The 288,358-nt window shown below is 44.2% G+C and overlaps 2 protein-coding genes across 3 annotated transcripts; one reads left to right on the top strand and one right to left on the bottom strand.

Moving 5' to 3' along the window:
- Window positions 1-60,821: 60,821 nt before the first annotated feature.
- Window positions 60,822-66,402, bottom strand: tpbg (trophoblast glycoprotein). Its single transcript, XM_078212467.1, has one exon. The coding sequence runs from the start codon at window positions 65,785-65,787 to the stop codon at window positions 64,663-64,665; it is 1,125 nt and encodes a 374-aa protein (XP_078068593.1). The 5' UTR covers window positions 65,788-66,402; the 3' UTR covers window positions 60,822-64,662.
- A 31,853-nt stretch (window positions 66,403-98,255) lies between these two features.
- On the top strand, window positions 98,256-224,536 carry ibtk (inhibitor of Bruton agammaglobulinemia tyrosine kinase). Of its 2 annotated transcripts, XM_078212465.1 has the most exons (28): window positions 98,256-98,416; window positions 131,200-131,957; window positions 134,457-134,553; window positions 135,358-135,482; window positions 140,986-141,096; window positions 144,937-145,107; window positions 146,155-146,272; window positions 152,954-153,134; window positions 153,994-154,117; window positions 159,818-159,995; window positions 164,015-164,195; window positions 169,774-170,379; window positions 171,190-171,276; window positions 172,898-172,980; window positions 173,077-173,114; window positions 173,785-173,881; window positions 175,790-175,891; window positions 180,913-181,030; window positions 184,284-184,344; window positions 186,415-186,542; window positions 190,851-190,963; window positions 196,492-196,643; window positions 198,221-198,375; window positions 205,863-205,955; window positions 211,056-211,217; window positions 215,653-215,814; window positions 220,279-220,411; window positions 222,387-224,536. In XM_078212465.1, the coding sequence occupies exons 2-28, from the start codon at window positions 131,634-131,636 to the stop codon at window positions 222,510-222,512; spliced, it is 4,026 nt and encodes a 1,341-aa protein (XP_078068591.1). In that variant the 5' UTR covers window positions 98,256-98,416; window positions 131,200-131,633; the 3' UTR covers window positions 222,513-224,536. The 2 variants fall into 2 exon arrangements, with proteins under 2 accessions (XP_078068591.1, XP_078068592.1); XM_078212466.1 differs by lacking the exons at window positions 98,256-98,416; window positions 131,200-131,957; window positions 134,457-134,553; window positions 135,358-135,482 and adding an exon at window positions 138,195-138,279.
- The last annotated feature ends 63,822 nt before the right edge of the window (window positions 224,537-288,358 follow it).

Below are 288,358 nucleotides of genomic sequence, written 5' to 3'. Positions count from 1 at the left end.
ACAGATGTAAAAGACACACACAATCCACAAGGGGCTACCTCCTTTACAGACACCTGGACACATTGGCATTACCCCCCATGGTCTTCCTCTCCCCCTCAGCCCCCCCCCCCCCACCCCCCCACTCAGGGGAGGCAATGGTGTAATGGTATTGTCACTGGATTAGTACTCACTGGATTAGTAATCCAGAGACCCCGGGCAAGATCTGGGGACCCAGGTTTGAATCCCACCATGGAAGATGGTGATATTTACATTCGATTTAAAAAACTGGAATTAAAAGTCTAATGATGACAATGAAACAACTGTCAATTGTTGTAAAAATCCATCAGGTTCACTAATGCCCTTTAGGGAAGGAAATCTGCCGTCTTTACCCAGTCTGGTTTACATGTGACTCCAGACCCATAGAAATGTGGTTGAGACTCAAATGCCCTCTGATATGGAGGGCAGTTAGGGATGGGCAATAAATGCTGGCCCTAGCCAGCGACGCCCACATCCCTAAATGAATAAAAAGGTGTCCACTCTACCCTATCTGTCCCAGCACCTCAGCTCCCATCCCCATCACCGGGACGTGTGAGAATGGCCTGCCCATCACTGCCACCCAGCCCCACTCACCTCCTCATTTGGTGGCAATGAAAGTCTCCATTAAGGGCTAGCTGCAGTCCCAGCAGTGGCCATGACACCACGGTGGCGTTGCTGGGAGAAGAATGCTGCCAGCAATTTGATTGCCCGGCAGCTTTTGGAGCTGGGACCTCCTTCATAGATGGGGAGCTCATCAGACCAATGTGGGCTCATCCCCAAAATGTGTACTGGGAGGTTTGGGGGGGAGGGGCAGGGAGCCTGGCTCACTGTAAAAGTCTGCCCTCTGTCACTGAGCAATGCACTAGCTCAATGAATGTTGTAGCCATGGCTGTTGTGAGAGTGGTGGGGAAGTTGTTGGAGAAGATTCTTAGAGATAGGATGTATGCGCATTTAGAAAGGAATAAACTCATTAACGATAGTCAACATGGTTTTGTGAGAAGGAGGTCATGCCTCACTAACCTGGTGGTGTTTTTTGAAGAAGTGACCAAAATGGTTGACGAAGGAAGGGCCGTGGATGTTGTCTATATGGACTTTAGTAAAGCGTTTGACAAAGTCCCTCATGGGAGGCGCGGGCTAATTGTTCCTTGTTTCTCGTTTCAAGACTTCATTCTATGATCATCTTGCTGGTGCCAGTACAGAGCGAGACTGCGGATAGTTGGGAACCTGTCTCGGGGGCAGGGAATTCATATGGTGTCGTGGAAGTGGAAATGACTAGGGTTGGGAAGCATTTTCCGATCGGGGCCATTGTGATCTCCTGGACTCGTTTCGATCGCCTCAGGGGGTCGGAGAGGAATTTCCCAGATTTTTTTTCCCCATATTGGCCCTGGGGTTTTTCACTCTGGGTTTTCGCCTCTCCCTGGAGATCACATGGTCTGGAATGGGGGGGTGGGGGTGAGTTAATAGGTTGTAATGAACAAAGCATCGTAGCTGTGAGGGACAGCTCGGTGGATAGGATATTGATATGTAGATAGGCTGGAAAATTGGGCGGGGATCCTGGATTCAGGATTCAATCCTGGACCAGGGAGCGGCGCGGGCTTGGAGGGCCGAAGGGCCTGTTCCTGTGCTGTATTGTTCTTTGTTCTTGTTCTAGTAGTGACAGAACAGCAATCCTGCAAAGACAACTTTTAATTAAGCTGAAACACCTTCTCGCTTTGGATTCACATCTCATGGGCTTCAGCCCCAGCTATTCCAAAGATTGTGTCTCGTCTGTTACAGCAGTGCTGATAGCAACAAGGCTGAGAAAAATAGTACAATTTGTAATGACTTTTTAAATTAGCATCGATAGCTTTGTTGCGATACCAATCATTTCAGGCTGGTGGTGAATGTGTTTGTATTCAGTTCAAGCTTCTTTTTCATATTCCAGGAAGCCTCATGTTTATCAACACTGGCACTAAACTAAACTGGATGCTCACACAGTATACCATATATAGAGGGGGATCGAATGATTCAGGTATTGTGCTAGCACATTGCTTTCATATACTCAACTCCAGCCTGAAGCCTCAGGTTTTAGTCATATATATATATATGATAGAAATCATAGAACCCCTACAGTACAGAAAGAGGCCATTCGGCCCATCGAGTCTGCACCGACCACAATCCCACCCAGGCCCTACCCCCCATATCCCTAAAAAATATTTACCCACTAATTCCTCTAACCTCCGCATCTCAGGACACTAAGGGCAATTTTTAGCATGGCCAATCAACCTAACCCGCACATCTTTGGACTATATAATATATATACAGGCTTCCCCATGTAACAGTCAATGAGGTGCAGCAAAAATGAACACTTGCCAGAGTCTTAAAGGTATCTCTGTTCATTTCCTCAAATTGGGTGATATCTGAAAATCATCATCTGCCTGAAAAATAATCTGGTAGCACAGTGAGTGAAAGAAAGTTTCTTCAAAGAGAAAATGGAGGGGAAATTGGCAGAGATCCTATCATAGGCTGCAGCTTCCTTCCTCTCTTCCAGTTAGCTACAGAGCATCATTGGCTGAAGTCTGAGAGGAGATCGATGGTTGGATAGGAGCAGGAGAAGGCTCACTCCATCATTGCACAAAATCTGATCTGATCATGGTCTCTCAACTCCACTTTCCTGTCTGCCCCCTGTAACCCTTGACTTCCTTGTCGATCAAAAATCTACCCTCATTCAGCCTTGAATAAACTCGGTGACCCAGTTTTTCAGTACTTTCTGGGGAAGAGAATTCCATGGGCTAATGACACCGTGGGAGAAAGAAATTCTACTCATCTCCCTAAAAACGGGACAACTCTTCTTTTTGAACTGAATCCTCTCATTTTAGTCTCCCCCACAAGTGGAAACACCCTCCTGGTATCCAACCGACCCAGCTCCCTCAAAATCATACATGCTTCAATAAAATCACCTCTCAATCTTCTAATGGTCAATCAGTATAAGTGCCGCTGTTCAACTTTTCTTTATAGGGTAAGAACTTATTCCAGGAATGAATCAGGTGAAAATCCTCTGAATTGCTTTGAATGCATTGATATCCTTATAAGACCATAAGACCATAAGACATAGGAGCAGAATTAGGCCACTCGACCCATCGAGTCTGCTCAGCCATTCAATCATGACTGATTTTTTTCTCATCCCCATTCTCCTGCCTTTTCCCCATAACCCCTGATCCCCTTATTAATCAAGAACCTATCTATCTCTGTCTTAAAGACACTCAATGACCTGGCCTCCACAGTCTTCTGTGGCAAAGAGTTCCACAGATTCACCACTCTCTGGCTGAAGAAATTCCTCCTCATCTCTGTTTTAAAGAATCGTCCCTTCAGCCTGAGGTTGTGCCCTCTGGTTCTAGTTTTTCCTACTAGTGGAAACATCCTCTCCACATCCATTCTATCCAGACCTCATAGTATCCTGTAAGTTTTAATAAGATCCCCCTTCATTCTTTTAAACTCCAATGAGTACAGACCCAGATTCTTCAACCGTTCCTCGTATGATAAGCTCTTCATTCCAGGGATCATTCTTGTGAACCTTCTCTGGACCTTTTCCAAGGCCAGCACATCCTTCCTTAGATACGGGGCCCAAAACTGCTCACAGTACTCCAGATGGGGTCTGACCAGAGCCTTATACAGCTTCAGAAGTACATCCCTCCTGTAGTTTTCTATGTTTCTATGTTTCTATCCCTGCTCTTGTATTCTAGCCCTCTCGACATGAATGCCAACATTGCATTTGCCTTCCTAACCGCTGACTGAATCTGCACTTTAACCTTAAGAGAATCTTGAACAATGACTCCCAAGTCCCTTTGTCTTTCTGATTTCCTTAGCATTTTCTCATTTAGAAAATAGTCTATGCCTCCATTCCCCCTTGCAAAGTGCGCAAACCTCACACTTTTCCACATTGTATTCCATCTGCCACTTCTTTGCCCACTCTCCTAACCTGTCCAAGTCCTTCTGCAGCCCCCCTGCTTCCTCAATACTACCTGTCCCTCTACATATCTTTGTATCAGCTGCAAACTTAGCAACAGTGCCTTCAGTTCCTTCCTCCAAATCGTTAATGTATATTGTGAAAAGTTGTGGTCCCAGCACTGACCCCTGAGGCACACCACTAGTCACCGGCTGCCATCGTGAAAAAGACCCCTTTATCCCCACTCTCTGCCTTCTGCCAGTCAGCCAATCCTCTATCCATGCCAGGATCTTACCCTTAACACCATGGACACTTAACTTATTTATCAGTCTCCTATGCGGCACCTTGTCAAAGGCCTTTTGGAAATCTAAATAAATCACATCCACTGGTTCTCCTTTATCTAACTTCCTTGTTATCTCCTCAAAGAACTCTACAGATTTGTCAGACATGACCTCCCCTTGATGAAGCCGCGCTGACTCAGTCCTACTTTATCATGCACTTCCAAGTACTCTGCGATCTTATCCAAATAAGGAGACCAAAACTGTGCACTGATGTGGTCACACCAAAGCTGAGTACAGCTGCAATAAAAATTCACGACTTTTATATTTCGTTCTTCTTGCAATAAACATTGACATTCCATTTGCCTTCCGAATCACTTGCTGTACTTGCATTCTAACTCTTTATGCTTCTTGTAGCAGGCCATCAACATTCCCTGTAGCTCTGTGTTCTGTAATCTCTTTATTGCTCTACATATTACGCTGCTTTTCTATTATTCCTGTCAAAGTGGACATGTTCACATTTTCCCACATTTTGCCCACTCACTCAATATATCTACATCCCTTTGCAGATTCCCTATCTCCACTTGACATCTTACTTTCCAATCCAGTTTACGAATGTGCAGATTAGGAGCAGGATTCAGCCCCTTAAGCCTGCTCAGCCATCTAATAAGATCATTTTAACCTCAACTGCACAGTCCCCCCTCCCACCAATAACCTTTCACCCCCTTGCTTATCAAGAATCCATCTCGCTCTGCCTTAAAAGTATTCAATAACTGCTTCTTCCGCCTTTTGAGGAAAAGATTCACAGCCTTCTGACAGAATAAATTTCTCCTCACCCCTGTCTTAAATGGGTGGGCCCTTATTTTTAAACAGTGACCCCTATTCTAAATTCTCCCACGAGAGAACACAACAGGGGTGACTTTGAGCCCGCACGCTCTGTCTGTGAGAATGGCGGCGCATGCTCAAAATCTGGAGAGCACAATTCACACCAGCGAGTTCCGATTTTACTGGGCCCCTCGCCAGTGGAGTGGTGTGAAATATGTCATGGGGTGCCAGGAAGCTCATGTGAATACATTAGGAAGTCAATAGTGAGCACGCTCTCTGGGACTTTCCCCCCCCCCCCCTCACTGGATATTCAGTGGGCACCAGTGTGCCAACATGCTGGCGCCGTTTACAATGGGTTCACCGAGATGAAGAATGATAGGTCTGGCCCAAAAGTTAAAATTCTGAATTGGGGCAAGGCCAATTTTGATGGTATCAGGCAGGAACTTTCAAAAGTTAATTGGGGGAGTCTATGGGAAGGCAAAGGGACGTCTGGTAAGTGGCAGGCTTTCAAAAGTGTGTTAACCAGGGTTCAGGGTAAGCACATTCCTGTTAGAGTGAAGGGCAAGGCTGGTGGAAGTAGGGAACCCCTGGATGACTCGGGATATTGAGGTCCTGGTCAAGAAGAAGAAAGAGGCACATGACATGCATAGGCAGCTGGGATCAAGTGAATCTCTTGAAGAGTATAAGAGGTGTTGGAGTAGAGTTAAGAGAGAAATCAGGAGGGTAAAAAGGGGACACGAGATTGTTTTGGCAGATAAGGCAAAGGAGAATCCAAAGAGCTTCTACAAATACATAAAGGGCAAAAGAGTAACAAGGGAGAGAGTAGGGCCTCTTAAGGATCAACAAAGTCATCTATGTGCAGATCCTCAAGGGATGGGTGAGATCCTAAATGAATATTTCTCATCAGTATTTACTGTTGAAAAAAGCATGAATGTTAGGGAACTTGGGGAAATAAATAGTGATGTCTTGAGGAGTGTACATATTACAGAGAAAGAGATGCTGGAAGTCTTAAAGTGCATCAAGGTAGATAAATCCCTGGGACCTGATGAAATATATCCCAGGACATTGTGGGAGGCTAGGGAGGAAATTGCGGGTCCCCTAGCCGAGATATTTGAATCATCGATACTCATGAGTGAGGTGCCTGAAGATTGGAGGATGGCAAATGTTGCGCCTTTGTTTAAAAAGGGCTGCAGGGAAAAGCCTGGGAACTACAGGCCAGTGAGCCTCACATCCGTAGTGGGTAAGTTGTTGGAAGGTATTTTGAGAGACAGGATCTACAGGCATTTAGAGACACAAGGACTGATTAGAGACAGTCAGCATGTCTTTGTGAATGGAAAATCATGTCTCACAAATTTGATTGAGTTTTTTGAAGGGGTAATCAAGAGGGCAGTGCAGTTGATGTTGTCTACATGGACTTTAGCAAGGCCTTTGACAAGGTACCGCATGGTAGGTTGTTGCATAAGGTTAAATCTCAAGGGATCCAGGGTGAGATATCTAAATGGATACAAAATTGGCTTCTACAGAAGCCAGAGGGTGGTTGCAGAGGGTTGTTTTTCAAACTGGAGGCCTGTGACCAGCGGTGTGCCTCAGGGATCAGCGCTGGGTCCACTGTTATTTGTCATTTATATTAATGATTTGGATGAGAATATAGGAGGCATGGTTAGTAAGTTTGAAGATGACACCAAGATTGGTGGCATACTGGACAGTGAAGAAAGTTACCTCCGATTGCAACGTGATCTTGATCAATTGGGCGAGTGGGCTGAAGAATGGCAGATGGAGTTTAATTTAGATAAATGCGAGGTGATACATTTTGGTAGATTGAACCAGGGCAGGACTTACTCAGTTAATGGTAGGGCATTGGGGAGAGTTACAGATCTAGGGGAACATGTTCATAGCTCCTTGAAAGTGGAGTCACAGGTGGACAGAGTGGTGAAGAAGGCATTCAGTATGCTTGGTTTCATCGGTCAGAACATTGAATACAGGAGTCGGGACGTCTTGTTGAAGTTGTACAAGACATTGGTAAGGCCACACTTGGAATACTGTTCTGGTCACCCTATTATAGAAAGGATATTATTAAACTAGAAAGAGTGCAGATAAGATTTACTAGGATGCTACCGGGACTTGATAGTTTTAGTTATAAGGAGAGGCTTGATAGACTGGGACTTTTTTCTCTGGAGCATAGGAGGCTGAGGGGTGACCTTATAGAGGTCTATAAAATAATGAGGGGCACAGATCAGCTAGATAGTCAATATCTTTTCCCAAAGATAGGGGAGTCTAAAACTAGAGGACAAAGGTTTAAGGTGAGGGGAGAGATACAGAATTGTCCAGAGGGGCAATTTTTTCACACACAGGATGGTGAGTGCCTGGAACAAGCTGCCAGAGGAAGTAGTAGAGGTGGGTACAATTTTGTCTTTTAAAAAGCATTTAGACAGTTACATGGGCAAGATGGGTATAGAGGAATTTGGGCCAAATGCGGGCAATTAGGATTAACTTTGGGGTTTAAAAAAAAAGGCATCATGGACAAGTTGGGCCAAAGGGCCTGTTTCCATGCTGTAAATCTCTATGACTCTATGACTCTACGTGAACCTGTTGTAGTGGTCTCCCTGGGTGGCAAAGGTAAGTATAATCCCTCGGAGTGAGGGATATGGCCAGGCTGTGGATTAGCAATGTCCCCTGGCACTGCCCTTTGGCACAAGTTGGCACCATGCCATGCCGGTCTTCTTGCCAGAAACAACACTTTTTTGGTAAGATTTCACCCAATCTTTCCACATCCATCCTGTCAATATGCCTCAGGATCTTATGGATGAAATCTTACCAAAAATTGGCAAAATGTTGTTTCCGGCGACGCTATTATGATTTCTGTCTGATTCCATTCTGATTTTCTAGGTGTCCAGCTACGACTTCCTGAATAATGGATTCTAGCAATTTCCCTGTGACAGATGTAGGGCTAATTGGCCTGTAGTTTCCTGCTTTCTGTCTCCCTCTTTTCTTGAATTGAAGTGTTACATTTGCGGTTTTTCAATCTGCTGGGGCCTGTCCAGGATCTAGGGAATTTTGGAAGATTATAACCAATGCATCCACTATCTCTGCAGCCACTTCTTTAAGCCCATAGGACATAGGCTGTCAGCCCCTGGAGACTTGTCAACTGTTAGGTCTAATCGTGTTCTCAAAACCTTTCCCAGATGATGATGATTGTTTTAAGTTCCTCACTCCCTTTCCCCTCTTGATTTTCAAATATCTTTGGGAAGTTATCTCAGTCTTATACAATGAATACAGACATTAAATACCTGTTCAATACTTATGCTATTTCTTTGTTTTGCATTATTAATCCCCCAGAATCACTCTCTAGAGGACCAACAATCACTTCAATTCCTTTTTTAAAAAATATCTGTTTTGTATTTCCAGCCTACCTTCTCTCATACTCTAATTTCTCCCTTAATTGTTTAATCCTCCTTTGCTGATTCTTAAAATCTGTCCAATCTTCTGACTTACAGAATTGTGCAGTTATTTTCAACGTATTTTCAATATAGGGGGCATGGTTAGTAAGTTTGCAGATGACACCAAGATTGGTGGCATGGTGAACAGTGAGGAAGGTTATCTCCAATTGCAGCGGGATCTTGATCAATTGGGCCAGTGGGCTGAAGAATGGCAGATGGAGTTTAATTTAGACAAATGCGAGGTGATGCATTTTGGTAGATTGAACCAGAGCAGGACTTACTCAGTTAATGGTAGGGCGTTGGGGAGAGTTACAGAACAAAGAGATCTTGGGGTATATGTTCATAGCTCCTTGAAAGTGGAGTCACAGGTGGACAGAGTGGTGAAGAAGGCATTCGGCAAGCTTGGTTTCATCGGTCAGAACATTGAATACAGGAGTTGGGACGTCTTGTTGAAGTTGTACAAGACATTGGTAAGGCCACACATGGAATACTGTGTGCAATTTTGGTCACCCTATTATAGAAAGGATATTATTAAACTAGAAAGAATGCAGAAAAGATTTACTGGGATGCTACCGGGACTTGATGGATTGAGTTATCAGGAGAGGCTGAATAGACTGGGACTTTTTTCTCTGGAGCATAGGAGGCTGAGGGATGATCTTTTAGAGGTCTATAAAATAATGAGGGGCATAGACAAGGTAGATCGTCAATATCTTTTCCCAAAGGTAGGGGAGTCTAAAACAAGAGGGCATAGGTTTAAGGTGAGAAGGGAGAGATACAAAAGTGTCCAGAGGGGCAATTTTTTCACACAGAGGGTGGTGAGTGTCTGCAACAAGCTGCCAGAGGTTGTAGTAGAGGCGGGTACAATTTTATCTTTTAAAAAGCATTTAGATAGTTACATGGGTACGATGGGTATAGAGGGATATGGGCCAAATGTGGGCAATTGGGATTAGTTTAGGGGTTTTAAAAAAAAGGGCAGCATGGATAAGTTGGGCCGAAGGGCCTGTTTCCATGCTGTAAACCTCTATGACTCTATGACTCTATGGGAGTTTTTATTTACTGTTTTTAAGAGCCCTTCTTTCTCACTGGGATAAATCTATGCCAAGAGTTAAGTTACCTCCTTAACAGTCTCCCACTACATCTTTGCTGTCCTACTTTTTAATCTAGTTTCCCTGTTCAGTTCAGTCAACTTTACCTTCATTTACTTATAATTACCTGATATTTAAGTTTAAGACACTATACTTTGAATCGCACTTCTCATCTTCAAACTGAACATTAGATTCTATCATATCATGATCGCGGTTGCCAAAAGGCTCTTTTGCTATGAGGCTATTGATTAATCCTGTCTCATTACCAAGTCTAGAATAGCCTGCTCCCTGGATGGTCCTAGAACAGGCTTGTCCAACTGACACCCGTGGACAGGCTTATGGCTAATGAGCCTTCTGAGCCTTCCGGCCCATAAAACATCTTGGACATGTAACTGACTTACATTTGAAAAACATTAACTCCGTTTCTCTCTCCATAAATGCCATCAGACCTGTTTTCTCCAGTTTGATGAAAATATTTAATGTCCACATGCCAGCATTGTCACAAATAATTTCTAATCTGTGTTAAAAAATAAAGGAGAGCCATAGTCCCTCGCGGCCAATATTTTAACCTGAGTTGGTGTTATGGGCTTCTTCATGGAACTATCTTCCACCATAGATAAAAAGAAATTCTACTTTAAAAAAAATTATGCCTGCTTTGCGAATGAAAAAAGATGTTTCAGTCGCATGGCTAAAATGGAAGAACTAAATCTCTGTGAGTTTAGGAAACATTAACCCTGCTGAGTGCTCTGGGCTGATCCCATTTACTGTTCAAAGTGAACTCCTTCCATGGAGTGGAAGTGTTTTTTTGAAGCCCTCCCAGTTGGGGGAAGGGAGAAATATGCTGCATGATTAACCTTTAATGAATTGCAGGCCACATTTCAAGGGATGTGGTCATTTAAAAGACAGTCACCAAATGCAGCCTTTAAAAGATAAGTGACTCCACATGGGAATAACAATCGTTGCTAAGCTAAGACTATCTGCGGCAAAAGAAAATTGCAAGCAGAAAGACAAAGATGGAAAAAAATAACGTGGAAGTGGGAGAAAAGAGGGCAGCTTTTTTATGCTCCCTCACCAGTGGCTTTGAAGGTGGGGTGGGTGTAAATCTAGCGGGTGTCTTACCTGCTGCTTACACGCCTGCTCCTAAACTATCTGAAATCTTCCTGGAGGGAGGGGAGTAGAAGGTGGGTCACCTTGGGCATAGTGGCCATTAATGGCCAGTTAACAGGAATGGGAAGGGGTGGGGGCAGCCTTTAACTGTGCGGGCTGGTGTTGTGCCCAAAGGAAGACCTCCTTTGGGAGCCCCCTCTGCCTACCGGAGGCACCCCCCATAGGTTATTTCCCTCATTTAGCCCTCCCTCCGCCTCCCCAGCCTCTTGAACCCGACACTCCCCCTTCCACTCAGATCATTCGTTGAGACCCCTGAACCCAGACTTATCTGTGAGTCTGTCCTCCTCAGTATTGGGAACTGCTTATAATCCCAGCTGTGAGTTCCTAATGGCACCACTGGGACTACCAAGCTCTCTAAGGCGAGACTTCCTCCAAAGAAAGGGGTGGAGGTCGAACCTCAGTGTGATAAATAGCTCATAAATAGGGGTAGAAGAGTGACACAGTGGTTAGCGCCACTTAACAGCGCCTCACAACGCCAGGGACCCGGATTCAATTCCCAGCTTGGGGTTCTGTCTGTGTGGAGTCTGCACGTTCTCCCCGTGTCTGCGTGGGTTTCCACCGGAGGCTCCAGTTTTCTCCCACAGTCTGAAAGAAGTGCTGGTTAGGTGCATTGGCCATGCTAAATTCTCCCTAAGTGCTCCCGGACAAGTACCGGAATGTAGCGTCTCGGGGATTTTCATAGTAACTATATTGCAATGTTAATGTAAACCTACTTGTGACACTAATAAATAAACCTAAACTCTAAGGCTGTCACTGTGACTATGGGAGGGCTCTTACCAACATTTTGCTCGCAGGTCTGGGGACCACAGTGCCTCTAAGTTGAATTTTTGCATTGAGGCAGGTAAATTGAGTTCGGGAATTTGCCGATTCAGCAAACCCATCTGGCAAATTTGTATTGATTTGCTCTCCTCAGCAAAATAGGCCAAAAGACATTAGAAATACACTTTCCTGGAACTTGGTGTACTGTCAATCAAAACTGTGGCCTTGTAGCTCCTTATGTTATCTCACATCTTTCCTTGTCAATTCAGCAGAATGCATGGTCCATCATTCCTTTTCCATAAACAGTGATCAAGTAAATCTATGGCCAGCCCGTCTGCTTTCATACAGTCTGACCCTAATCCACCTTTCTCCTCACCCAATTCATTCATGTAACTTGGAGGCAGGACTGGATCAGAGGGTGTGAAGCGAATTGGAGGCCTTCGCTGCCGAAGGGAGCACCGTAAAGCCACCAGCACTGGTTCCTTCTGAGGTTTTGCTTCAGCGAGGACATCGGTCTCTTCCGCTTCCATCTCGGAAGCTGCTATCAGCTACAATTATTTCTTTTTTGGGGAGGGGAGGGAGGTGGGGGCGTTAGCCAATTAGACAAACTTGGCATATCTCTAAATATGTCCTGGTTCAGCATTATTAGCTTTATGCTGTGACTGAAGTGAATACATAAGAAAATATAAACCTTGGATCAAGCTATCAAGGGTATTTTATGTGCATTGATTTTCTTATCGATTTTGTACTCAGCAGACTTATAAATTGTTGTAAATGTTAATTTAATATTTCAATGTCCCAAATCATCAGCAATTAAAATAACCTGACTTTAAATAAAAAGCAGCCTTTGGCAATGTGTTTGAAGTTAGATGTCTCTGTCATATTCTATTCATTATGTTATCAAAAGCGAAACATTATGAGCAAAATGAATGATGCAGATTGTAAATAGATTTAAATGCATGACGCTTTATTTGTTTTCAGAGCAGCAAACAGGAACAGTTCATGGTGTTTAACCAAATCCCAGAATCCCAGCAGGTAAATAAGATGGCAAAGAGGCCGGAGGTCAGTTCAAAGCTTCACTTAATAACTCTCGGGTGAGGCGGTGTGCCTTGACAGAACGGCAAGAGTAATGGGCCATTGCATCTTGTTATGAGGAAAGGGTGTCCCGGTGTCAGGATTCTGGGAATATGTCAGAGAACCAGCTGGCTATTGGCACTTGGGTGGATTGAAGTAGGAGTGAGAGGGGCTGGGTGAGATTGTAGGGGTGAATGTCTGGGAGAGAGCTCCCTGAGACTGGGACTGAGAGCCTCCTGAGATTAGAACACTGTCCTAAAGAGCAGATGAGGATCTGTTCACCCTCCACCATCTGCAGGCCAGACCCAAGGTTGTCCCATCCTCTGTCAGTGAACCAGAGTGTGCAGACAATGTTTGTGTCTGTGCACACTCGGAGACTGAGATCCAAGCCATCATCAACACCTTCACTGAGGCAGATGGAAGTATAGGCTTTAGACTGAATATCTGTAAGGCAAAGCTCCTCTGCCAACCTGCATCCCCCCACCACACCCTCCCCCCACTCCGCTCCTCCCCCCACCCCCCCACCCCCCCTCAAAAACACACACATTGCCACCAGTGCTGCCTCCACAAGATCCTGCAAATCTAGTATCAAAGCATTGAGCACGCTCGATCAGCTGCGCTGGACGCCATATTGTCTGCATTCCCAATGTAAAACAAATGCTCCACTTAGGGCTTCGACACAGCAAACGCGGGAAGAGGAAATGCTTCAAGGACACCCTCAAAGCTTCCTTGAAAAAGTACAACGTCCCCACCGACACCTGGGAATCCCTGGACCCAAAACAGCCTGAAGTGTCAGAAAAGCATCTGGAAAGGCACAAAGCACCTCGGGTTTCATCGCCAAGTGCAAACTGAAGCCAAGCTTTGATAGAGAAAGGAGCGTGTGGCAACTTGGGCACCCCACCCACCCGCTCCTCCAGTCACTGTCTGTCCCTCCTGTGACAAGAAACACTTTAGGTCATACATTGAAGTCCTCCGTCACCCGAGAACTCATTCTTAGTGTGGATGCAAGTCATCCTCAACTCCGAGGGACTGCCTGAGAAGAAGAAGCACTCAGGAGGCGGGTTTTCTAGTCAGCAGGAGGACATGACAGTGGCGGAAGTGTTAGTCACGGGTCACTGGACGGCAGCAGCCTCATGGTCACATAAAGGTGATGGCAGCCTCGGGATGGGGAAACAGGAGAAGATGGCAGAGCAGGTTGCAGCTCAATGAAGAAAGTCCCTGTGTCTACAGGCAGAGAAACTATCAACTATCTCCAAATATCAGAGTGGCAGGGTCGCCAAAGACTGAGGGGGCGATCTTACCAAAAAAGGTCTAAGCACCAAATGAGCGTGACTTAAAAGGGACGGCATGGTGGTACATTGGTTTGCACTGCTGCCTCACAGCAACAGGGACCTGAGTTCAATTCCCAGCTTGGGTCGCTGTCTGTGTGGAGTTTGCACGTTCTCCCTGTGTCTGCGTGGGTTTTCTGCGGGTGCTCCGGTTTCCTCCCACAGTCTGAAAGATGTGGTGGTTAGGTGCATTGGCCATGCTAAATTCTCCCTCAGTGTACCTGAGTGTGGCGACTTGGGGATTTTCACAGTAACTTCATTGCATTGTGAATGTAAGCCTACTTGTGACTAATAAATAAACTTTACTTTACTTTACTTTGAATCTTACCACACTCTGGCAAAAAGTCTTGACAAACTTGAAATTCAGTTTGATGCGCTACTCAAACACGAGGCCTGAAGCTCAGTAAATGAAAGGCTTTTATTTACTGTAACGAAGCTACCAGAACTTATATACACTATCCCAGACTGAAGGGGTCCCGGCCAGAGCAGGGACTCTTTTACCTCTCCCAGGAGGCGAAGCCCGACTGGGATGTGCCACAACACTACAGTACAAAGGTGTAACAACCCCACCCTAACCCCAACAGCAACAATAGCACAACCCAACAGTAACATATGTACATCCTTGTAGTACTGGCCAGCCCCTGGCTCAGTACTATCCAGTGGGAACCAACGATGGTTCACCACATTCACCCCTCCTTTGAGAACAAAGGCCGGCGGGGTACAAAAAACAGAATAAAGTGTCAGCAGTCTATAAGTTCAGACGGTCAGGGGGACCGCACCGTCGTTGTGACCTCCTCAATACCGGCGGTGACACCGGAGTAGGCACTTGCGGTGGCGTTCTCCCCAAGGCGGCGTCCAGCTGTTCTTCCACGGACTCACAGGCCGGTTGACCCTGAGGTGACGGTAGTCCATGGGATCCTGACACGCCCTGCGGTGGCGACCATCTTCTGGGCTCAGGCAAGCTGTACATGGGAGTAAAATGGTTAAGCAATGGTCCCGATACTGCCCGCGCCGTGTCCGGGGAAGAAACAAGAGATAAAGGGTTTGTTACAGGGGGTATGGGAGCGACAGGGGTTGCTACGTCCCCTGCTGGCGCCAGGTCTCGGATCGAGACCGTGTCCTCTCGCCCGTCAGGGTATGCCACATAGGCATACTGAGGGTTGGCGTGGAGGAGATGGACCTGTTCGACCAACGGGTCGGACTTGCGGGCCCTTACATGTCGCCGCAGGAGGACGGGTCCTGAGTACGTCAACCAAGACGGTAATGAGGTCCCCGAGGAAGACTTCCGAGGGAATGAGAACATCCTCTCGTAGGGAGTAGCATTGGTTGCCGTACACAGGAGGGAGCGAATAGAATGGAGCGCATCAGGGAGCACCTCTTGCCAACGGGAGACTGGAAGACCTTTTGACTTCAACGCCAGTAAGACAGCCTTCCAGACTGTAGCATTCTCGCGTTCCACCTGTCCATTACCCCTAGGGTTGTAGCTCGTGGTCCTACTAGAGGCAATCCCGTAGGAGAGCAGGAATTGCCTCAAGTCATCGCTCATGAACGACGAGCCCCTGTCGCGCTGGATGTAGCCGGGGTACCCGAACAGGGTAAAGAGATCACGGAATGCCTTGATAACCGTGGCAGCGGATGTAACAGAGCAGGGAACAACAAAAGGGAACCGAGAGTACTCGTCAATGATATTGAGGAAGTACACATTCCGATCTGTTGAGGGAAGGGGGCCCTTAAAATCGGCACTCAGTCTCTCGAAGGGACGAGTGGCCTTGACTAAATGTGCCCGGTCAGGTCGGTAAAAGTGCGGTTTGCATTCCGCGCAAACCCGACAGCTCCTTGTTACTGACCTGATGTCCTCCACCGAGTAAGGCAGGTTGCGGGCTTTTATAAAGTGGTAGAGCCGAGTGAACCCAGGATGGCACAGGTCATTATGGAGGGCGTGCAAACGGTCCTCCTGTATACTGGCGCATGTTCCACGTGAGAGGGCATCCGAGGGCTCATTGAGTTTCCCTGGACGGTACATGATATCGTAGTTATAGGTGGAGAGTTCAATTCTCCACCGCAAGATCTTGTCATTCTTGATCTTGCCCCTCTGCGTGTTGTTAAACATGAACGCCATGGACCGCTGGTCCGTGATCAGGGTGAACCGTTTTCCCGCCAAGTAATGGCGCCAGTGCCTGACGGCCTCCACAATGGCCTGGGCCTCCTTTTCCACCACTGAATGCCGAATTTCGGGGCCTTGGAGGGTGCGGGAAAAAAATGCGACGGGCCTGCCCGCCTGGTTAAGTGTGGCGGCCAGGGCGAAATCAGATGCATCGCTCTCCACCTGAAAGGGGATGGACTCGTCTACAGCGTGCATCGTAGCTTTCGCGATGTCGGCTTTCAATTTATCGAAGGCCAATCGGGCCTCTGGCGTTAAGGGAAAAGTCGTGGACTTAATGAGCGGACGGGCTTTATCCGTGTAGTTGGGAACCCACTGCGCATAATAAGAGAAGAAGCCTAAGCATCTTCTCAGTGCTTTTGCACTAGCAGGTAAGGGAAGTTCAGAAAGGGGGCGCATACGGTCTGGATCAGGGCCAATGACCCCGTTTTCCACCACGTATCCTAGGATGGCTAAACGGCGTGTACGAAACACACACTTCTCCCTGTTGTAGGTCAAGTTCAGGCGAGATGCAGTGCGTAGGAAGTTCAGGAGATTCGTGTCGTGGTCCTGCTGGTCATGGCCGCAGATGGTGACATTATCCAGGTACGGGAAGGTAGCCCGCAGCCCGTTCTGGTCCACCATTCGGTCCATAGCACGCTGGAAGACCGAGACCCCATTGGTGACACCAAAGGGAACCCTGAGAAAGTGATACAAGCGACCATCCACCTCAAAAGCCGTGTATTGTCGCTCCTCTGGGCGAATGGGGAGTTGGTGGTAGGCAGACTTGAGGTCTATGGTGGAGAACACCCGGTACTGCGCAATCTGATTGACCATATCAGATATGCGCGGGAGGGGATACACATCCAGCTGCGTATATCAGTTAATGGTCTGACTGTAGTCAATGACCATCCGGGGTTTGTTCCCACTCTTGACCACCACGACCTGCGCTCTCCACGGACTAGCACTGGGTTGTATGATCCTTTCTCTCAGGAGCCGCTGAACCTCAGATCGAATGAAGATCCGATCCTCAGCGCTGTAACGCCTACTTTTAGTCGCGATGGGCTTGCAGCCTGGCACAAGATTCTGGAACAAGGAGGGTGTGGTGATCTTCAGCGTTGGGAGGCTGCAGGCGGGGCGCGTTGGGCAATTTGGAGGCTGCTGCTGTTTTCCCACTGCCAGTGAAGGGAGTGGCCCACCGTACTGTAGGATTACACTCCTCAAGTGGACCATGAAGTTTAGTCCGAGAAGTATTGGCGCGCAAAGATACGGCAACACAAGGAGCTTGAAACGCTCGTAAACTGTGCCTTGCACCTTCAAGGTTACCACGCAACTCCCTAGCACGGCAACAGACCGGGACCTTGATGCCATAGAGATTGTCTGTTTGGCAGGTTGAATCTGGAGTCCACACCGCTTCACAGTGTCTGGGTGGATAAAGCTCTCAGTGCTCCCGCTGTCAAACAGACAATAAATCACGTGGTCATTTACCTGGATATTCATCATAGATTTGTCAAGTCTATGAGGCTTGGCCTGGTCCAAGATGATCGATGCCACCGTTGGTTCATGAGCGCCACTGCAGGCAGCTGAAATCGATGAGGAGGACCCCTGCTGGTCGTTCGTGGTCAGTGTCGACCAACATGGCCGCCCCCATGAGTCGCACGTGGGTGAGGGCGCCAAACTCAGCGACCCCTGGTGGTCATACTCCTCCGACTCCGTCGACCGTAATGGCGCGTCCTGGTCTCGCACGTGGACGAACCCCGCGATGACTTCGACGACGAAGACCCGAGCTCTGAAGAATCGCAGGCCGCACTGCCGTTCCTGGGTTTAGATCGGCACACTTTTGAATAATGCCCTTTTTTACCGCATGCGGTGCACAACACAGCTTTAACGGGACACTTTTGCCGAGTATGCTTCGTTCCTCCACAGAAATAGCACCGCGGGCCGCCCGGGGCTGCTGCCGTCGTCTGGCCTGAGTGGAAGCACGCCATTACGCAGCATTTCGAACCCGAGGGACGAGGAGGGATTAGCGACTGCTCCTGCCACGTTGTCTCCACATGGTCCTCCGGATATAATACTAAGCTTTTGGAGGCCGTCTCGAGCATCTCTGCTAACTCGATGGCCTGGGTGAGATTAAGGTTACCCTTCTCCAACAGTTTAAGTCGAATGTACGACGATCCGACCCCGGCCACAAACGCATCTCGGGCGAGGTCGTACATGCTCTGCTCAGCCGACACAGCTTTGCAGTCACAGCCCCTGGCTAGCTGTAGGAGCTCGTTCGCATATTCCTCCATCGTTTCGCCAGACTACCGTCGTCGAGTGGCTAGGAGGTAACAAGCGTGTATCTCATTAGGTGGTTTGGTATAGCGCTTCTTCAGAAGCTCGAGGGCCTTAGTATAATCGGTGGCCGCACGGATCGCGAGGTAGACAGTGTCGCTTACCCTCGCATGGAGGACCCGGAGTCTGTCATCATCTGTGGTGACCGCTGCGGAGGCTGCCAGGTAGTCTTCGAAACACTTCAGCCAGTGGTCGAAGGTGTTAGAAGCGCCCACCACACGTGGATCTAGCGTAAGGCATTCCGGCTTCAGAATTTGCTCCATACTCTCTCTCTTTTTTTTTCGACGAGAGTTTAACGACAGTAAATAAAATTGATGCGCTACTCAAACACGAGGCTTGAAGCTCAGTGAATGAAATGCTTTTATTTACTGTAACGAAGCTACCAGAACTTATATACACTATCCCAGACTGAAGGGGTCCCGGCCAGAGCAGGGACTCTTATACCTCTCCCAGGAGGCGGAGCCCGACTGGGATATGCCACAACACTACAGTACAAAGGTGTAACAACCCCACCCTAACCCCAACAGCAACAATAGCACAACCCAACAGTAACATATGTACATCCTTGTAGTACTGGCCAGCCCCTGGCTCAGTACTATCCAGTGGGAACCAACGATAGTTCACTACACAGTTGTAGGGGGAGTAAATTGTCGAAAAGATGGCTGATAGCAGCAGAGGGTGCCATTGCGCGTGTGCAGGTTTCTGTACTCTGAGGGTGTGGAGATCTGTCGCTGCCTCTGCTGTTATAGCTGGTCTCCATGGCACAGTACCCCTACCTCCACCACTACCGCAGGGCCCCAAAGTTGATTACAACCGCACTCTCACCCAGAACGATTGTTACTCCCCTTCCCAAATAGATCGCCATTGCAGAACAACAGTGGTTCCCCCCCCCCCCCCCCATCGATCACTGTGGCAGAGTGCGCAGCAGTTCCCCCCAAACCAATGGCTGTGGCAGAGTGCGCAGTGGTCCCCTCCCACTCCTCACCGACCGTTGTGGCAGAATGCGCAGCAGTCCCCCACACCAAATGGCCTGCTCCCACCTGGCCTCACCCCCTTAAGCTTCATCCCCTTGGCACTGCCCAGTGGGCAGTGCCATGGTTCCAGGCTGGTACCACCAGGGTTCAAAATGGGCAGTGCCAGGGTGCCAGGCTAGCAGTGTGAGGGTGCCAGATGGCACTGCCAGTGTGCCAGGTTGGCAGTGCCAGGCTCGCACAGCCCAGGGGGCAACACCTGCCCCCAGCCTCCTGGGGTCCTCAATGGCCTCCAGTTCTACCAGTGAGGCCATCATGTCTGGTCTCCATTGATGGGGGACCATATGTGATCCTTGCCGGAGAGAACCTTCCCCATGGGGCTACAGATGAAAGTGAGCTTGGACGATTCCATCCAAGGCTCGCTAATTACATTAAAATTAGAATTTAAATTCCTTTAAAGACATTCAGCCTTGTGCTCTTTTCAGAGGTGAGACTGAATGCGCAGATATCCAGTGCTGGTAAGGGTCGCGAGAGGCGAGAAATTAGGCAGAAACCTGACTTCTCGGCTCTCTCACAATCTTATTAGCTCACCCCACCCATTGGCCAGCAGAGCGCAAAGATAAGACCGTCCCCTGCGTCTCTCCAGAGAGGCTGTCACTGATTTCTGTGTCATGGTGACAGACAAACTGAACCCATTGGTATTAGTGGTCACCCAGTGCAAGTGGCAGTGAAGATCACATTGTCCTAGCAATGTTCACATGTTTCTAGTTCATCCCAGGGGACATGTGTGGCATTCCCAGTCAGGGCACATATTGCATCAAGGTGATGACCAATTCCCTTTTCAGGAGGTGCAGCAAGATACCCATTATCATACTGATTTGGATAGTCAGTCTCAGGGAACCCTGGTGCTGCAGAGGAAGGAGGCCTTGGCTAAGGACGATACGAATAGTGGAGGGTGAGGCATCCTCAGATGAAGAGGATGATGAGGAAACCCAAGAGGAGCCTCAGCACCCTGAATGACACCAGGAACCACATGGTGGAAGTAATGAAATATTCAGTAAGGAGGCTTGGAAGACATTTACACATTCTCGTTTCATATGATCCTTCAAATCAAAAAAAGATGAATTGTCACCCCTAACTGTTGCTGCTTACCTCAAAACCCCAGATTCCTACACCCAGTGACACTTTGCCCATCTACACGGGCCACAAATGGCATAGTCCTTCCAGACAGCTGACCTCTGAGAGAGAACAGAAAGATCACAGGATATCACCCTTCCAAGCACAGGCTTCTAGAATCATCTGGCGTTCAGATGGACATATGTACAGTGGAGGACACAGGAACACCATCCTCCTGTTCACCCAAGGCTCCCTTGTGCCCAGTCATGAGACTACTCATCCTGCACCCACATTCCTACCTCACCGTCCACAACGGAGCAGCTCTGCCAATTCCAGAGTTTCCTCTTCCATGATTGTGAGGACAGTGGAACTGAGGTCCCAGCATCAGTCTGAGTCCATTCTTTGGGATTGTGGGCTTCACTCTTCTGCCGGAACAAAGAAGAGAAATGTTAGTCACCCAATAAAGACGGGCACATTGCCGAAGCAGGTAGCAACCTAGCTTGTTCATCTTGGTTTCAACTGAATGTGTCCCACAATCGGCCATTCTGGAGTAACATTTCAAGGATCATCACTGTGTTACAGTCCCCATAGAGATTGGCATGCTTGAATTTGATTTTCTAGTGACTGACCGAATTTTCCATTCTGAATCATTTTCAGTGCTCTCTTGTGTTTAACCATAATAACTTATTGTGTGCAGTTGTGGAATCCACATTAAGGGAGGGATGTGACAGCATTGGAAAGGGTGCAGAAGAGATTTACCAAGATGTTCCCTGGGGCTGGAGAGTTTTAGTTATGAAGGGAGATTGGATAGACTGGGATTGTTTTCCTTGGAGCAGAGGAGACTGAGGGGGACATGATGGAGATGCACAAAACTATGAGGGGCATAGATAGAGTAGACAGATCCCTTGGTGGAGGGATCTATGATTTATGGTAAGGGGTTAAAGAAGTATTTAGATATGCATATGCGATGCAAAGGCATATAAGGCAATGGGCCAACTGCTGGATAATGAGATTAGAATAGTGAGGTAGTTGTTTTTGACTGATGCAGACCCATGGGCTGAAGGGCCTTTTCTGTGCTGTAGACCTCTATGACTCTATAACCCAAATTGAGCGTCAGTGACCAAATTATCTTTGAGTAACTGCCATCAAGTGTAGATGTCATCATTCATCAGTGTGTTTAGAAGTGAGAGTAGACTGATGGGGCAGTAATTGGCAGGATTAGATTTGTTTTGTGTTTTGTTGATAGGACAGTCCTGAAAATTCTACCACTTGGTTGATCCATCCAGACTTTTAAAATTATTCTATCCTCTTCTTAACATCACCCCCATCATTCCCTGCACATCTCTGTATAAAATAAACACTCGACCATCATTTTTCCCATAGCATCTCCTACATTACAACAGTGACAACACTTAACAAAGTACTTTATTGACTGTAAAGCACTTTGAGACAATTAGTGGTCATGAAAAGCCCATATAAATATTAGTCTTTCTTTTTCTATTTTTCCAAGTCTGCAATAAAATACTTGTCAGGGTATTCCCTGGGAGCTGATGTGGGGACAGTCGTACGGGCAGAAGCTTTTACTAACAACCCAGAGACGTAAGCTCCAGTCCTAACAGGACAGCTGGAGAATTCAGTGAATTAAATAAACCTGGAATACAAAGTTAGAATCAGTAATGGTCACCGTGTATAAAACTGGATTATTATAAAGCACCATATAGTTCACTCATGTCCTTACCACGTCTGCCCCTTTTGCAACTGAAGACCCACAATGCAGTCTTAACTTATCATCCAAAATGGCCTTGCAAGCCAGTCAATTGTATGCAACTGTGATGCCAAGGTATAACAAAAATGTAACAGGATGGACCATTGCATCAGTCTTGGCGTTGGATATGGACAGAACAAGCCCAGCAAACCTTCCTCACTAACATTTTGGATTTCTGCCAACATTGGGAGAGCTGTCTCACAGACTAGTCAGCAGAGTGCACTGTACATTGCAAAGACTATCGGCCCTGACAACATTCTGACTGCAATGCTGATGATTTGTGCTCCAGAACCAGCGATGATGCCTCCAGCCTAACACTTCCAGTGCAGCTACAATGCTGGCAACTACCTGACAAAGTGCCCAACTGCCCAAGTCTGTCCTGTCCACAAAGAGCAGAACAAATCTAATCCTGCCAATTACTGCCCCATCAGTCTACTCTCATCTCTAAACACAGTGATGAATGATGACGTCTACACTGCTATCAAGTGCACTTACTCAAAGATAATTTGGTCACTGATGCTAAATTTGGGTTATAGAGTCATAGAGATCTACAGCACAGAAAAGGCCCTTCAGCCCATGGGGTCTGCATCAGTCAAAAACAACCACCTCACTATTCTAATCTCATTATCCAGCACTTAGCCCATAGCCTTGTATGCATTAACATCGCAGCTACACGTCTAAATACTTTTTAAATGCTATGAGTGTCTCTGCCTCCACCACCGTTTCAGGCAGTGAGTTCCAGACTCCCACTGTCCTCTGGTTGAAAAAGATTTCCTCATATCCCCCCTTAACCTCCTGCCCCTTACCTTAAATCTACCCCTTGGTCATAGATCTCTCCAATAAGAGGAAAAGTTTCTTCCTGTCTACTCTATCTATGCCCCTCACAATTTTATACATCTCAATCATGTCGTCCCTCTGTCGCCTCTACTCCAAGGAGAACAATCCCACTCTATTCAATCTCTCTTCATAACTAAAACTCTCCAGCCCAGGCACCATCCGGATAAATCTCCTCTGCATCCTTTCCAGTGCTGTCAGATCCCTCCTATAATGTGGACTCTAGAACTGGCGTAAACAACGTTTTATATAGTTCCAGCATACCTTCCCTACTCTTAAACTCTATGCCTCAGCTAATAAAGGCAAGTATACCATCTGCCTTCTTAACCACTTCATCCAACCTTAAGAATTCCACCAGGAACCTCATTACAGACTTGGTATAAATATGGGCAAAAGAGTTTAATTTCTTGGAGAGGGATGGTCATGGATGAAAATTAAGAGCACAATGTACCATCTACAAGACACATTGCAGCAGCTCACCAAGCCTCTTTTGACAGTACTTCTAACCTGTGACCTCTACCAGCTAGAAGATCAAGAACAGCAGGCACACATGAACACAACCACTTGCAAGTTACCCTCCAAACCATACATCATCTTGGCTTGGAAGTATATTCCTTCACTGTAGTTGAGTCTATTGTGCATCCATTGTGGATGTACCTACACCAAATGGGCCACAGGAAACTCATCACTGCTTTCTCCAGAGCAATTAGGGATGGGGTATAAATGCTGGCCTAGTCAGTGACTATACATCTTGTAAATAAATAAAACAAGATTGGCAGCAGGTGAAGTATCTCATTGCTGGAATGGATTTGGAAGGCTTAAATTCCTTCCTTTACCTTTCTGTAAGAAAATCAAGAAATTTCAGTCTTCAAAAATTTTGACAACAGATATCAACCTAGCTCCCTTTTTAAATGCTAATTGAGACCAAATCAACCACTACATCAGGGATAAAACCAAAATATTGTGGATGTAGGAAATTTGAACCTCACCTGGGAATTCATATTTCACCACATTGGAGGTAAGATTTTCTGGTCTCTAACTTTCTCTAATTCTGTGAATTATCTATTTCATTTGTTGTTTTGCAGTAAAGATCTTGAGTCATAGAGTCATAGAGGTTTACAGCATGGAAACAGGCCCTTCAGCCCAACTTGTCCATGCCGCCCTTTTTTTTAAACCCCTAAGCTAATCCTAATTGCCTGCATTTGGCCCATATCCCACCGTACCCATCTTATCCATGTAACTATCTAAATGCTTTTTAGAAGACAAAATTGTACCCACCTCTACTACTACCTCTGGCAGCTTGTTCCAGACACTCGCCACCCTCTGTGTGAAAAGATTGCCCCTCTGGACACTTTTGTATCTCTCCCCTCTCACCTTAAACCTATGCCCTCCAGTTTTAGACTCCCCTACTTTTAGGAAAATATATTGACTATCTAGTTGGTCTGTGCCCCTCATTATTGCTGAAAAAAGAGACATGCTGCCAAAACTTTTCATCTCGCACTCATCACGACAGAATTCTCAAGAATACTAATTGTAAAGAGAACAACAATTTATACTGCATGAGAAGAGAGTGCTGATTGGTTGACAAATGGACTCTGATTGGGAGAAGCATTGCCAGGGAAAGTGCAACAGAGAGAAATTAATTTTGCATTTGCCTCCTTTTGTCAGTGTTCAAGTTAAACAACTTACCAACTTCAACCATATCTAAAAATTTCATGATGTCAAAGATTGTGGGTGAGGTTCTCTGGCCTCCACTCAGTGTGTTTTTGGCGGTGGGAGACGGCGCACCATTTACCGGTGGTGGGATTTTCTGGTCCCACAATTGTCGATGGGAATTTCCATTGAAGCCACCCCACGCTGCCGGGAAACCAGCGGCAAGGGGTGTGCCATTGGCAGGACCAGAGAATCCTGCCACTGTGAATGGCCGGAGAATTCTGACCCATGTTTCCCCTTAGCTTTTTATCCAATAAAGATAAACATCTTTCTTCAAAACTTGGTTTCTCAATCATCCTGGTCTTTATCCTCTGAAACCTTTCTAACTATAACCAAAACTGCACATCATGCTTCAGGAATGGCATCACCATTCATTTGTGTGATGTCAGCCTTATGTACAAGGACTTCTAATGCACTGTTCCCCAGATATAACCAATGTCTAATTTTCCTTATTGAAACTTTGACCACTGGCTTTCAGAACACAAACAATCCCTCACAAATCCCTGTACTTTTCAAATTCTGACAATGTTGCCAAGTCTATCATCCAAGCTCCTGGATGTTCAAGAAAATCAGACAGGATTCCAGCAACTGCCCACATTTCAAGCTATTGTTTGTGGTCAGCTGATCCTTGAACACCAACATGTGTAAACTACTGCCCTTTGGCGTCACTTTGTTATTCTAGTTACTGATATTTCATAGAATCATAGAATCACTACAGTACAGAAGGATGCCATTCAGCCGATTGAGCCTGTACTGACAACAATCCCACCTAGGCCCTACCCCTGTAACCCTATGTATTTATCCAGCTAATCCCCCTGACACAAAGGGGCAATTTTTTAGCATGACCAATCCACCTTTAGACTGTGGTAGGAAACTGGAGCACCTGGAGGAAACCCGTGTGGAGACTGTGCCACACAGACAGTGACCCAAGGCCAGAATTCAACCTGGGTCCCTGACTCTGTGACGCAGCAGTGTTAACCACTGTGACACCGTGCCGCCCCTGCTTACTTAATAATCCTTTTGAATGTGTCAACCAGTTGCTGAAATTTTAAGTGCTGCCCTTTAAAAAGAAACACTTGATTGCATATTCCAGGATTTTTGAGCATCCTAAATTCTACAATTACACTGGTCCACTTAAAATAGGGCCCTTTGATTTTATTCGTTTGAGTGAACTAAACCTTTCTGGAATTTTAAATGTGTTGTCCTTTTAAAAGGAAGCGATTGTTTAAGTCCAGGGAGATTGAGTTTAGTCAATTACAGAATTCCCACTGGACTACTTAAAGCAGAATCTTTGCATGTTATACATATGTTCATTATTAGCTGTTCCTATCAGCATTGCCCTATATTTATCCACATTGTAATCCATTTTCTATTTCCAAGCTCAGACACATAATTGGCCAGAACCTCTAAAGATAATCAATCTTCTTTCTAATCATTAGCCTGTCTACATTGCTTCACATCATTACAGAGCTTAATAAAACTAGTACAAACACCTTGTTCCATATCATTTCCAAAATAAGATGAGTAATAGATATCTTATTACAGATTGTTGAAGACCAATGCTAATTACTTTTTCCAGGAAGACCACCTTGCCTGGGTCAACACTTGTCTGACTTTTATTCCCAAACTAACACTTAATCATTTGGACAATTTGTTATCTAGCAAACAAAACTGCCAGAGAGTTGAGGTTTGGGATCAATTAGGACCATTTTAGAAGTAGCCCGATCAATATCTGCTGAGAAGCAGGACTGGAGGTTAAAGAAACATTTCACAGTGTTTGGTTTTCTTTACTGGTCAGCTCAGCAAACAGAATCAGTGTTCCCTAAAATAGGGATCAACAGGCAACGTGGAAGTGATGTCCATTGTCCAATGATAATAAATCTCTGGCTGGCTGGTTTGATGGGCTGGAGAGACTGTTCTTTGCTTCAGATTTTCTTACATTTCTATCTGTTCCCTAAACCTTAGTCTCACAGGAAGAGCTTGAATGTCTTTTGAAAACCCAAATAAAGAGTAACTATTGAATTAATTTCATCCACCACTTCGTTTATTTCCTCAAAATTTCCAGTAGGTTGCGAGAGATGATCCGTTGTATCTAAAACCATATTGAATCTGCCCTAAGTCACCTGTTAGGATTCAAACCTTTTCAATACTTTTGTGTGAATTACAAAAAGACAGTTTCCGTACAGAGACCAACTTACTTCCTTCAGTCCCATCTGGGACAATGGACAGCAAGACACTGGCCCTGGTCCATCACAATCTCTTTCACCTCAGTCCATGTGGTGACCTGCTCTTGGAGGTCCTTTATGGAGGTACACAACCAATCCAAGTTTCTTGTGGACCAAAGCCATTGTCCTAGTTTTGTGCAGCAGGCTATATAATTATAATGTCCTCCGAGTTATAGTGTATTATGCACCAAAGATCACAGGTGGGATTTTCTGGCCAGAAATTCCCGCCCAAGGTCCACGGACCTTTAGGTGGTCTGCTGAATTTTCTGTCCTGCCCGTTACAGTTCCTGTAGATGGTGGGACCAGAAAGTCTCCCCCTACATGTATTATCCATCATATTTTCTTGTTGTCTGTGAAAGGCAATAAATGAGATTAGAATTAATAGGTGCTTGATGGCCAGCACAGACACAAAAAACAAAGAACAAAGAACAATACAGCGCAGGAACAGGCCCTTCGGCCCTCCAAGCCCGTGCCGCTCCCTGGTCCAAACTAGACCATTCTTTTGTATCCCTCCATTCCCACTCCGTTCATGTGGCTATCTAGATGAGTCTTAAATGTTCCCAGTGTGTCCGCCTCCACCACCTTGCCTGGCAGCGCATTCCAGGCCCCCACCACCCTCTGTGTAAAATATGTCCTTCTGATATCCGTGTTAAACTTCCCCCCCCCTTCACCTTGAACCTATGACCCCTCGTGAACGTCACCACCGGCCTGGGGAAAAGCTTCCCACCGTTCACCCTATCTATGCCTTTCATAATTTTATACACGATGGGCCGAAGGGCCTGTTTCCATGCTTTAAACCTCTGACAATGACTGTAAATCCATAAGAGTTATAAATTTGTCTGAAATTATAAGACGTAATGGGTAAGAGTGAATCCAGTGTCCCTTGGGGCAGCACGGTGGCATAGTCAGCACTACTGCCTCATAAAGCCAGGGACCCGGGTTCGATTCCTGGCTTTGGTCACTGTCTGTGTGGAGTTTGCATGTTCTCCCTGTGCCTGTGTGCGTTTCCTCCGGGTGCTCTGGTTTCCTCCCACATTCCGAAAGACATGCTGGTTAGGTGCATTGGCCATGCTAAATTCTTCCTCAGTGTACCCAAACAGGTGCCGGAGTGTGGCGACTAGGGGATTTTCACAGTAACTTCATTGCAGTGTCAATATAAGCCCACTTGTGACACAAATAAATAAACTTGTGCACTCATCCTGATTTTCTTTCCCAATGATTTGAATGAGAATGTATTTTGGACTGTGTAAAAGGGAATTCCAAATCATAGTTTGTGATTTTGTGCTATTTTCCAGGATGGACGTATATTCAACATAATCAAATTAAAATAGCCCAGCAAAAAGCTGATTGGCGGAGTTATTTAGAAGTTGACTTATTTACTCTGCAATGAACGTAATAGAAATTTATTGAAAGTACGATACTTAAAATATAGATAAGATCAGCTCATTGGGTTAAAATACTGTCCTCACATCTTAATTCTTACATCTCAGCAGCATATTGAGTAGCATGGCATGGTGACGCAATGATTAGCTCTGCTGCCTCACAGCGGCAAGGACCCGGGTTCAATTCCCGGCTTGGGTCACTGTCTGTGTGGAGTTTGCATGTTCTCCCCGTGTCTGCGTGGGTTTCCTCCGGGTGCACCGGTTTCCTCCCACAGTCCAAAGATGTACAGGTTAGGTTGATTGGCTATGCTAAATTGACCCTAGTTTCAGGGGGATTAGCAGGGTAAATATTTGGGGTGACAGGGATAGGGTGGGATTGTTGTCGGTGCAGACTCGATGGGCTGAATGGTCTCCTTCTGCACTGTAGGGATTTAGCATCTTGATTGAAACAGTCAAAGTTTTCTATAGATGATCTGAGTTTTTGAAGCATGGAATTCAGGTTTCAGACAGGACTAAAGCAATGCTTTATGTTGTGAGAATCCTTTTCAGTGAAACTGATGTTGGCTTAGAAGTTCACTTTCGCACCTTGTGAATGTGGTGTTCATATTTCAGTATTGCTATATTTCTGCAAACGTTTTGCTTTATAACTGAGTTTGTCCATTGCATGGTTTGTTAATCTGCATATATTAACATTTAAGTAACCTGTCCTAGCTATCAAACAACTTTTTACTTAATTACTTTCTAACATAGACAAAAGGACAGACATATTCCATTGCCATGATCTAAATTTGCAGTCAGCAACAAAAATGGACATCGTCGCCATGGAAACAAAAGGCTATTAAAAAAGCTTTTACCCAATTCATCGAAAATCACATGGAATATGATACGGTAATCTCCCATCTTGTTGTATCCTTTGCTTTGTAGCTAATCATTTACAGCATCTTGTGAAATACTCCTGTTTTCCCACTATGGTTGTTGAGTTAACCAGCTTTTTTCAATTCATTCGTGGGTCATGGGCATCGCTGGCTGGTCAGCGTTTATTGCCCATCCCTAGTTGCCCTGAACTGAGTGGCTTGCCAGGCCATTTCAGAGGGCAGTTGAGAGCCAACCACATTGCTGTGGCTCTGGAGTCACATGTAGGCCAGACCAGGTAAGGACGGCAGATTTCCTTCCCTAAAGGACATTCGTGTACCAGATGGGTTTTTCCGACAAACGACAATGTTTCATGGTGATCAGTAGATTCTTAATTCCAGATATTTTTAATTGAATTAAAGTTCCACCATAAACCGTGGTGGGATTTGAACCCAGGCCCCAGAGGATTAGCTGAATTTCTGGATTATTTGTCTTGCGATAGATAATACCACTAGACCATCACCCCCGCCAAATATAAGGCTCATACCTAACTCATTTTTCCTCTTGGAAATATATTTGCCATTCTTTAGTTCATATGTGCTATTCTGTAATATTTATTTTTAATCATTTATTTGCTGATCCAAAGTAATTCCATCTCGCAAGTGAAAAAAAATCAATTTAAAGCAGAATGGGAAAGAATTTAGAGCAGGAGACATCACAAAGAAATGAGGTGGAAAGCAATTTACTGGAATGCTGAATAAACAAAGTGCATGTTATTCAATGGATCTAAAGCAAATTCATTTTAAAATTCTGTAAAAACTGTAGAACTTTAAAGGTGCAGGAGTTTAATTACTGCTGAAGTTTGGAGAAAAGTTTTAAAATACTTAGTTTGTCTAAATTTATTTTTAAAAATTATTTGTTCATGGGATTGCTGGCCAGACTAGCCTTTCTTGAACCGCTGCCGTCTCTGTGCTGTACACACACCCACAGTGCTGTTAGGGAGGGAGTTCCTGAATTTTGACCCAGTGACAGTGAAGAAACAGCGATATATTTCCAAATCAAGATGCTTGGATGCTTGGAGTGGAACTTCCAGGTGGTGGTGTTCCTATTTGCTTGCGGTCCTTTTCCTTCTGGGTGGTAGAGGTCACAGGTTTTGAAGAGCCATGGTGAGTTGCTGCAGTGCGTCTTGTAGGTGGTACACACAGCTGCTACTGTGTGTTGGTGGTGCAGGGAGTCAGTGTTTAAGGTGGTGGATGAGGGGTTGCTTTGTCCTGGATGGTGTCAAGTTTCTTGTGTGTTGTTGGAGATGCACTCATCCAAGAAAGAGGAGGGTATTCCAGTGCATTCCTGACTTCAATTTTGCGAGGGATCCTTATGCTGCACTCAGTCATATGCTGCCTTGATATTCAAGTCAGTCACTCTCATCTCATCTCTTGAGTTCAGTTCTTTTGTCCATGTTTGGACTAAGACTGTAATAAGGTCAGGAGCTGAGTGGCCCTGGTGGAACACAAAATGAGTGCAAGTGAGCAGGTTATTGCTAAATAAGTACCAGTTGACAGCAGTGTCAATGACAACTCTGTTGATAATTGCGAGTAGACTGGTGGTGTGGTAATTGGCAGAATTGGATTTGTCCTGCTCTCTGTGGACAAGATGTACCTGGCGATTTCCACATTGTCAAGTGTTGCATCTATACTGGAGCATCTTGACTGGGGCAGTTTATCAGAGGGCAAATCTTCAGTACTATTGCCAAAACCTTGTCAGGGTCCACAGCCTTTGCAGTATCCAATGCCTTCAGTCATTTCTTGATATTACATGGAGAGACTCGGATTGGCTGAAAACTGGCATTTGTAATGGTGGGGAATTCAGGTAGAGGCCAAGGTGGATGACACACTCAGCGCTTCTGGTTGAAGATGGTTGAAAATGCTTCAATCATGTCTGATGTTCTGAGCTGCCCAATCACTGGGAATGGGAATATTTGTAGATACCCCTCCTCCAATTTGTTGTTTAATTGTCCACCACCATCCACAACTGGATGTGGCAGGACTGCAGAACTTAGATCTGGTATATTGGTTGTAGAATTGTTTAGCTCATCTATCTGGTGCTATTTCTGCTGTTCGGCATGCTAGTAGTCCTGTGTTGTAGCTTCACCGGGTTGACATTTCCTGGTGCTGCTCCTGGCAGGCCCTCCTGTACTCTTCAGTGAACTGTGGAACAGCACAGCATTAAGTTTATTACAATCCAATTATAAACATACAATGTGGCTTACTGATGCCAATTTTCTATCTTGCTACCATCTCACTTACATCTAAGAATTTGGGTGGTAAGATAAAAATCACATGGCGTTTTAACCGACAAATTTACCTGTACAGATTAATCGGAGGATCTTGATTTGGGCACTTTCCAGCTGTATTTAAAGAGCAATAAGGTAAAGCTGGAAGAAGTTCTGTCCCTCATTTTTTTTTACTGCAGCTTGCTTGTGTTTTTTGAACCCTAAAAGCTTCCAGTATTTGATCTCCTTGTCACTGTAAATAGTGGAAAAAGTTTCCTTGCCGCTATAAACCATTACTCCCTTTCATTCCTGCTTTATAAGCTATTACTGCAGGCCTTTCAATCTCACCCACCCTGCTAGATTTCTCTGTTTCCACTGACGGAGCTGCCTATTAAGCTGTGTGATTAGCATTGTCCCTCACTGATTCACCAGGTCAATATTGTGGCAGAAGCTCCCCACACTGACTCTGCCAACCATGCACATGATCTCAGCTTTGTTCTTAATTGCACACAGCCCTTGCCTTGAAAACTTTGTGTGTTCTTGTACATAGTAACACTCCTTGGTCGAGGCTTGTAAAGTCTACCCCTTATTAGACAGAAGCTGAGCTGTACATTGCATAACAACCAGCGCAACTTCAATGTTGCTTCAGCTAACAGAACAAATTAAATTGCATAGATGCAGCAGATGGATGGGTTTAATGGTTCCTAAGCATTCGTAGTATTTTCTTTCAGAGGTCAGACCTCAGTGGGGGTAGAGATCAGTCTTTGGAGGGGGTCAGACCTCAGTGCAGAGGCTGGTGGTGGGGATCAGGCTCATGGGGGTAAGGGGCGTTTCTACTTCAGGGGTGGGGGGTTAGACCTCGGTGGAAGGGTGGGGGGAAGAGGGGGATGTCAGAACTCGGGAAGGGTAAGGGAGTTGGATGATCTCAAACCTTGGGGCAGTGTGGGTCCTTGGGGGGAGAGAGTCGGATCTCGGTAGTGGGGAGGGTGGGGGGTTTAGATCAGATATTGGTTGGTGGATAGGGTCAGGAGTGGTTTTATGGTTATTTTGGGGTGGGGTTGAGTCTGGGGGTGAATGAGAGTTGGGCCCACGGTGGGGAGGCTGATAAGTTCTGTGTGGATGAGGGGAAATCACATTGGGAGGGTTGGGGGTTTGGGAATACCGTGTGGGATAGTAAGTAAGGTGGAACTGTTCGAGGGGAAGTCCTATGCTGGGGGGTAGGTGTGAGACTTGTGGAGGGGGGATGGTTGGCCTGGCTCTTTACAACAGTTATCCTGAAGTTAAAAGAAATTTTAATTCTTTCAATTTTTTTTGATGAACTATTCGGAGTTCAAGAACTACTTGCTCGCTACACATATGGAAGATACGGACGAAGCAGCAACTCAGAAGGAGGAGATACTCATCCATTGCCTCAGAGTTGAAGGCTATCGAATATGCGAGCAGCTTGCGGAAGAAAAGTTTGATATTTGGTAAGTACTCTTGGAAAATATTTCTGGCTGAAGAAAAGTGTGATGATCAAACAATATACATTCCGCCTGAGGTGTCAGGGAAATGGTGAGCTCATAAAACAATACATGGCAGCATTGCAGCAGGAGGCTTCCATAGAAACATAGAAGCAGGAGTCGGCCATTCTGCACTTTCAATCTGCTCCTTTTGATCATGGCTGGTCATCAAATTCAATATCCTAATCCCGCCTTCCGCCATATCCCTTGATCCCTTTAGCCCCAAGAGCTACATCTAATTCCTTCTTGAAATCACACAATGTCTTGGCCTCAGCTACATTCTGTGGTAGTGAATTCCACAGATTCACCACTCTCTGGGTGAAGAAATTTCCCCTCACCTCAGTCCTAAAAGGTTTACCCCTTATCCTCAAACAATGGCCCTTAGTTCTGGACTCCACCACCATTGGGAACATTCTTTCTGAATCTACCCTGCCTAATCCTGTCAGAGTTTTATAAGTTTCCATGACAACCCTTCATATGTAAATTTGGTACACTGACTATTGAAATAATCCGTCACCAACCTATATAAAAACCTTAAGTTCCATGAATTAGGGAATGCTTACTCATGAAGAATGATGAATTCACCTTGGTAAAAGCCACAACCTCGGCAGTCTAAATTGAATCTACCATTTTTGATTCGAAGAGTTTACATAAAGATGCACCCTTAGATTCAGGATTTCAGACACTGCGACTGGAATTCTACCGTCCCACCCGCCTTGGGAATCGGAGCAGGTGAGGGGCGGACAATGGACAGATCCGTTAACCTCGGGTGGGATTTTATGGTTTCGGGACAAGCAAAGTTGTAAAATCCCACCCTGCTTGTTCAATCTGCTCATTTGCAAGGGTTACAGACAAAGGGACCTCAACAGGCTCATCGACATTTGCCCCATTCACCCCCCTTACAAAATGTTCCCAAGTTGTGGGGGCACCAATCTATTCACAATACCACGTACAGCTCGAGGGAAGAACTGCAGCACATACCCAAAAATGAATGTAGAAGAATATATTCTTGAGAGTGAAATATAGCATGTATATTCCATCAGAAATGGTGAAGGTCATTTTAAGGGATGCTCAGTGGAGATTGCAAGTTTCTCTGTGTTGCTCCTTGTTGATGTTGGTGTGGAAGTATCTATGTTGAGCAACAAACTCCGCAAAAGCAACTTTCACACCTGCGACAGACAATTTTCAAGCTTCTGATGACACATTTATTCTAATTTTGGGAATGGTCATAATTCCACTTCACCACAAAAGTGTCAAACTGGACAAATTACATTCTACATAGCCAAAGAAAGAAGCCTTTTGGAGTTGAACCCATTTGGTAAGCTTGGGCTCCAAACCTGAGGACTCCACTAGAGCACACATTAACATCAGCGATGACACAGACTATGTACAATGGTGTTATTCCTTATCTACCGAGTTTAGGAAGACTAAAGTACACTGTCATGCTTGTCACGTTGACGCACCAATTTTGCCAGTTTCACAAACCTCAAGATGTTTGCCGTGTGTGATCCATGTCAAAGTGCCACAGGAACCTAAACAACTGGGAACAAATGGTATCATTGAGCAAATCAAGTTGTCACCGTGGACATGCACAACATGAACAATGATGAATTTAGACTATACATTGACCTTAAGGCAGTGCCCAAAGCTATCATTACAGTCAAGTATCCACTTCCTATGTTCTAAGGATGACTGGCATTATTTCATGACTCAGTTGTCTTCACAAAGCTCAACATGTGACAGGACTATCTTCAGATATCATTAGCGGAGCTGATATCTTCTAGCTTTGTCACTCACGAAGGTTGTTTCAGCACTGCAGAATGCCCAATAGACTATTTTCAGCACCAACCACTTTCCAGAAGATCATTTCTTTGGCCTTGTCAAACATTGAGGGGATGCTCAATCGACTTGACGCCATCGTTGTCCATAAAAGGGACAAAGCAGAACATGGTCAGCAGTTAGCAATGGTGTTCACTTGACTCGTACTACACTATTTTGATGCTCACAAAGGATAAATGCACATTTGCGGCATCCGAGATTGATGTTCTAGGGTTAGAACAGGGTTAGAGCAGCTGGAGTGAAGCCTACACAAGACAATATCAAAAGTCTTTCCTGCGCTTCCGACCCTGTGAAAAAGTTGCCATCGTTCCTCAGTACGACCAAATCTTTGCATAAATTTACTCCTAAGTATTCAGAGAATCAGTATGGACAATCTCACAGCAAACAGCTTTAGACACGTTAAAGACAAAGATACCAGTCTCCACCAGTTTACAGAAATGTGTGTCACAACAGATGTGTCAAGAAATACAATTTCAGCTACATCCTCAGCATTTTGAAAGAAACGAATGGCCAATTGTGTATGCATCATGCTTATTGTCAGAAACTGAACACAAATACTCCTCCTGAGAGCAGGAAGCACTGTGAACATTAACACATGTATTTCCATGTCAGAAAGTTAATTCTCTGCACCAATCACCAAGCGCTAACCACCTTGTTATCCACGTTAGGATCTAGTCATCAACCTCTATGCATCTACACACGGTCAGATCATCTTCATCAGCACAACTCTGAGGTCAATTATCTTGCGGGTTCACACAACTGAATATCTGACATGCATCACCATACTACTATCACAGACAGTGTTGGCAATAGCTAAGTGACCTGCAACATTGAAGACTACATAATTGCAGTGATTTTGCATACAACCACAAATCTTCTTTGGTGAAAGGAATTAGATACAGAATCAGCAACAGAAAGCAGGAAGGTGCTGACGAAGGAACTTTAGTGAGTTGTTGCAGTGCATCTAGTAGATTGGGCCTACCGATGTCACTGTGTTGGGGGGTGAGGGCATGAATGTTTAAGGTGGTGAATAGGGTGCGAATCAAGTATGCTGCTTTATACTGGATGGTGTTGAGCTTCTTGAATGTTGTTAGAGCAGCACTCATCCAGGCAAGTGGAAAGTATTCCATTACACTCCTGACTTGTACGTTATAGACGATGGACAGGCTTTGGGGAATCAGGAGGTTACTCTCCACAGGATTCCCAGCCTCTGACATGCTCTTGCAGCCACAGTGTTTGTATGGCTAGTCCAGTTCAATTTCTAGTCAACAGTAACCCTCAAGTTGTTGGCAGTGAGGGATTTAGAGGTGGTGGTATCATTAAATATCAAGGGGAGAAGGTTAGATTCTCTCTTGATAATGATGGTCATTTCCTGGGACTTGCGTGGCATGAGCATGTCGAAGAGAGAAAATTCATTCATATCCAACCTCACAGATCAATTCATCCCACACTCTCTGACCAAATAGACACCAGTCGAGCTTATGACTGGTCATAACATTCACGTGCCGCTGACCATTATTTATCTGTCAGCAATATTCAACAAGAATAACAGAGGAAAGCAGAAGAAATCGCAAAATGTCAAGGTAAAGCAAAAACATACTTCAACAAGTGAACACAATGGAACCATGATTTGAAGTTGGAGATTGGGTCAAATGGCCAAAAACTTACATCATCTCTATCAGGACTAAAACAGATCAAATGGGTGCTTGGTACCAGCACCTACCTGTTGGATGACAACACTAAGTGGGTCATGAGATGCTTGATAGTGAGCAGACCAGGATATTTCAAAGACAGTGATTATGAGGATACATTTCCTTTTCTGATGAGCGATGGCAATGTTGATTATCAACCTCATCAAGATCACCACGTAGAACCACAGCCTCAAATTCCATGAACTCACCATCATCATCAGAGACCTTCATATCTCAAGGACTAATTCTGTACTGAGACATAATGGACACTTTGGTCTAAGTAATTACTCAATTTACAGTTATTAGTATTACAATTTAATAGTGTGAGGTATCAACAAGGAGGCTGCTTGAATCACAAGGTTGATTTACTTAACAGATACAAGGAAAGCTATATCCAGGCACAGTAACTATAACAATTGGAGGCGGCATGGTGGCACAGTGGTTAGCACTGCTGCTTCACAACACCAGGGACCCGGGTTCGATTCCTGGCTTGGGTCACTGTCTGTGTGGAGTTTGCACATTCTCCCCGTGTCTGTGTGGGTTTCCTCCAGGTGCCCCGGTTTCCTCCCACAGTCCAAAGATGTGCAGGTTAGGTTGATTGGCCATGATAAATTGACCCTAGTGTTAAGGGATTAGCAGGGTAAATATGTGGGGTTATGGGAATAGGGCCTGGGTGGGATTGTGATTGGTGCAGACTTGGTGAGCCGAATGGTCTCCCTCTGCACTGCAGGGATTCGATGATTCTATGAACACAGATCTTCATTCCTTGACTCCTGAACTCACACTGAGGGTCCCTCACTTCCCCGGCCCTGCACACTCTCTCCCTATTGGCCATGGTGCCATGCAATAGGCCCCAGACAGGCCACCTGATCCACAAACAATTGCCCCTTAAAGGGGCCACGCTACCTCACATGTGTTTATTGTTTAGGACGGCTAAATTTAAAATAAGGTTCTTTAGTTTAACAAAGGACTTAAGATATATTACAATCCCCATGGCTGAAGGATAAACCAAAATTTACGAAACAACCTTCAACGTGATTTCACTTTCAGTAACTTTAACTTTAATATGAATCAGAACCAATGATGAACAGGCAAATAAAAGAGTAAATTTCATTTTCAATTGTCGATACAATGATGATAAGTCTTACACAATCCCCTGCATTGCTCCCAGCACAGATGTGATGCACACGCAAACTCAGTTCTCCCAACTCAATCAATTTGTCTCTTGAGTTGCGTTTACTGGCAACGTATTCCATTTGAGGTCCCAGATATGGTTAATACCGACAAGGTGCACATCCATGAACCCTCTCTCACTCAAGTCATGTCATTCTTGGTGACATAGCTTTCCAGAATTCCTTTTCAACCGACCAACCAACAATACCTGGTTGAAGATCTGGTCCTCTGATATAAACTCTCAATTCTTTTGCATACCTGATCCATTTACACTGCCTTTTAGCATTCACTTCCTTTAAGTGTGCTCATACATCACTTCCCCAGATGCTTCTGGAATTCTATTTTTCTTCTCACTGCCAAATGGAAAACTGATCTTTTCATAGTGAGCTTTGTTGACTCCTCCTTACATGAATTGTGTGTTCCCTTTTCTGTCTCTGTCTGCCTTTTCTTTGTGTCTGACCCGTGTGCTAGTTGCCCTCTGACTCCACTTCTCATTTGTGCCTGGCCACATGTCTTAACAACCTTTTTGGTGATACTGCTTCCAGGTCAAGGGTCAGTAGGTCACATTGAGTGGTTAGCACTGCTGCCTCACAGCACCAGGGACTCAGGTTCAATTCCGGTCTTGGGTGACTGTCTGTGTGGGGTTTGCACGTTCTCCCCATGTCTGCGTGGGTTTTCTCTGGGTGCTCCGGTTTCCTCCCACAGTCCAAAGATATGCAGGCTAGGTGGATTGAACTTGCTAAATTGCCCTTTAGTGTCTCAGGATGTGTAGGTTGGATGGATTAGCCATGGTAAGTGTGTGTGGTTACGGGGCTAGGGCAGGGGAGAGGGCCTGGGTAAAATACTCAAGTAAACTATAATTGATCCCTTGATAATTGATGAAAACTCAGAAAGCTGCTAACTTTCGGAACATATGTCAGGTTTGTCTGCATGGTTTTGAATTTATTTTCTTGGGGGACTATTGAGATAGACTTTGAAGATAAGGTAATAGCAAATTACTGCGGATGCTGGAATCTGAAACCAAAAGAGAAAACTGGAAAATCTCAGCCGGTCTGGCAGCATCCGTAAGGAGAGAAAAGAGCTGACGTTTCGAGTCCAGCTGACCCTGAGTCGTAAGGCCAACCAGTATCTACATATCCTCTTAGCAAATGTTACAGCCGATAATATTTAGGCCCAGGAAATTCTTCCCTGGCTGTCTAATGCTTAGGATTCCGCGCTCTCACCGCCACGGCCCAGGATCAATTCCAGTCATGGAATAAACATTTGAGGGCAGCACGGTGGCAGAGTGGTTAGTGCTGCTGCCTCACAGCACCAGGGACTCAGGTTCAATTCCGGTCTTGGGTGACTGTCTGTCTGGAATCTGCACGTTCTCCCCGTGTCTGCGTGGGTTTTCTCCGGGTGCTCCGGTTTCCTCCCACAGTCCAAAGATGTGCAGGTTAGGCGGATTGAACTTGCCAAATTGCTCCTTAGTGTCTCAGGATGTGTAGGTTGGATGGATTAGCCATGGTAAATGTGTGTGGTTACGGGGCTAGGGCAGGGGAGAGGGCCTGGGTAAAATACCCTGTCAGAGAATTGGTGCAGACTCTATGGGCTGAATGGCCTCCTTCTGCACTGGAGGAATTCTACAGTTTTATTCTATGGTTCCAAGTGACACAGTGGGCCCGATTTTACCATTTTGATTCTAAGTGCCGAGTCTGGGCATAGTACAGATCCGACCTCGAAATCCGCTTTCCAGCGCGCCCATACGCTTTCAGCTGGCTCCAGTCCAATCCGCGCTGTGGGCGGGGCTTAGCGCTGCTGGAACAATCGGAGCTCTGAACTGCGCATGCGCAGTTCGAAAAAAAATTGAAAAAGCGCGCCCGGGGGCTGGGCTGGAGCGCGCGGCTGTGGCGGTTTGTGCCTTCTTTACAGCTAAATGTTTCTGAAAGATTGCTTCCTGCTGTGTATCCTGTGTCCAGCGTACCCAGGAGGAACAATTCAAATAGAACATCAGTAGCTCGCTTTGGAAGGCAGGCCTATGCCAGGCTGTATCCTGTTTTGCTGGTTCGACCTGATGGGTCCACTATCAATATCCGATACAAGGACCCTAAAAAAATTATTATGATGCCAGTTGATGTTTCCCTTCTGCCAGAAGCTGAAAGGAAAGCAAGAATGCGCAAACGTGTTCCCAAAAGAGCTAGAATGAAAGAGGAGCAATTTGAAGATGAATTTAAAGTTGACAATTATAGCAAATTCTGGAAGAAAAAGTAGTCTTCAAAATGTTGGATTTTAGAAACAACCATCACTGGACTGCTTGACTGGCGTTGGCATCAGTGGAACTTTGACAAATGCACATATTATTGTGATGTCATTAATAAGTTGTGTTTTTTTATTTATGATCTAATCCATTTATTTTATTAAAATGTGTTTCTACAGGAAGGATACAGGGAATGAAAAAACAGATTCCTGTTTTTATTTCTACTATTACGTGGCTTAAATGCAAGGAGAAAATGCTTTGAATGTTAATTAGACAATACACATTCACATTAATTCTGTGCCTCCTGTTCCTGACTACATTTGTGTGGATTTGACTTGCATATATTTAGTTGTTTGTGCGATGTATCATTAAAACCAGTTGCAGGGAAAAAAAAGCAGAAAGCGGAGAGAGCGACTCTCTGACACAGATCATCCTCTGGGGGTGGGGGGGGGGGCGGGGGCGGTGGGGGGAGAGGAGGAGGAGGAGGGGGGCGGCTCAGATGTACCTCTGGTTGGGGTGTGAGGAGGAGAGGGGCGGGTCGGATCATCCTCTGGGGGGGAGGAGGGAGGCGGGTTGGATGGATCTCTGCGGGGGGGAGGAAGGAGGTGGGTCAGATGGATCTCTGGTGGGGGGCAGGGGGGTCCGCTGCCACTCTGCAGGTGATCAGTGGGGAGGGGGGGGCAGGGATGTCCACTGCCATTCTGCGGGCGATCCCTCCTCCCCACCGGAGGAACAAATCCCTCCTCCCGGAGTGGCCGCACGTCCCCCAGAAGATGATCTGAGCCGCCCCCCTCCTCCTCCCCCCTCCAGAGGATGCTCTGACCCGCCTCCCTCCTCCACACCCCCCTCCCAGAGGATGATCTGGGTCAGAGAGCCGTTGCAGGCTCTGAACCCGCTTCGGAGGTTCCCCTGCAAAATAAAAATCAGCTTCAGATTTTTATTTTGCAGGTCACTAAAAGCGTGGATCCGGAACGGAACAGAAGAAGGTAAAATGGGATTTGATGGTAGAGTTAGGCGGGCAGTTCATTAAATCGATTTAAATGCATGCTAATGCATTTAAATCATTGGGCCGCCTGATTCAGGCGCGGATCCGTTCCGCGCCCAAATCGGGTGTCGGTAAAGTCGCGATTTGCTCGGACGCGGGTGCAGATCGCGATAAAGGCCTCACACCTGATTTTACCGCGATTCCGCGCCCGAAAACAGGCGCAAATTGTTGGTAAAATCGGACCCAGTGTGTCTTTGTAGTATTAGAAGCTCAAGATGACCTGTGCCAACTTTGATACCCAGATCTGCTATGCCAGATCACATGTCTAGACAGCCCTGTAAGCAGCTGTCACAATGAGTTCAGATCTCTATTTTTATGTCTCTGGCTCATTTCAGGCTGCCATGGGTATTTTTGTAACATCACCAAGGGGACCATTCAGGCCTGCATTCACTAGACAACCGATGCCATCTTTAGGAGAGCCGGGGTATTCATCCATTTTAGCTTGATTCCAAACATGTCAATGATTTGTTATTTTAAGCTGGAAGTCCGATTTTCAAACCACATATCAATCTGTTGGCATTTCACAGGAAAAATCAACTTCTCCCACTGGATTTGGAGGTTACCAGTAAGAGCCAACCAGATCAATTGAAGGCAAACGTGGTGGTTACCAATATGAATCAATCAGATCAGTTTGAAGGCAAATTGATAGTGTATGTTAACCAAACCTAGACCAGAGAACTTTAAGGTGAGTTAATGGTTTCTCAGCTTGCAGTTCCAGCTCTCTTTATTCACTGACTTCCCCTATGGTGGCTCCTAAGTGTGAACTTGAAAAATGTTTAATTTTTCTCATGTCTGGATTTAGTCTAATCCAAAGGTTTACTTTCTTCAAGGTTAACTGCAACTGCCTTTTAGAGCATGGAGTGTGCTCCCTTGTATAAATACATTAGGCATTAGGGAATCTGTGATTGCTTTAAACCTGTTTGAAAGAAATTATAAAGAGTTTGTATCAACCATAAAAGGGATCTATTGTAATTTTCTTGGAAAATAAAAAATACCTGTCGATGTGACCTAGTGAGCCTTTACCTGAGAAGCACCAATGAGAAAGGTGCCAAGATGTGGAAGCCATGTGGCCAGACACAAGGGAGAACTGTGAGACAGGAGAGCTGGAGGCAGAAGGCAATCAGCATACAGATGAGACACAAAGTGGAAGTAGGCAGAAGCAGTAGAACACAAGAGAAAGGAGCTGGAGTAGATCATACGTCTTCTCTCAAGCCTGCTCCACCATTCAATACAGTCATGGCTGATCTTGGACTTCAACTCCATTTTCCCGTCCATTCCCCATATCCCTTAATTCCCTGAGAGAGCAAAAATTGATCTATTTCAGCCTTAAATATATTCAACGATGAGACATATACAATCTTCTGGGGTAGAGAATTCCAAAGATTCACAACATTTTGAGTGAAAATATTTCAGTCCTAAATGATCATCCACTTATACTGGGACTGTGCCCCTGAGAATTTGTGTGAGAAGAAGCCAGCTAAGCTCTTTCTAAAATGTTCAGTTTTCTGTTTGGCAGTAAGAGGAAAAAATGAATTCCAGAAGCTCTGGGGGGATGATGTACAAGCGAGCTAAAGGGAACTGAATCCTAAAAGTGGTGTGAATAGTTCAGGCATGTAAAATAATTGAGAGTTTGTGTCAAGGGGCCCAGATGGTGAACCCGGTATTGTTGGCTGATGGGTTCAAAAAGGACTCTGGAAAGCTGTGCCATCAGGACTGACATGACCCAAGTGAGAGAGGATTTGTAGACCAGCACCTTGTTGGTGTCAACCATAGCCAGGGACCTTGGATGGCTGCCGGTGAAAGCAACTCAAGTGCTGAGTGGAAAAGCGACAGATCCTATGTTTTGGAGGCCAAGTTAGAGAGCTTTGGAGTGCACATGGAGCCACATGTTTGAGGAATTGTGCAGGTGCTTGTGGTTTTAGAAGGTGTGTCACAGCTGTATTGACTATGCAAAGTGAAATTTATCTTATTTAATTGCCTGATGATTCACATTTAATTTATGTTGATTCTGATTTGTGTTACAAAAAGTGAAATGCTGTTGGTAATTTCTTCACTGGAGTGGAGGTGGGGAGGGTCATTCGGTAAATTTGGTTATTTTGATGTATGGTTTCACCATGAGGATTACAGCAGTATAATAGGTTTTTATTCCAAAAGTATACTTTATTCATAAATCTGTACAAGTACATTAAATAACAATTTAAATTTTACATTACATAAGATGCGCTTTCTTCCAACACAACTCCAAAGTGCCTCACGACATTTCAAATTACGTATTGGGTGGGATTTTCCATCCACGCTCGCCCAAAGGCTGGAAATTCCCGCCCGAGGTCAACAGACCTTTACATGGTTTGTCCCCGCCCGCTATGATTCCCGTGGCGGGTGGGACAGGAAAATTCCATCCATTATATTCACAATCTACATTTCCTGTCAAACATACAATGCTGAAAAAGAGTCATTTGGACTGGAAGTGTTATCTGTGTTTCTCTCTTCACGCCAGACCTGCTGAGTTTTTCCAGAATTTTCCGTTTTTATACAACCTGAGGGCTTTTACACAGTTTCCAGTCCATTGGTATATTTTGGTGGGAGCAGTATAGATATTGTGGGCGGAATTTTATCGCCTTACTCGAGCGAAACCAGAAAATCCCAAATGATGACAATGGACATTTCTGTTGTCCGTCCCTTGTTCGCTCTGATTCCGTAGCAGGCGGGCAGTAGAATTCCGGCTATTGGGTTTTCCTCATTGAGCAATTCTGGGCCCACTGCTCCAAGCTTTAGTGCATTCCACGGCATATAGCCCTGGACTTGGATTCTGCCAGTCTGTAAGACTTGGCCATTGACAGCTCTTTGCACTCACTGAATTAATGGTCCTCCAACTGCAGGCGACATACAGCCTGTAAAGCACAAAGTCTGAAGTTATGGGGTTTCTCAGGATGAAGCTCAACAAAAAGCATTGCAGCTTTTCCAGACCTGCTTTGTAAAGGCACATTCCTGCAGGAAGTGCGTGATGGTGTCTTTCCCACTGCAGCAGCCTCAAGGGCAGTGTATGGAGGCAGTGAGGTTCTGGGTGTACAGGAAGCCCTGACATATCGGGCCTTTTTCACCACCTGCCAAGTTACGCCTTGCTGCTTGTTTGAAATTAATGATAATGAGGCATTGTACCAAATGACTTTGACAGTCTGCTCAGGGAACCACCCCACAAGGATCTACCATCTCCTTTTCCTGCAAGGCCTTGAGGACATTACATGCGGATCACTACCTGATGGACTTGTGGTCAAAGGTGTCTTTCTGCACAAACATTTCCATGAGGAACAGTATGGCACTGTCCAGCTGACTGGAATATTCATGATAACATGGCCAGATCCATCCTTTACAACACTAGGGCCAGGTAGAACTGTTGCTCATTGTGACACTTGGTGCATGCATACAAAGGGTCTACAAATATCCTGTGCAACCTCATAAAAATGTGGCCTTCAGGATGAAGGTGATGTTGGGTATGTTTTCTTTCCCTTTGTCTGGAGAATTGTATATTGTGTCCCTGCAGACATGGACCACTTTCAGCCTATAGACAAGATGGAAAATGGCTCAGGTGACTGCCACAGCACAGGAGTAGGCTATGCAGACCTGCATCAGTTACATGGGTAAGATTGGTATAGAGGGATATGAGCCAAACGTGGGCAATTGGGGCTGGTTTAATGGTGGCGACTGGGCAGCGTGGACGGGTTGTGCCGGGGAGTCTGTTTCCATGCTGAGGACCTCTATAACTCTACGTAGAGCAAGAGAACCTCAAATATGATGACCAGGTTCTTACCTGCAATGGAGAAGGAAAGAGCATTTCTTCCACATGCCGAGTTTCTTTATCACCATGGCTATATGTTCCTTCCAATTTTTGTCACACATCCCAGCCCCTCTGAACCATATCCCTAGCACCTTCAGATAGTCTGGCATGATGGTGAAGGGGACATAGGATCATTGGTTTAGTTCCTGAACATAGCCTTGCTGTTATCACAATTTACTTAGGTTCTTGAAGCCAGGTCAAATTCATTGCTGATTCAGTGTATACGATTTGAATCATAGAATCCCTACAGTGCCGAAGGAGGCCATTTGGCCCATCAAGTCTGCACTGACATACTCCCACCCAGAACCTATTCGCATAACGCTATGCATTTACCCTGCTGGTTCCCCTAGCACTAGGAGCAATTTAGCGAGGCCAGTCAACCTAACCCGCACAACTTTGGACTGTGGGAGGAAACCAGAAACCTAAAGATTATAAGTTTATAATTTTATTTATTTATTAGACACAAGTAAGGCTTACATTAACGCTGCAATGAAGGTGCTGTGAAATTCCCCTAGTCGCCACACTCCGGCGCCTGTTCGGGTCAATGTACCTAACCAGCACATCTTTCAGACTCAGGGAGGAAACCGGAGCACCCGGAGGAAACCCTCCCAGACAGATGAATGGCAACCAATCAAACCCACCCAAGGCAGGATGTCAGCTGCCCTTTCCCATCCCACAAGGCCACATTTTTATTCACTTTACTTTTAGTGTGTAATTTTTCTTTTCAGTAGGAAGAAAATAAATCATTTTATATGTGAACCAAAAGAACAACATAACTAGAAATCATGAATGAAAAAATGCTCAAAGTTAAACCGGCGTTCCTTGATTTTATTGCATTGTATCCAGACATTCTGTGGCCAGCCTGAAAGCCCCATTGGGAGGACGTTTTCCATCGGTTGTTCTTTCTCACAACTGAACGTAGTGTGGACGAGAATTGTAGCTGCTCTGATAGAAGTGGAATTTAGTGGTGACTATTACAGCGTGAGTGGTCACACTCCCACTTGTAGAGGGGCACTGTTTTGGCAACCGTGAAATCTTGCTGCAGTTTCATGCTCCCAAATTTGATTTGTGGACGGCAAGGAGTCTCTTCTCCAGTGTGCAACAAATCCAGAAAAAGTGTAGCGAAGAAGACAAGAATTTCTGAGGTTTCATTTGACCTGACAAAGGCATTTGTTGCTGTGAATTGTGATGTGCTGTGGGAGATTCTTCTGGCAGATTTGTGAATATTACACAATGGTACGTTGACCTGAGTAATAGACCAAGGTCATCTGTCACTGCTATTTGTAGTCACTGACAGAGTTAGACAAGGTTGTGTTCTTGCTCTAATCCTATTCAAGGTGCTTTTTGTTGTGGCACTGCTCAAGGAATTAAAGGACTCTATCAGATGAAGGAATATTCAATTTTGTACAGGTGGCCGTACCTTCAAACTTTATTGTCAATGAATAAAACAGTAGTAGCAAAAGGAAGCCATTCGGCCCATCGAGTCTGCACCAACTCTCCGACAGAGCATCTTTACCCAGGTCCACCTCCCCTACCCCGTAACCCCACACAGTTACCCCACTAATCCTCCTAGCCTACACATCTTGGGACATTAAGGGACAATTTAACATGGTCAATCCACCTAACCTGCACATCTTTTGACTGTGGGAGGAAACCAGTGCACCCAGAGAAAACCCACGCAGACATGGGGAAAACATGCAAACTCCGTACATTCACCCAAGGCCAGAATCAAATCTGGGTCCCTGTCACTGTGAGGCATCAGTGTTAACCACTGAGCAACCGTGCCGCCCACCGTAATGCAGATAATTGTGACTTGCTTCTTGTGAATTCATGTGGGTTCTCATCCACAATGTATTCAATTGCTTTCTGACTGTATTGGTCAGGCAGCACAATGTTTTGCCCTTACCACCAACTTAAAAATGACAGGAGTCATGAATTGCCCCAGCCTGGTCATGCAGTCACACTCCTTGTGGTTATATTAATAATTTACCATTTAAGGTCATAAATTCTGTCACTCCGCTCACGTTCTCATGCAGGATATCACAACTGACATTGTCAGTCATTGAACCAGACTCCAAATCTCACTATAAATTAGCCCCTTCAATGCTCATAACCCCCTGAATACTGTCTAATTCAGCACTGCTTCACTGTGTTTTTAATGTATTTTAGGATTGTTATCCTACAATAAAAATACTGACATAATGGGTACCTGCAGCTTCAGTTATCACTTGCCCAGGTAACAATGTATCCACACATTCTCACATCTTCCAAGGCTGTCAGTTTTACTGAGACTGTCAGTTTTTTTTTAAACAACTGTCAGTCAAAATTTACTAGTTTTCCAGCTTAGTACGTATGTGACTCGAAGTCAGCGAGACAAAAGGGCCATTCAGCTCCGTAATGATTCTCCACTCCAGAAAGTTCAAGGAACATAAATGGGACTGCAGGCTCCTCTTTGGAACACGTTGATGTCAATAGTAGAACTCTTGTCTGAGTCAGAAAGTTGTGGCTTCAAGTTCCACCAGAGGACACAACACAGAATCTAGGCTGACACTCTGGTGAGATGTTAGGCTGAGATCCTGTTTGTCCTTTCATGTGGATATAGAACTTCCCATGGCACTGTTTAAAGAGCAGCAGAGCACTCTAGGAGCTCTGGACACCATTTGTTCCTTAACCAATATCTATTAAGTAGCTTATTGGGTAAAATATCTTGTTGCTTGTCTGACCTTGCTCTGTGCAGGTTGCTGCATGTTTCCCTACATTACAGCACTGACTTCAAAATGTACTTAGAGTCATACAGTCATAGAGCACTACAGCACGGGAACAGGCCCCTCAGCTCAACCAGTCCATGCTGACCATGGTGCCCTCCCAGTTAGTCCCAATTGCCCACGTTTGGCCCATATCCCTTTAATCCTTTCCCATCCATGTACTTATCCAAATGTTTCATTGGTTGTGATGTTCTTTGGGATGTCCTGAAGCCATGAAAGGATATCATAAAATATTTTACAAATATATAAAGCGTAGGTGGCTTGTTAGAGAAAACGTTAAGCCTATTAAGGATCCAAAGGCGGAGGATACAACTAAAGTATTAAATAAGTATTTTGCATCTGCTTTCAAAAAGGAAGGAGATGATTTTAACGGGACGCTACAAGAAGAATTGGGACAGGTTAATAACAGATAGAGAAGATGTGCTAAAAAGATTAGCATTACTGAAAGTTGGTAAGTACCCTGTTCCAGATGGAATGAATGCTAAATTCCTTACTGCAGAAGGAAGTAGAGGCAGAAAGAACAGAGGCATTGGTCACAATCTTTCAACTTGTATTGGATACTGGAGTGGTTTTAGAGGATTTGTAGGTTGTAATGTTATACCATAGGCCAATGTGCCCAATGTGCAGCCCAAGGGCTGGGTATGGCCAGTTTTCAAAATGCTGGTCAAACGGGTAAGTTTAAATGGAGGAATCTACATGGAGCTGATCCTTCAATCACAGGCCATTTATTTCACTAGTGAGGCTATCAGCAGCAAATGTGGGAGAGAAACAACCTGTGATTGGAGGAGCAGCGAACACCAGTGGTGTTCAGAGTTGGGAAGCCAAGAGCCAAAGTGATGGGGAGTGAGGCCTGTGAATCCCAGGGCTGAGGAGATGGGGAGTGGGGCCTGTAAAGCCCAGGGCTGAGGAGATGAGGAGTGGGGCCTGTGAAGCCCAGGGCTGAGGAGATGGGGAGTGGGGCCTGGGTAGCCGAGGGCTGAGGAGATGAGGAGTGGGGCCTGGGTAGCCGAGGGCTGAGGAGATGAGGAGTGGGGCCTGTGAAGCCCAGGGCTGAGGAGATGGGGAGTGGGGCCTGGGTAGCCGAGGGCTGAGGAGATGAGGAGTGGGGCCTGGGTAGCCGAGGGCTGAGGAGATGGGGAGTGGGGCCTGTGAAGCCCAGGGCTGAGGAGATGAGGAGTGGGGCCTGTGAAACCAAGAGCCAAAGTGATGAGGAGTAGGGCTTGTGAAGCCCAGGGCTGAGGAGATGGGGAGTGGGGCTTGTGAAGCCCAGGGCTGAGGAGATGGGGAGTGGGGCCTGTGAAGCCCAGGGCTGAGGAGATGGGGAGTGGGGCCTGGGTAGCCGAGGGCTGAGGAGATGAAGAGTGGGGCCTGTGAAGCCCAGGGCTGAGGAGGTGAGGAGTGGGGCCTGTGAAGCCCAGGGCTGAGGAGGTGAGGAGTGGGGCCTGTGAAGCCCAGGGCTGAGGAGGTGAGGAGTGGGGCCTGTGAAGCCCAGGGCTGAGGAGATAGGGAGTGGGCCCTGTGAAGCCAAGAGCCAAAGTGATGAGGAGAGGGGCCTGGGTAGCTGTGGGCTGAGGAGATGAGGAGTGGGGCCTGGATAGCCAAGAGCCAAAGTGATGAGGAGTGGGGCCTGGTAGCCGAGAGCTGAGGAGATGAGGAATGGGGCCTGGGTACCTGAGGGCTGAGGAGATGAGGAGTGGGGCCTGTGTAACCGAGGGCTGAGCAGCAGGGTCAAAGGAGTAGAAGGCTGGGAGCTGAAGGCTGGAGAGCAAGGCCCAGGGAGTGGAGATGGTGAGGCGAGTAGGTGGATGTGCCAGCGAGCGGATTCCAGGGAATGGTGGTGCGTGGAGCGCAGGTGCCCAGACTTGGGCCCAGCATCTGGATTGGGGCCCAGACGAGCCTGTGTGGGAGATGAGGGAGCTGGAGCAGGGCTCAGGAACACCAGAGCAAAACATGAGGCAGTAGGAATGGGGCCTATCAGTATCTAAGTAAGTAATTAACTGGAGACTGTGTGAACGAGAGTGTGTGAGGGGGGAGAAAGAGGGGGGAGGGGGGGTAGTGTGTGGAGGGAGAGAGATTGAGGGGAGGCAGGAGTGTGAGTGGGAGAATTGAGCATGAGGAGGCATGATGGAGCTGGAGGGGCATGAGGGAGTGTGATGGAGTGTGAGGCGGTGTGATGTATTATGAGTGGGCGTGAGAGAGTGTGAGTGGACATGAGTGTGAGGTGAGGATTAAGAAAGGGTTGAGGATTAAACCAGAAAACTGAAGGCCAATCAGTGGTGGTGAAGTTCTTGGAAACCATTATCAGGGGAAAAATAAACTCCTATGTGGAAAGACTCAGGTAAATCAAAGAGAACCAGCATGGATTTATTAAAGACAAACCATGTCTAACGAAATTGACGGGATTCTTTGATGAGGTAACAGAAAAGATCATCAAGTGCGGTAGAAGTTGTATGTCTGGATTTTTGGAAGGCAAAGTGCCCCACAAGAAACTGTTAATGAAAATAGAAGTTACTGGAATTAAGAGGAAAGTGGTGTAATGGTCACAAAACTGGCTCAGTGACAGGAAGCAAAGGTGACGGTGAATGAATGTTTTTGGACCTGGAGATATTTAGCACTGGACTTCCCCAAGAGTCAGTTTAGTTTCCATTATTTTGCAATCTTCATTTAAAAAGAAGCTTAGATTCAGGTGTTTGGAAGAGCACCATAAAGTTTAGGGATGATATGAAAGTTAGAAAGGTGGTGGGTCATGATGAGGGATTTTATAGGTTTCAAATTGACAGACAGACAGGATGGTGAAATGAATGTGGCAGATTGGGTTCAAAGTGGAGAACTGTGGGATGATACACTTCTGGAGAGTACTGATATCGAAAGACAGTATACAACAACTGGCACAAATTCGAAAAATGCAGATGAGTGGAGAGACCTAGGTGGCTCAGCACACAAATCAGAGGTGTTTGGGCAAGTTGATAAGGTGGTTAAAATGCATGTGGGTTGCTTGGATTGATAAATAGAAAAAGGTCATACCCGAACTTTATAAATCACTGGTTAGACGTCATCTGGGCAATTACCGGACACTACAATTCAAGGAAGATGTAAAGGCATTAGAAAGGATACAAGGTTTTCAAGATAATGAGATATATAGGGAAAAATATTCCCTCTGGTGAGTGGGTCCATGACTAGAGGTCATAGATACAAAGTTGTTGGAAAAGATCTCGAGGGAGATGTGGAGTATTTTTTCACTGAGAGTTGTCAGGATCATAGAATCCCTGCAGTGCAGAAGGAGGCCATTCGGCTCATCGAGTCTGCACTGACAACAATCCCACCCAGGCCCTATCCCCGTAACCCCACATATTGACCCTGCTAATCCCCGTATGCTAAGGGGCAATTTAGCATGGCCAATCAACCTAGCCCGCACATCTTGGGACTGTGGGGGGAAACCAGAGCACCCGGAGTAAACCCAGGCAGACCCAGGGAGAACGTGCAAACTCCGCACGGACCCAAGGCTGGAATCGAACCCGGGTACCTGGTATTGTGAGGCAGCAATGCTAACCACTGTGCCACCGTTCAACCTGAAAAGGTGTTGGAGCTGATTTTATAAATAATTTTACAAAGGTGATTGACAAGTATTTGAGGAAGAGGAACTTACAGAGTTATGGACAAAAAGTGGGTGTATGGAACTAAGTGCTGTGAATCTTTCAAAGAGCCAGCACAAATCCCATATGATAAATAGCCTCCTTCTGTGTCCCAATTGCTATTATTCTATGAAAGGTATTAAAAAAGACAAGTTCATTGTTTCTTTCTTTAGATTAACATTCCGGAATGAAAAGAAAATCCACTCCGTGGATGTTTAAATTATTTGTTGCTGGGAGCAAGTTCTCCATTCCAATGTCAGATTTGCAATGAATTGCCATTACACTATTCCCATGAGGCAGTCCAGCGTTCGAATTTTATTTTGGGGAGAAAGTCAAATGCCAGGATGGATGGATTAAGCACACTCGATGCCTCTTGGCTACACTTGGAGGGTCATCCTCACGGATGGGCACAATGAGATATGTTGGTGAACTGGGGTAGTCATTAAATAAACTATTGTGGCTCTGAGAGGAAGGTTTCAGGGGCTGGATAGCTCAAGAGCCATGCTGCAGGTTTCTCTAAAGTTGGGTATCTAGCTGTGCCCTACGTTACTTTGTCATTCAGAAAGAAATGGAAATTGAATATCATAGAATCATAGAAACCCTACAGTGCAGAAGGAGGCCATTCAGCCCATCGAATCTGCACCAACAACAATCCCACCTGGGCCCTATCCCCGTAACCCCATATATTTACCCTGCTGATCCCTCTAACCTACACATCCCGGGACACTAAGGGGCAATTGAGCATAGCCAGTGCACCTAACGGGTATGTCTTTGGACTGTATCTGTGGGAGGAAGGCCTGTGTCTGGCAGTGGCTACCAGACATCCTGGAAGATGTGTGTTTCCCTCACAATGCCCTTCTCCATCATGTTACCAGCCGTCCTGCCTCCCAGCCTGTCTCCAGAGAGCTGGTGAAATCCTGGCCTACATAGAAAGTCAAGTATATAATAGTTCACAGATGTGGACTATTAGGGAAGGAAACATGCTGTCCTTACCTGGTGCAGTTCCTAATGTGAGTCCAGACTCAGACCAATGTGGATAACTCTTACCTGCCTGCTACAGTACCTTAAAAAGCCACTTTGTTCAGGGAAACTAGGGCTGGACAATAAATACTAGTCCTGCCAGTAATTTGAGAATGAATTAAAACAATCTACAATCTCCCAATTACATTATGAATCACAATTTACCGGGAAAGGACTTCACTGTAAAAGGCCTGGGACAAGATGAAACAAGTAGGACAGATTTGCATCTGTAATTTCTTTCCATTACAATTAATTGCCTGATGTTAACTAGGCCTTTGGAGGCAAGGTAATCAGGAAGATTACTGGAAAACAGAAGGTAAAGCAGAATGTGAATGTTTTCTAGACAACACTACTGTGAGAAGTTGTTTATAAAACTAAAGGTGCCAGAAGCCTGCTAACATATTTCAGGAATGGTAAAGTTGCCATTGTCCCAGATGGCCATAGGCTGCTCTCCACTTTGAGGGGAAGAGGTGACTGGTGGTGATTTAACCTGAGGATCATGAACAACCACTGGCGAGGGGCAAGGTTGAGAAGGTGGGGCCTTCATGAATAACCTCAGCCAGTACCGGAATTGAAACTGCGCTGTTGGCATCGCTCCGCATCAGGAACCAGTCATCCAGCCAACTGAGCTACCCAACTCCCCATTAGAAATGGCATGTCCTCTAGGAAATCTAAAAGTAATGGAGGCAGAGGAGAAAATGCTGGCTCCCAACTTAGCAAACAAACAAAGGAACATTCATTTTAAAATTGTCAACTGTCTGTAGGTCAACAGAAAATCAATAGTCTGACTTTTAAAGATTCATTTTTCCACTTCTGTTTCTTGTGGTTTGGAAGGATCAGTTACTGATGTTGGCATTGTCGATGATTTTTTAAATCTGCAGCAGAAAACAATCAGCACCTTAGCCTGCCGCTTCCTGCACAACCATCCCCCCACCCCTCCCCGCCCCCCCCCCGCCCCCCCGCCCCACCCCCTCACCCCACCCTAAACACTTCATTCTTGACTTGGCTACTTCCAGTTTTGTCATTTAAAATGTCACCATGCTCGAAGGCATATTACGTTTTACTTTACTGAAGCACCCCTAGTTTCACTGTGGTGTGGTTCTGTGTGTCACAGCTAGAGGAAACTGTTAGAGGTATTCTAGGATCCTTACATAGCTCTATATTGGAAAGGAAGAAAATTACAGTGGAGAGGAGAACTGCACCTCACCACAGGCACAGCAGAATAATGAGTTGATTGAAGTTGCAGAATCACATCTAATTGCTCTTACGTTTTGTCAAATAATAAGTCTGACAGCTTATCCCTAGGAAATAGCACACCTGTTCTACTTGATAAAAGTGGTGACTGCTTAATTCACGCAAAAAGCAGATAACAGTAAATAACGCTGGCAAGTAATTGGAAGGAAGTGGAGTTGAGAGAAAATTGTATATAGCAGCAGAGGTTTGCACTTGGTTGTAGACACATCATAACACAAAAGTGCGTCAATATCTTGGAAATTATAGTGGCTGTTGTTATCACACAAGCTTAATGCACTTGTATCAAATTCCTCTCTGCTGTTTAATGGAAGTATTATCCAATTTGTTTTATACAGGCTGCATTCTCCATTAAAATGATCCAGAGAGAAATTTGCTACAAGTATTAGGGGTAATTTTGACTTGGTGATACAATACTATAAAATTGGCTATATCGATGAGGCAGCTCTTTATACATCTCTCCCAGCTCTGAATGTTTGTCGGATAACATCACTTGCAGTCATTTCCAGGCTTATACGTATTGTTGAATGCAATAGCTAACTGACAATAACAGCCATAACCAAATCAAGTTAAAATAGCAGGCCAGCATTTGATGATTTCCTCAAACACAATACGATGTTCAGTTAGTAATGGAAAGATAATTTAATTATTGACATTTTTTGATTTGTTTTGATTGTAATAGAGTTAAACCCAACGGCAGCACGGTGGCACAGTGGTTAACACTGCTGCCTCACAGCGCCAGGGACCCAGGTTTGATTCCTGGCTTGGATCACTCTCTGTGCGGAGTCTGCACGTTCTCCCTGTGTCTGCGTTGGTTTTCTCCGGGTGCTCCGGTTTCCTCCCACAGTCCGAAAGATGTGCTAGGTAGGTGTATTGGTCATGCGAAATTCTCCCTCAGTGTACCCGAACAGGAGTGTGGCGACTAGGGGATTTTCACAGTAACTTCATTGCAGTGTTAATGTAAATCTACTTGTGACACTAATACCTTAACTTTAATCCCACCAGGGAGCTACGAGTGTAAGCAGCAACTTGCAGAGCTGTTCAATTCCTTGCTTCCCCTTCCTCCAATTCTCATTTTAAGGGAAACTTTCTAAGGTGCCACAAATGTTCAACAATGGAAAAGGTGGAAGTGCATACTTACGTTTGAAAGTATCACAGTGACTCTGGAACACCAATCAGCAAACCCTGAATTCACTGTAATACTCAGTCCACTAATGAGAATGACTTAAGGAGCAATTTATGATAGTTTCCAATTTGAGGCTGTTGAAAGTAAATACAAATTGCAAGTAGATGAAAATTGTAAAGCTAAGGCTATTTGAAGTTTATATTGGAATCTACTTCGATTCCTGCAGAAATTAAAACAGCAATTGAAAGCAGGCCAATTGGCATCTGAAAGAGAAAGGCAGCCAGGTCTGACACATTCAGCAACTGTTCTTATTTTAATTTTCCAACATTTGTTTTTTATGTTCTGTTGATGCCCCTGCTTTGCACTGTATTTAGATTTGTACAGCTGTCTTCAGCTTTAAGATAGATGTCGGCATCTTTAAAAAAACATCTGTTTTAAACATGGAAATCTGCAGATTTTTGTGGTGTAACCAACAAAGCAAATGAAGCATAATACATGACATGGAAGAGAAGGGCTGAGGAATTGGCAAATTGCAAGAAAAATCGAATAGTTTAAGTTTATTTATTAGTGTCACAAATAGACTTAGTGCAATGAAGTTATTGTGAAAATCCCCTAGTCGCCGCACTCTGACATGTGTTCGGGTACACTGAGGGAGAATTCAGCATGGCCAATGCACCTAACTAGCACGTCTTTTGGACTGTGGGAGGAAATCAGGACACCTGGAGGAAACCCACGCAGACACGGGGAGAACGTGCAAACTCCACACAGACAGTGACCACGGCTGGAATTGAATCTGGGTCCCTGAAGCTGTGAGGCAGCAGTGCTAACCACTGTGCCACCGTGCCACGGTGGAGGATCTGATTTTAGAGGATCTGATTTATAGAGGATAGAAGATCTGATATATTTTCCATGGATTATACCAGCGTCTGAATCGTTCAACAATCTGGTGTAAGTTTACTCCCCTACTCATTCACATGGTGAAAATACCGCAAGGACAATTAGATTCGGACAATTTAAAATTAATTAGAACTGTCCAAATAGTCACATAGGAAATAACACTCAATACAAATTATATAAGCATATTTACACAATTATTCATAGCAACATGCACAATTCATAGAACCATTGGTGGTGGGGTAGCAGGATTTAAAGGGACGGAGATGGGATTTTCTGATCCCGCAACGAAATTCCCATCCCATTTGGCTCGTCCGTCAAATTTTCCATCTTGCCTGCAGCGACTCCCGCTGGAACCGGAAAATCATTCATAATATGGAGGCAAACAAAACTTGCCACTGGCAGGTTTTTCCAGTCCTGCCAAAGTCAATGGAGTGCTGCACAGCTCGCCACATTTTCCAGCCCCATCCCTGCCATGACGAGGCTGTAAAATTCTACTCAGGAAGTCTTTGGAGAACCTCAAAAGGTATCTCAACCCAATTAGCAGTTTTTGCCTTGACTGAAGTGGTAGACCAGCTCAATATATTCAGGTTCACCATTGCTCAGTTGACATGGTTTAAAGAAAAGGCTAAAGAGCTTTTGGAATCCTCTAAACAGTAATTACGTTCAGTCCAAAACACTTTTATTCTACATTTTTATACAAAATCAAAGAAAATGAACAATATATGAGGAAATTAATTCTACTATGTTACACATATTCAGAATTTAATAACACTAATGAACAAATGAAGTGCAGTTGTTCAACATGTCTCATGGTTATGCTTTTAATATTTAGCCTCACGATGGCAGAATGGTCTCAGGAGAGTTAAAAACTCATTTTAAACATCTGGGATCAAATTTCCCTTTGTTTACACAAAATATAAGCATAATCCGGGCAGAATCAGCTAAGCCAACACAAATGGTCGGAGAATTTAAATTTGGATGAGTTGCTACCCCAAATTACTCACGCTTGATTTTACAAGATCTTTTACGCTGCTGCAAGATTCGATTCACCGAAAACATGCCCCGCCACAAAACCCACGAAGCTCCCAGCTCGTAATTGTGGGATTTCGCTGATTCTGCTGGTTCTGAAAAGCTTTTCAAATTGTGCTCCTTTTCTTAGGTGCACAGGAACTAGTAGGAACTTATTTAGTGTTTTGTATAAAAAATAAATGTAATTTACTAAGAAACTGCCTAGTGTATACAAATAAAACTAATAAATGGCTTAGTACGTTTCTTTAAGTAATTTTCATTGATATAAAATCAGGTAAGATATTCATAGGACTGGACACCCTTACTAAAAATGCCCATCTCTGCTGATAAAGCCATATTAATGAAACTGCACCAGGTTACCACTCTTGAATACATCAAGGAATATGTTTAAATGGAAGGGGAATAAGGAAACATTCCAACACTGTTCAATTGCACTGGCTTATGGAAAAATTTTTGTTTGCGATTAGGCAAATGAATTTTAGTGGGAAATTTAGCCCAACCTAGCCAGTGCAATTTCAAGTGCATAAAAACAAATTATTGCTGGAATCTGAAACAAAACCAGAAAATCCTGGAAAATCTCAGCAGGTCAGATAACATCCGTCGAGAGAGAACAGAGGCAATGTTTCGAGTCTAGAAGACTCTTCACCCACCCCATGTTTCCTTGTTCACTATTTCCTCATTTTAATTAGAATCCAGAATACATAGCTACAAATACTGAAAGTCTTTAATGTAAAATGAACAAGGAGAACATTTTTTTCTAATGTCCGGTTTGCAAACAAATTTTACTTTAAGCATCAAGCAACTATATATCATTTTTATTGCAATTTTCTCCCCTTTTTCCTTTTGCTGATGACTACAGTACGGCTCCCTGGATATGGAATGTCTGTCTAGTACCTTGTCAGCTTTCCTTCCTACATGTGTGCAACTGTGTGGTGATGCTATTTGGCTATCTGTTTACGGAGACCATAACACCAGCGAGGAAGCTTGGTCCTATTGTAGCCCATGGTTGCACATTAATTTTTAAGATGAGATCGATGAAAAGCAATCTAAAATGAGAAACCAGATTATTTTTTTCTTTGTATCTATCCTTGCGACAACCAATATTAATGCTCCTATCCTTGCCCATGATGGGATTAGGTAACTGTATAAATCATGATTATGGGCTGCTTTGACAGACTCAGTATCATTCCATACTTAGTATAGACTCAAGCTCTTGTGGGCTACACAAGTAAAATGTATACATTTCTACTGGTCACAATGTAGCCAGAACATCTCCAGCAATGATTCACACTCCTCAAATCTATACTGTTCTCTTCATTTCTCTTTTTACATGAAATTCCTTCGTGACATTATCTGTGGCCTTGTTAAAAAATATGTGCCAGTAAGATCCGTTTTGTTCCACGAGCATCTCAGTATTGTAATGCTGCTTATCTAACACAAAGTAATGTATGAATCAATTGCTTGTCTCCCACTGAAAGTCTTCTGTTGCTGATGCTATTCTCTTACCTAGGTATTCACTGTCTAAACCAAATGGTGTGAAACTTCAGCTTTCTGTTTGATCATCAGCATTTTGTAAATCCCCATATCCTAACCATCATCAATATTGCTTACTTGTGCAACAACAACTTGCATTTATGTCGCATTTTTCATGTAACGAAACATTCCAAGGTGCTTCACAGAAGCATTATGAAGCAAAATTTTGACGCTAAGCCAAATAAGAAGATATTAGGGCAGATGGCTTGGTCAAAAGAGGTAGGTTTTAAGGAGCCTTTTCAGCTGAAGACAATCAATAGTGGAATGATTAAAATCAGCACTACTCAAGAGGCCAAAATTAGAAGAGTGCAGATATCTTGTAGAATTGTGGGGCTTGAAGGAAATTACAGGAGTACTCAGGGGTTGGTGGGACAGGGGGTGGGATGGGGAGGTGGTAAGGGGGTGGCGGCAGTTAAGGTGGGGAGGCAAAACCATGGAGGGATTTGAAAAAGAGGATCAAAATTTTAAAATTGAGGTACTGCTTAACTGAGAGCCTACAAAATTAAGTGAGCACAGGTATAATAGCTGAACGGGACATGGTGCAAGTTAAGATATAAGCAACAGAGTTTTGGATTAGCTCTTGCTTATGGAGGGTAGAACTTGGGAGACTGGCCAGAAGTGTACTGGATTTGACAGAGTCTAGAAATAGCAAAGACATGGATGAGGATTTAGGCAGCAGATGAGCTGAGGTGACCTCAGTGATGGTCCAAATGCATAGTCAAAAGGTCACCTTGCAGTTAAGTATGACCACCAAGGATGTGGGAACAGTCTGGTTTAATCACAGACAGTTTTCAGATGGAGTCAGTGGTCAGGGAGTAGAGGAATTTATAATTTGGCTGAAGTCAATGGCTTTAGTCTTAGTTGGAGCAACCTTCTGCTCATCCAGCACTCAATGTCCACAAGCAATCAGGCCTTTTAGAGGCTGTAGAGGGGTCAATGAGGTCGAGCTGGGTGACATTAGCGGACGTGTGAAAGTAATGCTGCTGTTTCTGGATGATGTTGTGGAGGCACAGCATGTAGAGGAGAAGAATAAGGCCAAGGATAAACACTTAGGGATACTAGTGGCAATAGTGCAGGAGCAAAAAGCCATCACAGGCAATTCCCTGGCTAGATAGTTAAGAATGCAACCGAGTGAGTGCAGTCCCACCCAGCTAGATGATGATGAAGAGGCATTGGAGAAGGTTGGTATGGTCAACGTGTAAAATGCTGAAAAAAGATTGAAAAGGACAAGGACAAGTTTACCATGGTCACCCAGCAGTCACATTTGTGAGTTATATAAGAACTGTTTTGGTACAATGGCCAGGGCAAAAACTGGACTGGAGGGGTTCAAACATGGAGATCTGGGGAAGGTGAGTGCAGCTTTGGGATACAGTGCATTCAAGGAAGGTTGGAAATGAGACAGTAATTTGCAAGGACAGAGGGATAAAGTGTTTTTTTTGAGGATAGGGGTAATGAAGGCAGAATGAAAGAGACGGGGACAGTATTGGAAATAACAATAGCAGTTAACTTGGGAACTCGGAAAAGGAAGTTGGTTGTCAGCAGTTTAATGAGAATTGGGTAGTTGAATCAAATGGTGAGATAAGCTTAGAGAGGGCATGAGGGGAGAAAGGAAAGAAACTAGAGAGGCCGCTACAGCTCTGAGTCAGCCCCATTGTCACTGAAACCATTGTCCAGACTTCTATCAACTTCAGAATCAACTTTTACCATGCCCTGTAGATCAGCCTCCTAAGCTTCAACATATAAAAACTCCAACTAGTTCAAAACCCCACCGATACGCTCTGTCCTGAATTATGTCCTGTTCACCCATCATCTCTGTCACCAGACTTGCATTGGCTTGTGTCCCCAACACACAATTCAAAGTCTTTGCCTTCACTTACAAATTCTTCTACCATGGCTTCATCCCATCAAACTGAGCAGCCTCCTTCAGACATTTATTCCAGCTCATGTTCTACAATTCTGACTTCCTGCACATACTCTGCCACCTTCCAGCTCCCACTCCCCCACTCCAAAACTAGAATAAATCCTCCAGCTACTGGTTTAATCTAATTGTTTCTGCCTTTAAAAACCTTCTAATCCTATCTTTTTTGTTCACGCTTTCAGTTATCTCTTCTACTTGGCACTTAAGTAAAGTTTATTTATTAGTCACAAGTAGGCTTACATTAACACTGCAGTGAAGTTAATGTGAAAATCCCCTCGTCGCCACACTTTGGCTCTTGTTCGGGTACACTGAGGGAGAATTTAGCATGGCCAATGCACCTAACCAGCACATCTTTTGGACTGTGGGAGGAAACCAGAGCACCCGGAGGAAACCCACGCAGACATGGAGAGAATGTGCAAACTCCACACAGACAGTGACCCAAGCCAGGAATCAAACCCTCAAGTACCTGGAGATATTTTGTGTTAAAGGCACTATGTAGATGGGTGTTGTTGTTGCTGTTGAGTTACCAATATGCTTTCAGTCTTGGCTTTGTCACCCTTGCAGTCAAGCTAGCTTTGATTTTGGTAACTTTGCCACCAGAAGGTTACATCTGCCTGTGACAGATACAGTGAACACTGCTGAGTGCAGTTTTTGATTTGATCTGATTTATTGCTGTCACGTGTATTAGTATACAGTGAGAAGCTGAGGACCGCTGCTGTAACCCAACATAACTCGAGAGTGACAGAGAAGTCAAATGAAATCTGATCACCCAGCATGGCTGGGCATTATTGTTTGGACGATGAATGACTTTTTCTCTAATGAATCAAAACAAATCCTATCTGTTCTTCACTGATGTGGTTTTCTTTTGTTTATGAAAATGAATAGCTTGCAATGAATGTCTTCACTGTGAGGAAGATGCAATTGACGTTCACAGAACATGGAGGTATCAATAACTATAATCCAGCACCATGTCTGCCACACATACATGCACACACACACACAGACACAAACATTATGAAAGTAATTAATGTTAGTAATCAAGGCCACATTCAATTAACACCAAAAAGTAGCTACAATATTATTTATTTTCTTAATAAAAGTTAACAAAGCCACTGTTAAGCAGAAAACATACAGCTTGAATATGCTTACATTCTTCAGGACTCTAAGAATACTACTTCCTCTTTATTTCCAGCTTCCATTATACTACTTTCTTTTGCATGCAATGATTCTTTAACTGACACCGTTATTCTTTGATGATTTAATGATCAACACCATGAGGCCTTCTGATAAATAGGTGCACTGGCCTCCATCCCTCAACCTACCCCTCGTGGCCTTATTTATGCCTCCAGTATTCATTAGACCGATGACATTAGTCGAGTGTGTGACATGGCAAAAAAAGCTCTATTCAGCACATTTCACGCCATCACTTCACTGGTGCAAACCTATATATAGATCAGAACAAAATGCACTCCAGATGGCATTAACCTAGATTTCTATCTGTGCTTTTTATTTTGTTCAGTCAATAAAATATCACACCTGTGTATCATTCCTTGGAGAAAATTATGAGAGTGCAATTTAGAGAAATTTTTGAAAATGACAATCAAAGCAAATATTAGCACCTGACACCGAGTAAAATAACATTGAAAAATAGAAACTCCTTAAGAAGGCTAGCTTAGGACGGGACCATATTGCCTTCTTTATACCGTTGCAAGTGATGGGGCAAAACGTCTCATTTTGGTGTGAAGTTCAAGAAACAGGCTGCCACTTTGCACTGTAAAATATCCATACATACCTACTCCATGCCTGAGTTTGGTTTCATAACTAATTTTATATAAATGTATATTTTTCGAAGAAAGTATTCGGACAAAATTAGTTCATTGAGAGATGTGGAAATTTATGTTTCCCACTGTGCTTTAGAAATTCAAATGGTCAACATTGTTGAGAAGATATTTTTCAAGTAGATTATGGATCTACGAAAAGGACGAATGCCTGTGAACATAAAGGAGATGAGCTGATTTCTAGCAGTCACAGTTTCAGGTTGTTACAAAAAGAAGCAACCGGTCAGGACTTAAGGAGGTTTCCATCAACTTATTGGCCAAGATCTTGTCAGTGAACGCTTGCTATATTTAACTTGTTAGATCCATAGAACCATAGAATCCCTCCAGTGCAGAAGGAGGCCAGTTGGCCCATCAAGTTTGCACCAACTCTCTGAAAGAGCATCTTATCCAACTCACCACCGCCACCTCCCCCCCCTCCTCAATTTCCGTAACGCCACACATTTACCATGGCTAATCTACCTGTGGGAGGAAACCGGAGCATCCGGAGGAAACCCATGCAGACACGGGGAGAACATGCAAATTCCATGGAGTCACTCAAGGTCAGAATCAAACCCGGCTCTCTGGTGCTGCGAGGCAGCAGTGCTACCCACTGTGCCACCGTGCCGCCCCTTGTCTAAGTCAACTTGTCTGATTTCTTCTCCCTCCAAGATGACAAATGCAAGGCTAGGTTTTTGTAACTGCCTGCAATCCGGTCTCTCTGAAACATCAGGCTGTACATATTCTACGGTCTGGAATGCTATTGCGATCACAGCATTTAAAGGACTTCCTGCTGTTTGAGGCTAAAGTTAGCCTTCAGCAATACTAGGAAACAAATGGCATGTGTCTAGATGCCGATATGTACAGGCCTGTTACCAAGTCATCTGCCAAATTATTGCTAAAATATTCAATTAATTTAAACTAATGTGTAATAATAAATTTGGAGGAGGTTATAAACATTTGCCCTGCACTATTTCATTTTTCTATTTTGTCCCATCAAGATCACTCCATCAAACCTTCCACAGTACGTGGGGTAAAGTTAATCCTCTTATTCATACCATACATTAGAGAAAGAAGAATTATCAAACTTTTCCACAGCACAAGCACCAAGATGCTCTCAAGTGCGAATGCCTCACATATTACACACATCTGCACTGTGAGGGGAAAGGACGACAGAGGGTGAAATGATCCTGACTGTCACCTATTCTGTTCAGATGGAAATCACTGCACATGAAAGGCAAACAAGTGGTTTGGATTCTGTGATGCTGCAAGGCTCATTCATGCTGAGAAGCTGAACAAATGTCAAATGAGCTCTAGATTCATTCTCTGGCTAGCAATTTTCTAGAATAACCCCAGTGCAACCCCTCCCGAGAAATACCATGCACTATATCAAGTGATGCTAAGCATTCAATTTTTAAGAAAATTAAATTTCACTATAGGATTGGGGGAATCTGACTAATTTGCTAAATAATGCAGGGTTGCCAGTACAATTAGTGATATTTACAGTTCCACTTTGCACGGTTATTTTCCAGCAGTGTTGTCTGTGTGTGCATGAAGCTCGCTGCAGTTACAGTTCTTCAATGCAAATTCCCAAATTTGATGGATTAATATTATTCATTATAGCCCTAGTAACTATAGTTAAGTTCATACCAGCTAGGAGTTTTGAAATGTTACCAAGCGGTGGACTCGCAAAGGCGGCGGAAAGCACCGCCTTAAAAAAAAAGAATGGACAGAAACTGTGAGACACAGTATTAATGTGATGTTGCTCTTCCCACCCTGCATGTCCACCCGGGAAACACTCAGTTGTCAGGCGGCCACTTCACAGTCCTTGTATGTTGTGACACTCGGAGGGAGGCCTGCGGGCAACATCAATAGAAGCACTCTCCGTGCAGTCTGCCAATTCTTTTAAGATTAAAAAAAGAGGGGGGGTGGGGAGAGAGAATCCTTGATCTTTGTCGATCCAGATGTTTCCAAACCCCGGGGTTTCACAAAGGCAGACAGGCTGACGACCAACTCCTCTGTACCCAATATAACTCGGGAGTCCAACAAACAAGGAAAAAAAATAAACCGCTGATTTCACTTGTCACTTTACCTTGCCTTGTTCGTGGAAGAAAGGTAGACTTATTTACAACCCCCCTCCCTCCCATTAAGATAGCATTAAAATAACATTACGGTTAGAAGCGCATTTTTCATTCAGTGACTGGAATCTGATTGAAGTCACTGGGACTTCAGAGGAATGCATGATGAAACCAATGGGTTGCTTTGTGTTAATGCACCGCCTGGGGACCGATGATAAAACTTCGAGTCGGTGAAGAAAGCCCGACCAGCATTGCTTGGATCGTTATTTAGTGTTGGTTCAGCTTATGGAATGGCAAAAACGGTTACTGTAGCAATTAATCCCCCCTCTTCCACCCCCCAACTATAGTACACTGGAGGACTTAAATCCTCGGTGAGTTTTAAGAAGTACTCCTATTATTACAGCCAGGCTTGCAGAGGGACCTTCAATCTCTTTCCAAAACGCGCTCTCTATTTTGGCACTGCCACACAGCGGGTCATGGACACAGGGGAGGGGGCAGAAAGATCACACACTCTCTCTCTCTCTCACACACACACACACCACTGCACATGGAGCACTTCCCACTGAGAATCAAACCTTTTTTTTTGTCACTGTTGGGTTCCACTGTTGGGGAGAGTGAGACAGGCAGCTTTAATTGCCCATTGCTCCGAGTGGATGGGTCATCATGCATAGCTATTACAAAGAATGAATAGTAAAATAAAATCCAACCAGACCGTCTCTGTCTCTGTCTCTCTCTCTCTCTTTTATATATAAGTCTCAAGCAAGTCGAACTTTTCCCCTTTTTTTTACGCATCCGAATTGGAGCTAAGGTTTGTCAATCTGGGGTCCGAGTTAATCTCGTATCTGTAGTGATAACCTTCCATGTGGTCTCGGCAAGCATCCCTGACATTGTAAAGCCACTTTTTGATGCCTTTTCTGTTCAGGTACAGGACAAACATGAAGATGACCCCGATCAGGGCCAGGACGATGCCCAGGAAGACATAAGAAGTCTGCAGCACTCTCTCCATGTCTCCCGGGACGGCGCACTTCAGGTCGGAGTGTTGGAGCTGGAGGATGGGGGTATTCCTGAGGCTCTCGGGCGAGGCACACAGCAGACTCTCTCTGTCCACCACCCTGGGGCTGCCCTGCAGCCAGCTCAGCAGCGGCTCGATGCCGCAGTCGCAGGCGAAGGGGTTGTCCCGGAGTCTGATGCTGATGTTGGGCTGGGAGCTGAGCTCGGCCAGGGTGCTGTTGGCCAGCCTCTTGAGCGAGTTGGAGCTGAGGTCGAGCGTCCGCAGGCTCAGGTTGCGGAAAGCGCCCTTGAGCTCCAGCAGCGAGTTGTTGGCGAGCTCCAGGTCCCGCAGGCTGGCCAGGCGGGAGAAGGTGCGGGCCGGCAGGTACACCAGCTGGTTCTCGGCCAGCCGCAGCCGCTGCAGGTTGGCCAGGCCGCCGCTCTGCAGGCACTCGGACAGCTGCTCGGCCACCGAGCCGTTCAGCAGAGCCCGGCTCAGGTTGAGCTCCCGCAGGCGGAGCGGCGCCGAGCCGAAAGCCGCCGCCTGCAGCCGGGAGATGCGGTTGTTGCTGAGGTCCAGCTGCTGCAGGCTGGGCATGGAGGCGAACACCAGCGAGCCCACCGCCCGGATCCGGTTGCCGCTCAGGCTGAGGGTTAGCAGCTGCTGGAGGGACGGGCCGAACGCCCCGCTCTGCAGGCTGGAAATGTTGTTGCCGGTGATGAACAGCGTCTTCACGCTGGCCGGGATGCCGCTCGGGATGTCGCTCAGCTCCTTGTTCACACACTTCACCGTCTTGACCGGCTCCGAGCACTCGCAGGAGCTGGGGCAGGAGCTGAGTGCCCGGGCCCAGGGCAGCAGCAGTGCCAGGGACACGGTGCCCAGCAGTGCCCAGCTCCCCCAGCCAGGCATGTTGTGCATTCGGTCTGGAGCAGCGAGTTTGCAGCTTTGCCTCCTCCACCCTCACTGGGAAGGGGGCTGCGAGGGGGGGAGAGGGAGTAACTGGAAGTAAAAGGGGACTGGGAGGCAGTGAATCCGGATCCTTCAACTCTCACTTCAATCCATCAATCCCCCCTCCTCTCCCTGCCAAAACCAGAGCAACTTGGAGCTTTCACTTTTCTCTGTGTGTGTGTCTGAGAGTCAGCGCCTTGCTTTGCAAGTTTCTCTCTCCTTCTCGTTGTTTCCAGCTCTTCCGGGTGATGAGGAGGAGGAGGGTGAGAATGGAAGGGTCTCGGGTTACACACTTTTCCTCTCTCTCTCTCCCTCTGTCTCAGATCTCGCAGAGGAATATATCAAAACACAGGAACCAAACTCCAATCGGCGTCCCGGAGCAGCCCGCCCACAAGCCTGCTCCTCTCCTCCTCCTCCTCCTTGCCCCAGCTCCTTGCTCTAACTTTCCACACTTTCAAAGTGTTCTCCCCACAGGCGCTGTGAGTGAGAGAGAGAGAGGAAGTGAGTGGCTGTGCTCTGGCCGCCAGCTCCACACACACACACAGAGTGATGGGCAGGACTACTCCGAGCAGGGGCTGCTGCTCGCTAACACCACCTCCTTTCCCCATGGGCTTTGAGGCCGGAAGCAAAGGGCACATTTCTCCTGGATCAGAAAAAAAAGGTTTCATCAGTTGGGTAAATACTTCATTTAGTAAGTGGAAGGGAGACATCTGTAGGGTCATCATATACTCCAATCCTTCCCCCCCGCCTCCCATCTCCCGCCTTTTAAACAGCTGAAAAAAATGTTTATTAAAGAGCATAATGTAGAAAATCTGGCAAAAAAACCCAGCCTAAATTCGGGAAATACCCACCCTTGAAATCAATATTAGTGAGGTTAACAGAGGTGAATAATCATCTCACAACCCTCAGCTTTATATTCTTACAAAAATATTCAACTTGATTTTATATTTGTGCACTGTCACATTTTCACCACATTATTCGCTAACTGGAATAGGTGCGGGCTTTGTTAGTAGAAGCGATGATAAAACAGGCACTTCTCCATAGAGATATACTACCGGACATGTGGTGGCTGCATTTACAAAGCACTAACCCAATGGTTTTAAGTGGCTCAGATTGTTGTGCTGGGCACTGGAGCTATCTGATCCCAACACCAAGTCATTCATCAACCATTCACCATCCACCGCACGGGTTTAGTTTCAAGATTTGTCTAGACACACCCTCTCCACCCCGCTCTCTGCCTCCTCCCCAGTTTTTCCAAATTGCACCATTTTTAAATAAGTTTTTTTAAAAACTTGTTTTGTTACCGTTTTCTGAGCCCCACAATGGATCACTGCCATTGACCAAAACATCTGAAAGTGTTGAGTTCACAATATTTTTCTCGCAGTCCTATAATACTTACTGATGGATTCTCATGTAGAGAAACTTTGGAACATCTAATGCAGAGTGTAGCAGCCGAAGGGACCATCAGAGCTGTGGACAGATCGGGCGCAGTTATCAGGTTGGAGTTTGCAAAGGCACCGCTGGAAGCATTAGGAATGTGTGTGTTTGAATGGGAGCGATTGGAAAGAATAATTTCGCGGTTAAAACACCGAACTAACTAGATTTTGAAAATTCATTTATTACCCCCCAATGCTCCACAAAGTTCCTTTACCTCCCACAAGATGATATCAAGCTAGATTAATATTTGCTCTTTGGGGTGTGTGGTTTCCGTCCTCTCATCAAATAATTTCCTTTTTAAATGCAGATCCCTGGTTAATGTGAAAGGGTGGGCTGCAAACGATACTGAATGGGCAGTTGGGGATCCTCGGCAGCAACGCGATTCACTTTTTGAACATATCCTTGGCCTCTGCCCACTTATTATAGAACACTAATAAAAAAATGGCTTTGACAGTTTAACTAAAAAGCTCTATTTTACAGAACTCCCAATAAAGTGAAAGGCGACAACCAGGTGAAAAACGCCGTGCCTTCAATTCAGTTAACAATAACCAGAGGGTTTTCTCCCTCTGGTTATCGTTAACTGAGTAAGAAGTTTAACAACACCAGGTTAAAGTCCAACAGATTTATTTGGTAGCAAAAGCCACACAAGCTTTCGGAGCTCTAAGCCCAGTTTACCCCTGTCCAACGCCGGCATCTCCACATTATCGTTAACTGCCCAGAGCTCCCAGTGTTGCCAGCTGGGCCAGGTGTAATTCTCAGACTGGGTTTCATTAAAATATTGTGACTGCACTCCAGATATTACACATTCCTCTGAGTATGAGCTCGCCAGTTGGTGATGGCGGGGAGCACATTCCTGCAAATGTTTAGACACTGTTCCAGTTTCATTTTCGCACTGCCCAAGGTCTGAGCAAATTCTATTTGAAAAGACAGGGATGGGGGCGGGGAGTGGGGGGGTAGAGATTCTCTGCTGGGCAGGAAGTTTTCCGCTTCTCTGGGAACGCGGAACAGACTTGTTAACAAAATGGAAACGCATGGGAGCCTAGCAGCGGGGATACCAAACTGGCTAAAGGACAGAAAGCAGGATGATATAGTGAATGTTTGCTGTTCAGACTGGAGGAGAGTGTACAGTGATTGTTCCGGGGGAGGGGGGGGGGGGTGTCAGTGTGAGCATCACCCGCTCTTCTGTTATATGTTAATGACCCGATTTGAGTGCGAAGGGCACAATTTCAAACTTTGCAGATGACATAAAACTCAGAAATGTGGTTAACGAGGAGGAGGATAGGCATAGACAGAGTGGTAAAACTGACCCACACATGGCAGCTGAAACTTCACACAAAGCAGTGCGATGTAATACATTTTGATAGCGGGAATAAGGAAAGGCAATATAAAATAAAATGGTGCAGTTTGAAAAAAAAGCGCAAAAGCACAGAGATATGGAAAGGATGTGTGCACACAGACTCCTGAACGTGGGAAGAAGACACGTTGAGGATTCTTTTAAAATGCATACGGGATTTTTGGCTTTATAAACAGAGGTAAAGAGTTCAACAAAAACAAGGAGAGTATGCTCAGCCTTTATAAAATGCAGGTTAGGCCTTGCTTGGAGTATTGTATTCAACTGTGGGCAGCACACACTTCAGTATAAATGCCATGGCTTTAGAGAAAGTGCAGAAGGCACTTGCTAGGACTGGACCAGGGATAAGGGACTTCACTCATGTGTGGAGACTGGAAAATCATGGGTTGGTCTTCCCGAAGTAGCAAAGGTTAAGAGGAGATTTGATAGGGGTGCTCAATAAAAGGGAACAGGTGGTCAGTAACCAGAGGATTTAAGGTGACACGCACACACAAAAAAGAAGCAACATAAGACATAACACAGTGTTGTGATCTAGAACGCACTGCCTGAACACTGGAAGCAGATTTAATATATCTTATAAAAGAGAATTGGATAAATTCTTAAAGTGGAAAGTTACATGGCTATGGGGACAAAACAGGCCCAAGGGACTTTCAAAGAGCTGGCACAGATGTAATGGGCTGAATGGTTTTGTTCTCTGCAATGTCATTCTTTGCTTGTATGACTCTCAGATGAAATTATGGAAGCGTTGCTTTAAAAGGTCACATTGAGAAGGGACGTCCTTTTTGGAATAGAAAACAGGTCTCCAAGAAGAGATGCTCCAGGGTAATGAACTGAAATGAAGAAAGCAACGTATCTTAATCTCAATATCTCACACAGCCATTCAACACCTGAAAATGTTTAATTCCCAACCAGGCAAGATAAAAGACTACTTTCAATAATGCCTGCTATCAAATCACTCACAATGAACTTTTTCACACATTATTTGATTTGATTTGATTTACTAGTGTCACATGTATTAACATACAGTGAAAAGTATTGTTTCTTGCGCGATATACAGACAAAACATACCGTTCATAGAGAAGGAAACAAGAGAGTGCCGAATGTAGTATTACAGTCATAGCTAGGGTGTAGAGAAAGGTCAACTTAGTGCAGGGTAAGTCCATTCAAAAGTCTGACAGCAGCAGAGAAGAAGCTGTTCTTGAGTCGGTTGGTACGTGACCTCAGATTTTTGTATCTTTTTCCCGCAGAAAGAAGGTGGAAGAGAGAATGTCCGGGGTGCGTGGGGTCCTTAATTATGTTGGCTGCTTTGCCGAGGCAGCGGGAAGTGTAGACAGAGTCAATGGATGAGAGGCTGGTTCGCGTGATGGATTGGACTACATTCACGACCTTTTGTAGTGCCTTGTGGTCTTGGGCAAAGCAGGAGCCATACCAATCTGTGATACAACCAGAAAGAATGCTTTCTATGGCGCATCTGTAAACATTGCTGAGAGTCGTAGCTGACATGCCAAATTTCCTTAGTCTTCTGAGAAAGTAGAGGCGTTGGTGGGCTTTCTTAACTATAGTGTCAGCATGGGGGGGACCAGGACAAGTTGTTGGTGATCTGGACACCTAAAAACTTGAAGCTCTCGACCTTTTCTACTTCGTCCCTATTGATGTAGACAGGGGCATGTTCTCCTTTATGCTTCCTGAAGTCGATGACAATCTCCTTCATTTTGTTGACATTGAGGGAGAGATTATTGTTGCCGCACCAGTTCACCAGATTCTCTATCTCATTCCTGTACTCTGTCTCGTCACTGTTTGAGATCCGACCCACTATGGTGGTGTCGTCAGCAAACTTGAAAATCGAGTTGGAGGGGAATTTGGCCGCACAGTCATAGGTGTATAAGGAGTATAGTAGGGGTCTGAGAACACGGCCTTGTGGGGCACCAGTGTTGAGGATGATCGTGGAGGAGATGTTGTTGCCTATCCTTACTGATTGTGGTTCATTATATTAAACTGCTTAACACTGAGAACCATGGGGTGGCATAGTGTCCTTTCCACTACCAATTTTCAGCTGCAAATATTTTTCACTCCTATATAACCATATAAATTTATAGTGTTTAAGAAGGTCCATACAAAACTAATCCCACCATCTCTCTTTCTGTGGTGCTGAGTCTTCCTCTGCTTCAGATTTTAATTTAATTTTCCCCTAAATGGTGCAATACTTTTTACTTCAATCACTGTCTATGGCAAAAACGTTCCATGTTTCAACACTAACATCCGAAAATCCACACTATGGGCCTGATTTTACCATTTTCATTCTAAGGCGCAAATCTAGGCGCAACTCAGATCCGACTTGGAAACCTGCTCTCAGGCGCCGCAATACGCACTTAGCCTGAAAAAAAATCGCGAGTCTGAATCGCGCTGTGGGCGGGGCTTAGCACACCCGAAATGATCGGAGCTCTGAACTGCGCATGCGCAGTTAGAAAAAAAATTGAAAATTGTGCCGCTGTCACATCGCTCCCGGGCCGCAAAAAGCGGATAGAGTGGCCCGGGAGCGATGGCCCCCACAGACATCACCCCCACCCGTACAACATAACTTATCCCCCTATCCACCCACCCAACCCCGCCCACCCAGACCGATCGCGACCTCCCTGCCCCTTTTCCCCCACACCGATCGCCCACAAAGTGGCAGTGGACCCCCCCACCACACCCCCCATCCCCACCAGAGATCCATCTGGCCCTCCCCTCCCCCCAGAGATCTATCTGGCCCTCCCCTCCCCCCAGAGATCCATCTGGCCCTCCCCACCACCAAGAGATCTATCTGGCCCTCCCCCCCACCAGAGATCCATCTGCCCCTCCCCCCCCACCAGAGATCCATCTGGCCCTCCTCCCCCCTCCCCACTAGAGATCCATCTGGCCCTCCCCCTGCCCCTCCCATAGATGCATTTGCTCCCCCCCCACCAGAGATCCCTCTGTCCCCCCCTCACCCCACCAGAGATCCATCTGGCCCTCCCCCACCCCGAGAATGATAGTGCCTCCCTCATCCCCCCCAGAGAAAGTTCGGGCCTACCTCCTCCCTCCCATCAGACAACGATCGGGCCTCCCTCCTCCCTCACCCCCATCCACCAGAAATCCATCTGACGCGCCTCCCCCCCCCCACCAGAAAATGATTGGGCCTCCCTTCTCCAGCCCCCCCACCCCCTCACCAAAGAATGATCTGACCCACCTCCCCCCCACCAGAGAACGATCTGTCCTCCCTCCCCCTCCCCCCCACCAGAGATACATCTGACCTGCTTCCCTCCCCTCCCTCCCTCCCTCCACCACCGATCTGAAAGAGCCGTAGGAAGCACTGGACTCACCTCTTCAGCAGCTGGAGCGCCCGAATCAGACTTTTATTTAACATGTCCATTTCGGGCCGATTCCAGATTGGTGAATGCGATGGTAAAGGAAGAAATGCTGATAAAGTTGGGCGGGCAGTTCATTAATTCAATTGAAATACATGCAAATGCATTTAAATCGCCATTGCGCCCATTTCAGGCGCGAATCGGATCGCGGCCATTCCCGGGCCTCGGTAAAGTGGCAATCTGCACGGACGCAGGCCTGGATCACAGTAATGGCCTCACGCCCGACTTTACCAAGTTTTCGCACCAAACATCGGGCCCTATGTCTACTCTCTCTATACCTATCTGGCCAGTCACTTCTTCAATTGACTTAAAATTAAATTTGTCAAACACAACATGTTCTTAACAAATCTCTTCCAGCTGTCTTCGAACCAAATCTGCCTTATCTGATAAATCCATGCAGTTCTAAATACTAATTAATTCAATCAAAATTTAAGGATTCTGGCCCAAAAGAAATTGTGGAGGGACCCACAAGACCACTAATTAGTTTTAACAATAAGAAAAAACATTTATTAAACATACAAAGTTGGATTATAATACAATACTCCTTTATTCCCCCCAGCTTTGCAATACACACAGTTTTAAGGTTAACAAGGATTGCAAAATATATCTAAAGCTACAATGGTCTCAGTGACACAAAGTCCATTTAAACGCATAGATTGGCTATGGTCAAATACACTCTTCACTCTGAGCCCAAGTGAATGTCTGTGGATTTCTCCTCAAAATTCCCCCAAATGATTGGGACATGAGAGTTTCCAAACTCCACTGCCAAAAACACAATTTAAAACCTTCTTTCACATCAATGCTTTCCATCAGCAGGTTGCATTCTAAACTCCAGTTCAGTTTTTCCAAAATACACATTTGAACCAAGCTTCTAATCCAATTGAAAGAAGAAATTCAGTATCCAGGATTTTGCATTTCCCCCTCCAGAAGTTATTTGTCCTAATTGCTGTACAACTGTTAACAATTGCTTTAATTCTTGACTCCCAGTCTCGATTAAAGTGGCATCAAACTTTTGATTTACCACTCAAGTCTGATTTCCTAAGGCATTCTCTCTGTCCCAATACCCTGGTTATCTGCACTACGTCTGTTTCTTTGGGAAGTCTGCCCCTTTGCAACTCCCTTGTCCTGTCCAGCTTCTTCTGGCAGAGTTGAGAGATGTTCTCTCCCGAGTGCCCTACTTCAATTGCCAACAAATTCCGCTAAAATTAAAACTTAAAAGCCTTCCTACCTTAGAAGGGTCTCTAGTTGCTAAGCAATGTTTGCAACTTCAACCAGTCTTTATTTAATCTTCACACTGTAACAGTTTCTAAGTATAATGGAAGCTCCCATACAAATACCTATCTCTAGCATGAATTCTACCCTTCCTTCCACATAAACATCAAATTAAACCTACTTAAAACTATACCTTGTTTCTAATGTTTACCAATATAAATATAAATCCCTTACAACTACCTTTGTTTTCCTAAAAATTCACAATTTTGTCTACCTGTATTCTAATTTCCACTACCATTTGTAATAAACAATGCAACGTGGATTGTTTGAGAGAAGGCTAAAAGGAGATTTGAAAGAGCTGTTCAAAGTCATGAGGGGCTGGACAGAGCAGTGAGAGAGAAACTGGCCCCTCTTATAAAAACATGGAGAATGAGAGGGCACGGATTTAAAGTGGTTTGCAAAAGAAGTAAATGGATTGTCAGAAAAAACATTTTCACACAGTGAATGGTTCAGATCCGGAACGTCCTGCCTGGAAGTGTGGTGGAGGCTGGTTCGATTGAGGCATTCAAAAGCACATTAGATGATTATTTAAATAGGAACAATGTCTCAGATTATGGGGATGATTAAGGGAATGGCACTGTCATAATGCTCACTTGGAGAGCCAGTGCAGACATAATGGATCAAATGGTCTTCTTTTGCACCATAACGGTTCTGCGATTCTGTGACCATACTCGCCCAAAATCTCCACCATATCTTCATCCTTCATGGTTAGACTCCCTTGCTGAGGTACTGCCCTCAAAACTATTTTACATGGTTATAAAAACTTTTGAAATTTGCTTCAATATGATCTGATGGCACTTCTAGGTAATCAACCTTTCTAATTGATCTTTGTATTTCCCTCTTTACTTTCTATACTCCTCAAAGTTATCCTTAGTGCTGTTCACTCTCACTTTTCTACAATTATTAATGGGCAATGGAATTGATTTCTTTGAAATAAAACTCAGGAGAGCTATAAATTGGACTGCTGTTTTAAACTATTGAAAGAAGTCAAGTCTACCCTGTGCCATTTAAGGAGATGTAATGACCATGTTAGAACAACTACAAATGGAATCCAGAAATCAGTATCATGAACGTAGACTGTAAAGGTAACAGAAAAGAATGAAGCTATTGACAATGTTGAAGGTAGCATAGAGATCAAGGGGGTTGAGAAGGGAGATTTGTGATAGTCACACAAGATGTCAATGGTGATTTTTACCAGGGCAGTTTTAATGTTGGCAGTTTTGAAATCATGGGGACGATTCTCCCATCGTGACCCGCAGCTTTTCTGGCAGGTTGGGCTGGGAGATACGCGTGTTGGCCATTTCGGGGGTTCCCTGCCAGCTTTTACGATCTGCTCGCATCTCCCAACCAGAGAAAAATGGCGCCGCCGGGAACCGCAGAAAACCAGTGGGCCGCTGATTTGCATGACTTTACATAGCTCAACATGCCATTATCGGGATCCACACGGCAATCTCCGCCCACGTTTGCGTCTCCCACCTCTTTGACGTGATGTAACTTTGGCGCGAATCAGAGTAGGTATTTAAAAGTCTCAAACTGGCGTGGCAGCCTTGAACAGGCGTGAAGAGGTAAGTGCTGCCAGCGGAATAGGGAGGATATTGCAGGCAGGCCTTGGAGATGCCTGGTGGCCTTCCTCCTGCTGCCTTCAGGTGTTGACCTATGGACCAGTGATATCTGGGGTGGAGGGGGCCTTCTATTTCCTCACAGCTCTCTGGTTGAGGTTCCGTCAGGGAGTCCCGCTCACCCCTCCCCCCCCTGCCCCCTCCCCTCCCCCCCCTGCCCCCTCCCCACCCCTGGGCAGCACTCTAGCGCAGTGTGGGAGGCAGCCTCGAGGGCTCCCGCTTCCCCTTCCCAACCGGGCAGCACTGTAACGCAGTGTGAGAGCCAACCTTGAGGGCTCCCACCCACCCTCCCCCTCCACGGCACTTTGCATTGGCATTGTCTTGCCGCGGGGTGTGGTCAGGGACTCACTGGGCAGGCACACATGTGGTGCTGCTTTGCAGTCTGTCCCTGCCCTGTGTCACGGACCAGCAACACATGCCTGTAACAAATGCTGCAGTTGCACACATAGCGATGGCTCAAGGGTGCACATTGCCCATGGCTGCACACCGACCTACATAATCTGTGCCAGCATTTATCATGATGGGAATCTCACACAACCCTAATCAGGCTACGCATGGCATCATGCATTGTGTGGTGTTGCCAGCTCCCACAATAGAGTCATTGAGTCATAGAGGTTTACAGCATGGAAACAGGCCCTTCGGCCCAACTTGTCCATGCCGCCCTTTTTTTAAAATCCCCTAAGCTAATCCCAATTGCCCGCATTTGGCCCATATCCCTCTCTACCCATCGTACCCATGTAACTATCTAAATGCTTTTTAAAAGACAAAATTGTACCCGCCTCTACTACTACCTCTGGCAGCTTGTTCCAGACACTCACAACCCTCTGTGTGAAAAAATTGCCCTTGTGGACATTTTTGTATCTCTCCCCTCTCACCTTAAACCTATGCCCTCGAGTTTTAGACTCCCCTACCTTTGGGGAAATGTATTGACGATCTAGCTGATCTGTGCCCCTCATTATTTTATAGGCCTCTATAAGATCACCCCTCAGCCTCCTACGCTCCAGAGAAAAAAGTCCCAGTCTATCCAGCCTGTCCTTAGAACTCAAACCATCAAGTCCCGATAGCATCCTAGTAAATCTTTTCTGCACTCTTTCTAGTTTAATAATATCCTTTCTATAATAGGGTGACCCGAACTGCACACAGTATTCCAAGTGTGGCCTTACCAATGTCTTGTACAATTTTAACAAGATGTCCCAACTCCTGTATTCAATGTTCTGACCGATGAAACCAAGCATGCCGAATGCCTTCTTCACCACTCTGTCCACCTGTGACTCCACTTTCAAGGAGCTATGAACCTGTAACCCTCGATCTTTTTGTTCTGTAACTCTCCCCAATGCCCTACCATTAACTGAGTAAGGTCTGCCCTAGTTCAACCTACCAAAATGCATCACCTCACATTTGTCTAAATTAAACTCCATCTGCCATTCGTCAGCCCACTGGCCCAATTGATCAAGATCCCATTGCAATTGGAGATAACTTTCTCCACTGTCCACTATGCCACCAATCTTGGTGTCATCTGCAAACTTACTAACCATGCCTCCTATATTCTCATCCAAATCATTAATATAAATGACAAATAACAGTAGACCCAAGTGAGGGTTCTGGCCCAAGTGAGGGATTGGGGTGGTGCTGGGTCTATGCAGCCAATGATAATAATCCATCATTCTATGCTCTTTCCAAACCCCACTGTGCAAATGGATCTCGGTTTGCTCGATCTGGAGCTGACTATGTTGGTGGCAGCAGGGGCGGAGGAGGAGGTGGCTCAGGAGGTGGCAGGCATGGAAAGACTACCGCAAGAGCAGCCATCACTGGACCCTCAGGAAGGAGGGCAGGGGGCTGCCCCTGAGGACCAGGAGATGGGTGGGCAGCCTCCCCAGAGGGTGCACAGAAAGCGGAGAGTGCTGAGGGCAAGGAGGTACAGGCCCTACAAATCCTTCAAGGCCCTCTCAGAAGAGGTGTGCCGTCGCCGGCTGCGCCTGTCCACGACCACAGAGCGTCACATTTGTGAGGTGCTCTAACACCTGGCACCTCAGGGGAGGGGCGGCCACCCGCTCCCTGTGGACGTGAAGGTGACAGCTGCCCTGAATTTCTATGCCTCCGGATCATTCCAGGCTCCCAGTGGCGACCTAGCTGGGATCTCCCAGGCCTCCATGCACAGATGTGTGCGGCAGGTCATAGATGCCCTGTATGCCCGGGCTGGGCAATGAATTAATTTCTCAGCACAGCAGGAGACCCGGGCTCTAGGCTTCGCATCCATTGCCGGGATCCTGGATGTGCAGGGTGCAGTGGATGGCATGCACATCGCCTTGCGGGCCCCCCATGCAGAGCCGCAGCAATTTGTGAACAGGAAAGGGTTCCACTCCCTGAACATCCAAATTGTCTGCGACCATCAGCTCAAGATCATACAGGTCGATGCATGCCACCCAGGGAGTGTCCATGACAGATTTGTGCTCAGGCACTCGGACATACCTGGGTTCTTTGAAGACCAGCCCAGACTCCCGGGATGATCGCTGATGACGCTTGTGCGGAGGCCCGAGACCGAGACGGAGACCTGCTACAACGAAGCACATGCAGCCACCCGGTCCATCATAGAGTGGTGTGTCGGCCTGCTGAAGATGTGGTTCCGCTGCTTGGACCGCTCTGGGGGGGCTCTCCAGTATGACCCTGTGTGTGCTTCACGCATCATTATCGTTTGCTGCGCTCTTCACAACATCGCCCAGCAGCGGGGAGACCAGCTAGAGAGGAGGAGGAAGAGGAGGAGGAGGGACGAGGGGGCGAGGTGGACGTCCCACTACATGAAGAGCCGGAGGAAAGAGGGCGGGCGGCGATGGCAGGTGTCCGGCAGGGAAGGGCAATGAGGGATGCCTTGATTGCAGCCCGCTTCACCCAGCTGGTGCTGTGCAGTGAGGGGGGTGCAAACAACACACGTCCACCACACCCCTGGAGCAAGTGCAGCCGCTATTCCCCCTCCAAACCAACCTGGGCCCTGAAACCACCAATTCACCCTTCCCCTGTTTTTGTCATCCCACCACCCTATCCCCCAGAAACATCCAAACTGTTAATGTGCCTGGGCTGGCAATGGTTGCGAATCTTGGTTGAAGGCTGGAGGATGATGACGACTCGCTGTTGTGCTCACTGGGATCCTGCCCCTGGTGCAACTCAAGTCTGACTCCTACCTGTACTCCGAATGCACGCTGCCACTCTGGCCCACGTAGCTGTAAGAGTTGGGGACACATGTTTTTTAGCCAAGGGGGGTAGGGGGCACTTGCACCAAGGGCCTGGTGGATGTTGGGGAAGGTCGGGCAGGCATTCTGAAACATGTGGCTGACTCTGCAAAGCTAAGCAGACAGCACCTCTATGTTTGGGAGTCATGAACACTGAGCTGTGGTGGGTGGAGGAAAAGAATCAGAGACACATTAGTCACAGCGTGATGTGCAATTAACAGTTTACTGTGTTCTTAACATAAATGATACCAAACCCTGACTAATGCTGACCTTCACCCGTGCCCTCTAGTGAACTACAAATTTCTTTGTGCTGACTACTGCTTCTTTTCAGTGCTACCTCAGGATGTGCATCAGAGGTGGAGGTGTCCAGCTGCGATGCACTGTGTTGCCCTTGGCGAACGTCCCCTTGGTGCCACCCTGTTCAACTCACTGGCCCTGAGATGCCCTGGTGTGAGGAAGGCGGGAATCAGATGGTCTTGGGACGTCCGGGATCACCTGGGTGAAAGGCCCCGGCATGGGCTCAAGCCCTTCCTCCTCCCTTGGGGTGCCCAGAGGGTCCAGGGATGCCCGGATAGCTGGACTGAACTCCAGAAGCTCTGGCGTCACCTGGCTCTGCCATTCCTGGAGGTCTAGATGCATCTGCCCCATGATGTGTGATCCCTCAGCCCTGGCCCTCTGAGACTCGGCCAAGCTCTGGAGCCCCTCCGCTACAGCATTCTGTGAGCGAGCCAGGCTCTGGAGCCTCTCAGCTGTAGCCCTCTGAGACTGGGCTAAGTTGCCGAGGCTCACAGCCACGGCCTGCTGTGTCTCCAGAATGCCAGTGAGAGTCCCAACCATGGCCAGCAGTGTCTCCCACATGCCCCCAACACCCATGGCCATCGAACGCTGTGCCTCCTGGATGCTGGAAACACACTTGCTGTGGCCCGCTGTGTCTCCAGGATGGCCTGGACCCTGTCACCCATAAGGACAGACCCGAGACAGACTTTCCAGTGCGGTCGCCACTCTTGCAGTGTTGGCCTGGGTCTCACGCTGTGTTGGCACCACCTCCTGCAACAGCACTCTGTTTGACTTCCCTAAACAGCCTTACAGTCGCAGCATGGTTGCTGACAACCCTTCCACAACTCCCCAGATTTCCTGATGCATCTCCACCAGCCTTGGAAGAAGCAAACCCAGAGGCCCAGCAGCTGGCTTGGGGACAGCTGAACCCCGGACTCAGGCAGACCTCGGTGTGCCCCAGCCCTCGGATGTGCCTGCCTCCGCCCGGTGTGCATCAGTGTCTGTGATGTGCTCACCAGTTCGTGACCCAGAAGCCTCAACACTAAAGGTACCCACCATGGTGATCGTCTCTGTGTTGGTGGGTTGTGTGGTACATGCCGGTGACGCTTCAATGATGCCGTCCTCGGAGGATTCCTCAGTGCCTCTCTCCGAGGTGTCATCCAGGGGGTCATGGGCAGTTTGCTCCAGAGCAGTGGGGGCGGCGGCAACACCCGAAGGGCCGGGTTCCTCTGGGTTCAGAGGTGTAATAAAGAACACACATTAGGGAGGGAGGCAAAACATTCCATGCAGCATCGCACTTAGAGGAGGACCTAGGCTGAAGGTGCGCTTCTGCTCATTTGCATGGTGGATGCCGACCTGGCTAGCGGTGACCATTCGGGATGGCCATCATAATTTTTGTCCACCACCAAAATAGACCCCATCAAAGAACAAAGAACAAAGAACAATACATCACAGGAACAGGCCCTTCGGCCCTCCAAGCCCGCGCCGCTCCCCGGTCCAGGATTGAATCCTGAATCCAGGATCCCCGCCCAATTTTCCAGCCTATCTACATACCAATATCCTATCCACCGAGCTGTCCCTCACAGCTACGATGCTTTGTTCATTACAACCTATTAACTCACCCCCACCCCCCCATTCCAGACCATGTGATCTCCAGGGAGAGGCGAAAACCCAGAGTGAAAAACCCCAGGGCCAATATGGGGAAAAAAAATCTGGGAAATTCCTCTCCGACCCCCTGAGGCGATCGAAACGAGTCCAGGAGATCACAATGGCCCCGATCGGAAAATGCTTCCCAACCCTAGTCATTTCCACTTCCACGAACACCATATGAATTCCCTGCCCCCGAGACAGGTTCCCAACTATCCGCAGTCTCACTCTGTACTGGCACCAGCAAGATGATCATAGAATGAAGCCTTGAAACGAGAAACCAGGAACAATTAGCCCGCGCCGCTCCCTGGTCCAAACTAGACCACTCTTTTGTATCCCTCCATTCCCACTCCGTTCATATAGCTGTCTAGATAAGTCTTAAACGTTCCCAGTGTGTCCGCCTCCACCACCTTGCCCGGCAACACATTCCAGGCCCCCACGACCCTCTGTGTGAAATATGTCCTTCTGATATCTGTGTTAAACCTCCCCCCCTTCACCTTGAACCTATGACCCCTCGTGAACGTCACCACCGACCCGGGGAAAAGCTTCCCACCGTTCACCCTATCTATGCCTTTCATAATTTTATACACCTCTATTAAGTCTCCCCTCATCCTCCGTCTTTCCAAGGAGAACAACCCCAGTTTCCCCAATCTCTCCTCATAACCAAGCCCCTCCATACCAGGCAACATCCTGGTAAACCTCCTCTGTACTCTCTCCAAAGCCTCCACGTCCTTCTGGTAGTGTGGCGACCAGAACTGGACGCAGTATTCCAAATGCGGCCGAACCAACGTTCTATACATCTGCAACATCAGACCCCAACCTTTATACTCTATGCCCCGTCTTATAAAGGCAAGCATGCCATATGCCTTCTTCACCACCTTCTCCACCTGTGACGTCACCTTCAAAGATCTGTGGACTTGCACACCCAGGTCCCTCTGCGTCTCTACACCCTTTATGGTTCTTCCATTTATCGTGTAGCTCCTCCCTACATTATTCCCACCAAAATGCATCACTTCGCATTTATCAGGATTGAACTCCATCTGCCATTTCCTTGCCCAAATTTCCAGCCTATCTATATCCTTCTGTAGCCTCTGACAATGTTCCTCACTATCTGCAAGTCCTGCCAGTTTTGTGTCGTTCGCAAACTTACTGATCACCCCAGTTACTCCTTCTTCCAGATCATTTATATAAATCACAAACAGCAGAGGTCCCAATACAGAGCCCTGCGGTACACCACTAGTCACAGGCCTCCAGCCGGAAAAAGACCCTTCCACTACCACCCTCTGTCTTCTATGACCAAGCCAGTTCTCCACCCATCTAGCCACCTCCCCCTTTATCCCATGGGATCCAACCTTTTTCACTAGCCTACCATGAGGGACTTTGTCAAATGCTTTACTAAAGTCCATATAGACAACATCCACGGCCCTTCCTTCGTCAACCATTTTGGTCACTTCTTCAAAAAACACCACCAGGTTAGTGAGGCATGACCTCCCTCTCACAAAACCATGTTGACTATCGTTAATGAGTTTATTCCTTTCTAAATGCGCATACATCCTATCTTTAAGAATCTTCTCCAACAACTTCCCCACCACGGACGTCAAGCTCACCGGCCTATAATTACCCGGGTTATCCTTCCTACCCTTCTTAAATAACGGGACCACATTGGCTATCCTCCAATCCTCTGGGACCTCACCTGTGTCCAGTGACGAGACAAAGATTTGCGTCAGAGGCCCAACGATTTCACCTCTCGTCTCCCTGAGCAGCCTTGGATAGATTCCATCAGGCCCTGGGGATTTGTCAGTCTTTATATTCTCTAACAAACCTAACACTTCCTCCTTTGTAATGGAGATTTTCTCCAACGGTTCAACACTCCCCTCCGAGACACTCCCAGTCAACACATCCCTCTCCTTAGTGAATACCGACGCAAAGTATTCATTTAGGATCTCCCCTACCTCTTTGGGCTCCAAGCATAAGTCCCCACTTTTGTCCCTGAGAGGTCCGATTTTTTCCCTAACAACCCTTTTGTTCCTATCAGTCTCGCAGCAGACACGGAGGAATTCATCAGGCGAATGAGGCTGCGGGAGTTCTTCCACAAACCTCCAGAGGCCAACAACGAACACAATGAGACAGCCAATGAACCGGAACAGCCGACAGAGAGATCCGCAGTGCATCCGAAGAGGAAAGAGTCGAATTGGACTCCTCCGGAAGGCCGCTGCCCTCGACTTGACATGTATGCCCAAGCCGCCAGGAGGTGCGTCAACACCAAATTCATCAGCCGCACTCACAAGACAGCCTCGAACATCACCCAAGCACAACGCAACGCCATCCATGCTCTCAAGACCAACCGCAACATTGTCATCAAACCAGCAGACAAAGGAGGGGCCATCGTCATACTGAACAGAACGGATTGCTGCAAAGAAGTGTACCGACAACTAAACAACGAGGAACACTACAGACAGTTACATGCAGATCCGACCAAAGAACACACCCGTCAACTCAACACTCTGATCAAAACCTTTGATCCGGACCTTCAGAACACCCTCCGTGCTCTCATCCCACGTACTCCCCGCGTTGGAGATCTCTACTGCCTCCCGAAGATACACAAGGCAAACACACCCGGCCGTCCCATCGTATCGGGCAATGGGACCCTGTGCGAGAACCTCTCCGGCTATGTCGAGGGCATCCTGAAACCCATTGTACAAAGAACCCCCAGCTTTTGTCGCGACACGACGGACTTCCTACAGAAACTCGGCACACATGGAGCAGTTGAACCAGAAGCGCTCCTCGTCACAATGGATGTCTCGGCACTCTACACCAGCATCCCCCATGGCGATGGCATTGCTGCAACGGCCTCAGTGCTCAGCGCCAACAACTGCCAGTTTCCAGATGCAATTTTACATCTCATCCGCTTCATCCTGGACCACAATATCTTCACCTTCAACAACCAGTTCTTCATCCAGACACACGGAACAGCCATGGGGACCAAATTCGCACCTCAATATGCCAACATCTTCATGCACAGGTTCAAACAAGACTTCTTCACCGCACGGGACCTTCAACCGATGCTATACACTAGATACATCGATGACATTTTCTTCCTTTGGACTCATGGTGAACAATCACTGAAACAACTCTATGATGACATCAACAAGTTCCATCCCACCATCAGACTCACCATAGACTACTCTCCGGAATCGGTTGCATTCTTGGACACATGCATCTCCATTAAGGACGGTCACCTCAGCACCTCACTGTACCGCAAGCCCACGATAACCTCACGATGCTCCACTTCTCCAGCTTCCACCCTAAACACGTTAAAGAAGCCATCCCCTACGGACAAGCCCTCCGTATACACAGGATCTGCTCGGATGAGGAGGATCGCAACAGACACCTCCAGACGCTGAAAGATGCCCTCATAAGAACAGGATATGGCGCTCGACTCATTGATCAACAGTTCCAACGCGCCACAGCAAAAAACCGCACCGACCTCCTCAGAAGACAAACACGGGACACAGTGGACAGAGTACCCTTCGTTGTCCAGTACTTCCCCGGAACAGAGAAGCTACGGCATCTCCTCCGGAGCCTTCAACATGTCATTGATGAAGACGAACATCTCGCCAAGGCCATCCCCACACCCCCACTTCTTGCCTTCAAACAACCGCACAACCTCAAACAGACCATTGTCCGCAGCAAACTACCCAGCCTTCAGGAGAACAGTGACCATGACACCACACAACCCTGCCACAGCAACCTCTGCAAGACGTGCCGGATCATCGACACAGATGCCATCATCCCACGTGAGAACACCATCCACCAGGTACACGGTACATACTCTTGCAACTCGGCCAACGTTGTCTACCTGATACGCTGCAAGAAAGGATGTCCCGAGGCATGGTACATTGGGGAAACTATGCAGACGCTGCGACAACGGATGAATGAACACCGCTCGACAATCACCAGGCAAGGCTGTTCTCTTCCTGTTGGGGAGCACTTCAGCGGTCACGGGCATTCGGCCTCTGATATTTGGGCAAGCGTTCTCCAAGGCGGCCTTCGCGACACACGACAGCGCAGAGTCGCTGAGCAGAAACTGATAGCCAAGTTCCGCACACACGAGGACGGCCTCAACCGGGATATTGGGTTCATGTCACACTATTTGTAACCCCCACAGTTGCGTGGACCTGCAGAGTTTCACTGGCTGTCTTGTCTGGAGACAATACACATCTTTTTAGCCTGTCTTGATGCTCTCTCCACTCACATTGTTTTGTTTCTTAAAGACTTGATTAGTTGTAAGTATTCGCATTCCAACCATTATTCATGTAAATTGAGTCTGTGTCTTTATATGCTCTGTTTGTGAACAGAATTCCCACTCACCTGAAGAAGGGGCTTGCAGCTCCGAAAGCTTGTGTGGCTTTTGCTACCAAATAAACCTGTTGGACTTTAACCTGGTGTTGTTAAACTTCTTACTGTGTTTACCCCAGTCCAACACCGGCATCTCCACATCATCACCCCCTGCCAGCTCCATGGCACACTCTTCCATGCTGGTCAGCTGTCGCAGGTCAGGCACACCACCACCAGTCTGAGTCGTTTCCCGTGCATTGTGGATGTCACCACTGAAGGGTGCTCATTGAGGGGTGAGGGGAAGGGATTTGATTCTGTTCCTGGGGGAAGGGTCACTTGTTGCATGCCCTTCAGGTGTCTAAGCAGGGTTGGAGATCCGTACCAAGCATGTGCGCGATTCCAAGAGGGATGCTCACTCACCCTTGCTGCTCCCAGAAGGTCATACAATGTTTTGCGACACTGCCTGCCAGGACGCAGTGTCAGGCTCCTGGCATTCACTGCTTCTGCCAATTCCTCCCACAATGCCGTGGCCGATACACCCCTTGCGTGAGGGTCCTGGCTGGCAAACACTCGATCGCGCCTCTCCTCCACGGCATCTAGCAGGTGCTCCTGGTCAGCCTCTGTGAATCAGGAAGCAGGTTTCTGCGCAGACGTCTTTGTGGTGTGACTGGCTGTGTGTCCATTCCTGCAGCTTATATACAGCTCTGGTTTATTAGGGGAGTGCAGGTGCAGTGAGTGTGGCCAGTCAAGGGCCCGTTGGCAACAAATGTGGGGGGGGTTGTGGGGGCCAGCGATGAGGCCAGCGATGTCTATGGGGGGGTTGGATGGCAGTGATCTGGATGCTAGAAGGTATTTTCAGCGATCTCCCAGCGATGTGCGCATGCGTGGGTTCCCACTCATCCCGCCGATTTCAGACTCTTTGGCGCGAATAGACCCCACCCCATGGGTTTTTAATGATATTTACGATTGTGACCTCTGCAATGCACAGAGTGGGGAGATTCGAGTGAGAAGTTGAATTGAGAAAACAGTCGCGATCTAGAACAGTTTCCCACCAATTCAGCACTTTTGGGAGAATCGCCCCCCCCTCCATATTTGTGGGATTTGAGAAGGGAGTTCTGGAAGCTGGAAGTGGAACCCTAAGACAACAACATGTTCAAATAACTTGGCGAGGAAGGACAAATTAAGGGCAGAATGATGGGCTCAGAGACTGCCATTTATAGAAGACAGTGAGGTACAACAATTTTAAGAGATTGAGAAAGCAAAATAATCGAGAAGGCTTGATAACATTGGTGAAAAATGACATGCGGAAGAGAAAATTAACATGCAATAACAGTGGAATTGATTTCCCAATAAACCTTGTAAGGGGCTGTTAATCAACAGCTACCAAATAAATCCTGAACACCTTCACATTAACTCCTTGCCAAAGAACCAATTGAAAATGTTTGCAATAAATATTATTTTGTTTGCTTGAATCAGTTCACCACCTTGTCTTCAATCCATCCTTCATCAAAGGCCTTTGAATATATCATTGTCATACAGGTCTGCATCCAGCTCCCCAGAACACCCTGCTTATATCCCACAAATGCGATTTCTGAACGGCCCACAACATTAAGACTACCCCAGTGAAAGTGACCAATGACATCCTAGGGTGACTATAATATCGACCAATTCAAATGACATGAACAATACTAACAGGCAACTGGTATTTATATAAACCACTGAATAACAAAAACAAAATCATGGCATAAAATCATGAGTATTTCTTTGATAAGCTACTTAAGATAATATAATTAACCATTCCTTAATATTAAAGAGTGGGACTGCTCAAGATATTTACAAAATACATATTATTGACAGAATTAATATCTGGATTGCAGAGATCTTCCATGTGTCCCACAGTAAATCTGGAATAAAACACTGATGAAACTATAACATGTGCATGCTAAACAGTGGAACCTGTAATGTTATAGGCAGAACTAAGCAATCCCACAACCAAGATCTGCAGTCCTACTACATCCATTCTTGGGCAACTGATGGTGGACAATTATGGGAGGAGGATGTTCCATGAATATTTCCACCCTCAGTGATGACAAAGCCCAAGGCTGATGCATTTGCAATCATCTTCAGCCAGAAATGCTGAGTGGATGATCCATCCTGCAAATTTCCTCAGGTCCCCAGCATCACAGTAGCCAGTCTTCAGCCAATTTGATTTGCTCCATGTGATATCAAGGAATGGCTGAATGCACTGGATACATCAAAGGCTATGGCTCCTGACACCATTCCAGCTATAGTGCTCAAGAACTAACTTTTTCTAACCAAGCTGTTCCATCACAGTCACAAAGATGTGCAAGTTAGGTGGATTGGCTATGCTAAGTTGCCCCTTAGTGTTCAAAGCTGTGTAGGTTAGGTGGATTAGGTATGATAAGTGTGTGAGGTTACAGGGATAGGGCTGGGCAGAGGGCCTGGGCAAGATGGAGAGTCAGTGCAGACTTGACAGGATGAATGGCCTCTTCTGCACTGGAGGGATTCTATGATTCTATGATCTCAGCTGCAACACTGGCCAGATTGCCTGGATCCAATATAGTTCGCCTATTGCCGCAACGGTCCACAACAGACACCATCTCTCTGGCCCTACACTCAACCCTGGAACACCTGGATAACAAAGACACTTACGTCAGATTCCTATTTATTGACTACAGCTCAGCCTGCACACCATTATTCCTACAAAACTCATCTCCAAACTCCATGGCCTAGGCCTTGGCTCCTCCCTCTGCAACTTGATCCTAGACTTCCTAACCCACAGACCGCAATCAGTAAGGACAGACAACAACACCTCCTCCACGATTATCCTCAACACCGGTGCCCCAAAAGGCTGTGTCCTCAGCCCCTTACTATACTCCTTATACACCTATGACTGTGGCTAAATTACCCTCCATTTTCAAGTTTGCTGATGACACCACCATAGTGGGTCAGATCTCAAACAATGATGAGACAGAGTACAGGAAAGAGATAGAGAATCTGGTGAACTGGTGCAATGACAATAATCTCTCCCTCAATGTCAACAAAATGAAGGAAATAGTCATCGACTTCAGGAAGTGTAGTGAAGAACACGCCCCTATCTATATCAGCAGTTTCTAGGTGTCCAGATCACCAACAACCTGTCCTGGTCCCTCCACACCGATGCTCTCGTTAAGAAAGCCCACCAATGCCTCTACTTTCTTAGGAGGCAAAGGAAATTTGGCATGCCTGCTCCAGCTCTCACCAACTTTTACAGATGCACCATAGAAAGCATCCATTCTGGTTATATCACAGCTTGGTATGGCTCCTTCTCTGTCTAAGACTGCAAGAAACTACAAAGGGTCGTGAACGAAGCCCAGTCCATCACACAAACCAGCCTCCCATCCATTGAAACTGTCCACACTTCTTGCTGCCTTGGAAAAGCAACCCTGTTCATACTCTCTTCCACCTTCTTCCGTTGGGAAAAAGATACAAAATTCTGAGACCATGTACCAATTGATTCAAAAGTAGCTTCTTCCCTGCTGCCATCAGACTTGAATGGACCTACCTTATGACGGTAACACAATATTCTGCGCCATCTCCTTTCCTTCTCTATGAACGGTATGCTTTGTCTGTATAGCGTGCAGGAAACATTACTTTTCACTGTATACTAATACATATGACAATAATAAATCAAATCATAGAAATCATACAGTGCAGAAGGAGGCCATTCGGCCCATCGAGTCTGCACCGACCACAATCCCACCCAGGCCCTACCCCCACATATTTACCCGCTAATCCCTCTAACCTACGCATCTCAGGACTCTAAGGGGCAATTTTTAACCTGGCCAATCAACCTAACCTGCACATCTTTGGACTGTGGGAGGAAACCGGAGCACCCGGAGTAAACCCACGCAGACACGAGGAGAATGTGCAAACTCCACACAGACAGTGACCCGAGCCGGGAATCGAACCCGGGACCCTGGAGCTGTGAAGCAGCAGTGCTAACCACTGTGCTATCGTGCTGTTGATCAAAATCAACGTGACAAATTGAAAAATCACTGAGGTATTCCCTGTCCCTAAAAGTCCAAAGATGTGCAGGTTAGGTTGATTGGCCATGCTAAATTGCCCCTTAGTGTCAGGAGGACTAGCTAGGGTAAATGGGTGGGGTTATGGGGATAGGGCCTGGATAGGATTGTGGTCGGTGCAGACTTGATGGGCTGAATGGCCTCCTTCTGCACTGCAGGGATTCTATAGATTCTAAAAAGGAAGACAAATGCAATACAGCCAATTAGTGCCCCATCAGTCTACTCTCATCATCTACAAAGTGATGGAAGATGTCATCAACAGTGTTATCAAGCAGCATTTACTCACCCATAACCTGTTCACCAATGCTTAATTTGGGTTCACAACCATTTGACTCTACATGTCATTACCGCCTTGGTCCAGACATGGATAAAAGAGTTGTATTTTAGAGGTGAGGTGAGAGTGGTTGCCTTTAATATCAGTGCAACATTTGAGAGAGTATGGCGTGAAGGAGGACTAGTAATAATGAAGTCAAAGGGAATCAGAGGGAAACTCCCCATTAGCTGGAATCATACCTTGCATTAAGGAAAGATGACTATCATTATTGGAGGACAATTTCCTCAGTTCTAGGACATCCAAGCAGGATTCATTTTGCTTCTTGTTGTTGGGAGAACATCCCTCTGATTTACCATGCTGACAAGTGGGATACTGGACACAGGAAGAAAGGGAGACAGAGAGGTACTCAAGTCCTGTTCAGCATTATAGAGAACCCTGATGTTATTTTTAAAATTAACATTCATTGTGTGTGTGTCTGTGTGAAACCGCTTCCTTATCTGGGGTAGGCGGAGGGTCGGGGGTGTGGGGGTGGGTGGGGCGGGGGGGCGGCAGGGCGGTGGAGGTTCAAAAATGCAGAGCATTTGTTTTCAAAAATAGAGAAATTAAGGTGGATGGCTCAACCGTCTTCAGCTGTTTGATCAATGACCTTCCTTTCATCAAAAGGACAAAGGTGGGGATGTTTGATGATTCCACAGCGTTCAGTGCCAATTGTGACTCCTCAGAAAATGAAGCAATCCCTGCCTGCATGAAGCAAGGTCTGGACAAGATTCAGACTTCAAAACATCAAAACTAGAAGCAGGAGTAGGCCATTGGCCCTTCAAGCCTGCTCTGCCATTCATTTTGATCATCAAATTCAATATCCTGATCCCCCTTTCCCCCCATACCCCTTGATCCCCTTAGCCCCAAGAGCTAAATCTACAAAGCACAAGTCAGGATAGAATACTTTCCACTTGCCTGGATGCGTGTAGCTTCAACAACACTCACAAAGCTCGACATCATCTAGGTAAGTCAAAGCAGCCCCCTTGACTGATGTTCCATTCCTCCATCTTAAACATTCACATCCTCTACCACTGGTACATAGCAACAACAGTGTATACCACCTACAAAATGCACTGCACTCACCATGGCTCCTTTAAAAGCACCTTCCAAACCAGCGACTTCTATGGACTGGAAGGATAAGAACAGTAGACATATGAGAACACCTGTAAGTTACCCTCCAAGCCACATACCATCCTATCTTGGAACTATATTGGCATTCCTTCATTATCAAAATCGTTGAACTTCTTCTCTAACAGCATTGTGGGAATGTCTACACCAGATGGATTGAAACAGTTAAATTTGGCACCATCTTCTCAAGAGCAATTGGGGATAGGCAACAAATGCTTTCCTTGTCCAAGATGCCCACATCCCATGAATGTATAAAAAAACTCTTCAAAATTGCATTCCTGTGTATAGTGAACAATTTAACAGATGAATTAACAGGTTATTCCGATATGTGAAAAAGTTAGTTCAGCTTATAATTGATAAGCTGGCAGCTTTGGCAAAGATTAATAAATGTTACACAACCTATCCTTCAGAGCCAGTGTAAGAAGATTGCTGGTCTTGTCTCCTTCAGGATGTCAGCATGATGAATCTCCAACTGTTATCACTTTAGTTTGGCTTTCTTATATTTGTCCTCCCTTGGTAGCACTGACCTTGCTGTTATTGTCAGCAATTTAACTCTTGCGGATATCTGATACATCTATATGCCTTTCTCTAGCTAATGAAGTTCTTAACCTTTCTGGACTCATGTCATTTCTATCTCTCAACAGTTTGTCTTCTCTAGTTCATTTTTCTCTTTCTCTTAACTAGATTGTTTTGCTCTTTCGTATCAAAAGAAATATCTTTTATGTCTTTTGATTCAGAACATAAGATAGCCTTTCATTTGAACTACTCTGTGAACTGCAACAAGTTTCAAGGATTCTCACATCAGACACATTTCCAACAATATAATGGGAAATCCTAGCCAACTTGTGGAAAATCAGATTTATCCATCAGTTGAAGAATGTTTTATTCTGCTTGATTTTAAATCCGTGGCCTCCAAATAGTTGATCGCGATCGACAAGTCAATACTGGATTCTGCAGAAGTCGATTGTCATTGGCTGCTGAATTGCTACTGAAAATGCATGGGACGCAGACCTCATGTGATGACGAGTGAATCAGCTCATTGAGTGCCGAATAGCCCCTGCCAAAACGTGAACCAAGCTGGGTGAAGACAAAATGATGAGTGAGGAGCCCGGGACCTCCAAGAGGCAAAAACCTACCATTTCCACCTGTAATAAAGCCAGTGTGACTCTTTAGATTCGGAGGTGTTTCACGAAGGAAGTATTGGCCTTCTCTCCACTGAACGGAACAAAGAAAATGAAGGGTTTGAGTTCACAAAACCAGTTCATCCAGGTTCTCGAAACCATCTCTGTACCTTTTCTAGTGGGAGCAGACAAACTCCGAGGGCAACTTCTGCACCTGCATTAATGTTTCCACCTTCAAATGATGAAGCAGAAGTCCCTTCACCAAAATCCCTTTATTTACAATTCCAACAGCAGTACACAGAGTGCTATCAGTCAACAGTCTACCTTTGGGAATGCCAGAGGAACAGACACTCCTGGATGAATACAAGGAAAATACTCCCTGATTGGCCCATCAATTGACTCCTTAATCAGGGACATCTTTTTGAGACTTCTTAATCAGGGAGTTCATATTCCAATAGGCAAACCTCAATGGTTGAAGTCATTACACCACCAGAAATGGGAAAATGAGTTTCTTATTACATATGTCAAAGGCAAGACCATTTGTCTCATTTGTCAACAGAGTGTAGCCTTGAGTAAAAGAGGTGACGTGGAACAGCATCACAAGACAGCGCAAGCAAAATTTCAAGAAAATTTCCTTTTAAATTTCCCTTCGTCCCATTCGGAGAAAGAAAGTTGGGGAGTTAAAGAGAATGTTGCAAGCTCAACAGTCACTCTTCCCAAAGCCTCTGGCTAAAGGCAAGGCTAGCAACGAGGCATCTTTTGCATTAGCTATCTGCTGGCAGAACATAAGAAACCGTTCACCGATGGCAAAGTTGTCAAGGAGGTTATGATGGTTGCTGCCGACACTTTGTCCAAAGACTTTTTAAAACAAAGATGAAAGTATTACAGCCATCAAGACCATGCCACTTGGTGCTTTAACAGTCGCCAGAAGAGTAGAATTACTGTCGGAGGATGTGTCTCAGCAAATACGCCAAGACTTATCAGGTTATGAATGTTTCTCCCTGCCATTTGATGAGTCAGTAAACATGACAGATATGGCCCAGCTGATTGCTTTCGTTCAAATGGCATTCAAAGATGCTACAACGAAAGAGAACTTCCTTACTCTTTTGCCACCCAAAGAGAGGACAAGAGGCCAGAAAGTCTACAACAAATTTAAAAGACACATGACTGAGAAAAATATTCCGATCAAGAAGTTGGTTTCAGTCACAACTGACCGTGTATGCTGGATATCAATGCAGGCTTTGTTGCACTTTGCAGAAATAAGAACAAAGAGAACAAAGAACAAAGAAAATTACAGCACAGGAACAGGCCCTTCGGCCCTCCAAGCCTGCACCGACCATGCTGCCCGACTTAACTAAAACCCCCTTCTCTTCCGGGGACCATATCCCTCTATTCCCATCTCATTCATATACTTGTCAAGACGCCCCTTAAAAGTCACTACCATATCTGCTTCCACTACCTCCCCCAGCAACGAGTTCCAGGCACCCATCACTCTCTGTGTAAAAAATCTGCCTCGTACATCTGTTTTAAACCTTGCCCCTCGCACCTTAAACCTATGCCCCCTTGTAATTGACTCTTCCACCCTGGGAAAAAGCTTCTGACTATCCACTCTGTCCATGCCTCTCATAATCTTGTAGACTTCTATCAGGTCTCCCCTCAACCTCCGTCGCTCCAGTGAGAATGATCCTGAATTCCCCTCCTTTGTCAATTACTACTGTGGTATCCACTAACAATGCTGGCAAGCAAGGTTATTGACTTTTCTCATGTAATGACAGTTGTTGTCAAGATAGTCAACTCAATTGATGCCGGAGATCTGCAACATCGCTTGTTCAAATTGTTACTCGATGAGCTTGATGTCACCAAGGGTGAGCTAATCCTTCATGGAAATGTGGGGTGGTTAAGTCGAGGAAAAGTCCTCCAGAGATTTTTAGATCTGTTCCCTGAAATATGTAACCTTTCTTAAATGAAGAAATGAGGTGTACAACGAGCTGTCACGTAATGCGCGGTTGCTAGACTTGGTGTTTCTTATAGACATTAGAGCAAAATTGAATGAGCGGAACCATAAATGGCAGGGGAGACTCAGGTTTTTTTCACACATGATCAGTTCAGTGAATGTGTTCAAGTTGAAACTGGGCCTGTGGTCCTCCCAGTTAAAGAACTAAATTACTGAGCACTTCCCAAATCTGGAGAAAATCCAGCAACAGGTCCAATAGAAAAGGTTCCACCCAAACAAATCCTGTGATCACGTGAAAAAATTGGAAAAGGAATTTAACAGATGATTTCAGGTTCTAGAGAAGATAGAACAAATCATTTACGTTTGTCTCAAATCCTTTTTTTCAAGTGGACATTGGACAACTGACAGCAAAATTTCAGCAGATGTTTGAACAAAGCAGTAGACCTGACATGGAAATAATCATCATACAAAATGACATGGAGCTAAAAGCTAGGTCAAGGAACAAAGAGTTTGGGGACTTGTAACCAGTGAGAAGAACCCTTTTCTGACACTGTGTGCACTCAAGGTGAAGGCCTACTTTGATTCCTCATACCTTTGTGAGGTGGCTTTTTCCCAGATGAAAATCAACAAGTCCAAATATCGTACTTGTCTCACCAATGCCCACCTGATGGACTGTATGAGACTGGCCATCTCAAACTATGACCCAGACTTCACAGCACTCACAGATATTGTGCAAGCACAGGTGTCACACTAAGAATAGGTGAGTGGTATGCATAAGAACATTCTGGGGGTTTTTAAGTAAAGTCAAATTTTTAAGAATAGATCTCGTGCTGCATTTTGATGCTAAAAGTAATCTCGTGCTTAAAGATATTGGAGACCACTGTTTTAAATAATGGTTCTCCAGGCACAGCATTGCAATGGCCGGAAGAGGCACTGCAGAAATGTGTCTGGGACTAAGTGTCAGAACATGGAGGCCAGGTAAGGGGCAATAGTCCCGGGGAAGGGAGGGTAGGGAACTTTTTCGGGGGGGGGAGGGGGGGTGTTGTGATCACAAGGCAAGGTTATTGGGATATCTCTGGACTGGCTGGGGAGAAGGGAAGTCTGGAGGTGTCTGGTCCTTGAGAGGAGGCTGCCCCAGTCAGAAGAAGGAGGCATTCCTTCCCACCTTCCCTTCCAAGATTGAGGATTTAAAATTTTTCCATCCTGCCTGCAGTTTGTCCGACACTCACCAGACTAAAAATTTAGGCTGGGTGAAAATAGGCCCTTAAGTGTCCAAGTGTGGGCTTCCTCTTCCGAGGCCCAGTCTCCATCCCACTGTAAAATTGCTTCCAGGTCGGGGCGGGCAGGATCCGGAAGGAATCTGTCCATGGAATTTCACACTCCCCCGCCTCGAAATCCATCGGTGGCAGTGGGGAGGAGGGGTGGGGGGTGATGATCATAAAATTCAGGCCATGATTTATAATTAAACTGTCTTTTCTGAACTTGATAAAAAATTGAAACAACTTAATAAATCATGCAATACATCTAGAAGAAAAAATGTTCAAAGTTTTTAAAATTTGTTTATGGGATTGGTTTGCTGGCATAGAATCATCGAGTGCAAAAGAGGCCCTTCGGCCCATGAAGTCTGCACCGACATGCAAGAAACACCTGAACTCCCATCTAATCCCATCCACCAGCACTTGGCCCATAGCCTTGAACTTTATGACGTGCCAAGTGCTTAAGGTTGACATTTATTGCCCATACCTAATTTCCCTTGGGAAGGTAGTGATGAGCTGCCTTCTTGAACCACCACACTCAGGTATACCCACAGTGCTGATAGGAAGGAAGCTCAACGATTTTAACCTCGTAACCATGAAGGGACAGCGATATACTTCCATGATGAAAACATAAAACATTTGCAAAGGCGCAGGTACAAGCATCTCGTGTGAACAGTCAGGCAGACAGTCAGAAACAGGAGTAGCAGTAGCCCACACAACCCAGCGAACCTGCTCTGCATTCAATACCATCAAGGCGGACTTGGGCTTCAAACTCACTTTCCCATCTGCTCCATATCCCTTAATTCCCTGAGAGAGCAAATATCTGGCTATCTCAGCCTTCAACAATGGAGCATCCACAACCCCTTGGGCGAGAGGATTCCAAGGATTCAGAAACATTTGAGTGAAGTAATTTTTGCTCATCTGAGTCCTGAGAAAGTCAAATATCCAGAAAAGCATTCAGACAGAGTCAAGCAGACAGACAATTGAACAGTCAGGCAGCCAGATAGATGTACAGACAGTCAAACAGCCAGATTCAGTAAAAAAGCTTGTCAGACACAGTCAAAAAGCCAGTTAAACACAGTCAAAAAGCCAGTCAAACACAGTCAAAAAGGTAGACAGTCAAACAAACAGATAGATAGTTAGACAGTCAAAGAGTTAGAGAGAGACAGTCAGACAGCCAGCCAAACAGACAGACAGATAGTCAAACAGTAAGAGAGAGAGAGCAAGAGTCAGGCACAGAGTCAAACAATCAAACAGTCAGATATCTAGTCAAATAGAATGGATAGACAGTCAAACACAGTCAGATAGAGTTAATCAGTCAGTTAGACAGTCAAATGGACAGTCAGTCAGACAGACAGAGTCAAACACTCAGTTAGACAGTTATATAGAAACACAGTCAGGCAGTCAAAGAGAGAAACAAACAGACAGTCAAATAGAGAGAGAGAGAGAGAGAGAGAGACAGTCAATCAGGCAGATGGCCAGTCAAATAAACAGTCGGACAGCCAGTCAACCTGACAGTCAAGCACAGTTAGACAACATCAGTCAGGTAGACCAATTAAACAGATAGACATTCAGTTAGTCAGACACAGGAAACAGTCAGGTAGACAATCAGTTAGACAGACAGATAGTCAAACAGACATTCAGATAGGTAGACATCAAATAGATACTCAGACAATCAAGCAGATACTCAAACAGTCAAACATATGTACAGAAAGTCAGACAGCTACTCAGATAGTCACCAGGGAGACATTCAAACAGGCATGCATTCAAAAGACATTCAAACACACAAAAATACTTTCAAACAGACATTCAAATAGTCAGTCAGACAGAGGCAGGAAACAGTCAGCCAAACAGTAAAATGCGGTCAGGCAGACAATCAAACAGTCAGTTAGGTAGACAGTCAAATAGATACTCAGACAGTCAAGCAGATGTACAGATAACAGATATTCAGATAATCATCAGACAGACAGACATTCAAACAGACAGATGGGCTTTTAAGCATAGCAGACTTTCAAATAGGCAGGACTTTCAGACAGGCTTTGAAACAGACAGACATCCAAACAGTCAGACAGATGCAGGAAACAGTCAGGCAGACAGCAAAATGCAGTCAGGCAGACAGCCAGTCAGTTAAATACCAGACAGTCGAGCAGTCAGGCAGACAGTCAGTCAGTTAGTTAGATAGACAATCAAACAGTCAAATAGGTACTTAGACAGTCAAGCAGATGTCCAGATAACAGATACATCAGACAGGCAGGCATTCAAGCAGATGGACAGGCTTTTAAGTGTAGCAGACTTTCAAACAGACAAGACGTTCAAACAGATGGACAGAGGCAGGAAATAGTCAAGCAGAAAGTCAAACAGTAGTCAGTTAGATAGACAGACAATCAAACAGTCAGGCGGACAGTTGAACAGATATTCAGACAATCAAACAAATGGTCAAACAGATGCACTGACAGTTCGACAAGCAGATACTCAGATAATCACCGGACAGACGTTCATACAGACAACAGATGTCCAAATATATCAGACTTTTAAACAGACAGACAGTAAAACAAAAGAAATTCAAACAGACAGGCATTCCTTAATGGAAATAATTCAAACAAGCAGACATTCAAGCAGACAGATTTAGACATTCAGATATACATATATTCAGACAGACTGACATTGAGACAGAATGACATTCAAACGGACTGACATTCAGGCAGATTGCAATTGAGGCAGACTGCAATTCAGACAGACTGACATTCAGACAGACTGACATTCAGATGGACTGAAACTGATTCAGACGTTCAGACAGACTGACATTCAGACAGACTGAAATTAAGAGAAACACACATTCAGACAGACTGACACATTCAGACAGACTGACATTCAGACAGTCAGATTGAGACAGACACACATTCAGACAGACTGACACATTCAGACTGACACATTCAGACAGACAGATTGAGACAGACTGACACATTCAGACTGACACATTCAGACTGACACACATTCAAACAGACTGACATTCAGACTGACAGATTGAGACAGACACACATTCAGACCGACTGACATATTCAGGCTGACAGATTAAGACAGACTGACACATTCAGACTGACAGACTGAGACAGACACAATTCAGACAGACTGACATATTCAGGCTGACAGATTAAGACAGACTGACACATTCAGACTGACATATTCAAACAGACTGACATTCAGACTGACAGATTGAGACAGACACACATTCAGACAGACTGACAGTCAGGCTGACAGATTGAGACAGACACACATTCAGACAGACTGACACATTCAGACTGACACACATTCAAACAGACTGACATTCAGACAGACAGATTGAGACAGACACACATTCAGACAGACTGACACATTCAGACTGACAGTTTGTGACAGACACACATTCAGACAGACTGACACATTCAGACTGACAGATTGAGACAGACACACATTCAGACAGACTGACACATTCAGACTGACAGATTGAGACAGACACACATTCAGACAGACTGACATTCAGACTGACAGATTGAGACAGACACACATTCAGACAGACTGACACATTCAGACTGACACACATTCAAACAGACTGACATTCAGACAGACAGATTGAGACAGACACACATTCAGACAGACTGACACATTCAGACTGACAGTTTGTGACAGACACACATTCAGACAGACTGACACATTCAGACTGACAGATTGAGACAGACACACATTCAGACAGACTGACACATTCAGACTGACAGATTGAGACAGACACACATTCAGACAGACTGACACATTCAGACTGACAGATTGTGACAGACACACATTCAGACAGACTGACACATTCAGACTGACACATTCAGACAGACAGATTGAGACAGACTGACACAGTCAGACTGACTGACATTCAGTCAGATTCAGACAGACTGACAGTCAGGCTGACAGTTGTTCTCCCTCTGTCCACAGGGAAACGGAGGGGGCGGGGGGCAATCTCCATCCAATCAGCATTGGGAATGCTGAGCGTGCGAGCCAATGGGAGCAGGCGAGGTTTGGGGGTGGGGTTGCTGGGGACGGTTGGTTCAGTCGGAGCAGAGAGGCAGCAGCAGCCGAGTTTGTGATCATGGTGCCCGGCAGCTCATCCCCGTCCCCAGCCCAGCGCACCGCCACCGTCCTCTGCAGCGCCCGTTTCAACTAGCGAGAGGTAAGGAGCTGCCCCGAGCAGCTGGAGGGAGAGAGACATCCCAGCCCCCTCCTGCAAACCCCCTTCCCTGCCGGTTTCCCGGGGCCTCGCTGTTTACTGTGATGTGGCCCGGGGGGGCGGGTCAGGTCAGGCCAGGCTCCAGCCTTGCTGCTTTGGCTGTGTAAGGAGAGTGTTGGTTGTTTTTGTGCCACGTCAGGGCTCAGGATACAGGAACCCTTGGATTGTTGTGAGCAAGGGCAAAGCTAAAGGTGACCGTCCAGGGCCAGAATGAAATGTGACAGCACTGAGCGGGGTGACCCCCCCCTTCAGTAACTCCTGATCTTTCTGTTTCTATGCAACACACACTTGCAATCTTTGACAGTATAATAATCCTGTTCATTCCACATTCAGCTTCGATAATCTTATTCCAAAACGTTTTAATTACCTGCTGAAGATTTTTTCCTAGCAATCTTTCCTCCAGCACCTTGGTCTCCTTCATGCACAACTGTTGGAAAGGGCTTTTCTAATATGAATTTCTATCATGATTGAATTTGATTTTGTTCTAACGTGAGCATTTCTACCCCATCCGTTTTCAGTTAGGGACCAGTGGATAGTCACCGACAATGAAAGTTAAGAGATGATTCTTTCCAACTCTTCCCCCCCCCCCCACCACCCCACCCCCAAAAAACGGAAAATACCTGCAGATCATAGAATCCCTACAGTGCAGAAGAAGACATTCGGCTCATCAAGTCTGCACTGACTCTCTAAGAGTATCCTACAAAACATGGGCTGCAGTGGTTCATGAAGGTAGCACACCACCACCGTCTCAAAGGCAATTAGGAATGGGCAATAAATCCCATGAACAAATTGTTAAAAATACTGATTGCCTCAGTATGTTTTTTAATCATTCAAAATAATTTAGAACATACTTATTAAACGTCCTTGTATCTGTAAGTTGCAGATTAATTTTGGACCCTCCTTGAAGACCTGAAAACAAATGCAATTGTAGAAACTCTGAAGAGGTTCAGTTCACCATGGGAGTATCATCAGTTCGATGTCAGGGCCTCGTTATAGTGCAATGTTTTGAAAACTAATGGAAAAGATCATGGAAGCTCCAGTTGCACTGAATGCAAGTCACACATAATTCTGCAATCTTTTGCAGCCATATCCAGTAGATTGTGTCAAGAAAACCAACACAATCAAGAAGAAACTCCAGGCTATGTTTTCTTATAAACTTCTGGTTTTTACATTTAGAGGAGTCACTCATTTTTGCTTGTGAATTCCATTTTTATCATTTGCAATAATTGTTTTAAAGCTCACAATGGCAACATTAATCTTACAATATGCAAGAGCTTTATTTTATCAGATCTTCTGTTGTGAAGAAGTATGGCCTTATTTGATTACATAAGGGTTTAATGGTTTTAAATGTAGATTAAACTTGAGAATGTTTGCCAATTGTTCACAAGAGAATAAAACAGTACTTAAATGCTAAGCAACAGCAACTTGAAATTATATGATGCCATTTATCATAGAAAAACATCTCCAAAGTGCTTTAGATACATGAGTCAAAGAGGGAGCATTTAACAGGGTTTGACTGAAAGTTTGGTCAAGGATGTGGACTTGAAGGTGGAGACCAATGTAGGGAGAAGTAGACAGAAAATCATTGTTGGATGTTTGTGACTGCAAGTGCAATTGTCAGTGGCAAGAGGTAAGGAAGAGAGATGCACAGAAGATTGGAGTTAGCAAATGAAGAGTTCAGGTGGTATCATAAGGATGGAGAGGCATTTAAAGACAGGAATACGAGTTCTAATGTTTATTTTTTGGAGAACTTGAGGGCCAGTGCAGAACAGTGAGCATGGTGGGCCTGTGGAGCATGGATGGAATTCTTCAGGGGTTTAGATGTTTGGAGGAATTGCAGCTCGTGGTGGTGACTTGGAGATGGAGACTGGTGAAAAGAGCATTGGAATAATGAAGTTTGAATCTGTTAAAGGCTTGTATGAAGGTTTAATGGCAGATGGGCTGAAGTTGGGACCTGTTGTGGAGCTGGAGGTAGGTGATTGCTGCAATAAAAATAATGCTTAGCATAATAGTTTGAGTCATTTTGAAAATGTTGTTTTAAATTTGCACCGAGTATTATTCTAATCAGCTGGGTTATCGCCTTCATACACATTGACCTTGGCGCTTCTTGTTGAGTGCACCCCATTGACTTGGCATCAAGACAACACAATTGAGTGCTGCCTTGCTCAAGATCAGCTACTCTTAACTATCTGCTGGCATTTAGCTCTTGTGTCCATTTCTGGATCAAGGCTGTCACAATGTCAGGAGCTGAATGATTGTGTGAAACCTGAATGTGTATCATCAAACAAGATTCTGATGAGTAAGCGTTCTCCTTCCATCAGTTTTAACTGTAACAAAAGAGGCAGAATGCCCACCATGAGCCAATTTAGAGGTTCATTATTTATAGACTACTTATATACATGGATTTAGAGGATACTTTCAGTTGGATTGAGTACCTTTTGAATTTTGGAATTGCGCTTTGTTGCTGCAAGAAAGAGCACTTTTAAAAAAGATTCTTTGCATGGAAGTTATATAAATTGTTTTCTCAGGTTTTATTAGGTTTCTTATACATTTTTTAAAAAATTAACTGCACAAATGCTGCAGTTTTACACAATATGAATTTATCAACGTGAATCAATTAGGTTGCTGGGTAAGTCTGAAATTTAAACCAGGTTTTATTATGCTTCATAAAAACAGCACCCTGCCAATTGGTAATTGACTGAATAAATTTACTACCCATTGTGGCATCAAATTGTAAAGATCAGAAAGTCCTAAATTTATTCTGCATTAGTGGATCAATGCCAATGTAGTAGTTGGTAGTTGGCTTGTTATTGGTTTGAAATGCCCAAGCAAGCAGGGCGAAAAGTAAGTCACAAATGGAATCTTGATTCCTCGGTGCTGACTACTCTTGTAAAATGTGAAATTCTTAAAGTTTAAAGTTTTTATTTTAACGTTTATTTATTAGTGTCACAAGTAGGCTTACATTAACACTGCAATGAAGTTACTGTGAAAATGCCCTAGTCGCCACACTCCAGTGCCTGTTCGGGTACACTGAAGGAGAATTGAGCATGGCCGATGCACCTAACCAGCATGTCTTTCACACTGTGGGAGAAAACCGGAGCATCCGGAGGAAATCCACGCAGGCACGGGGAGAACGTGCAGACTCTGCACAGAGTGAGACCCAAGCCAGGAATTGAACCTAAGTCCCTGATGCTGTGAGGCAGCAATGCTAACCACTGTGCCACCGTGCCCCTCCTCTTATTCTGAATGTCTGATGAGGGTAACACTCGTTGCATTGATGCGGTATATAGTCAAATGGCCTGCCAGTATTCTTTTTGGTCTAATGTATGCAAAATAGCAACTTCTACGAGCTACCAGAGAATGGCCAATGGCTATTGATCTGAATCCCAGCATAAGTGGGTACAACTCTTTGGAGTGTTGTGAAAATCTATTAAATCTATAAAAATGATCTCCAATTAAAACCTAAATGCATAATGTCCAGAAACTATAAACATACTTTTAGTTTTGTTTTAATTTGTGCACCAGTGTGTTTTTTCAAATATATAACATTACAGTAAGTTATTCTGATACTTTCTAGTTTTGTTACTCTAATACTAAGCTCCAGTCCAAGTGGAATGCTGAGGAGGTTGCATAAGTTGGAAGGAAAGAAAAATATATCCAAGCAGCTACAAATCCAGTAGTGTTAGTCTGGCATTGGAAAGAATAGTATAATTGATTAGGATATCGGCATGATCTATTTGTTAAGCAGCATCCTAGCGTAAGTACAGGAAGGCACCATCCAGTGTAACTAAACTCTTTGACTTTGTTGATGATGTGATGTCTTGAAGTTTCACATGAAAAAAATACCAAACCAAAAGCAGTGGGAATTGAGGTAAAATTGAGGCACCATGAAGAAATTAATATAAAGGCTGGAAGAAATAGATACACCTTGAGATACTTTCAGATGTGATGAGATGTGCTATGCGTAGGGATATTTGGGGATCAGTGTTGGGATTTCTATTTCTGACTTAGATGAGTGCTTTGAGTTCAGAAACTCAATGCAAGCTTCAAAATAATAAGAATACTCAAATAGGAATCATAGCAAGTATGAATTAGATAAAAGGTATAATGTGGAACAATGCCAGGTGAAATTAAACAAGGCAGTTGTAAAGTGCCATGGATAGGAAGGGAAACATGAGTAACATAAATAATTCCTGAAGGGTATTGAAATAACTGAAGATGAAGGCACTTTAGGGTTTTAGTTCAAATAAGGTAATGTGGCAAACTGGATCAAAAGTTGGCTTGGTAATAGGAAACAAAGGGTAATGGTCGATGGATGCCCTTGCGAATGGAAAGTTGTTTCAAGTGGTGTTCCACAAGGTTCGGTGCAGGGACCCTTGCTGTTTGTGTTATATATTAACAATTTGGACATGAATGTGAGGGTCTCGATTGCAAAATTTGCAAATGACATAAAGATGACTGAGTAGTGGATAGTGTATAGGATAGCTATAATCTCCAAAACAAAATAAATGGGCTGGTGGAATGGGTGGTAAAGTGGCAGATGGATTTTAACATAGGGAAGTGTGAGGTCATGCATTTAGGGATGTCGAACAATTATGGGGAATACACAATAAATGGGAATATACTGAGAAGGGTAGATGAAGTGAGAGATCTTGGCTTGCAAGTACGTGGGTCCCTAAAGGCAGCAGTTCAAATAGACAAGGTTGTAAAGAGGGCATATAAAATGCTCTCCATCAATGGCAGAAGTATAGAATATAAAAGTAAGGATACAATGTTGGAATTGTATAAAACACTGGTGAGGCCACAACTGGAGAATTGTGTGCAGGTCTGGTCACCATATTACAAGGAGGACATAATTGCTTTGGACAGAGTGCAAAGGAGGTTTACAAGCCAGGGCTAGAAAAGTGTAGCTATGAGGAGAGATTGGATAGGTTGGGATTATTTCCTTTGGAACAAAGAAGGCTGAGGGAGGCTTGATAGAGGTATACAAAATTGAGTGGAAGAGATAGAGTAGGCAGGATAAAATTGTTTCCCTTGGTGGAGAATTCTAGAACCAGGGGACATAGATTCAAGGTAAGTGGTAGTAGGTGTAGAGGGGACATGAGGAAGAAGTTTTTTTATGCCAAAGGTGGTGGGTGTCTGGAATTCACTGCTTGAGTTGGTGGTGGAGACAGAGACCCCTAAACTCTTAAGAAGTACCTGGATTCTTAAGTTTGCTGATGACACCACCATTCTGGATCAGATCTTAAACAATGACGAGACACAGTACAGGAAAGAGGTAGAGGATCTGGTGAAATGGTGCAACGACAATAATCTCTACCTCAATATCAACAAAATGAAGGAGATAGTCATTTACTTCAGGAAGCGTAGTGGAGGGCACGCCCATGTCTACATCAACAGGTATGAAGTAGAAATGGTCGAGAGCTTCAGATTTTTAGATGTCTGGATCACCAACAACCTGTCCTGGTCCCTTCCTGCAGATGCTATAGTTAAGAAAGCCCATCAATGCCTCTATTTTCTCAGGAGACTAAACAAATTTGGCATGTCTGCTACAGCTCTCACCAACTTCTACAGATGCACCATAGAAAGCATTCTTTCCGGTTGTATCACAGCTTGATTTGGCTTCTGCTCTGTCCAAGACCGCAAGAAACTATAAAGGATCGTGAACGAAGCCCAGTGCATCACTCAAACCAGCCTCCCATCCATTGACACTGTCTACACTTCCCGCTGTTTCAGAAAAGCAGCCAGTATAATCAAGGACCCCACACACCCCAGACATACTGTCTTCCACCTTCTTCCAAAAATACTACAAATGTCTGAGGACATGTACCAACTGACTCAAAAACAGCTTCCTCCTTGCTGTCATCAGACTTTTGAATGCACCTACCTCACATTAAGTTGATTTTTCTCTACACCCTAGGTATGACTGTAACACTACATTCTGCACTCTCTCCTTTCCCTCCCTATATACGGTATGTTTTGTCTGTGTAGCACGCAAGAAAGAAACAATACCTTTCGCTATATACTAATACATGTGACAATAATATATCACATCAAACCTTAAGTGCTATAAGCTACAGGGCTATGGGTTGGGTGCAGGAAGGTGGGATTAGAAAGGGCAACTGGGTGCCCTGGGCTGGCATGGACCAGATGGGCTGAATGGCCTCCTTCCATGCTATAACTTTTCTATGGTTCTAATGACCGGAGTAGCAATCACCAGGCATATGGAATATTGAACTACTTAACCAAAGCATTAGAGTACAAATTGCACAGTCATGCAAACTTTGTCATCTTGGTCAGGCTACACCTTCAATGCTGCTCTCAGTCCTGGTCTCTGAAACAAGGTAAACATTGAAGCTCTGGAGGCAGTTCCAAGAACTACGAGACTACCAAAAACAGCAGTGTGCTTTGTTGAGAAGGGTCGTCTAGTCAGTCCTGGAACACTGACTGAAAAAGTTTTAATGTGTGTTTAAATGGTAACAGTATAGAAATGTTAAATCTGGAAGATCAAATTTATGGCAGCTGGAAAAGGGTTGGAGAGGATTCTTAGGATGTATGCGCATTTAGAAAGGAATAAACTCATTAATGATAGCATGGTTTTGTGAGAGGGAGGTCATGCCTCACTAACCTGGTGGAGTCTTTTGAAGAAGTGACTAGAATGGTTGACGAGGGAAGGGCCGTGGATGTCGTCTATATGGACTTTAGTAAAGCGTTTGACAAGGTCCCTCATGGTAGGTTGGTGCAAAAGATTGGATCTCATGGGATAAAGGGGGAGGTGGCTAGATGGGTGGAGAATTGGCTTGGTCACAGAAGACAGAGGGTGGTAGTGGAAGGGTCTTTTTCCGGCTGGATGCCTGTGACTAGTGGTGTTCCGCAGGGCTCTGTATTGGGACCTCTGCTGTTTGTGATTTATATAAACGATCTGGAAGAAGGTGTAACTGGGGTGATCAGTAAGTTTGCGGACGACACAAAAATGGCTGGACTTGCAGATAGTGAGGAACATTGTCAGAGGCTACAGAAGGATATAGATAGGCTGGAAATTTGGGCAAAGAAATGGCAGATGGAGTTCAATCCAGATAAATGCGAAGTGATGCATTTTGGTAGAACTAACGTAAGGGGGAGCTATACGATAAATAGCAGAACCATGAAGGGTGTAGATACGCAGAGGGATCTGGGTGTGCAAGTCCACAGATCCTTGAAGGTGACATCACAGGTGGAGAAGGTAGTGAATAAGGCATATGGCATGCTTGCCTTTATAGGACGGGGCATAGAGTATAAAAGTTGGGGTCTGATGTTGTAGTTGTATAGAACGTTGGTTCGGCCGCATTTGGAATACTGCGTCCAGTTCTGGTCGCCACACTACCAGAAGGATGTGGAGGCTTTAGAGAGAGCGCAGAGGAGGTTTACCAGGATGTTGCCTGGTATGGAGGGGCTTAGTTATGAGGAGAGATTGGGTAAACTGGGGTTGTTCTCACTGGAAAGACGGAGGATGAGGGGGTGACCTAATAGAGGTGTATAAAATTATGAAAGGCATAGATAGGGTGAACGGTGGGAAGCTTTTTCCCAGGTCGGTGGTGACGTTCACGAGGGGTCATAGGTTCAAGGTGAGGGGGGGGAGGTTTAACATGGATATCAGTAGGACGTATTTTACGCAGAGGGTGGTGGGGGCCTGGAATGCGCTGCGGGGCAAGGTGGTGGAGGCGGACACGCTGGTAACGTTTAAGACTTATCTAGATAGCCACATGAACGGGGTGGGAATAGAGGGATACAAAAGAATGGTCTAGTTTGGACCAGGGAGCGGCATGGGCTTGGAGGGCCGAAGGGCCTGTTCCTGTGCTGTATTGTTTTGTTCTTTGTTTGTTCTTTGGTACTTGGGGCCCAAAGCTCTACTGCCCGTATCCTGACTTGCATTGATTTCTTTTTCACCCATCACCCCTATATTTTATGACCCACATTGATTGCCAGTCTGACTGCTTCAGTTTTAAAATTTTCATCTTTGTTTTCAGATCCCTCCTGATCTCTGTAACCTCCTCAAGTCCTATGACCCTCCAAGAGCTCTGCATTCTACCATTGAACAGCTATGCCTTTAGCTGCTTAGGCTCTTAGCTCTGCTAATCCTTCTATAAGCTTCTCCACATTACTGCCTCTCCCCTTTGAAATCTAAGTTTAGAGAATGAAGAGTTCAGCAGAGAGTTAAGCAATGTAGAGTTTGAATTACAGGACAGATGAACAGCAACTTGTATTTGTATGATGCATTTAATGTAATGAAACGTCTCACAGGAGCGCTATTGAACATGGTCAGTGTGTTATGAATGTGAATCTTGATTGGGTGAAGTGGTGGGTCTGACTAATAGTTTTCTATGTTCTTGGAAATGCTCTGGACATCTTTCTTTCACCTGTTTCCTATGGTTTGTAAAAAGCATTTTTAAAGATTTCTCAGGTTTCAGATGACTAAGGGTGGCGGTGCGATTTGACCAAGTAAATATGCATAAGGAAAACAAATTGTACCTTGCAATTCAACTTTTCAAATAAATTGATCCATCCAAAATTCATACTTCAAGCAATTGGTTTCTTTTGAAATAATTCTGTCACAATATAATTGGTGAATGTAGATTTTGGACACAATATATAGCAGTATGATAATCAGTTGACAAATTAATGTGGCATATGGCTGATGGCTCTTGTATTCGGAGTCTAAAGGATGCAAACAGATTGAAACAGCTCATTTAAATTGCTTGAAGATTGTGCAGATGTATTTTTGTTGCATTGTTAGTTTTCTGGAGTGATTCACAATTTGCATTAAATAGCTTGTGTGGAAACTGACTGTTAAAATGTACACATATTAGATTATCATTGCAGATTGCAATGATTGACTGTGCTGAAAGTGCATATTGCTGGAAGTGCATATATTGCTGAAAAAATGAGACATACTGGTGAACATTTTTGTCATGCACTCATCAGGACAGATGCAAGGATCTCAAATTTAAAAGGGAACAACAATTTATACTGCATGAGAAAAGGGACACTGGCAAGTTGGCTTTCATTGGTCGAGATGTTGCCATAGCGAATGCACCAAAGAACTATTGTCCACCATGTTTTGGTTTATTCAAGAAAGAAGCAATGTCTGGACATTTTTTTACCTGCAGAGGACAGGTGCCTGCATATGAATATATATAGTTTCTCATCAGCATAAGTGAGCTATGTTGTGAGTCCAATTGATAATCTTAAATTGGTTGTTAGAGTAATTCCTGATGCACTTTGGATTGTTCCGCAAATGCTGCCCAATCACAGAGTTACATCTAATGTTAGACATTACGTTCTAAGTTTTGCAAATAGGGAATGGGATGTAGAGCCCATGTATCTCTCTGACATTGCACCAATACTGAAATTCATTAACCACATTACTCATTTATTTGGTAGACAGAAACCCTTTTTGACTTGATGACAGCATCCTGTTAGTGGAAAACACTATATAAATTTCAGTGCTGGTGTGATACCAGGTATGGAGGCTGTCCACTCCAGTGACTGTAGATCTTGTGCAAAGCATGTCCTAACAGTTGCTCACAATAGGCAAAGTACTAAGAAGGCGCACGATTTACTGGCTTCTGTTTTCTCTGGGTCCTCATCATGGCCAGCACAGCTTTCTGCTTATGTGTGCCTCTGTTAGTGTCCTCCCAGTGAGCATCCAAAGGTTATGGCCATCAGTGACTACCTCCTCGTTGTCATTATCAATCTTTGCCATCTTTATATCTCGTTTACAGGAGTCCTTATAGCAGAGGAATGGACATTCAGGAGGTTGTGATCCATTGGCAAGTTTACCACACAGATGAGTGGAATTAGCTTTCTCAAGGACCTCTGAGTTGGTTACCTTGTCCTGCCAAGAGATGCAAAAGATACGTCTGAGACAGTGAAGATGTTTAGCCTGAAATTGTTCAGCCTCTTCTCCTGCCTGGCATATCTTGTTGAAGTCTTACCACTCGAGGTAGAGGAATGCGCCAAGAATACAGGCTTGGTAATTTGTTCTCAGTCATGTTTCTGTTGTCCACAATCTCTTACTCCACTTTTGCTTTGCGTGTGTTGATTTCAGCATCAAGTGACAGATTGCTGGTGATTGTGGAGCTTAGATATGTGAAGCAATCGGCAACCTCCAGCGTCACATTGTGAGTGCTGATGGATGGCGGTATGACAACATCCTGGACCATGACATTTGTCGTCTTGATGCTAATGGTCATACCGAACACATTACAGGCATGAGAGAGTCTGTCTATTGGCCATTACATGTGTTCTTCAGTATGGAATACTAGTGTGGCATTGTCAGCAGAGAGTAACTCTCTGATAAACACTTGGTGCACCTTTTGTCTTGGTCCTCAGGTGAGCAAGGTTGATTAACTTTGTCAGTCCTGGTATGTAAGTAGACGCTCTTAGTAGATGACCTGAAGGCAAATGACAGCAGCAGAGAGAAGAAGAATATGCCAAGAGCTTGGGTCCAATTTTACCATTGCGTCGCGCCCATTTTTGGGCGCAAAAACATGGTAAAGTCAGGCATGAGGCCATTAACGTGATCCGCGCCCCTGTCCACGCAGATGCCCACTTTACTGAGACCCGGAAATGGCCGCGATCCGATTCACGCCCGAAAAATGGGCGCAACGGTGATTTAAATGCATTTTCATGCATTTAAATTGAATTAATGAACTGCCCGCCCAACTTTATCAGCACTTTCCCCCTTTACGTTCACGCGTCCAGATTCGGTGCAAAACAGCAAAAAGTCTGTTTCGGGCGCTCCAGCTTCTGAAGAGGTAAGTTCAGAGCTTCCAATGGCTCCCTGACTCAGATTGGTGGTGGAAGGGGGAGGGAGGCGGGTCAGATCATTTCTGGTGGGGGTGGGGAGGGGGAGAGGAGGAGGCAGGTCAGATGTATCTCTGGTGGACGGGGGGGGGGGATGGGAAGACAGATCGTTGTTTGGTGGGGGGGGGGGGAGAGAGGGAGGGCAGATCGCTCTCTGGTTGGGGAGGGGGGAGAGGGCAGAGGGAGGCCAGATTGTCATCTGGTCGGGGGGGTGGGAGGCGGGCCTAATCATTCTCTGGTAGAGGGGGAGGAGGAGGAGGACGTGGGTCATATGTACATATATATCTCTGGCGGAGGGGGGGCGGGGGGGGGCGGAGGGAGGCCAGATAGATCTCTGGTGGGGCAGGGGGGCGGGTGGGAGGGTCAGGGGACGGGGTGGGAGGTGGGCCTAATCATTCTCTGGGGGAGGGGAGGAGGAGGTGGGTCATATGTGTCTCTGGTGGCGGGAGGGGGAGGCCAAATGGATCTCTGGTGGGAGGGTCAGGGGCAGGAGGGTCTGCGGGCGATCGGTGGGGGGGAAAGGGGACAGAGGGTCGCGGTCAGTTTGGGTAGTGGGCGGGGGGGGGGGGTTGGAGGTGGATAAGGGGGAAAGTTATGTTGTGGGGGTGGGGCGATGTCTGTGGGGACCATCACTCCCGGGCCACTTTATCTGCTTTTTGCGGCCCGGGAGCGATGTGACAGTGGCGTGATTTTCAATTTTTTTTTCTCACTGCGCAGTTCAGAGCTCTGATCGTTTCAGGCGCGATAAGCTCCGCCCACAGCGTGATTCGGACTTGCGATTTCTTTTCAGGCCAAGTGCTAATGGGGGCGCCTGAAAGCAGATTTCCAAATCGGATTTGAATTGCGCCCAGATTCAGCACTTGGAATGAAAATGGTAAAATCCGGCCCTTTGTGTCAGAATGCACCCTGTTTGATCCCACTGCAGATCTGAAATGTTCTGATATTGCACCATCTTAGCTGACCTTATTAATGGAAAGAGGCGATCGCGCCTTCCTCTTAATTAATGAGAGTGGACTGCTTGACTTCAATGACAGGTTCCATCACAGTGATTTTAGCCTTGAGCCAGTTGGCATTTTTCTGCTCTTGCTTCCCATATATTGAGCATGTGGTATTGTAGATGGTGTTTCGAAGTCTGTTCCATTCTGCTGTGTGGGAATGCTGGAGAGAGTCTGTTAATTAAGTTGAGGAAGCTGTTAGTTTACATCTGGACAGGCAGTATGGCTGACGTTGATATAAGGACTGCATTTCTGCTTTGAATATGAAATCTTCAAGTGGTGCAGGCACAGTCAGCACGGTGTTAGGTATGTGAGTGTTGAGAATGCTGTTTAGAGAGATCTGGTGGTGATCAGATCCAGCTGGTGCCAATGCCCTGATCTTGGATGACTCCAAAACACCTTGCACTGTTTGTTCTGAAAGAAGGTGTAAGTTACACAAACCTCGTCATAACAAAGCTCAAATAGCCTGTCCATTCTCATTTATCTTTTCCAGGCTATGTTACCTGAGGCAGGAGAGCCATGACCTCACTCTTGCTTTGAAATACACCAGTGGGTGAAGATGTTCTGACTTAGAGTTGATAGCATCATCAATCTCCTCCTAGAGCCTGTCTTTTGCCTCTAGTAGAGCACAGTGTTATAGCGTAGACACTCATGAGATGAACTGGCTCTGGTTGAGTTGAGAGGCAGATTGAGAGAAAATGTTCTTAACCATTTGTGTGTGGGGGTGGGGGGGTGTCCTATCATCGAGAGTAGCGAGTTCATTACAGCGAAGCCTCCATCTCGCTCACCGGTTTCCTCTGCACTCTTCACCTGCCAGATGAACGTGTGGTGTTTTTCTTCCTGTGATCTGCTGTCCTGGTCTGGTCTCTTGCAGGTGGGGCTAAGTCAATATTCAGCCTATCAAGTTCCAGATTAATCACGGCTGTCTTGCACGCGTTATCAACCAGCCCCATGCACATGGCCATAACATTCCAGTTTTGTGTGCGTGTTATATATATAGCGGGTCAGCACTTTACTAGTCAGGGGCTACCTGACGTGAGGTGGGTGGTGGCTGACCAGTGGGATGTGATAGTTCCTCCCCACGGTTGGATACAGCCTGAAGCACCTGTTCTCTATCCCAAACAAGTTGGGCTTATCACTCGTGAGTGCTGCCTCCTGTATTGTGTTAATGCTGTGCAGTGAAACTAGATTGTCCTCTCCAGGATGCTCGCCTGGGAAAAATGTATGAAAACCATGGGCTCCCCAAATGTCAGGGTCCCCCTTTTGATTGCCACAGTTGAGTTCAAAGGAATGCAAAGCACTATGTTGGCACCAGCTTGTTTGCAGGAGTTGCTGGAAAGCTTTTGGGCTCCACTCCAGATTTTAGCCAGGATTTACTCTTAGACCTCAACCCTCCTGAGGTATCCAAAAGGCAGTGCAGCTGTTCAGCCATAGCTGGGAATTTGGTTCCTGAGTCTCAGGGTGTGTCCAAGTGCCAGTGCACACTGGGTGCCTGGAGGCCAAACTCGCTGTTACTTCCTTATCGAAGGACCAAATTTCCAGGCGTTTGAGGGAGAATAGCTGACAAATGCTGACTGTATACTGACGGGGAGAAACTGACATATTTTGCTCTTTTTTCACATAGCTGCTAACCAGCAGCATAGGCTAAAATGAAAAACAAACTAGCACACCAAAGTGGAAAGCTTTTCTCTTCACCACACACCATACCAGTTGCCTACAGCCAAACCAGTTTGAAAACCCCTGATCTAAAAAGCTCAGCAAATTCCAGCCTGCTTAGAGTTTGGATAGACTGCTTGGGAATACCAGGTGCAGTAGACTGAAACTCTTTTGGATTACAGAAGTAAAGCACCATGTTTGGTTTAAGGAAGCTCTCTAGTATCATAAGACATGTTTTGCTTGTAATTCTTTCGTTCATTATGCTGATTATGTGAGGGTGGAAATGGCTGATAACTACAGAGGTGAGAGTAGCTTGAAAATCCTAAAGCAAAGTAATACAAGTTGTTACTGGGTTAATGTTAGCAAAAGGATCTTACACAAATGCACTTTGTCAATATGCTTCTTAAATAGTACACTCAAAGCTGAGGAAAAAGCCATTTTCCCCATTAAACCTAATTTCTGTATTACAAATCCATTATTCAATTTCTTTCCATCACTTGAAGCTAAAATTACCAGGCTTAAAACTAGTAGATCTGCCTAGTGTATACAGCTCAAAATGTCCTTCCCAGATACAACCCAAGTTTAGAAAAATAAAATGTCTAATCATCCCGTTAAGCAATCTCAGTTTGCGTGAAATGTTACAATGCCAGAAAAATGTTACATCATTGTGTTTTATTGCAATATTAGTAAAACAATTGCATTGTCTTTTTTTAGTTTTAATTTATTTAGTCTTTTGGTTTTACCGTGTTCCTGATAACCTGGAGCCCCCACAGTCTTGGCTCCAAAACCTGAAACAATTTTTCCTCTATTATTAGGTCACTGGTGCCTGCATGCAGATGACGATGTGATTAATAGCACCAACTCCAACTATTCTGATAATGATACCACCAAAACCAATCTGTAATAGGACTTCATAGAATCCTACAGTGCAGAAAGAGGCCATTCGGCCCATCGAGTCTGCACCAACCACAATCCCACCCAGGCCCTATCCACATATCCCTACATATTTACCCACTAACCCCTCTAACCTATGCATCCCGGGACACTAAGGGGCAATTTAGAATGGCCAATCAACCTAGTCCGCACATCTTTGGACTGTGGGAGGAAACCGGAGCACCCGGAGGAAACCCACGCAGACACGGAGAATGTGCAAGCTCCACCCGAGCCGGGATTCGAACCCAGGTCCCTGGAGCTGTGAAGCAGCAGTGCTAACCACTGTGCTACCGTGCCGCCCTTGGACAGCAACTGGACATGGACTGACAAATGGTTGACAATGATCAACTGTGACAAAAAAATGAAGTGCCTGTCCTAAATATCCGTCTACATATAGAAACTAGAAGCAGGAGTAGGCCATTTTGCCTTTTGAACCTGCTCTGCCATTCAGCTCGATCATGGCTGATCATCGAGTTCAATATCCTGATCCCCTCTTCTCCCTCATATCCCTTGATTCCTTAAGCCCCAAGAGCTATATCTAATTTCTTCTTGAAATCAGACAACATTTTGGCCTCAACTACATTCAGTGATAGTGAATTCCATACATTCACCACCCTCTGGGTGAAGAAATTTCTCCTCACCTCAGTTCTAAAAGGTTTACCCCTTATCCTCAAACTATGACCCTAGTTCTGGACTCCCCCACAATTGGGAACATTCTTTCTGAACCTACCCTGTCTAACCCTGTTAGAATTTCATAAGTTTCTATGAGATCCCCTCTCACTCTTCTAAATGCCAGTGGATATAATCCTAACTGACTTAGCCTCTCCTCATATGACAGACCTGCCAAATCAGGAATCAGCCTGGTAAACCTTTGCTCTATGGCAAGGACACCCTTCGTCAGATAAGGACCAAAACTGCACACAGTCCCCTAGGTGTGGCTTCACCAATGCCCTATATAATTGCAGCAAAACATCCCCATCCCTATACTCAAATCCTCTCGCTATAAAGGCCAACATACCATTTGCCGCCTTTACTGCCTGCTGTATCTGCGCGCTTACTTTCAACGACTGATGCATGAGGACTCCAAGGTCTCGTTGAGTATCCACCTCTCTCAATTTACACCCATTCAAGTAATAATCTGTCTTCCTATTATTGTGACAAAAGTAGATAACCTCACATTTGTCCATATTATACTGCATCTGCTATGCAGATGCCCATACACTCAGCCTGTCCAAATCATGCTGAAGCATCTCTCCATCCTCCTCACTGCTCACCCTCCCACCCAACTTTGTATCATCTGCAAACTTGGAGATAAAACATTCAGTTTCCGTTTCCAAATCATTAATACATAATGTGAACAGTTGGGGTCCGAGCACAGATCCCTGCAGAACCCCACTAGTTGTTGACTGCCAATCAAGAAAAGACCCATTTATGCAACACTTTGCTTCCTACCTGCTAACCAACTTTCTATCCATCTCAAGACAATACCTGCAATCTCATGTGCTTTAACTTTACATAGTAGTCTGTTATGTAAGACCTTGTCGAAAGCCTTCTGAAAGTCTAAATAAACCACATCCACTGGTTCTTCTCGGTCAACTCTACTAGTTACATCCTCAAAAAATTCCAATAGATTCATCAAGCATGATTTCCTTTTTGTAAATCCATGCTGACTTTGTCTCAGTATACACTACCTTCCAAATGCCAAATTATGAAATCCTTGATAATAGACTCTAGCAATTTACCCAGTACCAATGTTGGGCTCACTGTCTATAGTTCCCTGTTTTCCCTCTGCCTCCCTTTTTGAATAGCGGGCTTACATTAGCTATCCTCCAATCTGTAGGAACTATTCCAGAGTCCAAAGAATTTAGGCAAATGACCACTAACGGATCTACTATTTCCAGGGCCACTTCCTTAAGTACTTTGGGATGAAGATTATCAGGACCGGGAGTTTTATCCACCTTCAATCCCATCAATTTCCCCAAAACCATTTCTCTACTGATGCTGATTTCCTTCAGCTCCTCACTAAAACATGTTATTTCAGCACTTCTGGCACGCTATTCATGTCTTCCTTTGTGAAGACTGAAGCAAAGTACAAATTTAATTCCTCAGCCATTTCTTTATTCCACTTTATGAATTCTCCCGTTTCTGACTGTAAAGGGTCTACATTCATTTTTGTCAATCTTTTTCTCTTTACATATCTAAAGAAACTTTTACAGTCAGTTTTTATGTTCCCTCCTATCTTACTTTCATACTCCTTTTTTCCCTTCTTAATCAATCTCTTGATCCTCCTTTACTAAACTTTAAACTGCTCTCAATCCTCAGGCCTATTGCTTTTTCTTGCCAATTTGTATGCTTCTTCCTTGAATCTGATACTATCTCTAATTTCCCTTGTAAGCTATATGTTGGGTCCACATTGAAGGAAAATTAATTCAGTCTCATCAACAACACGGCCTGTCAAAGGCACCTGCGAGGTTGAAGTCAGAAGAGCAGTGGAACACCTTCCCATTTCAGTTGTTGAAGCTACAACAACATTCACTGAATGGCTGTTTCTGTTTGAATGTTAATGAAACTTACAAAAACTACAAGGAACGTCAAGTGCAGTCAAGTCAAATGACAAGGCACCATCATTTATACTATCCATGGAAACCTGTTTTATTGGACTTGCTAAACTCTTAATTTGTGTTAATTTTAGTGAAAAAAAAAATCTCTGGTCACAAAAATCCAACCACGCCAATCATAGTACCTATGTCAGACAGGATAACAATTTGCATTAGTATAGCATCTTTAATGCAGGAAAATGTTCACAGGAGAGTAATCAAACAAAAAAATGAAACTGAACCAAGAAGGATTTATTAGGATGGATGACATTGGGGTTTGTTGGAGCTCATCAAAGTGGTAAGTTTAAAGGAGGCTGCAAAAAGGAGATAAGAGCTGCAGATAATTAAAGAGGAAATTTGAGCTCAAGACCTAGTTGGCTGAATGCACAGAAATCAGTGATATGGTGGAGGGAGTGACTAATGCAGATGAGCTTGGAGATGGAAGAATGCAGAGTTCTTGAAGGGCTTTAGGGCCGAGGAGATTACAGGAACAGCAAGGGAGAAAGCCATGGGTTAATTTGAACACAAACGAGAATTTTAAAATTGAAGTGGGTGGCACAGTGGTTAGTACTGCTGCCTCACAGCGTCAGGGAACCGGGTTCAATTCCCGGCTTGGGTCACTGTCTGTGTGGAGTCTGCATGTTCTCCCCGTGCCTGTGTGGGCTTCCTCCGGGTGCTCTGGTTTCCTCCAACAGTCCGAAAGACGTGCTGGTTAGATGCATTGGCCATGCTAAATTCTTCCTCCGTATACCAGAATAGGCGCTGAAGTGTGACGACTAGGGGATTTTCACAGTAACTTCATTGCAGTGTTAATGTAAGCCTACTTGTGACGAATAAATAAACTTTAACTTTGTTGACTGATTGGGAGCCAAGATTAGCCAGTGAGCAGTAAGTGTACGTATGGATGTGTGAAAAAGAAATTTGCATTGATTAGGCTATAGACAACAGAGTTTTGAATGAATGCATGTTTTTGGAGGTTGAAGATGGTAAGATCAAGAGAGCACTGGTAAAGAGAAGTCTGGAAGTAACAAAAGCTCGGATCCGCATTTCAACAGTAGATGTGCTATGGTAGGTGCAATGCTGCTGGCAGTGGCGTGGTGGAAAAGAGATGGGATCAGAAGCTTACATCAGGATCAACTAATGCTGAAACTGCAAACGGTCGAGTTCAACCTTGGGGGCAATGTGGTGGTGGAGGGAATAGAATTGGTGGCTGGGATTTGTGGTAGGAGCTGAAGGGAGTAGTTTGTTTTTTCAGTGTTTAATTGGAGGAAATTGCTGTTCATCCAGTGCTGAATGTTGGGCAAGCAGGCTGGTAGGTGAGTGTGGAGGGGTCAGGAAGTTGGTGCTGAAAAGAACTGGGTGTCGCCAGCATGTATGTTGAACCCATGATTTTGTTGAGTAGAAGCATGTAGATGAGTAATAGGAGGGGGTCAGAGATAAATTCCTGGAGGACTGCAGCCATTGCAGGATATGTCTCGTTTTAATTGGATGGCGAAAAGTGGAACTAGGTGAGGATAGAGTCATTTAGCTGCACTGTGGCTAAGGTTGGGGTAGGAAAGCCCAGGCATATTTTCTCACTCCAGCCTGGACACTTCATAAAGACCAGTGCACTGGGTGAAATAAGGCATACATTCTCCTGGCTGTTATTGTGGAGATTTCTTGTTTGCCCATGCCTGTGTCTATTGCCATAGAGTTTAGACCTGATTGGCATTCTTTGCAAGGAGGCAGTAGGTGTTTTGAGATCAATATGTTTAAATGTGGATACTGGTGCTGGAATTTTACCGCTTTGCCCGCCCGAGGCCAACAGAGAATGCCGTTCTCGGGGTGGGTGTGCCGGTAACATTCTGGCCTGGGTCTCTGTTCTAATGAAAATCCAAAGTAGTGTTGCTGATTTATCAGTGTGGTAAGAATGCTGTTTATCACCTTAATAAGTTCACTGTTTGAAAGCTTCTACGAAATTTTCCCATCATATTTTCTGTTCCAATGATCTTTTAGCCCTTTTACATCTGGTTGACAATGGCAGCAGATAACCACACAATTAAAAGGAGGTGAAATGTCCAACAATATCCTTCATTGTGAATTGTGGCCAAGTCCACCCAGGGGCAAGACAAATAAGGACATAGGACTTGGGAGCAGGCAACTTGAACTAAGTTTTTGGAAATAATATGTTTGCTATGCCTCCTTTCAATGTTCAGCCAATTTATTAGTGCCCTTTTTGCCATAAGGTCAGGAGTGGAGCTGTATGCCAGCCTTTCCACAGTGCCCAGCTTTATTCACTACTATCGTGTTAATGAAGCAGTCCATACCAGCCTATAACTGGACCTGGATATACTATATATACTAAATACTATAATCTAGATGCTGACTACATTCTCTTTTAATTGCACAAGTACAAAATTTGTAATGTCATGTGTGACATCTTTTCAATGCCTCCTGAAATGGATTGCAATGTGTTTTTGTAAGCTATAATTCACTAATGTGTTTTAAAATATGACACCATTGTTGTGAAAGATCACTACATTCCAATTTGAAATGCTCTTTTGTTTTTGGATTAAGTGGCAATGCAGGTGGAGAAGGTAGTCAAGAAAGCATACGGCATGCTTTCCTTCATTGGCCGGGGCATTGAGTTTAAAAATTGGCAAGTCATGTTGCAGCTTTATAGAACTTTAGTTAGGCCGCACTTGGAATATAGTGTTCAATTCTGGTCGCCACACTACCGGAAGGATATGGAGGCTTTGGAGAGGGTACAGGAAAGATTTACCAGGATGTTGCCTGTATGGAGGGCATTAGCTATGAGGAGAGGTTGGAAAAACTTGGTTTGTTCTCACTGGAACGACGGAGGTTGAGAGGTGACCAGATAGAAGTTTACAAGATTATGAGAGACATGGACAGAGTGGATGGTCAGAAGCTTTTTCCCAGGGTGGAAGAGTCCATTACTAGGAGGCACAGGTTTAAGGTGCGAGGGGCAAGGTTTAAAGGAGATGTACGAGGCAACTTCTTTACACAGAGAGTAGTGGGTGCCTGGAACTCGTTGCTGGGGGAGGTACTGGAAGTGGATACGGTAGTGACTTTTAAGGGCGTCTTGACAAATACATGAATAGGATGGGAATAGAGGGAAATGGTCCCCGGAAGGGTAGGGGGTTTTAGTTAAGTCGGGCAGCATGGTCGGTGCAGGCTTGGAGGGCCGAAGGGCCTGTTCCTGTGCTGTAATTTTCTTTGTTCTTTGTTAATATTTTTCTGTCTTTTTACTGAAGCCGTTGTTTTTGCCCCCATTCCAAACTGTATTCCCTAGCTACCCATTTCACCCCTCTCCCTGGAAACTTTCTGAGACTAACACAGAATATTCACAATCTTAGTCTGATATTTGACCTCAAGGTGACCGTCTGACTATATATTTGCACCGCCAGTAAGACAGCCCATTTTCATCTTCATAGTGTCATTTGACTTCACCCCTGCCTCAGCTGATATGTCGCTGAAACCCTCATTTGTGCCTTCATTACCTCCAGATTCAACTATTCCAATGCATTCCACATTCTACCCTTTACCTGGTTAGCTTGACATCATCCAAAACTCCGCTCCCTTTGTCTTAACTCACAGCAAACTCTGTCCTCCATCACCCCTGTGCTTGTAGACCTGCATCAGCTCTTGGTCAAGAATTGCCTTTATTATAAAATTCTTACCCTTGTTGCCAAATATCGCCCTTCCCTATCTCCTCGAGTCCAACAAACATCCTGAGATATCTGCAGTCTCTCATCCTTTCATAGAATCATAGAATCTACAGTGCAGAAGGAGACCATTTGGCCCATCAAGCCTGCATTGACAACAATCCCAAACAGGTCCTATCCCCATAACCCACATATTTACCCTGCTAGTCCCCCTGACACTAAAAGGCAATTTATCATGGGCAGTCAACCTAACCCACATACCTTTGATGCATCCCTAATTATAATTATTCCACCATTGGTGTCAGTGCCTTCAGCAGTCTAGACGCAAAGCTTTGGAATGTGTTCAATTTCTCTTTTCCTCTGCTTTGCTTTCCTCCTTTAACAAACTTCTTAAAATCTATTTGTTTGATAAAGCTTTTGGTCATCTTGCCTAGCATCCCTTTGTATGGCTCAGTGCCAAACTTTTTTTTATAATGCCCTTTTAATTACTTTAAAGGCCTTATGGAAATATAAGTTGTTGTTTCATCAATATAGATCACAAAGGAGCAAGAACAATCTCCCACAACCAGCGTAACTAACACTTGTGATATTGAAACCCATGTAACCTCCTATGTGGAAGTGAATAACAAAATATATTAAAATTTACAAATGTTTACATAATTTATAAAGCTGATTATATTCAATTTCATACAAGGGGAATAAATTTGATGATATTTATTGCTGATTTGTACTGCTTATCCCTGATGATTATATATTGTTTAACTGTATGCAGGTGATGGGCACAACTGACGACTTACTTGGAGCCCTATAAATAGATCGACTGAAACCATGGCTGTTAGGCTAGGAAATGTACGCTTATAATTTGTAATGCTGTAAATAAATGCTCATGAAAGTGGTAAAAATTGGCTCCAGTTCTATCGTTCCCACCTGGCTTTCTGATATATAACAATCTCTTGGATACCAAAGCTAATTATAGCACCCTTGTTGATAACTCAGCAGAGACTGAATATCAAACTGGGGAGCTTTCTTAGTATCATTCTGCTCATTGGATGAATTTACATCTCTGTAACCATAAATTTTGCTGGTTGTTATTTACCTAACTTTAAAAAAATGATGTGGCATTTGTTCCCGTTATTGACAGGCTATTTTAAATATTTATTAGGAATCAGGAAGAATATGTGGGCTCTGAGGCTTATTATATTTGTACTTGTTTTGCTCGTTCAGTGATCGAAGTTCAAGTAGACTGCTTATATTGTTATCAATATCTTTTCAGTATTTGAGAGATTTGCATTGTGACCTCTGTCATTTCTCCAGTGACAATTCTCACATGGCATTTTTTGTAAGTGTTTCTATACTGTAAATTACTATATTACATTTACCAGCGATTCCCTTGATAAAGTAATAATCAGAGGTCCTGAGAAGAGACATCTCATGATGTTGCTCAATCTCTGCTCCAGGCTTATTTGGCTAGCTCAGCCAAAGAGCCACTGGTGGTGGCGGGGGTGCTGCAGATTGGATTCAACAAAGATTGGTTCTATGCTGGAGTAGGGAAAATCTGAAGGAAAATGTAGATATGGTATTTCGGACCATTGTTTTGCTCTTGACTTCCATATTAAATTGTGGTTTTGCTATTTTAAGAAATATTTTTTTTAGGAGATCGTTCAGAATTGCTATCATTTTCACATTTTTGGATAGACCAGCAAGCAGAAGAACAGTAGGAATGATTACAATTCTGGACAGTTCCAAAAATAACTTAATTTTACTTGCCATTGTCTGATGGGCTGAAATGGGGCCAAAGAGCTGAATGACGCAAGCTCATTAGGCTCTTTGTTTTTGTAGGAAGCAAACATATTGAACTGAATATAAGATTCAGTGATCCAAATAAAGCCTGCAACTGAAATCTCATTTATTTTAAATCTCCAGTACTATGGGATACTGTAAATGATTCAGAAATTGATTAGACCTCCAGAGCCCAAAGTTATGTCGGTGGCATCATGAGCTGTCTCATCTCAGAACCTCTTATTATTGCTTTATCAAGGGAATCGCTGGTAAACGTACAGTAATCTGCAGTGTAGAAAAAGGCTATGCAACCCAATGATCTATACCAGTGTTTATACTTCACGTAAGGCTCCACAATCTTTCTTCATTTAACCCAACAGCATATCTTCCATTACTTTCTCCCTCATGTTTATCTAACTTCCCCTTAAATGCATCTATGCTATTTTCCGTAACCACTTCCCATGGTAACTCGTTTCATATTCTCATCGCTGTTGATAAAGATGTTTTCCCTGAATTCCTCATTAATTCACCAGTGACTGTCTTATTTTATGGTCCCCTCGTCTGATCAACCTTGTGAGTGGAGAAGTCTTCTTTACATCTGCCCTACCTAATCTGAAAGATCTCAATCAGGCGAATCTTTAGTCTTCTCTTTTATATGGAAAAGAGAAGATTTCATTCCCTACAGCCTCTACTGTCCCCCCCCACCCCCACACTGTCCCAGCCATGCCCACAACAGGTACGACCATTCATAGTATCACTCTTGCAAATTTGCAACACACGTTCTCCGGTGCCTCATATATTCTCTTGTTAAAATCTTGTTAGGAAAACAAAAATAGTTGTAAAGGATTTATATTTGTATTGGGAAACAGTAGAAACAAGGTATAGTTTTAAGTGGGTCTAGTTTAATGCTCCTGTGTAAAGAGGGGTAAAAGCTATTAGATTTATGCTGGACAAAGGTGTTTGTATGTGTGGGGGTTGGTTCAATTCAAATTGTGCTGAAAGAGGGTTACGACATGAAGAGGAAATAGAGGCTGGCAGAAGTAGCAGTTGCTTAGCAATTGGGGCCTTTTAAGGCAAGAAGGGTTTTTGTTCCTGGTTTAACTGGAAGCCAAGGCAGTTGAACATAAGATAGTGGGGAGTGAACATCTCTCAGCTCTGCCAGGGGAAGCTGGACAGGACAAGGGATCTGCAAAGAGATAGACTTCCCAAAGAACCAAATGGGACGTAAGACTTCAGTTTTAAGACATTCCAAGAGAACAGAGACCAAGGTATTGTTGAGGAGAATTCATGGGAGGAGCAGACAAAAGTATTCTGAGTGAAAGTGACATTTTCAGTAACCAGAGCTAAATGGGAAAATCCCACTTCAAAGATAAATCAAAAGTTTGATGCCATTTTAATAGAGTCTGGGAATCGAGTTAAAGCAATTGTGAACAGTTGTATAGTAGTCAAGACAAAGAAATCCTGAAGGTGGAAGTGTAAAACCTGAATACTGAATTCATTATTAAAGGTGGAGTGGCAGCTTTGTTTAAAAGAGTAATTTGAAAAACTTGAACTGGATTTTGGAATGCATACTGCTGATGGAAAGCATTGTTATGAAAGAAGATTTTAAAGTGTGTTTTTTGGAAACTCTCATATGACAGTCATCTGGGAGAGAGGGTGGGGGCGGTGTTGAGGAAAAGTCCACAGCCAATCTGTGTGCTTAAACGGTCTTTATGTTTCTGTAATTGTAATTTAAGATATGCTTGTAGTCCTTGTTAATCTTAAAATCAGTGTGTATTTGTAAACTAGGGAAGTATTGAAGCATAATCCAACCTCTCATGTTTAATGAATGTTGTTTTTCCTTGTTGTTAAAACTAATTAATGGTTCTGTGACTCTGTCCCTCCAGTAAAAGTTATGGTCTTTTGAGCCAGGTTTCCATTCTGGGATCTTCCTGTCCAGTTATAACACCAACTGGGATTGTAACAATCTGGCGCCAAGATCTGTTCCCTGTATTCCTAATGTGGTATAACCAAGTTCTGTACAAGTTTAGCAAACTTTTCTGCTTTTCAATTCCATTTTTTGCTCAAAATGATTAGCAGTAATAATTCAGTCCTTGTTGTTTTACAACATTCAAAGCACATTGTAATGTTTTATTTATATTTCGATGTTTAATTAAATATAAGTACTTCTTGAAAGCATCAAATGATGCTTCCAAAAGGCTTTATTGTGTAATAGTCTTGAAACATTTAAGTGAAAGTCCTTGACTGGACCGAGTCCCCATGAACAACTTTCATAGAAAACAAATGCTTCTTTATGATCCACAGACATACAACGTTCAACTGACAGTGAAAGATGAACATTAAAATTGGCCCAGAGAAGCCAAAAGATAAACTCCATTGCCAGTTTATAAATCTCTCATCTTGCCTTCTGTGCTGCAAGCTACTTTTTAGAACTTGAAAATTCCTTTCAGAAACGTGCCCAGATCTCTTCAGAAAGTCTGTAGAGAATTCATGTTCACTACACACTTGATAAGATGTTAAAAGGAGATTATTAAAAATAAGTAACTTCCTGGCATCTAACCTGACTCATTTGATGGAGAGTTCTCCCTGTCGATTTGGCAAATAAGCTATCAAACTGGACAGAATGGATTCCGTTCATTATTTCTAAAACTTAAATAACTTTTTATGTGTTAGCATCAAAACTCGCCACATTATTCCAGATGTGGCTTGCACGCCCTATAATGTTTTTTGGTTATTGTAGTGTTCCAAAAATACTATCTGAAACCTGAGATAAAGGCAAATTACTATGGATGCTGGAATCTGAAACACAAAATGCTTGAAAATCTCAACCGGCCTGACAGAGGAACAAAGAGTCATCCAGACTTGAAATGTTGGCTCTGTTGTCTCTTCACAGATGCTGTCAGACCTGCTGAGATTTTCCAGAATTTCCTGTTTTTGTATCTGAAACCTGATCTGTTTCTCATGGTTTTGGGACCTTCAGTGATTTATTAGCATTAATTTCTAGATCTCTCTCCATAACCATACTAAGATACTTCAAACATTTACATAATTTATTCACATTTCCCTAGTTCACCTATAATGAAAACAGATGCAAAGTATCCATTTTGCATTTAACTTGCCCTGCTGAATCTCAAAGGACTCATTTTGTCCTTGATCAGTTTTCAGCTTTTTAAATTTGGCGTTTGATTTGTGCTGGTAAGACTATTTATTCGCCAACTCCAATTTCTGAGAAGATAGTGGTAGGTCTTCCTGATGCTCAAAAGTTTTTATTATGTTATCTTACATTGGAAACTCAGTATATTGATCCAGAAAGATGGAATACAATGTGGAAAAGTGTGATGTTATGAACTTTGGAAGGAGGAATGGAGGCATAGACTATTTTCTAAATGGGGAAATGCTGAGGAAATCAGAAGCACAAAGGGACTTTGGAGTCCTTGTTCAAAATTCTCTTAAGGTTAATGTGAAGGTTCAGTTGGCAGTTAGGAAGGCAAATGCAATGTGACGTTCATGTTGAGAGGGCTAGAATACAAGAGCGGGGATGTACTTCTGAGGCTGTATAAGGCTCTAGTCAGATCCCATTTGGAGTATTGTGAGCAGCTTTGGGCCCTGTATCTGAGGAAGGATGTGCTGGCCTTGGAAAGGGTCCTGTGGAGGTTCGCAAGAATGATCCCTGGAATGAAGAGCTTGTTGTATGAGGAACGGTTGAGGACTGTGGGTCGTTGGAATTTAGAAGGATGAGGGGGGATCTTATTGAAACTTGCAGGATACTGCGAGGCCTGGATAGAGTGGACGTGGAGAGGATGTTTCCACTAGTAGAAAAAACTAGAACCTGAGGGCACAACCTCAGGCTAAAGGGACGATTCTTTAAAACAGAGATGAGAAGGAATTTCTTCAGCCAGAGTGGTAAATCTGTGGAACTCTTTGCCGCAGAAGGCTGTGGGGACCAGGTCATTGAGTGTCTTTAAGACAGAGATAGATAAGTTCTTGATTAATAAGGGGATCAGGGGTTATGGGGAAAAGACAGGAGAATGGGGATGAAAAAAATATCAGCCATGATTGAATGGTGGAGCAGACTCGATGGGCGAGTGGCCTAACTCTGCTCCTATGTCTATGGCCTTATGAAAAAATGCTTATTATATGGCCAAGTCAGAATGGTGTGTCACCTGGGTATGCTAAAGTTCCCCATAGCATTATGGCTCTTACCTTTCTCAATGATAGAAGCAACTATTATATGTTGTCAAAGTAACTTGTTGAGTTGTTTGTAGTATATCCTGTAGGTGATATGTACTGTAACCGTCATGCACAGTGTTGAATGGAATGATATCAGTGGCATTTCTAAGGGGTAGCTTCAGTTTTATGTTCATCCTTATTTAATACTCAATTTGGCTCACCTGAAGTAAGTCTCTCTTATACCTGATAACGAGGTTAATTTCTATATTAACTTCTCTTTTCCACTTTGTTCTGTACATATCTTCTTTTCCATCTTGGACAGTTCCTCAGAATGGAGGATGATTTGCTTCTAATTTAATGTGATGGGTTCTGAGATAGTTATTAATTCAACGTGGGATGAGGTGGTCGGAGATTTGTATGTTTTTTCCGACACCTCAATTCTGCCTCTGCCTACTTGCCCTTGGTGTGTTCAGTACCTTCCTCAATAACCTTTCTCTGATTTGGTTGTTGGCAAACCAGGGACTCCCATGGGTAAGTGGGGATATTTGATCTCTTCAGGGATGTTTTGAGTACATCCCTAAAGTGTTTCTGCTGTCTCCTGGGAGTTTCCTGCCATGATCGAGTTCCAAGTGGAACTGTTACTTTGGGAGTTTGGTGTCAGGCAAATGAAAGGCATGCCCTGCTCAGTGGAGCTGGTTTTGAGTGATGAACGCCTTGATGCTGGGCATGTTTGCTTGGAAGAGGGTGCTGCTGTTGGTCTGGCTTTTTTGTCACCAGCTTTGGAAGACCTTGTGAAAACACTGCAGGTAGTACTTCTCCAGTGCTTTGAGGTGCCTATTGTAGGTTGTGCAAGTTTTCAAAGCATATAGGTGCACTGGGATCACTGCTACAAAGTCAACCATGACCTTAGTCTCGGGTTTCAGGTCCTGGTCCTCAAATAATCTTTTCCCCAGTTGACTGAAGGCATTTTGGAAGCAATGATAAATTTTGTCATCTATCTGTGCTTTCACAGAGTTGAAGCTCCCAAAATGAGGAAAATGGTCCCTGTTTTCCAGGATCTCTGTTGATCTTAATCATAGTGGGAGGTGTTCTCCTGTGGAAGCTGGTTGGAAGAACCAGGAATACACATATGTTATTGACTAGTTCCTGCAAAGAAGTTTAGGTTGAAATATTTTTTTTCTTTATCACAGTTACTTTTGTCCAGAAGCATTCTGCCATCTGTCTTTTCCTGTTTGTTTACTGCAGGACCTTGCTGAAAATTGACATTTAACACTTAAGTAATAGTAATTTACACAACCAACTGAAATCTGATGATCCCATGATTGTTATTGCTTGAATACTTCCCAGCGTGTAACTGCCCTTTTAGTTCTTCACTGCAATGTCAATTAAGATTATAGGCTAGATCACTTATATGGTGGGCCTGATCCAATATCCTGGCACTTAACTTTTGTTGAATGTGACCTATATCATCAGGATCCACTATTTATATAGCTGTCAGTTTTTAAAAAAAATCTTCCCAGAGATTGGTTTTGACAATCCAGTTATTTCTTGGACGATCATTCAGCTTTTTTTAACAACAACATGAAATACGAGTATTAGTAAACACCACTGCTTTTTCATTAACTGCGCTTAAAAATCGTCTTGTTTTTCTTAATGTCCTCCAAAACCCAGCCTGCCTGGTTTTAACTTGCCATGAGTCTTGTTCCCCTATCACCCCTTGTACTTGCTGACCTACATTGGCTCCCTGTCAAGCAATGTCTTTATTTTAAAATTCTCACCCTTGTTTTCAAATTCCTCCGTGGCCTTGCTTCTTCCTATCTCTGTAATCAGCTCCAACCCCACAACCCTCTGAGATATCTCCCCTTCTCCAATTCTGGCTTCTTGCACATCCTCGGTGATAATTGTTCCCCATTGGTGGCTATCCTTTCTGTTATGGAGGCCTCAAGCTCTGGAGTTCCCTCACGACAACTCTTTGGGCCCGATTCTTCCATCGTGATGCGCAAGAATCAATTGTTCATTTCAAGTAGAAAGAAAGCAACATAATTGGTAGCTGAGCAGATGGGATTGTCCCGAGTCCTGTTTTGTTGATTGCTTGGTGTCAATAAGCATTGACCTTCGTAACAGTTCAGTCTTCAGTTAGAGCCCTGCATGCCCAACGTAATTACAGATGCTGTTCTGTGGGCCGACGCAGTCCACTGACTGCAAATGTAAGGTAATTGTTTGAAAATGATTTTTTTGTTCCCCTGCACACTTTTTCAATCCCTACAGGTGCAAGGTGTATCAAGTCTAAACTTATTTACTGGAATGAATTAAAATACTTATCTACATTATGATTTTTAAATCCACATATTGCTTGCTATAATTGTTAAAAAATGTATCTTTTATTGGAATGCATGGTTGATTTTGACAGATTCCCTTAAATGGCACACATCCTGCTATAAATTTCAAAACAAATGGAAAATATTACTGCCAGAATTTGGTAAATATAAAGGCTGAAATACATTGCTGAGCTCAGGGTAAACTTGGCCGAGTTTCTGAATAGAGCAAAACTAATGACAAGTTTTGATACAGCAGAAGCAAAGCAATTAAATCTAATTTAATTTTTCCTCTGGATGTGGCTATAACGTGGTTCCATTTCACAGAATAGTACACAAATATTGACTACTATTGAAGTTTGGTAAGCTAGTGTCCGGAGGGTTACTGAAGTGTCTGAAATTTTATCTTATGGCCGTGATTAGTTCTATTGGAGGAACAGTATTCTACTCAAATCCCTGGACATTGCACTTCGTGGTTTGGTTATTTATTCTCTTGGATCAAATTGACTTTTTGTGCAGGCTTCAACAGACCCAATTATGTTTTCTCACATTCAACTGCTTTTCAGCCAGTTTTTATTTGATTCTGACCAAATGCATGCAGTACACTGTATTTTAAATTTAGGTAAGATGCCCGTGGGTTGCAGCTTTGAATGGTTAGAATAAACTGACAGTAAAGCTTTCATAATTTGCGACTTGTCACAGAATGAAAGACTGTGTTAGTCATCAAACCACGCTGATATTTTATGCTCTGTGCAAGAAAAGTTGATTCCAATGTTGTATCATTTTTGGAAAAGTTCAGCGTTCCCTTCAGAGTGCCATAGCAACCTTTACCTGATATAACAGCAACAAAACTGCAGGTACTGAAAATCTGAAATATAAACAGAAAGTGCTCGAAATACTGAGCAGATCTGGCAGCATCTGTGGAAAGAGCTAAATTGTCAAGAAATGTTATATTCGACTCAATTTTAACTCTTTCTCCACCAATGCTGCTAGACCTGCTGAGTATTTCTTGCATCTTATCTGTTTATTTCAACCTTTTCTGATGTCAATTCATAAGTACTTTTTCAGCACATTGCATTGAAATTCTTAACACCATCTGGGATCAGAATAGATGTAACTACTGGACAGCAAGGTCCCAGAAATGAACCCTGGCTCAAAAGACCGTAACCTTTTTAGAAAAGATGGATGAACAGAGTCACAGGATTGTCAATTAGCTTTTAACAAGCAAAAAAAATTAAACGTGAAAAGTTTGACTGGAATATGATACTCCTTCACTCCCACAAGCGTACACAGATTTTAAAGATAACACAAGCTACAAAATATATCTTGTGTTGTCAGGTTTTCAGTAAACAAACAGTCCCTATAACACAACAGACTAACTGTGGTCAGCTAACACCCCACTCTGAAACCAAGTGGCAGATGCCACTCAATTGACCTTCTGTGAATTTCTCCTCAAATTCCCCCCAGGTGACTATTACACTGTGAGTCAACTGATGTCACTGGAGTCTAGCTTCCACCTTTGTTTCCAAACTCCACTTGCGAGCAGACACACCTTAGAATCTTCTTTAAAACGATGCTTATAAAATGATGAGGGGCATAGATAAGGTGAACAGTTGGAAGCTTTTTCTGAGGGCAGAAAAGACAATTACAAAAGGGTGCAAGTTCAAGATAAGGGGGGAAAGGTTCAGTAGAGATGTGTGGGGGAAGACTTTTACACAGAGGGTGTGGGGGCCTGGACTGCACTGCCAAGTGAGGTGGTTGAGGCAGACACATTAGTGACATTGAAGACTTATCTGGATAGACACATGAACAGGCGGGGAATAGAGGGATACAGGCGGTTAGTCTAGATAGGGCAACGTGTTTGGTGCATGCTTGGTGGGCCGTAGGGCCTGTTCCTGTGCCGTACTGATCCTTGTTCTTAGTTCTCACCCTTAGCTGTTTTCAGCAAGGAACTTCCTCCAGGTTTTCCAAGCAGGGAAGTAATGTTGGAGTTGTATCGAACTTTGGTGAGGCCACAGCCAGACTACTGTGTGTGCAGTCTGGTCGCCACATTATCGGAAGGATGTGATTGCACTGGAGAAGGTGCAGAGGAGATTTACCAGGATGCTGCCTGGGATGGAACATTTAAATTAAGAAGACAGGCTTGGGTTGTTTTCATTGAGGCAGAGAAGACTGAGGGGCGACCTGATTGAGGTGTACAAGATTATGAGAGGCATGGACAGAGTGGATAAAGAGCAGCTATTCTCCTTAGTTGAAGGTCAGTCACAAGGGGACATAGGTTTAAGATGAGGGGTAAGAGGTTTAGGGGCGATGAAAGGAAAATTTTTTTTTTACCCAGAAGGTGGTGACGGCCTGGAATGCATTGCCTGGAATGCATTGCCTGGGAGGCTGGTGGGGATGTGTTGCCTCACATCCTTTAAGAAGTATCTGGATGAGCACTTGGCACATCGTAACATTCAGGACTATGGGCCAAGTGCTGGAGGATGGGATTAGGTGGGAGTTCTGGTGTTTCTAATGTGTCAGTGTGGACTTGATGGGCCGAAGGAGCTCTGCTGCGCTGTACGATTCTATGATTCTCCCTTCAGTATTCCTTTGTTTTGATAACCAGGAGCTTTCAAACTTCCACACAGTCTCTCAGGGGTCCAGCCACCAATTGCTTCCCAATTGCTTCAATCTTTTACTTCACAGGCTGTAGTAAGATATTACCAATCTGCTTTATTCCTTTTTACTTAAATCTTCTTGGAAACTTTTCTCCATTCTCTAGTTTCTAGAACAAACTGTCCTTTAGCTTCTGGACTTGCTTTCTTGTCCATTACTCCGTGGTATGGCTTTTCTTCTAGCAGAGCCAAGACGGCTACAGGTTCAGTTTAAAATTAAACACAAAGAACCTTCCTAACCTAAAAAGTGGCCCCGGTTGTTAAGCAACGGCTCATTCTTCCTCCAATGTTCTTGTTTACCTTTCATGTTGTAAACTCTCTAAATGCAATGCAGTCACCGTTGAACTGAGACCCTAAACCCCCATACATGCAACACCTTTGTTTAATATGGACCTGACTAGAGTTTTTATCCTTTCTTACTCAAAACACTAACTTTCTGAAATCTATATCTTATTTCTAATATCCAGCAATATAAACATGAATTACTTATAAGCTACCTCTCCTTACAACTACCTCTGCTTCTTGACAGATTGTACCACTGCGCTTTTTTATATTCAGCATCTTCCATATAGTGAAAGTAATGCAGGAAAAATTGTATTATGCTTTCTGATTATGTTTGCCTGAATTTATATTGCAACTTTGTTTGAAATTTTAGGGCGGCACAATGGTTAGCACTGCTGCCTCACAGCGCCAGGGACCCGGGTTCGATTCCCGGCTTGGGTCACTGTCTGTGCGGAGTTTGCACATTCTACCCGTGTCTGCGTGGGTTTCCTCCCACAGTCCAAAGATGTGCGGGTTAGGTGGATTGGCCATACTAAATTGTCCCTTAGTGTCAGGGGAGCTAGCTAGGGTAAATGCATGGGGTTATGGGGATAGGCCCTGGGTGGGATTGTGGTCGGTGCAGACTCGATGGGCCAAATGGCCTCCTTCTGCACTGTAGGATTCTCATGATTCTATGAAAACTCATTGGAATGAAAAGAATGATCCTCAATGTGAGAATTTAAAATGAGTTGGGAAATTAGGAATTTCTCTTGTAAATCAGCAAGATTTAAATAATATAACTCATGGGAATATTTTGTGTGCACTGAACTTTTTTAAAAAATTCTTTTTCCAGGTGGCACTTACAATTATGGAGGCTTAAGCAAGAACAGAGTAGTGGGGGAGCTTCCCTTCCCCTATGGTGGCTGACTTCGAAGGAATGACATTCAGGAGAGTGTGATGGATACGTTTTGACTGAAAATTTACAACAGTTTTTATTTTCCACAAAAATGTTATAATTAAATTTCTATTTTTGTCTATTTAATTGCAACAAAGTGCCATATATTATAGGTAGCATTTTATACCTTGAAATAACAGTTCCTTGAACTAAACCAGCACCGCTCTCATGGACTGAACTAATGTAACGAAGGCTAGAGGATTGCTAGAGTGCAGTGTTTTTATAACACAAGCACAAATCTAGCACTTTGATGGTACAGCTGCCAGGCAACTAAGTTCCAGAGCCTTCAACAGAAATTTAAGTCTTTTGAAGACCTCGAAAGTGGGAAAAGGATGAATTCGGTGACTGCTGACTGCACTCCAAAGTGCCGCTCTCTGCAACATGCCCTTGACATGATTTCAGTGATGACTAAGGGAACTGAAGGTCAGAGTAAAGCCTTCCTTTCATCTTACTGCTACAATGCGGCTTCCCTGAAGGATAGTTTTGGCAGAACAGTTCTACACATGGCTGCGTCTTGTGGTAAAAAATCTGTTTTGAATTGGCTTCTTGAAAAGAAAGGGGCTGATCATTCCGTCAAGGATAAGGAATCTGGATGGACAGCTCTGCACAGAAGTATGTTCTATGGGCACATTGATTGTGCTATATTTCTTCTCAAGGTATGATGTGCTGTTCTGTTTGTGCATGTATTGAAAGTCCAATTAATTTTGTTGCAGGAGTTGCATAGTTATTTCATTGTACTGGATGGTTTCTGGATTTTCTAGGCAGGGAAGTTCCATTACCAGTGCTTGTAAATATGTTGACTGGTGAAAGAAATAAGGTGAAAGGGAAGATCAGCCCTCATGTCAATTTGACATCTAATGTCAGAGGTGGGAAAACATTATTTATAAAATTAGAACTTTACAACAACAACTTCCTGTTTAGCATAGTAAAATATCCCAAGGAGTTTTATAGGGACGTTATCAAACAAAATTTGATACTGAGCCTCATGTGATATTAATGACCAAAGGTGAGAAGAGGTAGATTTTAAGGTGTATGTTGAAGTGCGCTTGGAAGGTTCAAGGAGGGAATTACACAACTTGGGGCTAGGCAGCTGAAGCCACAACCGCCAGCGGTGGAGTAATTAGAATATTTAATTGGAAGAAGGATTAGCCTACACCTAGACGGGCGGCACGGTAGCACAGTGGTTAACACTGCTGCTTCACAGGTCCAGGGACCTGGGTTTGATTCCCGGCTTGGGTCACTCTGTGTGGAGTTTGCCCATTCTCCTCATGTCTGCGTGGGTTTCCTCCGGGTGCTCTGGTTTCCTCCCACAGTCCAAAGATGTGCGGATTAGGTTGATTGGCCATGCTAAAAAAATTGCCACTTAGTGTCCTGAGATGCGTAGGTTAGAGGGATTAGTGGGTAAAATATGTAGGGACATGGGGGTAGGGCCTGGGTGGGATTGTGGTCGGTGCAGACTCAATGGGCCGAATGGCCTCTTTCTGTACTGTAGGGTTTCTATGATTCTAACCTGGCATCTCCCAGGAAATTGAGATCAATCTCCAGGAGAGCATTGTGTGCAGACGTGGCGAAAAATTATCAGAACACTAAAAAAGATTGATTTTTGTCATTTTCTTTGAATGTTATTCTTTAACAGATATAATAATATTGAAAATACAAAAAATGGCTGTCAAGTAAAGCATCATCCAATTGGATAATGAATCTTTTTGCTTTCCATTTGTCATAGAAAGGCAGTGCATCATGGAGATGGATGCGTTGGCTGACTAATGACTGGAGTATGAGGCAGGTCATGTGATGAAACTTCCATTTAATCACAGTTGGCAACCCTGTCATTCTAGTACTGAATATTGGAAAGCAATGACAATTTAGAAACAAATTGAGGGGTTGTCACAGCTGGCGGTGAGGTAGACTTGGGTGTTATCACCGTACATAGGGAAACAGGTGCTGTGTTTTTGGACGATGTCTTCGAGGGGCAACATGTGTAGTCATGAGAACCCACAGCCTGTATTAAATTGGAGACAAATCATAAGCTGTCATCATTGACAGTGATAGACAAGCCATCATCATCTACTTTAAGAAACACAAAAGAGGCTTGGTTTTTGTAGTAGTGGGAGTACCTGGATAGTCAGCTCCCTTGGGGAGTTGAAAACATAGATTAGGGAGGAGTGTCAGTAAGCACTGTTTTGATTTGTGCATAGCATTGCTCCTGTACCAATGGCCTATTGAAATTTGCTGACACCACCAAATTCAGTAATATGGTACGCAGCAGTGAGAATTTGGAAGATATGGATGGGTTAGCAGAGTAGGTGATAGGCAAATGCAAATAAATGTGAAATATGATTTTGGAAAAATAATAGTGAAGGAATGTTTATTGAAAATGGTTAGATTCTTTGGTGTAAAAGAAAGTCCAAGGGGCTGCAGGGTGATCTGTAACAGATCTTCAACTTGCATAGGAGGACATAAAAGCAAGGTTTTAGATAATAGAGCCTGGAATACTAAATCACAGAAGTGATATATTGATATAAACCACTGTTCTGACAAGAGTTGGGATACCATATGCCAGTCTGGTCTTACCATTTTTGTATCCATAAAAAGGGCAGAGTGAAGATTCATGAGAATTTTATCAGCAATATGTGATTTTAGATATGAAGAAAAGCTTAAAATTGGGGCTTTATATAGGATCTAATAGTTTTTCAAAAGAATGCAAGGCTTCGCAGGGATAAATAGCTAATTATTGTTCTCGCTGAATCAGTTAGAGAGATATAAACTTGAAATTGTTATTGGAAGATCAAAGGCAAAATGTCAGCAAATACAAATTTATTGGAAACATGAACTATTTCACTACAAATTGAGGCATAGACTAAAAGAACATTCAAGAAAGGATTAGATTGGTATTTACAATGGAAAAATATAAGAGATAGGCAAAGAACAAGATAATGAGACTATAACCCCAATCGAAGCTAACTCTGGCAGAAAGGCCTCCTCCTATGCCCGAGTTGCTATGAGTAAAGTTTTAAAGTCACATGTGGTGCCATTTAAAGTAGATGTAATTTCTAGAATTTCATGCACTTCTGTTTCAAATTGCAGTTTCTTTGTAGATTGAAATGATCTTGTTTATATCAAGTTTATAACTTCCGTTTGACCTCTCTTTACAGCATGGGAGTAGTCTCAATATACAGGATAAAGAAGGGTTATCGACACTCGACTTGGCCATGAAAGATAGACCATCACATGTGATTTATAGAAAGACTGGTATAGTCCTCTCTTCATTCTCAATATATGTGTGTAGCAATTTAAAGTAAAAAGAAGTCTAAGTAAACATTGAAATATCTATTTAACTGTTCATTGAAAAATCCTTACAAAAACTCTGCAGTATCATTTATAAATCATGTGACTGAGTTCTAAAGTTCTCTTACGTATGGGTACCTGGGTATTTTGAAATCTATAGAAATCTTCAGTATATACACTATCAGTGAGTTGCTCCTAATGGAGTTAGAGGAGCAATTAGTGACATTTTAAAAGTGAGCTTGTTGCACTCTGTGCCACGATCACGAGACTAGTGTAAAGATTCAACTTGACAATCTTCCGTACCAGTGATTTAATAGGCTTAAAGTCATGATTTGCTATGTGACTAGTTTCATTGAAGTTCAATAAAGATTGGAGGGGATGCTGATGAGAATGGATAGTTTCTTGATGGGAGCAAATAGAGGATAGAGTGACCTGCTATTGGCATTAGCACATGCTGTAAGCAGGCCATCTGCTTTCCCTCTTGGTTGGTTATGACACGCAGCAATGCAAGAGGATTGGCAAAGCATTTTAAAAGCACTGTAAAAGATATTTAATAAAAACCATGTGCTATTTTCTTCTGTTCATTTAGGCTTCTAATGTTACAGAAACTGATTTGAATTTTGTCCAAATATTTCTAATTCCCTTTCTCATATGTCGGAGGTTGGTTTTATTAAACAGACTAATTTAGCTATGTAGCTGTTCAACATTATACTTAGTTGTTTAATGGCTTTTGAATTTTTGACATGTATATTCAGATTTATTTTCTAGATCCCACTGAAGTCTATACCTGGGGTAACAACACTAATTTTACTCTTGGTCATGGAAGCCAACAAAGCAAGCATCATCCTGAGCTTGTAGACTTCTTCTCAAGGACAGGGATCTACATTAAGGAGGTACAAAAACTTTCCTACTGAGAATCATGTTTTAAAATCTGCTCTTGCGCTAAAAACAGGCATCGTTGCAGATATTTAGTTTTTGCTAATTAACTTGTGGAGTGTACAAACTAATCACTGTATCCACTTGGCTTAGTGGCAGCACGTTTGCCTTTAAGTCAGAAGTTTGTGTGTTCATGATCCATTCCAGGACATGAGCAAATAATCGGACTGAGGGAGTGCAATGTTTTTGAAAGTGTATCTTTTGGATGTTAACCCAGCCTTGTCTGTTGCATTGGACAGATGTTAACGACTACATAGGCTGGGTGGTTAACAGTGAGGAGGAGTGTTTTAAGAACATAAGAACAGGAGTAGGCCATCTGGCCCCTCGAGCCTGCTCCGCCATTCAATTAGATCATGGCTGATCTTTTTGTGGACTCAGCTCCACTTACCCGCCCGCTCACTATAACCCTTAATTCCTTTACTGTTCAAAAATGTATCTATCCTTGCCTTAAAAACATTCAATGAGGTAGCCTCAGCTGCTTCACTGGGCAGGGAATTCCACAGATTCACAACCCTTTGTGTGAAGAAGTTCCTCCTCAACTCAGTCCTAAATCTGCTTCCCCTTATTTTGAGGCTATGCCCTAGTTCTAGTTTCACCCGCCAGTGGAAACAACTTCCCTGCTTCTATCTTATCTATTCCCTTCATAATCTTATATGTTTCTATAAGATCTCCCCTCATTCTTCTGAATTCCAATGAGTATAGCTCCAGTCTACTCAGTCTCTCCCCATAAGCTAACCCTCTCAACTCCGGAATCAACCTAGTGAATCTCCTCTGCACCCCCTCCAGTGCCAGTATATCCTTTCTCAAGTAAGGAGACCAAAACTGTACACAGTACTCCAGGTGTGGCCTCACCAGCACCTTATACAGCTGCAACATAATCTTGCTGTTTTTAAACTCCATCCCTCTAGCAATGAAGGACAAAATTCCATTTGTCTTCTTAATTACCTGCTGCACCTGCAAACCAACTCCTTGAGATTCCTGCACAAGGACACCCAGGTCCCTCTGCACAGCAGCATGCTGCAATTTTTTACCATTTAAATAATAGTCCATTTTGCTGTTATTCCTACCAAAATGGATGACCTCACATTTACCAACATTGTACTCCATCTGCCAGACCCTCGCCCACTCATTTAGATTATCTATATCCCTCTGCACACTTTGCTCTTCCACCCATCTTAGTGTCATCTGCGAATTTTGGCACACTACACTTGGTCCCCAACTCCAAATCATCTATGTAAATCGTAAACAATTGCGGTCCCAACACTGATCCCTGAGGCACACCACTAGTCACTGATCGCCAACCAGAAAAACACCCATTTACCCCCACTCTTTGCTTTCTGTTAGTTAACCAATCCTCTATCCATGCTAATACATTACCCGTAACACTGTGCACCTTTTATCTTATGTAGCAGTCTTTGGTGCGGCACCTTGTCAAATGCCTTCTGGAAATCCAGATACACTACATCCACAGGTTCCCCATTGTCCACTGCACATGTAATGTTCTCAAAGAATTCCACCAAATTAGTCAAACATGACCTGCCCTTCATGAACACAGGCTGCGTCTTACCAATGGGGCAATTTATATCCAGATGTCTCGCTATTTCTTCCTTGATGATAGATTCAAGCATTTTCCCTACTACAGAAGTTAAACTAACCGGCCTATAATTACCGCCTTTTGTCTACCTCCTTTTTTAAACAGTGGCATCACATTTGCTGTTTTGCAATCTGCGGGAACCACCCCAGAGTCCAGCGAATTTTGGTAAATTACCACTAGTGCATTTACTATTTCTCCCGCCATCTCTCTTAGTACCCTGGGATGCATTCCATCAGGACCAGAAGACTTGTCTACCTTTAGCCCCATTAACTTGCCCAACACTACCTCTTTCATGATGATGATAGTTTCTAGGTCCTCACCTGCCATAGCCTTCCTGTCATCAATTTTTGGCATGTAATTTGTGTCTTCCACTGTGAAGACCGACACAAAATACCTGTTCAATGCCTCAGCCATTTTCTCATTTCCAGTTATTACATCCCCCTTCTCGTCCTCTAAAGGACCAATGTTTACTTTCGCCACTCTTTTTCGTTTTATATATTTGTAGAAACTTTTGCTATCTGTTTTTATATTCTGAGCTAGTTTACTCTCATAATCCATCTTACCTTTCTTTATATAGCTTTTTTCGTGGCTTTCTGCTGACCTTTAAAGATTTCCCAATCCTCTAGGTTCCCATTAATCTTTGCCACTTTGTATGCATTTTCTTTCAATTTGATACCCTCGTTTATTTCCTTAGATATCCATGGCGGATTATCTCTTTTTCTACAGTCCTTCATATCACTGGTATATACTTTTGCTGAGCACTGTGAAAGATCGCTTTGAAAGTCCTCCACTGTTCCTCAATTGTCCCACCATAAAGTTTTTGCTCCCAGTCTACCTTAGCCAACTCCTCTCTCATCCCTTTATAGTCTCCTTTGTTTAAGCACAAGACACTGGTATTGGATTTTACCTTCTCACGCTCCATCTGTGTTTTAAATTCAACCATACTGTGATCACTTCTTCCAAGAGGATCTCTAACTGCAAGATTATTAATTATTCCCATCTCATTACACAGGACCAGATCTAGGATAGTTGTGGGCTACAAGAAGATATAGATGGAATGGTCAAATGAGCAGATAAGTGGCAGATGGAATTTAACCCTGAAAAGTGTGAGGTGATACATCTTGGAAGGAGTAATTTGACAAGGAGGTATTCAATGAATGGTAGGACACTAGGAAATTCTGTGGAACAAAGGGACGTGGTGTGTTTGTCCACAGATCTCTGAAGGCGGAAGGGCATGTTGATAGGGTGGTGAAAAAGGCACATGGGACATTGCCTTTATCAATCGAGGCATAGATTACAAAAGCAGGGAAGTCATGTTGGAGTTGTATAGAACATTGATGAGGCCACAGCTAGAGTACTGTGTGCAGTTCTGGTCACCACATTATTGGAAGGATGTGACTGCACTGGAGAGGGTGCAGAGGGGATTCACCAGGATGTTGCCTCGGATGGAACATTTAAGTTATGAAGAGAGGTTAGGTAAGCTTGGGTTGTTTTCGTTGGAGCAGAGAAGACTGAGGGATGACCTGATCAAGATGTACAAGGTTATGAGGGGCATGGACAGAGTGGATAAGGAGCAGCTGTTCCCTTTAGTTGAAGGGTCAGTCATGAGGGGACATAGGTTCAAGGTGAGGGGAGGAGATTTGGGGGGATGTGAGAGTGGAGACGGTCTGGAATGTGCTGCCTGGGGAGAGTGGTGGAGGCGGGTTGCCTCACATCCTTTAAAAAGTACCTGGTTGAGCACTTGACACATCATAACATTCAGTGCTGGCAGATGAGATTAGGTGGGAGTTCAGGTGTTTCTAATGTGTTGGTGCAGAATCGATGGGCTGAAGGGCCTCTTCTGCACTGTATGATTCTATGATACCACTATTTGAAAACTAAGGGCTCCTGCTGGGCTTGCTAACATTTTGTCATTAATCTCATTTTGCTGTTTGCAGTGATTCCAAAAGTAATTAATTAGCTCTGAAGCATTTTGAGACATCCTGAGATTGAGAGACTGCATGAATGCAATTGTTTATTTCGTGCTGATTTAGTGTTTGCATATAAATTACTCTGTATTTTAGGAAGGAGATTTTAAATATTGAAAAAATTGTACAACCACAGTTTGAGTATTTCAGTGCACCCCTAAACCTATCAAACCAAATGTCCCCTGAACCACAAGATTAAAATTTCTAAAATGTCTGTATTTCATAGAAAAAAAAGCATTCGCAACTTTGTTTTTCTATCTGTGGTTAATACATTGTGATGGCCTTATATGGAGTGATTTATAAGCGGCAATATTTTTTATTGTTAAGTGTTGGTTAGTAGCCGTGCTGGCAAGGAAATTGAAATTAGACAAGTTAAATCCTAATTGATGTGGTTTGGAGCTTGCTATTTGAAGAATGTGTGTAATCAGAAATAATGCTGTGTGATGTAAAAGGAAAGAATGTTACCACGATTTGGACATTTGGTGCCTGCTATCCATTCAAACCGGAACATTTAAGTTGTTGCTTTATTGATTTTATAATTTTTTTATTGTCATGTATATCTTGAACAACAATAAGCAGTTGTTAGTAGGTTTACTTCAGCATTATAACTTTTAAACTGATTAATGGAACATGAGATGTCGCTGACATGGCCAGCATTTATTATGCTTCTCAGTTGGCCTTGGGAAGGCGATGGTGACCTATCTTTTTGAATCTCTGTAGTCCATGTGATGTAGGTACATGCACAAAACTGTTAGTGAGACAGTTCCAAGATTTTGATGCAGTGAAGGGTGACATGTTTCCAAGTGAGCATGTAGGTCATGGTATCCCCATTCTAATGTCCTTATTCTTACGGGTGGTAGAGGTAATCGGTTTAGGGGTGCTTTACATGAGTTGTGGCACTGCATCTTGTATATAGTTCACTTGTGGTAGAGGGATTGAATGTTTAAGGTGCTGGATGAGTTGCTAATCAAGCAGGCTGCTTTGGTATTGAACTTTTTCTTAATTATTTAGGCATCACTGACAGGTCAGCATTTGTTGCGATCCCGAATTGTCCTTGATTGGCTAGTTCAGAGATTTAAGAGTCAACCACATTACTGTAGATCTGGAATCGTATGTAGGCCAGATGAGGTAAGGATGTCAGATTTCCTTCTTAAAGGGCAAGAGTGAACCATATGGGTTTTTACAACCATCTAATGGCCACCACTATTGAAATTAGCTTTTCAATCCCGGATTTTTTTTTGTTTATTGAATTCTTAGCCTGGGCCTCTAGATTACTGGTCCAGTTACATTGCCGCTACATCACCATCTCCACTCTTCTGTGTTCTTGGATCAGCAATCATTCGAGCAGTAGGGAATATTCCGTTACACTCCAGACGTGTAGACAGGCTTTGGGAAGTGAGATACTTGCAGAGAATCGCTGAGAAGCTCTGATTTGTTCAATGCTGGCCTCCAGGATGTTGGTGTATTTTTCAGTGATGGTAATGTTGTTGAATGTCAAAGGGAGATGGTTAGACTGTCTTGTTGGAGATGGTCACTCCCAAGCACTGTGCTGCATGATTGCTACTTGTCGAAGGAAATGTTCCTCATTTAATCATGTTTTGACAATAGTGGATGGCTCACAATATACTGGAAATCTGGTGGCTCTACAAATTGGGTAGGTTACAATAGACATAAAAATTCATGTGCTGTTGATCTGGTGCAAAACATGAAGTCTATCAATTATGCTTGTGAAAGTGATGATTAAGCTAAATTTGAAATTCTGTTTTTATGATTCAAATCAGAAGCTGCTTTCTAATATTTGGAGATAATGCTTTACAGCTTTAAAGTCAGATATCACTTGTATAAGATAGACACAACAAAAAAAAGATATTATTCAATAACATACTTTTTTTTGTTCAGGTTGTGCTTTGCAAATTCCATTCAGTGTTCCTTTCCCAACAAGGTCAAGTGTACACCTGTGGACATGGCCAAGGAGGGCGCCTTGGTCATGGAGATGAACAAACATACCTTGTAGGTAGAAATTCTATTTTAAATTTGTTTCCTTTTTAAAAAATCTTTTGTTTTCTTTTAGGGAAAGAGAATAGAAATACATTGAAAATTAATGATACAGTTTTAATATGTAGTGAGCCGGCTCTTCCCCTCAATGGCAAAGCTGAGTTATTGCGACTGCCCAATAAAACTCGTACTTGCCCCATCTGTAGGCTGCAGTGAAAACTTCCTCTTCCTGCAGCAGTGTCTGGTGTCAAAAGAAGCAGCAAGCGTACTGCATTGCTGGTGAAAGAATGCCTTGTTTGACACCATGAATTAAAGAGGTGCCAATGATTTTTTTCATGTTTTCAAACAAGTTATGACACTTTTTCAAACTGTTCCAACTTTTAAGTGCTACTAAGACTTTTATAACATTTTTTAAAAGTTTGTTGACATGAATGCAAAAGGACTCCTTTCCACCTTCCAAGTGGGGTTCCCCACTTCTCTTCCCCACCACCTAATTTCTGCGAATCCAGTTCAGTTTCTGCTTAATGGTAACCCCCCGGGATGTCGATCGTGGGGGGCTCATTGACGTTAATGCAATTTAATGTCAAGGGATGATGGTTCGATTCTCTGTTGTTGGAGATGGCTATTGTGTGGTGTGAATGTAACTTACTACTTGTCAGCCCAAGCCTGGATATTGTCCAGGTCTTTCTGCATTGGATATGGACTGCTTTAGTGTCTGAGAAGTCGTGAATGGTGCAGAACATTGTGCAATACCACTTTTGACCTGACCATCATCCTTTGTGCTAGGTATGACTCCAAGCAGTGGAGAGTTTTCCCCCTGATTTCCATTGACTCCAGTTTTGCTGGTCTCTTTGATACCCCATTAGGTCAAATGCTGCTTTGATGTCAAGGGCAGTGGTTCTCATTTTAAAGAACAAAGAACAGTACAGCATAGGAACAGGCCCTTCGGCCCACCAAGTCTGTGCCAACACAGATGCCTCTCTAATATAATATTTTCTTGACTCTACGTGGTCCCCCTGCCGATTCATGTATCTATCCAGATGCCTCTTGAACATTGATATAGAATCTGGTTCCAACACCTCCTCTGGCAGCACGTTCCAGGCATTCACCATCCTCTATGTGGAAAAACTTGCTTCTTACATCTCTTTTAAACTTCCCCCTCTCACTTTCGACCCATGCCCCCGAGTAAAAAGACTGACTACCCACTCTGTGTAAGCCTGTCATAATCTTATAAACCTCTATCAAGTACCCCCTCATCCTCTGACGCTCCAGTGAAAACAATCCAAGTTTGTTCAACCTTTCTTCATAGTCCATATCCTCCAAACCAGGCAACATCCTGATAAATCTCTTCTGCACTCTTTTTAATGCATCAACACCCGTCCAGTAGTGTGGCGACCAGAATTGTACACAATACTCCAAATGTAGCCTAACCAAAGTTTTGTACAGCTGTAAGATGATTTTCCAATTCCTATACTCAATGCCCTGACCGATGAAGGCCAGTATGCCATATGCCTTCTTGGCCACCTTGTCCTCCTGAGTTGCCACCTTCGGGGAACTGTGGATCTGCACACCTAGATCCCTTTGTATGCTAATATTTCTTAGCACTCTACCATTTACTGTATACTTTCCTTCTGCAGTAGAACTTCCAAATCGCATCACCTCACATTTGTCCGGGTTAAATTCCATCTACCATCTTTCGGCCCAGGTCTCCAGCCGATTTTATATCCTGCTGTAATCTCGACAATCCTCCTCACTATCCACTACTCACCCAATTTTTGTATCATCTACAAATTTATTAATCAGACCACCTACATTTTCCTCCAGATCATTTTTGCATATATATTATATATATTATGAACAACAGAGGCCCCAGCACTGATCCTTGTGGAACACCGCTTGTCACAGACCTCCAGTTAGAAAAGTACCCTTCCACTGCTACTCTCTGCTTTCTATGTCCAAGCCAGTTTTGTATCCATCTTACCAACTCACCATGAATCCCATATGACTTCACCTTCTGTATCAGCCTGCCATGAGGAACCTTATTGAAGACTTTACTCAAGTCTATGTATACAATATCCACTGCCCTGCCCTGGTCAATTTTTCTTGTCACTTCCTCAAAGAACTCGATCAAGTTTGTGAGACACGACCTCCCCTTCACAAAACCATGCTGCCTATCACTAATAAACCTATTCTCTTCCAGATGTGAGTACATCCTGTCCCTAAGAATCTTCTCCAATAATTTCCCCACCACTGATGTAAGGCTCACAGGCCTGTAATTTCCCGATTGTCTCTTCTGCCCTCCTTAAATAAAGGAACAATGTTAGCTACTCTGCAATCCTCTGGTGCCTTGCACGTGGCTAAAAAGGATACAGGGATTTTGGCCAAGGCCTCAGTAATTTCTTCCCTTGCCCCTCTCAGTATTCTGGGATGGACCCTATCTGGCCCGGGGGACTTGTCCACCATAATGTTTTTCAAAACCCCCAATACCACCACCTTTGTTATCTCAACATGTCCTAGAATGTCAACATCCTTCTTTCTGCACTCACCACCCACCATACCCGACTCCTTTGCGAATTCTGTTGCATAGTACTCATTAAGGACCTCACCCACTTCATCTGGCTCCACACACACAAATTCCCTCCGCTGTCCTTGAGTGGAACTACCCTTTCCTTAGTTACCCTCTTCTCCCTTATTTACGCATAAAATGCCTTGGGATTCTCCTTAATCGTGCCTGCCAAGGACATTTCCTGACCCCTTTTTGCCTTCCTAAGTCCCTGTTTAAGCTCTTTCCTGCTATCTTTGTATTCTTCAAGAGCCTTATGTGTTTTCAATTTCCTGAAATTTATGTATGCCTCCTTCTTTTTCACGAAACTCACAATCTCTCTTGTCAGCCAGGGTTCCTGAATCTTGCCATCTTTATCCTTCATTTTTACAGGGACATACTTGTCCTGAATTGTTAACAGCTGACTTTTTAAAAAGACTCCCACATATCGGATGTGGATTAAAGCAGCTGCCCCCAGTCTACATTCCCTAGCTCCTGCCTAATACTGTCATAGTTAGCCTTGCCCCTGTTTAGTACTTTCACTCTGGGACTACTATTCTTTTCTACAAGTATCTTGGAAGTTATAGAATTGTGATCACTATTCCCAAAATGGTTCCCCACTGAGGCATCAATCACCTGTCCAGGCTCGCCTCCACAAGGACTGTGCAGTGATCACTCCTACTGATGCTGCCATAGATAGACGTATCTGTGGTAGGCAGGTTGGTGAGGATAAGGTCAATTATGTTTTTCTCTCTTGGCTTCCTTGCCACCCGCTGCAGGTCCAGTCTACGTCCTTTCAGACTCAGCCACCTCTCTGTCGTGGTGTTACAAGCCACTATGGGTGATGGACATTGAAGTCACCCACCCACAGTACATTCTTTGCCTTGGCCAGCCTCAGTGTTTCTCCAAGTGATGTTAAATATGAAGGCGTACTGATTCATCAGCTGACGGGGGAGCAGTATGTGGTAAAGAGAAAGGGGGCTTTCCCTGTCTATGTTTGCCCTGATGTCATGAGACTTTATGGGGTCTGGAGTCGATGTCGAGCCAGGATAGTTCTCTCCTGGCTGTATACCACTGTAAAAATATCCCAAAGAACCAGCTGAACTTCATGGTGGCTCCAGGTTGCAACCATGGAGTAAGATAATGGGAACGAGTTGGTCATTTGGGGTAGTGTATAAATGCAAGTTGCTGTTGAACCTTTGTGGTCCTACTGACTCAGCTACCTGGCAAGACATTGTTGGACAAGAGGTGTAGAGATTTCTAATGAGACTTTTTGATTATACATTTGCTTCATAACTTTATTGTTTTGTTAGGTTCCCCGAATGGTGGAAGGTTTAGCAAACCATCGTTGTTCTCAAGTGGCAGCTGCAAAGGACCATACAATTGTTTTGACAGAAGATGGATCTGTTTTTGCTTTTGGGCTCAACACTTACAATCAGCTGGGTATTGCACCTCCACCAGGCAACAGTAGCATACCAAGACAGGTATTAATAGGAAGCTTTTTGAGGATGCATGACAAATGGCCAGTGAGGGGTCGATGTCCTTTATAATGAAGCAGTTTTATTTTGAATATTCAATGCAAACTGGAAATTTTCATGTCATTGTCAGCCACTTTTTTCAAAGGTAATTGATCTAAGAAAATGAGAATTTTCATTGAGAGTATATTTCATGAAATTAAAGAAGATTGTGGGAAAATTTCAAATTTTTAACAAATTTATGGAACGTCCAATTAAAGATAGGCTTTGCCATATTTCATAGGGTGGGAAATGAATTTTGGGATTCGGTATCTTTATTTGAAAAGAGATAATGAAGGGCTATGAGAAAAAAGCAGGTGAGTAGGACTAATTAGGTATCCATTTGTAAGAGTCAGAACAGCATTGAATAGCCTCATTCTGTACTGCAGAATTCTATTTTATAATTGTAAAAGAATTACCAAAGAAATTTATGACCTTTATCAGCCATTGAAGTAAAGCAATCCTTTCGCCCAATTATATATGAAGATTTAATCTGGAAATTCCCAGTAAATGCCCAGTAAAATTAAATAATTTTAATTTGCAGTTCTAATTAGTAGATCCAATTGATTATATTTGACGCAGGCTAAGTATTTTTTATTTAAACGGTTGCTTTAGCAAACTAACCAGAGTTAGCATATTGAATAATGAATGTATGGTTTATTTTTCAAGTTCTTTCAACCTAATGTTTCCTAAAACTTCCAATTAACTTTTTTGAAATTAAATTTTATGAACAGAGCTAATTTATGTGAGTAGGCTTAACAGAAGCCTTAAATTAGCTTGGAGTAACTGCATTCTAAACTTTATAACAGCCACAATCTAGAATATATTGATCTTAATTGCACATGCTGTTGACAGCTTTGTACCAGTGATCAAGTTTGATGTACCATACTGTCAATAATTTTTGTAAAACCAGATATGGAACATATTGGTTTGGGATAAATACTAAAAGGAATTTGTTTGTACTTTTATTTACTTGATGTTTGTGGATCTCTGCTTTTGTTTTGAACATTTGTAAAGGTACAGTCCAAAACCCTTAAAGGAAGAACTGTGATTGGAGTTGCTGTGGGGCGGTTTCACACTGTTCTGTGGACAAGGGAAGCGCTGTATACTATGGGTCTGAATGCTGGCCAGCTTGGTAAGATGTAGAAGCTGTTTCACTTATAATGCTTGTATTAGTGAATTTGTCATGCCAGCTTTGCATGTCACTAAAAACCTGCATGAAGCTGTGCCATTTTATACACTAATTATTGTATTTAGCAAAAAGTTCTTTTCACTTGGCACTTTGCAAGTTCCTCCACCTTCTATGAACATGAGAACTAGGAGCAGGAGGAAACATTTCAGTTCCTCGAGCCTGCTCTGCCATTCATTACGGTCATGGTTGATCTGTTCTCTGCTTTGTTTCCACCTTCCTGCCCGCTCTCCAAACCCCTTCATCTATGTCCTCAAATTTGTTTAGTGTTCCAGCGTCCACTGCATTTTGGGGTGGAGAATTCCACAGATTCACCACCCTCTGAGTGAAGTAATTTCTCCTCATTTCTTTTTTAAATCTGCCACCCCTTAGCCTAAAACTATGGCCTCTCAGTCTAGAATGTCCAACAAGGGGAAACATCTGCTCTATGTCTACCCTGCCAGTCCCTTTAACATCTTGCATACCTCAATTCACTCTCTAATTCTTCTAAACTCCAGTGGGTATATACCTAAATTGTTGAGTTTCTCTTAATAAGACGTATCTGGAATAAATCTAGTGAACCTTCTCCGAACTGTCTCTAAATAATTTACATATTTAATCAAGTAAGGGGACTAGAACTGTGCACAGTACTTCAGATGTGGTCTCACCAAGCCCTATACAGTTGCAACAGCATTTCCCTACTTTTATACTCTATATTCCATTAGCAATGAATGCCAAAATTCCATTTGCCTTCCTTATTACCTGCTGCACCTGCACACTAACTTTCTGCGTTTTGTGCATGAGGACACTTAGATACCTTGCACCAAAGCATTGTAAAGTTTCTGTCCATTTAGATAATAAGTTGCCTTTTTATTCCTCCAACCAAAATTGATAACCTCACACTTATCCACGTTAAATTCTACCTGCCAAATTTTGGCCCACTCACCTAACCTATCCACATCCATTTGTAAATTTCTTGTTTCCTCATTGCAACTTGCTTTTGCACATTCTAATGTCGTCTGCAAATTTGACTAGAGTACATTCTGTCTCTGCATTCAAGTCAGTAATATGGATTGTAAATAGTTGGGGATTGAGGAACCTGTGGCACACTACTAGTTCCAGCTTGTCAAAAAAAAACATTCATCCCCACACTCTGCCTTCTGTTGGTTAGCCAATCCTCTTTCCAAGATAATAAATTACCCCAAATCCCATGTGAACTAACCTTGTGTATTAAGCTTTTGTGTGGCACCTTATCAAATGCCTTCTTGAAGTACAGATATATGACATCTACAGGATCCCTATTATCCAAATAGCTTGTTATATTTTTGAAGAATTCCAGCAAATTCGTCAAACACAATTTGCCCTTCATAAAACCATGCTGACTCTGATGGATTGCATTTTGATTTTCCAAATATCCCATTACTATTTCCTTAATGATGGATTCATAATAAATCAAATCAAATCAAAGCTTTCCAATGGCAGACATTGAACTAATTGGTCTATAGTTGCCTACTTTCCTCCTTTTTGAACACGAGCGTTACTTTAGACTTTTTCCAATCCATTGGAACCTTTCCAGAATCCAGGTAATTTTGCAATAATATAACCAATGACTCCACTAGCTCTGCTGCCTAGAATGTAGGCCATCAGGCCCTAGTGACTTGTCAGTCTTTAATCCCAATAGCCTGCTCACTACTTTTTCCTGGTGATGGTGATTGATAATTTCCTCCTTTTTCAACAACTTGTGCATTATCTGCTAGTATTGGGATGGTTCTAGTGTCCTCCCCCGTGAAATATTAATTTAGTGTCCCTGCCATTCCTGCATTCCCCATTATTAACTCCTCAGTCTCTTACTCTAAAGGACCAATGTTAACTTTAGCCACTCTCTTCCTTTTTATATACTTAGAGAATTTTTTGCTATCTGTTTTTCTATCTTTGCATTAGATTTCTTACATAATTTACCTTTGTTCTTTTTTAGTAACCCTCTGTTGGTCTTCAAAAATTCCCCAATCCTCCAGCCAGCCACTGACTTTTGCAATGTGGTTTGTCTCAGCTTTTGCTTTTGTTATCTTTAACGTCCTTGCTTAGCCATGGACACATTTTCCCCCTCAAACAATCTTTCTTTCTTTCTGGGATATATTTTAGTTGGGAGGAATATCTCTTTAAATATCAGGCACTGTTCATCAAATGTTCTACCTTTCAGTCTTTCAGCCTAGTCCACTAGGGTCAAATCTGTCTTCATGCCTATGCATTACCATGGCTTAACACCAGGACACTAGTGTGGGACTCCAGTTTATTGTCCTCAAACTGAATCAAGCATGCAATGATCGCTTTTCCCTATAGGATCCTTTACTATAAGATCTATACTATTACTATACTAATCTATATCTATTACTATATTAATCCCAACTCATTACACAATACTCGATCCAAAACCGCCTGTTCCCTGGTTGGTTCACAACATATTGTTCCAAGAAACAATCCCTAACACACTATGAATTCTCCCTCAAGACTACCCTGGCCAATTTGTTAATCCAGTCTGCATGCATGTTAAAAATCACGCGTTGGGGGGGTCACATGATGTAAGTGCAGGAACGGCTGAGTTTTCACATGCTTTGATGCTAGTCATCTTTTAATCCTTTTATTTATCCTGATGCGCAACCGATAATTATCTAATCCTTGAGCGTATACTCTATGCTATGTTCCTGGAAGATCCTGGTTAAGTTTGGGTGATGGGGAGCCGTTCAAGTTCAAGAAATTCCTTGTTTGATCGAGGTGGTCGGAGACAGCAGGGATGGAGCCTTGTTCGCAATGGCGTTTTAGCTGGTGAGAGGCTCATGTTCTGGCATTATCGTAGGCATAGAGATGATAGCTGCCATTGTGAATGGTGGTCTTGGCTCCCTAGCACAAATCCTTGGTGTTCACATTGATGAACTGCAAGATCTCCGAAAGAAAATGGATGAAGCAGTGGAAAGAATCCTGTCAGTCAAGACAGCGCTTTCCTTGCTGGAGTCTCACCTTCACTCCTTGGAATTCCTGCTACCTGGTATGCCAGACATCCTAGTTAATTTGGGGTGATGGGACCGGAGAAGGAGTGTCTGTGGGCCTAATCTTTCAAGGGGATTGTGGATAAATTTCTGGCTGAATTTGAGAACTGGCTGCCATGATTTTGTAATCTCGATTTGAATGCTGGGCATTTCAAGTTCGCAGAGGCATATTATATCCTGAGATCTGGGGTTAGTTATATGCCCCTATCGTTGATCTTGCATTGTCTTGACCTCAGTGTTTGTCAAGAAGGTCTGGACTCAATGGGACTTTGCTACTTGCCGGGGCTGAGGTGTCTCTCCAGGGCTTCTGAGCGACGACACAGTGGAGGTGCAGAGACCTCGTTGATACCATGGACGGATCCTTGATGTTATTCGACAATTCTGTCAAGGCTTTGGTCTTTACAAACTCTGTGTAGATGGCTATATTTTCTCCAATTCATCATTAATTCTAAACTACTCTTCTTGTGATTATAATCCTGATTTTGTGATGTTGCCTTTTATCCTGACAAAGGTGTTTGATATAAGAGCACTGAGGCATGTGTCACCTGTTATCCTGTTATTCTTTGAAAGCCAGAGATAGCCATTTATATATAATGGAATTTATCCAGCTACATGCTCTGGCAGTGGAACAAGGGAGACGTTAATTGAAAGTGTGTTACAGTTTACATTCAATTTTTGGCCGTTCCATGTGGTACCGGGTGAATGGGGTAAGAGGGTCTGCCCACTCTGCTTCTGGCCATGTGACAAATTCAAACCCCTACGGCTTAGTGTTTGTAATACGAAGAAATTTCCTTTGCATGTGGACTGAAAAAGGATCCTCATTATTCTATTGGGAGTGTGCTGGGATGGTTGTATGCATCAGGATTGTGTGATATTTATCCTTTCTTTGTATTGGCATTTATGATGGAGAATTACATTATCTACAATTCAAGGATTCTATATAATGAATAGTGCCACAGCAGTGTAGTGGGCAAATGGTTTGCTGTAGAGGTGATGGGTATGGTTTTATAAGTCCTCATAGTAGATGAGGAAAAGCCCCTTTGGAACTAATGGTGTCTCGTTTTTCTTTTGTATTTTTGCTATTTGGGGGTTAAAGAATCCTTCTTGGTCTCCTGTGAAGGTACAAGACAGATCATGTATCCTGGAAAAGACTGAGTTCAGGCATAGCTGGAGTTGGGGGAAGTATTTACTGGGTGTGTGTCCAATTGTGGTTGGGGTATCCTTGGTTGTCTAGCCTTTCTTGGGCTGGTTTCTGATACTTGGCCACGCGGGTTGTGATAGTAGCTACTTGGTAGTTTGGCTCCTGGAATGTACAGTGAGCACATTATCGTGTTGCGAAGAGGAGGTTTTTGGCTTCCCCCGAGGTATCCCACCTGTGGATGTCTGGATGATGATGGCGACTCTTGCTAGGGTTTCCCTTGATGGGGGGAAATGAGTGGAATCCTGTTGATGGCAGGGCCTAAGTGGCACCTCAGGTGTGACTGGAGATGGAGGATGTTTGCTTTGCTTGAAGCCTGGAGTGGCATGAATAGCTCTGACATGTCAACCCTTCTCTTAATTGTGTTGTTGTTCTTTGCTTATCTTGGGTTGGATAGGTTAGGGCAGTAGTTACTTTAGTTATCCATTCCTGGATCCTGTGGAGAAAAGGTTGACCTCCTGAGATGTCCTCTTTTGGGGACTTCTGCACAAATCTTCCTTATTGAGGTTTAGGACACTTGGGTATTGGGGTAGTATCCTATTGTCTTCTCTTACTATTTCTTATTTCTATCCAGACTGATTCAAAGTTGTGGGCTAGGATTCTGCCAAGAAAATTCTTAAGTTCCCAATGTGCGGGAAAATGGGAGTAAATCCCGCCAGTTTTTTTTAGTGGGATTTCCAGACTGAATCTCCGACACTCTAGTGCCATAGTGTGATTCACTCTGAAAGTCAGGGGGTGGGGCAAATTCCCACCTGAGAGGCCAGCAGCATAGCGCTGAGCGGGCCACTGCGCATGCGCCGATCTGTCAGCGCGGAGATCAGCGCATACACAGTGGGCCCTCATTGCTGGACTCCAAATTGTTGGCCAGCACCCCCCCCAATCACCCTCAGTCCCTCACACACCGATCCTCTGGCAGAGTAGCAGTGCGGGCAGTGCCAAGGTGCTCCTTGGGCAGTGCCAGGTCAGCACTGCCCAAGGAACATCTCTCTTACCCCTGACCTCCCTGGGGGGCCTCAGCGACTTCCCCTCCAGTGGGATCGGGCTGCCTGTTCCCCATTAGTGGGCAGCTGTTGTAAACCCAGCTGGAGGAAACCACTCCTGGCAGAGCCGGGGAGATGCTAGCAGGCCCAGGAATGAATTCTCCCAACTTCAATACGATAATCAGCTCCGTGCCAGTTTCCCTGCAGGAAGCCATTGAAATGGCCCCCACTGATATCTCCTGGCCTACTGCACTACTCGAGCACCACAGCAGGCTGGAAGAATTGCCCCCTTGATCTCCAATGCCGATATAATTTCTCACAACAGCACTTTACTAACAAAGCTACACCACCTCCTCTTCCTTTTTGTCTATCCTTCCAAAACACTGAGTGCTCTTGGATATTCAACTCCCAGACCTGGTCTCCTTGTAACCATATCTCAGTAATTGCCACCAAAGCATACCCCGTTGTCTCTACTTGCACTGTTATCTCATTAATTTGATTCCAAATGCTATGTGCATTCAGATACAAAGCTTTTAAGTTCCTCCTATTATAAATTTTCCCTACTCTTGTGCGATTCCCCAGTTTAACATGACATTCACAATCTCTGTCCCTTCCTTTCATTATCTGGCAACAATTAACCTCCTCATTCACCTGTACTCCCACCTTCTCCTTACGCTTGATTTTTAAAAAACTTAAGTGCAACTGAAAGCCCCCCTCCTTCCCCTGCACACTATTTAGTTTAAATATCAATTGCTACCAGTTCCTTTTGTAGCCTAAGTTAAAGGCAGGGTAACCCTCCCTATATTTTGTTCAGTCTTAAAGTTACACACAATCACATGAGTGTGATATTTTAACTTTGAACAGTTTTTATCTTTACATCTAAAAAATGAGACATGGGCTGTTTAATGTATGAGCTTACTTGAGATGCCTGCAGCTGTTTAAAAGAGGTCATTGTTATTCTGCCAATCTGAGCAAGATTTGAACCGTAGTCAGATAGATGACAAGATATCGTGCTACACCAATATCTTTTACTTTCCTCATCTGTAGCCTTTGTGTTAACATTTTGTTGATTATTTTATATGTGGGTGACTTACTAGTTTAAAATCAATTGAAGAATACAAATTATGAAAGGATAATTTTTGAGAGAAATGTCGCTGGTAAAATTGTTTTCAGCATACTCTGGTAAATTGTGCTGTGCTAAAAAGTGTTAAAGCATTGACACTACTCTTGTAAATCTATCTTTATTATTAAAATTGCAATGATATTTGTATCCTTCTGCTTTCAATCCATTACTTTTTGGTTTGCCTTTCAAATATTTGGGCTTGCCAACATCTGAGTGTTCATTTCACTTTATTCTGAATGTGTGTGAATTCCTTGAGTGCTGTGACATGCCAGTATTTACAAGTTATCTGAATTATTGATTCAGGTTATTTAATGGATCCTAATGGTGAACGATGTGTGCTTGCACCTCGACAAGTATCAGCTTTGCATCATAAGGACATAGTGATTTCTCTGGCAGCAGCAAGTGATGGAGCCACTGTGTGTGTTACGGGAAAAGGTGATGTTTACCTGCTGACAGGCTATCAATGCAAGAAAATTGCATCCAGGTATTTATTCGTCTTTAACATTTTTAAACTATTAAAGAAGTGTTGTTTCAATGAATAGTCATTGAGAGTCTACAGTCTTAAATTGCCCCTTGGTGTCCAAAGATATGTAGGTTAGAGGGATTAGCGGGGTAAATATGTGTAAATACTCAATAGTGGTTAGCACTGCTGCTTCACAGGTCCAGGGGCCTGGGTTCAATTCCCGGCTTGGGTCACTGTCTGTGTGGAGTTTGCACATTCTCGTGTCTGCGTGGGTTTCCTCCGGGTGCTCCAGTTTCCTCCCACAGTCCAAAAATGTGCGGGTTAGGTTGATTGGCCATGCTAAAATTGCCCCTTAGTGTCCTGGGATGCGTAGGTTAGAGGGATTAGCGGGTAAAATATGGAGGGATATGGGGTTAGGGCCTGGGTGGGATTGTGGTTGGTGCAGACTCGATGGGCCGAATGGCCTCTTTCTGTACTGTAGGGTTTCTATGATTTCTATGAGAAAGAGTTAAATAATTTTAAGCTTACATTGTTTGGAGTCCTCTGAAGCATATAAAATATTAAGTGGGTTTGAGTATAAATCCAAAAATGATCCAGAGGTAGTAGAGTAAAAAAGCTCAATTTAAATCTGATATTAGAATTTCTCACATAACGGGTGATAAGAATCTGCAATAATCTATCAGGATAGTAAAGGTGCAAACTCTTAAGTGCATTCAAGGTGCACCTAGATAATAGTCTGGTAGAGTTATGGAGTTGCATATAATGCCTCGTAATGCTCCTGACGTATATTGAATTTTCTTTTATTGCTAAGCTTTGATTGTATGTATGATAATTAGCTTTCCAGGAGGTGCTGAATTTAATTGTTTTCTTGGATGTGCAGGCAGTTAAACTTGAAGAAAGTTCTTGTTACTGGTGGACACCTGGATCATAAAGTTGACCCACATGTACTTAATGAAGGAGGGGGTGAAAAAGTTTGCATACTTGCCCTGGATGAAGCAGGCAGGGTAAGTGGAGATATTTGCAGTTTTCCTGTGCCCCTCTGTCTCCTAATATTATGATGCATTATGTTAGAGCATTGCTGCATGCACTAGGTCAGAAGCTCAGAGATTTGATCTGTTTTTAGCTATGTGCTGTGGTGTTGCTAAATGGAGGTTAGTTGCATCATAAATATTGGAAAATCTGGTGTCCCCACGCACCTAAATTGCTACACTTATCTTTTTAAACTGTAGGAAATGTCTTCTGGTGGATGGAGAATGTGGGTGGGAAAAGGTATATTTAGAAAAAAACATTACCTTGTATGCTTTTTAAAAAAAAGTCAAGTACTTAGCTCATATATGGGCGGATTTACTTATTACCACACTTTCAGAATATTAATATCCAGCAAGTTGGATGATATTTTAAAGCTTTTTTTCAGTGTTTTGGTCTAACTGTTTTGTTGTAAAAGCCAACTGCGATATTAATTCCTTTTGGGGAAGAAAGTCTTATCCAGTCAGATCAACATACAACTCTAATACATGTAGGTGACTTTTGATGACATCCAAAGTGGCCGAGCAAGCCATTCAGTTGTACAAACAATTGCTTTAAAAGTTCTATCATCATTCTAGGGCAACTAGTGATGAGCAACAAATGTAGCTTTGTCAAAGCATTCACAGAACAAATAAAACAATGAAATGGTCAACATCCCCCTCTTCTCAAAATAGCTGAAGAAGAGGTGATATTGAAGCAGATAAGTATTTGTAGTTTAAGGTAATGATTACTGTAAAAGCACAAAGGGTTGTAATATATTCTAACTACATTGAGCACTGGTGCCAAGCACTGTCAGCCACAACTGAACACAAGTTTGGTGTGACATTTAAAAGAATACTACTTCGAATTTACAAAATTCTTCCTGTGTTCTGATTGCTTCACATATTATCCAATGCAACAAAAGAAAATAAATCACCTTGTATATATGACCGCAGGAGTGGAAAAAAAGGAACGAGCATTCAGAAACTCAGGGTGGTGATAGAGTTCTTTAATTGGTTCAGAGTCTTCCTTTTGTAAGCAGGATCAGTTAACGGACAGTAACGCCACTTGGTGCAGAAGTCGAAATTACGGCATGTGGCATCTGGTTTTGGTTATAGTGCAAATTATAGGCTTAAATTTGTAGAATATGATCCCTTATTAGACGTTATTGGTTGCTAACAAATCATTTACAATATAAAAATGAGAAATCACATCATTTTGTCAATTAAGTATTCTCTTTCAATACTTTCACAGTTTAAATTTCAAGTCATTCAGCATTTACAAAATTAATTGGAAAGCCCTTTTACTTCAAACTTCCGTCTTGAGGTTTGTTCAGCCCTTTAGATCTGCGATTGAATTGTAGTGTTATAGGTGCCATCTAGTGGTCTTAGCTTAGGTGAACATTCTAACCACTAAAGTGGCAGTTCATTTTTTGAAATATGGTATTGTTACGAAAATGATGTTTTTCCCTCAAACATTAGCCAGAGTGGTTGAGAAGATTGATGCCTAGGATCCACTCATTCCTTTTGAGTCCTGGCTGTTGGCTGTGGCGATGTTGTCTCGAACAGCTGTGAGTGGAAGCGAGGCACAAGTTTTGTTAGAAATTGGAAAATTGCTGAACCTGTTTCCCATTTGCTCATTATGATAGTGTTTCATCGCACCACAAACTGGAACACCTTTGCAGTATACAATTTTTGGAATCTAAATTGACTTCTCTTAGTTGAAATCTTTTGCCTATGCTTTGGGAGAGAAATTGTCTTGGTGGTGGAGAAGACAATATACAAAACCCTCTGGTGTTAACTACATTTTCTGGTGTAACAGTCTGGTTTAGTCGATTCAATGCAAAGGCGTTATTGTCTGCATCTGTAGATTTAATCGAAAATGATACTTTTAAAATGCTAAGGTATGTGAGTTTATGGACTTGGAGATAAATTTATCTCTAATGTTTGAACCATGAAAGGCCATTTAATTCATGTTTTGGTCATTGAAATTTATGTTTGCCCTGAATGTATGTTATGGATGCCATCTAGTGGTTTTTTTGCATAGTTTAGCATTTTATCACTAAAACACGAAGCTATTAATTTTTATACGTCATCTAAACGTGAATGCTTCATGCAAAATCTCTCCTGAACAGCATGATGGGGTGCCCAGGAGAGCCATTATGCATGAAATGTTACATCAGTGATTCAATTAAAATGTACTAGTATGAATTAAGGTTTCTTGGAACTGTATCATTATTGTTTAAATTAGGTAATGTGCTACTAATTGCTTGTTATGTGATTTCTGCTATCATGTAATTATCTTGTATCTAAATAGCAACAGTTTGCATTGGTATAACATATTTAAAATGATAAAACATTCCAAACTGCTACACTAGGGTGGAACACAAGGGATTTACTGCAGACAGCAGCACTAAAGTTGGAGAGGGTGTGATGGGGGAACCATTGGCTACACAAATGAGTGAGTGGGTGGCCAAAGGCTAGACAGTTGGGAGTTTGAAAGTGCTGTTGAAAATTACTTAAGGGAGAGGGAATTTTCTGGAGAAAACTCAGTTTTGATTGGAAGGAGGAACCAGGTGTAGGTGCTTATAGATACAAAGAAGTAAGAAGAGATCCCCTCCTTTGTGATTGAGACTCTATTCCTCTTCACCTCTATTCCTAGTGATTGTTGATTTGCTGGAAGAGCCTACGAGTTGGGAAGGGTGAATAGGACAGGAAAGGTGTTGACAGGATTTACACTCAAATGGGCATGCTGGGCAGGAAGGTCTGAGAGAATTAGAATTGGGCAGTTGGTGGCACTGAGTACTTATCAAAATGGAACCAAGACTAGGATGAACACAGGTTAGTACGAATGTCAGGAAATAATGAAGGTTGGAGGAGGATTTGTAATGGGGGAGTACCAGAGAGGAGAAAAATGAAAGGAGGCAAGACCAGGTAACCTAAAGGCAAAGGAGATGAAAGAAAAGGGCAAAAGGGAGGTAAAGATACAGAAAAAAGGGGAGGGAGAAGGGTCTAGAGCAGCTGCCAAAACATGCATACAAATTGACATGGAAAAGCTAATTACATAGGCATAACAAAGATTATGATCCCTGGTAATAATTTCACAAGTTAATATTAATTCTGGACAATTTGGACTCTCAAGGCTTCAAGTTGAGCAAAGCAAAGAACATCACCCTGCTGATCACCACCCACTGGCCTCCCTCATTTGATGAATCAGTATGTTTTTCATGTTGAATATCAATTAGTGGGTACTCTTGAGAGAAGCAAGGATGCAGAATGTATTCTGGGTAGACTTCTTCTGTCTCTACAGTCGCTAACTAAGCCTTAAAGTATCGAACTACTAAGTTGGCTCGCATCAAATGGTTCGGTAATTAACATCAAGAAATAACCTAATTTGACTTCATTCTCACCAATCTATCTGTTGAAGATGCATCTGCCGTGAGAGATTGGTGCAAGTCCTTACTTCAGTCTTTCTAAATATATTTTTGTCTCCACGTCAAAAGCACTATTCTTCATCTACTGATCGACTTTAGAAATCCAAAACTGGAAATCTGAGATGTTGTGAACAACTGTTAGCAGCAGAATTATATACCACCACAAACTTTATTCTCATGTCCCAACACCTTCTTCACCCCACAAGTTATGAAGAGAGATTGGATAGACGGGTTATTTTCCTTGGAGCAGAGGAGATTGAAAGGGGACATGATTGAGATGTATAAAATTATGAGGGGCATAGATGGACAGAAAGAAACATTTCCCCTTGTTAGAGGGATCAATGACCAGGGGCATAGATTTAAGGTAAGGTCCAGGAGGTTTAAAAGGGATGTGAAGAAAACCTTTTTCACCCAAAGGGTGCTGGAAGCAGAGACCCTCATAACATTTAAGAAGTATTTAGATGTGCACTGTAATGCCAAGGCACACAAGGCTATGGGCCAAGTACCAAATGGGATTAGAATGGTTAGGTGGTTTGTCTTTGACAGACACAGGTGCGATGGGCCTGAGATACCTCTATGACAATCACCATCAAACCTGAAGACCATCCATTCTTCAAAGAACAGTGTGGAAGGGCATGTCGGACCATCACCAGGTCACTTTAGAATAAGGTATCAATTTGCTGCAACATAGAGTTGCTTCCATGCTAAACATCAGTCGCAGTCGATTTTAATTGTAGTTCCATGACCAACTGATCAGACCAAAATTACATCGCCCTATCATATTTAACTGAGAATTCAGGCAGCGAACTGGAAGGTGAAGCTCCATCAACATTCCCATTCTAAATGATGGTGGAACCCAGCACACAAATTTGAATCGTGACTACAATATTTGCAAGTTAATATTGAGGGCAGTGAGGGGAAACCCCTCCCATTGAGGGGAAACCTATGATCTTATGATGTCTCTGGAAAATGAATTTAGGAAAGGTCTTTCGATACACAATTCTATAAATAGGTGGCATAGACACTTCCTTGTCAAAAGAAAATGAAAAACCTTGGGGCAATATTTATGTAGAGACAGATGGATTCCTTGCACCACTGAGACACTCCCCATATCCTCAGCTACCTCAGCTCTTCAGCTCTTTACTAGTCTTTGTTACTCCATACTGGACTAATCGGATGCCCCCCCCCCCCCCCCCCCCCCCCCACTCCCCATCCTTCATGCTCCATAAACTTCTGCTCATCCAAAGCTCTGATGTTTGAATCTCTTCTCGTATGAAGACCCAATCATCCATTGCAACTGTCCTTGCTGGTCCCCATTGACTTCCAGTGCTCCAAGTGCACTTGGTTTAAAATATTCACTTCTAAAAAAAAAAATTCCTTCATTACTTTGTCCTTCCCTATCTCTAAACTCTCTCACCTTTGTTATCCTTCCCACACTGCAACTCAGATATTATTTTCCTGACCCCTGGAATCTTCTGTATGCGTGTCCATGCCTACAGTTGCCTTGGCCCTTTGTTTTGGAATAATAATCCTAGATTCCTTTGCTTCTCAACCCCTCTCTCCTCCTCAAAACCTACCTTGTCATCCTTCCTATTATTTTGTCCTTGGGTTTGACCTCCATTTTTGTTTGGTACCGTCTTTGTGAAGTGCTTTTGAATATTTTTTCAGATTAAAGCAACAATATGAATACACAATGATAACAGGTGGATGATAGAATTGTGGCACTGGCTAGCAGCTGGTGTTGAACAGAACACAATGGCAAATTTCTATTAACTACTGGATGAATTCATGTCAATAACAAGGATACAAGGCTATTGCTTCTCAAATTAGACAAGACAAATGGGAGGTTTGGAAGATTTGGCTGATAAGTTCAAAATTCTTCTCACTTACCAGGCAATTACCAGGTAAACCCTTATAAGGGAACGTCCTTGAGGGATTCCCCAGCACGTCATTGGGGTACCCCCCAAATCAATGCTGGGGAACCAGAAAGTTATGGGCCTTTATCTTCCCTACTTCTTTGTCATATTGTGTGTAGTAGTCTGACTACAAGCAAAAAAAGTTGGGATTTTGAATCTTCAAAATTATGGATCTTGGATGCTGCATTAAGTATCCTATCCAGAGATATCAAATGCCAATTTAATATTTTGAGTGTTGTTGTTTTGCTTATTGTCTTTGTGCAGAAGTTGATTGTTTCCTTAGGAAAAAATGCCTCCATTTATTTTACTTATAGGCAGTTACTTAATTCAATTTGCTTCTTTTCCATCAGGTGTTTTGTTGGCGATCTTCAAGCTGCTTCATTAAACAGTGTCGTTGGGCTTATGGGCGACAAGTCTTCATGTCAGACATTGCTCTGAGCAAAAATGAAATGATTTTTGTTACACAAGATGGAGATGGGTTTACAGGACACTGGACTGGAGCAGAAAAGACAAATTCAGAAAAGAAAGGTAAACACTTCTATCTTGTTGCTACTCTTGTAATTAATTTGTTTGAATAGATTAAAATTAAATGAAACAGTAAAAATTAGTCAAGGAATTTGTCTATCTAGTTTGGAGTTTGTTTGCTTAATAAATTCATTTGATCAAGGCATTTGGAGTTGTTTTCTAAACATACAAAAATGGTGGTGCCTCTCTTTGTTACTGATTATCACTAAGCATGTGATCTCAGTTCTGCCTGAAAATTTTAAATTCAGGTATTTGAAGTCTTAGCATACAGAGAGGTCTATGGGTTATCTCTTTAGCCTTCCATCTCCCTAAAAGCCTTCTCTTCTAAATCTTGGTGTTTGAAGACTAAATTTTATTTTTGGTGTAAATGCTAAATCGGCTTATCAAAAGATCTGGATGCAAGAACTTCACAGTTGTAAATGCTTAACAGGGATCCTACTGCAAGCTGTTCATGAATTTCCATGTATTCATTTTAATGACCTGATTATCGTGCACACTGTTGCCCTTGAACTCCGGTCAGCTGACACTGCGGACAAAGACACTCAAACTCTCTCATTATTGTACAACATATTTCCTTTATTATATTGTACCAAGTTACTACAAAATTGCACCAGGCATTAAACTTTGTTATACACAAAGTAACTAGCCCTTGACTGACTTTGTTATGCACAAGGTAACCAACCTCTGACCTATTCCATTTTACACCAAGTATTTAAAAGGTATTAAAACTTCACAAAATATCCAAACTCATGACTTTAACTAATAGCCATGGCGAGGCAAACTGATCCTATTCCCTGCTGATAGATTTTGTTCTAATGTCTCCGAGTCCCACGTTCGAGCACTTGCTTCTACAGTGGTTAATTCCAGGTTACTGCTGCCTCCTTATCCAGCTAGTCCTGATCATGCTTCCAGTAATGTACTCCAAGGACAAACACTAGTTAATCGCTATCTTTTTGGTTACTAATAATGAGTCGTGCCTCTGTCAAGAGGGTTGTAATTCTCTCAGGAACACGACACACAGGGATCTGTGTTCCATCACTGTTTGTTTAAAGCATAGCAACAGCCACTGTATAACCTATTCCAGTGTTTATTCCATAGCTACATAACCTGTTCTTTGTTGCTCTCATAGTCCTTAGCTTGATACAGAGTTAGCCCTTTTAACCATCAGGCTTTGCTGGTGTCTTCACTTTGCTGGTTTCTTTATGAATACCCATCAGGCTACAACACTTTAGGCTTTAATTTTTTTTCATGGGATGTGGGGGGTCACTGGCTTGGACATTATTTATTATCCATCCTAATTCCCTTGGGGAGGTCATGGTGAGCTGCATTTTTGAACCACTGCTGTCCATGCATTGTAGCAACATCGACAAGTGTTAGGAAAGGAGTTCCAGGATTTTATCCCAGCAACAGTGAAGGAACAATGATATAATTCCAAGTCAGGATGGTATGTGACTTGGAGGGTACCTGGGAGGTGGTGGTGTTCCCATCCATCTGTTACTCTTGTCCTTCTAGGTGGTAGAGGTCGCAGATTTTTGTTATCGAAGGAGTCTTGGTGAGTTGTTGCAGTGCATCTTGTATAGGATGTACATTTTTTGCCACTGTGCATCAGTGGTAGAGGAAGTGAATGTTGAAGGTGGTGGGTGGGGTGCCAATTGAGTGGCTGCTTTGTCTTGGATGGTGTCATGCTTCTTGAGTGTTATTGGAGCTGCAGTCATCCAGAAAAGTAGAGAGTATTCTGTCACACTCCTGACTTGTGCCTTGTGGACAGGCTTTGAGGAGTCAGGAGGTGAGTTACTCGCCGCAGGATTCCTAGACTCTGACCTGCTCTTGTAGCCACAATATTTATATGACTAATCCAGTTCAGTTACTGGTCAATGGTAACCCTCAGGATATTGCGAGTGGGGGCTTGAGCGATGGTAATGCTATTCAGTGTTAAGGAGAGATTGTTAGATTTTCTCTTGTTGGAGATGGTCATGGCCTGGCACTTATGTGGCATGGATGTTACTTGCCACTTGTCAGCCGAAGCCTGGATATTGCCCACGTCTTGCTGCATATGGCGTGGACTAATTCAATATCTGAGGAGTTGAGCGTGGGGCTGAACATTGTGCAATCATCAGCGAACATTCCCACTTCTGACCTTATGATGTAAGGAAGGTCATGATGAAGCAACTGAAGATGGTTGGGCCGAGGACACCACCCTGACAAACCCCTGCAGTGATATCCTGGGAATGTGATAATTGACCTCGAACAACCACAACCATCTTCCTTTGTGCTAGATATGTTGTCACAGCCTTTATATGGCTGGTCAGTTTAGTATCTAATCAGTGGTAACTCAGGATGTTGTTGACGGGGATCCAGCTATGATAATGCTTTTGAGTGTCAAGAAGAGATGTTTAGATTTTCTCTTGTTGGAGATGATCATTGGTACTTGTGTTACTTGCCACTTATGAGCCCACTTATTGCTGTGGGTCTGAAGTCACGTGAGGCAGACAAGTCGAGGGTGGCAGACTTCCTTCCTAAAGGACATTAGTGAACCAGATGGGCTTTTGGCACAGTCAACAATGGTTTCATGGTCATCATAACTGATAGCTTTTGAATACTACATTTATGAATTGATTTTAAATTCTACCAGCTGCAGTAGTGGAATTTGAACCCGTGTCTCCAGAGCATTAGCTTGGGCCTCTGTATTTCCAATCCAGTGAAACTACAACAATGCCACAGCCTCCCCTCCAAATGATAGCTTACTAATGATTTGTAGTATATACTACCATCCTATGGCCTCTTTAACAAAAGTTCTGCCTTGACGTGGCCAGGTAAAGCTTTGTGATTTTATGTCAAAACGGAAAGAGAGTCTTCATGCACTGAGCTCTGAAGATGTTTGTGATTTTTAAATAAAAATAATCCTAACATGAGTAGGGATTACTTCTATTGATTCAAATTTTTCAATATGATATAACTTTTACAATACTGCAGGCTGCATTGTTGGCTTATACAAATTATAGTTTTAAAGCAAAATACTGCAGGTGCTAGAAATCTGATATATAAACACCAATGCTGGAAAGGCACAACAGGTCAAGCAGCATCTGGAGAGAAACAAGAGTTAACCTTTCAGGTTGAGTTGCTCTTTAATTAATTCATCCAGCTGGTAACTATGCTGACAGTAACAAAACAAATTGCAGCTGGTTCCCAACTTCTTTATGATGGGGTAAGTAATACTTAAAACAAATAAATGGGTGGTAATTCTTAAACCACTTAATCATGAAACGACTTTATTTGGAACTACTTAAAACAGGCTGTAGCTGTATCAATCATAGATATGTGTATGGAAAATAAAATCATTTATTATGAGACACCACAGCTTTAAATGCTAAATTTTGACTATGGTTTGTACTTGCCGATTTTTATAATTTTCATCAGTGATAGTTGGTGTTCTGGGTAGTTATGGTTTGAGATATGTTTTCCTTGTTTATAGATTAGTGATGAAAAGCTGATAGTAGGAATGATTGAAAATGGACTGGTTGATTTACTACCACAGTAACTTCATTGCAGTGTTAATGTAAGCCTATTTGTGACACCAATAAATAAACTTTAAACTTTAAATCTTCATAGATCTCTCACCGGGATTGCCTATTTGAAGTTTCCTCTTTGGAAGTTGATAATGGCCTGTCACAGTAGATTATTTCAGTACTGGGATATCATTTTCTATTCTTAGCAGGAAAGGATTCATTTTAAAAAGCTGTAATGCAATTAACCTGCAAGAACAATATTGTCATCCTCCTATTTAAATAAAATGCCTGCCATGTATTTAAACTGGTCACGCACCAAAAAATACTTGTTGCTGTGACTTCTAAAAATTACATAATGCACACCTTAAATATGTAAACGTTATTATTGTTTTTCTATTCAAGTGGAATTTGTAGACCTGAATTTTCACTAAGTAAATCTGACTCTGCTTTGAATTTAGGTTCTGATTTGGCAAGGAAGTATGTTATTGCTTGAACTGGTTTTCCTGTTTTTATTAGAGGAATTGCCCAACATTCTGCAAAATCCTTTGGACCAGTTTGCTGACACAGTCGGAATGAACAACAGCTTGTATGAAAGGATTAAACTTGAAAAGCTTCCTTGTGTTCATCGTGCTGTTTCTGTTACCACGGATTTGAATGGACGCAACTTTGCTATTTTACAGTCTGACCCAAAAACTAGGTAAGTTTTTAGTTTGTACCAGATAATTGTAGACGATTTACATTCACAAGGAGGATAAACAAAACAGAAGAAAATCCTCTTGCCTATGTTTTTCTGCACGATGTCCATTAGAATGTGAAAATTCTAATTCCTAACTCTTAACATAGCTCGTGATGATGAGGTGTGATAATTTGGGCTTTTGACTTTAAATTCAGTTTTTTCTCAATTGTGTGTGATGTACGCTCTCTAAAGTAACACATAAGACTAAGCTGTGACAGGCACAAATTGGCAATTCAGTTTCTCAAGACTGGTATTCTATTAGATCATGGTTATTGGAACCTCAGCTATCTTTGTTGTCCATCTTTCGCTCTCTATCTTTCAATACCCTTATCTAACAAAAGTCTATCAAGCTCGGTAAGATTTCCGTTGAGCTACAATCCACATCCTTTCAGGTGCAGGTGTTTCAGTTTTTAAATACTTTTTCCATTGGAAAAGTGACGGTTAATTTCATTTCTCACTGACACAGCTTTAATTTTAAGACTTCCCCCTTGTACTAAATTTCCTCCACCAAAGGAAATACTTTATCTTTGGCTCTCCTTCTAATCTCTTTATAAATAGAGAAGGCTGTTAAAACAGCTTGGGGGACCCTTTGCTTTATTAATTGAGGAGTTGGATACATATGCAGAGAAGGTATGCCAATTCTTTATCAAGCACTGGTTGGACCTCCATTGGAGTATGGTATTCAATTCTGAAACAATACTTTAGGAAGGAAATCAAAGTTTTTGAGCAGGCCGAGAAGACATTCATTGGAATAATACCAGGAATGCAAACTTTGGTTACGTAGAGAGACTAAAGAAGCTGTATTTCTTTGAGCAGTAAAGGTCAAAGGATGATTTAATAGATGTGTTTAAAATTAAGAATAAGGGAAAATGATTTCTGAAAGCAGAAGATTTCATAACCTGAGAACATTGGCAAAAGAACCAAAAACAACATCTGGAAACTTATTTTTAGACTAACCAGTTGCTGTATTCGGGAGTGCACTGCTGAAAGGGTGGTGAAAGCACATTCAGTATTAGATAAATACTTGATGGGAAAAGAGCAGATGAGTGGGATTAATTTGCTTTACCAAAGGGTGGGCACATCGTTATGTGATGTCTTATTCTTTGATTTATGCATGATATATTTATCCTCTTGAAAGAGTAGAAATGTGAAATTATTGTTTCAGTGAGAAATACTAAAGGCAAACCGATCTCAATGATATAGTGTGGATTGCATAATGTGAAATGTGTTGTTAAACCATTGGGTATAAATTAAAAAGAATTTAAACAAGTGTTCTGTTACTTTAATTCCATATTTATATTTGTATCTTATTTTGGGTGAGTGGCTTGGAGTGGAATTGGGCAGGAGTGCATGACGAATAAAGCAGCCTTGCAAGCTACTCTATCATGGATACTGTTTTGCTTGTTGGAAAGGCGTTAACTGAATCATGCAATGAGATTAACAAGGTGGGTAGAAATATGGGATGTATATGGAGAGTGACAGACAAAAATTTGAGAGAATTAGAGAACTTGAAACAAAGAATTTGCTGCTTCTCAGGTTAAAATAGAATTTTAAGGCATTTGTGACCTGTCAGACCTCAAATTTCTAAGCGTCTGCTTTCTAACGTATCTGCCAAGAAATAAAATTATGGGGCCGATTCTCCCAAAAGAATTCTAAGTGCCGAATTTGCGTGAAAACTGGAGTAAGTCACACTGTTTATTTCAGTGGGAGTTTAAAATGAATCTCCCACACATTGTGCACTGCAGAGTGCACTAGTGTAAATCACACTGAAAATCAGCGGGCGAGGCTTATCCCCGCTGGAGAGGCCAGCAGTATAGCGCTGAGCGGGCCATTGCGCATGCGTGATCTGTCCACGCCGAGATCAGCGCAAGTGCAGTGACCCCTGTATGCTGGCTTCCCAATTGCTGGCCAGCTTGATTGCTGGCCAGCCCTGTGACCCCTACATCAGCGCCCCCCTGCCCCCACAGCCCAATTGCTGGCCCCCCGACCATGGGTAATGAACCAGACCAGGTGTTAGATTTGGAGGTAGGGGAGCACTTTGGTGATAGTGACCACAATTCGGTTACGTTTACTTTAGCGATGGAAAGGAATAGGTATATACCAAAGGGCAAGAGTTATAGCTGGGGGAAAAGAAATTATGATGTGATTAGGCGAGATTTAGGATGCATAGGTTGGGGAAGGAAACTGCAGGGGATGGGCACAATTGAAATGTGGAGCTTGTTCAAGGAACAGCTACTGGGTGCCCTTGATAAGTATGTACCTGTCAGGCAGGGAGGAAGTGGTCGAGTGAGGGAACTGTGGTTTACTAAAGAAGTTGAATCTCTTGTGAAGAGGAAGAAGGAGACTTATGTAAAGATGAGACGTGAAGGCTCAGTTAGGGTGCTTGAGAGTTACAAGTTAGCCAGAAAGGACCTAAAGAGAGAGTTAAGAAGAGCCAGGAGGGGACATGAGAAGTCTTTGGCAGGTAGGATCAAGAAAATCCTAAAGCTTTCTACAGGTATGTCAGGAATAAAAGAATGACTAGGGTAAGATTAGGGCCAGTCAAGGACAGTCGTGGGAAGTTGTGCGTGGAGCCTGAAGAGATAGGAGAGGCGCTAAATGAATATTTTTCATCAGTATTCACGCAGGAAAAAGACTATGTTGTCAAGGAGAATACTGAGATACAGGCTATTGGACTAGACGGGATTGAGGTTAATAAGGAGGAGGTGTTAGCAATTCCGGAAAGTATGAAAATAGATAAGTCCCCTGGGCTGGATGGGATTTATCCCAGGATTCTCTGGGAAGCTGGGGAGGAGATTGCAGAGCCTTTGGCTTTGATCTTTATGTCGTCATTGTCTGCAGGAATAGTGCCAGGAGACTGGAGGATAGCAAATGTTGTCCCCTTGTTCAAGAAGGGAAGTAGAGACAACCCTGGTAATTATAGACCAATGAACCTTACTTCTGTTATGGGCAAAGTTTTGGAAAGGATTATAAGAGATAGGATTTATAATCATCTAGAAAGGAATAATTTGATTAGGGATAGTCAACACGGTTTTGTGAAGGGGAGGTCGTGCCTCACAAACCTTATTGAGTTCTTTGAGAAGGTGACCAAAGAGGTGGATGAGTGTAAAGCAGTTGATGTGGTGTATATGGATTTCTGTAAAGCTTTTGATAAGGTTCCCCACGGTAAGCTATTGCAGAAGATACGGACGGATGGGATTGAGGGTGATTTAGCGGTTTGGATCAGGAATTGGCTAGCTCTAAGAAGACAGAGGGTGGTGGTTGATGGGAAATGTTCATCCTGGAGTTCAGTTACTATGGATGATATTGGAATAGTGTAGGTTAGATGGGCTTTAGATTGGTTTCACTGGTCGGCGCAACATTGAGGGCTGAATGAAGGGCCTGTACTGCGCTGTATTGTTCTATGTTCTATGTCCAGGCCCAGTCACAAACCACCCCCTCACCCCGATGGCCAGCCCTGATTGCTGGTCTCCTTCCCTCCCCCAATGAGCCTGTCTGTAGAGTGACAGCAGGGCCTGCCCCCTTGGCACTGCCCCATGCCCGATGGGCAGTGTTAAAGTGCCCCCTCGGCATTGGCACCTTGCCTCTTGGGCACTGCCAAGGTGCCGATGCCCAGGGGGCAACCCCTGTCACCCTACCTTCTGGGGGGGGCCCAGATTACCCCGCCCCCTCCCCCTTCACTCCAGCAGGGTCATGCCACTGGGGTGGGAGGGTGGTTAGCGGGCCCGAAGACTTCAGTCCCGGGTCTGCTAATCATATTTAAATTATATTAAAATCCCCCCTGCGTACCAAATGCAGCTCCGCGCCTATTTCCAGAAATCTGGCGCTAGGAGATGCGCTTGGGGCCAGCTGCCCAGTGTAGATTGCGCTAATCTAACCCTGCTGAAATTTCCTGGCCCGCTGCGCTAATTTATTAGCACAGCGCTATGGGAGAATTGCCCACTATATCTTTGTGTCCCTGTATTTAGTTCGACGTACTTGTATTATAAGACTTGGTTCCATGTTTACACAAAGGTTTGCAGAAGTTTCAGCTGTGTTTCTGGTGGTAGCATTGTTTGTTGGTTCAAGTCCTGCTCCAGAAACCTGGAGTGCAACATTCAGGTTGACCTTTTATTTATTCTTTCACAGCATGTGGGTGCTGCTGGCAAGATCAGCATTTGTTGCTCATCCCTAATTTCCCATGAACTGAATGGCTTGTTAAGGTACTTGAGGGTAATTAAGAATCAACCAAATTATTTGGGTCTGGAGTCACATGTGGACAAGACCATGAAATGATGGCAGATTTCCTTCCCTAATTGACAATAGTGAACCAGATTACAATAATCGATGATACTTTCATGGTTTTCATGACTGAGACTGGCGTGCAATTCCAGACTTTATTAATTGAATTTAAATTCCATCAGCTGCTGTGGTGGGATTTGAACCACTGTCCCCAGAACATTAGCCTGGGCTTCTGGCTTGCTAGTCAAATGACATTATCACCATGCCACCATCTTCCCATTTATTCTTTCAGGTGAGATGTGAAACTGAGGTCCTATCCACCATCAGTTGAACATAAAATATCCCATGGCACTATTTGTGTTCTTCCTGGACAGCATTTATGCCTTAACCAACATGACTGTGACAGTTATCTGGCTATTGTCGCATTGCTGTTTGTGGGAGCTTACTCTGCAAATTCGCTGTTGTGTTTCCTACATTACAACAGTGTTTGCTGAATAAAAGTTGGCTATAAAACAGTTTAGCCTGAATTCATAAAGATACTATATAAATGCAAGTCTTTTTTAAATATTATAAGTATCTGCATTGTAGTATCATAGAAATGGTAGCACATTTGGGCCATTCAGCCCAATGATTTATTGTCGGTGCTAAATCTTCAGTTAGCGCCATCTACTTGAATCCTATTTCCTTGCCTCTGTGTTTGCTGTATTCCACTGTTCCTAGCATGTACCAATTTCCTGTTCTGTAAATAATGTTGTAGTCTTTACTTCAGTAGCCATATGGTATTTCACTTCCCTAAAATAATTTTTTCTTTGCCAATTTTACGATAATTCTGGGTAGGGGTGGGTGCGGGGAGAAATGTTCCAATTCTTCAAGTCTTTTTGATACATTTTTGTGGCTTTAATATCTTTTCTGTAATGGGGTGGAGAGAGCTGCACAAAGTACTCCAAATGTGGCCTAAACTTTTGTACAAAATTCATCATAACTTTCTTGCTTTATATATACTATTGCAATATATAAAACCCGTTGTCTGTTTGTATTTTTATAGCTTATTCTGTTTGCATTTCTACCGTTTAAAGATGTATGTACCAGCACCCTTAAATCATTTTGCATCCGTCCTGTCTAAGCTTTCCTTTTACCTTTCAGTCTCTTTCCTGAAAATGTATTCTCATTTCTCTGTATTGAGCTGTATCTGCCCACTTTGTTAACTTGTCTCCCCTTCTGTAGTCACATGCATTCTGGTACCATTTGCTGCACTGCCTAATTTATTATTCTTTTTGTATCTTTGCCCTGTCATAGAATATTTATTTGTTTTTTTTAGCCTATACGAAATTCCAAATGTGTCTTCCTCAAGTTTTAATGAAGACTTCGGTAAACTACTCAGGGAAGCCACTGAAACTGACAGTATCCATGATGTCACCTGTCAAGTTGGCAATCAGATTTTTCCCGGTCATAAGTATATCTTGGCTATGCGATCCGACTACTTTCGAAAGCTTTTCTTTCCTGATGGAGAACACATTGAGATCCCTGATGCCCAACTACAGGAAAGTGATGCAGTGGGATGTGACTTGTACGTTCTGGATAAGATTCAGACCGACTTGTTTGCCTCTATTTTGCAGTTTATGTATACAGATACTTGTGACTTGCTAACTGATGGCTACAAACCAAAAATCTACAACAAAGATAAAATAGAAACTTATCAAGATCCACTGATATCCAATTGGGAAGGATCTATGCACAAGTTCAGCTTTTGTGAAGAAGTTAAAGGAAAATCTGCATCTGAGGTTTATGTAAACCAGCCGTGTAAGAAACTGAAAACAAAAAGTAAGAACAGCAAAAAGACCAGAGGGCCTAATGAGGAGGCTAATCCTGTCAAAATGCTGCAGGCTATGGCAAAAAAATTTGGTCTTGCGAGTCTATCTGCAAGGTAAGATTAGAGGGAGAAACCCAATTGAGGGAGTGCAATTTTGTATATTTTTAAAGATGTTAAAAGTTTCATCTCTTTGCTTTGTAGAAGAATGCAAAAGTTAAAGTTTATTTATTAGTCATAAGTAAGGCTTACATTAACACTGCAATGAAGTTACTGTGAAATTTCCTTAGTCGTCACACTTTGGCACCTGTTCGGGTCAATGTACCTAATCAGCATGTCTTTCAGGCTGTGGGAGGAAACTGGAGCACCCAGAGGAAACCCACGCAGACATGGGGAGAACATGCAAACCCCACACAGGCAGTGACCCAAGCCAGGAATCGAACCTGGGTTTGAGGCACTGTGAGGCAGCAGTGGTAACCACCGTGCCACCCACATTGGCAGCATGCATTGCTGGTTTCCATTATTTCTGAACAAGTTTCATTCTTCACTGGATTTTTGATTGCTTTGCATTCCAGGCCTTCGAAAGGCCCTCAAATTGGTAGATTTTACCTTTGGCCTTGGATAAGACATTAATCTGAAAGTCCCGTATTGGCACCATCCTTCTGATTTTCTGGGGCTAGCATTATTTACATAGCATTGGTGAGCTCCTGGTGCTTACTGGGACTGACATTGAATGTCCTCCAGATAATGCATGCTGCCTGGTGGATAAGGATGAGGAATATTGGCCTCAATTGTTGGTTAATTCTGAAATAGGAAATTCAACGGTTAACTAATAACTAGAAATAGAATACTCTTGTATTACCATGCATTACCACACAAGGTTACATTTGTGTAATTTGATGCTTCATTATTCATTCCACTTTGCAGATTAGATGGGGTCAAATTAGAAAATTGGAAGATAAAAGTTGTGCACAAGAAAGGTGGAAGCAAATTGAAGTTCAATCAAAAGAAGTGGTAGGTGCTGTATTTATTTAGAAATGTGGAAATATAATAAGATGTTCATCGAATTTTAATACAGTAAAATGCTGTTCTGGTGTTCGCGTTAAGGCATGCGTTCCTTTGTAACGTTTATTAGTTTTGCTTTGTTCCTAAACTTGGCATAGTTGATACACTGAATCTTTGACGCCCTAACTCTAATTCCTCCATCCATGGAGGAAAATTAGGCTATTAGCTAAAAAGGGAATGAGAGAATGATTTGCAAGTAGTTTACTTCACAATTTCTTTAAGTGATCATGAGACGTGATTGTCATTGGCAAGGCCAGCATTTGTTTCCCATCCCTATTTGCTCTTGAGAAGGTGGGTGCAATCTGATGTAGGTACACCCACAGTTTTATTATGGAGGTAATTCAAAGTTTTTGACTCAACAGCAGGATAGGAACGCAAATATAGTTCCTAGACCATAAGTCTTCTAGATAATGTAAGTACACAATTGTAGAGAATATGATTTTCAGTCATAACCAGGAAAACATTTGCTAGGAATCTTGATGTATTGGAGATGAATATGTTTAAATCACGGATAGATGGATTCCTGATCGGTAAGAGAATTAGGGGTTATAGGGATCAGGCGGGTAAGTGAAACTGATCCACTTCAGATCAGCCATGATCTTATTGAATGGTGGGGCAGGCTCAAGGGGTTAGATGGCCTACTCCTGCTCCTATTTCTTATGTTCTTATGTATTTCCATTCTCTAGTCGTTCACTTGATTCTATATAATTCATTTCATGCCAAAATTGAAAAAATATTCAAAGTAGAATTCATACATGTTGATTTAAGTGTATTTTCTGCATTTTGTAATATTGTTTCCAGTAACAGCATTGTAGGTATCTATTTTTATTAGATTTAGATGTCCTGTGATGAACTAAACATTAAGCTTCTATTGGGTAAAGTTGTTAACCTGAACAACTGAGAAGGTTGCATGTTCTCTTCTGATCTATGCTGAGTGAGCTGATGTTCACGGCTGGATTGTTCCAGCACTGAAGGTGGAAAACCAATCTGGTTTTACGCATCTCATTGCCAGTCATTTACCTTTGCTGGCAAGTATGTGATGACTATGGTTGAAATCAGCTCTGAACGATGCAGTTGCTTCATATGGTCAGATAAGCAGAAGGCTTAATTGTCTAGGTTAATATTTGAAAAGTAGTTGCTTCAGGATGATACCAAAGAGCTGCCAAGGCCAGTGGAACAAAGCCCAAGTATATAGGATAGGAGGGAAACAAATCTAATAAAAAATTGGTGAAGTGTTGCTTTTTATGTTTATAATCATTGTGGACTAGTTGATGTGCACTACCTCTGCTGTAAAAAGCAAGTGATTACGATTTAACTTCATTGTGATTTTTAAAAAATCGCCAGGATAGATTTCTTTCAGAAACCCAGGCCTTGATTTTACCGGCACGCCCGCCAACATTTGGGGAAGGGCGAGGCTCGCAGAACAGCGTTCCCCATTGGCCTCAGGCGCGATCTTACAAGCCTTGGACGGGCGTGCCGTAAAATTCAGGCCCCAGTTTCTCAAAGCTCCACTGTATGGATCATGCCAGAAGCAAACTTTCATTTCTACTTTTGCTTTATTCCCTATTAGTTCGTATTTGTGTGATGTAACTTTGAGATCAGAAGATGGAAAAGAATTCGTCTGCCACAAATGTGTACTATGTGCTAGACTTGGTAAAGATTCTCACCTTCTTGATACATGCCTATTTATATGTTTGTGCTTATATTTCAGTTCAGAAATATTTATCAATTACGTTTCTTTTCTCCTAGAATATTTTCACAGAATGCTGAGTAATGCCTGGATTGAGGTATTTCTAATGATGTTTTGTTGTGCAATGAAACTCAGTTGGACTAAAAGCTGTTGAAAGTGAGAAATAAAGCGATGAATTATTAGAAATTCTAAACAAAAATATAGGTGTCCATCAACACTTGATAAGTTTAACCATCTTTCGTAACTATTTTGCATAATAAAATGGATAAATGATTACTCCAAAAAAAGTGGAACATGCCTCATATGCTAATGTTCTATTTAATAATCTGAATTCAGAGAGGACATTTCAATGTGCAATTTGTTGATTGTATTGTAAATTGAAATGTTCTGAACTCCAACTAATTTTGTTTTTCTCTTAATATACTTTTGTTAATGTTATATTTGTAATTGTTAAATTTGAAAGACTGAATAGCTAAAGGAATGCCACTGTTTTAGGTTCACAGTTCGCACACGTTTACATTGTGTTGCTCCTAATAATTTCCCCCATATCTATTTAATTAAAAATAAACATCTGAAGACATCTGTTAACTGGACGTACATATTGAAACTTGAGTTTCCTGCTCCTGCATAATAATTTGAGAGGAAACAGAAAGCGTCAGATATTGAAGCATAACCCTATGTGATTAATTTTGAAGTTGACCTTGTTGTCTTCTTCCTGTTCCTTCCTCCTACCCCTCACTATCTACCTCTGCCTTTTCTGTGTTTAGGCTTCTTGTTGCACAGCATTGGAAATGCCCATCCATTCTGACATTTTGGAAGTTATTTTGGATTATATTTATACTGGTGAAGCTCCAACTGTTAAAGGTCAGAATTACATTTTTCATGACTTGCAAATTATATTAAATTATGTAAATGCATAAGGATTATTTTACAAGCCTCACTTTCCTATCCCTTCTAACAAGAGTTGAGTGCAAGGTGTTGCAAAGTAGTTGCAGCAGGCTTTTCAGGGATAGATCTATGTCCGTGTTTGTGCTTCACCTGAGCCTCATTCTACTTTTTTTTTTTGTCTAAACACATGTATTCTTCTGGTCCGTCCTTGTTCGTATTTATCCTTATATATATTTTTGCTAGCAACCTCAACAATGCCTGTGGTAGTGAGTTCCGTATTCTAACCATGCTCATTGACAACAACCTGTCTTATACAGTGTCTTTAACATTATCATGGGAGCGTTATCAAACTAAATTTGACATCAAACTATATAAGGATAATGTGAAAAATGACCAAAGGAGTGTCTTGAAGATGGATAAGAGATTTAAAGAGGAAAGTAGAGCTTTAGGGGCTTGGTAGTTGGAGGCACTGACACCAATGGTGACACATTTACAATCTAGGATACAGGAATATTCAGAATTAGAGGAGTGTAGGTACCTCAGAGGGTTGTAACCCAAAAGGAAATTACAGAGATGAGGAGGAGCTAGGCCATATGATTTAAGGTCTGGACTGATGAACAGCAAGTAACATTCATGCCAGGCAATGACCATCTCCAACAAGAGAGAATCTAACCATCTCCCAATGACATTCCGAGGCATTGCCATCACTGAATCTCCCACTACCAACATCCTGGGATTAACATTGAATAGAAACTGAACTGGACCAGCCATATAAATACTGCGATCGCAAGAGCAGGTCAGAGGCTGGGAATTCTGCAGAGAAGTAACTGACCACCTGGCTGCCCAAAGCCTTTCCACCGTCTACAAGGTACAGGTCAGGAGTGTGATGGAATGCACTCTACTTGCCTGGATATTGTGACTCCAATATTCAAGAAGCTTGAAACCATCCAGGACTAAGCAGCCTGCTTGATTGGCCCCCATCCAGCATCTTTAACATTCACTTCCTCTACTATCGACACAATGGCAGTATGTGTACCATCTACAAGATGCACTGCAGCAACTCACTGAAGCTCCTTTGATAGCATTTTCCAAACCCTTGCCCTCCATCAACCAGAAGGACAAGGGCAGCAGACACCTGGGAATGCCACCACTTGCAACTTCCCTTCCAAGCCACACACTACCTTGACTTGGATCTATATCACTATTCCTTAACTGTTGCCAGATCAAAATCCCGGAACCCCCTTCCCTAACCACTGTGGATGTCCCTAACCAGAGGAACTGCAGCAGTTCAAGAAGGCTGCTCACCATCACCACCACCTCCGTAGCAATTTGAGATGGACATTAAATGCTTGCAGTTCATGATTTCATCAATATTTAATATCAATAGCTCTCAGAACTGCTTGGAGCACTTTTTATGCACTTTTTAAAATTTGTTTATGGGATGTGGGTGTCACTAGCTGGGCCAGTATTTATTGCCCATCCCTGGGGGCATTTAAGAATCAACTAAATTGCTGTGGATCTGGAGTCACATGTAAGTAAGGAAGGCAGATTTCCTTCCCTCAAGGACATTGGGGAACCAGATGGCTTTTGATGACAATCGACAATGGTTTCATGGTCATCATTCGACTTTTAATTCTGAATTCAAATTTCACCATCTGTCATGGTGGATGGTGGGATTTGAACCCAGGTCCCCAGAGCATTACCCTGGGTCTCTGGATTACTAGTCCAGCGACAATACCACTATGCCACTGCATCCCCTAAAAGCTCTGAATAATTAACTGTGTATTGTCAATATGAAGAATTTTCTCAATTATGCTGAAGTTTGCTGACATTTTTAGTGTTGATAAAGGCTACAAATGATTACATTCTATATTTTCCCGATAGAATCACAGGATGTGGAGTTTATCTGTAATGTGCTCGTGGTGGCTGATCAGCTTCTGATCAATCGTCTCAAGGAGATTTGTGAAGTGGCTATTACGGAAAAATGTAAGATTCTTTACTTGCTTTGTAGTCAGTCACTTTATAGCACTGAACTTGAATATTGCTGTAAAGGGAGACGTATTGCAGAAGCTTTTCATCTTGCATTCATCAGGACGAAATGAAGAATGGCAGATTTCAAATGATCATATCAATTTGTACTAAAGAATGAAAGAGTGCAACATACCTCAACATACATTCTTCGGTTCCTGCCCAACAATATTAGGCAGGAGCTAAAGAATGTAGATTGGGGGCAGATGTTTGAGGGCAAATCCGGCACGTTCCTGTAAGGATGAAGGATAAGTATGGCAACTTTTGGGAACCTTGGATAACGAGAGATATTGTGAGCCTAGTCGAAGAGAAAAAGGAAGCATTTGTCAAGGCTAGGAGGCTGGGAACACATGAAGCAAGTGTGGAATAAGTAGAAAGAAACTTAAGCAAAGAGTAAGGAGGGCTAAAAGAGGTCACGAAAAGTCATTGGCCAGCTGGGTTAAGAAAAATCCCAAGGCTTTTTATACATGTATAAAGAGCAAGAGGGTTGGCCCACTCAAGGACAGGGGAGGGAATCTATACGTGGAGCCAGAGGAGATGGGCGAGGTATTAAATGAGTACTTTGCGTCAGTATTCACCAAAGAGGAGGACTTGGTGGATGATGAGTCTGGGAAAGGGTGTGTAGATAGTTTGAGTCATGTTGAGATCAAAAAGGAGGAGGTATTGGGGTTCTTGAGAAACATTAAGGTAGACAAGTCCCCAGGGCCTGATGGGATATACCCCAGAATACTGAGAGAGGCAAGGGAGGAAATTGCGGGGGCCTTGAGAGAAATCTTTGTATCCTCACTGGCTAGAGGGGAAGTCCCAGAGGATTGGAGAATAGCCAATGTTATTCCTTTGTTTAAGAAGAGTGGCAAGAATAATCCAGGTAATTTTAGGCTGGTGAACCTTACGTCAGTGGTAGGGAAATTATTGGAGAGGATTCTTTGAGACAGGATTTACTCCCACTTGGAAATAAGTGGACATATTAGCGAGAGGCAACATGGTTTTGTGAAGGGGAGGTCATGTCTCACTAACTTGATCGAGTTTTTCGAAGAAGTGACGAAGATGATTGATGAGGGTAGAGCAGTGGATGTTGTCTACATGGACTTCAGTAAGGCCTTTGACAAGGTCCCTCATGGCAGACTGGTGCAGAAGGTGAAGTCGCATGGGATTGGAGGTGACCTGGCAAGGTTGATACAGAACTGGCTCCGTCACAGAAAACAAGAGGATATCAGTGGAAGGGTGTGATTCTGAATGGAGGGCTGTGACAAGTGGCGTTCCTCAGGGATCAGTGCTGGGACCTTTGCTGTTTGTAATATATATATAAATGATTTGGAGGGAAATGTAACTGGTTTGATCAGTAAGTTTGCGGACGACACAAAGGTTGATGAATTTGCCGATAGCGATGAGGACCATCAGAGGATACAGCAGGATATAAATCGATTGGAGACTTGGGCGGAGAGATGGCAGATGGAGTATTATCCGGACAAATGTGAGGTATTGAATTTTGGAAGGTCTCATACAGATAGGAAATATACAGTAAATGGCAGAACCCTTAAGAGTATTGATAGGCAGAGGGATCTGGGTGTACAGGTGCACAGGTCACTGAAAGTGGCAATGCAGGTGGAGAAGTTAGTCAAGAAGGCATACAGCATGCTTGCCTTCATCAGCTGGGGCATTGGGTTTAAAAATTGGCAAGTCATGTTGCAGCTTTATAGAACCTTAGGTCGCACTTGGAATATAGCGTTCAATTCTGGTCGCCACAGTATCAGAAGGATGTGGAGGCTTTCGAGAGGGTACAGAAAAGATTTACCAGGATGTTGCCTGGCATTAGCTATGAGGAGAGGTTGGAGAAACTTGGTTTGTTCTCACTGGAAAGATGGAGTTTGAGAGGTGACCTGATAGAAGTCTACAAGATTATGAGGGGCATGGACAGAGTGGTGGAAGAGTCATTTACTAGTGGGCTTAGGTTTAAAGTGCAAGGGGCAAGGTTTAAAGGAGATGTACAAGGCAAGCTTTTTACACCGAGGGTTGTGGGTGTCTGGAACCCGCTGCCAGGCGAGGTAATGGAAGCATATACGATAGTGACTTTTAAGGGCGTCTTGACAAGTACATGAATAGGATGGGAATAGAGAGATATGGTCCCCGGAAGGGTAGGGGGTTTTAGTTAAGTCAGGCAGCACGGTCGGTGCAGGCTTGGAGGGCCGAAGGGCCTGTTCCTGTGCTGTAATTTTCTTTGTTCTTTATATCTCTTTTCAGCAATACTTTTCCGGTATCCATTTTTAAGGGGTTGTGAATCAAGACTAAGCACTTTGCAAAGGGAACACTTAACAGGCTGTAGTAGAAATAATATACATGTTTTACTTCAGTATTGTCACCAAAATATTTGCATATCTGAGCTGCCAAGTTGTGGTTTCCAGATCTGATTAGTAAAGTTCTCTCAATATTGTTTAGACTGAATTTGCTGTATGATTGGGCCAAGATCTGCAATTTTGTAAATTGATTACTTTAGATATACTTTGGATGTGGGTACAGCTGGCCAGACTGTCATTTATAATTATTCCTAATTGCCCTGGGAACATCGTGATGAGCCATTTTCTTGAGCCACTGCAATTCTTTGCAATTTTTGAAGAGCTATGTGTCTTGCTAGGACATTTCAGAGGGCACTTAAAAGCCAACAATGATGGTGTGGGGCTTGAGTCACGTGTAGACCAGATTGGATAAGCTCGCCAAGTTTCCTTCTCCCAGCCCACTGCACTGCTCTAGCAGCACAAGAACCGGAAGACTTCAGTGGAGGTTGTTTTGTTGGCTTCTCGCTGGGCGCACTGGAAATCGGTGCGGAGTTGATTTCCATATTTAAATTGCCATTTACATCCAATTAGTGGGCCCGGGACTGAGGTCTCCGGGCTTGCTAGCGTTCCACCCCGCCAGGAGTGGTTCTCTCCAGCGGGGTTTGCTACAGCTCCCCACTAATGGGGAACAGGCAGCCCAATCCCGCTGGAGGAAACAGAGACCATTGAGGCCCTCCCCCAAGGAGGTCAGGAGTAAGGGGGGGGTTCCCCTTGGGCAGTGCCAGCCTGGCCCCCGGGCACTGCCCAAGGGGTACCCTAATACTGTCCACGGGGCAAACTGGCAATGCCCAAGGGCCACCTTGGCACTGTCCAGGCATTGGGCAGTGCCAAAGGGGTGGGACAGGAGGGGGTGTGGCCTATTGGGGGCAGGGCCTCTTGGGTGTGATCAGTGGAGGTGGGGGAGAGGGGGGGCTTCAATGCCACACTGCAAAAGGATCGCAGGAGAGGGAAGATGGATAGCAATCGGGCAGGCAATCTGGGTTGGGGGGAAGAGGAGACATCGAGGTTGGCCCGGAGACATTCAGGAGACCAGCGATCGGGGCCATGGGGATTGGAGGGGCAGCGATGTGGGGTTGCAGGGCTGGCCAGCAATCAGGAGACTGGCAATGTGGGGCTACTGCGCATGTGCCGATCTCCACTTTGACAGATCAGCACATGCACAGTGGCCTGCTCAGCGCTATGCTGTCGGCCTCTCCAGTGGGAATAGGCCCACCCACTGATTATCAGAGTGAATCTCGCTAGGGCACTCTGCAGTGCTCAGAGTGTGGGAGATTCAATATGAAAATCATGCTACAAAAAATTGGGAGTTACTCCCGTTTTCACGCGAATTGGGGACTTAGCACTTTTTTCGGAGAATTCCGGCCATTTTGTTTATCATGATTGATTTGTGTGTACATTATGTACAGACTGCATGGCAGTTCAAGCTGTTTAATTAGGAATGGAATTGTAAATAGAAAGTAGGATTACTCATTTAATTTCACAAAAGCAAAATGAGGATTGTCATGTAGTGAATTGATGCAATACACTTTGCAAAGATGCAATGCACCAATCTGTGAAGAGATACAAGTTGACTTCCAAATGATTACTTTCTGACTTAAAGCATGCTTCCTGTATAAAGCATTGACAGCCAGGGACATTAGCCCAGGAAAAAAAATATCTTTTTAGTTTGGGCATAAAGGACTTGAGTAACAAAGGTTTGGAAAACTGCTGTTCTCGTGAATAAGGCAATGTGGAATGAAACTATAAGCAATATGAGGGTATAAATTTGACTTTCAAGTAGTATTTGAAAATAACTATTAGTCCTTTTTAGTTCAAATGAATTTTAAAGCTAGCTCTGTTTCATCAGAAAATATCTATAATTGGTAAAATTAAATGGCTTCAGAAGTTTGTGAAATCTGAAAACACCAATTACGAAGCTGCCTCAAATTGCTTTGATCTTCATGTCAATAACAGCTTAGTTTATGTTAAACAAAGAATGAGATTTCAAATAGCTTTCAGTCTCTCTTAAAGATTGAGAAGCGAAAGATAAGTATTTTTTTTAATATAAAAGCAAAATATTGTGGATGCTGGGATCTGAAGCAAAAACAGAAAACGTTGGAAAATCTCAGACAAAGGGTCACCCAGACTCAAACATTGGCTTTATTCCCTCTCCACAGATGCTGTCAGGTCTGCTGAGGTTTTCCAGCATTTTCTGTTTTTTTTCTCTTTTATTCCTGCTTCTCTGGCACCTGTACAAACTTAGCTATATTCCCTTGCGGTTAGAATGTTGGGGGGTGATCTAAATCAGGACCTAAAAATGATAAAGGGATTCAGTAGGGTAAATACTGAGAAGCTATTTCCACTCATGGAGGAAGTCCAGCACAAGAGGGACAATCTTAAAATTAGGGTTAGGCCATTTAAGAAAATCAAGCACGTTTCCAGACAAAGGGTAGTGGAAATCTGGAGCTTTTACCAAAAGTCTGAATGCTGGATCAATTGCATTTTTCAAATCTGAGATTGATTGAGGAATGTCAAGCAAAAGCATGCAAATGGAGTTGCGATGCAGATCATTTATGATCTTTTTGAATGGTAGAAAAAAACTTATTTCTGTTCTATATTGCTATGTTTTCCTGAATGTTATCAGACCTCATTTTGTTCTGTTTTCAGTAACTTTGAAAAATGCTTCAGAACTTTTGGAGTTTGCGGCAATGTACAATGCTGAACAGTTAAAGCTGTCCTGTCTACAATTCATTGGTCTAAATATGGCAGCTTTACTTGAAGCAAGGTAAGAACAATTGTCTCTTGATTTTCTAATCTTTTTAGAATTTGTATCGTCATTTATAAAAAGCCTGTTTTCTAACCTTTTCTTGAGGCTACATATTAGACATGAAAAATGTATATATGATTCATGAGTCAACTTGATATTATTCATGCTCTTCTGTTCTACCATGGGAGCCCAACCTTACAGGCACTACTTCTGGAGCTATCTTTCAAAATCCCATTGCCTTACCATCTCTCCCTTAACTTCAAAAGCCTCTTAAAAATCATATCTCATCATCATTAATCATGTCCCTTTGCAAAGGTCTCCAATATCAATTACCAAATAAACTCTTTGTAATTACATTCTTCGAAGTGCCATGGGCTCCTATACACCCATTTGATAGGGCTGATTGAGCCTTGGTTTCACATCTCATCTGAAAAGTGTCACCTCCAATAGTGTAGCACTCTTTCAGTGCTGCAATGGAGTATCAGCCTTGGTTTTTGTGTACAAAGTTTTGAAATGAAAACCTGGACCTTCTGATCAGATGAGAGTTATACCAACAGCCACACGGGAAGCTGTAAAGGAATGTTGATTAGATGGTGGAGAGTGTTTTTAAAAAAAAGAAAAAGTCACAATAAATGTGAAGTTGCACATTTTGGATAAAAATGGATGTGATCATTATACTTTGAGGGAAAGCTGTGTGTGGAAGGGCAGAAGGAATTGGGAGTTCAAATTTAGAAGACATTAAAAGTGACATCTCTAGTGGATAAAGTTATTTAAAATAACTGTTTTATGACAATAGGTATAGAACATACAAGATGATAGCAGTAAAATTCCATAGTAACTTCATTGCAGTGTTAATGTAATCCTTACTTGTGACTAATAAATAAACTTTAAAATCTTTTTTAAAAAAATGATGGAAGGATCAATTATAAATAAGACCATCAAACAACAGCTGGAACAATAACCTGTTCGCTGATTCTGGTTTGGCTTTCTTCACAGCTATGATTCAGAATTAGATAAATAAAGAAAAGTGCGTTGCAGAATTAGATAAATAAAGAAAAAAAGCTCTTGATGTCAAGGCAGGTTTCAACTGAGTATGGCACCAATAAGTCTTAGCCAGCCTGTATACAATGTAGGTCAAAAGAAATGCACTCCAGTAGCTGTAGTCACACCTGACATGGAGGGTGGTCATGATTGTCAGATGCTAGTCATCCACAGTCCTCCAGTCAACCAACTAATGCCTATCCTTCCAACATAAGGCCAGGGCTAGGGTTGTTGCTGACAATTCCATAGCTCCATTCATAACTCTCCTTATCTTGAAGCAAAAAGGATACCAATCAAATGAACTGATCTGTCTTGAATTATGTCAGGTGTTATCAACTGATAATAGGAATTGGACTACCAGATGCCAGAAAGCAATTACGTCGCAGAAATTGTAGGTACTGACCGTCTTGAATAAGGGAAGTCCAACCACTTCATTGGCACTGCCATTGCCGAAATTTCAGCTGCAGCGATACTCTAGAAACGCAACACCATCCAACACAACAGTTAATTTGTTTTGTGACATTGGGCTTTATATTCACCCCCTTACAAATGGAGCACATTAACTGTGGTATGTTCCATCTACAACATACCACTATAGCAAAAGGTTACATTGAAAGTACCTCTCTTCCCTCCAAAAGCTACAACCAAGAGCCAAAGCAGCCACATTGTGGGAATTTGATCATCTCCAAACCACACGCCAATCTGAATTAGGTTCCTTCATACTCATTGAGTTAGGATCCTGGAATTCCCCACTTCTGACCATCGTAGGAACATTGTCACCAGACTTGCTGTTATGATTCTAAGAGAAGGTCCACCACCACCTTCGCAGTGCAGCTAGAGATGGACAATAAATGTGCATTGCCTGTACAACCCAAAACCATAAGTAAATCTTTAAAATGTCATAGTGGATCATTTATATAACTTTAGGATGCTGAGGTCGGAGTACTGTGGGAACTTTATTGGCTTCGCCCTAATGGAAGGACAATGAAACAATAGAAAGGGTACAGCACACATTCTTTCTGATACTGTCTGGTATGAGGAAATGCAAATACTCAGAAAGGCTTGAAAAATCCAATGCTGACCCTTGTTCTGCTATTAACACATTCTGCTATCTGACCTTGATATCATTATTAACACCTGCCTTAGTCTTTAACATGATTATTACCACACCTTGTGTCCATGACATCTTTGTCATTTAATCTTTCCTAAGGTCTTGTATCCCTGACATATTTTCCTTCATCTGCTCTACCCCCTCTTCAACAGTATAAAATTCATCAGTTTCTTCCTCTCTTCAGCTCTGAGGAAGTCATACAGACTCGAAATGTTAACTCTGTTCCTCTCTCCACAGATGCCACAGACTGTCTGGGTTTTTCTAGTGTTTCCTGTTTATATTTGAAAAATTAGGACTGTTTTACTTGGTCAAGTGATTGTGGGTGATTTAAGGTTATAAAAAGCTTAATATGGTCTATGGATGCAGGCTCTTGAATATTTGTACACAGTGAATTGAGGGGCTGTGGAATGCAGTTCTAGAGTTAATGGCTGAAGCCGAGTTCATGGGGCAGGCATCACCCCCATCCTTTTGTGTGGTTTTCCAGCAGTGAGCCAGTGTCTGATGGTGCTAATTGAAAACATGGACCTTTGAGGGCTGGGCCTCATTAGTATAAGGTTTTCTGTCCACCACCTGCCTCTGAGTTGCAAGCAGCTCCTCTGTGCTCAGCGGTGCCACCTGGGAGAGAAGGTGACTGCTTCTGGTACTACACCCATCTGAGGCTTGACTCGAGGAGGGAACCAGATATAGGTAAGTGATGGTGGGAAGAGGGTTGCGGGTTGGAGAGAATGTGGAGGGAAGCAACAGCAGGACGGTGGCTCTGTGACGCTCCTCCCCCCCCCATTCTCATTCTCGATACTGAATCCCTCTACCAGGCACTGAATGCTTTTGAATAAGCAACTCCCCTCCAGGAACCCACAAGCAAATACGGCAGTGTTGGCTTGTTATGCTCCCAGCACGGTGACCCATCTTGCCTGCCTTTGAGTTTACACCAGTGGTAGCAGGATGAGGCCCTTAAGTAAGGGCCTCAGTTGGTGGCAGGGTGGGAAGGCTGTCCATAGGCCTTCCTGCCATGGACTTGATCAGGGTGGAGGTGGGAAAGCACAGTATCTATTTTGACACATACCTAAAGAACCACAGGAAGGATGTACGTAGAACATTGCTACTGATTTTTAATTTCAGATCTCTGGACATTCTTAGTGATGAAGTGCTGAAGGAGCTCTCAGTTGCTTATAGGAATATGGTAAGAATTCTCAGACCTATGTATAGCACGGACTACAACGCAGGATAAACCTCCTTATTAGATTGACTTATCTCCTGGTTTATTAGATATACTGACTTGAAAGCTAACATGCACATTATTGTAAAGGGTAAAACCAGTAATGCCCTATGGGATCCGCATGCTGCTGATATGTGACAGAATTTGTACTTACAATGCCTGTGCTACAATAGTGCTCCTATATTTGTATCGTGGAACAGGAATAAGAAAACAACTTCCACCTATATTGTGCCTTTCAAAATGTACCCAGGCACTCCCTAGCCTGTTGTCGCTCTAGTAAACTAGGCACATGGCAAGATCCCACAAACGCAGTTAGATAAATAAGATTCAGTGCTGTTGGTTAAGAGACAGTGGTTGAGCATGGTAAGATCTTCAACATCCACCTAAGAGGACAACTGGGGTCCTAGTTTAACATCTCAACCAAAAGGTGACACCTCTGTCAGTACAATGCTCATTAAGTGCTGCATTGATGTATCAACCTAGATTACGTCCTCCAGTCTCTGGGGGAGTGAGACTTGAACACTTAAGCCATTCATGCTGGCGGGATTTTTCCATCCCGCTGCAGTGAACACAGATTTGGCTGGCGCCAAATTCTCCGACCTTGCTGCAGTGGGAGCGTGGCATGAACGGCTGGTAAAATCGCTTCCTTAATCTTCTGGCCCAAAGACGAGTTCCTTGATAGCACCATCCAAACCTGCGCAACCTAGAAGGACAAGGGCAGCAAACACTTATTCACAGATCACTGAAGGCGGCAGAGCAAGTGAACAGAGTAGTTAAGAAGGCATATGGGGCACTTGCTTTTATCAGTCGTGGAATAGAGTATAAGAACAGGGAGGTTATGTTGGAGCTATACAGAATGTTGGTTAGGCCACAGCTGGAGTACTGTGTGCAGTTCTGGTCACCTCACTACAGGAAAGATATGATTGCATTAGATGGGGAACAGAGGAAATTCACCAGGATTATGCCTGGGATGGCACATTTGAGCTACAGGAAAGACTGGATAGACTTGGATTGTTTTCTTTAGAGCAGAGAAGGCTGAGGAGGGTTATGATTGAGGGTTTGGACAGAGTGAATAGGAAGCAGCTGTTGAGGGGTCAACCATGAGATGCCATAATTTTAGGGTGAGGAGCAGGAGATTCGGAGAGGATTTGAGAAATAACGTTTTCACTGAGGGTGGTGAGAATCTGGAATGCGCTGCCTGGGAAGGTAGTCAAGGCCGGAAACCTTATAAACTTTAAAAATGTTCTCGAGGGCAATTATTGATTGTCAATAAATGCTGGACTTACCAGTGGTGCTCACATACCATGAAGGAAATGAGTCAAAGCTGAAATTTAAAATTAATTAATTAATCCACCTTATCCCGCTCTGAAATACCAGTTTCTGTCTTCAGGCATGCTATCCTGTATAAATATGTAAATGGTTGTCATTATGATGATTTGTACAACACTGAGAGAACTATTGATTGAATTCAATACAGGCTCTTTTTATACAAAAGCGAGATACTGAGGATGCTGGAAATCTGAAATAAAAACAAAAAATGCTGTAAAGACTCAGCAGGCCTGGCAGCATCTGTGGAGAGAAGAACAGGGTTAAAGTTTAGAATCTGTATACGCACGCTACCAGACACGCTGTGTATTTACAGCATTTTCCCTTTTTATTTTGAAATGCATTGATCATAATAGCTACTACTATATATTTGATAACTTTGTTTTGGTTTAAACTGCCTCCAGAAAACTGTAAAATATAAATCTGTGTTATTTTGCAAATGACTATTTCCTGAGCAGCTATACTTATTATTTTTAGATATTTTAAAATGTTACTTTAATGTTTGTACTTGTCAAGATTTTTAGGGGGAAATGGGGAATCTGTTTTGTTAATCCCACTGGTTTCACTCTTGTAGATTGGTAAAATTGCAATACTATTGATTATTATCACCAGCAATACTAAATTGAGAGAGAATTTGTTTTTTTTAATTTATATTTCCCTGGTAAGTTTAGAAAACCAAGTTCTGAAACCTGAGTTTTTAAATTATAGATTCCAGCCATGCAAAAAAGGATCATCACTCCTTATCCAGGTGGCCCAGACATCAGTTTCCTGGGTGAAGAGATTGATGATAACTCTATAACCAGTAAAATTGAATTGGACATTGAACAATCTTCCAGGTAAGTGAGACTCCTTACCAGTTTGTGATAATACCTATGGGTTTTTCTCATCTGTGCTATCTGAAAAGGAACAATGTTGCTGTATTAATAGGCAGGTTGGTTAAGACTTCTGGTAAATCTGTTTGCTTCATAAACTGTTTAGATCAAATATTGATAGACAGTATTTACTTAAATTGATGGGAACTCTTTAAAGCTGCCAGTTAGCAAACATATTTTAATGTGTTATAGTGAAGGCAACCATAAAAACATGAATGGCTCCAGGAAATACAGCAAACAATAGAAACATAGAAACATAGAAACCCTACAGTGCAGAAGGAGGCCATTCGGCCCATCGAGTCTGCACCGACCACAATCCCACCCAGGCCCTACCCCCACATATTTTTACCCGCTAATCCCTCCAACCCACACATCCCAGGACTCTAAGGGGCAATTTCTTTTTTTAAACCTGGCCAATCAACCTAACCCGCACATCTTTGGACTGTGGGAGGAAACCGGAGCACCCGGAGGAAACCCACGCAGACACGAGGAGAATGTGCAAACTCCACACAGACAGTGACCCGAGCCGGGAATCGAACCCGGGACCCTGGAGCTGTGAAGCAGCAGTGCTAACCACTGTGCTACCGTGCCGCCCCAATGGCAGTAGTCACCTGTTATAATTGATCTGTGCACTCTGACTGAGTTCTGTGCCCAATAATAATCTTTATTGACAATTTTTTAAAAAACAAGTTGACCACTTGATAACTGTAGTTTGCTGTAGATTTATAAAATGCCAATATTAACATTTTTCTTGATATCTTTGCAAGTGCATTCATATAGAAGCAGCAGGATCAATGTTGTATTGGTAACTGTTGCTCTTTGCATATGTATTTGTAAAACAGCTTCATGCTTAGCATGATATAAGGAACTATGAGATTGGAGTTTCATTTAAGGTAGGTAGTTAGATTTGTTTCTGAGTTAGACCAGCTGAGGGAGCAGTGGTGTTAGGTTTAAATTTTACTGATGGCTAATGTTATTTAAGTAGCTACTGAACCTTTTAGATTCCTGGATAAACTCTCACAAGGGAGGGAGCTAATATATTTTTCAGATTATTATGAAAAAGTAGTTCTAAACCTTAAGTAACGAAGGGTATGAAGCTTCTGGTTCTTTAGAACTGATTTTAATTCTAAGTATCGGAAGACTGACAGGTTTGTCTCATGTTGCCCATGAAAATAGCTGAGTGATGATTCCCTTTCTACCTTTTATGGGAAGCATCTATCTCTACAGTATAGCTACAATTATGAGCTCATGTACCAACATCCCCCTCCCCCCAATCAACTTTATGCCAATGTTTCAACATACTGAACTGCCACATAAGAAAACCTAGCTTGCATAATCCATTTTACACTGCAGACAAAATGAAGTATTTTAATTTATGGCTTAAAGCAATGTGATATATGTATAAACAATCTCATCTAGTGGTATGGGAACTTGATAGTCAAGCAGTTGATTCCCAAGCTATCGCACACAACAGTGTCGCACTAAGTACTTTCCAGACACAAGAAGTAAGTATCAGATTGGAGAGTTGTTGAAACCCGAGAAATAAGCTACTTCTGGAACATATGGAAGAAAGCTATATTTGAGGGAAAGGGCTAACTGACTTTTCTCTTAGAAACATAGAAAAACTACAGCACAAACAGGCCCTTCGGCCCACAAGTTGTGCCGAACACATCCCTACCTTCTAGACCTACCTATAACCCTCCATCCTTTTAAGCTTCATGTACTCATCCAGGAGTCTCTTAAAAGACCCTATTGAGTTCGCCTCCACCACCCCTGACGTCAGCCGATTCCACTCGCCCACCATCCTCTGTGAAAAACTTACCCCTAACATCTCCCCTGTACCTACCCCCAGCACCTTAAACCTGTGTCCTCTCGTAGCAGACATTTCCACCCTGGGAAAAAGCCTCTGAGAGTCCACCCGATCTATGCCTTTCAACATCTTATACACCTCTATTAGGTCTCCTCTCATCCTTCGTCTCTCCAAGGAGAAAAGACCGAGCTCCCTCAGCCTATCCTCATAAGGCATGCCACTCAATCCAGGCAACATCCTTGTAAATCTCCTCTGCACCCTTTCAATCTTTTCCACATCCTTCCTATAGTGAGGCGACCAGAACTGAGCACAGTACTCCAAGTGGGGTCTGACGAGGGTCTTATATAGCTGCATCATTATCCCCGGACTCCTAAACTCAATCCCTCGATTGATAAAGGCCAGCACACCATACGCCTTCTTAACCACCTCCTCCACCTGCGGGCCGATTTTAGAGTCCTATGGACCCGGACCCCAAGATCCTTCTGATCCTCTACAGTACTAAGAGTCTTTCCCTTTATATTGTACTCCTTCATCCCATTTGTCCTACCAAAATGGACCACGACGCATTTATCTGGGTTGAAGTCCATCTGCCACTTGTCCACCCAGTCTTGCATCCTATTTATGTCCCTCTGTAACTTCTGACATCCCTCCAGACTATCCACAACCCCACCAACCTTGGTGTCGTCGGCAAACTTACCAACCCATCCCTCCACTTCCTCATCCATGTCATTTATGAAAATGACAAACAGCAAGGGTCCCAGAACAGATCCCTGGGGCACACCACTGGTGACCGACCTCCATTTAGAAAAAGACCCATCTATACCCACTCTCTGCCTCCTTTGGGCAAGCCAGTTCTGGATCCACCGGGCAGCAGCCCCTTGGATCCCATGCCCTCTCACTTTTTCTAGAAGCCTTGCATGGGGGACCTTATCGAACGCCTTGCTAAAATCCATATAAACCACATCTACGGCACGGTAGCACAGTGGTTGGGCGGCACGGTAGCACAGTGGTTAGCACTGCTGCTTCACAGCTCCAGGGTCCCGGGTTCGATTCCCGGCTCGGGTCACTGTCTGTGTGGAGTTTGCACATTCTCCTCGTGTCTGCGTGGGTTTCCTCCGGGTGCTCCGGTTTCCTCCCACAGTCCAAAGATGTGCGGGTTAGGTTGATTGGCCAGGTTAAAAATTGTCCCTGAGATGCGTAGGTTAGCGGGATTAGCGGGTAAATATGTGGGGGTAGGGCCTGGGTGGGATTGTGGTCGGTGCAGACTCGATGGGCCGAATGGCCTCCTTCTGCACTGTAGGGTTTCTATTTCTATTCTACTGCCTTCCCTTCGTCAATGTGTTTAGTCACATTTTCGAAGAACTCCACCAGGCTCGTAAGACACGATCTGCCCTTGACAAAGCCATGCTGAGTATTCCTGAGCATACTAAACCTCTCTAAATGCTCATATATCCTGTCCCTCAGGATCTTCTTCATCAGTTTACCAACCACTGAGGTTAGACTCACAGGTTGGTAATTACCTGGGCTATCCCTATTCCCCTTCTTGAAAATAGGAACCACATCCGCAATCCTCCAATCCTCCGGCACCTCTCCCGTCTCCATCAACGATGCAAAGATCATCGCCAGAGGCTCTGCAATCTCCTCCCTCGCCTCCCACAGTAACCTGGGGTACATCCCATCCGGACCCGGCGACTTATCTATCTTGATGCCATTCAAAGATTCCAGCACAACCTCTTTCTTAAAGTCCACATACTCAATCCTTTCAGTCCACCGCACGCCCGCAGTACATCCACCCAGGTCCTTCTCCTCTGTGAAAACCGAGGCAAAATACTCATTAAGTACCTCTGCCATTTCTACTGGTTCCGTACAGACTTTCCCGCCTTCACCTTTTATAGGCCCTATTCCGTCATGTCTCATCCTTTTACTCTTCACATATTTATAGAACGCCTTAGGGTTCTCCTTAATCCTACCTGCCAGGGCCTTCTCGTGACCCCTTCTGGCTCTCCTAATTTCCTCCTTTAGTCCCTTCCTACAAGTATACTCTTCTAAATCCCTATCTTCGCCAAGCTCTCTGAGCCTTTTGTACACTTTCCTTTTCTCCTCGACTAGGTCCCGCACAGCTTTCGTGCACTACGGTTGCCCGAAAATGTCTGAAGTTTCATATATTTGACAGTTTTGCTTATTATTCACTTGGGCTTGTATGATGAACAGGGGGACGCTCAGTTTAATAAACGTAAAGGGTACAGCTTAAGGGTACTTTGAGATATTGAATGGGGAAAGTTTCCTGTGCATGGTGGAGACTGTAGGAATATGTTGTGCATTTTTTCCTTGCTTATTTGACATCAGTTTAATGAAGATTGTAAAACGCATCCCAAAAATGTAAGTAGTTTCTACCTTAGTAAGACAGCTGTCCAACACTGTGTGTGAAGCTTGTGGTATAAAATTAAAATTGTTTTTTTCAGAGAAATGCTTATCAAAAAGGCAAAAGTGAAGGCAAAAAAGAAGCAGAGACGTCGCTCAGACAGTTCAGGAGGGTACCATTTATCTGATCTCATTCAGAGCCCAACTGCAACAGGTAAGCCACAGTTGAGGTAGTGTAGTGAGGGGAGGATGTGACCAGGTTTTGGGCTGCTGATTGTTCATTCAACATCTGGCAGGTTTATTTCCATTAAAACTCGGATTATACTGCAGTTCCTAGTCTGACAAGCATGGTACCATCACAGTTTAGGCTTTAGGTCCACAAAAAGCTGAAGGATTATCTTTTTTTGAATGGTGAAGCAAGGGGCTGGGAAGGGACTTTAGGTTAGAGTACTGCCCTTTCAATCTTCGAACATTGGCAAGCAGATGGCACTGTCCTTGAAAGACCTCTGTGAAGACAGAGTCAGATTTGCTTGTGATCCTCTCACCTGACAAATACCTGTGAACACTTGCTGAGGCTTTCCTGTGAATAGACAATACATTGGGACCCATAGATTAACTAACCTTTAGAAACCATATCTCACAACAAGCCCACAAATATGAGAGCAGAAAGGTGGCTTGGGAAAAAATGTCTCCTAAGCATAAATGTTTTGCAATTCTTTTGTATGTTAAGAGGCCTCACATACCTCTCTATAGCAGCCCTTAAGGCCATGGTGGTGGTGATGGTTTGTTTGATTAGGGAATTATGCTTATTTATTTTGAATAGAGCTAGGCTGAACAAATGTTTCTGAGAAATGGTATGAATTGGTTTTTATGTCTGTGGCAGAGATTTAAATGAAAAAAAAAACAAATACTGAAAATGCCTCAAGTAAGTCAATCAACATCTGAAATTGAATAGTATAAATTTTCCATCAGAGCTGTGCATCAATTTGTACCTCGCATTTTAAATTTTCTCCTTTGACTGCTGAAAGGACAGAATCTTGCTGGGATGTAGCTCTGTGGAAACCCACCAACCTTCTGGTAAATGGCAATTCTTTATGCCAGAACCTAGACATTTAGCTTGAGAAGATTATTCTTCATGGAAGACACTGAGCCTGGCCCCCTCATCCATATTCAAACATATACACTTTTGATACATAATTAGACTCTAGGATCGAAACCCTACCACCTCGCCTGCCCCGGAATCGAGGCGGGCAAGGTTCCCAGAACGGAAATTTCTGTTGGCCTCGGGCGGGATTTTACGATCTCTCCCGAGCAAGGCTTTAAAATCCCGCCTGAAGTTGAGTGGGCTTTCCATCCTATCCCACAATCCCAGTTAGCGGAATCCTTTCGACAGTCTTGAAATTTGATGCGAGTCTTTTCTACTTGGTATGATTCAATGGCAGATCGTGCATGCCTTTAGGTACAAATCTGTTGGGAGGTATAATGGTACTTTCTTTTCAGATTAAGGACAGTAATGAGTGCAAAGGGATTTTTATTATGAACTGATACCTTGTGGCATAGCTTATTCTAGAGGATTGCGTTTCTCTCTGCTAAATATTTCTGGTTCTTGCCAATATTGCTGTAATGTGGTTTTCAAGATATAGCATATCTGACATATGCAGGAAATGGAAGGTAATACATTGTGTTTTAGAGATGACCAAGAGAAAAGGCTGCCGCAGAGTTGGGGCAACATGGTAGTTAAAAGAGAAGTGGGATAGGGTTGAGCCTAGGAGAGGGTGGGTGTGGAGCAAGAAGAAGGACTACACTTGGAAAAAATGCACAATGACCGAGGGGGGATGCTTATGCAGGTGGGAGCTCCACAAGGGAGGTGGTCGGCAAGGGAGAGCTGTATGTAGGGGGGTGCTCCACAAGGGGGGGGGGGAGGGAGGAATCGTGCGAGGGGGAGTCAGGACGTTGGGGGGGTGCATGGCAAGGGATTTATTGGAAGAATCCTGGTGCCCCAATGCTGGCGATTTGTGTTGATCTGGGCGGAGGGGATAGCAATGCCGGTAATGGGTTGGGAGGGGGCTCCCGGTTCACTAGGAGATTGGGGCTCCTTGCACAGTGGTGCCCAAGTGCTCTAAAGCTATCTTCCCGGGCTTACTGAGACTTCGCCCCGCTGATGCAAGGCTCTCAGCGGTTAGAAAAACTGACAAGAGTGTGAGAAGATTGCAGTGCTGAACTCACCCAAAAGACCAGTCCCATGAAACACTTTATGACACTTCAAAATTTTTTGGGAAGATTCCACAATGGTCTTGGAGACTAGATTGCACAAGGGTTACACAATAGTTTAGCTTGCCTTATCCTTATGCCACATAATGTAACTTGAGCGTCCTGCATCCTGGACGGTTAGAAATAGAGAACGCAAATTCATGGTTTATGTAAGTTGCTTGTAAAGTAGTAATCTTTACAGCACCAATATCTGGACTATTCTGAGAAAGCAGTTGCTTTCTACTGTTGCAAGCACAACCATTGACTCTAAAGTTGTTATTGTGGAAAGATACAAGGACGGGGCGGGGGGGGGGAACTAAGATTAATCGATTTTCCCTTGCATACTGGCTTTTCTTTATTGCTTTGTGAGTAACATGTTTTGACAATTGTTATGGACAGGGGAGAAGAGAGAAACTGAAACTCCCAATTCCTTTCATTTCTGTTTGTAATCAGTATGGCTCATTTTTTTAAAAGGTAGATGTGTGTTTGTAAAACCCTCGTCAGTGTGATCAATTTAAGCAGACTTCTGTGGGTTTAAACAAAGTATTGTTTATTTTCACATTCCCCCCCGCTCCTTCCACCCCATTGAAAGGTCTAAGTGCTACATATATCACATACTCCAGAATGATGCAATTGAAGAAGTAGAAAAGAATAGTTAGAAGCTCACATGCCTTTGCGAGTCTCTTGAAGAAGGAAGCTTTTCCCACTCTGGAATTGAAGTCCCGATATAAGATTGGGGTCGGACATCAGGATTACTAAGGATTCCTTCAAAGAGAAGAATGTTCAGGCCATGAAATCAGGCACTTGTGGCTGTTGCATCATGGGTTTCAGTTACTTTACATTTGGAATCTGACTGGGAAGCTTTTTTAAAGACTTTTAAGACTCTTGATTCTTAAAAGACAAATTTTCTCTGCAGCTGTTGTACAGTTGGTGTTATTTTTCAGATAGACCCTCAGCCTCTTAGCTTAGGGATTTCAGTATCAGAGACCCAGTTTCTGTCACATGACCAATAGCCATTGATGTACCATTGAAGGTAGAAGGTGGTCTTTCACACTTAACTTGTGGTGAGCTGATCTCATCAGCTTTTTTTCTTATATTGTAAACAACATAAGAGCCTAGGAGTCCATTGACTCTGTTTTGGAGTAAGCTTTGCACAATGGCAGGTGTGAATTTCACAAATGGGTGCTGTTCTTGCATGTCCAATGACATGAATCAATTCCGGCCTCCCAGATTGCCAGGATCCACTGCATTTCGCCTACCGCCACAATAGGTCCACAGCAGACGCCATCTCCCTGGCCCTGCACTCAACCCTGGAACACCTAGATAACAAAGACACCTATGCCAGACTCCTATTTATCGACTACAGCTCAGCCTTCAACACCATTATTCCTATGAAACTCATCGCCAAACTCTGGCCTGGGGCTCGGCTCCTCCCTCTGCGACTGGACCCTGAACTTCCTAACCCACAGACTGCCATCAGTGAGGATAGGCAACAACACCTCAAAGATCATCCTCAACACCGGTGCCCCACAAGGCTGTGTCCTCAGCCCCTTACTATACTCCTTATGCACCTGTGATAAATTCCACTCCAACTTCCTTTTCAAGTTTGCTGATGACACCATCGTAGTGGGTCAGATCTCAAACAATGATAAAACGGAGTATAGGAAAGAGATAGAGAATCTGGTGAACTGGTGCAACGACAATAATCTCTCAATGTCAACAAAACAAAGGAGATTGTCATTGACTTCAGGAAGCTTGGTGAAGGGCATGCCTGTCTACATCATTGGGGACGAAGTAGAAATGGTCGAGAGCTTCTAGTTTTTAGGTGTCCAGATCACCAACAACCTGTCCTGGTCCCCCTATGCTGATACTATGGTTAAGAAAGCCCACCAATGCCTCTACTTTCTCAGAAGACTGAGGAAATTTGGCATGTCCGCTACGACTCTCATCAACATTTACAGATACACCATAGAAAGCATTCTTTCTGGTTTTATCACAGCTTGGTATGGCTACTGCTCTGTCCAAGACCGCAAGGAACTACAAAGCATCGTCAACGAAGCCCAGCCCATCACTCAAATCAGCCTCCTACCCATTGACTCTGTCTACACTTCCCGCTGCCTCGGAAAAGCAGCCAGCATAATTAAGGACTCCACGCATTCTGGACATTCTCTCTTCCACCTTCCATTGGGAAAAAGATACAATAGTTTGAGGACACGTACCAATCGATACAAGAACAGCTTCTTCCCTGCTGCCATCAGACTTTTGAATGGACCTACCTCACACGAAGTTGATTTTTCTCTACCCTAGCTATGACTGTAACACTACATTTTGCGCTCTCTCCTTTCCTTCCCTGTGTATGGTATGCTTTGTCTATACAGCTCGCAAGAAGCAATACTTTTCAATGTACACTAATACATGTGACAATAATCAAATCATTCAAGGGGAGTCCCCATATCCATCTTAACAATTCATCAGTGTCCAATTATTTATATTTATAAATGTATACAAGGATAATGTTTTTCTGCTAACTATTTTAGTTAAAATAGGAACAGGAATAAGTTATTTTGCTCCCGGAACCTGTTTACCATTTAATTTGATTATGACTGGCACATACTTAAAAATTACGGAAAAAACAAACTAGCCCACGAAAGAACCTGCACTAAGGTTTTGCAGATCTGAGATAGCAGAAGTAGACATGGAGGCTGGAAAACTATTGGATTGGCCTAATAGAAGAAAGCAAGCTCCAGTTGTTATATCCTGATTTCTGAAAGAAAGTGGGATTTCTGGTCAGAATTAATTGGTATTAGCTACCAAATAAACCTGTTGGACTTTAACCTGGTGTTGTGAGACTTCTTACAGAATTAATTGGACAGACTTGTAACATGGCACCAACTACATGAATAATTTTAAATATTTATGTATTATTTGTACATGATATTTATACAAGTTTATGAGGTCAGTGAAAGATGAAACTTCGAAAAGAAATCAGAAAAGCATTGAGAAATTTAGTTTGTTTTCTGACAGTTGTCTAGATGGATGGATTTGGAAAACAAAATGTAAGCATAAATTTTACACTCCCCGCGGCAGGATTTGGGCAGGAAGTGAGGCGGGATAAAGGAAATTGCAGGGGCATGATCACATTTGGGTTCCTGCCTGCCCAAACCACACAGTGATTTTCTGTTGGGTCGGGTAAGGCGTTGGATGGGAAGCCTGCCCTTCCCCCAATAAAGGCCCTTAAAATTCAGGCAGTAATTTTGCTTTGTCGGCTTCTAATTTTTAATTGATAGCTTTTTAAAAAAAATTTCAGCAAATCTGCATGATTAATGTAACTGGTTATTTGAACCAATTTGAAAAAAGTGTGACATATCATTTTATACACTATGGATATAGTTAAGTTGCGCTCTGCACGTTGAAAATGGGGTGTATGCAAGACTCATTACACAAGACATTTTATAACTGTTCCTTTAAGATCAATATTTATTATTCTTCCAGATTTGCAAAGACCTGCTAAAACTAATTCAGTGGAATCCCTGCAGGAGATGTTGATGTCTGATTCTGAAGGCAGCTATGCTGGTGGAGTTGCCAGCCCCAGAGAATTAGCTTCACCGGATTTTTCAGCTGGATTCAGCCAGGAGAAATCTGAGGTCTGCATGCTGTATGCAGAATGTTGTTGTGACTGATAGTTATAGTGCAAAGCAAAATCAAGCAAAAAATGTCGTGCATCCGTTTTTATTGGCAAAGGAAATAAAAAGTGCATTTGACAAGAGTAACATTTAAACTTTTATGACAGTAATATGAAATCTGACTCAAATATTGCAGAGTTCGGGCTTTAGTCACAAAGTGAATTAAAAGTATAAAAATTGCAGCTTCTCGAATGGGTGCTTGCATTAATTTATTGGTTTCAGAAAACTTCTAACCTTCTTAAGACTGTCAGCAGTTTATATTTATATCCTACAAAAATGATTTCTTCTCATGTAAACTACTCAATTGAGCTGTAAAAAAATGCAAACATTATAAAACATAAATTAAACTAATGTTAGCAGTTTTTGCATTGTATTCAAGGTATAGTTTTTAAATTCTAAACAATATAGTTTCCTAATACCTGAAAGTAATCTATATGATAATTACATTGTACCAAAACATTTTACATGTAATGTTCATTGATTACACTGTTAGAAATGGAAGTACTGAAATAATTGTACACATCAAATGACTTAATAAGTAGCTATTAACTGGCCTGTGTGAGGCATATAACTTTATTAGGTTTACAGGCATAATCTGGTATGATTTATTTCTGAGGAATCTTACAGCCCAACTCTCACCACTTACAATACAACTTACAAAATTAGTTTACTTTAGGTTACTCCTGGAAATTCTTGTCCCCTTGAGCTTGTAACTGGCTGGTTTGTGACTTTTCAGGTGAAAAAGTGACCTCCAATTGCAATGATCTTCTTTTGTGCCAGCTGCTAAAAAGTTCTCCCCTGAATCCCATTGACTTCGGTCACACTGTTTTGATATAAAGGACAGTCACTCTCCCCTCACCTCTGGAATTAGCTTTAGTGTCCATGTTTGGCTGTAATGCAGTCTAGAGTCAGTGGTCCTGGTGGTAACTCAAATTGAGTATTGTTGAGCAGGTTCTTGGTGAGTAACTGTTGCTTGATAGTATATAACACCTTTTATTCCATCAACGAAGTCGATGAAATTTTCCCATTCATGGTTAGAGCAGGAATGGCACTGACAATATATCTGAAAGATGTGAGGGAGGGGGGCCGAGTAGATCTGGAATAAGGAATAGTCCACATAACCCACAAAAAGAGAGGCGTAACAAGGACCCATGTGTATACCCATAGCAACATGTTTTATTTGATTTGAAAGTCAAAGGAGAAGTTGTTCAGCATGAGAACAAGTGTGAGCAACAGGAGCAAGATGGTGGGATGAGGATTGGTCAGGCCTCCATTCTAGGAAGAAGTGGAGAACTCTCTGGCTGTCTAGGTGAAGGATGTCCAAGGTGAGAAGTCTGAAGCTTTTATCCTTGTCATCTGACATTGTCAGAACCCATCAATTTGATTCACTGCCTTGAAATGGACTAACAGCTATCCATTATCCTATGTAATTGCCTGTGGTCCTTTAATAATGAGAATCTAATGACCAAGTTGATCAGTGATTGCAAGAGTTTAAAGAATCGTTGCAGAATTTTATGCATAATTGTTTCATGTTTTAGATTGATGAAAGAGCCCATCTTTCTGAGATGAAAACTCCAACTGAAGAGGCAAAAGTGAATGAAAAGATATTGACTTCCAAGAGAGCGTCTAACCCAAAACCCATTCCAAGATCCAACTCTGGAAAGGCTACTGGCTGGATGACCAGTTCTTTCAGGTATAAATCTCTCTCATTTTCATTTAGAAAGCTTATTTTCTAGTAATGTATCGATATGAATATATAGGTTGCATGTCTGTATATCAAAGATATTATACATTTAGCCAATGCATGATAAGACGTTAGTATAGTTTAGTTCTGTCCAACATGTTTCAAGGTAATACCTGTTATAAACGCATTGGTTAAATAAAATGGCCTTGAACACCAGCAGTTTGCATTTATAAGGCATCTTCAATGTAGAAAAACATGCTAAAGCTCTATCGAGGGATAATTTGGGGGGGGGGGGGGGATGACTATTGAGCCAAAGAAGAGATGGCTGAAATTCAGTCAAAAGAGTAGATTTTAAGGAGAGTTTTTTTTTAGGAATATAGGACTTAGAAGTAGTAGTAGGCCATTGCCGCTTCGAGCTTGCTCTGTCATTCAATAATGTCATGGCTGATCTCCTTGTGCTCTCAATTCTACTTTCCGGTCTGCCCTTAACCCATGATTGCTTTGTCTATCAAAAATCTATCCAGCTCTGCCTTGAGTAAATTCAATGATCTAATCCTCCGCTGCTTTCTGGGGAAGAAAATTCCACAGACTAATGACCCTCTGAGAAAAAAATATCTCTTCACCTCTATTGCCAAAAGGAGACCTCTCATTCTTGAACTATGTCCCCTGGTTCAGGAAGCATCCTCCTGGGAGAGGATAGCTTTGTTAGAAATCAATGAATGGTTGATATCTTAAATTAATTTGGCATTTTCTTCACATTAAAGTTGAAAAACTCTGGATACAGTGATTTTTATCTCCATAATCTATAATAGAATCATAGAAATTTAGGAGCACAGAAGGAAGCCTTTTGGCCCATCGTGTCTGCAGGCCATCAAATAGCCAACATGACTGGTCCCAATTTCCTGCTCTTAGTCTTTACTCTTGGAGGTGTGGCACTTTCGTTCTTCTCCAAGTACTTTTTATTTTCTGAGAGTTTCTACCTTTCCCACTCTTTTGAACAGTGAGCTCTGGATTTCCACCAGCCTATTGGTGAAAAGAATTCCTCCTGATTCCTCACTAAACTTGTTCCATCGTGCTGTAAATCTATGTCATTGTGCTATGAACCCCTCAACCACTCCACCCCGAGTCATACTATCTAGGCCTCTCATAATTTTAAATACTTCAATTATATCTCCCATCAGCTTCCTCTGTTCCGAAGAAAATAACCCGAATCTATCCATCTTTTCCTCTTTGCTAAAGTTCTCCAGTTCCGGCGGCATTCTGTTAAATTTTCTCTAAATTACCCTCTTGAGTGTAATCGCATCTTTCCTATAATGCAATGACCAGAACTGCACACAGTACTCCAACTTGACCTTAACTAGTGTTTTATACAGTTCCAGCATAACATCCCTGCTCTTCTATTCTGTATGTTGTCTAATAAAGCCAAGTATCCTGTATTATCTACTTGACCACTTTATCTACCTGTCTAGCCATCTTCAGGGATCTATGGACATGAACTCCCACAGCCCTCTGTTCCTTTACACTTCCCAGTATGCCACCATTTATAGTGTATTATACTACCATATATTATTGCATATTCCCACACCTTTATAGCCTTTCCCAAATATATTACCTCATACTCCTCTGGGTTGAACTCCATTGTTGTGACTACCTGATTAGTCCATTGATATCTTCCTGCATTTTGCTTCATTATTAACCACACGGTCAATTTTTGTATCATCTGCAAACTTCTTAACCATGCATATTACATTTAAGTCCACATGATTGATGTATTCCACAAAAAGCAAGGGACCTAGTACTGAACCCTGCGGAACCCCACTTCAAACAGTCATCAGGTCACAAAAACACTGACCATTTTCTTCCTGCCTCTGAGCCAAATTTGGATCCAATTTGCCACTTTGTTTAGATTATTTTACTTTTGTGATTCGTCTGCCACCTGGAAACTTATCAATACCCTCATCGGCCCTCATTACCAGCTCAATCACAGTAGTCAAACAAAACCTCTCCTCAACAAATCCATGCTGACTGCCTTTGATTAATCTGTGCCTTTTTTAAATGAAGTTTTATCCTGCCACTCATAATTTTTTCAAATAATTTTTCTACAACCAAATTTAGGCTGATTGGCTAGTAATTACTCAGTCTATCCATTTCTCCCTTTCTAAGTGATGTTATTTGTCCTCCATTCCTCAAGCATCACACCTGTAGCTGGAGAGCATTAGAAAATTATCATCAGAACCTTTCTTCTATTTCTTCTCTGGCTTTCCTTAACAGCTGAGGATACATTTCATCCTGGCTTGAGGATATATCCCATTTCTACGATGTTAAACCCATAATATCTTCTATCTCAGTATATTCATTTCATCTAATATTTCACACTTCTTCCTGATTGCTCTTTATATATTTATGAATCATCTTAAGTTTTCCCTGATGATACTTGCCAATGTTTTTTCATGATCGAGGGATTTTCTAAATTCCTTTTAATTTCATCCTTGCCAGTATAATCTGTTAGGTTTTCTGCAGTATTGAGTTCTCGACATCTTGAATAAGTTTCCCATTTTTCCTTTATTCACTCCTGTAAAGGAAAAGGGCTGTGGACTTTTTCGTCCCACTAGTTTTTAAGGCAACATATTGTTCTGAACTCTCTAAGTGCTTTCTCTGACCTGGTGCTGACTACCACAACAGTATGCAGACATCAGGAAAGCATGTCGCTCCCTCCCTCCCCTGGCACATTGCCTGTCGCTCCCTCCCTCCCTCCCCTGGCACACTGCCTGTTGCTCCCTCCCTCCCCTGGCACACTGCCTGTCGCTCCCTCCCTCCCCTGGCGCGCTGCCTGTCGCTCCCTCCCTGCCCTGGCACGCTGCCTGTCGCTCCCTCCCTGCCCTGGCGCGCTGCCTGTCGCTCCCTCCCTGCCCTGGCGCGCTGCCTGTTGCTCCCTCCCTGCCCTGGCGCGCTGCCTGTCGCTCCCTCCCTGCCCTGGCGCGCTGCCTGTCGCTCCCTCCCTGCCCTGGCGCGCTGCCTGTCGCTCCCTCCCTGCCCTGGCGCGCTGCCTGTCGCTCCCTCCCTGCCCTGGCGCGCTGCCTGTCGCTCACTCCCTGCCCCGGCGCGCTGCCTGTCGCTCCCTCCCTGCCCTGGTGCGCTGCCTGTCGCTCCCTCCCTGCCCTGGTGCGCTGCCTGTCGCTCCCTCCCTGCCCTGGTGCGCTGCCTGTCGCTCCCTCCCTGCCCTGGCGCGCTGCCTGTCGCTCCCTCCCTGCCCCGGCGCGCTGCCTGTCGCTCCCTCCCTGCCCTGGCGCGCTGCCTGTCGCTCCCTCCCTGCCCTGGCGCGCTGCCTGTCGCTCCCTCCCTGCCCCGGCGCGCTGCCTGTCGCTCCCTCCCTGCCCTGGCGCGCTGCCTGTCGCTCCCTCCCTGCCCTGGCGCGCTGCCTGTCGCTCCCTCCCTGCCCTGGCGCGCTGCCTGTCGCTCCCTCCCTGCCCTGGCGCGCTGCCTGTCGCTCCCTCCCTGCCCTGGCGCGCTGCCTGTCGCTCCCTCCCTGCCCTGGCGCGCGCTGCCTGTCGCTCCCTCCCTGCCCTGGCGCGCTGCCTGTCGCTCCCTCCCTGCCCTGGAGCGCTGCCTGTCGCTCCCTCCCTGCCCCGGCGCGCTGCCTGTCGCTCCCTCCCTGCCCCGGCGCGCTGCCTGTCGCTCCCTCCCTGCCCTGGTGCGCTGCCTGTCGCTCCCTCCCTGCCCTGGTGCGCTGCCTGTCGCTCCCTCCCTGCCCTGGTGCGCTGCCTGTCGCTCCCTCCCTGCCCTGGTGCGCTGCCTGTCGCTCCCTCCCTGCCCTGGCGCGCTGCCTGTCGCTCCCTCCCTGCCCCGGCGCGCTGCCTGTCGCTCCCTCCCTGCCCTGGTGCGCTGCCTGTCGCTCCCTCCCTGCCCTGGCCCGCTGCCTGTCGCTCCCTCCCAGCCCTGGCGCGCTGCCTGTCGCTCCCTCCCTGCCCCGGCGCGCTGCCTGTCGCTCCCTCCCTGCCCCGGCGCGCTGCCTGTCGCTCCCTCCCTGCCCTGGCGTGCTGCCTGTCGCTCCCTCCCTGCCCCGGCGCGCTGCCTGTCGCTCCCTCCCTGCCCCGGCGCGCTGCCTGTCGCTCCCTCCCTGCCCTGGCGCGCTGCCTGTGGCTCCCTCCCTGCCCTGGCGCGCTGCCTGTCGCTCCTTCCCTGCCCTGGCGCGCTGCCTGTCGCTCCCTCCCTGCCCTGGCGCGCTGCCTGTCGCTCCCTCCCAGCCCTGGCGCGCTGCCTGTCGCTCCCTCCCTGCCCTGGCGCGCTGCCTGTCGCTCCCTCCCTGCCCTGGCGCGCTGCCTGTCGCTCCCTCCCTGCCCTGGCGCGCTGCCTGTCGCTCCCTCCCTGCCCTGGCGCGCTGCCTGTCGCTCCCTCCCTGCCCTGGCGCGCTGCCTGTCGCTCCCTCCCTGCCCTGGCGCGCTGCCTGTCGCTCCCTCCCTGCCCTGGCGCGCTGCCTGTCGCTCCCTCCCTGCCCTGGCGCGCTGCCTGTCGCTCCCTCCCTGCCCTGGCGCGCTGCCTGTCGCTCCCTCCCTGCCCTGGCGCGCTGCCTGTCGCTCCCTCCCTGCCCTGGCGCGCTGCCTGTCGCTCCCTCCCTGCCCTGGCGCGCTGCCTGTCGCTCCCTCCCTGCCCTGGCGCGCTGCCTGTCGCTCCCTCCCTGCCCTGGCGCGCTGCCTGTCGCTCCCTCCCTGCCCTGGCGCGCTGCCTGTCGCTCCCTCCCTGCCCTGGCGCGCTGCCTGTCGCTCCCTCCCTGCCCTGGCGCGCTGCCTGTCGCTCCCTCCCTGCCCTGGCGCGCTGCCTGTCGCTCCCTCCCTGCCCTGGCGCGCTGCCTGTCGCTCCCTCCCTGCCCTGGCGCGCTGCCTGTCGCTCCCTCCCTGCCCTGGCGCGCTGCCTGTCGCTCCCTCCCTGCCCTGGCGCGCTGCCTGTCGCTCCCTCCCTGCCCTGGCGCGCTGCCTGTCGCTCCCTCCCTGCCCTGGCGCGCTGCCTGTCGCTCCCTCCCTGCCCTGGCGCGCTGCCTGTCGCTCCCTCCCTGCCCTGGCGCGCTGCCTGTCGCTCCCTCCCTGCCCTGGCGCGCTGCCTGTCGCTCCCTCCCTGCCCTGGCGCGCTGCCTGTCGCTCCCTCCCTGCCCTGGCGCGCTGCCTGTCGCTCCCTCCCTGCCCTGGCGCGCTGCCTGTCGCTCCCTCCCTGCCCTGGCGCGCTGCCTGTCGCTCCCTCCCTGCCCTGGCGCGCTGCCTGTCGCTCCCTCCCTGCCCTGGCGCGCTGCCTGTCGCTCCCTCCCTGCCCTGGCGCGCTGCCTGTCGCTCCCTCCCTGCCCTGGCGCGCTGCCTGTCGCTCCCTCCCTGCCCTGGCGCGCTGCCTGTCGCTCCCTCCCTGCCCTGGCGCGCTGCCTGTCGCTCCCTCCCTGCCCTGGCGCGCTGCCTGTCGCTCCCTCCCTGCCCTGGCGCGCTGCCTGTCGCTCCCTCCCTGCCCTGGCGCGCTGCCTGTCGCTCCCTCCCTGCCCTGGCGCGCTGCCTGTCGCTCCCTCCCTGCCCTGGCGCGCTGCCTGTCGCTCCCTCCCTGCCCTGGCGCGCTGCCTGTCGCTCCCTCCCTGCCCTGGCGCGCTGCCTGTCGCTCCCTCCCTGCCCTGGCGCGCTGCCTGTCGCTCCCTCCCTGCCCTGGCGCGCTGCCTGTCGCTCCCTCCCTGCCCTGGCGCGCTGCCTGTCGCTCCCTCCCTGCCCTGGCGCGCTGCCTGTCGCTCCCTCCCTGCCCTGGCGCGCTGCCTGTCGCTCCCTCCCTGCCCTGGCGCGCTGCCTGTCGCTCCCTCCCTGCCCTGGCGCGCTGCCTGTCGCTCCCTCCCTGCCCTGGCGCGCTGCCTGTCGCTCCCTCCCTGCCCTGGCGCGCTGCCTGTCGCTCCCTCCCTGCCCTGGCGCGCTGCCTGTCGCTCCCTCCCTGCCCTGGCGCGCTGCCTGTCGCTCCCTCCCTGCCCTGGCGCGCTGCCTGTCGCTCCCTCCCTGCCCTGGCGCGCTGCCTGTCGCTCCCTCCCTGCCCTGGCGCGCTGCCTGTCGCTCCCTCCCTGCCCTGGCGCGCTGCCTGTCGCTCCCTCCCTGCCCTGGCGCGCTGCCTGTCGCTCCCTCCCTGCCCTGGCGCGCTGCCTGTCGCTCCCTCCCTGCCCTGGCGCGCTGCCTGTCGCTCCCTCCCTGCCCTGGCGCGCTGCCTGTCGCTCCCTCCCTGCCCTGGCGCGCTGCCTGTCGCTCCCTCCCTGCCCTGGCGCGCTGCCTGTCGCTCCCTCCCTGCCCTGGCGCGCTGCCTGTCGCTCCCTCCCTGCCCTGGCGCGCTGCCTGTCGCTCCCTCCCTGCCCTGGCGCGCTGCCTGTCGCTCCCTCCCTGCCCTGGCGCGCTGCCTGTCGCTCCCTCCCTGCCCTGGCGCGCTGCCTGTCGCTCCCTCCCTGCCCTGGCGCGCTGCCTGTCGCTCCCTCCCTGCCCTGGCGCGCTGCCTGTCGCTCCCTCCCTGCCCTGGCGCGCTGCCTGTCGCTCCCTCCCTGCCCTGGCGCGCTGCCTGTCGCTCCCTCCCTGCCCTGGCGCGCTGCCTGTCGCTCCCTCCCTGCCCTGGCGCGCTGCCTGTCGCTCCCTCCCTGCCCTGGCGCGCTGCCTGTCGCTCCCTCCCTGCCCTGGCGCGCTGCCTGTCGCTCCCTCCCTGCCCTGGCGCGCTGCCTGTCGCTCCCTCCCTGCCCTGGCGCGCTGCCTGTCGCTCCCTCCCTGCCCTGGCGCGCTGCCTGTCGCTCCCTCCCTGCCCTGGAGCGCTGCCTGTCGCTCCCTCCCTGCCCTGGCGCGCTGCCTGTCGCTCCCTCCCTGCCCTGGCGCGCTGCCTGTCGCTCCCTCCCTGCCCTGGCGCGCTGCCTGTCGCTCCCTCCCTGCCCTGGCGCGCTGCCTGTCGCTCCCTCCCTGCCCTGGCGCGCTGCCTGTCGCTCCCTCCCTGCCCTGGCGCGCTGCCTGTCGCTCCCTCCCTGCCCCGGCGCGCTGCCTGTCGCTCCCTCCCTCCCTCTCCTGGCGCGCCGCCTGTCGCTCCCTCCTTCCCTCCTTTCCCCTGGCGCGCAGCCTGTCGCTCCCTCCCTCTCCTGGCGCGCCGCCTGTCGCTCCCTCCCTCCCTCTCCTGGCGCGCCGCCTGTCGCTCCCTCCCTCCCTCTCCTGGCGCGCCGCCTGTCGCTCCCTCCCTCCCTCTCCTGGCGCGCTGCCTGTCGCTCTCACTTTCCCTTGCTGCTGCTAATCTTGACTGTTCCTTTTCATACATGTGATCTTTTTGCTGAACCTTTGTGCCTTGAGTTCATTTCTGTTCCCACTCCTACTCATATCATCATTTCCAATTAGTTGCAACATTTGAGACCAACTTAAAATTTATCCCGTATAATGTGCATCATTGTCTCAGTCATTGCAGCAAATGAACAGTTCAAATCTGATCACAGAATTCTCCTGCACTTCCTAAAGTAATTTCTTCTTATTTAGTCCTGTGAGTCCTCCCACTGTTGGCCTACGCGCTATCATGGAAATGGAAGAAAATATGCAAAAATGTGTTATTACACCAAAGACTAATGCAAGGTGAGTGTAAGTTTTACTCTTGTCAAAAATAATCAGAACAAAGTTCTTGATGTTTTATTTCTTTATTCTTGCATCTTTTACACACTGTAGAAACGAGATTTATTTTGTGGAAAAAGCATGTGTAAGCAAACCTGTAGAATTTGCATATGTCACTGGGACTGTAGCACAAGTAACTTCTGTCTCAGCATAAGGCCCAGGACCTTTTTAAAATTCTCCTTGCCTCCTTTTTAAAGGCTGTCTGCTCCTACTTTCTCCATTCTCCAACTACTATAAATCTAGCATTACATCTATCTATTTATAGAAAGGACTAATGTCGTTGTTTTGTGTTTATTGCTGTTTTACTGTGTCTTAATTGATCTGTGTCTTAAAAGCCGGAATGAGCTGATTAAAAATTGTTTTATTCTTTCATGGAAAGTGTGCACCGCTGGCAAGGCCAGCATTTATTTGTCCATTCGTATTGGCCCTTGACGAGGTGGTGTTGAACCACCACCTTGGTCCAGGTACACCAACAGTGTTGAGAAGAGAATTCCAAGATTTTGATCCCGGAGCAGTCAGGAAATAGTAATATACTTCTAGGTCAGGATGGTGTGTTTCTTGGAGAGGAACTTGCAGATGGTTGTGTTCCCACATCTGCTGTTCTTGTTGCTTCAGGGTGGTACAGGTCTCTAGTTTGAAAGATACTGTCAAAAGAGCCTTGGTGAGTTCCTACAATGCATCTTGTATGTAATACACACTGCTGCCACGATACGTTAATAATGGATAGAGTGAATGTTTAAGGTGGAACTTGAGGTGCTGCTCAAGTGTGCTGCTTTGTCCTGGCTCCTTTCAAGCTTCTTGAGTGTTGTTGGAGCTACACTCATCACAATACAAGATAGTGCAGTGTAGATGATAGATAGGCTTTGGGGAGTCACGTGGCGAATTGCACACTTCAGAATTCCCAGCCTCTAATGTGCTGTTGTAGTCTGTGTGTATATGGCTAATAAGAACATAAGAACTAGGAGCAGGAGTAGGCCATCTGGCCCCTCGAGCCTGCTCCGCCATTCAATAAGATCATGGCTGATCTTTTCGTGGACTCAGCTCCACTTACCCGCCCGCTCACCATAGCCCTTAATTCCTTTACTGTTCAAAAATGTATCTATCCTTGCCTTAAGAACATTCAATGAGGTGGCCTCAACTGCTTCACTGGGCAGGGAATTCCACAGATTCACAACCCTTTGTGTGAAGAAGTTCCTCCTCAACTCAGTCCTAAACCTGCTTCCCCTTATTTTGAGGCTATGCCCCCTAGCTCTAGTTTCACCTGCCAGTAGAAACAACTTCCCTGCTTCTATCTTATCTATTCCCTTCATAATCTTACATGTTTCTATAAGATCTCCCCTCATTCTTCTGAATTCCAATGAGTATAGCCCCAGTCGACTCAGTCTTTCCTCATAAGCCAACCCTCTCAACTCCGGAATCAACTTAGTGAATCTCCTCTGCACCTCCTCCAGTGCCAGTATATCCTTTCTCAAGTAAGGAGACCAAAACTGTACAGAGTACTCCAGGTGTGGCCTCACCAGCACCTTATACAGCTGCAAAATAATCTCGCTGTTTTTAAACTCCATCCCTCTAGCAAATTCCATTTGTCTTCTTAATTACCTGCTGCACCTGCAAACCAACTCCTTGAGATTCCTGCACGAGGACACCCAGGTCCCTCTGCACAGCAGCATGCTGCAATTTTTTACTATTTAAATAATAGTCCATTTTGCTGTTATTTCTACCAAAATGGATGACCTCCCATTTACCAACATTGTACTCCATCTGCCAGACCCTCACCCACTCACTTAGATTATCTATATCCCTTTGCAGACTTTCAGCGTCCTCTGCACACTTTGCTCTTCCACCCATCTTAGTGTCATCTGCGAATTTTGACACACTACACTTGGTCCCCAATTCCAAATCATCTATGTAAATCGTAAACAATTGCAGTCCCAACACTGATCCCTGAGGCACACCACTAGTCACTGATCGCCAACCAGAAAAACACCCATTTACCCCCACTCTTTGCTTTCTGTTAGTTAACCAATCCTCTATCCATGCTAATACATTACCCGTAACACTGTGCACCTTTATCTTATGTAGCAGTCTTTGGTGCGGCACCTTGTCAAATGCCTTCTGGAAATCCAGATACACCACATCCATATGTTCCCCATTGTCCACTGCACATGTCTAGTCCCATTCCGTTTCTGGACAGTGATAAGACTCTAGAATTTACCACTCTGCTCATGGGGAACAGCCTTAAAATTGTAACATATAAGTAGGAAACTGTGGTTCAAAAAGGCAGAGGTTTTAGTAGGCTGAGCCTGGAGCAGGTGCATGGCATAATAGCCTAATGAATGTTGCAGATTTGGTTCAGTACATCACACAACTTGTTTGCAATACTGTATTACATGTTACAAACAAGCTTAGAAAACCATGGCCTGAAAGTATTGAGAGACAGGGGCACAGGAGTTTCTGCATTGCCCTCTCCTCCTCCACATTCATATGAATGCACTTTCTACAACATGCTCATCAATGAAAGGTAATCAGTGTGTAAAGTTTATCACCAGTAGGAAAAATGCTGAGTGCTTTTGGTTGTGGTACAGAGCAATCATTTGAATAGAACACCATTTAAGTAGCTTTTATAAACTGCTGGCTTTGGGACTGCTGGGATGATAGGGTTGGGAGCTTTCAGAGTTTCGATTTACTCAGGAAATTGTTCTTCTTTCATTTTACCTGTCTCCACATCAATCAGATAGGTATCATGGGTCCCTGCTGTGGTTACTGCTAAATCTCTATGTTCAAACAGAGGAATTCAGGAAATCGAGGCTTATTTTAACGGTGGTTACAGAACCCTAGGTAGTTCAGTGATGAAGCTAATAGCAAAAAGGCTGCAGGAGCATTATCTTCAATACTTTCATCTGGATGATAGAAATCCACGGGATCAAGGAAAGACTGTTCCAATCATTCTGTTGCCACATACTCGGTATCCCTTTGTCAACATTGATTTACAGCTACTTGGATTATTTCTTGTGTGTCTACCAAACATTACCATTTGAATTTGCTTATTACACAGGAATAATTTGGCATCAAGGATTAGAAACACTGACCTAGTGGTTCCCTTCTTCTAAATTGGCTCTGTTTTAGCATGGCTGCTACAGGTCTGTGAAGACTATCACCATTTAGATGAAAACTTAGCTATCGAGTAGGAATGAAAACCTTATAAAAATATTCTAACCTTTCTAATATTAAACATTGCAGCTCAGTTTCTAGATATTTGTAAACCTCTTTACAGCAGATGAACATTACTAGTTTTATTATATTCTACACTATGGTTAAATTGCAAGACAATTTTATTTCTAGGTAATATGTCGGGTTGTCTGCTAATTACTGCAGATATTCTATCTAAAATTTGCATTTTTTAAACTCCCATGGTAACACTGCAAAAAAACAGAGGAGGCGACGATCCAGTGGTATTGTCACTAGACGAGTAATCCAGAGACCATGGGTAATGCTCTGAGGACCCTGGTTCGAATCCCACCATAGCAGATCGTGAAATATGAATTCAATAAAAAATCTGGAATTAAAAGTCAAATAATAATCTTCATATATCGTAATAACCTGTCTAGTTCACTAATGTCTTTTAGAGAAGGAAATGTCATCTTTACCGGATCTGGCCTAAAAATGACTCCAGATCCACAGCATGTGTACATGTCCATAGGACTCTAAAGACAACAGGACAGGTAGATAAGGTGGTTATGAAGGCATATGGGATACCTGCCTTTATTAATGTCACATTTATGTCATTTATGTCACATTATCACCACAGCTTGCCCCTGGTCTTGCATAATCTCACCAGCTGTTCTGTCTGGAGACAATACACATCTCTTTAACCTGTGTTTAATGTTCCCTCCAACCACATTATCTGTACCTTTTAAGACCTAGCTGGCTGTAGAGATTTGCATTCTAATTAGTATTCTGTAACTTGATTTCTGTGTCTGTGCACTGTTGGAGAACAGATAACCACTCCATCTGACGAAGGAGCAGCACACTCTGAAAGCTTATGGTATTTGCTACCAAATAAACCTGTTGGACTTTAACCTGGTGTTGTGAGACTTCTTACTTTATTAACTGAGGCATTGAATACAAGAGCAGTGAAGTTATGATAGAGCTGTATAAAAGGCTGATTAGGCTACACCTGGAGTCCTGTGTGCAGTTCTAGTCACCACACTATAGGAAGGAAGTGGTTGCAATAGAGAAGGTGCAGAGGCGATTCACCAGGATGTTGCCTGGGCTGGAGCATTTCGGCTATCAAGAGAGACTGGATAGGCAGGGATTGTTTTCCTTGGAGCAGAGAAGGCTGAGGAGGGACCTGAACGAGGTATATAAAATTGAGGGCAGAGATAGGGTGGATGGAAAGGAACTTTTCCCCTTAGCAGACTGATCAATAACCAGGGGGCATAGATTTAAGTTAAGGGGCAGAGGTTTTGTAGGAGATGTGAGGAAAAGCATTTTTGCCCAAAGGGTGGTTGGAATCTGGAATTCACTGCCTGAAAGGGTGGTAGAGGTGGGAACCCTCAAAACATTTAAGGAGCATTTAGATGAGCACTTAAAATGCCATAGCATATAAGATCACGGGCCAAGTGCTGAATTGCTGGCACGGACACCAAGGTGGCAAAGTACCTCTTTCCATGCTCTCCCCATTTCTGCATGGGTTTTTTCCGGGTGCTCTGGTTTCCTCCCAAAGTCCAAAGATGTGCAGGCTCGGCCATGCTAAATTGCCGCTTGGTGTCCCAAGATGTGTAGGTTAGGGGCGGATTAGCAGTGTAAATGCATGGGGTTATGGCTGTAGGTTGGTGGTGGGCCTGGTAAGACGCTCTGTCAGAGAGTAGGCGCAGACTTGATGGACCGAATATTCTCCTTCTGCACTATAGGGATTATATGATTCAACTCTATGACTCAATGTGGTTAACTCTTAAATATCCCCAGGGTGCGCAATAAATGCTCACCCAGCCAGTGACATCTGCATCCCATGAATGAATTTTTAAAATTGTTTGCTTGTTTAACCATGCAATGTTTTCACAGTGGGAATAAGTCTGCGTGCCATGGAGCAAAGCTTTCTCAGAAGCAGAGGAAGATGATTGCCATGACAGCTAGGGAACCGAGCACAAACAGCATACTGGACAGCACGCCTGTGAAATCTGATCTGACTATATCATTAACCCCATTAAAGACAGGAAATGCTTGGTAAGATCACAAGCTTTAACAAATTGAAATATGCAAAATAAATGGATTTTAAGTCGTGTTTGCTATATTTTCTGATGCTTTAGGCACTCGACCTTGGTGCCTTTTCTTATGATTTTTTTCCTGTACTTGTCAGCTGCATTTGCATGTCACTTGCATTAAGTACACTTGCCATTTTATGAGTCAGCATTGCAAGTTGTGGAGTATCTCTGGCCTAGACCCCACTGGGAAGTGAAGTTCGAAAACTGGATGACAATTCTTGTTAAATAATATAGGCTTTTGCATTTTTTGTAACACAAAACTACCCCTTGCATAATTTCAATACCCAGCTCATATGTTTGTTATATTTGACTCCGCAGCTGCATATAATAATTTCCTTACACACTTTAATAGTCTCCATCTTGTGCTCAAATTCACCTTTGAAATGGAGCAGTCAAATGAGCTCCCCTTCTCTGACGTGCTAGTTGAAAAATCATCTCTCCCACTGTCTATTATCAAGGATTTCATAACTCAGCATTTGGAAGGCAGTGGTATAGTCAGACAAAGTCAGCACGGATTTACAAAAGGGAAATCATGCTTGACGAATCTATTGGAATTCTTTGAGGATGTAACTGGTAGAATTGACCAAGGAGAACCAGTGGATGTGGTTTATTTAGACTTTCAGAAGGCTTTCGACAAGACAGATTACACACAATAGTCTACTATGTAAAGTTAAGCACATGGGATTGCAGGTAATGTCTTGAGATGGATAGAAAGCTGGTTAGCAGATAGGAAGCAAAGAGTTGGCATAAATGGGCCATTTTCTGATTGACAGTCAGTGACTAGTTGGGTACGACAGGAATCTGTGCAAGGACCCCAACTGTTCACATTATATATTAATGATTTGGAAGTGGGAACTGAATGTATTATCTCTTGAATTTGCAGATGATACAAAGTTAGGTGGGAGGGTGAGCTGTGAGGAGGATGCAGAGATGCTTCAGTGTGATTTGGAAATGTTATGTGTGTGGGCATGTGCATGGCAGATGCAGTATAATGTGGATAAATGTGAGGTTATCCACTTTGGTAGCAATAGCAGGAAGATAGATTATTACTTGAATGGGTGTAAATTGAGAGAGGTGAATACTCAGCAAGACCTTGGAGTCCTTGTGCATCAGTCGCTGAAAGTAAGCATGCAGGTACAGCAGGCAGTAAAGAAGGCAAATGGTATGTTGGCCTTCATAGCGAGAGGATTTAAGTATAGGGATAGGGATGTTTTGCTGCAATTGTATAGGGCATTGGTGAGGCCACACCTGGAGTATTTGAGAAGGATTTCCTTGCTATAGAGGGAGTACAGCGAAGGTTTACAAAGCTGATTCCTGGGATGGCAGGTCAGTCATGAGGAGAGATTAAGTACGTTAAGGTTATATTCACTGGAGTTTAGAAGAGTGAGAGGGGATCTCATAGAAAGTTATAAAATTCTCACAGGGTTAGACAGGGGAAATTCAGAAAGAATGTTCCCGGTGGTGGGGGAGTCCAAAATTAGGGGGTCATAGTTTGAGGGTAAATCTTTTAGAACTGAGGTGAGGAGAAATTTTTTCACCCAGAGACCGGTGAATGGATGGAATTCATTACCACAGAATGTAGTTGAAACCAAAACATTATCTGATTTCAATAGCTCTTTGGGCTGAAAGGATCGAAGGATATGGGGGGGAAGAGGGAATCAGGATATTGAATTTGATGATCAGCCATGATCAAAATGAGTGGCGGAGCAGGCTCGAAGGGCCGAATGGCCTACACCTGCTTCTTGTTATATCTACCGCAAACTTGCTTTCACTGGTCAGTATATGTGTTGGGATTCTTACAGTCCCACGTACAATACAATAGGCCTTATCAACAACTTCATAAATATGGCCTGAGCCATTTGCTCACCATGTAAGATTGACGTTGAAATAGGGAGCATCATAGCTATCCTGCGGGATAATAGCTAGCCTGATCAGCTCACTGCCTGCTGAATATTGCGCAAACTCATGACTATGCCTAAGACCATCATTTTTGGTCCTGAAAAATGCCCAGTACACCACAGATTAACCCGAAAAGGTAAGGTGTCGCAAAAATTTGAGCAACAAATGAAGCTGGCTGTTTCACACTGCTGCTATGCAAGAACAACATAAATGGTATTCTCCACTAACAGAGTGCTGCTGTCAAGATAAAAGGACATTCTGCCTATATTATTTAACAAGATATTTGCCATTCAATATTCAAACTTTTGTTGTAGGCAGTAATGTGGTCTATGAATTTCAGTGCTGTGTGATGCCATGTATGTAGGCTGCATGTTCCAGTGACTGGGGATCATAATCCAACAGCTTGTCCCTTAAGCTTTTTGCAACAGGCAACAAAGTTACCGTACTCAACCAGTCCGAATTTGCAAAACTCAGAACATAAGGCCCGATTTTACCATTTTGATGCAAGTGCTGAGAGTGTTTCAGATCCAACTTTTAGACCCGTTCTCTGGCGCCCCCATATGCACTCTGCCTGAAAAAAAAGCAGTGATTCTGAATCACGCTGCAGAAGCCTGTGGACGGGGCTTATCGCGCCCAAAATGCTGCAGCTCCGATCGGAGCCTCCAACTGCGCATGCACAGTAAAAAAAAAAGTTTGAAAAACGCTCCCCTGCCACATCGCTTCCGGGCCCGATAAAGCCTGGCCCCCACAAACATTACTCCACCCTCATAATATAACTGTCCCCCTTATACACCCGTCCCCCCACTACCCAGACCGATCATGGCCTCTGCCCCACTCCACACACACGCCCCCCCTCCCCACCAATCGCACGCAGAGTAGCAGTGGACCCCCCACCCACCACAAGAGAATGATCTGGCTCACCTCCCTCCTTCCAGGGAACGATCTGGCCTGCACCTCTTCTCCACCGCCCCCCCCCCCCCCCCCCTCCCCAATCAGGGAATGATCTGACTCGCTTCCTTCCTCCCAACCCCCACCCAACCAGACATCCATCTGACCGCATCCCCCCCACCCCCCCAAACCAGAGAACAAACTGGCCTGCCTCCCTCCCTCCCCACCTTCCCAACCATCGTTCTGAGTCAGAGAGCCGCTGGAAGCTCTGAAATTACCTCTTCAGAAGCTGAAGCGCCCAAAACAGACCTTTCTGGACCATGACTGTTTTGCACCGAATCTGGATGGATGAATGTGGTGGTAAAGGGGGAAATGCAGGTAAGTTTGGGCGTGCAGCCCATTAAGTCAGTTTAAATGCTGATCGCAGCCATTTTAGCTGCTTGCTAAAGGGGGAACGGGCGTGGATCGCGCTACTCGCCTCATGCCTGACTTTACCAAGTTTTCGCGTCGGAAAACGCGCGCAACTTGTTGGTAAAATAGAGTCCATAGTGTCTAACATTAGATATGATTCCACAGTTGGACAAAATTTGCTAACAATGCTGATTATGCTAAGAATTGCACTGGCAACCAATTAAAATTATCAGTGAAGCTCGCAGTGTGCTAGGAGGTCCATATATTCACACAATGAGGCCCTTTCCTTTGCAAATAGAAATAACCTGCGCAGGCTTTGCGCCCTTTTCAACTTAATCAAAGCTTGTTTAGGGGACAGCCATTCCCCAGTGGCAATACCTTGACTAATCAGAGTTGACTTGTCTAGTTTCAATTTAAACAAAAGCTTGGCAGTTAACTGTTCCCTGGAGCATTCTCCATGACAACATCCCTACCAATCAGAGTGCAGTTCTGGTCGGCGCACTACCAGAAGGACGTGGAGGCGTTAGAGAGAGTGCAGAGAAGGTTTACCAGGATGTTGCCTGGTATGGAGGGTCTTAGCTATGAGGAGAGATTGGGTAAACTGGGGTTGTTCTCCCTGGAAAGACGGAGAATGAGGGGAGATCTAATAGAGGTGTACAAGATTATGAAGGGTATAGATAGGGTGAACAGTGGGAAGCTTTTTCCCAAGTCGGAGGTGACGATCACGAGGGGTCACGGGCTCAAGGTGAGAGGGGCGAAGTATAACTCAGATATCAGAGGGACGTTTTTTACACAGAGGGTGGTGGGGGCCTGGAATGCGCTGCCAAGTAGGGTGGTGGAGGCAGGCACGCTGACATCGTTTAAGACTTACCTGGATAGTCACATGAGCAGCCTGGGAATGGAGGGATACAAACGATTGGTCTAGTTGGACCATGGAGCGGCACAGGCTTGGAGGGCCGAAGGGCCTGTTTCCTGTGCTGTACTGTTCTTTGTTCTTCTCAGTTGCCAACAAATCAGTACCCTCTTCTCAAGCAGTGTAACTTATTCCCTTTTGACATTTGGTATTCTTGTGAATCTGTCATGAGGAGTGCAGGATGAAAAACTTCAATATAGCGTCTCGTAAGTAATATTTTTCATTTTTGTTTGATCAGTTATTTTAGTCAGAAATTTGCTAACTTTTACAAAACATGTTCACATAGGGCAACTCCTTTAAATGGCCTCTCCTCCCCAAAATCATTCCGTGACCTACTGGTGGAAGAAAAGTCATCAGAAATAGCAGTTGACTCCCTGCCTTCCAGCTCATGGGAAAATAACTGCAAACAACATGAACAGCCAAGCAACAAATATGAACAACCTACCAGGTGAAGTGTTTTTTTTTAAATGGTTTAATGGATTGATAAATAAACTAATTACTGAAATCAGTTTATAACTAAACTTTCAGCTGATGAGCATGTAGGACAAGTTCTGCAATAAATCGTTTAGTTTCAGAAGTGCCAACTTCAAAGAGAAAAGCTTCATCTATAACTAAACTTATCCTTTCTGCATGTTGCTGCTACATTGACTGTGTAAAGCGCAGCATTTAGAAGTAATCACTTTTACAAAATTTAACCACCCTTGCATTTCAGAACTTCAAACATTGGCTTTAGATCATGATTCTGTTTGCAATTATGGGTGGCCTTCTCTGATCTCTTCCATAATCCCCCCAATGCCAATGAGAATGGAGAATTTGGCGCTCAGCCAAAACTCCATTTATTGCAGCGGCACCCAGCCGTGGATTGAGGTTGGAGGTTTTCTGCATGTATCCTTTGTGAGTACTGCGGGTTTCCGTGCAACTGATCCAACCCTTCTATTTAAAAAAACCTTTATCACTTTACCTGCCCACAATGAATTGCAAAATATAAAGTTTCCCTATTTAAAAGGGTGAAAAGGCCAAGCTATTACTTCTCTCTCTCTCTCTCTCCCTCACCTCATTTTCAGTGAGGGGATGCCCATGCAGCTTTATAGGAAAATGCATGTGACGGGCTTTCTAAGAGGTGAGAAATAATTCAAACGCTCGTCTCAATTAAATGTTCATGTATCAACATCCACAAGCCATTCTACAATTTAGTTTCTTAATTCACCAGTTGACTATAATTCACCAGTTCATCAGGTACTAGGTCTTGAGTAAATATTCAGCTGCTTGGTATCAGATCAGACATATATACATAGAAAATAGAAGCAGAAGTAGGCCATTTGGCCCATCGAGCCTGCTCCGCCATTCATTATGATCATGGCTGATCCTGCCCCCCCCCCCACCCCCACCCCCCCCACCCATATCCCTTGATCCCTGTAGCCAAAAGCTATATCTAATTCCTTCTTGAAATCACGCAACTGCCTCTGCCTGAAGAAATTTCTCCTCATCTCAGTCTTAAAGGGTTTACCCCTTATCCTCAAACTATGACCCCTAGTTCTGGACATCCCCAGCATCAGGAACATTCTTTCTGAATATACCCCGTCTAATCCTGTTAGAATATTATAAGTTTCTATGAGATCCCCTCTCTCTCTTCTAAACTCCAATGAATACAATCCTAGTCTCTCGTCATATGACATTCCAGAAATCAGCTTGGTAAACCTTCGCTGCACTCCCTCTGCAGCAAGAGCATCTTTCCTCAGATAAGGACACCAAAACTGCACACAATGCTCCAGGTGTTTGATTAATATTTCAATTGGATTAATGTTGTGTGCATATCTTTTCCCTGCTGTAAGTTATAAATATTGCATTTTGAAATATTAACCTAAAAATTATCAGTTTTAGGTAAGTTACTTTAGTATTTGATGAAAATGGACGATGGTATTGATTAATTACAATGTGCCTTGTGAATGTAGATGTTTCGTTTCACTGATTTGTCAGATGGTCATAAAGAAATGCACATTTTTGCTTATTCTTTCATGGGATGGGAGTCCCCCTGGCAAGGCCAGCATTCATTATCCTTGAGAAGGTGATGGTGAGCTACCTTTACCAACAAAGGGTTGGACTTTTTTCTACCATTTTTCCTCAGTAATCCAAAAAATGTTTTTTTTTAAGAAAACAATTTTATTGCCAGTTGTTCGCTTCCTTCTATACCAGTATCACACTAACTGTAGGAAATTGCCAGGCACAAATAATAGCCATAGAATTTTACAGCACAAAGTGGCCTTTTGGCCATCAAACATCTCTCTACCCTAATCCCATTTTCCAGTACTTGGTCTGTGGCCTTGTATGCTATGACGTTTCAAGTGCTCATCTAAATACTAGCGGGGGTTAAATGGCTGAAATCCTGGTTCCCACCTCCCAGGGCTAGATTTACAGATGTACACCTCCAATTGCAGCTCTGCCCACATGACACGTCTTTGGGCTCATTCTTCTGCAATTCTGTCAACTATCCATTAATCCTGCTACTTCAGTACAAAAATGATGATGCAACTTGAAAATATTAGGGAATTGTTTAACGCTGCAGTAGAGATGAAGTTCACTAAACAAATAACATCATTTTGACCTTTAGCACACTTCAATATATGACCGAGCATCATCTTATAATGTACTTTTTATCTGTCTCATCAATGATCACCACAACAGTCTGCAGAAAATCGAGACAGAGAAGCTAATAAAAGCAAAAATACTGGTGAAACTTTTGTGGTGTTGTTCTGGAATCTAATTATGATGTTTAACTGCTAACCTAGCCTACTTCTAAAGCCACTGTTCAAGCATTTCCCGTGGATATGTAAATAGGCAAATTGACTTTTTATAGTCCTGGCTCAAATATATAAACTCTTTTTGTTTCATGTTTGCATCTTCACTTTGTATTTTCCTTCTTCACCAAATATTTCAGAACATAAAAAATAACAATTTTGATTAAAATTCATACCCAGGTGAGATAATGTTGTTTCTACCTGTTAGAATAGCATGAGCAATTATTATTTTGATCACCCTTTGCTGAAAAAATTAAGATAGTTGCTGTAACCATTTAGATTACATTGAAAATTATAGAAATTCTGCTTTTAAGTTAGTCGTTGTTTAAAATTGCATTAGCGACACATATGGTTAATCAAACGGAATATAAATAATAATTTACTGAGTTTGCAGTGGTCTCATGTAACTGAGAAATTTTATATCCAGTGAGAAGTTCCACTGAAACAGAGAAAGACGTAGAGACTATTATGGAAGTTTTTAAAATTCTTACTGGTTTTGTTAGTGGATAGGGAAAGAGTTTTTCCTTAGATTGGGAAGAGGAGCCATCATTCAAAATTACTATAGAGATTGAAACATAGAAACCCTACAGTGCAGAAGGAGGCCATTCGGCCCATCGAGTCTGCACCGACCACAATCCCACCCAGGCCCTACCCCCACATATTTTACCCACTAATCCCTCTAACCTACGCATCTCAGGACTCTAAGGGGCAATTTTTAACCTGGCCAATCAACCTAACCTGCACATCTTTGGACTGGATGAATTGACTGGATAGTATAGATTGACTGGATAGTATAGGATAAATTTTATTAATGGGATTAAAATAGCACAGAATATTTTGCCACGAGTGGTCAAAGTAAAGAGCATTGCCTGAAAGGAAATTCAAAAAAATAATTGTACCTTCTACTTCAAAGCTATGGGATTCATTTTGTAATTGTGTAGCAAAGGCCATATGGCCTCCTGTGTTGTGAATTTTTATTTTGTCAGGTCTTGACCTTCGTCAGTAATGTTGATGCCAACCGAAACAGCATTTGCAATTAGCATTATTGGTGTCAGTCAGTATTGCTAACTTCAATAGGGCTGTGTGATAACTGTGGCTAGAATAATTTTACACAACTTCACTTTTATCATGATGGTGACCAATGTACGTGTCTTTTTTCTCTGTAGTTTGTGGCTAATTTGTTTAAGTGTGCAGGCCCTTTAAATGTTTTTGCACAGTCATGCATGCGCAGTAACTCAAAGGGTGAGGGGGGAAAGTTTAAGGGAGATGTGCAGAAGATGTTTTTCATGCAGAGTGGTGGGTGCCTGGAATGCGCTGCCAGAGGAGATGGTGGAAGTAGCCACATTAACAACATTTAAGGAGCATCTGGATGGGTACACGAATAGGGAGGGAATAGAGGGATATGGACTCAGTAAGGGCAGAAGATTTTTTTTTGTAGTTAGGGCATCGTGATTGGCATGGGCTTGGAGGGCTGAAGGGCCTGTTCCTGTGTTGTACTTTTCTTTGTTCTTTGAGCCGAATTGTACTCAGCCTGTAATAACTCCAATGAGGCACATGAGGTTGGCCTCTCTGAGTATGAACTCCCTGATTGGGCAGGCTATTCAGGGATTTCATACTCCTAGAGGCCAACCTCATGGGCCTTGCTGAAGTCATTATAAGCCTGCAATGTTAGGGTTGCACAACTGAAAGAATTCATTGGTGATGATACTACTTTCTTAAAGATCCTTGCATTGTTGTAAAATGGGCACCTGTGAGTGACTTGCATTTGGGGTGCTTTAATTTTCAGCAGCAAGTTCATTGTAGAGGATGCTGATATTTCCTTCGTATTTTTCTTGTGTGTGGTACATGCAGTTTTAGTTGTATTCTATTGGAGTGACAGTTAAGTGATACGTTCACTAGATGTGGCACTGTTGCATGCCATAGAAATGAAATGGAAGGATATATACGTCATGTAATTCGGTCCCATGGCCTGAGAGCACCATGAAAACTGGGCTACATATAATTCATGTCATGCAAACTTCGTTGCTAATGTAGTCAACACAAAAAGTACCTGATTCTCAAAGTCTATATTAATTGCTTTCAATATATATTAATTATAAATATTTAATTCCTAACAGCCCTTGGTTAATGACAGTTGCAAAAACTCCACCAGCAATGACGCCAATCACTTTTGCGGCTATAGTTGAGGAGGAACGTCAGCAAGAAGCTGCACTTGTGAAGAGCAGGGAGAAACCACTGGCTTTGATTCAGGTAACACTATTTGTAAACTGTTCTGAGCATTAACAGTCTCAGAAGGTTTTTTGCAAAGTTAACCTCATTTTTGAGATATTCAACAAAGCCAATGATAATTTAGATGCAAGGAAACAAAAGATTTCATAAATGACAATGGCCTGTAACTTGGCAAGTGTGTTAATATGTTCCCCATTTGCACACTACACAGTTACCAATCGCAATGCAAGGAATAGATTTGTCTGAATGTACATTTAGAAGGTGTAGAAACTTAGAATTAAAGAAATACAGCTCAAGAGGCCATTTGACCCGCTGAACCTGTGCCACTGCTGGCTGTGCAGTTTGATTTACCTAGCCTCATAGAATAGTTATGGCACAGAAAAGGCCATTTAGCCCATTGTGTCTGTGTCAATTCTCTGGAACACTGCAGTCCTGCTCTTTCCCTGTATCACTGCATTATCTTTTTCTTCATATGCTTGTACAATTTCCTTTGAAAACCACAATTAAATCTGCTTCTACCGCACTCTCAAGCAGTACATTCCAAATCCTAACCATTTATTGCATGTAACAGTTCTTCCTCTTGTCGGTTCTGGTTCTATTGCCAGTCACCATATATCAGTGCCCTCTTGTGCTTGACCCTTCCAGTGGGCAATGTTTCTCACTATCTACTCTGTCCAGACCCCTCTTGATTTCACTCCTTTTACCCTGTTCTTTCCCAGCCCATTCCGCACATCCTTTTATATTCCCTGTAGAAGTGTATTCCTCCTTTATAGTGCCATAGATCAAAAGTACTATATTTTTTACTCCTGTTTTCAAGTTAAATCTGGTCAAAAAGAAGTAACCTAAGGCTGGCAACTAAGTAAACATTTGTGCAGCGCTCTTTTAAGAATAACATACAGATGTCAAGCCGTTGCTGTAACATTGAAGTTGAGATGCATTGTTGGTAGCTCTGATTATTAAACGGTCACAATTAGCTGGCAACTGCATTTTATTGGTCACGGACAAAACATTGGTACATGCACATGTAGCCTATTTTGGAATCTGCTTAAAATGTACATGATCAGAGGCAGTACTTCAGGTCCTACTTTCTAACCAGTGCAGAAAATGGCAACATCAAAATCACATTGGCTACTGAATACCGCAAGCACCAACTCTCGCACTTTTCTACTGGTAGTACAATGCTTTTGAAGTATTCACAGCTCTCGTGTGTAAAACCTAAGCAGCTTTACCTGTCATCATTCCTGTACTGATGGTAGTCATGATGTGGAAATGCCGGCGTTGGACTGGGGTAAACACAGTAAGAAGTCTAACAACACCAGGTTAAAGTCCAACAGGTTTATTTGGTCGCAAAAGCCACTAGCTTTCGGAACGCTGTTCCTCGAACTCCCACCCACCTGACGAAGGAACAGCGTTCCGAAAGCTAGTGGCTTTTGCGACCAAGTAAACCTTTTGGACTTTAACCTGGTGGTATTAGACTTCTTACCATCATTCCAGTACTACAGATTCAGTGTCCTTAATTGTTGACAGATGTTGAATGTCTGGAGCCAAAATTTTCAGATTGTTGTTATTCTATTTGTTTTAAACTGTTTTTTTGTTATATTTTTTCTGAATGTGAGTGTCTCTTGGAAGGCCAATGTTATTTTTATTTCATGGGATGTGGGTATCTCTGGCCAGGCCCCGCATTTGATGCCCAGCCTTGGTTTCCCTTAAGAAGATAGTTGTGAGCTGCCATCTTGAGTGTAGGCACACACACACACACACACACTGCTGTTAAGGGCATTTCTGATTTTTAACCCAGTCACAGAAATTCCAAGTCAACTAGCTGTCATTCTAGATTTGTAGTGAGTAAATGAGCCATGATAAGTATGTTTTAGTGCAGAATTTAGCAAAGGTAGACCATTCCCAGTGGTCTTTCTACTGCAGAATTCACTTACAAATTACTGTAATGTCTTCTCTCAATTTCAAAATTTTAATCATTTTTGTCTTCAATTTTCAGATTGAGGAACGAGCCATCCAGGATTTGCTAATCCACTACCAAGCCTGTGACAACCCTGAGGAATTCATTATAATAGATCGATCACCACAAGGGCCCATCGCCACCCCAGTATGGAGTAAACACTGATTCTTGTATCTACTAACAATAACAAATGGTATTGAAATTAAATTGGCCAGCGCATGCTCTGAAAAGGATGCAGTTTCAAAACAACGGAGGAACAAAAGAATTTCTCCTTTCTCTGGCAGATCAACTATTGTGTTAGACCTCGAGTGCTGCTGAGGCAATGCTTTCATTTGGAATATAAATCTTTAGATGCCTCTTTTCATTGTCATAGTAAATAAGAATTTAATATGTTAAGTGCTATTCAGATATTGCTATTTTGTTTCCCTCCACTTCCCCACCCCACACACCCTCCAAGTACTGTGTACTTTTAGCTGCAATTGCACAAAAATTAGTGGCAGAGAATGAGTTGGTGTTTGGGGAGGGGAACTGAAATGCTGATTGTTGAGTCAATTAGAAAACATAGACGCTATTAAAATCAAAGTTATTTTAATGAGCCACTGCATTTTAAATTGATAGTGATGAGAGGGACATCTGGTGAGTTACTTTTGTTCCTTGGCCAACTCCAGCTTTTGTATAAACACACTTGATAGGTTCAATGCAGAGAGAACCAACATAAATTTTATTTGTAAATTCATCATTACTGGTAGGGAGGTATGGAGTTTGGGTGCCTGGTCCACAGGGAAGGGAAAAATGAACCATGCATACCTCTGGACACCTGAATGAAAACATTGTTGGAGCCTTAGCCACAAGTCAACAATTTTTAAACTGCTATTGGTAAAAGGAACGTGGAAAGAAATTCATACAATGATCCAGCAATAACAATGTTACAGAATCATTATAACTACATTTAAAAACCCATGGAATCTACTAACAATCAGCACCATTTGCCGATGTTGGGGTATCACATGTACAGTTCTGTATGATGAAATGCTAGTATTTACTGCCTCCAAAGACTAGTAATCATGTCACAAATGAGGAAGATTAAATTTATTATACAAAAGCACAAAATAAAATTTCCAACACTGTCAGTATGTTCTCTACAGAGCAGCAAAGTCAATCCGAGACCAATGGCAACAACATTTTGTTCTTCCCATTGCAGTTAATTTAAACTAAAGTTAGATTAACCTCCAATTGATTGCCGCTAGCACCAAAGTTGTTTTTAACATTGGCTCCAGGCAGGCTGCAGTTTAGGCTGCCTGCTGACAGAGGTGTTAGACCTTAACTTGATAACAGTGATGGTTGCTGTTTATACTTGGCATGAATGGAAAATAGAGAGTGCAAGTTCTAAGTGAAAGTTTCTCCTGAGCAGCCATGATGCTTCCGACAGCAGTGGCTTTGCTTTTTTTTAAATAAAACTTAACAAGATTAGGCAGCAATTATGCAATCATGCATCCTTGCTAACCGTCATATGTTGAAATGTTATTGTACCAGTACAGCTCAAACACGTTGGTTTTGTGGTGCTGAAATAAATTTCTAATGAGTAATTTGTTAACGTTAAAAGATGCTGTGCATGGAATAGGGAGAAGCATTTTAAGAAGCATCTTAGCATTTTTTCTTTTGCTGGTGCACAGTTGAGATTTTGAGCTTACGCTGAGTCTAGTGGATTTGGACATGGTGTTAATTGCTGGATTTGATTTTTTTTTAGCTGGTATAGTGCCGAGCTTTCCCATTATATATGATCTTTGAAACAACACAGGTATTTGTGTTTGAAAGGCCTTTTTGTAGGTGTGTGATTGGGCAGTATTGGTCTTGCATGATTTGTTTGCATTTGCGCAATTGAGATTGGAGCTGTTGACTTTCCTGTACCCTTGTCAAAACTGTTGTGTGATTTTGGACTCTAGCAACTAAAATATCTGTTACATCTAATGGCTCACTTGGCAAATTGAACTTAACCACTTGGCAGGAGTGTCACCGTGTAAAAGATAAATTAAGGGGGGGTGGGGTGGCAAACAAAACAAAAGTCCTACTTAAGATTCAGTGTATATGATCCTTCATTGTTTAAATGAAAATGTATTTTCATCATGTTTAGCCATGATGGGTGGCAAGCTGGAAAAAAATGAAAGCAATAAATGTGTATCTGACTTGAATGTGTGATATTTTGTTTAACTACAATACAATATCTTCAATATGTGCTTTATTAATGGACTTAATCAATTTTTCTTGTTTGCGCAGTTTCAACATTTCCATGAACAATCAATGATCCAAAAAGAGTTGAATACTTGGACACTATCCTTTTACAATATTTTCACCACATCGGGCCATCTTGGTCAGATTATTTTTCTGTCACTGGCAGCACATTGAGAAACAGACTTTAAAAAAACATTTTAATCTTTTGCAGAAGTGCAGTGGCACTTTTATAAGTATTTCTATTGAAGTTTCAATTTCGAAAAGTCCTTAATGTTAGCAGGGATTGGTATTTTTCATATTTTCACTCTTATAGGAGACCCTCAATCTATTCCCAGTTTGGTCACAAAAATATTCCGCCTTGAGGTTCTCCAATAACTGACTGTCCCAGTACTTTTCAGATATTTTGGTGGCTTTCAGTGCAGGGTATTATGTATACTGATTAAATTACAAGTTTTTTTTTCCATTATTGGCAAAATAGCATTAATATCCCTGACAGTGAATTAAACAAACTTGAAAATTGCCTGAGAAGTGAAGTCATTTAGAGGCACGTGGAAGTCACATCTATCTGGGAAAATCACCATTGTTTTTTACTTCCATGAAATAAAACACTTTCTCTCTTGTGTTATTGCACCATTCTTTCCAAACTGAATAAAAAAGAAATGATTGCTTAAATACTATATTGCAGGAGAGGAAGAAAAGAGTACTGGAAACAAATGCATATCATTTTTTTTGCTCATTGGATATGGGAGATAAAGTTGCATTTATTTCCATTGTAGTTGTTCAGGCAATTGAGTAACTTGCTAGACCACTGCATGATAACTTACTTTTTATTAATGTGGTTAATGTGGTAAACATTTCCCAAGGCGCTTCACAGGAACGTTGTCAAAGTTTGACATCGAGCCAAATGGCGATATTAAGGCAAATGATCAAAACCTTTGAAAAAATGGCAAGTTTTAAGGAGTGTTTTAAAAGAGGCAACGACTTTAGGGAGGAAATTCTAGATCTTGGGGTGTAGGCATCTGAAGATGTAGCATATAAGATTAATGCATAAGGCAGTAAGAATCAACACACTATGGACTAAAATTATATGTGCACAGTCCAGGTAGATGTCCCAGGTTGACCTCAGAAGGATGTTAACATTAAAAATTGGAGCAGGAGTAAACCGTACAGCCACTTGAGCCTACTCCAATATTTAATAGATGATCATAACTGATCCGATCTTGGCCTCAACTCCACTCTCCCGCCTGTTCCCCATGATCCTTGACTCCCCATACTTCAGAAATCTATTTATTAGAGCCTTGAATAGAGTCAATGAACCTCCACGGCTCCTTAGGGCAGAGAACTTGAAAGATTCACAACCCTCTGAGGGAAGCAATTCTTTCTCATCTCTGTCTTAAATGACAATCCCTTATACTGAAATTATACCCTGATTTCCCAGTCCCCTCAAGAGAAGAAACATCCTCTCAGCATCTAACCTATCATGTTCCCTCAGAATCTTGGGTCTTTCAATAAAAAGACCTTTTGTTCTTCTAAACTCCAAGTATAGGCTCAACTTTTCCTCCCATAACTAATTCACCCCAAGAATCAACCGAGTGAACAGTCTCTGAACTGCTTCCAATGTAAGTACATTCTTCCTTAAATAAGGAGACTAAAACTACACACAATCGCAGATGTGGTCTCACCAATGTCCTATATACAGTTGCAGCAAGACTTGCTTGCTTTTATATTCCATTCCCCTTCCAATAAAGGTCAATGTTACATTTGACTTCCTGATTGCGTTCTGTACCTGTATGTCCAAGGAGACCCAGATCCCTCTGTACTGTGGCCTTTTTATAGGCTCTCTCCCCTTAAATGGCTTCATCCAAATCCATATTTTCCCACATTATACTCCATATGCCAGTTTTTTGTCCACTCGTTTAACTTTCTATTTGCAGACTCCCGTGACCTTGCAATTTGTTTTCCTATCTGTGTCTCTCATCAACAAATTTGGCTATAATACACTCTTTTCATCAAAATCACGAAGGTGCACCGTACGTCATTGAGGTCCCACCAATGATCCCTATGGTTATTCCAGTAGTTACAGTTTAACCTGAACATGACCCATTTATCCCAACTCTAGCTAATCCTGTAATCATGCTAATATGTCACCCCAAAATCATGAGCTCTTAGCTTATGCAGTAATCTTTTTATGTGGCACCTTATAGAATGCCCTTTCGGAATCCAAATACAGTACTGCAACAAAAGCAAAATACTGCAGCTGCTGGAATTCTGAAGTAAAAACAAAATGTCGGAAATCCTCATTTCAAGTCTGTATGACTTCTTCACAGCAGCTCTGAAGAAGTCATACGAACTTGAAACGTTAACTCTTTTCCTCTCTACAGCTGCTGCCAAAACTGCTGAGTTTTCCCAGCATTTTCTGTTATTTCAGATTTCCAGCATCCGCTGTATTTAGCTTTTATTATATGCTGGAGATATTCAGATCTGGCCGCATCTGGGGAGCGAAACAGTTCACATTTTGGATCTAATTGTTCCCCTTATTCACACAGGTTACATCCTCGAACAACAGTAATAAGTTTGTCAAGCATAATTTCACTTCCATAAAACCATGTTGACTTTGCTTGATTGTATTATGATTTTCTAAACTTCCTGCTAGTCCCTTGATATAAATTGGTGTGTTTTCCCAATGACAGATGCTGGCCTAACTGGTTTTTCTAATTCATGCATGGGATGGAGACTTTGCTAGCTAGACCAGCATTTATTGCCCATCCCTAATTGCCCGAGAGAAAGTGATGGTTGTGATGTGCCTTCATGAGCCGCTGAAGTTTGTGTGCTGTAGGAACACCCATAATGCTGTTAGGAAGGGAGTCCCAGGATTTTGACCCAGTAACAGTGAAGGAATGGTGATATAATTCCAAGTCTGGATGGTGTGTGGCTCGGAGGGGAATTTGCAGGTGGTGGTGCTCCTTTGCTGCTGCTGTCCAGGTGGTAGAGGTCATGGGTTTGGAAGACACTGCCAAAGGAACTTTGGTGAGTTGATACAGAACATCTTGTGGATTGTACATGCTGCTGCTACCATATGTCGGTGGTGGAGGGAGTGAATGTCGAATGTGGTGGATGGACTGCTTTGGACCGAATGATGTTGAGCTTCTTGAGTGTTGTTGGAACTGCACTCATCAAGGTAAGTGGAGAATATTCCATCAATCTCCTGACATGTGCCTTGCAGATGGTGGACAGGATTTGGGGAGCCAGGAAGTGAGTTACTCGCTACGGAATTCCTAGCCTCTGACCTGCTCTTATAGCCACTGTATTCGTGTGGTTGGTCCAGTTCAGTTTCTGATCAATGATAACCCCAAGACATTAATTCGACAATGGTAATGCATTTAATGTGAAGGGGAGATGATTAGATTCTCTCTTATTGGAGATGGTCATGGCCTGGCACTTGTGTGACACAAATGTTACTTGTTAGTCCAAACCCGAATATTGTCCAGGTCTTGCTGCGTATGGACATGGACAGCTATGGGATCTGAAGAGTCGCAAATGGTGCTGAACATCATGCAATTATCAGCGAACATTCCCACTTATGAGGGAAGGGAGATCATTGATAAAGCAGTTGAAAATGGTTGGGCTGAGGACACTACTCTGAGGAGCTCCTGAAGTGATATCATGGGACTGAGATCATTGACCTCCAACAACCACAACTATCTTCTTTTTGCTGAGTATGACTCCAACCAGTGGAGAGTTTTCCCCTGATTTCCATTGACTAGTTTTTCTAAGGCTCCTTGATGCTGTACTCGGTCAAATGCTGCCTTAATGTCACTCTCATCAGCCCTTGGCGGTTCAGCTCTTTTGTCCATGTTTGGACCAATGAAGTCAGGAGCTAAGTGCCCCTGCAGAACCCAAGCTGAGCATCAGTGAGTAGGTTATTGCTAAGAAAGTGTCACTTGACAGTGCTGTTCATGACTCCTTCCATCATTTTACTGATGATAGGATGGTAGATTTGGTCTGCTTTTTGTGTACAGGACATACCTGGGCAATTTTCCACATTGCTGGGTAAATGCTAGTGGCTAGTTCTGGAGCACAAGGCTTCGGTACTATTGCTGGAATGTTATCGGGGCCCATCGGCTTTGGAGTATCCAATGCCTTCAGCTTTTTTTTTAATATCATGTAGAGTGAATTGAATTGGCTGAAGACTGGCATCGTGATGCTGGGGACCTCAGGAGGAGCCAAGATCGATCATCCACTCAGTCTTTCTGACGGAAGATGGTTACAAATGCTTCAATCTTATCTTTTGCACTGATGGGGATATTTTGTGGAGCCCCTTGCTCCTGTTAGTTGTTTAATTGTCCACCATCATTGTAACGGTGTGGCAGGACTGCAGAGCTAAGATCTGATCCCTCGGTTGTGGGATCACTTAGCTCTATCAATGACATGTTGCTTCCATGCTATACTACAGGCGGGCAAGTGGTCCTGTGTTGTCGCTTCAGCAGGTTGACACTTCATATTTAGATATGCCTGGTGCTCCTGGAATATCCCCTTGCACTCTTCATTAAACCAAGGTTGATCCCTTGGCTTGATGGTCATGTTAGAATGGGGGAATATGCTGGGTCATGAGGTTACAGATTGTGTTGGATACAATTCTGCTGCTAGTGATAGCCCACAGTGACTCATGGATGCCCAGATATCAAAATCTATCCCATTTGCACAGTAGCAGTGCCACACAACAGGACGGAAGGTATCCTCAATGTGAAGACAGGACTTCATCTTCTATAGTTTCCTGCTTTCTGTCTCCCTCTTTTCTTGAACAAACATTTGTGGCTTTCCAAACTGCTGTAACCTTTCCAGAATCTAGGGAATTTTGGAAGATTACGACTAATGCAACCACTATATCTGGATCTCTTGGGGATAGCACAGTGGTTAGCACTGCACCAGGGACCTGGGTTTGATTCCCGGCTTGGGTCACTGTCTGTGCAGAGTCTGCACATTCTCCCCGTGTCTGCATGGGTTTCCTCTGGGTGCTCCGGTTTCCTCCCACAGTACGAATGATGTGCTGGTTTGGTGCATTGGCCATGCTAAATTCTCCCTCAGTGTACCTTAACAGGCGCTGGAGTGTGGCGACTAGGGGATTTTCACAGTAACTTCATTGCAGTGCTAATGTAAGCCAACTTGGGACTAATAAATAAACTTTAAACTTTCAATGTCCTAGAATGCAGGGCACCAGGTCTGGAGCGCTTGTCAGCATTTAGTCTCATTAGTTTGCCTAGTACTTTTCCTGTGGTGATAATGAACCAATTTGGTTCTGAGAACAACACAGCAGCTTTTGTGATCACTGTTCGTTCCAAAATGTTCATTTTGGAACATATGGGTCTCTTCATTCTCGCTTCAGTCTGTGTGTGGTGAAGGTACATCCATGATGCTGTTGGCTGGGGATCTTTAGAGTTCTGATCCAGCAAGAATGAAGAAATGATATATGTCCAAATCAGTTAATGGTCCTATTGAATAAAGCACAAGTAGATCATTGTGCAATTTTTGCATATTTCTGGAGCAGCCTGGCATTTTACTGAGATACATTAATGAATGAGTTGCATCATGGATATGCACCTCTTAAATTCTGCAATGAAAGAATTCTGTTGGGGGCAGTAAGGGATTATTGCTATTTCCCCAAATACTTGTTTTCATCTTGAGTTTGGAGGAATTTTCAAGGAATCTCATCTAATAAGTTAGCCACTTGTAAAAACTGACACCAGCTGGCTCTATCTGAACATTCTATAGTTTGCTTACAGCATTTCTTTTGCAGTTAACTATCCGTAAATAAGTTGTTGAAAATTTAAGAGACATGTCTGGCGTGGATGAGATTATTTGGCTTTCAAACTGATGAGATGCATAGAAACCCGGATAGAATCATAGAAACCCTGTAGTGCAGAAGGAGGCCATTCAGCCCATTGAGTCTGCATCGACAACAATCCCACCTAGGCCTTGTCCTCATATACGCACATATTTGCCCCTCTAATCCCTCTAACCTATGCATCCCGGGACACTAAGGGGAAATTTAGTATGGCCAATGCACCTAACCCACACATCTTTGGACTGTGGGAGGAAACCGCAGGACCCGGAGGAAACTTATGCAGACCCATAGAGAACGTGCAAACTCCACACAGACAGTGATCCAAGCTGGGAATCGAACCTGGGTTCCTGGAGCTGTGAGGCAGCAGTGCTAACCATTGTTAGCAGAGGATACTCGGTGTCTGGAATTTGCTGCCCGAGTTAGTGGTGGAGGCAGAAACCCTCAACTCTTTCAAAAAGTACTTGGATCTGTACCTTAAGTGCTGTAAGCTACAGGGCTACAGGCCCGGTGCAAGAAGGTGGGATTAGAAAGGGCACCTGCGTGCCCATGGGCTGACATGGACAAGATGGACCGAATGGCCTCTTTCTGTGCTGTAACTTTTCTATGGTTCTAATGTACCTCAACATACCACAGTCCTTTATGCACAAAAAGAGGCTTTGTTTCTCTAGGGGATTCGGAAGAGCTAATGTTAATAGGGAGGGTGGAGAAAACAATAAAATTGCCCAAAGCACCCCATAAGGCTAGGGATGGGGAGGGTCCACTGATTTTAATAGCAGAGCATCATTAACGCATAACTTCCATCCAGCAGCAAACTGACTGGACACCCTGGCCGGTGGGCCAGAAGGATTATTAGTAGCAGGAGGCTGTAACCTGGTGCCTGGAGAACGGTCCTGGGCATCGGAAGGAAAATTCTGGTTCACAAATTGTGCAACATTATGAAAAAAAACAGATTACCTGGTCAGTTATCCATTTGTGGGGCCTTAGTTATACAGTTGATAATTGTCTTTGCTTGCATTACTGTGTCTGCATTCCTGCAATGACCTATCGATCGTAAAACATTTTGGTATGTCCTGAGAATGTGATCAATTGTTTTAGAGGCACATTTCCTGCGTATATACAGTCCTAGGTAAGAATTTTGCAAAATATATTTCTCTGTATCCAGGTACAAATAGCCATTAGTGTGGAAAATAATTATCATACTTTCAGCTTTCTTGGGTACTAATTCGTCAACTTATCAGGATTTTTACAAACTCTCTCTCCCCATTAACCCGTACTCAAATGTTTAAGCATGAGTCAGAACCCATTCCTTGGTTATGTATATAGGTAAATATTCCTCCATTTCTCTGAAAAATTGGGAGATTCTCTTGCCCAAGACAGATTGGAAGAAAAATTCCTTTATGGCTGGAACAGATTAGACCATAAGACATAGGAGCAGAATTAGGCTACTCGGCCCATTGAGTCTGCTTCGCCATTCAATCATGGCTGATAGTTTTCTCATCCCCATTCTCCTGCCTTTTCTCCATAACCCTTGATCCCCTTATTAATCAAGAACCTATCTATCTCTGTCTTAAAGACACTCAATGACCTGGCCTCCACAGCTTTCTGTGGCAAAGAGTTCCACAGATTCACCACTCTCTGGCTGAAGAAATTCCTCCTCATCTCTATTTTAAAGGATCATCCCTTTAGCTGAGGTTGCGCCCACTAGTTCTAGTTTTTCCTACTCGTGGAAACATCCATTCCATGTCCACTCTATCCAGGCCTCGCAGTATCGTGTAAGTTTCAATATGATCCCCCCTCATCCTTCTAAACTCCAACGAGTACAGACCCAGAGTCCTCAACCATTCCTCATACAACAAGCTCTTCATTCCAGGGATCATTCTTGTGAACCTCCTCTGGACCCTTTCCAAGGGCCAGCACATCCTTCCTTAGATATGGGGCCCAAAACTGCTCACATTGGAGGGAGGATTCCTCTGAGTGCACAGAGCAGAGTGGACAGAGGGATTCTCTGTATTCCTGGAGCAGAGTGTGACAATACTGTGCCTTCAAGAAACATATTTGTGTTATGTTTCTTGTGCACAGTAAGAGGTCTCACAACACCAGGTTGAAGTCCAATAGGTTTATTTGGAATCACGAACTTTCGGAGCACTGCTCCTTCATGAGATGATCACCTGATGAAAGAGCAGCGCTCCAAAAGCTCGTGATTCCAAATAAACCTGTTGGACTTCAACCTGGTGTTGTGGGACCTCTTACTGTGCCCACCCCAGTCCAACGCTGGGATCTCCACATCATGTTTCTTGTGAAGGATCTTTTGTTACAACAAAAAATACTTGGGACACAAAAAGAGTCAAGATGGTGGAGAAAGGTCACAACCTAAAGTTGTGGAACTCAATGTTGAATCCCAAGGATTGTAACATGCCTAATCAGAAGATGAGGTGCTGCTCTTCCACTTTGTTTTAAGTTTCACTGGAACATTACAGCAGGTAAACGGTGGACATGTGGGCATGAGAATTGTCTGGCATCCTGATCTCTACCTCACAGAGGCTGAACAACAACTCAGATCCTTCCCCCGACCTCCCCCTTGGATCATAACCCCACAACCAAGCATCAAGCTATTGTTTTCAGGACTGCCACTGACCTGATCGCTTCTGGAGACTTTCCCTCCACTGCTTCCAACTTCATAGTCCCCCCCCATGCAGCCCACTCCTATCATTTTTTAAAATCATTTACAGGATGTGGACATCACTGGCAAGGCCAGCATTTATTGCCCATTCCTAGATGCCTTGAGAAGGTAGTGGTGATCTGCCTTCTTGAACACTGCAGTCCATGCAGTGTTGGTGCACCCACAGTGCTGTTAAGAAGGGAGTTTCAGGATTTGACCCAGTGACAGTGAAGGAACTGTGATATATTTCCAAGCTAGGATGGCAAGTGGCTTGGAGGGGGACTTGCAGGTGGTGGTTATTCTGCCCTTGTTCTTCTAGATGGTAGCAGTCATAGATTTGGAAGGTGCTGTCTAAGAAGCCTTGGTGAGTTCCTGCTGTTGATCTTGTAGATCGTGCGCACGGCTGCCACAGTTCATCGGTGAAGGGATTGAATGTTTTTGATGGTGTACCAATCAAGCATGTTGAGTTTCTTGGGTGTTGTTGGAGCAGCTCTCATCCAGGCAAGTGGAAAGTATTTCATTGCACTCCTGACTTGTGACTTGTAGATGGTGGACGGGCTTTGGGGGGGTCAGAAGGTGAGTTACTCACTGCAGGATTCCTAGCCTTTGACCTATTCTTGTAGCCATAGAACTTTATATAGAGTCATACTTGTCAATGCCGCCCTTTTTTTTTAAACCCCTAAGCTAAACCCAATTGTCCGCATTTGGCCCATATCCCTCTATACCCATCGTATCCATGTAACTATCTAAATGCTTTTTAAAAGATAAAATTGTACCTGCCTCTACTACTACCTCTGGCAGCTTGTTCCAGACACTCACCATCCTCTGTGAAAAAATTGCCCCTCTGGACACTTTTGTATCTCTCCCCTCTCACCTTAAACCTATGCCCTCTAGTTTTAGAGAGCATATCTGACAAAGTAGCACGCACTGAAGTGTCAGTTTATATTATGGCCTAATGTCTGGTCCGAGGCACAGGAGAGTATTCACCTTTGGGCCAAGGCTGATGACTTAAACTCATAGAATCCCTACGGTACAAAAGGAGGCCATTTGGCCCATTGAGCCTACACTGACCACAATCCTACCCAGGCCCTATCCATGTAACCCCATGTATTTACCCTAGCTAGTCCTCCTGACACTAAGGGTCAATTTAGCATAGCTAATCAACCTAACCCGCACGTCTTTGGACTGTGGGAGGAAACCGGAGCACCTGGAGGAAACCCACGCCGACACGGGGAGAATGTGCAAACTCCACACAGACTGTGACCCGAGGCTGGAATTGAACCCGGGTCCCTAACGCTGTGAGGCAACAGTGCTAACCACTGTGCTACCGTACCGCCCCACTTAAATAAAAGCAAAACAACCTGTGCACTGAAAATCTGAAACCAAAACAGAAAATGCTGCAAAGACTGCAGGTCTGGCAGCGCCTGTGGAGAGAGAAACAGAATCAATGCTTCGAGCCCATACAACTCTGACAATTTAATCTGGATTTGCTCCATTTGGGACACTTGTGTTTCAGAAGCTGGTTTTCTTCGCATCCTTGTTGTTTCTGTCACGGGAGGGCAGGGTGAGTGGTAGCTTAGCTAAAATCATAGTAATGGAGCATGAGAAATCCTGAGGATAGCCACCCCTGCTGTTAGGGTCCTGCGAGATTGAAATTCCAGGTAACATGTTTCAGAAGCGCTGACGGTATTACGCATCTGAGTTTGATTTGGATGCTAAACTGCCTTTTCAACCATGAGGATCAAATTATAGAATTGTTACGTGTGAAGTACAATATTTCACACATATTTTAGTCAGGTGCATTCATAATAATTTACACATGGATGCTTGTGCATCTTAATGTATGCAACCATTGTGAATTGATTATGTAGGGAGATACCAGGAGACTTAAAAATCCTATGTTTTTCTTCATGTTAGATGATCCAAAAATGTAGGGTGGTTCCAAAAAAATATGATTTTGCAGTGGATAAGAGATGGGACCTCTGGTTGCCAGATGTAACTTTGGCCTGAAAACGGACGGTCCAGTATTGCCAATGTTTATTACTGGGGTTGCATCTTCACTACTGAACCCTCCCTGTATGTGCCCCTTACCATAAATGGCATCTTCTGATGGGGTGGCACAGTGGTTATCACAGCTGCCTCACAGTGCCGGGGACCTGGGTTCGACTCCCAGCTTGGGTCACTATCTTTGCAGAACCTGCACGCCCTCCCCTGTGTCTGCTTGGGTTTCCTCTGGGTGCTCTAGTTTCCTTGCACAGTCCGGAAGATGTGCTGGTGAGGTGCATTGGCCATGCTAAATTCTCCCTCAGTGTACCCGAACAGGCGCTGGAGTGTGACGACTAGGGGATTTTCACAGTAACTTCATTGCGATGTTAATGTAAGCCTACTTGTGACACTAATAAATAAACTTTTTTAAAAAAACTTAAAATGGGCCTATTTGTTCCAGGAGATGGCAAAATACATTGGTTGGTAGGTGGGCTGTGGATTGGCAGAAGCGTGTCCACAATGGTGCTAGTCCCCAAGTATCTCCTCACCAAATGGGCTGCTGAAGTATGTGCTGTACATTTTTGACGTTCTTCCTCTTTGGGAGACCCATGCATGCCACAACCCACAAATATTAATCCGAAAACATGACAACAAGATAACAGTCTGAGAACATCAGAAGATGCCAAGAGGTCATCATGAGAGTGAAGTGCATATCCACTGTCTGAATCCCTGTGTAGTAATGACTTTAAAGTTGTACGTGTTATTAATGACAATATATGCACGCTCCTCTATGTTATTAATTATAATATAAGCTGTTCAAATGTTTGTGCCAGAAGTGGATGCCAACAGTTAGTGCACTCCAAGCTCCTCTTGTTTGATGCTCACACCAGGGAATGATGAATATTATGTCATTGTTATGAGTAAATCAAGAAACAATCTGGAGTTGATTGTCAATGAATTCTGTGCTTAGTATATTTTTTAATTCGCTCACGAGATGTGGACCACATTGGCAATGTATTGCCCATCCATGCGGTGGCATGATGGCACAGTGGTTAGCACTGCTGCTTCGCAACGCCAGGGGCCCGGGTTCAATTCCGGCTTCGGGTCACTGTCTGTGTGGAGTTTGCACATTCTCCCTGTGTCTGCGTGGGTTTCCTCCGGGTGCTCCGGTTTCCTCCCACAGTCCAAAGATGTGCGGGTTAGGTTGATTGATCATGCTAAATTGCCTCTTAGTGTCAGGGGATTAGCAGCGTAAGTATGTGGCGTTACGGGAATAGGGTCTGGGTGGGATTGTGGTCGAAGCAGGCTCGATGGGCCGAATGGCCTCCTTCTGCACTGTAGGGATTCTATGATTTGAGTGGAAAATCATGCCTCACAAATTTGATTGAGTTTTTTGAAGGGGTAACCAAGAAGGTAGATGAGGGCAGTGCAGTTGATGTTGTCTACATGGACTTTAGCAAGGCCTTTGACAAGGTACCACATGGTAGGTTGTTGCATAAGGTTAAATCTCACGGGATCCAGGGTGAGGTATCTAAATGGATACAAAATTGGCTTCTTGACAGAAGCCAGAGGGTGATTGTAGAGAGTTGTTTTTCAAACTGGAGGCCTGTGACCAGCGGTGTGCCTCAGGGTCCACTGTTATTTGTCATTTATATTAATGATTTGGATGAGAATATAGAAGGCATGGTTCTAGGTTTGCAGATGACACTAAGATTGGTGGCATAGTGGACAGTGAAGAAAGTTATCTCCAATTGCAACGGGATCTTGATCAATTGGGCCAATGGGCTGACAAATGGCAGATGGAGTTTAATTTAGACAAATGCGAGGTGATGCATTTTGGTAGATTGAACCAGGGCAGGACTTACTCAGTTAATGGTACGGCGTTGGGGAGAGTTACAGAACAAAGAGATCTAGGGGTACATGTTCATAGCTCCTTGAAAGTAGAGTCACAGGTGGACAGACTGGTGAAGAAGGCATTCGGCATGCTTGGTTTCATCAGTCAGAACATTGAATACAGGAGTTGGAATGTCTTGTTGAAGTTGTACAAGACATTGGTAAGGCCACACTTGGAATACTGTGTGCAGTTCTGGTCACCCTATTATAGAAAGGATATTATTAAACTAGAAAGAGTGCAGAAAAGATTTACTAGGATGCTACCGAGACTTGATGGATTGAGTTATAAGGAGAGGATGGATAGACTGGAACTTTTTTCTCTGGAGCGTAGGAGGCTGAGGGATGATCTTTTAGAGGTCTATAAAATAATGAGGGGCACAGATCAGCTAGATAGTCAATATCTTTTCCCAAAGGTGGGGGAGTCTAAAACTAGACGGCATAGGTTTAAGGTGAGAGGGGAGAGATACAAAAGTGTCCAGAGGGGCAATTTATTCACACAGAGGGCGGTGAGTGTCTGGAACAAGCTGCCAGAGGTAGTGGTAGAGGCGGGTACAATTTTGTCTTTTAAAAAGCATTTAGATAGTTACATGGGTACGATGGGTAAGAGGGATATGGGCCAAATGCGGGCAATTGGGATTAGCTGAGGGGTTTTAAAAAAAAAAGGGTGGCATGGACAAATTGGGCCATAGGGCCTGTTTCCATGCCGTGAACCTCTTTGACTCTATAAGTAACAAGACTAGGCCATTTGGCACCTAGAGTCTTTTTCGCCTTTTAATAAGATCATGGCTGACCTAATGGCAAGATCAAATCTGCATCTCTCCTACTTTCATCCCCTTGCTTACCAAGAATCTATTCACCTCTGCCTCAAAAATATTCAAAGACTCTGCTTCCACCACCTTTTCAGGAAGAGAGTTCCGAAGACTCACAACTCTTTGAGAGAAAAAAACTAACCTAATTCCATTTTAAATGGTGACTTCTTATTTTTAAGGTGACCCCTAGTTCTAGACTTTCCCACAAGAGGAAACATTCCTTCCACTCTGCCAATACCCCTCAAGATCTTATATGTTTCAAATCAAATAGCCAGCTTTGTCCTGGATGGTGTGTTGTATCTTGAATGTTTTTGGAACTGCATTCACCCAGGAAGGTGTCCTGTTACACTTCTTACTTGCTCTTTGTAGATGGTGGACAGGCTTTTGGAGCCAGGTGGTGAATTACTCACCACAGAGTTTCCAGCCTCTGGCCTATTCTTGTCACCACCGTTCAATTCCTGGCCAATGGTAAGCTCCAGGATAAGATATTGATAGTAGGAGATTCAGCGATGGCAATGCTATTGAATGTCAAAGGGAAATGGTTGGTCTTTTTCTTTTTGGAGATGATCATTGCCTGGCACTTGCGTGCTGTGAATTTTATTCACCACTGCGTCCCAAGCCTGAATGTTGTCCAGTCTGTAAGATATCTGGACACAGACTTATTGATTATCTGAGGAGTTGTGAATGTTGCTGAACATTCTGAACATTGTGCAATCATCAGCAAACATCCCCACTTCTGACCTATGATGGTGGGAAGTTCATTGTTAAAACAGCTTAAGATGGTTGGGCTAGGGCACTACGCTGAGGAACTCCTGCAGTGATGTCCTGGGACTGAGTTGATTTGCCTCCAGTCACCACAACCCTTTTCTTTCGTGCTAGGTATAACTCCAACCAGTGACAAGTTTTCTTCCTGATTCCCATCAATTTAGTTTTGCTCGGTTTCCTTGATGCCATACTGAGTAAAATGCTGCAATTATGTTAAGGGCAGTCACTCTTGCCTCACCTCCTGAGTCCATGTTTGGACAAGCCAGTAATGAAGTCAGGAGCTGAGTGGTCTTGCTGAAACCCAAACTGTGTGCCCATGAGCAGGTTATTGCTGAGTAAGTTCCACTTGAAAGCACTGTTGCTAAACTCTTCCATTAATTTCCTGATGATCGAGAGTAGCCTGACGAGGTGGTAATTGGCCAGGTTGGATTTATCCTTGTTTTTGTGTACAGCACATACCTGGGCAATTTTCCACATTGCTGGGTAGATGCCAGTGTTGTAGCTGTATTGGAACATCTTGGCTAGGGGCGCGATAAGCTCTGGAGCATAAGTCTTCGATACTATTGCTGAAATATTGTCATGGCTTTTAACCTTTGCAGTATCCAGTGCCTTCAGCTGTTTCATGTGGAGTGAATTGAATTGGCTGAAAACTAGTGATGCTGGGGACCTCAGGAGGAGCTCAAGATGGAGCATCCACTTGGCACTTCTGGCTGTAGATGATTGCACATAAGCCAGCCTTAAATTTTGCATTGATGAACCGGGTTTTGCTTTAGTGACAGTGGGGACATTCAAGGAACCTCCCCCTTCTAATTGTTTTTATAATTGTTCACCACCATTCGTGACCAGAGGTGACAGGACAGTATCTGATTTGTTGGTTGTATGATATCTATCACATGCTGCTGGTCTTTGGATGTAGTCCTGTGCTGTAGCTTCACAAGGTTGGAACTTCATTTTAAATATGTCTGGCACTGCGTGTTATATATATATTAAGAGATATTGTAGTTCTCCTGGTCAATCTGCAGGAAACAGCACTTGGGCCACTAGAAAATACTGGGTAAAACATCACAGCAAAAATGCCCTCTCATTCCATCTGTGTCCATTGCTGTGTCTCCAGACAAGCAGTTTTGGATGTCAGATTGGTAAATAAGAGGGAAATGGGACGGGAACCATGAACCCTGCTCACATTGGTACTTAATGCAGTGGGTGGGGAGAAGTGGCTGCTGTCAATGCTCCTTGCGGAGATGGGGAGTGTTAATGTTAGTAGGAGAAAGCAGTAGTAGGCCTTTGCATTCCATTTGCCACTGTTTCTACCAGTACCCTGCCTAGTGGTATGGGTGCTCAATCGGGAATCACTAAATTGGCCTATTCACAAAGCTTGACTTTTGGCTGTGAGCTCAAGTTAAAAGTGTAGGAAATGTCAATCTAAGAACCACTGGGAGCATCTAAAGCCCCTTTATGGGATATGATAGAACAGTAGTTATGCTAGTGGACTAGCTATCAGAGGCCTGGAGAAATGAGTTCAAATCCCACCACGACAGCTAGGAAATTTAAATTCAATTAATTAAATAAAGCTGGAATTAAAAAAACCTTGTATCAGTAATGGTGACCACGGAGCCATTGAACTGTTATAAAACCTCAACAAATTCACTGTTGTTCCTTTCAGAAGGAAATCAGCTGTCCTTCTGCTCTGTCTGTGACGCCAAACTCACAAAATGTGTTCGACTCTTAACTGTCCTCTGAAGGAACCTAGCAAGTGACTCAGTTGTTTTCAAGAAGACATTCCACCACCACCTTCTCAACGTTAATTAGGATGGTCAATAAATGCTCACCTTGTCAATTCATTCCCAAAGTGTGAATGAATGTAAAATAGTTGAAGGTTAAATTTAAGTAAATTAGTTTATAAAGTTTATTTTATTTGTGTCACAAGTAGGTTTACAGTAACATTGCAATGAAGTTACTGTGAAAATCCCCTAGTTGTCACACTCTGGTGCCTGTTTAGGTAAACACAGTAAGAAGTTTAACAACACCAGGTTAAAGTCCAACAGGTTTATTTGGTAGCAAAAGCCCCACAAGCTTTCGGAGCTCCAAGCCCCTTCTTCAGGTGAGTGGGAATTCTGTTCACAAACAGGGCATATAAAGACACAGACTCAATTGGTTGGAATGCGAATACTTACAGCTAATCAAGTCTGTGTCTTTATATGCCCTGTTTGTGAACAGAATTCCCACTCACCTGAAGAAGGGGCTTGGAGCTCCGGAAGCTTGTGTGGTATTTGCTACCAAATAAACCTGTTGGACTTTAACCTGGTGTTGTTAAACTTCTTACTGTGTTTACCCCAGTCCAACGCCGGCATCTCCACATCATAACTACCATCGCCTGTTTAGGTAGACAGAGAGAATTTAGCATAGCCAATGCCAGCATGTAGCCAGCTAACCAGTACATCTTTCGGACTGTGGGAGGCACCCGGAGGAAACCCACGCAGACATGGGGAGAATGTGCAGACTCCACACAGACTGTGACCCAAGCCGGGAATCAAACCCGGGTGCCTGATGCTGTGAGGCAGCAATGCCAACCACTGTGCTACTGTGCTGCCCCGAGTACCAGGTTAGCTCAATTGGCTAAATGGCTGGTACGTGCTTCAGAATAATGGCAACAGTACGGGTTCAACTCCCATTCTGAGGAAGATCTGGGACCTGCCTCCTTGCCCTATCTCTTGAAGGTAATAGCAAACTACCGCCAACAAAAAAACTGCTGCGGGAACAGCTCAGGATGAGGTATCAACAGACAAAGGATCTGCCTTTGGGCAGAGCACACACACCATACCAAGCAATTATTTCATCGCAGATAGACATGGAAAGAAAGCTCAGAAATGGCTTGTGTCACAGCCGTGCAGTTATACCCATGGATTTGTGGGAAATTAATATGTTACTTTTAAAACATAATGGCATTTGGACAATTTGTTTTGAAACAAGATGGTGTCGACAAGTCAGGTGATCTCCCTTCGTGACTGCCAATATACATGAAGCTGCACAAAGCTGGAAGTTAAGCTGCTTGTCTGGCCAGGAGATTAACATGCAAATGACTTTTTAGGGCATTCCATTGAGGAGACATTAAAATGCAGCAAATCATTCCTATGGAGTTAATATCTGTCATTGTCCAAATAGCTGCAGAAACTAGTGCATAATGACCCTGTAGATTTCTCAGCTACAGAATGGAATTCCACAGAATGCTGGTGAAGACAACCCATTTTTTCACCAGATTGCAAATGACTGAAACTTAAACCCTACCGAGCGTCGATGCTGAAGTGGTTAGGGAGCATTTGTGTGGACAACGGAAAAACAGATACCATGGTCAACTGACAGAAACCCAGTTGTGATAAGGAACATTTATTAACATACATTTTGAGAGCTTCATTGTCAGGGTCCTGTCTGTAACACTTGTTTGACATTGGGAAAGGAAGCCCCAGTGCTATCATGAAAGGCATAGGTTATCAATAGAGCGAACGTGAGGTGCTGCAGGATTGGGGTGGAATTAGAACAGGAGCAGCTTTATTATGAGAAGGAAGAGAAACAAAATCAATAACAACGGACAGAGAAAGGAGTAAAGCCATGCTCCCGAGTATTTGAAAGTTCGCTGTGGTTTAATGACTTATAGCAAGATTTCCCACACTTTTCCAGCTGCTGAACCCTTTTGACCTCCTGAGAGTGCTGAAAGAACCACTGAGAAACATCCTTATTGTATTGAAGAACTAAACCACAAAAAGTTATTATTGCACAATAGATGCAAACAAATAAAAACAGACTTCAAATTTGTTTCCATGTCTTGTTATAATAAAAAAGCTCTGTTATTTAATGAATACTTCCGAGTCTTACCTCTTTGTTATTTTTAATGGATATCCCACGCACACGGATACCCACCCTCACTTTTGCTCACCCTCATCTACACCTATCCTCTCCCACACTCACCCTCGCCCACACCCACTCTTGCCCACACGCACTCTTGCCTGCTCTCACCCTCACCCACCCTCACCTACCCTCCCCCGCACTCATTCACACCCACACTTACTCACCCTCACCCACACCTATCGACTCCCACGCTCACCCTTGCCCACTCCTGCCCACACCCACTCTTGCTCATTCTCACCCTCGCCCATCCTCACACCCACTCATCTTCTTCTTGTCTCTCCACCACCTCCCCAACAATCTTGGGTCCCTGTGGGCCTCTGCCACTCCCCCCCCCCCCCCCCCCGCACCCCCACCCAGCACCCCTCCTGCATCCCCCCAGCCCAGCCTCTTCTGGCTCCGCCACCACCCCACCACTGCCTTTTCTCCACCCCCTCCCCACCCCTCGGCCCTGATTCTTCTCAGGACCTGTGGCCGAACGGACGGTGGGACTCCTGTAGTGGTCCAGTTTGGGAACTCCTGACTTACACAGTCAGTGAGTGCAAGTTTTGGAATCATTAGGTGTAATGAAGAAATATTGGCAGAGTGCTGGAATTTCCATGAGTTGACCTGATGTCTGAAATCTGCTTTCTCCAAAAGTCTGCTGATAATCAAATGGAGCGAAAATGACCTTCTCATGAAGATGTTCTAATCCCTCATGATTTGTGTTTTTTCAGTTTCCTACACAGTTATAACAGTGATAAAGGGAATTACAATGAAATGAGGATAGATTTAGCTAAAATCGACTGGGTGGATAGATTAGCAGGAGAGACAGGAAGCAAGCAATGGCAAGCATTTAAAGAGAGAATTCACAGAGGGTGGTGGGCGAGTGGAATCGGCTGCCGTCAGTGGTGGTGGAGGCAAACTCAATAGGGTCTTTTAAGAGACTCCTGGATGAGTACATGGGACTTAATAGGATGGAGGGTTATAGGTAGGCCGAAAAGGTAGGGATATGTTCGGCACAACTTGTGGGGCCGAAGGGCCTGTTTTTGTGCTGTAGTTTTCTATGTTTCTATGTTTCTATGACTGAGCAAAATATATCCCAGTAAGGAGACAAGACTCTTAGAGAGGGATAAACCAACCATGGCTAAACCAAAGACGTTAAGGAGAGTATGAAGTTGAAAGATAAAGCAGTTATAAGGAGGCAAAACATAGAAACATAGACGATAAGAGCAGTAGGAGGCCATTTGGCCCTTCAAGCCTGCTCCGCCATTCATTATGATCATGTTTGATCATTCAACTCAATAGCCTAATCCTGCTTTTTCCCCATAACCTTTGATCCAATTTGCCCCAAGTGTTATATCCAGCTACTTCTTGAATCCATTCAATGTTTTGGCATCAACTATTTTCTGAGGTAATGAATTCCATAGGCTCACCACTCTTTGGGTGAAGAAATGTCTCCTCATCTCCATCCTAAATGGTCTACCCTGAATCCTCAGACTGTGACGTCTGGTTCTGTACTCCCCCACCATTGGGAACATCCTCCCTGCATCTATCCTGTCTAGATCTGTTAGAATTTTATAAGTCTCTATGAGATCCCCCCTCATTTGTCTGAACTCCAGCGAAAACAATCCTTCCCCAGTCAATCTCTCCTCATACATCAGTCCTGCCATCCCCGGAATCAGCCTGGTAAACCTTTGCTGCACTCCGTCAAGAGCAAGAACAGCCTTCCTCAGAAAGGGAGACTAAAACTGCACATAATACTCTAGGTGTGGCCTCACCAAGGCCCTGTATAGTTGCAACAACACATCCCTGCTCCTGTAATCGAAACCTCTCGCAATGAAGGCCAACATGCCATTTGCCTTCTTTACCGCCTGCTGCATCTGCATGCTTACCTTCAGTGACTGGTGCACAAGGACACCCAGGTCCCGCTGCACACTCCCCTCTCCCAATTTACAGCCATTTAGGTAGTAATCTGCCTTCTTGTTTTTGCTTCCAAAGTGAATAACCTCATATTTATCCTAATTACACTGCATCTGCCATTGATTAGCCCACTCACCCAATCTGTCCAGATCATTCTGAAGGATCTCTGCATCCTCGTCACAGTTCACCCTCCCACCCAACTTGGTTTAATCTGCAAACTTTGAGATGTTACATTTTGTTCCCTCATCCAAATCATTAATATATATTGTGAATAGCTGGGGTCCCAGCACCAATCCCTTTGGCACCCCACTAGTTACTGCCTGCCAATTTGAAAAGCACCCACTAATTCCTACTCTTTGTTTCCTCTCTGCCAACCAGTTTTCTATCCATCTCAATACACTTCCCCCAATCCCATGTGCTTTAATCTTACACGATAATCTCTTGTGCGGGGCTTTGCTAAATGCTTTCTGAAAGTCCAAATATGCCACATCTACTGGTTCCCCCTTGTCAACTCGACTAATTACATCTTCAAAGGATTCCAAAAGATTTCTCAAGCATGATTTTCCCTTCATAAATCCATGCTGACTCTGTTTGATCCTGTTTTCTAAATGCTCTGCTATAAAGTCCTTGATAATGGATTCGAGAATTTTCCCCACTACCGATGCTCAGCTTGCTGGTCTATAATTCCCTGTTTTCTCTCTACCTCCCTTTTTGAATATTGGAGTGACATTCGCTACCCTCCAATCTGCGGGGACTGTTCCAGAATCTATAGAATCCTGGAAGATGACCACCAATGCATCCACTATTTCTAGAGCCACTTCCTTAAGTACTCTGGGATGTAGATTATCACGCCCTGGGGATTTATCTGCCTTCAATCCCATCAATTTTCCCAGTACCATTTCTTTACTAATATTGATCTCCCTCTGTTCTTCCCTCTCACTAAATCTTGCATTCTCCAACTTTTCTGGCATTTGATTTGTGAAGACAGAACCAAAGTATGTATTCAGTTGCTCGGCCATTTCTTTGTCCCTATTATACATTCCCTCGTTTCTGTCTGTAGGGCACCTACATTTGTCTTCACCAACCTCTTTCTCTTCACGTATCTATAGAAACTCTTAGTGTCAGTCTTTATGTTCTCTGCAAGTTTACTTTCGTACTGTATTTTCCACTTCTTAATCAATCTCTTGGTCCTTCTTTGCTGAATTCTAAACTGCTCCCAATCCTCAGACTTATTATTTTTCTTGGCCAATCTGTATGCTTCTTCCTTAGATCAGATACTCTCTAATTTCCTTTGTAAGCCATGGATTGGCCCTCTTACCCATTTTGCTTTTGTGCCAGATAGGAATAAACAGTTGCTGCAGTTCCCCCATGCGTTCCTTGAATGTTTGTCATTGTCTATCCACTGTCATCCCTTTAAGTAATTCTTCCCAATCTATCAAGGCCAATTCACGCCTCATATCCTCATAGTTTCGTTTATTAACATTCAGCACCTTAGTCTCCAAATCAACTACTTCACTCTCCATCTTGATAAAAAATTCTATCACGTTATAGTCGCTCATCCCCAACTAATTTATTAGAGTTTTTTGAGGAAATCTGAACCAGAGTAGATAGAGGGGAACCAGTAGCTGTGTTGTATTTGGACTTCATCAGGTGTGTGTGTGTGCCAGTGAGAGTTTGTGTATCACATTGAGAGAGAGAGAGAGAGAGTGTGTGTGTGTGTGTGTGTGTGTGTGAGAGACAGTGAGTGTATATGTGTGTGTGATAGTGAGCGTGACAGTGAGTGTATATGTGCGTGTGACAGTGAGTGTTGCTGTGTGTGTGTGTGTGTAGCATCACCTTAATGTGCTCATAATTAATTCCTCATAAATTCAAATATCATGCAGATGAATGGTTTGGCCATTGACATCTTTTTTGTGTCAGGTACTGTGCATCTGCCATTAAAGTTTAAAGTTTTATTTATTAGTCACAAGTAAGGCTTACATTAACACTGCAATGAAGTTACTGTGAAATTCCCTAGTCGCCACACTAGGGAATTTCACAGTTGTCTAAAGAGAACTTTCTTAACAAAAGATGAGAAGCACACATCTTTTTGAATGGGTGAAAATGCACCCACTGGTCAGGCCAGTCCCCACGTGGACAATTCAACTTTCATTTACTCGAGGCCAGGCTTGTCCAGCCTTTTCATTTACATTTGTATTTCTTCTCACTCAAGGGGCTGATGAACAGTTTTCAGGAAGATAAAATTTGGCACAGCGATAAACTGAATTTAAAAAAAGAAGTTTATGTCTTTCGAAAATAAAAAAAATGCTGAGTGAAAGTAAACCGATGTCATAACATTAATTTGAGAAGTTTAAAAGAGTAAATGATGAAAATGAGCAGGTGAGAGGGCTCAGTGTATGTGCGCCCTGGTGGAATTTTCCCATCCCGCCCACCACAGGAACCGTAGCGGGTGGGACACAGACGATGCAAGGTTCCGCTAATCTCGGGTGGGATTTTCGGGTCCTGGGGCGAGCGTGGCCAGAAAATCCCGCCCACAGTCTCAGCATTCTCATTCACTCAGCCTCACTCACCGTGAGAGGACATGTGTGGATGTTGATGTTGGGTGCTGAGAATGAGTGAGAATCTGGAGGCTGGGAGTAAGACTCACACGCTCTCCCACTCACTCCCTCACTGCCTCACATGTGCATCCACACTCAGTGCCACACTCACACATACACGCACAATCTCTCCGTTACACAAACACTTGCATTGCCACATTCACACAGACTCACACACATATGCACTCACTCTGTCCCTCAATGTTACACACACATGCACGCACTCTCTCACTGTCCCACACACACTCACTGTCTCACATACACACACTCTCTCTATGTTGCACACACACACACACTGTCTCCACACACACTCACTGCCACGCACACATTCAACTGTCCCACACAAATAAACAAACACACACAGACTCACTGTCTCATACACACACACTGTCCCACATACACACACTCTCTATGCTTTACACACACACACACTGTCCCACACGCACACACACACACTGTCCCCACACACACTGTCCCACGCGCACACACACACACACTGTCCCCACACACACTGTCCCACGCGCACACACACACACTGTCCCCACACACACTGTCCCACGCGCACACACACACACACTGTCCCACGCGCGCACACACACACTGTCCCACGCGCGCGCACACACACACACACACACACACACACACACACACTGTCCCACGCACACACACACACACACACACGCTCACACATACTCACTGCCATGCACACACAAACACAAACACACATTCAACTGTTCCACACACAAGAACACACACTCTCTCTCACTGTCTCACACACAGACTCAAAGGGGCAGACTCACCATGGCATGCAGCTTCTCTCCCCCCCAGATGCGTGCAAATTCACCCTCCCCAGAGCCTCTGCAACTTCACCCTCCTCGAGGAAGATGTATTCTTGGAGGCTTCTTAAGCTGAGCAAAAGACTTTATTTACAAGGTTTCTCATTAGCTGCACGCATCGAGCTAGTCAATAGTACACGCTTCTTAACTAGGAAATCTCCCCTTATAAAGATCCCCTGTGCAAGGTGTTAAATGTTTGTTTGGACCACATGATTCTTACTCAGTAAGGCTAGTCTTCAACTGACAATTAAAACATTCCTCCCCCTTTAGCTCCTTTTTACAATCCTTATTTACCAAATTACTTCATACAGGTGAATAGAAAACATTATAAAGTTCTGAGTAATAATTACAATTCTACTTGGTCCTGAATTCTAATTATACACCATATACATAGATTCACTAATTATAAATCAAGCCTTTGAGAGGGTTTTCTGATTCACCGTGTGCGATGAGAAAGTTGATTTTGGAACCTGCAGATTCCACCAACAATACCCAGACAAATTGAATAGTGGTGTGCATTTGATTTAAAAAAAACAAAAATTTATAAAATAATGGAGAGATCTGAAAGAACACAGTGGTGGCAAGGGACGGCGCGGTGACACAGTGGTTAGCACTGCTGCCTCACAGTGCCAGGGACCCAGGTTCAATTCCAGCCTTGGCTCACTGTCTGTGTGGAGTCTGCACATTCTCCCTGTGTCTGTGAGGGTTTCCTCCGGGTGCTCCAGTTTCCTCCCACAGTCCAAAGATGTGCGGATTAGGTTGATTGGCCATGCTAAATTGTCCCTTAGTGTCAGGAGGATGCACAGGGTAATATGTGGGGTTAAGGGGATGGGGCCTGGGTGGAATTGTTATTGGTGCAGGCTTGATGGGCCGAATGGCCTCCTTCTGCACTGTAGGGATTCTATGATTCTAACAGAGGAAATCAGAGCTCTGCCTCCAGGTGAATAGACCAACGTGCAGGCAAATGATCAAATGGCAATCCGCAGCTCCCTCACAAATCCCTCCCACTCACCCACTGCCAACCTGTCATGTTATTCTTACCTCATTGCTACGGTCATTGTGGGCCTTCACTTATCGCAAGAACAGAGCCCGTTACACTGCAGCGACTCGAGACGAAGCATTCCCTAGGTAATGTTTTGAGGAAGATTAACTCTGATATTTCTGGGACTGGACAGATGGATCACTGTGGTCACTCACTCTGTTCCATTTCAGCTGTGATTCTTCCTCGATTCTCTGATAGCAAGTTAACAATCAAACATTCTGGCCAATGTACAGTTCTGTTTTTTAAAAAGTGCTTTTGTTTTGTTTTAGCTCTTTTATCAAATCACGCCAAGAAGAGGCAGATTTAAGATGTTTGTGCCAATAGAGGCCATTACAAAAGTAGGGGGTTCGAAGGCACTGAGTACAAACAATTTTCAAATGACATTGGGCTGTCTAGTTTTTGAAGAGTTATGGAAAGAAGTGCAAAATGTATTTACTCAGGCTTCAGAGTTACAAGTGATATTTCAATCATCTTCAAGTGACAGATTTTGGAAAAACTTCAAGATATCTGGCTTCACTGAGGGTCCCCGTGGGAGAAGGTGCAGTGGTCATTTAATAGTTATCCTCCACCAGTGAACAGACCGATTGTTGAGTTACACCAGGAAACAGTTGCTTGGCAACATAACTACATGTGAAAGATTTATGCTGGGAAGTGAGCTTCAGTATCATAGGCAGGAGAGACCAGCACCAGAACTGTTGTAGATTTTTTAAAAAATGGAACTCAGAAACATAGGCTCAGAAATATTGGGAATCTCCTGGGAGCCGCTCCTGTTTTTCCACCATAACCTCATTAGACATGCGGCAGAAATCCTGCTTACATAAATAAGGTTTCTACCTAACTTTCAATGACTTTAGAAAGACAGAACAGGAGAAGACCCAAAGAGGATTCGTAATTTTCATGCAATTTGCTATTTCGCTTCTTTGCTGAAAGACAGATGGGGAATAAAGACTTCAGATGATTCTAGCTGTTTAAATAAAATATTTTTATTTTTATTTATTTGAGCTAAAGATGGAAATAGGACTCATAATATTTAGAAGGTGCTTTACATTTTTGAGACAATGCATAGTTATTTAAAAAGTAGAAATGATATTGATACATTCGCAAATTTCATTTTTCCATTTTCTTTCAACCATTTTTTGAATTGCGGAGATACAAGGTTCCTTAAAAATCACAGGAAGAATAGTTGGGACAGAACATGAGGAAGATGGGGATAGACAGAGGCTAGAAATAGTCAGCTTAGAGTTTGCGATGGGAATAGAAGTGAAGCTATAGGTGATCACCAGTGTAATGGAGTACGCTGGACAGCAACATCTGGTGTCCACACAGCAATTGGGCCTTTCCAATACACACATTAGGATTTTGAGACATCATGAGATGCCGATTGTGATGTTAGGGCTCAAATTGTTGGAACTTCTTTGGGGAATGCTCTGTCCATGCGCTGTCAAACATGGAACTTTTGCTGTCTGATTTCCCCTGTTTCTCCACAAGCTCCTCTACACTGGGACAAGAGATTCACAAAGGGCATGCAGATGCATAATTACACACGAGTTATCCGTTAATTGTGCCAGAAAAAATTAGGGCTCGTGCATCCACACATGACTGAATTTTTAATTGCGTGTTAAGTCTTAATAAAAGGTAAATACAAATGGACCTGCATTTACATAACGTCTTTCACAACCATCAGGTATCGCAAACTGTTTTACAGTAATTGAAGTATTATTTGAAGTTGTGTAATGCAGGAAATTCAGTAGCCGCTTTGTGCACAGCAAGCTCCCACAAGCAGCTATTTGATACTGACCAGATAATCTGTTATTTCTGATGTTGATTGAGGGATAAGAAAATGACCAAGAGGAGCAGGAGGGAGAGGAGGAAGAGGCAGAGCAGAGAGGTGACCAGCAGACAGGTGGTCAGGACTGCTTCAGGAATCAAAGCTCTCCTTAAGATGGTGTGAAAGATTGTACAGATCTGATCCAGGCACCTTTCTCCTGGCACGTCTCATCCAGTTGCACAGTATGCTCTGAAACTCATTTTGATCTGCCCATGAAAACACTTTCATTGAAGACGCAACCTGAAATAAATCCACTCTTGCATCACTGCATGATGCACATCTGTCCAGTGGTCTCACTGTCCCCGTTTAAAGACCACCGCTTCCCTTCACCACTTCTCTCTTTTCCAGTTTTGCCATTAAAGAATGGGAGCCCACACATCTGGGACAATGGCTCAACATTTTCTGTGTTATTAATAAATTCCAATGTGCACATTCACACCAGGAGCAAAACCCAGTGACACACTCAGTGCTCTCACTGGTGCAATGGCCTTCATTCTTAGCTGCCTCGGCTTTGTCCTCTCTTTGTGGTCTCATGTCTGCTTGGGGCTGAGATGTACGTGGCAATTATCCTCATCGTGGAGATGTCAGCACAGGTACCTCCAAGGCTTTTGCACCAGTATCAATGTAGGGGCAGCCACTGTCACAGGGTTCATAGATGACCCCTCAGCCATATTGAGAGATGCATGAATAGGCAGGGAATAGAGGGATACTCACTATGTAGAGACAAAAGGTCTTTAGTTTAGAAAGGCATCATGTGTCAGCGCAATCTGGGTGGGCCAAACAGCCTGTCCCTGTGCTGTACTCGTCTTTGTTCTTAGGATTAGATAGGTTAGATGCAGGAATGATGTTCCTGTTGGTGGGGGAGTCTATAACCAGGGATCACAGTCTGAGGATATGGGGCAAACATTTTAGGACTGAGGTGAGGAGAAATTTCTTCACCCAGGGAGTGGTAAGTAAGCCTGTGGAATTTTCTACCACAGAAAGCAGTTGAGGCAAAAACATTATTTGTTTTCAAGAGGCAGTTAGATATATCTCTTGGGGCTAAAGTAATCAAAGGATATGGGGGAAAGCGGGAACAGGTTACTGAGTTGGATGATCAGTCATGATAAAAATGAATGGTGGAGTAGACTCGAAGGGTTGAATAGCCTATGCCTGCTCCTATTTTCTATGTTCCTATGTATCTGTGAACCTAATGACTAGGCTTTTGCTTCTTTTCCTGCAGAGTTTGGTCTTCGATGGGAAATCAAAATGGCTGCGACAGCAATGGCGACCATCATGTTTTTAAGTTGGCCTCACATTTTACAAGTCCCGCCTGCATCCTATATCTGCTGTCACTAACACAAGACAAAGGAGCAGGAATGGACCACGTGGTATTCAATTCTGGGGCTGATTGTGGTTGATCTTGGGTTTCAACTCCACTTCTCTGCACTCTCCCAGAGATTGATTCCCTGAGGGACTGGAAATCTGTCTATCCCAGCCTTATTCAATGACAGATCATCCACAGACCTCCAGGGTAGGAAATTCCAAAGATTCATCTCAGTCTTAAATGATGGGCCCCTTATCCTGAGACTGTGCCCCAACATTTTAGATTCCTTGACCAGTGGAAGTAATCTCGCAGCATCCACCCCATCAAGCCCCTACAGAATGTTATAGGTTTCAATGGGATTGCTTCTCATTCTTAACTTCAGAGGATAGAGGCTCAATTTATTACCTGCCCTCCAGCCAATTGGCAGTTAACATTGTTAAAGTTAAAGTTTATTTATTAGTCACAAGTTAGGCTTACATTAACACTGCAATGAAGTTACTGTGAAATTCCCCTAGTCGGCACAGTCCGGCACCTGTTTGGGTCAATACATCTAACCAGTACGTCTTTCAGACTGTGAGAGGAAACTGGAGCACCCGGAGGAAACTCACACAGACGCAGGGAGAACGTGCAAACTCTACACAGACAGTGATCCAAGCCAGGAATCGAACCCTGGTCCCTGGTGCTATGAGGCAGCAGTGCTAACCACTATGCCACCATGCCACCCTGAGGACAATCACCAGCAGTAGCTCTATCATCCCCCCCCACCCACCCAACCCAATCCATGGTACGGGGTTGCAATTCACTGAATGTCAGATCCTTCCCTGCATGTGGCACTGCAGGATTCTTCAATCTGTTTGGCTGAGAAGACATGCTGTTGGCTGCACAGACTTCCTGCGGAGGGTGCAATGCTGAGAAAGGTATCTATTTACCATAACTTATTGCTGAAAATTGCAGAGAAACGCTGTGGGAAACTGGAATGTGTGAGTGCTTTCCTTTTCCGCTGACCACAATATCTGGCCTGTTTTCACTTTTTCCATTCTGTTTGTGCAATCATTCCGCAGCGTAGATGAGGCAGTTTCACCCACAGGTGAGAAAACCCCCTGCAAGTTATCTTCTACATGCTTATCACGTTTAACTAAAACAAACAGAATCAAAGAATAAAAACTAGACTACAATCCCATTTCATTCAGGTAATTATACAGAATTACACAGATGTGTGTGGAGTTTTCACATTCTCCCTGTGTCTGCGCGGGTTTCCTCCGGGTGCTCCGGTTTCCTCCCACAGCCCAAAGATGCGCGAGTTAGGTGGATTGGTCATGCTAAATTGTCCCTTAGTGTCAGGGACTCGCACAGGGTAAATACGTGGGGCTATGGGGATAGGGGTTGGGTGGGATTGTGGTTGGTGCAGACTTAATGGGCTGAATGGCCTCCTTCTGCACTGTAGGGATTCTATGATAAGTCACAACATTGGAACAGGCCATTTAGACCAAGCAGTCCACATTGGCATTTTAACATCTCAACAGCAGTAGACTTACACCATATCCACTCTGTACCCATACCCCTAGATTCCTGTTCCCTCAGAAGTCCAACTAACCTACTCTTAAATGCTGACAAGAGGTGATAATTCCAGGCTGCTTGCTGGTTGGAAATAGGCACAGTAAGTAGTCTCACAACACCAGGTTAAAGCCCAACAGGTTTATTTGGTAGCACAAGCTTTCGGAGCATCGCCCCTTCATCACCTGAGGGTTGGAAATAAGGTATGGTTAATACCTGGACAATTGTGAGGTATCATTAACAAGCCCTGGTTCCCACTAACAGGGTAACCCATAGTATCTTCCTAAAGGCCTACTGTCACCTGGTTGGAGAGATTGCCTGAGTCAGATGGTTGGCCAGCTGCTCGTCCAACAACATAATTCAAACCTGATTGCCATTTCAGGGCTCAGAGTTATAGAGATATACAGCATGGAAACAGGCCCTTTGGCCCAACTCGTTCATGCCATTCAGGTTTCCTAAACTGAACTGGTCCCATTTGCCTGCATTTGGCCAATATCCCTCCAAACCTTTCCCATCCATGTACCTGTCCAAATGTCTTTTAAAATTTGTCCTTTATATTAATGATTTGGATGAGAATATAGGGGGCATGGTTAGTAAGTTTGCAGATGACACCAAGATTGGTGGCATAGTGGACAGTGAAGAAAGTTATCTCCAATTGCAAAGGGATCTTGATCAATTGGGCCAGTGGGCTGACGAATGGCAGATGGAGTTTAATTTGAGGTGATGCATTTTGGTAGATTGAACCAGGGCAGGACTTACTCAGTTAATGGTAGGGCGTTGGGGAGAGTTACAGAACAAAGAGATCTAGGGGTACATGTTCATAGCTCCTTGAAAGTGGAGTCACAGGTGGACAGAGTGGTGAAGAAGACATTCAGCATGCTTGGTTTCATCGGTCAGAACATTGAATACAGGAGTTGGAATGTCTTGTTGAAGTTGTATAAGACATTGGTAAGGCCATACTTGGAATACTGTGTGCAATTCTGGTCACCCTATTATAGAAAGGATATTATTAAACTAGAAAGAATGCAGAAAAGATTTACTAGGATGCTACCGAGACTTGATGGATTGAGTTATAAGGAGAGGCTGGATAGACTGGGATTTTTTTCTCTGGAGTGTAGGAGGCTGATGGGTGATCTTATAGAGGTCTATAAAATAACGAGGGGCATAGATCAGCTAGAAAGTCAATATCTTTTCCCAAAGGTAGGGGAGTCTAAAACTAGAGGGCATAGGTTTAAGGTGAGAGGGGAGAGATACAAAAGTGTCCAGAGGGGCAACTCTTTCACACAGAGGGTGGTAAGTGTCTGGAACAAGCTGCCAGAGGTAGTAGTAGAGGCGGGTACAATTTTGCCTTTTAAAAAGCATTTAGATAGGCACATGGGTACGATGGGTAAGAGGGATATGGGCCAAATGCGGGCAATTGGGACTAGTTTACGGGTTTTAAAAAAAAGGGTGGCATAGACAGTTGGGCCGAAGGGCCTGTTTCCATGCTGTAAACCTCTATGAATCGATGACTCTATGAAAGTTGTAATTGTATCCGTCTCTACCACCTCCTCCTGCAGCTCATTCCATACACGCACCACCCTCTGTGTGAAAAAATTGCCCCTCAGGTCCCTTTCAAATCTTTTCTCTCTCACCTTAAACCTATGCCCGCTAGTTTTGGACTCCCTTACCCTGCAGAAAAGACCTTGGCTATTCACCTTATCTATGCCCCTCATGATTTTAAAAACCTCTATAAGATCACCCCTCATCCTCCTACACTCCAGGGAAAAAAGTCCCAGCTTATCCAGCCTCTCCTTATAATTTAAACCTTTCAGTCCTGGTAACGTTCTTGTAAATCCTTTTTTGCACCCTTTCCAGTTTAATAATATCCTCCCTATAGCAGGGCAACCAGAATTGTACGCAGTACTCCAAATGTGGCCTTACCAATGTCTTGTACAGTTGTAACATAATGTCCCAATTCCTGTACTCAATGCTCTGACCAGTGAAGGCAAGTGTGCCAAATGCAAGATTTAATTGGACAAAACATGCACATTTAATGCTCCGTCCATGTTTCAGCAGATGATCCAGTCAAAGAGGATCCCAAAGGCTTTGTACTCCTTTGGAGGCTCCCTAAATACTGCAGTTGCTGCCCTTCAACATCCCAGTCCATCCCTCCCTGCAGCCCCTTCCAACCATGTGCTTCTTATGGCTTGTAGCTTAGTTGTGTGATTCAATGTAATAACATATGCCAGCTTCCAGAGTGGTGCTTGTGTTCTCCACATAATCTGTTGGCCTGATGTTAGTGAGGGCTTAGAATGAACCAGCTTTCTTGCTGGCACTATCAGTTTATTGGCTGGTTGCACAGGCTGGGACTAGGGTTGGAGGGTGGGGGGGGGGGGGGGAGGAGTGGGGGGAGGTTGGAGGGTGGGGGGCATAGCAGGGTGGCTGTCTCACATGGCCTCTACTCAATCGTTAACTCATTAGCCTCATAAATCTGCACATAACAACATTTCTCCAGCTGTCTAGTTTAGATTTTTTGTGTTGGTAGCCAATGTGGTTAAACTGAGGCTTTACCTGATGCAATTTTTCAAAGCCATCTGGGCCTTTAGGCTAAGATGAAGCGTTAGATCAAACCAAGGATGGGGAGCAACGCCTCATCTTCTCAGCTTGGGTCTTGTTTGACCGAGCCCAAGATGGGATGCAATGTCTTGTCAGCTTGGATCTGGTTTGTCCCTCAGGTGGGGACCATGATTGGACTTAATTTGAATTGGCTTTTTTGATTAGAATTAAAGTACCGAAAGGTACCAATAAAAAAAACCTTGCAGCCTTTGTATTACCTCAGATTTGTTGACCACAGGAAATTGTCTATTTAGCCATCGATCTGTCCTTTTCTTTCACAATTTTTACCCCAAACTCTGGTCTCACCAAAAGGAGGCTCGAATTTTCAAATTTTCCTTTCTGCTTGGACTTCCTCATACCAGCCGCTATCTGAGACAATTTGTACCATTCCCTCTTTATTGCCGCAATATCCTTCCTACAGTGTGGAGGCTGCAAACAGCACAACCACCGTGGTCCAACTAATGCTTTATATAGATTCATTGTTACATTTGTTTTTTTAAAAGTTCATTTATTAGCGTCACAAGTAGGCTTACATTAACACTGCAATGAAGTTACTGTGAAAATCCCCTAGTCGCCACACTCTGGCGCCTGTTCAGTTACACTGAGGGAGAATTTAGCATGGCCAATGCACCTAACCAGCACGCCTTTCAGACTGTGAGAGGAAACCGGAGCACCCGGGAGAAACCCACGCAGACACGGGCAGAACGTGTAGACTCAGCGCAGACAGTAACCCAAGCTGGAAATCAAACCTGGGCCCCTGGCGCTGTGAGGCAGCTGTGCTAACCACTGTGCCACCGTGTCTCCCATAATTCTAATAAGTAAGAAAACTCCAGATTTTCATTACAATCTCGACCTGCCTCCTGAAGTGGGAGACATTCGGATTGGTTCGGGTCTTTGTTGATCCTGTGGAAACCGAGAGGTCCCTGTGAAGTCTGCATTTTCTGATCAGACCACAACAGCTGCCACTGCAATTGGGCAAAATCGGCAGAAGCATTTTGGTAGCGCAAGAACTTCCATTTCAGAATTGGGTGCAGCCCAGCAGCGTGATGCAATATTGAACTTGCAAAACCATCCGTTGAATATTGTTTTAACCCTGAAATCCCAAAGGCAGAAAGAGTGATCGTTAAGTTGTTAGAATTGTAAAATATCATTATACTAATCAGCCACCAGAGGGCACAATAGGGTCACTCGAAACGACTTCTTCAGTCTTTTTATCTCCTGCATTTTCCCCTCCAGCTAAACCTTGTGGAATAAATGAATTAGAACAGCAGGCAATCCAGGAACTTCAGTACATGAGTCACTTCACCCTGGTTGGGGAATCAGATTTTCTTAATACTTGACTTGCCGGACTGCATTCTGTTCTTGAATTCATAGCCTGACACTGGAGGAATAGCTTTATTAAAACCCACAGCCATGTCCACTGGGAGTTCATGTTGGGAATAAAAGCATTCAATTCCCACGATTTCCTGTACATTAAGGGGAAAAATCGCCAGGAGTGCATGTCTGAATTCTCAAATGGTTAGGCCCTTCAAACGCTCTTTTGTACTGTCACTTTTACATATTGTCTAGTTAGATATTAAACAGATTTATATGGGTTGTGTGTGCTTTAGATAGATGGTATTTAGATATCCGAGCAGCTCTGAGGGTTGCCAAGCATTTAAGTTATACTAGGACAGCTTGAATTTTGAGTAGCCCAATTTCCAAAGAGTAAATCGTAAAATTCTAACGAGTAAAGAGTAGGGTGGCACGGTGGCATGGTGGTTAGCACTGCTGCCTCACAGCACCAGGGACCTGGGTTCAATTCCCAGCTTGGGCCACTGTCTGTGCAGAGTCTGCACATTCTCCCCGTGTCTGTGTAGGTTTCCTCCGGGTGCTCTGGTTTCCTCCTACAGTCGAAAAGATATGCTGGTTAGGTGCATTGGCCAAGCTAAATTTTCTCTCAGTATACCTGAACAAGTGCTGGAGTATGGCGACTAGGGGATTTTCACAATAATTTGATTTGATTTATTATTGTCATACATATTAGCAAACAGTGAAAATGATTGTTTCCTATGCACTATATGGACAAAACATACCATTCATAGAGAAGGAAATGAGAGAGTGCAGAATGTAGTGTTACAGTCATAGCTAGGGTGTAGAGAAAGATCAACTTAATACAAGGTAGGTCCATTCAAAAGTCTGACAGCAGCAGGGAAGAAGCTGTTCTTGAGTCGGTTGGTACATGACCTCAGACTTTTGTATCTTTTTCCCGACGGAAGAAGGTGGAAGAGAGAATGTCTGGGGTGCGTGGGGTCCTTAATTATGCTGGCTGCTTTGCTGAGGCAGCGGGAAGTGTAGACAGAGTCAGTGGATAGGAGGTTGGTTTGCGTGATGGATTGGGCTACATTCACGACCTTTTGTAGTTTTTTGTGGTCTTGGGTTCATTGCAGTGTTAATGTAAGCCTACTTGTGACACTAATAAATAAACTTAACTTAAATCGGGGCAAAACTCAAATTGCATTATGCCTTTCGGAGATAGAAACTAGGGAGGAATTTTCCGGTTCCTGCCACGTTTTTCTCTCCAGAGAGGCTGCCTGACCTGCTGAATATTACAAACACTCCCCTGGGTGCCTGTTATACAGTTGTAAAGTCAGCACAATGATGCCCATTTTTGAGGATCAAGGTGCAAGGAGAACTGAAAGATATCTGAACTGAAATTGGGTCTGCCCATGAAGTGGACATTAGGCCACTTACATGTGCGATTTACACCCCTTTGCAGCAATTGGCTATAATAGTTAAAGAACAGGCACCGAGCCTGCCTCACTTCAGATTCTCCCGCGGCCTAAGCAGTGATCACCAACAACAGGTAAAATCAAAAGGATGTATGTAATATTTTTTTAAAAGCATTATTGTGGATCCGGAAGCAGCGGGAGCATTTCCAGACTCCGGTTTGCAGAAGGTCTCACCTTGGCTGCTCCAACTCCCAGAGACTCACTTTCAGGGAACTGCCACAAGGCAACATGCCCACCTTTTATTTCTTCAGATGGCGAGCTGCCCGTGGATGTGTAAACTGCCACTGGCAGTTTATCTAAATTATTGAAACTCGGCCAAGATGGCTAACATCAGTCTGGCCCTGGGCCTGCTGATTAGAGCCTGTGCTGCAGGTTTAGTGTTTCTGGGCTCAGAAACGCGCCCTGTTGAATTTCAACCAACCAGATTGGTATTTTGGTAAAAAAGCAGAAGTTCATATTTCCACTTATTTTAGTATCTTCAGTTGTGAAGCATTAGTTATCAAGTTTCTCAAACAATTTTCATAATTTTCATAAAGCCATGACCCCACGATCAGCTCAAATGTCTGAACTGCCAACCGTCCCTTTATGGAGTTGTCAAAACTTAATAATCCGCCCCAGCCACTGTTTTGGCAAGTCGCGATCAAGAAAGCAGCTAACGTTAAATGGAAATGATCATAGAATCCCTACAGTGCAGAAGGAGGCCATTCGGCCTATCAAGCCTGCACCGACCACAATCCAGGCCCTATCCCTGTAACCCCACATATTACCCTGCTAATTCCCCTGACACTAGGGTCAATTTAGCCTGGCCAATCAACCTAACCTGCACATCTTTGGAGTGTGGAAGTAAACCTGAGCACCCGGAGGAATCCCACACAGGCACAGGAGAAAGTGCAAACTCCACACAGACAGTGACCCTGGAATTGAACCTGGGGTCCCTGGCACTGTGGGGCAGCCATGCTAACCACTGTGTCACTATGCTGCCCACTTAGCCACCACTTAGCCATCCGCAGGTTAATGTTCAATTTCTAGATCCTCATTTTTAGTGCAGTTTCTTTCGAGCACTTGTGGTTGAATTTTGTTATTTTCCTGCATAGGATGTGGGCATCATTGGCAAGGTTTGTTGCCCTTGAACAGAATGGCTTGCAGAGGGCAGTTGCGAGTTGACCACATCGCTGTGTCAAACATAAGCCAGATAAGAACATCCCTAAAGGGCAGTAATAAACCAAATGGATTTATACAGCAATCAACAGTAGTTCCACAGTCGCATTAGTGCTCTTAATTCCAAACTTTTAAAATTAATCAATTGAATTAGTTTCCTCAAAGCTGCCATACATGGGATTTGGACCTGTTACCCCCAGTGTATGAGCCTGGGTTATCACTTCAGAGACATTACAACAATGCTACCATCTCCCCACAACTTCCTGGTGTCTGTCGTTGCAGTTTTCGTCTAATAGATTTCCAGACACACACCAATGGAAAACCATTAACTCAAATTATTCTACACATCTAGTTTACGTCTAGGGGAATTTCGCAGTAACTTCATTACAGCTAATTCATCACAGTTAATGTAAGCCTTACTTGTGACTAATAAATAAATAAACTTTATAAACTTTACGTTTACAGAAGTGACTGCCTGTGAAAAGTATTTTATTGGCTGTAAAGCACTTTGGGATATCCTGCGATAATGAACAACATAAATGTAAGTGGTTTTTTTCTCCTTGTTAACCTACCTTAAGACAAAATTTTTAGCATCAGACTATTGTTCCCTCAGTATTTTTGTTTTCTCCAAGGCTGGTGCTGTTTCTTGTAGCGAAGAGAATGCAGTTTAAAGTATCTGGAATGTTAACCAGGTTCTTTTATCTCTTTGCTTGTGGAGTTTCACTACAAAATACTTTATTTGAAACGCTTGGTGAAGATCTGCTCCGAGCATTTTTCCAGTTAATTGCCCCTTTACTTTATCCTTTGCGTCCAGTGGACGAGAATTGTTCAGTGGTGTCATGGTTGAGACAGGGAACACACCATGTTAGGATATGGAGGTATACCCACAATACCGATCGTTCCTCACACACTACACTGTCAGTGTCAATGCACCAGGCTACCTTGGAATGCTAATCTGAAAACTGTTACCTCCTCCAGGCTTTTACCATTGCTTAAAAGAAATTGTTAACATGAAACAGATTCCAATTGAATGGATTTCATGCATTTTTAAAAAAAAGTCTCCATCTGTGGACAGATAAGTGTAGGATATTCATATCAGTTGAAAGATGAACTAATTATAATGACATTGACAAAATTACATCCCACTCTAATCAGGTATCTACATATATACACGGTGGCACAGTGGTTAACATTGCTGCCTCACAGCGCCAGGGATCCTGGTTCGATTCCCGGCCTGGGCCACTGTTTGTGTGGCGTCTGCGCGTTCTCCCCGTGTCTGTGTGGGTTCCCTCTGGGTGCTCTGGTTTCCTCCCACAGTCCGAAAGATGCGCTGGTTAGGTGCATTGGCCATTTAAATTCCCCCTCAGTGTACCTGAACAGAGTGTGGCAACCAAGGGATGTTCACAGTAACTTCACTGCAGTGTTAATGTAAGTCTACTTGTGACAATAATAAATAAACTTTAATATATTCCCTCTGAAGGGGCCCAGAAGTGAGATCCTTACTGGTTTCTCCCCTCCCTACGTTGGGCTGTTTTGACTCCAATAGCTGCACCTCTGTCCCCACAAATCCAATAAGACTCAATATACCAGGGGTCCAGTCTAGTAACTTCCTGACCTGCATGACTTAGAAATATGGCAGCCAGTGTATTTCTCCATCAAAGCGGAGAAACATCATGGTGGTCTACATTATTGTGACATTTATAGTGTTTTTCAAACAAGAAAAAAATGATGCACTCCTTTTGACTATAGATTACAATCCAGGTTCCCCTTTAATATATCTGCGTTCACTAAGTGTTCTTCACACGAGGTTTGAAATGCTGTCACAGTAATATGCCATATAAGGCTGGGAGGAGATCTGGAGAGGTTTGGATCTATGACAGAGTTTCCAGCAAGTATGTAACCAGGGGACTTACATTTAAAGTCAGACCCAAAATAATAAAAGGAGAGATTACGAATTTTCTTTTCACGTAGATAATCATCAGGACACTGGATGCCTCACAAAGATGTGGTGATGGCAGCGGAATCCATGATATTCAGAGAGAGAGAGAGAGACGATTAGCTACTAAGAATCATAGAATCCTACAGTGCAGAACGAGGCCATTCGGCCCATTGAGTCTGCACCGATCACAATCCCACCCAGGCCCTAACCTCACAACCCTACACATTTACCCTAGCTAGTCCCCCTGAAACTAGTTGGCAATTTTTTATCATGGCCAATGCACCTAACCCACACATCTTTGGACAGTGGGAGGAAACTGGAGCACCCGGAGGAAACCCAAGTCGACACAGGGAGAATGTGCAAACTCCACACAGTCAGTGACCCAAAGGCGGGAGTCGAACCCGGGTCCCTGGCGCTGTGAGGCAGCAGTGTTAACCACTGTGCCACCGTGCCGCCCTTGAAATGGGGAAAAATGATAAAAGGGCATGGGGGCAAGAGAACAGTCTTGGGAGTAAGTGGCTGGCTCTTTTGGAGAGTCAGAACAGAGAATGGGTTTCATGACTTCCTTCTGTAGTTTACAAGTTCCTGATTCTATGATTCTGGGCTCCTGTGTCAGTGCAGTGTAATAGGAGAGTGTCAGGAAAGCAGCAAGAAGGCTATTCGAATGCTTCTACTTTTAATGATTTAATCAACTCGTAGTGGCAAGAAGAAAGTTAATGCGAATGTTATTTACACATTCACAAAGCCACAATTCCACATTCACAAAGCAATTACAGTGAATTGGCACGGTGGTTAGCACTGCTACCTCACAGTGCCAGGGACCTGGGTTCGATTCCTGGCGTGGGTAACTGTCTGTGTGGAGTCTGCACGTTCTCCCCATGTCTGCGTGGGCTTGCTCTGGTTTCCTCCCACAGTCTGAAAGACGTGCTGGTTAGGTGTATCGGCCATGCTAAATTCTCCCTCAGTGAACCCGAACAAGCGCCAGGGTGCGGCGACTAGGGGATTTTCACAGTAACTTCATTGCAGTGTTAATGTAAGCCTATTTGTGATAATAATAAATAAACTTTAAACTAAACTACATTTAATGAGATGAGAGATCACACAAGCATGGCAGGTCATTGTGTAATAAAGATATTCATCCAAACATACACTTTTTCATAAAAATGAGAAGAATATGCATGCACCGTTGTTTGCAACTTTCTCAGTATGATTAGTCCGTAGAAAAAAATATCTCACATGAACAAAAAACTCTTTGGCCTGAATTTTATACTCCCCCCACCACCGGGTTTTGAGATGGGAAGCGGGGCAGGGAGTGTGAAATTTCAAGGATAGGATTCCCTCTGGGATCGCGCCCAGACCTGAGCGTGATTTTATGATGGGGTGGGGCAAGGCCTTGAACCAAAGTCCGTTTTTGTCCCAATTAAAGCCCTCCATCAGAAGCCCTCTCCGACTGAATGGTGCCCTCCCCAGATCTGCCTCCCCTCTCCCTGCACCACCCAACCCACCCTGGCCTATCCCCCGATAACCCAACAACCCCTCCTCGCAACCCGCTATGTGTCCCCTCCCCTCCCCTCCCCTCCCCAGGATCCTGACTACTTACCTGGTCTCCATGCCCCACCACTTAGTCGCAGGCATGTAGCTGCAGCATCTCTGTGCCTGGATGGTCTGGAAAGCTCTCTGCCCAATCTGAGATGGTGGCATAACGCTAATGCCATTGAACTAGTGATCCAGAGGCTAGGATAAGGCCCAGTGAACACAGATTCAAATCCCACCATGGCAGCTGGTAGAATTTAAACTCAATTAATAAAATCTGGAATGCAAAGCTGGTCTCAGTAACGGTGACAATATAACTATCATCAATTGTAATATAAACCCATCTGGTTCACATCAGGAGAGGGAGGAAATCTTGTCATTCTTACCCAGCCTGGCCTACATGTGTCTTCAGACCCACAGCAATGTGGTTGACTCTTAACTGCTGTCTGAATTGTTCTAACAAACCACACAGTTCAAGGACATTTAGGGATGGACAATAAATGCTGGGCGACACACAAATCCCATGAAAGAATAAAGAGAAAAAAAAAAGTAAACTTCTTGTAACCTTCAAGATTAAGTCAGCAGCGTATGTGAATTTCTTGGCACCCGGTTTAGGTTTAAGCTGGTGTTTAGCAATTGGTTTTGTACAGATGTATCTGACATATCACCGGTTGCTGTTGTTGAACTCTGCAGGCCAGAAAAAAGGGTCAGAATAATGGCAGCTTGATTGGAAGCTCAGAACTGGCAAGGGTGAGCCAGGGGGCGAGCAGGGAATGGGGTGGGTGTGTGGTCAGGGACGGTGTGTGGAAGAGGGATCCAAGGGAGGACAGAAGGTGGGATCGGAGGCAATGGAGGAGAAGATTCCCACAAAGGAGGGTTCTTGGCACTAAACCTCAGAGGCCGCAATGCCAGCAGCAGGCTGCTCCAGAGGGGGAGGTTGGTCAGCCTGCAGCCATCCAGGGAAGGCATCGGAGGATACGGGCGCCGGTGTATCACCACGTTGCCGTGTGGCAAGAACTACCGGCAGATGTCGGAGAGACAATGCTACAGCACCCGAGGCTGCCCCGGGAAGTGGGCATTGAAATATATGGGATTGTGCGGTAAGATTTGCAGTAACATGAACCCCTTACCAATGACCTTCAAGGTGACCATGATGTGGAGATGCCGGCGTTGGACTGGGGTAAACACAGTAAGAAGTTTAACAACACCAGGTTAAAGTCCAACAGGTTTATTTGGTGTGGCTTTTGCTACCAAATAAACCTGTTGGACTTTAACCTGGTGTTGTTAAACTTCTTACTTCAAGGTGACGGCAGTGCTCAATGATTTTCAACAGCGATTATTTCCAAGTGTTGTGTGGCATTTCACAGGCTGCCTCAGACTGTAGGAAGAAGGTGACCAATGCTCACTTCTATTATGAAAATGAATGAATCAAATTCTCCATGATGGTGACAGCCAGGCGGCGAGGGCATTGGGCTTCAGGGTCATTGCTCATTTCTCTAGAGTGCAGAATGTTATCGACTGCACTCATGTGGCCATTAGAACTCCCTGAGAACTACCAGCAGCAAATGTGAATCACAGGGCTTTCACTCTTTGAATATGCAACTCGTCGGTGACCACAGGTCAAAAATCATGCATGACTGTACTTGTTTTGAGCTATTTGAGGCTCCAGCCCAGGTTAATGGCTGGATCCACCATTGAGGGCCAATCTCTGCCATGTGTCCGCACATGTTTCCTGTGCATGCTGCTAGCACATTAGCTTTGAATTTGAATCACGTGGGAACAGGCTCCCAACATGTGAGCAGAGGTGTTGCCCACTTCCAATTCCTTTGTCAGGAAGGACACGCCACAGATAAAATATTGCCCATAATCTTTCCAGCGTCCTGCTCTTTTTGTGGTACATGTGTGAGTTGTTGTTGCCTGGTTCCTGGGTTCACATTGCCTCTCTGGGGAGTGTCATTGCCATGGCAAGGAGTAGCTTCTCCAGGTGCACCAAGGTGTCTGAGGGTCTGATGATAGACCTGGTCATTCACTTTCACCATTCATGATTGAAGTGAGAACTTCTCTACAAAGCCCCAAATTGCCAAGATTTTTGTTGAGAGCGTTGAATGTTTGTGCCCTGAACCGCTCTCCAACTCTCAGCTCTGGCACCAATTTGCCGATGTTGTCAAAGTGGATTATCATCTCTGTCATTTCACTTTGACTTTGTCGCTCACACTAGACTCAGTTCCTTGTTGACTTGCGTCGATGTACTTTAGCATCTCATTTCTCATCTCTTTTGGGATAATGAGCCGGGTTTCTTTACTGCATCTCTGTACACCCAATACTCTCTTACTGCAATGAATATATCCTTGAAACCAACATCACAAAATCTCATTGAGACTGGAAGAATTGTCAATTCCCTCTGCCATCTTGTCTGCAGAGGAGCAGGTACTGGAATATTCAAATCCGTATCAACTCACCCAGCTGTCAACATAGAGTCATAGAGGTTTACAGCATGGAAACAGGCCCTTCGGCCTAACTTGTCCATGCCGCCCAGTTTTTACCATTAAGCTAGTCCTAATTGCACGTGTTTGGCCCATATCCCTTTATACCAACCTTACCCATGTAACTGTCTAAATGTTTTTTAAAAGACAAAATTATACCAACCTCTACTACTACCTCTGGCAACTTGTTCCAGACACTCACCACTCTGTGTGAAAAAGTTGCCCCTCTGGACACTTTTGTATCTCTCCCCTCTCACTTAAACCTATGCCCTCTAGTTTTAGACTCCCCTACCTTTGGGAAAAGATGTTGACTATCTACCTTATCTATGCCCCTCTATACCTCTATAAGATCACCTCTAAGCCTCCTACGCTCCAGGGAAAAAAGTCCCAGTCTATCCAGCCTCTCCTTATACCTCAAACCATCAAGCCCCAGTAGCATACTTGTAAATCTTTTCTGCACTCTTTTTAGTTTAATCATTTCCTTTCTATAATATAGTGACCAGGACTGTACACAGTATTCCAAATGTGGCCTTACCGATGTCTTGTACAACTTTAACAAGATGTTCCAACTCTTGTATTCAGTGTTCTGGCTAATGAAACCAAGCATGCTGAATGCATTCTTCATCACCCTGTCCACCTGTGACTCCATTATGAACCTGTACCCCTAGATCTCTTTGTTCCATAACTCTCCCCAACACCCTACCATTAACTGAGTAAGTCCTAGCCTGGTTCAATCTACCAAAATGTATCACCTTGCATTTATCTAAATTAAATACGATCTCCCATTCATCAGCTCACTGGCCCAATTGATCAAGATCCCTTTGCAATCCTAGATAACTTTCTTCACTGTCCACTATACCACCAATCTTGGTTTCACCTGCAAACTTACTAACCAGGCCTCCTATATTCTCATCCAAATCATTAATATAAATGACAAATAACGGTGGACCCAACACCGATCCCTGTGACACACCGCTGGTCACAGGCCTCCAGTTTGAAAAACAACCTTCTACAACCACCCTCTGGCTTCTGTCATCAAGCCAATTTTGTATCCAATTGGCTACCTCACCCTGGATCCTGTGAGATTTAACGTCGTGCACCAACCCACCATACGATACCTTGTCAAAGGCTTTGCTAAACTCCATGTCGACAACATCGACTGCACTGCCCTCATCTACATTTTTGCTTACCCCTTCAAAAAACTCAATCAAATTTGTGAGACGTGATTTTCCACTCACAAAGCTATGCTGACTGTCCCTAATCAGTCCTTGCGTCTCTAAATGTTTGTATTTCCTGTCTCTCAGAATACCTTCCAACAACTTACCCACTATAGACGTTAGGCTCACTGGCCTGTAGCACCCAGGTTTTTCCCTGCAGACCTTCTTAAACAAAGGCACAACATTTGCCACCCTCCAATCTTCAGGCACCTCATCTGTGGCTGTCGATGATTCAAATATCTCTGCTAGGGGATCTACAATTTCCTCCCTAGCCTCTCACAATGTCCTGGGATACACTTCATCAAGTGCCGGGAATTTATTGACCTTGATGCGCTTTAAGCCTTCCAGCACTTCCTTCTCTGTTATATGTACACTCCTCAAGACATCGCTATTTTTTTCCCCAAATTCCCTAACATCCATGCCTTTCTCAACAGTAAATACTGATGAGCAATATTAATTTAGGATCTCACTCATGTCTTGTGGATCCGCACATAGATGGCCGTCTTGATCCTTAAGAGGCCTTATTCTCTCCCTCTTTTTCCCTTTATGTATTTGTAGAAGTTCTTTGGATTCTCCTTTGCCTTATCTGCCAAAACAATCTTGTGTTTCCATTTTGCTCTCCTGATTTCTCCCTTAACTCTACTCGGCATCCTCTATACTCATCAAGGGATCCACTTGATCCCAGTTGCCTATGCATCATATGCCTCCTTCTTCTTCTTGACCAGGCCCTCAATATCCCAAGTCATCCAGGGTTCCCTACTTCCATCAGCCTTGTCCTTCACTCGAAAAGTGCTTAGCCTGAATCCTGGTAACACACACTTGAAAGCCTCCAGCTTACCAGACATCCCTTTGGCTGCCAATAGACTCCCCCAATCAACTTTTGAAAGTTTGTGTCTAATACCATCAAAATTGGCCTTGCCCCAATTTAGAATTTTAACTTTTGGGCCAGACCTATCATTCTCCATCACTATCTTCAAGTTTTTATGTGTCCAGGTCACCAACAACCTGTCCTGGTCCCTCCATGCCGAAGCTATAGTTAAGAAAGCCCACCAATGCCTCTACTTTCTCAGGAGACTAAGGAAATTTGGCATGTCCACTACAACTCTCACCAACTTCTACAGATGCACCATAAAAAGCATTCTTTCTGGTTGTATCACAGCTTGATAAAACTCCTGTCCTGCCCAAGATCGCAAGAAACTACAAACGGTCGTGAATGAAGACCAGTCCATCACTCAAACCAGCCTCACATCCATTGACTCTGTCTACACTTCCCACTGCCTCGGCAACGCAGCCAGCATAATTAAGGACCCCATGCATCCCAGACATACTCTCTTTCACCTTTTTCTGTTGGGAGAAAGATACAAAGGTCACGTACTGACCGACTCAAAAACGACTTCTTCCCTGCTGCCATCAGACCTTTGAATGGACTTCCCTTGCATTAAGTTGATCTTTCTCTGCACCCTAGCTATGACTGTAACACTACACTCTGCACTGTCTCATTTCCTTCTCTGTGAACGGTATGCTTTGTCTGTATAGCGCAAGAAACAATACTTTTCACTGTATACTGATACATGTGACAATAGTTAATCAAATCAAATAAAACCCCTTAAATGAACTGCTCATCAGATTAGCACCAACATTATTCATGGACAGAGAACTCATCAGGGTCCATAAACTATGACCTTCAGATTACTAATACTTTTCCTATAGAGGACTAGGTACATTCCTAAAGTATGTTAAATTTATAAGTCAACCACTTCAGACAGGATGTTATTATGGATGTGCGGTAATGTGTGGTCACTGTGTAACTAATATGGCTACTATATCAGACATTTTCGGAAATATGGACCCCCTTCTCCCTGTACATGGATTCTCACGATTCCTACTATCTGTTTATTGTTCTCTGTACATTCTTTATCAATGAGTGGCTGTATCAGTTCAGCATCACCGTCAATTCCTTATCTCTCTTAGATATTTATTACCGTGAGCTCCATTCTCCTCTCGCGTTCCCTTCTGGATCTCAGACATGCTGGCTCTCATCCAGCTGTTAACATTCCGCCCTCGCATCATCCCATAACTAACTGGTTGTCCAAAGATCGATTTAATTCCAATTAACTCTTACCACTAACTTCAGCACATTGCTAGCTATTCTGCTTGGCTTACCAATTCTTGCGGTAACAGAATGCAACATAAAACTTTTGACATATTTATTCCAACTGCTATTCCCCTGATGCGGTTATAAATTTTATATGGATCTTGTCTCTTCCTGGAGACAGAGTTCAGAAATGCTGGGGACAGAGATGAGCTTCTCTCTGAGCACCCAGGATTGAATTTCCAGCCAACATTCTCTCAGTCATTTGCTGTAGTTTTGGTGGAGGATCTGCAGAAATATCAGAGAGTGGCGTAAAGTTCTGTATCCGAGGCCAACAAAAACATGGCTATTAAACAAGTAAAACTTCCTCCAATCTTCCCGAGTAACATGCCTCACTCCGATAACCTCAGAAAATATTCCTGCTGTGACAGTGAGAATGTTTTTCCCATGGCTGTCAACTGTGGCTGTCCATGCATCATGACTTGTTTAGAAAGGAAGCAAATCTTCAATTATAGGAAGCCACAAATGTAAATCAGCAATGGGAAGTTAATTAGATCACATGGAAATGGAAATAATGCCGGTCCGGTTCATAGAATCATAGAATCCTACAGTGCAGAAGGAGGCCATTCGGCCCATTGAGTCTGCACCAATCACAACCCCACTCACGCCCTATCCCCATAATCCCATGCATTTACCCTAGGACACTAGGAGGCAATTTAGAATGGCCAATCCACCTAATCCACACATCTTTGGACTGTGGGAGGAAACTGGAGCACCCGGAGGAAACCCATGCAGACACGGGGAGAATGTGCACACTCCACACAGACAGTGGCCCAAGCCGGGAATCAAATCCGTGTCCCTGGCGCTTTGAGGCAGCAGTGCTAACCACTGTGCCACTGCCGCCCCTTTGTTACATGTGAAAAGCATTATTTTTAAAATTGAAAGTCAAATAAAGAATCTAACGGTGATCAAACCAATGGTTTCAAAGTTGTTGTAGTCGTTGTACAGCTAGACTACTGTTTGGTAAGTATAGATTTTGTTAGATCACACCCAATGTTTAAAGGAAGTACATCACATTGGAAGGCAGTGAATTAGAGAGATACCTATCTTGTCATAGTTGAATATTTATTGGAAGTTGAATTCTTTCAAATAAGGGAGGCACAGTGGCAATAGTGGTTAGCACTGCTGCCTCAAAGTGCCAGGGACCCGCGTTCAATTCCCGGCTTGGGTCAGTGTCTGTGTGGAGTTTGCACATTCTCCCCGTGTCTGCGTGTGTTTCCTCCGGGTGCTCTGGTTTCCGATGTGTGGGTTAGGTTGATTGGCCATGCTAAATTGCCTCTTAGTGTTATGTGGACCAGCTGGGTAAGTGTGTGGTGTTACAGGGATAGGGCCTGGGTGGGATTGTTGTCGGTACAGGCTCGATGGTTGAAAGGTCTCCTTCTGCACTGTAAGGATTCTATGAAGACATTTTAACATTGTTTGATTCATTCGGAATAGCAAGAGTGCAAACGTAGCAGAAAGTGTTGTGACTGACTGGAAGGTGAGAGTTCCACTGGTCCTTCAGTAAGCATGATTTTTTAAAAATACAGTTGAAGCCCCACTAGTCCTCACCTTAACCAGTACCAGCTCAGAGACTGGCAACGCATGTTGTCCACAAGATAGGTTAGACTGGTCTGCATTAGAAGACTTGCTGTACACAGGAGTAGGAGGGATACCTTATCAGCAAAAACTACCTCCATGATATGGAACCTTGCTGTGTACAAAGCTGCCACACTTCCTACAATGATTATACTTCACTGGCTGTAAGCACTTTGGGACTTCCTGAAGTTAGAACCATAGAACATTACAGCACAGAAACAGGCCTTTTGGCCCTTCTTGGCTGTGCCGAACCATTTTTCTGCCTAGTCCCACTGACCTGCACCTGGACCATATCCCTCCACACCCCTCTCAGCTCTGGAAGTTGTGCAAGTTATTTTGATTAAAAAAAGATTTATATCGTTGCAGTTATCTCATAGAATGATGAGTATGAAGAGGCACTGGAAAGGTGCCATCAAATGTTAAAACCTATGACTAGAGGCTATTCCCTTGAATATTTCGAGGAAATTTCATGTTTATTATTTGCCATTAGAGATGCACCTTTTTTCTGTTCATGAATGGGATGTGGGCGTTGCTGGCTAGGCCAGCTTTTATTGTCCATCCCTAGTTGCCCTTGATAAGATGTTGGTGAGCTGCCTTCTTGATACACTGCAGTCCCTGAGGTGTAGGATTACCCCAGTGCTGTTAGGGAGTGAATTTCAGGACAGTGAAGGGATGGTGATACATTTCCAAGTCAGGATGGTGAGTGACTTGGAGGGGACCTTCCAGGTGGTGTTGTTCCCATGTGTCTGCTGCCCTTGTCTTTCTAGATAGCAGTTGTCATGGGTTTGAAAGGTGCTGCCTAAGGAATCTTCATGAGTTCCTGCAGTGCATCTTGTAGATGGTACACACTGCTGCCACTATGTGTCGGTGGTGGAGGGAGTGAAAGTGGAAAGGGTAGCAATCAAGTGGGCTGCTTTGTCCTGGATGGTGTCAAGCTTCTGAAATGTTGTTGGAGCGGTGCTCATCCAGGCAAGTGGAGAAGATTCCCCGAGTTGTGCTTTATACAGGCTTTGGGGAGTCAGAAGGTGAGTTACCCGCCGCAAGATTCCTATCCTTTGACCTGCTCTGGTAAATACAGTGTTGATATGGCCAGTCCAGTTCGATTTCTGGTCAGTGGTAACCCCCAGGAGGTCGATAGTGGGGGGGTTCAGTGATGGTAATGCCATTGAATATCAAGGGGGCGATAGTTAGATCCTCCCTTGTTGGAGAAGGTCTTTGCCAGGCACTTTTGTGATGTGAGTATTATTGATATTCTCCATCATTGAGGATGGGGATATTTGTGGAGACTCCTCCTCCAGTGAGTTGTTTAATTGTCCACCATCATTCATGGCTGGATGTGGCAGGACTGCAGAGCTTAGGTCTGATCCATCGTTTGACCTAATGAGTCAACTGTTTTCAGTCCTCTTGAGTAATTCTATGAGCATAAAGTAAGGGGGCCTCTTAAATTCCTTAAAAAGGAAGTTATGGCTCATGAAGAAGAGAAATTACTCACTGAGATTCCAAGTTTCACGAAAGACTGTCAAAAAGCATGTGCAGTAGCTCAGGAATATGTTAAGGTCACAGGTTGTAAATCTTCAGATTTCACACTTAATAATGAAATTAGCCAATACAGAGGTATTACAAAATTGGACATCCCCTCCAGAGAATCCCCAAGATGACATAACCAAGCTGCTAATAAATGTGTGTGGCGAGACCAGGGCGAAATTGTTTAACTATGCATCACAATGATGTGGGAAGGGCAACACCCATCACAATAAAACCCTAACCAACTCAACCCTGGAAAATTGGCTCAAGACAGAGAGGAAATTAAGTTTATGCTGGACAATCATATCATTGAACCAAGTTCATACTGGTACCAAAACCTGATGATCACTCAGATTCTGCATTTATTACTGGAAAGTTAACATTGTAACTAAATCTACTTCTTATCCAACTTCCCAATTTGAGAATTTCATTGATAGAGTTGAAAACTCAGATTTCATTACCAAGATCAATTTGCTAAAAGGCAAGTCTTAGAATCCCTACAGTACAGAAGGTGGCCATTCAGCCCATCGACTGCAATTCTACCCAGGCCCTATTCCCAAAACCCCACACATTTACCCTGCTAATCTCCCTGACATTAAGGGTCAATTTAGCATGGCCAATCCATCTAGCCCACACATATTTGGACTGTGGGAGGAAAATGGAGCACCCGGAGTAAACCCATGCAGTCACGGGGAGAACGTGCAATCTCCACACAGACATGACCCGAGGCCGGAATTGAACCCGGGCCCCGGGCACTGGGAGGCAGCAGTGCTAAGCACTGTGCCACCATGCCGCTGCAGTGAGACATTGGCCGCTGACGAGATCTTCCAGTCTGTCAAAGTCCACAGGCTTTTGTATGGCTCACTCGCCTCACCACCGGGGAACTCGCCACGGTGGGATCTTCAGTGGGACCAACTGACAAAGCAGCCCGCTTGATTGCTACCCCTCCCACAAACATTCAATCTTCCACCATCAACGAACCATGTGTAGCCGTGTGTACCATCTACAAGATGCACTGCAGGAACTTATCAAGGTTCCTTAGACAGCACCTCTCAAACTAACGACAACTATCATCTAGAAAGACAAGGGCAGCAGACACCTGGGAACAAGACCACCCAGATGCTCCCCTCCAAGTCACTCGCCATCCTGACTTGGAAATATATCACTGTCCCTTCACTGTTGCTGAGTCAAAATCCTGGAATCCTAACAGCACTGTGGGTGTATCTACACCTCAGGGACTGCGGTGGGTCCAGAAGGCAGCTCACCATTACCTTCTCAAGGGCAACTAGGGGTAGACAATAAATGCTGGCCTAGCCAGCGTTGCCCACATCCTGTAAATGAATGAAAACAAGCTGCATTTCTAATGGCAGTTAGAAGGAAGGGCCCATTAATCAACGGCCTCCTTTCAAATTTGCTACCCCCATAAGGTTTGCCTCCTGTAGATGCTCCCTCACCTAGCCTGTCCATTAGTATCCTCATTTCCCAATGCCCCCCCCCTCCCCTTTGCCCATTCTTCCAGGCTTTATGCCCCCTCTGTGCCTTAAGACCATTGTCCTGGACTCAGGAATTTGAATCTTGGGTCTTCTGTAGATGCAGAAATGGCTGCTGTTGATTTCAGTGCTGCTGGTACTTTAGATTTGCTGGCCACAAGACCATAAGACATAGGAGCAGAATTAGGCCATTCGGCCCATCGAGTTCACTCCACCAATCATGGCTGATATTTTTCTCATCCCCATTCTCTTGCCTTTTCCCCATGACCCCTGATCCCCTTATTAATCAAGAAATAAGCCAATCAGATTGATCAGCAGCTCTCTGAGTTGGGACCCCCTCCTGAGTGAGGGACGGACGTCTTGCCTCCAGATAATGGCTGCAGGGTAACCAGTATTGTCAAGGATGTGTTCCTCATTGACTCAACGGGTGGTGGGTCAGGAGACCTTGCCATCTGAAAATTCCTGGCCCTGGTGTGTTTTTTAGATTCCTGGCACATTATTGTAATGTCTTGCATGATTCCCTTCACCTGAAGTAACCTCTTCAATATTACTATCATGTTCTGTCTCATTAATGTCAATGTTTGGGCCTAATTGGGATGCAAAAAAGTGAGTTGGAGTTGAGTTATATTGTATTAACACTGCAATTATGTTACTGTGAAATTCCCCTAGTCGACACACTCCAGCACTTGTTTGGGTCAATGCAAATAACCAACATGTCTTTCAGACTGTGGGAGGAAACCGGAGCACGCGGAGGAAACCCACGCAGTCATGGGGAGAATGTGCAAAACTCCACACAGACAGTGACCAAAACCAGGAATCGAACCTGGGTCCCTGGCACCGTGATGCAGCAGTGCTAACCACTGTGCCACCGTGCCTCCATATGTCTCACTAGTATCTGCCAGGAGTGAGGTTTACATACACACATGTAAATCTTTTGATAAAGATCAGTGCTTGTCTTACAAGTGAATCAATGAAATGAACTGACAAGCTAGATTGACAATGTGTGGATGTAAAAGGGGTGGAGGAGTTGCACTACTGGTTAAGGAGAATATCACAGCTGTACTGCGAGAGGACACCTTGGAGGATTCATATAGCAAGGCAATATGCGTAGAGCTCAGGAATAGGAAGGGTGTAGTCACAATGTTGGGGGTTTACTATTGGCTGCCCAACAGCCAACGGGAGATAGAGGAACAGATATGTAGGCAGATTTTGGCAAGGTGTAAAAGTAACAGGATTGTTGTGGTGGGAGATTTTAACTTCCCCTATATTGACTGGGGCTCACTTAGTGCTAGAGGCGTGGATGGGACAGAGTTTATAAGGAGCATCCAGGGGGGCTTCTTGAAACAGTATGTAGATAGTCCAACCAGGGAAGGGGCCATACTGGACCTGGTATTGAGGAATGAGCCCGGCCAGGTGGTCGACGTTTCAGTTGGGGAGCCGTTTGGGAACAGTGACCACAATTCAGTAAGATTTAAGGTACCGATGGGTAAAGATAAGTGTAGTCCTCAAGTTAAGGTGCTAAATTGGGGGAAGGCTAATTACAACAATATTAGGCAGGAACTGAAGAATGTAGATTGGGGGCAGATGTTTGAGGGCAAATCAACATCTGGCATGTGGGAGGCTTTCAAGTGTAAGTTGATAGGGATTCAGGACCGGCACATTCCTGTAGGGATGAAGGATAAGTATGGCATGTTTTGGGAACCTTGGATAATGAGGGATATTGCGAGCCTAGTCAAAGAGGAAAAAGGAAGCATTTGTCAAGGCTGGGAGGCTGGGAACACATGAAGCAAGTGTGGAATACAAGGAAAATAGAAAGAAACTTAAGTAAGGAGTAAGGAGGGCTAAAAGGGGTCACGAAAAATAATTGGCCAGCAGGATTAAGGAAAATCCCAAGGCTTTTTATACATATATAAAGAGCAAGAGGGAGCCAGGGAGAGGGTTGGCCCACTCAAGGATCACTCAGGGGAGGGAATCTATTCATGGAGCCAGAGGAAATGGGTGAGGTATTAAATGAATACTTTGCATCAGTATTCACCAAAGAGAAGGACTTGGTGGATGATGAGTCTGGGAAAGAGTGTGTAGATAGTTTGATTCATGTTGAGATCAAAAAGGAGGAGGTATTGGGGTTCTTGAAACATTAAGGTAGACAAGTCCTAGGGCCAGATGGGATATACCCCAGAATTTTGAGCGAGGCAAGGGAGGAAATTGCTGGGGCCTTGAGAAAAATCATTATATCCTCACTGGCTACAGGGAAGGTCCCAGAGGATTGGAGAATAGCCAATGTTGTTCCTTTGTTTAAGAAGAGTAGCAAGAATAATCCAGGTAATTACAGGTCGGTGAGCCTTACGTCAGTGGTAGGGAAATTATTGGAGAGGATTCTTCGAGACAGGATTTACTCCCACTTGGAAATAAGTGGACGTATTAGTGAGAGGCAATATTGTTTTGTGAAGGGGAGGCCGTGTCTCACGAACTTGATCGAGTTTTTTGAGGAAGTGACGAAGATGATTGATGAGGGTAGGGCAGTGGATGTTGTCTACATGGACTTCAGTAAGGCCTTTGACAAGGTCCCTCGTGGCAGACTGGTGCAGAAGGTGAAGTCGCACGGGAACAGAGGTGACCTGGCAAGGTGAATAGAGAATTGAATTGAATTGCTTTATTATTGTCACATGTATTAACATGCAGTGAAAAGTATTGTTTCTTGCATGCTATACAGACAAAACATACCGTTCATAGAGAAGGAAACGAGGAAGTGCAGAATGTTGTGTTACAGTCATAGCTAGGGTGTAGAGAAAGATCAACTTAAAGCAAGGTAAGTCCATTCAAAAGTCAGACAGCAGCAGAGAAGAAGCTGTTCTTGAGTTGGTTGTTACGTGGCTCGGTCATAGAAGACAGAAGGTTGCAGTGGAAGGGTGCGTTTCTGAATGGAGGGCTGTGACAAGTGGCATTCCTCTGGGATCAGGGCTGGGAACTTTGCTGTTTGGAAAAAAATGTAACTGGATTGATCAGTAAGTTTGCGGACAACACAAAGGTTGGTGGATTTGCGGATAGTGATGAGGAACATCAGAGGATACAGCAGGATATAGATCAGATGGAGGCTTGAGCGGAGAGATGGCAGATGGAGTTTAATCCGGACAAATGTGAGGTAATGCATTTTGGAAGGTTTAATACAGATGGGAAATATACAGTAAATGGCAGAACCCTTAAGAGTATTGATAGGGAGAGGGATCTGGATGTACAGATACACAGGTCACTGAAAGTGGCAACGCAGGTGGAGAAGGTAGTCAAAAAGGCATACAGCATGCTTGCCTTCATCGGCCAGGGCATTGAGTTTAAAAATTGGCAAGTCATGTTGCAGCTTTATCGAACCTTAGTTAGGCCGCACTTGGAATAGAGTGTTCAATTCTGGTTGCCACACTACCAGAAGGATATGGAGGCTTTGGAGAGGGTACAGAAAAGATTTACCAGGATGTTGCCTGGTATGGAGGGCATTAGCTATTTGAAGAGGTTGGAGAAATTTGGTTTGTTCTCACTGGAACGACGGAGGTTGAGGGGCGACCTGATAGAAGCCTACAAGATTACGAGGGGCATGGACAGAATGGATAGTCAGAAGCTTTTTCCCAGGGTGGAAGAATCAATTACTAGGGGGCACAGGTTTAAGGTACGAGGGGCAAGGTTTAAAGGAGAGGTACGAGGCAAGTTTTTTTTTACACAGAGGGTGGTGGGTGCCTGGAACTCGTTGCTGGGGGAGGTAGTGGAAGCAAATACAATAGTGAGTTTTAAAGGGCACCTGGACAAATGCATGAATAGGATGGGAATAGAGGGGTATGGTCCCCGGAAGGTTAGAGGGTTTTAGTTCAGTCGGGCAGCATGGTCGGTGCAGGCTTGGAGGGCTGAAGGGCCTGTTCCTGTGCTGTAATTTTCTTTGTTCTTTGTTCAAGGATCAAAAGCTTGCCAGAATTCACCTATTAGTCTCAAGTTTGACCTGAATTATTGGGGGAAATTTTCCAGTCTTGCCCACTGCGGGAATCGCCGTGGGGGACCGAACATTGGACAGATCTTTTAAAGGTCCTTCAATCCCGGGTGGAAATTTCAGGTCTTGGGGGGATGTGGCTGGAAAATCCCACCCTATGGGGTCCACTGGGATTGGGAGTGAGATAGACTTAGGGAAACACTCTGCCCCTGCACATACTCTCTTACCCAATGGGTGGGATTTTCCCGCCGCGCTCGCCCCAAGGCCAGAAATTCCCGCTGAGATCAACGGACCTTTGAATGGTCTGGCCCTGCCGGTTACGAATCCTGTGGCGGGTGGGGCGGGAATATTCCCCACAATGTGATTTACTCACAGGGTTTTTCCAAGAGTTTGCAAGAGGGTATTGAATTAATGGTATCTGTGATGCAGACACGATGGACAAAATGGTCTCTTTCTGTGCTGTAAATGTCTATAAATTTCTGCGTGAGAGGGAAACCACCCCCTTCCCCAAAACTTCTAGAGCCCCACTGGAGCAAAAAAGGGGACTTCTGAAATTTCCATGCGAGAACCTCCCATCAACCTGAGGTACACTCCATGAAGGAGTGTACTGGATCTACCAAAAGAGATCCCCACCTGTGGGAGTAGGCCTGACTTCTCGGTATCCCAGTTTTCACAAGAGTTCCAAAGTAATCATTCGGCCCTTCATTCATCTATGCAAGGGGCCAGCCATCCATCTTAGGCAGCCACACTGGACACATGAAAAGTGGCCTGTTTCACTCACAGTCGAGTGTTCTTCAAGCAAACCTGAGGCGCAGATAGTTGATCCCCGAAATTTGGCCTTGCTATGCCCAAATGTGTACTCATATAAAATAGCAAGTCATGATTTTACCAAAGTTTTGATTTTAAGAGTTGGTCCCCTGATTTATGTGATGATGGGGTTGGCGTTACAGAGTAAAACCGATGGTAGTTTTTAAGTTTATTTATTAGTGTCACAAGTAGGCCTACACTAACACTGCAATGAAGTTACTGTGAAAATGCTAGGCAAGAATCCACTAGTTCGGTACCTTAAGCAATGAAATATTATTACATTTCTCTCTCAGCCTTCAGCCTCCACACAGCCTCAGTTTAATTCAATTACTCGGTGCAATACCAAAGCTTAATCAAATGAAATCGTACAAGCAATTGAAATCCATTTACCTCTGAGCTGTTCAGCCAGTGGAAGATGGAACCTTGTAGTCTGCCGGGGATACACTGAATGACAAAACGCCACCTATTTGGAAGCACGCTTTGGAATGGAAATGTCAGAAATGCTATTGTAATTAATGCTACCTCCTACTTCACCCCGCTGGACTTATTGACTCATTTCAATAGTTCTGTTTTCCCAGGCCTTGTTTTCAAACTGCACATTCTCTGTCTGAGTTTGTAAAATTAGTGGAGTTTCTGGGTGACAGGCTGCCAACCACTGACCTGACTCATTTTTTTTGCAGATTCCATTGTGCCTCAATGTGGTGAAAATTGCAGATTGCTTAATTGGAAGTTTTTCTGCAGAAATTGCTGAAGGCTTTTAATTCCACAAGCCCCCCGGCTTGAAGTGGGAGATACACGGCGTGGCGCTCAGTTGCTGTCCATTCGCAAACGCAAACTTGTTGGACTTTAGAACTCGATTAAACCTTAATCAGAAACATTGTCAGTGAGTTGTTTGCTCTCAGTGGGTCCTGGACGCATTTTCTCCAGACTGCATATTGGGAAATGTACATCTGTGCATTCATGGATCAATAAAAATTACCAGCCCAATAATTTAAGGAGATTTTATTAACTTTCTCTTATCAGCTGCCAACTTCCTTTAATAAATTGCGATACTGGGAATCATGTGTTGTAGCCTCAGGTTACTTTGCTCTGTCTTTTGTCCTGGAAGTTTAATAATGGACTCCGACATCTAGATTATTTCTGAAAGGAAATTTAAAAGTAATACCTCACAACATAGTAACCCCATATATAGCAGTAAATGATCGCGTAGAAAATGTGTGCCAATAGGGGTAGTTGATTTATGGTTTACTGGTTGAGTCACAGAGGAAAACCATTACCCAGTGGGACCACTTTCAACTCTGAATCAGAGGATTCTGAAGTCCAATTCCACACTGGAGATTGAAGCATAACCTAGAGCAGGATTGACCAATCTTTTTGCCTGAGGGGGCCACAATTCAAATATTTTCTCACTCACGGGACCAAAGAGCAAATTTTGCAAAAATAATATTCTGTGCAACGTTCCGCATTAATTTTTTTAAAAAAAGATACAAAAACAAAGAACTTGCTGAGCAAAACAGTACCAATGTGACATAAATAAAGGTGGGAGTTAGAGTGTAATAGGGTGAGAGTGTGTGGGTGTGATCTTATCTGCTGTTTACCACCCGCTGCCGCTGCAAGCGAGGACGGAGAATTTGGTGCTCAGCAGGACCGGAAAATCCCGCCGGCAGGAATGCATGGAAAATCCCACCTACTGGGCCCGATTTTACCATTTTGATTGTAAGTGCTGAATTTGGGTGCAATTCAGATCCGACTTAAAAACCTGTTCTCAGGCGCCGCCCCCCCCCCTCCGCCCCCCCTACGCACTCAGCCTGAAAAAAAAAATCGCAGGTCTGAATTGCGCTGTGGGCGGGGCTTATCGCACCCGAAATGCTGCAGCTCCGATCGGAGCTTCGAACTGCGCATGCGCAGTGAGAAAATAATCTGAAAAACGTGCCCCTGTCACATCGCACCCGGGCCGCTTTGTCCGCTTTTTGCAACCCAGGAGTGAAAAGCGGGAGTGATGGCCCCCACAGGCATCGCCCCCACCCTGGTAACAAAACTGTCCCCCTTATCACCACCCGCGCCCCCCCCCCCCACTACCCAGATCGTGACCCTCTGTCCCCCTTCCCCCCCACCGATCACCCACAGAGTGGCAGTGAACCCCCCTGCCCTGCCCTGTCCACCAGAGATCCATCTGGCCTCCCTCCCCGTCCCTGCCCCCCGCCAGTGAGTGATCTAACCTCCCCCTCCTACCAGAGATACATCTTACCCGCCTCTCTCCTTCCCCCCGCCAGAGAATGATCGGGCCTCCTTCCCCCCCCCCTATCACCACAGAATGATCGGGTCTCCCTCCTCCCTTGCCTCACCAGAGAATGATCAGGCCTCCCCCCCAACCCGAGAATGATCGGGCCCCTCCTCCCCCCCACCAAGAATGATCAGGCCTCCCTCCCCACCAGAGAATGATCGGGCCTCCTTCCCCCCCCCCCTATCACCACAGAATGATCGGGTCTCCCTCCTCCCTTGCCTCACCAGAGAATGATCAGGCCTCCCCCCCAACCCGAGAATGATCGGGCCCCTCCTCCCCCCCACCAAGAATGATCAGGCCTCCCTCCCCACCAGAGAATGATCGGGCCTCCCTCGTATCCCCCCCCTCCACCAGAGAATGATCTGGCCCACCTCCCTCCCCCCTCCCCCTCACCAGAGAATGATCTGACCCGCCTCCCTCCTCCCCCCTCACCAGAGAATGATCTGGCCTCCCTTACCTCCCCCCCCGCCCCCTCCCCCCCCACCAGAGATACAGACAAAGCATACCGTTCATAGAGAAGGAAATGAGAGAGTGTAGAATGTAGTGTTACAGTCATAGCTAGGGTGTAGAGAAAGATCAATTTAATGCAAGGTAAGTCCATTCCAAAGTCTGACAGCAGCAGGGAAGAAGCTGTTCTTGAGTTGGTTGGTACGTGACCTCAGACCTTTGTATCTTTTTTCCGACGGAAGAAGATGGAAGAGAGAATGTCTGGGGTGCGTGGGGTTCTTAATTATGCTGGCTGCGGGAAGTGTAGACAGAGTCAATGGATGGGAGGCTGGTTTGTGTGATGGATTGGGCTACATTCATGACCTTTTGTAGTTCCTTGCGGTCTTGGGCAGGGCAGGAGCCATACCAAGCTGTGATACAACCAGAAAGAAAGCTTTCTATGGTGCATCTGTAAAGGTTGGTGAGAGTCGTAGCTGACATGCCAAATTTCCTTAGTCTTCTGAGAAAGTAGAGGCGTTGGTGAGCTTTCTTAACTATGGTGTCAGCACCTAAAAACTTGAAGCTCTCGATCCTTTCTACTTCATCCCCATTGACGTAGACAGGGGCATGTTCTCCTTTCTGCCTCCTGAAGTCGATGACAATCTCCTTTGTTTTGTTGACATTGAAGGAGAGATTATTGTCATCGCACCAGTTCACCAGATTCTCTATCTCTTTCCTGTACTCTGTCTCATCACTGTTTGAGATCCGACCCACAACGGTGGTATCGTTAGCAAATTTGAAAATCGAATTGGAGGGGAATCCTTCCTGTTTCCTTCATATTCCAGGAATTAAGTTGAAGTCCATTCAACCACAATTTCTGGAGACAGTTTTCTTTTTTAATCCGGCATGTGTATTTTCGAGAATTCAATGAGTTTTGCTGCTGAGGTTTCTCTTGGTGGAATTCACTATCTCTGGGCTGGATTTTTAAACTGTAAGAGATAGAGCGTTAAGTTGAGAAGTAAGAGAGAAGGGAACTCCTCCATTGGCAGTTTTTCCAGAATATACTTGCTTCTGAGTTTAGTAGCTGTATTAAAGAGATTCCAAAAATGGTGATGAGTCTCATAACCTTCTTTCCCCACAATGATTTCAGAAAGGGTTTGTTTATCTGATGTCTGAATTTGGCTTTTGAGTTATGGCTTACAATATTTGGGTGGCACGGTGGCACAGTGGTTAGCACTGCTGCTTCCCAGTGCCAGGGACCAGGGTTCGATTCCCTGCTTGGGTCACTGTCTGTGTGGAGCCTGCACGTTCTCCTCATGACTGGGTGGGTTTCCTCCGGGTGCTCCGGTTTCCTCCCACAGTCTGAAAGACGTATTGGTTATGTGCATTGGCCATGTTAAATTCACCCTTAGTGTATCCGAACAGGTGCCAGTGTGGTGACTAGGGGATTTTCATAGTAACTTCATTGCAATGTTAATGTAAGCCTACTTGTGACACTAATTCAAATTTCAAATATCCCAGTCATTAGCATTGGAATGAGTCATTATCTATTGAGATGACCCCTTTTCAGCTAACTACTGAGATTTCCTGTCTTGGCTGGAGTCCCTAAAAGCAGCACCACAGGTGATGAAGGTAATTAAAAAGGCATATGGCATTTTGAGAGGAATAGACAGGATAGATAGTCGGAAGCTTTTTCCCCAGGGTGGAAGTGTCAATTACAAGGTTCAAGGTGAGAGGGGGAAAGCTGAGGGGAGATATGTGGGGGAAGTTTTTCACGCAGAGAGTGGTGGGTGCCTGGAACGTGATGCCAGAGGAGATGGTGGAAAAAGGCACATAAGCAACATATAAGACGCATCTGGATGGGTACATGAATTGGGAGGGAATAGAGGGATACGGTCTGAGTAAGGGCAGAGGTTTTTTTTGCTTTAGTTAGGGCAACATTATCGGCACATGCTTGGCAAGCCAGAGGGCCTTTTCCTGTGCTGTACTTTCCTTTGTTCTTTGTTCTTTGTTTTGGAGAGGTAGTTTTACAAAGATGCAAATGCTATGCCCCATTCCTTTCAATAGTTTCTTTAAGAAGTTGGCCTTGATATCCTCAGGTGTGAAATTCATGAGCAATATGTCAGGACATGTCAACAGTGCAAAGTATATAGGAACTTTCCAGAAAAGTGGTCAACCTAAAATACCAGACATCAGGTGACCTGTGGCAGCCCACCTTTGTCAGTGCTTTTTCTTGTTTTAAAAGGTTCTCTTTAAACAGTCCAGTATGTGCTTGGTTTGCTGGTTAAATTACAGGTTGATATCACTCAGTCACAATTCCTGTCACTATAACGCAGTATAGATCTAGTTTGTCCAACACCTGGCCCAGAAGTCCATCAATGTGACCCTTTGCGCCAGTTTATAAAATCCCGGTCTTACAGATAAATTTGAATGAGGAATTCTGCATGGAACTTCTCAACTTAATCCCAGAATAGTGCCAAGGGTGAAGAATGGAGTCAACAGCTAGGGAATGGAGTTTGGAGCAGAGACTGAAAACAATTGCTTCAGTCTTCCCAATATTTAATTAGGTTAATATGCTGCTCATCCAGCACTGAATGTTGAATAAGCATTCTGCTTTACCCACTTATTCCCTTTATCTTGGGGGTGTGCTTAGTCTTTGTTAGCAAGTGCCTTGGGTGAGTTTGTGAGCATGTGGACCTGTGTGGAGCATGTGACAGAGTGGATAACTTCTTTGACCTTACAGGATTTTTATAACTATGACAGTAGGTCAGATCCAATACCCCAACTCATGAAGCACCAAATGCACCTAGACTCAGAGAACTTCTTACAGTAGCTATGAGGAGAGATTGGGTAGACTGGGGTTGTTCTCCTTGGAAAGACGGAGAATGAGGGGAGATCTAATAGAGGTATACAAGATTATGAAGGGTATAGATAGGGTGAACAGTGGGAAGCTTTTTCCCAGGTCGGAGGTGACGATCACGAGGGGTCACGGGCTCAAGCTGAGAGGGGCGAAGTATAACTCAGACATCAGAGGGACGTTTTTTACACAGAGGGTGGTGGGGGCCTGGAATGCGCTGCCAAGTAGGGTGGTGGAGGCAGGCACGCTGACATCGTTTAAGACTTACCTGGATAGTCACATGAGCAGCCTGGGAATGGAGGGATACAAACGATTGGTCTAGTTGGACCAAGGAGCGGCACAGGCTTGGAGGACCGAAGGGCCTGTTTCCTGTGCTGTACTGTTCTTTGTTCTTTGTATGAGGTTTAGTTTTTATGTATCCTCTTTAAGATTCAGACTGTTACCACTGACTATAAACACTGGCTTACCCATTCATAGAATCACAGAATCACAGAGTCCCTACAGTACAGCAGGAGGCCATTTGGCCCATCGAGCCTGCACTGACAACAAATCCACCCTATCCCTGTAACCCCACATATTTACTCTGATAATCCCCCCAAAACTAGGGTCAATTTAGCGTGGTCAATCAACCTAACCCGCATATCTTTGGATTCAGTAAACTTATCATACCTTATTAACCAAGCTTTAGTCATGACTTTCTCCCCCATTGGATACTTGGAAGTGGGTACATTATGAACAATATGTTGGTGGAATCACTGCTAAATAGTATCTTAAAAATCGATAACTTGAAAAGACAGTTGCCAGTGCTGAAAAAGATTCTTAATTAACTTCTTGCAGTTGGTCACTGGATGGATTTAACATGAGATTTCTGGGAGTTTTGTGCATGTCTATTTTTAGTAAAATACCAGCTCCGTATTTTCAAAATGATTGATTGGTTTTTAGATTGCTTTAATGAGTACAGGAACTTGATGGCACCTATAGAATTATGACTCAACCTGAATCCTCAAGGCCAAATGAGAATCAAGTTTTGAATTGTTGGGTTGGATTAATGTTGATTCTGTTCAATTTATTTTCCATACTTTTGGCTTGCTTGGAATTTCTCAGAGTCTGTCAAAGTTTAAAGCAGCTCAATAACATTTTTAATACGATTAAGCTTTTCCTCTGTCAGTCGCGCACTTACCTCTGGGTCAAAAAAAATCATAGGTCATACCAGCGACCTGAGCATATCATCCAGGCTGAAACTTCAATGCAATACTGAGGGAGAGCTGCACTGTCAGAACTGCCATCTTTTGGATCAGGCCCTGTGTTGCCTCTCAGGTAAATGTACAAGACGCCATGGCACGAATCGAAAAACAGCAGGGGAGCTTTCCCAGACTCCTGGCCAATGTTTACACTTCAACCAACATCACTCGAACAGATTATTTGTTAATTAATCTCCTTGTTCTTTGTGAGTCCCGGTTGTATGTCAATTGATGGCTGTATTTACAGACGGGAGAGAAATGGCAACACATCAAAAGTGCTTCAGTGGCTGTGACACTTTTATAATGTCCTGGGGTCATGAAGGCCTCTTTAGAAATGTGTTAAAGTCCTTTCTTTTATTTAGCTAATTACCGACCAGAGCCATTCAAACTGCTGAAACTTTCAGATGAATGCCAAACTTGATCAGTTCCAGCCTGAATACCTTGCTCTGCGCAAGAAGCTCAATCTCCTCAGGGAGCAATTTGAATATTCTTCTAATAACAATGAGGCACAGGAGGGAATGGATAGAGGGAGTGGGAAAAGAGTAACGTGGAATATTGCAACCAGGGGTCACCCATGGCATAAAGTGCTTGCTCCTCCAGGCAGGCAGGCTGCCCTCGACCCTTCCCACCCTGGACTTAATCCAGCCTGCATCTTCTTGCCCCGCTATATGGCACACAGCCCCCATTCTCCCCACCGCCCCCCCAGCCCACCTCCACTGCGAGGGGGGGGGGGGTGGGGTGGGGGGGCGGTGTTAAGTTCCACTCAAAATCTCCAACATTCAAAAACACTGCAAGAAATGCAGTGACTTATTCTGTGTGGTGAGAGAGTGATATTCCCGATATTTCCCATGGTGTTGTCCCTTTATTGCTGGCACCTTACATTTATGGTCTGATCCCTGACCTATGATTTATATGCTGGATGATTGTAGCTGATTGTGATCCTGCTAAGTCCATGCTTTCTTCTGCTGATTCATTAGCCCTGTAGCAGATGGAGTCATATCTGTTGCTGCTGTTATAGCTAATCTAACTCTGTTTACATTTCAGCACATCCAATGTCAGGGCACACTGAGACTGAACAAGACAGCTGTCGCACTGCATCAGCAGGCAGAAGCCATGTCCAATCATACTCCAGCCATGCCACTGCCCCTATCCATTGATCTTCACAGGAGCAGATTTGAACCTTTGCCTCAAGGTTATTAGCTACCATGTTGGGTAGATTGTTGAGGAAGCTCAGGACCTCTTTACCAATAGTCTGCATACGCTCCCACTTTGCATCAAATTTGAGGACTCAATCGCTGCTATGTTTATCCCTCAACCAACACCTAGAAACAGAAAACCTGGTCTTTATCACATTGCTGTTTGTGGGCAGCACGGTGGCACAGTGGTTAGCACTGCTGCCTCACAGTTCCAGGGACCTGCGTTCGATTCCTGGCTTGGGTCACTGTCTATGTGGAGTCTGCACATTCTCCTCGAGTCTGCATGGGTTTCCTCTGGTTTCCCCCCACAGTCCGAAAAACGTGCTGGTTAGGTGCAATGAGCAAGCTGAATTCTCCCTCAGTGTACCTGAACAGGCGCCGGAGTGTGGTGACTAGGGGATTTTCACAGTAACTTCATTGCAGTGTTAATGTGAGCCTACTTGTGACACTAATAAATAAACTTTAAACCTTACAGGACACAAAATGGTGACCACATTTCCTACATTGGAACAATGGCAACACATCAAAATTATTTAATTGTCTGTAAAGCACTTTGGGATGTCTTAAGGTCATGAAAGACAGCAGAAGAATCTTTCCTTCTCTGCCCCTGCAGTAGACACAGCTTATGGTAACTTGAGGTGGAAATGACTTTACATTCATGAGTAATGCACAGATCAGGCTGCTGACTTACACATACCCATAGAAACATATAAAATAGGAGCGGGAGCAGGCCATTCGGCCCTTTGAGCCATTCATTATGATCATGGCTGATCATCCATCTCAATAGCCTGATCCTTCCTTCCCTCCATATCCTTTGATCTTCTTTGCTCCAAGTACTATATTGCTAGCCTTGCTTTGAGGAGCAGTCTTGCAGAGATTCACATGTCCTGGATGATTTTGCTGAGTTGCTGGCTCCTCATCTGCCACTGTCACTTTCTCCTTTATCCCTTGCGTCAGTCACTGCAATCTTCTCGAGCTCTCTGTCCAAGACCACATGTGATATTGTGAGGGTTGAGGGGGGTGGTGGGGGGGGGGGGGGGGGGGGGCGGTGGAGGGAGGACAGAAATGGGTGCATCTGAATTTTCCTCCCCTCAGTGTTCACAGCCCCGTGCTCAAAAGGGGATTGTCCGAGGAGCTCTGAATTTTGACTTCTTAGATCACATCATAAAGCAGGCAGCATTGAGGTAGGATCAAGATGGATCATAAAGATCCAGAGGAGGAAAGAGTTGGCCTGAGAATCCGACTGGAGTTCTGTGGAAGATCGAGCAGGAAGATTACAGGCCTCAGGATTTGTGCTGAGAATTGGAATACTGTCAGCGTACTGGTGACAGATTTCAGGAATACAGATGGGGAGTAGGGGAGCTGTGAGTGTTGTTGGGGCAGCTAGGGTGTCAGGGTGGATTGGTAGTTGAGGGAGGTTGGGTTTTGGGGGGATCTAGAAGTCAGGACCAGGAGGGAGAACAGAGCTCTGTGGACTAGGTTTGGCTGAAGTAGCTGGTATTCCTGAAGATGGTGACTGGTTCAAGACAAACCAAAATAGCAGCAAAGGACTGGAAACAGAAATTAGGCCCCTTGTTTGCATACACAAATCAAAAACTGCCTACTTTAGATGTGGGTAACAATGCCTCTTGTTAACCCT

The sequence above is a fragment of the Mustelus asterias genome, chromosome 5 (genome assembly GCF_964213995.1).
Source record: "Mustelus asterias chromosome 5, sMusAst1.hap1.1, whole genome shotgun sequence".
Lineage (NCBI taxonomy): Eukaryota > Metazoa > Chordata > Chondrichthyes > Carcharhiniformes > Triakidae > Mustelus > Mustelus asterias.
Note: the sequence above shows the minus strand (reverse complement) of the source record. Positions and strands in the feature narration are given on the sequence as shown.

Excerpts from the sequence above, each read along its gene's own strand:
- tpbg (XM_078212467.1), bottom strand. The coding sequence starts at position 65,787 with ATGCACAACATGCCTGGCTGGGGGAGCTGGGCACTGCTGGGCACCGTG.
- ibtk (XM_078212465.1), top strand. The coding sequence starts at position 131,634 with ATGAATTCGGTGACTGCTGACTGCACTCCAAAGTGCCGCTCTCTGCAA. Across the intron at positions 159,996-164,014 it reads GACAAATTCAGAAAAGAAAG|AGGAATTGCCCAACATTCTG; the intron begins GTAAACACTTCT and ends TGTTTTTATTAG. Across the intron at positions 190,964-196,491 it reads TCAGAGCCCAACTGCAACAG|ATTTGCAAAGACCTGCTAAA; the intron begins GTAAGCCACAGT and ends TTATTCTTCCAG.